Source organism: Dipodomys spectabilis, unplaced genomic scaffold, assembly GCF_019054845.1.
Source record: "Dipodomys spectabilis isolate Male_0828 unplaced genomic scaffold, ASM1905484v1 ptg000108l, whole genome shotgun sequence".
NCBI lineage: Eukaryota > Metazoa > Chordata > Mammalia > Rodentia > Heteromyidae > Dipodomys > Dipodomys spectabilis.
In genome coordinates, this window is record NW_024870785.1 from 6,579,658 (window position 1) to 6,844,884 (window position 265,227).

General features: G+C 41.4%; 8 protein-coding genes across 12 annotated transcripts; 6 read left to right on the top strand and 2 right to left on the bottom strand.

The window, feature by feature from the left end:
- Positions 1-231: 231 nt before the first annotated feature.
- On the top strand, positions 232-42,377 carry Golm2 (golgi membrane protein 2). Its single transcript, XM_042687629.1, is given in 11 exon segments — positions 232-831; positions 7,636-7,690; positions 9,275-9,327; positions 9,329-9,378; positions 10,532-10,622; positions 13,403-13,547; positions 15,519-15,599; positions 20,232-20,330; positions 24,873-25,049; positions 35,773-35,940; positions 40,259-42,377. Coding segments are annotated over 11 exon segments (1,317 nt in total). The 5' UTR covers positions 232-504; the 3' UTR covers positions 40,330-42,377.
- A 5,071-nt stretch (positions 42,378-47,448) lies between these two features.
- On the top strand, positions 47,449-110,542 carry Ctdspl2 (CTD small phosphatase like 2). Of its 2 annotated transcripts, none has more exons than XM_042687627.1 (13): positions 47,449-47,746; positions 59,998-60,207; positions 67,856-67,994; positions 70,454-70,603; positions 72,884-73,099; positions 78,547-78,625; positions 79,867-79,978; positions 83,308-83,394; positions 94,874-94,936; positions 95,040-95,119; positions 99,248-99,374; positions 102,332-102,427; positions 106,289-110,542. In XM_042687627.1, the coding sequence occupies exons 2-13, from the start codon at positions 60,022-60,024 to the stop codon at positions 106,352-106,354; spliced, it is 1,401 nt and encodes a 466-aa protein (XP_042543561.1). In that variant the 5' UTR covers positions 47,449-47,746; positions 59,998-60,021; the 3' UTR covers positions 106,355-110,542. The 2 variants fall into 2 exon arrangements, with proteins under 2 accessions (XP_042543561.1, XP_042543562.1); XM_042687628.1 differs by having other exon boundaries at positions 47,579-47,746; positions 70,457-70,603.
- A 4,908-nt stretch (positions 110,543-115,450) lies between these two features.
- Eif3j (eukaryotic translation initiation factor 3 subunit J) lies at positions 115,451-139,446 on the top strand. Its single transcript, XM_042687778.1, has 8 exons — positions 115,451-115,600; positions 115,708-115,820; positions 128,822-128,876; positions 129,231-129,322; positions 133,553-133,667; positions 136,472-136,633; positions 138,019-138,092; positions 138,404-139,446. The coding sequence occupies exons 1-8, from the start codon at positions 115,564-115,566 to the stop codon at positions 138,533-138,535; spliced, it is 780 nt and encodes a 259-aa protein (XP_042543712.1). The 5' UTR covers positions 115,451-115,563; the 3' UTR covers positions 138,536-139,446.
- A 518-nt stretch (positions 139,447-139,964) lies between these two features.
- On the bottom strand, positions 139,965-197,094 carry Spg11 (SPG11 vesicle trafficking associated, spatacsin). 2 transcript variants are annotated; one of them, XM_042687775.1, is made up of 40 exons: positions 196,833-197,094; positions 194,579-194,760; positions 191,805-192,029; positions 189,695-189,896; positions 188,569-188,706; positions 187,107-187,549; positions 185,988-186,133; positions 184,057-184,189; positions 181,730-181,885; positions 181,160-181,335; positions 179,744-179,920; positions 178,956-179,027; positions 178,534-178,661; positions 177,370-177,542; positions 176,771-176,981; positions 175,690-175,893; positions 172,604-172,710; positions 170,405-170,550; positions 168,885-169,046; positions 167,203-167,269; positions 164,441-164,606; positions 162,832-163,037; positions 161,651-161,759; positions 160,402-160,563; positions 158,996-159,263; positions 157,949-158,149; positions 156,373-156,480; positions 155,159-155,321; positions 152,486-152,700; positions 150,724-151,471; positions 147,922-148,061; positions 146,986-147,184; positions 146,160-146,297; positions 144,828-144,961; positions 144,098-144,205; positions 142,533-142,701; positions 142,080-142,168; positions 141,800-141,955; positions 141,375-141,526; positions 139,965-140,482 (listed from the first exon to the last, which is right to left on the bottom strand). In XM_042687775.1, exons 1-40 carry the CDS (start codon positions 197,024-197,026, stop codon positions 140,305-140,307), a joined length of 7,251 nt encoding a protein of 2,416 aa, XP_042543709.1. In that variant the 5' UTR covers positions 197,027-197,094; the 3' UTR covers positions 139,965-140,304. The 2 variants fall into 2 exon arrangements, with proteins under 2 accessions (XP_042543709.1, XP_042543710.1); XM_042687776.1 differs by lacking the exon at positions 196,833-197,094 and having other exon boundaries at positions 158,996-159,265; positions 160,404-160,563; positions 194,579-195,113.
- Positions 197,095-198,222: 1,128 nt separating this feature from the next.
- On the bottom strand, positions 198,223-207,040 carry Patl2 (PAT1 homolog 2). 3 transcript variants are annotated; one of them, XM_042687763.1, is made up of 12 exons: positions 206,918-207,040; positions 206,383-206,457; positions 206,022-206,163; positions 204,718-204,838; positions 204,523-204,620; positions 204,274-204,327; positions 203,850-203,983; positions 203,559-203,718; positions 202,764-202,904; positions 200,337-200,431; positions 198,823-198,972; positions 198,223-198,406 (listed from the first exon to the last, which is right to left on the bottom strand). In XM_042687763.1, the coding sequence occupies exons 3-12, from the start codon at positions 206,109-206,111 to the stop codon at positions 198,388-198,390; spliced, it is 1,062 nt and encodes a 353-aa protein (XP_042543697.1). In that variant the 5' UTR covers positions 206,112-206,163; positions 206,383-206,457; positions 206,918-207,040; the 3' UTR covers positions 198,223-198,387. The 3 variants fall into 3 exon arrangements, with proteins under 3 accessions (XP_042543697.1, XP_042543694.1, XP_042543696.1); XM_042687760.1 differs by lacking the exon at positions 206,918-207,040 and having other exon boundaries at positions 206,022-206,251; positions 206,383-206,459; XM_042687762.1 differs by lacking the exons at positions 198,823-198,972; positions 206,918-207,040 and having other exon boundaries at positions 206,022-206,251; positions 206,383-206,459.
- Positions 207,041-216,134: 9,094 nt separating this feature from the next.
- Positions 216,135-221,359, top strand: B2m (beta-2-microglobulin). The gene is made up of 4 exons (XM_042687974.1): positions 216,135-216,247; positions 218,520-218,798; positions 219,330-219,357; positions 221,113-221,359. The coding sequence occupies exons 1-3, from the start codon at positions 216,181-216,183 to the stop codon at positions 219,341-219,343; spliced, it is 360 nt and encodes a 119-aa protein (XP_042543908.1). The 5' UTR covers positions 216,135-216,180; the 3' UTR covers positions 219,344-219,357; positions 221,113-221,359.
- Positions 221,360-224,697: 3,338 nt separating this feature from the next.
- On the top strand, positions 224,698-240,739 carry Trim69 (tripartite motif containing 69). The gene is made up of 7 exons (XM_042687820.1): positions 224,698-224,776; positions 228,374-228,847; positions 230,400-230,495; positions 233,419-233,652; positions 234,915-234,937; positions 235,021-235,145; positions 240,145-240,739. The coding sequence occupies exons 2-7, from the start codon at positions 228,383-228,385 to the stop codon at positions 240,684-240,686; spliced, it is 1,485 nt and encodes a 494-aa protein (XP_042543754.1). The 5' UTR covers positions 224,698-224,776; positions 228,374-228,382; the 3' UTR covers positions 240,687-240,739.
- A 1,357-nt stretch (positions 240,740-242,096) lies between these two features.
- Terb2 (telomere repeat binding bouquet formation protein 2) lies at positions 242,097-258,052 on the top strand. The gene is made up of 7 exons (XM_042687975.1): positions 242,097-242,166; positions 242,266-242,347; positions 245,066-245,205; positions 250,100-250,161; positions 252,819-252,904; positions 254,298-254,380; positions 257,853-258,052. Exons 1-7 carry the CDS (start codon positions 242,103-242,105, stop codon positions 257,993-257,995), a joined length of 660 nt encoding a protein of 219 aa, XP_042543909.1. The 5' UTR covers positions 242,097-242,102; the 3' UTR covers positions 257,996-258,052.
- Positions 258,053-265,227: the final 7,175 nt, after the last annotated feature.

Sequence of the window (265,227 nt, forward strand, 5' to 3'; positions counted from 1 at the left end):
CCAGGGTCTCGCGAGAAGGGGGGGGGGCTGTCGGAAGAAACGGACGGACGAATGGCCCCCTAGGCGACCCTAGCTTGGTGGGCGGGGCCAGGCAAAACCCGCCCCCTTCCGGCTCCTTTCCCCGCCCTCCCCAACCCTGAGGTGTTGGGCCGGAGGGGGCGGGCGCGGCGGGTGGATTTCTCTCTCCCTCCTCTTCTCTCTCTCTCTCTTCCTCTCTCTCTTTTTCCTCTCTGCCTTTCTCGGTTTCCCTCGGCGGGTGGCGAGGGTCTGGTGGAAGAGCCTCCGGGACGCACTTGGGCCGGATTTGAGGGGGGGGGTGGGGGGGCGGGGAGGGACCTGCGGCTTGCGGCCCCGCCCCCTTCTCCTGCTCGGCCTGGCGAGCGGCTAAGCCCGCCTCCCGCTCCGGCCGGCCCGGGGGCCGCGTCCCCGGGGCACCCTCGTCAGTCTAGGCCTGGGCTTCTCTGCTTGCCGGTTGTCGGCGGGCGGCCGAGGTACCCCCCCTCCATGGTGGGTTTCGGAGCCAACCGGCGGGCTGGCCGCCTGCCCTCCTTCGTGCTGGTGGTGTTGCTGGTGGTGGTGGTCGTCCTCGCCTTTAACTACTGGAGCATCTCCTCACGCCACGTCCTGCTTCAGGAGGAGGTGGCCGAGCTGCAAGGCCAGGTCCAGCGCACCGAGGTGGCCCGCGGGCGTCTGGAGAAGCGCAATTCCGACCTCCTGCTCTTGGTGGACACGCATAAGAAGCAGATCGACCAGAAGGACGCCGACTACGGCCGTCTCAGTAGCCAGCTGCAGGCCAGGGAGGGCCTGGGGAAGAGATGCGAGGATGACAAGGTAAGGCCGAGCCCGTTTCCCTGCACCCCCCTAGTTGGTTTTGTGTTTGTTGTTTTGTTTTTCACCTCTGGGGGTAGGGGGGTGGGGATGTTAGCCTAAGCAGTGCAAGTCTGAGCCTCTCCAGGATCGCAGCCTTGGTTATCGCCCATTAAAAAACCCCCTAACAAATCGCAGTGTCTAAAATTTCTGGTTTATCCGTGTACCACCGTATTTCTGTCTAGTCCCCTGCTGGGGACTGGTTGTTAAGTTCTGGTTTTCAGGAGTGGCCTAATGTGTGCATGCCGCCTTTTCTTCTCAGCTCAGCTGCTGAGCTGGCAGTGGTAATCATTTTGGCCTATGTGGCTGCAGATCTGGAGAGTGCGAGGTTTCGTGTGGCTATTGAGGTATCATCACGATTCTGTGCATACTGAGCAGTATGTATTTAAAAAGTGAGGTCTCTTCTAACTCCTTTTGGTGGTCAACATATTTTTGAAGCAGTTATCACTTCTTAATTTTTTTTATAGGTCGATAAGCATCAGGTATTATTGCCTTTTTGTGTGTGTATGATCAGTGTTATATGGAACCAGCATAGATACATAAGTCACACTTGTGATTTGGACATAGTTAATCCTTCATTCTCTACAGAATTTGAATTGTTAATGAAATTAGCCCAAATGGTGGAATCTAAAAATAAGTTCTGAAGAACAGAATCTTATATCTGTGTTCTCATCATTTCAGAAAGAAAATAAAATGAAATTGTGTATGTTTGAATACCTGATAGGTTTGGTGTTATATGTAGGTAGAAATTACAAAGTTCTAAATTTAAGAAGTTTAAAACAGTGATCATACCTGCTATTAAACAAGTATTTGTGCTCACCATTGTATGGTTAGTTATGTTCTTAGTTTGTGACTTGACGCAACTTCTGCTGGTATAGCAAGAGTTGTGAAAATGTTGGGGTGAGATAATAGATGCCTTCCTTTTTGAGCTCATTAGTAACCTTTGCTTTTGTGTGTGTGTAAGTTCCTATTATAATTCTAAGTTTTTTACCTCCCATTTCAAAATCACTTATAGTAAATCATTATGAATTAAAATCTCCATGAGATTTCTCCAACTTGCTGATCATTCTCATCCTATACGCTGCTTTGTATTTTATGAAGATTGGGGGTCTTAGGTAAGTGCTTCCTTATAGCTGTCCTTATCATTTCATAGAGGGCAAGGGATCAGCAAACTATACTACCATCAGAACTCTGAAGACACAACTCTGAAGATAGTAGGCAAATATCATGAAAATTTGGAGTATTAAGGTTGTGCATAGTGATTCGTGCCTATAATACCAGCACTTGGGAAGCCAAGACTCATTGACTTCTGGGCTACAAAGTGAGACCCCCATCAAAAACAAAATCAAATTAGATCTTCAGACTTACAATGGTTAAACATCACTATAACATTCTTCTCAGTAATCTCAAAGATATATCCTTTCTACTACATACTCTAGAATTCATTTCTTTTTTTTCTCATTAAAAAATTTATTAGTATTATAAAGCTGACATACAGAAAGGTTATATTTACATATATCTGGTAAAGAGTACATTTCTAGAATCCATTTCTTCTATCCATTGTATTATTATTACCAATCTTTTTCAGTAGGTTTTCATGTTTCATTGGTTGCTTCCTCTCCTCCCCCTCTCAGCCTGAGTGCTGGGATTTTAGGCATGCACCACCATTTGTTTTCTTTTTTTTTTTTCCTTTAAATTTTTTTTTTCTATTGTAAAGATACTGTACAGAGGGGTTACAGTTACATGAGTAAGGTAATGAATATATTTCCTATCGAGCATTGTTACCCCTCCTTTGTTTTTCCCCTATTATCTCTTCCCTCCCCCGTCTCTAGCACCTCCCTCTCCCCTGAAGTTATAAAGTTCATTTTTCAATATAGTGTCCTGTACATCTCGTTGTTACAATGGGTCAACCTGTACCCTTGTTAAACCACCATTTTTTACTCTGTTTACCTTACAACAAAATTTCAACAAAATTTTAACTTAAGGAACTTTCTTTTTTGGTCAGTTATGGAGCTTGAACTCAGAGTCTGGACGCTGTCCCCGAACTTTGTGCTCAAGGCTAGTGCTCTACCACTTTGAGCCAGAGCTCCACTTCTCTTTTCCGGGTGGGTAATTGGAGTCTCAAGGTGGCTTTGAATCACAATCCTCAGATCTCAGCCTCCTGAGAAGGTAGGATTAATGTGTGAGCAGCCAGTGTGTAGCACAAATTTTAAGTTCTTTGAAGAAGGCTTATCTTTTAAATTCTAGTGGGTTTCTGTTAGCAATTAGTGTTAATATGTCATAATTGATTCATGCATCACCCCATATCTCAAATTATTTGGAAATATTAGTCCCTGGTATATGTGAACGTTAGCTTTGGAAATAGGCCTATTTAGATTTAATCTAGTTGCTTTGAAGTCCAAGCCTAGTCTACTATGACTGGTGTCCTTGTAAGAAGAGAAAACAGAATTAAACTGGAGATATGGCTTAAGTGGTGAAGTGCCATCCATGAGCAAAAAAGCTAAGCAAAAGCTGGAGGCCCTAAGTTCAAGTCCCAGTACTGTCCCCCCCCCACCCCAAAAAAAAAAAAAAACCCTTTTTGATTTGTTGTTTGATCATTTGTCTTCTATAATATTATTATACTATATAACAATATAGTTTAGTGGAAAGAACAAGGTCTTTTTGAGTCAAACAAACCTGGGTTTACAATTTTGCTTTTTTTTTTTAACCTATTCAATCTGTTTCTTCACCCAAAATAAAGAATATTGATGAAATAAAATATGTAAATAACAATCTGCTACAAAACTTGACATAGGGGCTGGGAAGGTGGCTCAGTGGTAGAGTGCTTTCCTGCATGCATGAGGCCCTGGGTTTGCTTACTCAGCACCACATAAGCAGAAAGAAAAAAAAAGCTGGAAGTGGTGCTGTGGCTCAAGCATGGTGCTGTGGCTCAAGCAATAGAATACTAGCCTTGAGCTGAAGAGCTGAGGGACAGTGCCCAGGCCCAGAGTTCAGGCCCCACAACTGACAGAAAAAAACAAAAAGAAAAAAAAACCCCAAAACCCGAGGGGCTGGGAAGGTGGCTCAGTGGTAGAGTGCTTGCCTTGCATGCATGAGGCCCTGGGTTTGATTCCTCAGCACCACATAAGCAGAAAAAGCAAAGCTGGAAGTGGTGCTGTGGCTCAAGTGGTAGAGGGCTCGCCTTGAGTTGAAGAGCTGAGGGACAGCGCCCAGGCCCAGAGTTCAAGCCCCATGACTGACAAAAATAAAAACAAAAAACCTTGACATTTACTAATATCCCTTTCTTTGGTTCATTGATATAATTATTCTTGACAAAGTTTGGGCTTGTATTATTCTCCTAAAATGTATTAATTCTGCTGAAGAAATACATATTGAGTACCTGTTGAACTATGTATTAAAATGGTCTTAAAAACGTCCCTACTATTCATTTATCTTCTTTTCTTGTTTACATTTTTTCTCTTTTATATCCATGATAAGAAACTGAAGATTCTCAAGAGGTTCCATAGACATCATAAAACAAGATGCTTCTTGAAAAATTATGGCTAGTTGTAGAGAAGGGAGATGTAAAATAAGTATTCATTTACATAGATGATGCTATAACCAATAATTGCTTTGGATACTTAAGGAGTGTGTTTTCTGTATGCTCTTCTTTTTATTTGTCTAAATGTTTCAGCTTGACTTTTTTTGGTGAATTCTCATTGATCTTAGCTGTGGATTGTAATCTCAACAAACAATGATTATTTCTATCTGATGTGCAGTTTATTATCTACTAAATGCTATTTTATGATAATAGAAAAATGATGGCTAGGGTTTAGTTATTTACAGAAGTTCCCTTCCACACTGTAGAGAGAAACTTTTTCCTAAAAAAAAAAATTATTTGGGGCTGGGAAGGTGGCTCAGTGGTAGAGCGCTTGCCTTGCATTCCTGAGGCCCTGGGTTCGATTCCTCAGCACCACATAAGCAAAAAAAAAAAAAAAATTATTTGATAAGAGTAAAAGGATAAACTGGCCGGGCACTGGTGGCTCACTCCTTTAATCCTAGGTACTCAGGAGGCTGAAAGCTGAGGATTATGGTTACAAGCCAGCCTGGGCAGGAAAATCCATCGACTCCTATCTCCAATAAACTTCTGGAAGTGGCGTTGTGGCCCAAGTAGAGAGAACTAGCCTTGAGCAGAAGAAGCTCAGTGACAGTGTCCAGGCCCTGAGTTTAAGCCCCAGGACCAGTAAAAAGAGAGAGAGAGAGAGAGAGAGAGAGATTCCTAATGCCTAAGTGAGAATGTCCAACATGCCAATCATCAGGAAAATGAATATTAAAAACACAGCTAGAGCACAAGTTGGCAGATAAGTAAACGTTATAAAGCCTCTCTAACCTGAGTGTGGAAGAAGACACTGACCAGCCAGAATGTGGGATAGAACCAGGTTAGAGAGGTTGCAAGCAGTGTCAACTGAAGGAAACCCACAGCAATTCCATTGATATAGAGAAACACACAGGAATTCCCAGTGTTACTCAAAGGAGGAGATGGGGTCAGTGCAGTGAGCATGTATAGTGTCTTCAAAGTGAACACACTGCATGCCCACATGCAGAAGGTTGGGGAGATAGTGCATTCATGAGGCAGAAAGTACCCAGCATGAAGATTCACTGGTGTCTGATAAGGCTGTCTTTTTTTTTTTTTTTTTTTGCCAGTCCTGGGGTCTGAACTCTGGGCCTAGGAGCTGTCCCTCAGCTCTTCAGCTTAAGGCTAGTGGTCTACCACTTGAGCCATAGTGCCACTTCTGGTTTTCTTGTGGTTTATTGGAGATAAGAGTCTCACGGACTTCTGCTTTTCTGGTGGTTTATTGGAGATAAGAGTCTCCTGGACTTTTCTGCCTGGTCTGGCTTTGAACCGCGATCCTCAGATATCAGCCTCCTGAGTAGCTAGGATTACAGGCATGAGCCACTGGTGCCTGGCTCAAGGCTATCTGTTTTGTAGGATCTTCAGGATGCTGCAAGACATAGGAACCTCCCTGTCCCCCGCGCCCCTCCCCCCCCCCCCCCCCCCCCCCCCCCCCCCCAAGGAAAACAAAACAAAAAACAAAACTAGAGATTTAGAAACATCCTATGCCTGATTGGTTCTTATTTGCAGTTCCACCTCCATCTTGGTACTCCGATGTCATGGCAAAGACCAAGGTCTGTGAAGTCAGAATTGGCAGTGTCTAGCGAGAAGTCTGGGGTATAAGGGCTCTGAGGCCAGAGATTGAGTCTGGGGCATCCTGCATGCCCTCACGCACTGCATCCAAGCTTTTCCTAAGCCTGACTAAGGCTAGAGAAGGGATCTACTGCTGGGGAAGGTACCCACAATAGAGAAAAGTGGCAGAAACCTGGGGACCTAGGATCATGGACTCTACCCAGATAGGGACAGGGACAGAGTCACAGGCTTTGAGGCAGATGGGCGCAGTGTGGGTTCCCCAGGTAATTGTTGTAGTTGTTGCTGGAGATGCTGATTTATCCCAACCAGAGCTAAAGCTAAAGCTTCAGCTTTAGCCTTTCAGCCAAGGCCACTCCAGTCCTGTTAGTGGGGTACTTAGTCATCTCATATTGTTTCCTCAATTGACACAGCTGCTCCCCTCTATAAAGTGTATGTTCTGCTGATGCCCTTAGAGTAGTGGAGGAACTAGGGGTACTGTGGGAGCCTGGGATACTTGGCAGTCCAGTCTGTTCTTAAGTGTCAGGAAGCAATTCTTATAGCATACCATGTGATATCTGACTTCTGAAGTAATAGGAAGTACCTTCTAAACTATGATTACATGAGCAAGAATAACTTCTGTTTATTCTTTTTTTTAGTTTTTTAAATTATATGGGTATTCTTTTCTAAATAGTTGTACAAAAGAGTTTTCATTTCAGAAGTCGGGTTATGAGTACAATGCGTTTTAATCAGTCACCTTTCCTGCCTACACTGGCTTTTGAGCCAACAATCCACAGATCCTTCTGAGTAGCAAGGATTACAGATGTGAGCCACCAGCACCAAGCTTTTGGTATGCTTTTACGTTGTTACTGACTCCTAAAGGATAGTGACCATGGTCCTGAGTTCCGGATATGATACTGCACACAGAGGTGGCAGTTTGATAAACATCGATTGCTGTTGATTTGTCTTTAGATATTTCAAATAATTCATTGCTGAATATAGAGTTAATGAGTGATCTTTCTGATAAGATTTGGGAAAAATATGAATAGATGTTCAATTCAAACTTAAGAATATTGGGAAGTTGACTCACTATATACCATGTACAAGGAGTATTCTCATGCAAATTTAAAATAAGCATTAATCAACAATTCTTTTTTTAAAAGTTGAAGGGGTCAGGTGATGGGGGCTCATGCCTAAAATTCTAGCTACTTAGGAGTCAAAGCTGGTTTGGGCAGGAAAGTTCATGTGACTCTTATCTCCAATTAACCACTAGGAAACCACAAGTGGTACTGTGTGGCTCAAAGTGGCCAGGCTTGAGCAAAAGAGCTCAGGGATGGTGCCCAGGCCCCAAGTTCAAGCCCCATGACTGACAAAAAAAAATGTTGGGGGGTATAGAGATTTTTTTCATTTATGATCAAGCTCAAAGTGAGTATGAACAAAATATATATAGAACTCTCTATATAAACTATATTCATATATATATATATATATATTATTGTGAAAATACTGTACAGAGGGGTTACAATTACATGGGCAAGATAATGAGTACATTTCTGATCAAGCATTGTAAACTATATTCTTTAGTAAAATGAAAACTTCTTTTTCAGCTTAAACTACAGAACAACATATCTTATCAGATGGCAGACATTCATCATTTAAAGGGTAAGAAATTTACCTATAGAGTAAAGGTAGAGGGTACTACATGTATAAAACCTTCAGGAACTAAGGAACAATAAGACAGCTAAATGACATAAAGTCATAGCAAAGCTCCTCTGGCAGTTTATCCAGATTTGTCTTAAGACATGTAATATTTATTAATACGTAATAAATGCAACTTTAAATTTGAGGTCTGTATCTTTAATTTTGCTCATGGAGAATATTCTTGCAATTAAATGTTCTTAAGGAATCTTCAACGAACATTGAACTGTAGCTTCTGAGGTTAACACATTTTTAGAAAAATCACAAAAGGGTCCTTCTGTATAGAGTCTGTTCAAATAATCCACTCAGGTTTAAGGATACTGTGGATACTCTAGGGACAGAAAGAAACATGGAAGCTAGGCAAATATATCATAAATAAATGTAATCTACTAAATTTTAAGACAAGTAAATACAAATGAAGCATTGGGAGGTAACTAAAGCTTTTATAGAAAAAAAGGAAAGCACGCCATCCTGTGGCCTTTTGGAGTTTCCTCCTTGAGGAACTCTCCTCTCTAACACCCTTTGCATAAACGGAACTGGATATTTTTGAAACCTTTCCTGTGAGCTGGTGTCTCACACCTGTAATCCTAGCTACTCAGGAGGCTGATACCTGAGGATCACAATTTGAAGCCAGCAAACAAATCCATGAGACTCTTATTTCCATTTAGCTAGCAAAAAGCTGGAAGTAGAGGTGTGGCTCAAGTGGTGAAGCAATATCCTTGAGTGAAGATGCTAAGCAAGAGTGTTAGGCCCTGAATTCAAGCCTACTACCCGCACCAAAACAAAACGAAACTAACAGAAAAGGAGTGACACGTGCCTGTAAGCCCAACTCTCCAGAGGCTGAGACGAGAATTTTGACTTTGAGGCCAGGCTGGGCTAAAGATAACAGCAACAACAAAAGACACCTTGCATTCTGTATTCACAGTGAATTTCTTTAAAGTTTAATAGAGAAGTATGGGCTAAAACACCCTGCATTCTGTACTCATAATGAATTTATTTTAAAAGTTTAATATTGGGCTGGGAAGGTGGCTCAGTGGTAGAATGCTTGCCTAGCATGCATGAAGCCCTGGGTTCAATTCCTCAGCACCACATAAACAGAAAAAGCTAGAAGTGGCACTGTGGCTCAAGTAGTAGAGTGCTAGCCTTGAGCTGAAGAGCTGAAGGACAGCACCCAGGCCCAGAGTTCAAATCCCCCTACCCCCAAAAAAAGTTTAATATTTTCTACTTCTATAAAATAGACTTAGAGAGAGAAAGAGGGAGAAGTGTGGGATTTTTTTTGGACTGCTTAATGTTTACCTACATATTATAAAAAGATGTGCAATTTAAAAAGTATTTTAGGTTGACATAAAACAATTGAGGTTATATTGTTTTATAGTAAGTCTTATTGGCCATGGGTGGATTGTAAAAAATAATTAAATGTGTTATTAATGATGTAATTTAATTCCCTAAGGGCATGTATAAAGAAATTGAGAAGTGTGTAATTAAAAGAACAGCCATAGGTTCCCAATAGTAAACTTGATGCCTTTTACTTCTTATCTGTGTGGACAGAGCAACTTGCTGAGCTGCGGCAGGAGTTTCTTCGACAAGAAGACCAGCTTCAGGGACTACAGGAAGAACAATACTTACCTTGTAAAGAGGCTAGAATATGAAAGGTAAGGTGTTCCATCTAACTAAGATTTGTGAATCTAAAATAATAAGATCCAGCTTTTAGGTTAACTCACTTCTTCCTGTCTGGCTTCTATTTTTCTCTTCTTCTTTTCTTAGATCTTATAAATTCATATTATTTTGTCATCAGTGGCTCTTGTGAATATTTTGATACGTTAACCATACAAGGCATACAAGGCATGCTAAGTTTGTGTTGTTAGAGTCATCATGAAACAAACATCTTCCAGGTTTTTAGTCTTACCAAATTAGATATGACAAAGATTGACAGGAGGTTCTGTGATTCTGTGTGCGGGGCCTGCAGTAGGTAAAGTGAGCCCTGGGGGATGTCCTCCGTTAACTGAGGCCCTGCGCGTACTGGCCGCCTCGGCTCTGCCCTTGAGCCTCCCTGCTTTACTTGCCCACTCAGGGAAGATGTTGAGAGCATCTTGGGAACTTTTCTAAAACTTGAAAACCTTTCTAAAATATAACTTCGTGAAAATTTATAAAATTTAAATTTATATCCATTTTTGGAAAAAAGGCATCTTTTAAATTTTTACACCAAACATTAGAAAGATTTGCCATGTTCTAAAACAGTTTATACTTTTGGGAGTTATTGCCAAAGGTTATTGGTATGCACTTACATTTGTGTATATTATCCTAACTGTATTCAGTACTTTGTTGTACACCTATAGTAGTAAAGATTTTTAACATATATAATATTCCAGCATATTAATATATTAATGTTTGCTTTGTCTCTACCAGTTCCATAATTAGAATTAGATGACTGTAGTTTATCTTTTCTCACTGCTAAGGCTATCACAGCTTTAAAATTTTTTATGCAAAAAGAGATTTCCTATCTTATTTTGCTAGTGTATATTCTCAAATATAGACTTTCTGAGAAGGAATATTTTACCAGCTTGCTTGCTTTTCTCTTATAGACACAATTTATAAAGTAATAGAGTAAGAATTGTTTTTGTCTTTCCAATTTCTACTTTATGCCTTGCCCCCGCGCCCCCCCCCCCCCCCCCCCCCCCCCCCCCCGTTAAAGGTTGAAATGTTTAAAAGTTTTAGCTAAATTATTTGGCTTTCAATGCAAGTGTAGACAGCATTGAGAAGTCACTCCAGCATAATATAATCTAAAAGAATGACTATGTAACTTAGTTTTCAGTGTGGACAGCAGATCAAGGAATTAAGAGCACAGCATGAAGAAAATATAAAAAAATTAGCCGACCAATTTTTGCAGGAACAGAAGGTAAACTTTAAAAATATACTTAAGCTGGGAAGGGATATTGGGGGACGCTTAAATGGGGATGCAGGCTGACCCATTGTGATGATGAGATGTACGGGACACCATGTTGAAAACGAGCTCTACAATGTGTGTGGGGGGAGTTGGGGAAGTGGGGAGGGAAATGATGGTAGGGGAAAACAAAAGAGGTTAACAGTGCTCACTACAAAATGTACTCATTACCCTACTCATATAACTGTAACCCCTCTGTACAACATTTTTTTTTTTTTTTTGGCCGGTTGTGGGGGCCTGAACTCTGGGCCTGGGCGCTGTCCCTCAGCTCTTCAGCTCAAGGCTAGCGCTCTACCACTTGAGCCATAGCGCCACTTCCAGCTTTTTCTGCTTATGTGGTGCTGAGGAATTGAACCCAGGGCCTCAGGCATGCAAGGCAAGCGCTCTACCACTGAGCCACCTTCCCAGCCCTGTACAACATTTTTATAATAAATATATAAAAAAATACTCAGCCAGGCGCTGGTGGCTCACGCCTGTAATCCTAGCTACTCAAGAGGCTGAGATCTGAGGATCATGGTTCAAAGCCAGCCCGAGCAGGAGAGACTGTGAGACTCCTATCTCCAATAAACCAAAAAAAAATACTCAAGCTGAAATAGGTTTTTGTTATCATGTAATTTAGAAATTTAAGTTGTATGTTTGTTATAAAGATTTTTTTCTTTTTTTTGTGTCAGTTCTGGGTCTTGAACTCTGGGCCTGGGCGCTGTCCCTCAGCTCTTCAGCTCAAGGCTAGTGCTGTACCACTTGAGCCACAGTACCACTTCTGGTTTTCTGAGTGGTTTATTGGAGATAAGAGTCTCATGGACTTTTCCTGCTTGGGCTGGCTTTGAACCATGATTCTCATATCTCAGCCTTCTGAGTAGTTAGCTAGGATTATAGGCATGAGCCACCAGTGCCCAGCCATAAAGAATTATTTTAAAAAATTTTCAAATTTTGATTTTGTTGCTGGTACTGGGGCTTGAATTTAGGGCCTTGGTGCTGTCCCTGAGCTTTTTTTCTCAAGGCAAGTACTCTTATAAATTGAGCCATAGTTCTATTTCCTGCTTTTTTAGTGCTTAATTGGAGATAAGAGTCTGTTGGACTTTTCCCGCACGGCTGGATTTGAACAACATTCTTCAAATCTCAGCTTCCTGAGTAGCTAGAGTTACATGCGTGAGCTTTCAGCACCTGGCTTTCCCTGGATTTTTTGTTCAAGGCTAGTGCTCTGCTACTTGAGCCATACTTACTCTTTGTTAATGAAGATCTCAGACAGTTCTATCTGGGCTGGTATCGAACCAACCTCCACAGATCTTAGCCTCCTGCTTATCTAGGATTACAGATGTGAGCCCCTGGCATCCTGCTTATTTCATGTAGATTTTTATTATTACTTTTATAGCATTACTAATAATTACATTGCATAATGCTTTAGCATATACAAAGCATTTATTTATGCATGAAGTCTCTAGAGGAGCCTACATGTATGGCATCTAAAACATGTTTCCATCATTCTCTTATCTTTCTAAATTTCCTTGTGAAGCAACTAGTAAATAGTCCACCAATACAATTGATTTGGGCCTAAGCATGTACCAAAGACTTACAGTAATTTCTTTTTTCTTTTTTTTTTGGGGGGGGGGGGTGGGTCTGGTTGTGAGGCCTGAACTCTGGGCCTGGGCACTGTCCCTCAGCTCTTTCAGCTCAAGGCTAGCGCTCTACCACTTGAGCTACAGCGCCACTTCCGGCTCTTTTTTATTGCTTATGGGTGCTGAGGAATCAAACCCAGGGCCTCAAGCATGCAAGGCAAGCACTCTACCACTGAGCCACCTTCCTAGCCCACTTACAGTAGTTTCTAAGAAGACATTGTAGTCAGGAACAGGTTGTAGGGAGCATTGACTTGGATGTTTTCCTGCCTTTATTGCAATGCTTGGATGGCCAGTACTCTAGGGAAGGAGTTTGTATGTTTTTTGCACTTGTTGCCTTCTTCTTGTGGACCAGCCTGAAAGTAGCCATCTGTCACACTTGAAAAGCCACCCATGTGCCAATCTCTTCCTGTTCTGCCATCCTGATTTATGCTAGTGTATGTCTACAGAGAATCACTCTTCCCATAAAACCCAGGACAGTGTGTGTAACCATAACAACCCACACCGTTCAGCAGGCTAAATCTTCCAGAATCACCTCCTTAATGTGCCAGAGATGTCCTTCTGCTTAACATTTTAGGCATTTACCATAATTAGAGACTTTTAATATGTTTAGTTCCTTTATATCAGCTATTAAAACTGAAAAGAAAGGGGTTGGGGGTGTGGTTCAGTTGGTAGAGCACTAACCAATGAGTGAAAGCATCAGTAACAGAGTTGAAATGCTCATCTTGGGCCTAAAAAAACCCAACCACCAAAAAATTGAACAGAAAATAATAGTATGTCCCATATCTCTTTAAGAGTTCAAAATTTGGAGGGCTGGGAAGGTGGCTCAGTGGTAGAGTGTTTGTCTTACGTTCATGAGGCCCTGGGTTTGATTCCTCAGCACCACATAAGTAGAAAAAGCCAGAGTGGTGCTGTGGCTCAAGTGGTATAGCGCTAGCTTTGAGATGAAGAACTGAGAAACAGTGCCCAGGCCCAGAGTTCAGGCCTTACAACCAAAAAAATAAAGTTCAAAATTTGGACCCATGTTAGAAGTTTAATTGTTTTGGAACATTAATAACTGTATCAATGTTTAAAAATTTTGAACTGAAAATATTTACTGTTGATAACTCTTTTATCTAACAGCAAGAGGCCCAAAAAGTTCAAGCAAATGATAGAAAAGATTTGGATATAAATGATCATGTCGTACCTAACAATATTCCAAAAGAAGTTGAGAATGCTGCAGATAAGAATGAAGAGCCCTCAAGCAATCATATTCCACATGGCAAAGGTATTATTACTGTTACTATTTTGTTTCATGTTAATAGGATATTGACCTCTCCCCCACTTTCATTGTACTAGTACTAGGATTTGCACTCAAAGCTTCAAGTGAGTGCTACCTGTTTTGCTCACTGTTTTGCTCAGCTGGCACTCTACCACTTCAGCCATACCTGGCATTTTGCTGGTTAATTTGACATCAAGTCTTGCAGACTTTTCTTCTTGGGCTGGTTTTGAACCATGATATTCCAGGTCTCAGCTTCCTGATTAGCTAGGATTACTTCCACTGGTACCCAACATCCCCTCCTTTTTTGTCAATTCTTGGGTGCTAGGGAACCCAAGGCTTTGTACATGCACATGCACGGCAAGTTACTCTACTACTGATCCACATCACCAGCCCTTTCATTTTTCATTTTCATTTGTTCATTTTGAAGTGAGCATTTTCAATCATAAAGATAGTTAGTTGGTGTGGAAATTAGTTGATGTGGTAAAGCATAACACATACCATATGATCTCAGTTTCCTAAAATGGCAGGATCTAGGACATGCTCAACTTATGTCTGAGCATGATTTTGTTCTTTGCTTGTGTGTTTGTTCCTGTAATGTATAAAACTTAAAAAAAATAAAAACTTACAAGTCTGAAAAACAAGAAAAGAAAAAGAAGAAAAGAAAAAGAAGAAAGAAAAGGAAGGAAGGAAAGAAGGAAGGAAGGCAGAAGGCAGGCAAAGAAAAAATTAATTGATTTGTTTAAAATTTGGATCCTTTGGGGCTGGGAAGGTGGCTCAGTGGTAGAGTGCTTGCCTTGCATGCCTGAGGCCCTGGGTTTGATTCCTCAGCACCACATAAACAGAAAAAGCTGGAAGTGGCACAGTGGCTCAAGTGGTAGAGAGCTAGCCTTGAGTTGAAGAGCTCAGGGACAGCCCGTAGGCCCAGAGTTCAGGCCCCAGGACTGACAAAAAAAAAAGAAAAGAAAAATTCGATCCTTTGGCAGAAAAGAAAAAACTAAGTTATTTCTTAGTTATAGTTATATTTACAACAAGATGTAAAATTTTTTTTTAATTTTGAAAATACTGTACAGAGGGGTTACAATTACATATGGGCAAGATAATGAGTACATTTCTTATCAAGCATTGTAGCCTCCTCCTTTGTTTACCCTTCCCATCCCTTCCCATTCTCTCCCCGCCCCCTCAAGATGTAAAATTTTTAGTCTATATAATATATTGCTCTAGAAACCAATTAACTTTGATTCAACAACTTTCATTTTTTTTGTCTGTCATGGGGCTTGAACTCTGGGCTTGGGCATTATCCCTGCGTTCTTCAGCTCAAGGTGAGGGCTCTGCCGCTTGAGCTACAGCACCACTTCCGGTTTTCTAGTGGTTTATTGGAGATAAGAGTCTCATGGAGGGGCTGGGAAGGTGGCTCAGTGGTAGAGCGCTTGCCTTGCATGCTTGAGGCCCTGGGTTCGATTCCTCAGCACCACATAAGCAAAAAAGAAAAAAGCTGGAAGTGGCGCTGTGACTCAAGTGGTAGAGCGCTAGCCTTGAGCTGAAGAGCTGAGGGACAGTGCCCAGGCCCAGAGTTCAGGCCCCATGACTGGACCCCCCCCCCCCAAAAAAAAAAAAAAAAAAAAAAAGAGTCTCATGGACTTTCCTGCCTGGGCTGGCTTTGAACTGTGATCCTCAGATCTTAGCCTCCTGAGTAGCTAGGATTATAGATGTGAACCACTGGAGCTTGAATTCAAGGCCTAGGTGCTCCTACTTAGCTATTTTCTTTAAGGCAGTGCTCTGCCACTTGAGCCAAAGCTTTCTTCCTGGCTTTTTGCTAGTTAAGTGGAGATAAAAAGTCTCACAGACTTTTCTGCCTGGGGTGGCGTCAAACCATGATCTTCAGCCTCCTGAGTAGTTTAGGATTACAGGCATGCCTGGTTCATTTTCAGTTTCTGTAAGAATAATATACAGAATTACATCTTTTTGTTACTTGAGCAGAACAAATCAAACGAATTGGTGATGCAGGGATGCCTGGAATAGAAGAGAATGATGTAGCAAAAGTCGATGAACCGCCTGCTGGTAAGTAAAAGTTATTAGAGAATTTAACTGCAGTGATTATTTTTCATGTGGCACCATTTTCTCTTGTTCTGTTTTATCTTTTTCCTCCTTTTAAAAAATTTGAACTAGGGCCTGTTTACCCATTGGTCACCTTGACTTTGCTGCGTAGTCCAGGCTTGAACTTGATATCCTTCTCCCCAAGCTTTCCATGTTCTACCATCCCCTGGTCCATTCTTTTTTTGGGTAAAATGTAAAAAGCCACAGATACCTGGATGATTGAAATTTCTCATTAGTTACTCACTAATTGGATTTTTTTTTCATACCCACCATTCTAAAATTGTGCTGTTGGTGTGCTTTATTGTGGCATAGTTATTTCGTATGGGAGTTATTTAAGTTTTAAGACTTGGCTTGTCTGTAGTGAATTGCCGCACACTTTGAACAGTTTTTTCAGTTTTCTTTTACAGTCAATTTTATTCCATTATATCTTTCTTCATTAATGTGTTGGATTTTCTTTTTTCTTTTTGTCAGTCATGGGGCTTAAACTCTGGGCCTGGGCGTTGTCCCTCAGCTCTTCAGCTCAACTTAAATGCTCTACCACTTGAGCCACAGCACCACTTCCAGTTTTCTGGTGGTTTATTAGAGATAAGAATTTCACAGATTTACCTGCCCAGGCTGGCTTTGAACCATGATCCTCAGATCTCAGCCTCCTGAGTAGCTAGGATTACAGGCGTGAGCCACTGGCACCCAGCCAATGTGTTGGATTCTTATTCATGTTACTTAAAGTCATAGTTTCACTTGATATTATCCTAGTCCCATTCATTTCTTTTGTGTCTTTTTTTTTTTTTTGCGGGGGGGGGGGGGTGAAGGAGGGGAGGGTGGTGGGGGTGAGGTCATATCTATGTTTCTTAGCTGCTGTAGATAACTTTCCCAGCCAATTTTATCAGGATAAAAAAAAAAAAATCAGCCGGGGGGCGCTGGTGGCTCACGCCTATAATCCTAGTTGCTCAGGAGGCTGAGATCTGAGGATCACGGTTCAAAGCTAGCCCGGGCAGGAGAGACCGTGAGACTCCTATCTCCAATAAACCACCAGAAAACCGGAAGTGGCGCTGTAGCTCAAGTGGTAGAGCTCAAGTGGTAGAGCGCTCGCCTTGAGCTGAAGAGCTGAGGGACAGCGCCCAGGCCCAGAGTTCAAGCCCCACCACCGACCAAAAAAAAAAAAAAAAATCAGAACTAGCAGCATGTTTTTGCCTCTTGGTTGTTTTTATTCCTTCAGACATATCCTTGGATATGTCTGAAATTGGTGTCTAAAATTTAGATCTGAAGTATTAGTCATTTTATTTGTATAGTTTGGTTATCTTCTCCAATTCTCTCTTGTCTGTATTCTTGTGGGATTTTAAGATATTCTTTCTAGACCACGGTACCAGCATTACTTATGATCTTGTCAGAGATGCAGATTAGATCCTATCTGAGACCAAATGAATTGGAGATGAATGAGAACTGGAGCCCAATAAGCTGTGGGTTTTGTTTTTGTTTTGTGAAAAGGTCCTGCTATTTAGATATTTATCATTATGAACATATCATTTTAACTAAAACTTCCCTTGGTGTTAGTTCTTCTTGTTTATTGGCAACTTGATTGCCTTCTGTGCAATGTCAGTAAGCCTTTTTTGTCATTTTTTTCAGTTAGGTTATATTTTTTAATGTGTATTTTTTTCTTTGGTTGGTCATGGGGCTTGAACTCAGGGCTTGAGCACTGTCTCTGAGCTTTTTGCTCAAGGCTAGCATTCTACCACTTTGAGCCTTGTCTCACTTCTGGTTTTCTGGGGGTTAATTGGAGATAAGAAGATAAGAGTCTCATGGACTTCCCTGCCTAGGCTGGCTTTGAAACCATGATGCTCAGATCTCAACTTCCTGAGTAGCTAGGATTATAGGTGTGAGCCACCACTACCTGGTGAAAATCTTAATTCATCCTTGGAAACTCTTCTGGTTTTATGGTTTAGTGAGTCTCATATTAAAAATTGCCTTTAAGGATAAGTGTTGTGTGGCTTATAACCATAATCCATATTACTTGAGAAGTTGAGATTGGGATGGTTGAAATTTGAGGCTAGCCCATACACAAAGTTGAGCAACATCCCATCTCATCTAATAGCTTGGCATTGTGGTATGTGTCTATCATCTCAGCTACATAAAAGCATAAATAGGAGGGTCACAGTCCACCAGAACCTATTAAATAACTGAACCTGGGTACAAGTTGCTCACACCTGTAATCCTAGCTACTCAGGATGCTGAGATCAAAGGACTGGGGTTCAAACCCAGCCCTGGCAGGAAAGTCTGTGAGAGTCTTATCTCCAATTTGAACACCAAACAACCAGAAGTGGTGCTGTGGCTCAGAGTGGTAAAGTGCTGGACTTGAGTGAAAAAGCTCAGGGACAGTACCCAGGCCCTGAGTTTGAAGTCCTAGAACTGTAAAAAAAAAAAAAAAAAAAAAAAAAAATTAAAGCAGAAAGAGATAGGAGAATGGTTCAAACGTTAAGAGTTCCTGCCTTCTAAGTGCAAAGCCCCAAGTTCAACCTCCATTACCAGCATATGCATACACCCACACACAGATTTGCCCCTAATGATTTACTTTGACGAAAACCATTAAAGGATATGTTAGTCATCTATAACTACAGCAAAACACTTTAGGTAATTTTTATAACGAGAAAAGACTTATTTTGGCTCAGAGTTTCAGAGTTCCAGTCCATAGCCAGGTTTACTTTGTTTTTCCAGCAGGGTGCCAAGCTTTATTTTAGGCTGGCCTTTGTTAGAAGTCCTACCCTGGTCTCCTGAGTAGCTGGGATTACTGTTCCTTCTACCATGCCTGGCTTGTTTTTGAGATAAATCTTGCTAACCTTTACCCAGACTGACTTTGAACTGAGATCCTCCTATCCCTGCTTATGTGGTTTTCTTTAATATTTTCTCCTTCAATTTGTTAATGTCTGTCAGCACTGTTTGCAATGTTTATTTGGTTGGTAAGGCCTATCAGTGTAATGCTTCAACATACTCAGTTCTGGAATTTTCAGTTGGTTCTGTTTTAGTTTCCATTTCTTCATTAGATGTTCCTGTCTTTTCCTTTAAATCCTTGAAAACATGTACACACATACCACACGTGTGCATGCATATACACACACACCACACCAGGTCTTTTTGTTCTTTAGTTTTTTTTGGCAATACTAGAATATTGAACTCAGGTCTCTGTGCTTGTGAGGCAGGTATTTTAGAGCCATGTTTTCAATTTTGCACTGATTATTTTTTAAAATAGGGTCTTGAATTATGCCTAGCCTGGTGTGAGCTGTGATCCTTGTACTTGTGCTTCTCCATGTTGCTGGGGACAAGAGACATGTACCACTGTGCCCAGCCATAGTATTTCCCCTGTAGCTGGGTTATAGTTATGAGTCCTGTTTCCAGTCAATGGCTGAGATGGAGTTTCACATTTTTTCTTCTTTTAATATTGCTGGTCTCAAAACAGTGATCTCTGTAGGTATGATTTCAGTCTTGAGCCACTGTGCCTGGCTCAGCATCAGTTGTTTATAAACCCTTGCCTAGTAATATAGGTTTCCCTAGAATCCATTTTTTCCTGATATGGATCATATTTCTTGCTTCTCTGTAGGCCATTCAGTTTTGCATGTTATATGAATGATATGCTTAGAAGTTTGGGTTTTTTTGGGGGGAGGGGTGCCTTATTGAATTTTGTTCTGGCAAACATTTAAACTATCATATGATACTATTATATCAATTTATATGTACATATATGTTATATATATGCATATATATCACAATATATTATACTATTATATCACAAAAATTTACCTCCCCCCTCTTTTTTTTTAGCAGCACTAGTAATTGAATTTGGGGCCTTGAAGTTGCTTGACCAAGTATTATATCACTGGAGCCATGCCCCTGTCCTTTTTACTTTTTTTTTTTTTTCAGATAGTTTCATGTTTTTGCCTAGGGTGTCCTTAGACTGGATTCTTTTACTGCCTGAGTAGCTAGATTACAGAAATGTGTCACCATGCCAAACCTATATCATACTATCTATATGAAAGGTTTTACTGTTGAAAATCACTGTGTGAAGAGACTCATTTATTCATTTATAAGGTCTTCATTGAGTTCCTGCTACCTGCCAGGCACTGTTCTAGTTGTTGAGTGTACATAGTCAACAAGATAGAGTTCATAGTCATAGAGTTTATATTCTGGCCAGATTTATTTATTACTAAAATCTATATGCTACAGTGTACCAATTAGCAGTTATAAGTGAGTGTTTCTAATCCAAGGTACTCAGGAAGCTGAGATCTAAGGATCGTGGTTTGAAGCCAGTCTGGACAGAAAAGTTCTTACCTCAGTTAACCAGCTATAGAAATGGAGATGTGGCTCAAGTGTAGACCACCAACCTTGAATGAAAAAGCCAGTGTGAGAAATCCTGAATTGAAGCCCCAGTAGCAATACACACACACACACACACACACACACTCTAAGTTAATTGATACACCAACTATAAGGATTCTAAAATTAGAACAAGTATCAGAGAATTAGTATATTATAAAAAGATTCATGATATTTGGGTTTTAGAAATTGTATTATCAATGGAAATAATGCAGATATATCTTCTTCTTATAGCTTTAAAGAAGCCCCCTGTTTTAGTTTCTCCACATGGAAGCCACCAAGCAATCTCTCAGCTTCCAACTGGACAACCTCTTTCCCCAAATATGGCTCCAGGTATGAAGTCGTATTCTTAGCATTCCATTTGCAAGCCAAGTTACTGCTTATGTATTCTTATGTAGGGAATAAAACATGTCATTTAGTAGCATAGTGAATTAGCATCCATTCTTCAAATTAATATTGTATTTGTTTAAGTGACTGATAAAAGCCAGGAAAAAATGATTATCTAAATTGCACTCTTGGGCTGGGGATGTGGCTTTAGTGGTAGAATGCTTGCCTAGCATGTATGAAGCCCTGGGTTTGATTCCTCAGTACCACATAAACAGAAAAAGTCAGAAGTGGATCGAGTAATAGAGTGCTAGCCTTGAGCAACAGAAGCTCAGGGACCATGCCCAGGCCCTGAGTGCAAGTCCCAGGACTGGCAAAAAAAGAAAAAAAAAAAAAAAAAAGAAATTGCAAGCTGGAGCCAAGTACACCTGTAAGCCTAGCTGCTTAGGAGGCTGAAGTTTAAGGATTGCAGTTCAAAGCTAGCCCAGGCAGGAAAGTCCAGGATACTTTTACCTCTAATTAACCACCAGAAAACTGGAAGTGGAGTTGTGGCTGAAAAGCTAGAGTGCTAATCTTCATCAAAAAGCTCAGGGACAGGACTGGGATGTAGCTCAGTGGCAAAGCGTTTGTCTAGCAAGTGCAACGTCCTGGGTTTGATCCCCGGTACCAAAAAAGAAAAGACAAAAAAAAATACAGTTAACTCCCCCCCCCCCCAAAAAAAAAAAAAAGCTCAGGGACAGTGCCCAAGCCCTGAGTTCAAGCCCCATAACTGACAAAAATAAAGTAAAATAAAATTGTACTATGAGGGCTGGGAAGGTGGCTCAGTGGTAGAGCGCTTGCCTTGCATGCATGAGGACCTGGGTTCAATTCCTCAGCACCACATAAGCAAAAAGAAAAAAGCCGGAAGTGGTGCTGTGGCTCAAGTGGTAGAGTGCTAGCCTTGAGCTGAAGAGCTGAGGGACAGTGCCAAGGCCCAGAGTTCAGGCCCCACGACCGGACCCAAAAAAAAAAAAAGAAAAGACTTGAAATTTTGAAAGGGCTACAGGAAAACAATATAAGCACAGGCAACAACTTTCTGAATAGAATTCCAGTTGTCCAGGAAAAAAATTGAAGAATGGGATTGCATGAACATCAAAAACAACAATTACTAGAATTAGAAGAGAATGCATGGAGGAGGAGGAGAAAAGGAGGAAGAAGAGGAAAAAGAAGAAGGGAACTATTTTGGTGGGAGAACATATAGGGAAAGGGAAGGGGAAGGAGGAAAGTATGATAGAATTTGAGTATGATTGAAGTACACCCACATATACACACACCCATACACCTGGGAAAATAGCATAATAAGATCTTAATACTGATTAAAAGTTGGGGAAGGCAGAACGAGGGCTAAGAAAATGTAACAAGTAGTGAATTTTATCAAAATACACTACATATATGTATGGAAATATCACAATGAATCCCTTTGTACAATTATTTATACTAATGTTTTTTAAATCTGCCCTTTGTTTAGTGGTATTAGCCTTTTCTTTGTAGTACAAGAAGTATTTATTTTACTATCTACAACTATATTGCCTACAGGCATATGATATTTGACAAAGGAGCTGAAGACATACAGTGGAAAACTGTATAGCCTTTTCAACAATTGGTGTTGGGAAAACTGGGTAGCCATATGCAGAGAATTAAAAAGTAGACGTCTGCTTGTCACCAATGCACTAATATCAAAGTGGATCAAATCCTCAACATCATACCCAAAATTCTGAAACTACTGCCAGAGAGAGCAGGAGAAGCTTTAGAACTTATAGGTAGAAGCAGGAACTTCTTGAATAGAGTCCCAGGGGCATAACAGATAGGAGAAAGACTGGACAAGTGGCACTACATTAAAATAAAAAGTGTCTGCACAGCTAAGGACATAGTTACTAAACTAGAAAGACAGCCAACCAATTGGGAAAAAAATCTTTTCCAGCAATACATCAGACAAAGGAATAATATCCAATATATACAGGAGCTCAAGAAACTAACTTTATACCAATTTACTAAATGGGAGCTAAGAAGAGATTTCTCAGAAGAAGAGGTAAGAATGGCAAAGAAACACATGAGGAAATGCTCATCATCCCTGGCCATAAAAGAAATGAAAATCAAAACACCTCAGATTCCATCTCACCCCAGTTAGATTGACCAACATTTTGAATTTGAACAACAATAAATGCTGGCAGGGATATGGGGAAAAAGGAATCCTACTGCACTGCTGGTAGGAATGTACTCTAGTATAGCCACTTTGGAAAGCAGTCTGGCGGTGCCTCAAAAAAACTAAGTGTAGACCTTCCCTATGACCCAGCCATACCACTCCTAGGCATCTACTCTAATCATCATGAACCAGGATATGATAAGGACACCTGCTTATCCATGTTTATTGCCTCATATTCACAATAGCAGAGATAAACAATCCAGATGCCCCACAATAGATGACTGAATCCAAAAAATGTAGTACCTGTATACAATGGAATTTTATGCAGCCATTAGAAAGAATAATATGTCATTCGCAAGAAAATTAATGGAACTAGAACAAATCATGTTAAGTGAGCCAAGATCAGAGAGACAAATGGTGCATGTTCTCTTTGATATGTGCAAGTTAAATCTAAAATGCACTGGGATGTGACAAATTACACAGGATTCTAGATATTCACATACAGTGAGACCAAAAGAAGATAGTCTTAGGCGAGAATCACAAAGGTGAAATGCCTAAGTGCCTCTTCATATTTATATAAAATAATATATACACTGAAATGAACTCCAAAGATAGGGAAGTAAAAGACTTTTAAAAATGTTTTTCTGATGATTCTGTATTCTTTACCTTATGTACAGTGTGTTCATGTGCGTATCTGGGGGGGGCGGGTGGGAGGAAGAAGGGCAAAGAATCTGAGGAAAAAGTATGAAAAAGTGCAGCAGTGGAGTGTACTGGACATTGATGAAAATGAACTGTACAACTCCTGGGAGGAGAGGGAAGAGAAGGAATGGGTGAGAATGAGGGAACAGATGACACTGTGTGGAAGGAAATGTACTCATTACCTAACAGATGTAAATGTAACGCTATATCACCTCTGTAATAACAATATTCTAACAAATTCTCAACAACAACAAAAACCAACAAAAACTATTGCCTTAGCTGAGTGCCAGTGATGTATGCCTGTAATCCTGGCTCCTCAGAAGGCTGAAATCTGAGGATTGCAATTCAGAGCCAGCTTGGGCAGTAAAGCTTCTGAGACTCTTAATCTCCAATTAACCAACAGAAAACCAAAAGTGGTGCTGACACTAAAAGTGGTAGAGTGCTAAACTTGAGCATAAAAGCTCAGGTATAGTGCTCAGGCCCAGACTACCACCACCACCAACAAAAAAAACCCCAAACAACTATGTTGCCTTTCATCTCTGCTAGGCTGTATAGATTTACTTTTATCAAAGTGTGTTCATAGGTATATTACAGAAGCCTTACCATGTATTAAACAATCATTCTGCACTTATGAGCATGTTTGCTTTGTATTGAACACCTATTTGACTTTACACAATTGTTCCAAAATAGGAGTTGGTATGATTTAAATAAGCTGATATAGGGAGATGATGAAAAGGAAAGCTGTAGAACTTAGTAGCATAGAGGTTTCTAATTCCAAGATTAATAGGAATAAAGATCGTGGGCTGGGTGTATGGCTCAGTTGTAGAGTGCTTTCCTAGCTTGTGTGGCTCAGGGTTTGATTCCTAGCACCAGAAAAAAACCCAAACAAACAAACAAAAAAACCTTTAAAAGATTTAAATAAAGACTTTGATGAGGAAAGGGGTGGGGGAGTTTGGGAAAAAAAGGTTCTATCACAGAGATACTGTTAAGAAAGAATTGAAGATTTGCTGGGCGCTGATAGCTCATGCCTATAATCCTAGCTACTCAGGAGGCTGACATCTGAAGATCCAGGCTCAGCCCGGGATGGACTTTCCTTCCCATGAGACTCTTATCTCCAATAAACCACTCACAAAAATGGAAGTGGCACTGTGGCTCAAGTGGTAGGGTGCTAGCTTTGAGCTGAAGAGCTGAGGGACAGCACCCAGGCCCAGAGTTCAAGCCCCACAACTGACAAAAAGAAAAAAAAGGAAGAGTTAACAGTTGTGAATTACTGTATGCATAGATGAAAACGTAGATGTTAAAAATTTCAAAAGACTGGGTTTTAGAAATGTCTTACAACACAGTTGTATGGAGTTTGGAGGGAGGGAAAGAAAACAGGTATCATTGAAGTGATCTTTGCATTTCTGTTGTGCATCTGTTTGGTGGATAGATATAAGTCAGTAATGAAGATACTCACCTGGCAATGATGAGTAACCTCCCTATGGCTTAAGCCACCTTGCTATAAGATTTGATAAAAGAAATTGGAGTAAAGCATTAAAAAGAAAAATTACATGACTACCCAATCCCAGACAACAGTATTTCTTATTCTTAGTTTTTCTAAAGCAGTTTTTGTGAAGCCTGTTTCTTCTATAAAGGAATTTGACTTCTAATTTGATATTCTTTTGCCATAGATTCACATGTAAACCACAATGGAAACCCTGGTACTTCAAAACAGAGCCCTTCCAATTCCAATCCTCTTCAACGTTTACTTCCAGGCTCAAACATGGAGAGTGGACCCAGAATTCAACCAGATGTACTAAAGCAGGCAACTAAGGGCAGAGTCAGTGATTTCCACAAACTGAAGCAAAGTAAGAATCAGTTGATAAATATCAAGCTAAACATATTAAATGTTTGTTTACAAGGCCGAAGTAAACACTCAACCTTGTAACACTCTAATGAATGTGTAATGAAGTTATATGCATGGAAAGAGAAAGTATTGTGTTAAAATTGAGAAGAAAAACGCATTTTAAATAGAAACATTTTAAAAGAAAATTGTAAAAATCTTATCTTCCCCAGTGTTAGTAAATTTAAGGTGAGTTGATATTTTAAAAATGCATTTAGTTCTTATGAACTTAAAACTTCCTTGGAGAAATGAGGAAATATATAGTATGTTAGGCTAATGAATGAAAACTTTGATTCAAAGGGAATGAAAAATGGGGAATTTCTCTAGAGGAAGCACACACAGGAGAAGACAGCCACCTGTGAGGCAGGTGCTGTTTCCTTCTAGTTATAGTTGCTTAAGTTGTAAAGAAAGAAGCAGAATGATTAAACAGATTGGTACTGTTATTTCAGAGCTATTGACCTTGATAAATAGACAATTCCTGTTTATCTTCATTAGCTCTTTAGTTGGTAGAGTCTCAGAAAGTCTAAGAGAAATTCCATTAATAGAATTTGGGTCAGGAGCCAGGTGCCGGTGGCTCATACTTGTAATCCTAGCTACTTAGGATGCTGAGATCTGAGGATTGTGATTCAAAGCCAGTCCAGGGAGGAAAGTCTTATCTCCAATAAACTACTCAGAAAAAGCTGGAAGTTGTGCTGTGGCTCAAGTGGTAGAATGCTAACCTTGAGCCAGAGGAGCTCAGGAACAGCTCCCAGGCCTAGAGTTCAAGCCCCAGGACTGGTTTAAAAAAAGAGAGAATTTGGGTCACGAGAATATCTCTTAGGTTACCTCCCATAAACTGCTTTGCTTTTCTTCTTTGCATGGCTTCACCCAACCTCCAAACAGATTAGTTTGTCTCTGGTTTTTATGATGACTTCTGTGTACAAATAACTTGTACAAAGGTTGCTTATAGGTTGAGAACTGGACAGAGTTAGTATCTGAATCTATTCAAGATATTTTGAACAGTTATTCACATTTCTACAGTTATGTGAATATACAATAGTTTAGATATGTGTACTAATTCTCCTTCCTTGATATTTTAAAGGATATTTGTGTATCTTTATCAAAATATTATATGAAAAAGTTTTATTTGCAATATGTATTTTTATATGCAAAATGTACTATTTTAAATGTAGTAAAAATTATTTATTGTAGTACTGGGGTTTGAACTCAGGACTTCACACTTAGCTAAGCTGGTGTTGTATTACTTGTCAGCCCTTTTTGCATGGGTTATTTTTTTAAAAAATTTTATGTACAGAGGGGTTACAGTTACATAAGTAAGGTAGTGATTACATTTCTGGTCTAACTTGTTACCCCTTCTATCACTTTTCTCCCTCTTTCCCTCCCCCCTAAGTCCCCCCGCATTGATTATTTTTGAGATAAGGTCTTGCTTTCTGTCTGAACCAACATGGACCAAGACTTTCCTATTTGTACTTCTAGGATGATAGGCAAGTGCCACTGTTCCCACCCACTGGTTATTGTGGAAACTTGTGAACTTTTGTCCAGCTGGCCTCAAATCTCAGTCTTATAGATCTTTGCCTCCCAAGTAGCTTAGGATTACCTTAGCTGGTTGTACAATTTATTTTTAAAAGAGCCTATTGAGTTTTAAATTCTTACTTCAAATTACTTTCCATGTACCATTAATGAATATAAAGAATTGAAATCAATGCATGTATTATTTCTTAATTTGCATTAATTGACTATTTCTTAGATATCTTTTGTTTTGAGATAGTCTCATTATCTAACCCCAGCTGAATTTGAATTCACAATCTTGAGTGCTAAGGCATATGTCACCATATCTGGCTGTCTTTCATAGTTTTTTACTTAAGAGTTAACATGCTTGTCATTTACTCTCTCTCACTCACACACATACACCATTGTTCTTAAGCAATAAGTTTTCACTTAGTTGTAACTCTCTTGATGAGTATTTAGATTGATTCTGCTACTTGCACCTGCCAACTAGCTGGGATTGCAGGCACATAAAGTATGTAAATGCTAATCTCTTAAGATTAATTTGTTGCCTTTCCTGATCTGAGGCTTCATATTTTATCGCAGAATATTTCCAAATACAATCATTTTCATTGTGGATGTGCAGTTCACTGAAGTTACATTTCAATACCATTCCAGGTCTTCACAATGTGTTCTAGCATCTTCACTATTTAGTTGCTGGATATTCTTATCACCACAAAGAAAACCCTGTACCCATTAAATAGTCACTCCCTGTTCTCTCCTACCCACAGCCCCTGGCAACCACTAAACCTCCTTTCTACCTCAGTGGGTTCACCTATTCTGTTTCCTATAAATGGAATCATAAAGTATTTGGCCTTTAGTGTCTGGCTTCTTACTATAATGGTTTTCAAACCCAGCTACGGTATAGCATACGTTAATACTTTATCTCTTTTTATGGCTGGATAATATGCAAATGTGTGGAAGTATTTTGCTTATTCACTTAACTGTTGATAGACACTTAGATTTTTCTGTGTTTTGGCTATTATGATAGTGCTGCTATGAATATTCATTAACAAGTTTTCCCTCTACACCTGTTTTCAGTTCTTTTTGGTATGTACCTAGAGGTGGAATTGCTGAGTCATATGCTAATTCTATGTTTAGCTTTTTGAGGCACTGCCAAACTCTTTTCCACAACAGCTGCACCATTTTACATTCCTACCAGCAATGTAAGAGAGTTCTGACTTCTCCACATCCTTGCCAACACTTTTCTCACCTTCCTTCCTTCTCCTTCCCTTCTGTTGCCATTTTAGTGGATGTGAAGTGCATCTCCCTGTGTTTTTGTGCAGTGCTTGGGATCAAACCAAGGTCCTGTTCATCCTAGGCTTATTTTCTGGATGATTTTTATTTACATTTCACTAATGACTAATGATATGCAGCACCTATTTTGTATACTTGTTGGCCATTTGTCCATTCACGCCCTTGACCCACTGAAAAAATTTACTTGCTTGGTTTTGTTTTTTGATATTCTTGATAGCAGACCCTCAAATTGCCGTGTGTGTGTGTGTGTGTGTGTGTGTGTGTGTGTGCGCGTGTGTGTGTGTGTGTGCGTGTGTGTGCGTGCGCGTGTGTGCGCGTGTGTGCGTGCGCGTGTGCGCGTGCGCGCGTGCGCCAGTAGTAGTAGGGCTTGAACTTAGGGCCTTATACTCAGCTTTTTTTGCTCAAGGCTGACCCTCTGCCACTTGAACCATACCTCCATTTTCAGCTTTTGGCTGGTTAATTGGAGATAAAGAGTCTTATGGACTTTTCTACCCTGGCTTTGACACAGTCCTTAGATCTCAGCTTCCTGATTAGCTAGAATTACAAGCCTGAGCCACTGGCACTTAGCTAAAATGTTTAAACTGAAAATATAATAGGTAATCTGGAGTAAAAGAATGTAGTATACCTTGTATAGGAATAAGGAAAGAAGGTAGGTGAAAAATCACTTCATACATGCTATATGTACTTGTAGAAGTCTTGGCTACTTTGGCTCAGAAAAGGAATTTAAATGTGGAATACCCTTCCTAATTAGTTTTTGAAACTCAATACTGCTCAAATAAGGAAAGAAGGTAGGTGAAAAATCACTTCATACATGCTGTATGTACTTGTAGAAGTCTTGGCTACTTTGGCTCAGAAAAGGAATTTAAATGTGGAATACCCTTCCTAATTAGTTTTTGAAACAATACTGCTCAAAGACTTTCCATAGCTAGTGGGTATGGTGCTTCTTATGTTCTCATGTTTAAATAGTTGTAATGAAGCTGTCTTGTTGCTCATAGACTAAGTCGTTTTTTAGCTAGCTACCAGAATGAGTTGGATGTGCACATGTATAATTTTTATTTTTATTTTATTTTTATTTTTTGGTGTGGGGCTTGAAGTCAGGGCCTGGGCACTATCCTTGAGCTCTTTTGCTCAAGGTTAGTACTCTACTGCTTTGAACCACAGCTCCAATTCCAGTTTTGAGTGGTTCATTGGAGATGAGTCTCATAGGGACTTTCTGCCTGGGCTGGTTTCCAGCTCTGATCCTTAGATCTCAACCTTCTAAGTATCTAGGATTTACAGGTATGAGCCACCAGCACCTGGCACACAAGTATAATTGAATTTACCATGACATAAGGAAATATGGGGATCCAAGCCAAAAGATAGTTACTGTTATCATTCTTCTGGCTGGGCATAGCTTTTATGTGGTTACTGAGGAACAGAACTAAACACGGTTTAAAAAAAAAAAGGTGAAATATTTTTGAGGTGAAGTTTGTATATTGGATTCCTGACCAAATACAATACTTTTAGCTTCAGTGCTCACATTTTGGGCAAAGACCTTTTTATACCCATTGCCATTATTCCTCCACCAAGAAGATGAGAATCCTAGCCAATCTAGACCACTGTAGTCACTAATTCCCTCTTCTTATACTAGTCTAACAGTTTAGAAAACTGATAAGGTAAAAAATTTTGGTTCCCCATGAAATTGTAACCCCTCTGTACAGTATTTTCACAATAAAAAACAAAATTGGTTCATCCAGGCTCCATTTAGTAGGCTGCAGTGTAAAATTGGAATATGATAGAGCTCTTAGCTGCCTGTTATGAATCAGTCGTCTCTGACTTGGGAAGGGAAGAAAGGCAGAAGCAAGGACAGCACTTGGCCAACTTGTTTTCATCAGTTACTTTCAAGTTGTTTTCAAACAGCTCAAGTTTTTTTTTTTCTCGAGCCCTGTTTGTCATAGCTCGTTGCATTTTGAACTTAACATCCACATATCAGGAGACCATGTGCCATATGTCTTAACAAGAATTTTTAAAGTTCTTAATGTGGGTACCTTTTTCCCCCTTTATTTGAAGGGGGGCTGAAAATGAGGCCCTTCCTTCCTCTCTCCCTCCCTACCTCCCTCCTTCCTTCCTTTCCTTCTTTCCTTCCTTCTTGGGAGTTGAGGTATTGAGTATTAAACTCAAGGTTTCCTTTTGCTTTTAATTTTTCTCTCACTTTTGCTTATGCTGACTTGGACTTCAATCCTCTTACGTTCACTTCCTGAGTGGTTAGGCTACAGGCATGTAATACCAGGCTTGGCTATAATTTAGCTGTTTCTTCTACATTAATAATCTAACTCCTCCTTACTTGAATAGACTTTGCAAATGCTGCAAATATAAGGCAGATTAGTTTCCTTTCTCAGTGAGATGAAGAGAAATTGTAACTTGCTTATTGCCTCCTACATAAAGTTCAAACTCACTTTATTGAAGGAAGATTAATTGTAGCAATAGTCTCCAGGTTCTGATACCACTTCCTAGGTCACTGTGATGAAGCACATTTATTTTAACTGTTTATCTGTCTCCCCTATTATTAGGCTAGTTATTGGTGATCGACATGGTAACTATTTTCTCTTACAGTGCCCCACATAGTACTTATCACATACATCAATGAATCTTGTTTAATGGATAGATTGAAGATCATTGTTGATACTTTAATATACTCTGTCAACTGATTTAAATAATGGTCTTTTTTTTTTTTTGGTCCGGTCGTGGGGCCTGAACTCTGGGCCTGGGCACTGTCCCTCAGCTCTTCAGCTCAAGGCTAGCGCTCTACCACTTGAGCCACAGCACCACTTCCGGCTTTTTTCTTTTTGCTTATGTGGTGCTGAGGAATCGAACCCAGGGCCTCGAGAATGCAAGGCAAGCGCTCTACCACTGAGCCACCTTCCCAGCCCTTAAATAATGGTCTTGTTAAGGAGATATTAGAGGGTCTTTTAAAGTCACCAACCTTACAAGTCTTCCCCAATTATCCTTAATTTCCTTGTCCAAATTTCTTCTTCCTACTTTCTAATACTCTGTTTTATTTTTTCTTAAAATTATTTATTTTGCCGGTCGTGGGGCCAACTCTGGGCCTGGGCGCTGTCCCTCAGCTCTTCAGCTCAAGATTAGTGCTTTGTCACTTGAGCCACAGCCCCACTTCCGGCTTTTTCTTCTTATGTGGTGCTGAGGAATTGAACCCAGGGCCTCATGCACTCAAGGCAAGCACTCTACCACTGAGCCACCTCCCCAACCCTCTAATACTCTTTGTTTTTACTGATTTGAATGCTTCTTTTCTGCTTAGTCTAATATATGTGCCTCTAGAGGAACCCAGGGCCACACTAAGCACACACTGCCATTGAGCTACACTCAGCCCATATTTGTCAATGGTTTGAAACCTTCTCTTCTTACTCTTAGTTCACATTGATGTATTTCTCAGGAACTATATAATTTAGCCATCTATTACATTGATTAGTGTAATGCATTTTTACCTAAAATGTCAAACATCACTATGCAAAATATGAAGCTTATTGTATATCCCCAACTAATGGGCAACTTTGTCTAGGTTTTCTTCTCTTATACTCTATGAGAATGTTGGAAACTCAATTTTGGTGTTAGGTCTTTTTCCAAACATGATTTTTGTGTGTGTGCTGGTATTGGGACATGGGCCCTGGGTGCTGTCCCTGAGTTATTTTGCTCAAGGCTAGCAGTCTTACCATTTGAGCCACAGTTCCATTTCCGGAATTTTGTGGTTAATTGGGGATAAGAATCTCATGGACTTTTCCTGCCTGGGCTGGCTTTGAACTATTATCTGTTGATGTCATCCTCCTGAGTAGCCTCAGTTACAGGCATGAGCCACTGGCACCCTGCATCACAGCTCACTATTAAAAAGGGGAAGTTGTGTGGTCATTTATTCATGATTTTTAAAATTATCTGTTACCTTAATTATAGTATTAAAATTTTATGACTGAGTTCAAGCTAGTTAGATGAGTCAAGGCGTTAAAAAAAAACAGCAATACAAGCTTAAATTGCCCTGTTGGAATATTATAGGTACAGAAAGGCCATTTCTATAATTAATTTTCCTTGCCTAACAAGATTAGTAATTTGTCTATATTTTGCAGTAATTTTCTTAGGCTTTTTTTCCTTTTCTGTATTTCATAATTCTTGATTATAAAAAAGAAAGTGCACAATTTTATTGGAGGAAATGTAGAACATTTTGAAAAGCTCACTGGTACCTAACATATATAAGTGTTTGTTTAAAACAGCAGTTTTTCACTACATACAGATTAACTATACCAGCTGTTTTTTGTTTTTTTTTTTTTTTTGGTCCAGTCGTGGGGCCTGAACTCTGGGCCTGGGCGCTGTCCCTCAGCTCTTCAGCTCAAGGCTAGCGCTCTACCACTTGAGCCACAGCGTCACTTCTGGCTTTTTTCTTTTTGCTTATGTGGTGCTGAGGAATCGAACCCAGGGCCTCATGCATGCAAGGCAAGCGCTCTACCACTGAGCCACCTTCCCAGCCCCCCAGCTGTTTTGTTTTTAAGTAAACATTCATATTGAGAAAAAGACAATGGGGATGTCTTTAAATCTTTTTCCTACTTACATTGAGCACCATTTATTTTTTATCGTTAGGAAGAGGTATTTTTAAATTATTTTTTCTGTGTACCAGTACTGGGACATGAACTCAGGGCCTCATACTCTCACTTAAGTTTTTTTTTCTTAAGGCTGACGCTCTACCACTTGAGCTACTTTTCACTTGAGCTACTTCTGTCTGCTTTGGCTTTGAATTTTGGACTTTGGAGTAGCTAGGATTACAGACAGGAGCCACTGGTACTTAGTTAGAAAAAGACAATATTAAAAAGCCATCAAAATGGTTGTTTTATATTATTCAATTTGTTTTTCTAACAAATAGTCTGTGCCTTTTTTTCTTTCTATTATCATTTTTCCTTTTTCACTCATGTATTTTTTGACATTGCCTAAAGTCAAACTCAGGACCTCTCACTTGCTAGGCAAGCACTCTGCTACTGTGTTTTTTCCCCTGTTCTACCATTTGAACCATGCCCCAAGCCCTTTTGTTTTTATTTTGTTTTTGAGACAGGGTTTCAAAGTTAACTTTGCTTGGACTTATCTTAAACTCTGAATCCTCTTGCTTCTGTCTGTTGAGTAGCTGGGATTATAGATATGTGCCACCATGTCTGGATTTATTTGATGAACTTTCCCATTTACTTACTGTATGTTCCTCAATTTTATTTTAAAATTTTGTGTGTGTGTGTGTGTGTGTGTGTGTGTGTGTGTGTGTGTCTCCTTTCTGGCTTTGGTAGATAATTGGAGGTAATAGTCTCATGGACTTTCCTGCCTGGCAGACTTTGCACATTGCTCAATCCTCATATCTCAGCCTCCTTAGTTGCAAGGATTAAAGGCATCTAGCTAAAATATTGTTCTCTTTATTGACCTCTATTACTTTGGTTTCATGGTTTCTTTAAAAGCCTATAAATATTTGTTATTTAACTATCCTACTGTTTAACACTTTAACCAGCAATTAAAAATGTATTGCCTTGATGATGTGGCAACCCATCCGTAGAAGTAGCTAATACTCCATAATCCTTATGATTTGTACTTTCTTTCCAAGCAAAGACAATTTTTTTTTTTTTTTTTGGTGGTACTGGGGATTGAACTCAGGGTCTTTACCTTGCTAGGCAAGCAGTCTCTGAAGCCACCCTTTTTGCTCTTTTTGCTTTAGCTTTTTTTGACAGGGTTATACTCTTACTCCCAAGTAGCTGGAATTATAGACATTACTACCATGCCAGGCTCTAGAAAATTGTTAAAGTCTTAAGTCTGAAATTCCTACATGTTGATTTAATTCATGTTTTACAAATTAACACATTAACTTTCATGCTAGATAATGCTAAATTTAATGCCCGGCTAGAGGTTTTTGGTTTTTTTTTTTGGGTCCGGTTGTGGGGCCTGAACTCTGGGCCTGGGTGCTGTCCCTCAGCTCTTCAGCTCAAGGCTAGTGCTTTACCACTTGAGCCACAGTGCCACTTCTGGCTTTTTTCTTTTTGCTTATGTGGTGCTGAGGAATTGAACCCAGGGCCTCAGGCATGCAAGGCAAGTGCTCTACCACTGAGCCAACTTCCCAGCCCCCGGCTAGAGTTTTTAACCTATGTTTTAAGTTAGGTCTTAGTGTACCTGTCTTGTCTTTTTTTTTTTTTTTTCTGTTGGTCAGGAAGCTTGAACTCAGGGCTTGGGTGCTGTTTCTGAGCTTTTTCACTCAGGAGTGCTAGCCTTAAGCCATAGTGGCACTTCCATCATTTTTATTTTTAATGTCTAATTGAATAGGTTTCTATCATAGTAACTATTATGTTTTTTTTTAATCTGTAATTGTTAGGAATGTGTACAGCATAATGATCTCTGGTAGGTGAACTTCCTTAAGTTTCTACTGACTTTTCTTTTTTTAATTTGATAATGAAAATGGAAAGAGAGAAACCAGAAATAATTGGGATTTTCTTTCAAAGCTCTAGTCTGGTTCTTGCTCTCTCTTCTGTGTCTTTTTGGAATCCATGTTATTGGGAATTATTAAAGGAATATGAGATAGCCTCAGCTCTGATAGTTTGTATTAGTGTACAAAAGAATTTAGTCTGCACTCATTTGTTTTAAAGATTTCAGTATTATTCATGGGAAATAGTAGTTGATAAAGCAACAGATGATTACGAACTTCAAATATGTGTTATCTCCAGGATTTAAATAATTCATTCTACTGAAGTGTTTGTCCAATAGAGAAATTGTGGGTCATTAGAAAAACAATCCTGAGCTGGGTGCAGTTGGCTCATACCTATAATCCTAGCTACTTAGTAGGCTGAGATGTGAAGATCATGGTTCTAAGCCAGCTCAGGCAGGAAACTCTGTGAGACTCTTATCTCCAATAAACCACTCCGAGCACTGGAAGTGGTGCTGTGGCTCAAGTGGTAGAGCACTGGCCTTGAGCTGAAGAGCTAAGGGATAGTGCTCTGACCCAGAGTTCAAGCCCCACAACTGACCTCCCCCCCAAAAAATAGCCAGCCCAGGCAAGAAAGTCTCTGAGACTCTTATCTCCAATAAACAACTCAGAAAAAGCTGGAAGTGGTTCTGTGCCGCAAATGGTAGAGTACTAGCCTTGAGCACAAAGAGGCTCAGGGACAAGTCTAGGCCCTTAGTTCAAGCCCCAGGACCATTAGAAAAACAATCCTAAAAGTAGTACCTTTAAAAAAATTTTTTTTAATTAAGAAAACACTGAAATCATCAGGTGGAGGATCAAATGGCTATAGTCTGTCTCAGCACTTGGGAGGCAAGGCAATTCATGAATTCAAGACTAGTATGGGCAAGTTCCAGGCTAGCTTGAGCTCCATAGTAAGACCTTGTCTCAATAATTAAAAAAGACAAAAAGCATTCAAATCTTAAGTAACAAGTATTAAACACAAAAGACAATTTTTTAATTTTTTTTTAAATTTTTGTCAGTGCTGAGGCTTAAACTCTGGGCCTGAGCACTATCCCTCAGCTCTTCAGCTCAAGGCCAGTACTCTACTACTTGAGCCACAGTGGCATTTCCAGTTTTCTGGTGGTTAATTGGAGATAAGAGTTTCACGGACTTTCCTGCCTGGGCTGGCTTTGAACCACAATCCTTGGATATCAGCCTCCTGAGTAGCTGGGATTACAGGTGTGAACTCAAAAGACAAATTCTTGAATGAGGTCTTCACTCTTAATTATGCTTGTCTAGTATAACCTTTATGAAATGTATCCTTTTTTATAACTAGTACCCTGCAAATTTCCAGGTTTCACTGTCTGCTTTCTCATCTATCTTCAGTATAGGGCCATTCTTTTCTTCCCTTTACTCTTGAATTAATCCTCTACCTACTTCACAGGCCGATTCTTTGATGAGAATGAGTCCCCTGTTGATCCGCAGCATGGCTCTAAACTGGCGGATTATAATGGGGATGATGGTAACGTAGGTGAGTATGAGGCAGACAAGCAGGCTGAGCTGGCTTACAATGAGGAAGAAGATGGTGATGGTGGAGAGGAAGACGTCCAAGGTGAGCGTGGGCCTGGCATCCATGCTGTGACCGAGAAACCCACCTCTCAGTTGTTTGGTTGAATTTGTATAGAACTTTGGCCTTATTAGCATAAACCTTAATACTAATTCAAAAAGGTTCTGTGCAGTTTTTAGTTTTATTATGAAAACCTTTACAACATGTATCAGTTTTGCTTTTTTAAATTTTAGATTATATGTTCTCAATGTAGTTAAAATTTGAAACTCAGACTCTTCAGAAGCATTAGAATTCAATGCTTCTCCCCTCTCCCCGTTTTTTTTGGGTCTGAGCTTGGGCGCTGTCCCTCAGCTCTTTAGCTCAAGGTGAGTGCTTTACCACTGGAGCCACAGTGCCACTTCCGGTGTTTTGAATGGTTTATTGGACTTTCCTGTCCTGGCTGGCTTTATACTACGATCCTCAGATCTCAGCCTCCTGAATATCTAGCCACTGGCACCTGCCCCCGCAAATATTTTTTATTTCTAGTTTCTTATCTGAAAACATTCTGTTATTCTAAGTACAAGTATTGCCCCGCCGGCTTTTTGCTATAAGAAAAGCTATGAATGAATTGACCTCAATACTGAAGGTAAAATTATTCATTCACTGATACAGAATAGAAAGGCCACTCTACTTTTGAAGTTTTTCTGCTAGTCTTAAAATTTACTTTTAATGATTTTTGAAAATTTATCTTTTTATAATTAATGCACAGATTCAACATATTTTTGTTTTAACTATTATTTCTGAGCTTTTAAATTAGTGAAAGTTGAGTATCTGCATGCAGTCCCACCTGTGCATGCATGTCAGAGTATATTGCTTTATGACAAGCTTTCAGGCTTGTTTTTTGCCTGCTTATATTTGTATTTGTGGAGTTTTAAGATTTTCTACAAAAGTTGATTATGATTGTAGGATGTAAGTTTTTTTATATTATAGGGCATAAAAGTTTTTTACTGTAACCTGTTTTGGTTTTCTCCTCAGCTTTTTTTGAAGTTTTAATAACCATTCATTTAGGTTCATGACAAGAATTGTTAAAAATTCAGATGGAAATATAATTCTCCTTCAATACTATATATAGTTAGTACAAAAAGAAAAACCAGAACTCTTAACATCCACCTAGATATTGTTTTGATAGTACATCCTAGATTTGGGGGAGGCATAGTTGTTAGACATAGAAGAGAAATTAATTAAGTACTAAGAGTTATATAGAGAAGTACTAGTGAGAATTTCTCCCAGCACTTTTTGGTTACATCTCATAAATTTGACTCACATTTTCTGTAATTTCATCCTTTTTCACATATTTACCCTTTATCCCCATTGCTTTTGTGATTTGCTTGGAATATATTTATCTGCAATTATATTTTCATGATTGCATATCATATCAATTAGCTCATAAGCTCATAAGCTCGTGGAGGGCAGGGATTTTCGTTTTTTGCCTTTTCTTTTGTTTGTATTCCTTTCTGCCTCCATACCCATCCTTCTACAGTACTTGGCACTTAGGAACCTCAGTCAATGTTATTAACTGATAACTTTATGCTTTTATTCTTGCAACTGTGAGTAGTAGGATAATAACAAGTCTTTTAACTTCTTGTCTTATAAGCTTTGCTTGATTTGTACTTACAATGGTCTGCAATTTTTCTTAAAGGCTTCACTAGTTCATTGGACAGTTTTGAGGGGTTTATTACAATAGCTAATTGTTTGTTATATTTTTTGGCTGTGTTTAAGTTAGTTTAAAAATTTTAAGTTTAATAGTTTTGTGTTTTACTCACAGTAGGTAAATTATTTTTAATGCCTTCTCATTCTCCTGTTCCCTTCTTCCTTCCCTCTTGCATTTCTCTTTGCCATCAGAAATGTCTTCATGATTCCCTTTATTTTCTAAAGAATATAAAACACTTACATGAAGTGTGTGCGTGTGTGTATGTGGGGGGGATTGTTACAACTCCATTCTGGGGTTTATTAGACAATAGTAAGAAGAGGGTAGGATTGTTACAAGACTCTCTTTCCACAGAGAACAGAAAGATGCAAGAACATGATGCTATAGCAAATAGAGATAATTTTGTTAAAGAGACTAAAATAATGAGAGACATAAAATAATTTTAGACATGTTTTGAGGTATTAACTGTCCAAAGGTAGAAGGGGCGGTATTACGGTATTATGTAGTTCTCTATGTTACCAACAAGTTAGATTCCAAATGTTTATTACTAAACCAGAAGTTGTAGAGTTTGAAAGCATTTTTTCATTGTTCAAATGTAGATCTAATTACTGGGTTCCCAATGCAATTTGCTCTTGTAGCCAAACAGCCATAAAATACAATGAAGAAACCATGGGGCTAGAGTCAAGAGACAGGCTGTAAATTACTTTTCAAGTTGCTTAAATCCTGTGGACTGCAGTTTCTTCATCTGTATGTGACAGTATTAAGCTCTTAGTGACCATTCTGTTTTAAAATTCTGTGCTTTCCTTTACAGTGGAATCACTAATTAACATAAGTGTTATGGAAAATATATTTCAGATTTCAGGATTCCTAGAACATATCTATTCCCCAGCCCAGGGAAGAAAATAGAAAATTTACTGCCACCATTGAAATTTTGTAAACAAAGATAGAAACAATTGAAGCACAGACAAATGCCTAATGATCCATACCTAATTTCAGCATTCTCACCCATCCCTCTCAACCTAACACCTCCCCTCAATTTTCCTAGTTTCTTAGGATATGCATAAGATGTATATTTTTTGAAGCATAGAGAGATAAAGGGGTTAAGTCTTATTAAGGTACATTATATGCGTCTATGGGCATATCAAAATGAAATCCTGTGTTATAATTAATTGACGATGGTATAATTATAATTCCCTGGTATAACTAATTACTTGGTATGTTACATGTTAATCTTTTGCATATTATAACAGATTTGAGGTTATCATATAGTTAAGTAGCAGATTATACTATTAAGGAAGTGTGTTTGGTTTTAAGAATATGGTACGAATTGTTTGTTTCTAATTCTAAATGTAGGTTTAACAGGAAAGTTCTTAAAAGGATAAAAGAAAGTGGTTTGGCACTTTTGAGAGAACAAATTTTTCAAGTCAAAAACTTACTGTAAACCAGCCTGGCACAGGTGGCATGTGCCTTTAATCAAGCCAATCTATTCAGGAGGCTGAGATCTGAGGAGATCATAATTCAAAGCCAGTCTGGCAAGAAAGTCTGTGAGATTCTTACCTCCAATTAACTAGCAAAAAGCTGGAAGTGGAGCTGTGGCTCAGGTTAGAGTTCTAGCCTTGAACACAAAATCTCAGGGACAGTGCCCAGATTCAGAATTCAAACCTCAAGACCAGCACCAAAATAAAAAACCAACCATCCAACCAACCAACCAAGCTACTAAACCTGAAATAAAAATGCATAAAAATGTCATAAAAATGCAGGTGCTCCATAGCTGACCTCTGAGACTCTGATTAGAATATTTTTCACTTTTATTTTAATGTAGCTTTAAGACTCTCCTGTATTTCAAAACCTGCAGTTTGCAGCCAAAATTGGAAAAGGATTGCCATTGGCAGATAAAGTGACAAACTCTATCACTAGCCAAATCAAACTCCAGAGCAAATTTTGGAGTCATTTAATTCAGCTACTCAAAAAGAGCTTTGAGGAGCTTATTGTATAGTAACATTATGTGATTAAAGTTTTTGTTTTTGGTAAAGTTAATTAGCATTACTTAGGTTAGAAAATTAAAATCAAGCTATTTTCAAGGAAGCAAAGGACTAGGGGATACTTTTATTTTCCTTTCTAAATTTTTACATTAAAAGTGTGGATTACCTTAAGGTTAACTTTTTTTTAATTTTTATTTTTTGTGAACATACTGTACAGAGGGGTTACAATTACATGGGCAAGATAATGAGTACATTTCTTATCAAGCATTGCAGCCTCCTCCTTTGTTTACCCTTCACATCCCTTCCCAGCCTCCCCCCAAGAATTAACTTTTAAGACATGAAAAATATACGCAAATTGTTCTACCAACGCATTAGTTCAATGAACTAATGTTCATCTATATAGAAATAACAGGATTGACTCAATGCTGTATATTCCTAATGCTAGCTATGTTTATTGTAACTCTGCATTTCTCCGTCTATCAGTTACCAAAAGATTTCTTAAAATAAGTTAATTCTCCAAAAGTTAGACTTTTCATTATTAAAGGCAAGCAACTAAAAATTAAGGGCAAGTGTTTATAGTTGGTGAGAAAATAACAAGAGAAAATTAAAGGCTGAAAAACTGAGACATTGTTAAATTGGATTTCTGCAGTGATTTTAAAACATTATTCTTGATACACAGTTGTTTTACTTACAGATGATGAAGAACGAGAGCTTCAAATGGATCCTGCAGACTACGGGAAGCAGCGTTTCAATGATGTCCTTTAAGTCCCACAGGGAAATGTCACAAAACCTAAAGTGCTGTAAAATTGAATCATTTCTACTTTGTCATTTTTGACTTTCATTGTAAAGATCAGTTGTATCAGTTGTAAAGATACATTGAAATAGATTTAAGGAAAAACTTTAATGAAGGAATGTACTCATGTACATATGTGAACTTTTTCATATTGTATTATTAAAGCAGAGACTTTTTTGGTTATGACACAGTTGAGCCAAAAATAGTTAATCTTTGCATTTAAAGCAAACTAATGTATATTTCACACTTTATGGAGCCTAATTTTTCCACAGTAGACAAGCAGGAGAAAATGTTTGTACAGGTTATAGTTTGCACATAGCATAACCAGAATGAAAAGAGTTATTCAGCTGAATAAATTTTATATACTAATATATTCCTGTTAGCCCAACAGGTGTTCTATGTACCCCTCATGTAATGCTCTTTAAGGAATTATGGCAAATTACATGAGGGGAAACTGGATGCTAGCCTGGGCAATGTGTACAGTGTCACTTCCCTGCTTTTATTTTACATGGGTGCTGATGTGTTTTGGCAGATTAACTTTCAGCTGAAGCCTGCTGAAAGTTGAGATAACCTTCAAAGAAATAACAGTATTTATGTTATTTCTTAGTTCTTGAAATTGTGGAGTGCATGATTGACAGTATATTTTCAATTTTTAATTTTCAAGTACTGTTAACTATAGTCAGCACTGGCTAAAATTTTTACTTTCAGAGTTCAAGGTGGTGAGGATAATCATCATTTAAATGTCACATCTTGAAAGGGGCTACATCTACCTTGAAATAAATCTTCAATCAGTATTTCAAAGCTTTTTCTGACAGCTTTAGTGATCTTATTTGACTGGACTTTTTCAGAGTTACTAAATAAGGACTTTTAACAGGTTTTTATTAATGCACAGATAAATAGAAGTGCAGTGAGGTCTACAGGTGTTTTATTAAAGTAGCTTAAAAGTTTGTAATAAAATGAATCTTTATAATTACTTAATATTAGTTAAGAACCCATATTTTCCAGACTTACAAAATTATTTTCAGTGCATTTTGTCTCTTTTGATCAGTAGCATGTGTAGACTAGCTAATCCTTGATTTCTAGGATTTAAAGGACTTATAAATTTTATCTCACTCCCTGAAAACAAAAGCTTTTAATTATGAGGGGGAAACTTAAGGTTGTTAACCCTATTTTTTTACAAGGGCTAACTATTAATTGTAGATTAATACCGCTGGCATAGCTCAGTGGTAGAGCACTTGCCTACGATGTGTGGGGCCCAAGATTTCTCAACATTGAACAATAAATAAGCAGATAAATCAGAAACATTTCCCCACACACTAAGATTCCAGTCAAAATTCAAATTTGCAGAACTAAAGAAATCCTTCACACTCGAAGAGGTATTCAAAAGATTTAAGGTTTCAGTTTAAAATTCCTTAATCATCAGGAAATGATTTGGTAATTTAATGAAATTGCTTTTTTCTATATCAAAGCAAATGATTCATACTTTTGTTATCACTAAGATCAGTCCTACAATGAAGTACTGTGATGGTTCACAGAACTTTTAAGATGCAGTTAAAGGAAAGTGATACAGGTCCTCTGGGCATTGGCATGGGGAGATAAATCTAAAAATACTCTTGGTAATACTTCATATATAATATTGTGAAGTTTTTAAAATAAAAACCATGAAATTATCTGCCTTAGTTCCTTTGACATAAAAGGTCATTTGGTTGTATGGTAGCTATTACTTACACAGCAAAAATTTTCTTCAATTAGCAGCCTAGACATTTTATAAACAAATCTTGGACCAATCAATAACCTTTCTGACTGTATTAACATTGTAGTGTTATGTGAGTCTCCTAGAATTCTGACATTCTGCAAGTCTCTATTATACATGCTGTTTTTTAATAATGTTTTACTTCTGCCTTAAGGTTTAGTTTTTTTTTTTTAATGTATTTTGCCCTGAATTAAGTGTTAATTTGATGGGAACTCTGCTTTTAAAATCATCACTTACTGGGTTCTAATAAATTAAAAATTAAACTTGTTTCACTGTTTCGTTGGTTTAGATATATACATAGTTACAGTCCTGATGTAAACAGTAACTTTTTTTCTGTGCTGGGCTGGTGCTTGAACCCCCAAGCTTGGGCACGCCCCTAGCATTAGACCAGTTGAGACACAGCTCCATTTTCAGCTTTTCTGGTAGTTAACTAGAAATAAGTCTTACAGATTTTCCTACCAGGGCTGGTTTCAAACTGCAATCTTTAGGTCTCAGCCTCCTGAGTAGCAAAGGAATACAGGTATGAGCCTCTGGTGCCCCACAATAGTAACATTTAAACACTAAGATTTTAAGCAAATTTAACATCCATTTTTAGTTAGGCTAAGCTAAAAAAGCAGATTTTATTTATTTATTTTTTGGTCGTGGGGGGCTTGAACTCTGGGCCTGGGCACTGTCCCTCAGCTCTTCAGCACAAGGTAAGTGCTCTACCACTTGAGCCACAGCACCACTTCCAGCTTTCTAGTAGTTTATTGGAGATAAGAGTCTCATGGACTTTCCTGCCTGGGCTGGCTTTGAACCATGATCCTCAGATCCCAGCCTCCTGAGTAGCTAGGATTACAGGCTTGAGCCATGGTGGCTGGCTAAAAGCAGAAATTTTATACCAGGCTGTTTACTATAGGGCTCAAATATTCAACAGATATTGAATGTCTTTTGTGTGCTTGGCATTGTTCTTAGTAGTAAGGTAAGTGGATAAGATAGTCAAGATCTGATCCTAGCTACTCAGAAGGCTGAGATCTGAGGATCATAATTTGAAGCCTTCTTGGGCAGGAAAGTCTGTAAGACTCTTATCTCCAATAAACTCCCCCCAAAAACAACAACAACAAAACAAAAAACAAGCCAGAATTACAACCATGGCTCAGGTGATAGGGTGCTAGCCTTGAACCAGAAGAGCTTAGGAACAGTGCCCTGAGTTAAAGCCCCAGGACTGGCAAAAAGGCAAGATCTAGTCTGGAACTTACATTCAAGTGGAGATAGACTAACAACACTCAAAGGAAACAGTTTTAAAAGGGGATAAAGACTGATTAAAAATAATGTTTTCATGTTGACCAGATTCCAAAGAATCAAGTTTTTCATTCAAGGTATATATTACAGTTCACCTATGGTGAAATGAAAGTGAAGAAAGAGGTAGAAAGGGGGCCAGGCAGGGAGAAAATTTGGTTAATTGCTATTGACCCAAAAAGTGAAAGTGCAGAATATAAAACATACATATAAGATTGATTTTAGGGGTAATGTGATTATGACTTCTAAATAATTTCTAAAATGTCACTTCATTTAAAAAAGGTTTTGTGTCTTTTTTTATATAACAAAATTTGCTAGATCATGATATTTATCAGTCATGGGGCTTGAACTCTGGGTCTGGGTGCTATTCTAGGCTACTGCTCTACCACTTCCAGCCACAGCACCACTTCCCGTTTTCTGATGGTTAATTAGAGATAAGAGTCTCACAGACTTCCTGCACAGACTGGCTTCAAACCATGATCCTCAGATCTCAGCCTCCTGTGTAGTTAGGATTATAGGTGTCTGCCACCAGTGCTCAGCTAACCTCTTCCTTCCTTTCCTCCCTCCCTCCCTCCCTCCCTCCCTCCCTTCCTTCCCTTTCCTTTCTTCCTTTTTTTTTTTCCTCAACAAAAAAGCCAATCATAGTTGTAATCCAAGCATTCAGAAGGCTGAAACAAGAGTTCAAGGCTATCTTAGGCTTATGAATACATATCTCAAGAAACAATAGGCAAGGTACAAGTGGCTCATGCCTAGCTTCTCAGGCAACCTGAGGGTAGAGGTTCATAGCCATCTAGGGCAGAGAAGTCAGGCAGAATCTTCCTGCAGGTAACCAACAAAGCAAGCTGGATTGGAGAATGCCAGCCATGAGTGAAAAAGGCTGAGTAAGAGATAGAGACCCTTGTACAAAAAAAAAAGCCCTCACAAAAACAAAACTTTCAAGGAAGACCGTCACTTACTGTAATGGCTTAACTTATCAGGGGGTCTGTGGCTCCAATGAGATGTGGTATAGTGTAAATTAATTGTACAAAGAGTTCACTATGATATCATATACTTCATTTATATTTGCTGCTCCTTTTACTCATTTTTTCTTTTGTTTTGGTCAGTTGTGGGGCTTGAACTCAGGCCTAGGCATTATCGCTGAGCTCTTTTGCTCAAAGCTAGCACTGTATGACTTTGAGCCATAGCCCCACTTCCAGTTTTCTGGAAGTTAATTGGAGATAAGAGTCTCAGGGACTTTACTGCCTGGGCTGGCTTTGAACTGCCATCCTCAGATCTCAGCTTCTTCAGTAGCTAGGATAATCAGCATGAGCCACCAGTGCCTGGTCTGTTATTAACCCCCTTCCTCTGCTTACCTCCTATGTATTTTAAATTATCTCTATGTTACTTACAATACTTGTTGCACTATAAATGATAGTTTATTGTTCAGAGAATAATAACAAAAAGCCTGTACCTGTTCATTACAGACAGAAACTTGGTTGAATCTATTGGATGTGGACCATGTGGATATGGAGGGCCAGCTGGGCTGGACAGGGGTATGAGAAAGAAAAATTGCATTTGTTAAGATGCAGAACACTGAGGAACAGGTTTGAAAGAAAATTGAGTTCAGTTTTAACAATGTAAAATTTCAATGGGCATTGTCATCAGATAATTACAGGAGCAAATGACAGTTCTAATTCTTGAATATGTAGTATAAGCATTATTGCTGTAGTGAATTGCAGAAAGAACATACACTGCATACAACAGAGAAAAAAAGTTAAATTATGTATTGTAAAGTACCTATACCTTATATTTCAAGTGAAAAATAAGATTCCATATACATGTTGAGTATCTCTTGTGAACTATTTGGGGCTAAAAGTGGTTTGGAATTCAGATAGGGGGAATTTTGGAATATATGTGTATATTTTGGTATATATATAAAAAATAGAGAGGTAGAGGGATCTTGGAAGTAGAACCCAAGTTTAAATATATAAAAATCATGTATGTTACACCTTATAGATAACTTGAAGGTAACTTAATATTTTTTAGTATTTCCTCTTTCTCTTTTTTAGAAAGGAGGGCCTGGTTCTGAACTCTGTCCTCCTGTGTCTCCCAAGTAGCTGGTATTAAGTGTGTGCCACTGTGCCCCATTAATATTTCCTGTATTAAAATTTGACAGTCTAAATCTTTGACAGTGTTATTACTGAAGTTTATGGACATTAACAACTGCCACTTCAGGAGAAAGGGACACAACTTGTTACTCTTTCATAAATATATTTGAACTTAAAAATACTTTGTTACTAAATAGGGAAAATATAACAAATAAAAAACAAATAACAGTCTTACTTTGAGAAAATGGTCTTAGGATATTAAGTAAACTGCAAAAGCATTTGGGCTTACTAAACTTAACTCACAGTGATACACCCCCTGAGGTGGTGGTGAATAGAATGAGGGTATAATCAACTGTTTCTTAGTTTCTTCTATGGTAATGCCTTTAAGGCATAATTTTTTTAAATTTCATTGTCTTCAACTGAAAGGATGGGAGAGAATTATCAACTATCTCAAATATCTGCGTTGTTGGGAATAAAAAGTTCATATGGAAGTTGTTTTAGCTAGGTGCTGGTGGCCCATGCCCATAATCCTAGCTGAGATCTGAGGAACCCCGGGCAGAGACATTCTCCACAAGTGGAGACATGACTCACACAAATGGTAGTGCCCAACCAGGACTAGAAGAAAGTAAAGTGTGCTGAAGTAAAACTTTAACATAAGTACAGTGTAAATGCTTGAAATAACTAATAAGAATTTTTTTTTCATAAACATTCCTAGGTTTTCTTACATTTTAAAGTAACTAGGGCAAGATGCTAGTGACTCAGGCCTGTAATCTTAGCTACTCCAGAGATTGGGAATATCACAGTTGGATTGGGGAGCTAAGAAGGCTGTCAAGATCCAATTTCAACCCTGGATGGGCAAGGTGGCCAGTCCTTGTCAGCAGCCTCTAGAGGACCAGTAGTCTGCACTTGCCTTTTCTTTTTTGTAACTGTTGTATTTTGGTTACCTGGTATATATGTTTTTTCAACGCACACTTCATGATTGAATAATGAGAATGGCCTGTAATTTTAGTCCAGAGGTAACTCTCCTAATCACTAACAGACTGACATTTCAGAGGCCTGGACGCTCCCGATTGATATGTTGTTTCATTCCGTGGGCGCTGACCATCCTTCGACCCAGGCTTTGTAGTGAGAAGCCTAATTGTCTCAAAGATCCGAGTTCTCCGCCAGAAGAACCACCGCCGCCGCCGCCACCACGCGTGGAATAGAATCGAAGCCACCAGAGCAGCTGCTCTGGTCATCTAGGTGAGGAAGCTGGAGAGAGAACACTCTGGGGTCACCCCAGCCTCCCAGGAAAAGGATCGAGATCCGCCCCCTTTCCCTCCCCCCTACCCCCCTATCTTCTCGGGGCCTCGGAGAGCATTCAACACAAGCTTATACCTCCTCCAGCGCGCCAAACCGTTAGCCCCGCCCCGTCCGGCTCGGCCCCACCCACCGATCGCGCCCAGAGTTACTAAAACCTAGCCGCCAGGCTGCGCGACGCGCTAAGCCCCGCCCCCAGAGCCCAGGGCGCGCTCCTCAAGCTCCGCCCCCGCGCCGATAGCGCGCGTCATCAAGGCCCGCCCCTCCTTCCTCCCCCCCCACCCCCTTCCTAGCTCGGCCTCCAGCGGTTCCGTTAGCAGCGGGAGGAAAAACCGTCCTTCACGTCTCCGCCTCCCCATTCCTAACGCTTTACTCCCTACTCCCCCTGCGACCACTCTACGGCCGCCTACGGAGGCCCCTGAAGTACAAATAGCCCCCAGGCCCTCGCGTGCCCCGATCGTTTTTGTCATTGCTTTCTTCGTCCGGTCCTGAGACCCCGATCTAATATATTTTTTTTTTTTTCTGAGCCAGTGATTAGAACCGAGCTTTTTCTTTTTTTTTCTGGCGTCCGGTACTTCAACCCCTTCACGGAAGTCAAAGTTGTTTTTCCTTTCCTCCTTCCCCGCCTCTCCGCCCCCCCCCCGCACTCCCCCTCACAGCTCCCCCCCCACCCCCCCACCCCCCGTCGTCCCCGCGGTGGCCGCCCGCATTCCTTCCCTCCCACCTCGCGGAATTGTGGCGGGAGGAGGGGGGGGGGGGGCGGAGGAGGAAGTCACCGCGCCTGCGCGCACAGGCCGCTTTCCATCCGGGTCCCTGTCCGTGCGGTGCAGCAGGTCGGTAGGCGGGAAATGGCGACTGGCTGAAGGAGCTGGTTCTGTTGCTGCTGCGGGCTAAAGCGGGAAAGACACCACACGTTGCGCAGTCGGGACTATCGCCGGAACCCGAAGACGCTTCTCTGTCGTCACAGTGAAGGTAATCCCCTTTATCCAGACGTCGCCGCGGCTCCCTGCCTCAGTCCTCCTCTTCCAGGGCCGTCTGCCGGGATCTCCTCCCCTTCTCTGCCCGGTCCTCCAGCGCTCCCGGCGCGGTGGTAGGCATGCCCTGTTGGCGCCTTGTCTGTCCGCTGTGTGGAGCCGCTCTGGCCCGGACTTTCCCCTGGGAGCGGAAAGAGCGCTCACTTCCCGCCAGCTTCAGCTCTCGGGCTGAGGCCTGTGTGTTGTGATTTCTGGGGTTAGATTTCACTTTGCTACCCACCCCCACCCCGATCTCACGTTCCTGCTCTCCAGCCCCCCCCGTGGGTCCCCTTGGGTGATGAAGTTAAAAAGATGGTCCTTTCTAACCTGAGCTCACCTGATTCTCTCCCCGCTTCCCCCCCCCCCCAACCCCGGTATCTCTTTCTAAGTAGGGTGCTTTTAGGGGGGCGTTGCTCATACCTCAGTAATGGTTAGTATCTTTCGAGAAGCCGGAAACCGAGATTTTACTCACTTCTGTTTGTTTTCTTTACGGTGAAAAGGTTGGGTTGACATTGCCACCTTTTCAGATCACGAGTGGGTAGTAAAGAACAAGCTCATGGGGGGAGGCCTCTGGGTTCCTTAGTGGTCACTGAAGGGTGAATCTTACGTATAGTTTTATATTCCTTGCTTTCTTTGCCTGTATGAGTGTTTGCTTTTGCGTTCTTGGCCAGAATTCTGTGGCTAATAATTGCATAAGTAAATCGTGTTTATTTACTTCTCACCCTAGTGGTAGCTGGATGTGTGAGTGATGTTAAGCACTTTTAAGAGTATCTCAGGGAAGCCTGTAGAGAGATACAGCTCTTAAACTATCCTAAGATCTTGAAATGAAATGTACTCAGTAGATGTTCCTCCAAGGCAGGGATTTGTCTTTGGAATGCTAGTAAGGCAGTACCAAGATTACTGCTCTATGTGAGTATACAAATTAGTGACTTGAAATAATAGATTTATCTGCATAATTTTCAGATTGTAGATTGCTTCATATTCTGACTCACTATTCTTTGCTATGTTTTACGTTTTCGTTTGCGGTTCAGTAGTTATCCTTTAAAAAGGAGAGGGTAAATGGCAAATTAAAGCTAGTTTTACTTATCTTTTGTTTTTTTTTAATATAAGGAGCCTCTTTGTTTTTCGGAATTTGTTCTTTTTGATCATGTAGGATTTGGATCTTTATAGTCCCCTCAGTAGTCAAGATTAAAAATTGGTTATCTTATGTATCAGTTGATATTTATTGTAATGCAAGCTTTCAGCTCCATAGGTCCAGTTGAAAGAATGTCAATATTGTTAGCAAGATAAAGAGCGTCACTACTGTTAAGCAACATATTAGAATTAAGTTTTAGTAATAAGCAGGAACACAAACATCATTATAGTCTTCATTTGGTAGGCTTTGCTCAAGGTCATAAAGAAAGTCAAGGCAAAATGTAGCTCTTATGAGAGGCAGTCATTTATTTATATGGATTTTTTGTTTTGTTTTCTGCTACTATGTTTCTAATTCAGGTCTTAACAGTTGCCATTCCAGATAGTGCTCTACCAGTTGAGCCATGCCTCAAGTTTGGCTTTTTGTTGGTTGTTTGGAGTCTTGTAGATTTCTGTATCCTGGTGGCTTCAAACTGCAATTCTCCATATCTCAGCCTTTGAACAGTTACAGCCATAAGCCACTGCTGTCCAACCTGTGAAGTAGGTAGGATTAAGTTGAACTTTTTTTTTAGAACCAATTAAATATGGGATGGGAGTGGAGATGAAGTCACGTTGGATACTTGTTGAGCCAATTTGTTTTAAGACTGGGCCAAATATATGACTTAAAGAGTCTAAAATAAGTTATTGGGCCAGGTGCTCATGCCTGTAATCCTACCTACTCAGGAGACTGAGATTTGAGGATTGTGGTTTGTAGTTCAAAGCCAGCCCAGGAAGGAAAGTCTGTGAGGCTCTTATCTCCAATTAACTACCAGAAAACCAGAAGTGGAGCTATGGCTTAAAGTGTTAGAGCACTAGCCTTGAGCAAAAAGAGCACAGGGACAGCATCCTGGCCTTGAGTTCAAGACCTATGACTGACAAAAAGTTATGGGTCAAGTTCTGCCTGTATTTTGATGATGTTTTGGGGAAACTTGATAAAATTTGGGTTACTGATAGCTGAGTGAGCATTGTAGACTACATCTTTAGAATTCTCCCAAATTCAGTACATCTAGTTTTAATCTTTTCACTATAGATTGAAAATTATAAAAACTGTCAAGTGGTGGGATCTTTAGCATTGAATTTATAGATATATAGAAATAATAGGACTACATAGGAATAACAAATAGGATGGAAATTATTTTATTTTTTATATTTGTCAGTTGGGGGGCCTGAACTCTGGGCCTGGGCACTATCCCTGAGCTCTTCAGCTCAAGACAAGTGCTTTACCACTTGAGCCATAGCTCCATTTCAACTTTTTCTACTTATGTGATGCTGAGGAATCAAACCTAAGGCCTCATACATGCAAGGCAAACACTCTACCACTGAGCCACCTTCCCGGTCCCGGATGGGTATTTTATGGGTATTTTTTCTACATTGTATATAGAATATCTTGGAAATTTCTTTTGTGCTAGTAGTAATGTTACACTTTCCTTTTTTTTTTTTGCTGGTCCTGGGACTTAAACTCAGGGCCTGGGCATTGTTCCTGAGCCTCTCTGTGCTCAAGGCTAGTGCTTTACCACTTGAGCCACAGTGCCACTTCCAGCCTTTTCTGTATATGTGGTACTGAGGAATCGAACGCAGGGCTTCATGCATGCTAGGCAAGCACTTTACCACTAAGTCACATTCCCAGCCCATCCCCTGTTAAGATTTGGAGAAGTTTTATCTTTTCCAAATTAATTTAGTTGATTTTGGTCAAGTGGCATCTTTATAAGATTGGTGTACAACAAAACCCACTTAATTCTGATTTAAGAAACTTGGGCCTATTCAAAAGGATGTACTAGTCTCTAAACCTCTAATTGTAGAATTGTTGAATGAGTAAATGGTATTGCTATTGTAGTCATAGGAAATTATGCTTTAGATTTATGAATTAAAAAATCAACTGAGCCAGGAGTTGGTGGCTCATGCCTGTAATCCTTTTCAAAAGGATGTACTAGTCTCTAAACCTCTAATTGTAGAATTGTTGAATGAGTAAATGGTATTGCTATTGTAGTCATAGGAAATTATGCTTTAGATTTGTGAATTAAAAAATCAACTGAGCCAGGAGTTGGTGGTTCATGCCTGTAATCCTAGCTACTCAGGAGGCAGAGATCTCAGGATTGTAGTTCGAAGCCAGCTTGGGCAGGAAATTCCTTGAGACTTTTTCTCCAGTTAAGTACCAAAAAAGCTGGAAGTGGAGCTGTGGCTCAAGTGGTAGAGTGCTAGCCTTGAACAAAAAAGCTGAAGGACAGCATCCAGGCATTGAGTTCAAACCCCCTTCCCCTAACCACCCCCACCCTCCTCCAAGAAGAAACTGAATTTCTAGATTTGGGAAAGAAAAAAACAACACACAACTAATTTTATTTCTAATTTATCAAATTGTTATAAAGCATAAAATAGAAAAGAAACTTGAAGTTAAATATCAAATATCCTGATGGAACTTCATATTGGGTGCATCCTGATATACTTTTTTTGAGAGTTTAAAAAGTTACCTAACCATTTTAAACTAGATTGGCTAAAAGGAGTCATTTGTGTTACTTTGAGGATAAGGATGTCTATCGGTCTGTAAGTCTATAAATAAGACAGGCTTTTGCTCTGTAGTCAAGGCTGCCCTTGAACTTCCTGACCTCGTGCCTTAGCTTTCCAAGTGCTGGTCTTAAAAGAGTACACCATTACACCTGGATCCAGTATGAGAATATTTTAACAGATGTGAAACATGTTAAAACCATACCATTGCAGCTTTAGTTTCCGTTTACTTGGCATATGCCCTAAGGCATGTATAAACCATACATAAATTTGCTAGTGGTGCATGAGTACATTAATTTTTAATTTAAACTGTATTAAATTGTAATTGAACCTATATTACTGGTGAAATTTAGAAGTATGTTTAGATGGGCCCTGGTGGCTCCTGCTAATCAGGAGGCTCCTGCTAATAAGGAGGCTGAGATTTGAGGATCATGGTTCAAAACTAGCTTGTGCAGGAAAATTCAGGAAACTTCATCTACAGTTAAGCAGCAAAAAGCTGGAAGTGGAGCTGTGGCTCAAGTGGTAGAGCTTAGCCTTAACCAATTGATTGGCTTGGGCCCCGAGTTTAGGCCCCAGGACTGACACACCACAACTCCCAAATCTAGCCTCCTGAGTAGCTAGGATTACAGCTCCTAGCCGTTTCATTTTTTATATAGATAGCTATGGGTGTCTATATAATTTATATTGTCTTTTAAGTTTTGATTTGTCATTTTGTAACAGTTTTATTTTCCTATCAGTGTATGATGTAGCAGTAGGCTGCTACTTCCTTCATTCAGCAAACATAAGTGAGGCAGAGGGGGCACATTAGTAATTAATAATTAATCTTTCATGCCGGGTCCTAGTAACTCATACTAACTCATTCCTAGCTGCTCAGGAGGCTGAGATCTGAGGATTATGGTGTCAAGCCAACCATGGCAGGCAAATCAAGAGACTCTTCAATTAATCAGCAAAAAGACAAGTGGAGATGTGGCTCAAGTGGTAGGTGCTAGCTGTGAGCAGAAAAAGCTGAATGAGAGCAGGAAGCCCTAAGTTGAAATCAGTGCAAGTTGGGAGGGGGGGGGGTGGAGAATACTTTATATGCAGTGTACTATTTTCTCTTCCTGTTGTTCAGGTAGAAATTAGTGAACTCCAGACCCTAGTGGCAGATTATCAACAGAGTTGATGCTTGTATCATTGTAATATTTATTAACACAAGATAATTTGCAACCATAATTGTCTGCCTCAAAGACTGTGTGGTATCAGGAATTTTTTGGAGAGAAAGGAAAAAAAACTTTTTTGATGCCAGCCCCGGGGCCTGCACTCTGCCCCGACTCTATCTCCAATGAATCAGCAAAATGTTGACCTGGAGGTATGGCTCAAATGATAGACTACCTCAGCTGTGAGAAAGCCAATGAAAGCTGGAGGCCCTGAGTTCAAGCCCTGAAATTGGCACCAGAAAAAAAACCCACATTGGAAAAACAGTATTTATACCTGGAAAATTGCTTTCTTGGAGTCTTGTCAGGGTTTAAGTCCATCTAATTAGGAGCGTATCTATTGGCCTCAAGTTTTCCCTTGTGACTTTGTGGTTAGGCTAGGAATTGGAATGTGGGAAGGTATTTCCCAGTTTTTGTATTTTCCTGGGTACCTATGCCTTAGTGGGGGATTTCTATGAGTTCCTGACCTCTTTGAAGTGTGAGTTGATTCTTGCTAGCAGGGTCCTCTTTGTCTAATCCAATCTTGGCTAGGCCATGGCTTCAGGGTGGGGCACTCTCAGTGTTCTTTCCCTTGTAGGGAGAGATCTTGTTCAGGAAGAGGAGTTGCAACCCTAGATAGATGGTGGAGAAAGAATAGGGTTACCTTTTCTTCTTCCTTAAGCACTGTGTTTCCTCAAAGCTGTGCATGATTTGTAGGCAGTGTTTTTTGTATTTTTTTTGTATTTGTATTTGTATGTTTTTGTATTTTTTTTAAATAGTGATAATACTGAAGAAACGTAGGGCTTTTTGCCTGGTAGGCAAACGTCATCTGTGAACTATACCCTCATATCTTTTTATTTTTTGTTTTGAGACAGGATCTCACTGAGTTACCTAGGTCAGCCTCAGATTTGCCTCAGCACCCAGAGCAGTTGTGATTACAAACATGAGCCATGACTCTGACTACCTCTCCGCTTTTTGTCATCTCTTCTGAATTTTTTTTCCAATCCCACTTATCCTTTCATTCCATTTTCTATTGTGAAATGTTAAGAAAAATTTTAAGTTGTGGATTTTTTTTTTAGCCAGAATTAACGAGGTGAAATATATTTTGTAATTTGTGTACCTCACAACTTACCACTTGTCTCCTTTTTTTAAAGAAAAAAATATTAAAAATATGATGTAGGGGCTGGGAAGGGTGGCTCAGTGGTAGAGTGCTTGCCTTGCATGCATGAGGCCCTGGGTTTGATTCCTCAGCACCACATAAGCAGGAAAAGCCAGAAGTGGCGCTGTAGCTCAAGTGATAGAGCACTATCCTTGAGCTTGAAGAGCTGAGGGACAGTCCCCGACCCAGAGTTCAGGCCCCACAACAGACCCCCCCCCTCCCCCCCCCCCAAAAAAAGTAGAAAGGCAGATTTTACTCAGTCCTTTTTTACATTTTGGCAATTTTCTGTTATCATTATATCCTACCCTTTCTTTGTTCACAGTAGTTTATTTAAAAAATAGTCACAATAAGCGAGGCACCAGTGGTTCAAGCCCTTAATCCTAGCTACTGGGAGGCTGTGATCTGAGAATCACAACCAAAAAGAGAATCTAGCTGTGAATCAAGTGGCAGAGCTCTAGCATTGAGCAAAAAAAAAGCTCAGCCAGCAGCCAAGTGCTGAATTTAAGCTCCAGGACCTAGACGTGCATGCGTGTGGGTGTGTATGTGTGTGTGCGCGCACACACACACGTGCACACACACAGACACAGGAACACACACAGTAACGATAATAACAGAAGATACTTTTTGTTTTGTTTTTGTTTTTTGTTTTGTTTTTGTTTATGTTCTGGTACTCAGGCATGAACTCTCGGCCTAGGTACTGCCCCTGATCTCTTTTGCTCAAGGCTAGCATTTTACCGCTTGAGCCATAGCTCCACTCCAGCATTTTGTGGTTTAATTGGAGTTAAGATTCTCAGACTCTTCCTGCCCTGGCTGGCTTCAAACCTAGATCCTGACATCTCAGCCTTCTGAGTAGTTAGTATTACAGGTATGGTGTCTGGTTGATACTTTGTTTTATTATTGCTATTTTCACTTTCACTGTATCAGAAAGCTTTGCTTACATTCCTATTCATCAATTTCAGTTTTCACATGTGTACATTGAATACTCTGGATTGCATTCACCCACCCTTGCTCTCATTCATCTCCCCCTCCTCACTCTTTTTAACAAATGTTCCAGCTTTATAGTACTCTTATTTATTTTGTTAAAACTAAGTTTAAAGGAGTTACACCAGTAGAATATACTATACTTTAGTGTGTTTCTGTGTATATTCACATGACTATATATGTTTTCAGATGTTTATAATTTATATCTAGCTTTCACGTATTAGAGAAAACGTGCTTTTTGTCTCTCTGAGCCTGATTTATTTCATTTAACATACTTTTTCCAAATCTATTTTCCTACAAATGACATTCTTTCTGATGGATGAGTAAAATTTCATTTTGTGTCATATATATCATTTTCCTTGATCCATTCGTCCACTGTAGGGCATGTGGGCTGTCTATAACTTGGCAATGGTGAACAGTGTGACAGTGAACATGAGTGTTAAAAGTCATAGGTAGTTTTCTTATTTTTTTGAGGAATCTCCCCTGTCTTCCACAGTGGTTGCACTAGTTTAGATCCCTACCAACAACATAATAGGATTGCTTTTTACTTATATCCCCACCTGCATTTATTGTTCAGTGTTTCATGATGGTCATTCTTATTGAAGAGAGATAGAATCTCAATGTTGTTGGTGTGTGTGTTTGTGTGAGCCCACGCGCATGGTGTCAGTCCTGGGCCTTTTGCTCAAGAGTAGTCCTCTACCACAGCTTTACTTCTGGCGCTTTGTGTGTGTGTGTGTGTGTGTGTGTGTGTGTGTGTGTGTGTGGTGTGTGTGTGTGTGTGTGTGTGTGTGTAGTTTAGTGGAGATAAAAGTCTCACAGACTTTCCTGCCCAGGCTGGCTTTGAACTTAGTCCTCAGATCTTAGCCTCTTGAGTAGCTAGGATTATAGGCCTAAGCCACTGGCACCCAGCTTCTCGGTATTGTTTTGACCTGCATTTCCTTTATGGCCAGAGATGTCGAGCTTTTCTTTGTTTGTTCATTGGCTATTTTTACTTCTGAGAAGTCTCTCTTTAGTTCCTTGGCCCATTTATTAATTGGTTTAGTTTTTGAGCTCTTGAGTTTAGTTCTTGAGCTTTATAGTTGGCCTTTGTCATGTGTACAGCTGGCAAAGAGCATCTATACTTTTTGATTGGCCCTGGATCATGATCTTCCCATATTGGTGGGACAAACAGGTATGTGCCACTAGGCCTGAGTGGTTTTTTTGTTTGTTTGTTTTTTTATATTGAGCTTCTAACAATGATCTTTCCAACTCCACCTTCCTCAAATCTTCAAAGCTGGGATTACAGGTGTAATCTAATTGGAATTTTCTTCCTTTTGCCCAAGGGCAATGTTTTACCTTGAGTCACCACTCTACTTTTTTTTTTTTTAATAATAAGAATCTCCCAGAATTTCCTGTCTGGGCTGGCTTTGACCAGCGATTCTCAGATCTTAGCCTCTGAAGTAGGTAGGATTACAGGTGTGAGCCACTGGTACACAGCCTATGTCTTTTGAAGTCTCTGTGCATCCTTTGTTTCCATTCTGGCAGCAGGTGACCAATCAATATTTTAATTTTGTTTTTTCTCTCTGGTAGTACTAGGGTTTGAAATCAGGGCCTCACACTTCCTAAGGATGTCCACTCTACCACTTGAGGCATACTACTAGCCCAGTATTTTAAGTTTTAATGGGTTGAACCCCTAAGACTGGACTATTTTACATGTCTTCAGTCATTTTCTTTAGTCTTTTAATACCTACTTTGTATCTATGTGTTATTTTATAAGTTTTTTGATTTCCATTAATTATCTTCATATATTTGCTACGTACGAATTTTCCTTTTCTAGGGAGTTCTACACTGAAGAAAAAGAAAATTAATTTTTTTTTTTTGGTCGGTCTTGGGGCCTGAACTCTGGGCCTGGGCCCTGCCCCTCAGCTTTTCAGCTGAAGGCTAGCGCTCTACTACTTGAGCCTCAGCCCCCTCCTGGCCTTTTCTGCTTATGTGGTGCTGAAGAATCCAACCCAGGGCTTCATGCATGCAAGGCAAGCACTCTACCACTGAGCCACCTTCCCAGCCCCGAAAAAAGAAATTTTAAGTAAAAAATTTCCTCTATAAATAGTAAATAATAGATGCCTTGCTTGATAAATCCCTTTTAATTCTAGAAAAAAAAATCAAATTTTAAAAAGGCAGATAAAAACTCCCTAGTTAAGGGAAAAAAACGTTATTTAGAAAATGGAGACTTATCTGGTAATTCTTTCAAATTTGGCAGGATCTTGGTCCATACCAGTTTCTAAAACATAAATAATCTAGGCGAGTATTTGATAAACAGCAGAAATTTATTTCTTGGATTCTGTATGGTAGGAATTCTTAAGACCAAGGTGCAAGCAAATTTAGCATCTAATATGTAACCCTGGGTCTGATACATGCCTTTACCTTTCTCTTTTATAATGGCACTAATCCAATTCATGATGACAAAGCAATGATCTAATTGCCTCACAAAGGCCAATTATCATATAGGGATTATATTTTAGCATAGGATTTAGGGGAGACCAAACATTCTGTTGAAGGGAAGTTATTGTAGGGCTTGAATTCGGGGCCTGGGCACTGCCACTGAGTTCTTCTGCTCAAGGCTAGCACTCTACCACTTCGAGCCTCAGCACCGCTTCTGGTTTTCTGGTGGTTTATTGGAGATGAGTCTCATAGACTTTTCTGCCTGGGCCAGCTTTGAACTGTGATTCTCAGATCTCAGCCTCTTGAGGAGCTAGGATTATATGAGTGAACCATCAGTGCCCAGCTGTAATTTCTGTTATTTAAAAAAAAATTTTTTTCCCTGTGACTGTTAAAACTAGTAAAAACATACCATCTGAGACTTACCAGTGAAGATTTTCTAATATTTGCTAGGAATTTTTATACCTTTAGGAGTTTTAAGGTGCTTAGAGACCTTTTTATGTAATTGACCACTATTGTAAACAACTTCATATCTTCTCAAGATATTAAGGTAAATGTGGAAGACTGCTTCCAGGATCCCTCCACAGGTATCATAATCCATAAACATTTGAATCTACTAAATAAAATAGTGTCACATTTTCTTTAACCTGCAGACATCCCCCTATATTCTTTAAATCATCTTTAGATTACTTGCTATGTAAGTAGTTATACATTTAGGGTATAATGGCAATAATGAAAAGGTTGAACATGTCAAGTACCCATATCAAATAGGTAACTAAAATGTAGTTCAAATAGCCTTGGTAATTTCTCTTTGATATGACTCTAGCCTTTTTTGGTGGTGGTGTTCTTCCTTGATTTTTGTGGTGCTGAGAACTGAACCTAGGTCCTTATGTGTGCTATCCAAGTACTATGTACATTTTCTTCCACTGAGCCTCATCTCTGGTCCCAGAATCCAGTTTTGCTTGCTTTGTTTTCTTTTCAGTACTGGTGCTGAACTTGAATCTGCTAGGCAAACTCTCTGCCACTTGAGCCACACTGCCAGTCCTCTGTTTTAGTTTTTCTTTTTTTTTTTTAATGGAGTCTTATGTTTTTTCTAGGACTGGCTGTCATAGCCTTCAAGTAGCTAGAATTATAGCACTTGCCACCTTGCTCAGTTTATTGTTTATTTGTTGAGATATGCAGTCTGGATAACTTTTTGCCTGGGCTGGCCTTGCACCATGATTCAACTCAGGTAATTGTGATTGTGGATGTGAGCCACCAGGCCCAGCTCTTGAGTCCAGTGTTTTTTTTTTTTTTTTTTCTTTTCTTTTCTTTTTTTTGCCTGTCCTAGGACTTGACTTGAACTCAGGGCCTGGGTGCTATCCCTGAGATTCTTTTTTTTCTTTTTTTTTTTAATTTTTTTTGTCGGTAGTGGGGCTTGAACTCTGGGTTTGGGCACTGTCCCCGCCACTTGAGTCACAGTACCCACTTACGGTTTTCTAGTGGTTTATTGGAGATAAAAGTCACGGACTTTCCTCCCCAGGCTGGCTTTGAGCCTCGATCCTCAGATCTCAGCCTCCTGAACAGCTAGGATTACAGGCGTGAGCCACTGGCACCCGGCTCCTGAGATTCTTTCACTCAAGGTTGTCACTCTTACTACCTAAGCTACAGCACCACTTCTGGCTTTTTCTGAGTATTGAAGACTCTTATGGACTTTCCTGCCTGGGCAGGCTTCAAACTGAGATCCTCAGATCTCCTTCCTGAGTATCACAGGATTATAGGCGTGAGCCACCAGTGCCTGGCTGAATTCAGTTTTTAAAGAATCATTATGGCTGGGAGCAGGTGGCTCATGCCTGTAAATCCTAGCTACTCAGGAGGCTGAGATCTGAGGATTGAGGTTCAAAGCCAGCCCGGGCAGGAAAAGCCATGAACTCATCTCCAATAAACCACCAGAAAATGGGAAGTGGCGCTGTGGCTCAAGTGGTAGAGCACTTGCCTTGAGCTGAAAAGCTGAGGGACAGTGCCTAGGTCCCAGAGTTTAAGCCCCATGACCAATAAAATGGATCATTATGTATGGTAAATTGGAATATCTCAAAATAAACGAGTTGCTTTTTCTTGTACTTACATGATTGTTATTAGACTTAAATTTTTGGAATTAGGGGCTGGGAAGGTGGCTCAGTGGTAGAGCACATGCCTTGCATGCCAGAGGCCCTGGGTTCGATTCCTCAGCACCACATAAGCAAAAAGAAAAAAGCCGAAAGTGGTGCTGTGGCTCAAGTGGTAGAGTGCTAGCCTTGAGCTGAAGAGCTGAGGGACAGCGCCCAGGCCCAGAGTTCAGGCCCCATGACCGGACCCCCCAAAAAAAAATAATAAAAAAAAAATTTTGGAATTATTCACTAAATCATATTTTTCACCACTGCTTTGTAAGGTCAGAAAGTCAACCATTCCCTACTTTGCTGTTTTCTCAGTGCTTACCTAGACTTGTGCCTCAAATGTGGTTAAATATTTGTAGAATAAATGAATGATTAAACAAATGATAATTTTGGAGTGGGTCAACAGATCTTAGTGTTGTAAAAAAAAACATGCACTACTTGGTATAACACTCAATTGTAGGATGTAGTATTTCAGAGGTTATTGGAAAGGCTACTTGGGATAATGCGTGTAAAATACAGAGCATAGTGCCTTTCATTTAAAATGTTTATTTCAATCTCCTTAGAGGCCTGAGGTTTTTTTAATTTTAACTAACCAAGTTTTTTTTTTTATCATATAAGCTGATCATATTTGGGAGCACTAGGTTGGATTTTAATAGCCTTTGCTATTTTTCTATTATAGTTTTACATGTGGCACCCATAAAAGATGAGGCTGAGAACGCGGAAGACTTCTCAGCAATCAAATCAAATTCAAACACAGCGCACTGCCAGAGCAAAAAGGAAATACTCAGAGGTTGATGATAGCCTGCCTTCAGGAGGAGAAAAACCATCAAAGAATGAAACCGGCTTACTGTCTTCAATTAAAAAGTTCATCAAAGGAAGCACACCCAAGGTAAAGGTTTTATCTCATGCTTACATTAAAAACGTATTATCTCTAAGCATGAGTAGATAAGAAATTGATATTAGTAGAGTCCATTTTAATGGGATGTCTACATTTTGGTGTTATTTTCCTTTTAAGATTATGTGCTAAATAGTTAATGAAATTCAAGATGAACATTCCACTAAACAAATTTACTTATCCTTTGTTTTTTTTTTCAGCATAGAATTATGGAAAGGAAAATAAAATGTTCCTTATTTTACTTGAGTTATTTCTAGTTCTTTTATTTCAAGGGAAATTTTTCTTGTTAAATGTTACATACCATCTGATTAGGAAGCTGATTTTTATTTTATTTTGTGCCAGTACTAGAGTTTGAACTTGGGCCTTTGTACTGTCCCTTAACATTTTCTTCAACACTAGCATTCTACCCACTAGAGCCAGAGCTCCACTTCTGGCTTCTGGCTGATTCATTGGAGATAATCTTATGGATTCTTGCCTGGTCTGCTTCAAACTGCAGTCCTCAGATCTCAGCCTCCTGAGCAGCTAGAACTACAGACATGAACCACTAGTGTATGGCTATAATGGTTTCTTTTATCTTCTTGAATGCTAACATTGTATAATGAAAATGTATTGACGCATATGAATTGTATGAAATGAACACTGACCAAGTTATATGCTCCAGATTCGTATGGTAGACTAACTTGACTGGCTTAAGTGTCATTTACTCCCAAGGAATGTAGTCAGTAATAAATACAAGTGCTTTATTCCAGAATTAATTTCAGATTTGATGGTACAACTAGGCTGAAAAGCAGTGTCAGAAATTTTAATGCACTTTATAAATGCAGAGTGTTACTCATCATGAGATTTTGTTATGACTATTTGTGGTGTTTTGGGGATCATTATTTGATTGATAAAGTTTTTATTACAAATTAAATATTACTATGAGAGAGAGAGCAAAATAAAACACTATTTTGTCTTATAGTGTAGCTTTTGTTGTAATAAAATTATAACAAAGCTTGAGAGGTTCGATGGTTCATGCCTGTAATTGTTGCTACTTAGGAGGGTAGAGATTAGGAGGATCAGTGCTCAAGGCCAGCCTTACCAAAATGTTTGCAGGATCCTCATCTCAACTAGTAAAAAGATGGGAATGATGGCATATACCTGTCATCATAGCTGTTTAGGGTAATGATCATGAATAGAAAGACAATTGTTCCTATAGGAAATGATCCACAGTAGCCTGGGCAATATAGAGAGAACCTATCCCAGAAAATAACTAAAGTAAAGCAAAAGGGCTGAGTGTGTTGCTCCAGTGGTAGAACATCTTCCTAGCAAGCATGACTCCCTGGGTTTGAATCTAGTGCTGCCAAAAAAAAATTTTAAGCAAAGTATGAAAAATAACATCCATTGATCAAGATTTAGAAGTATTCTGTGTTTGTATAGGATTTTGTTTGTTTGTTTTTGTGCTGGTCCTTGGGCTTGAATTCAGTGCCTGGACTTTTTTACTTAAAGTTAGCACTTTACCACTTGAACCACAGCTCCACATCCAGTGTTTTTGGTGGATAATTGAAGATGAGAGTTTCACAGACTCTCCTGCCTAGGCTAGCTTTGGACTGAGATCTTCAGATCTCAGCCTCTTAAGGAGCTGGGATTACAGGTATGAGCTACCTTGATCTTGGCTTGTTCATTTACTTTTGTTTCGTCTTTCTAATAATAATTTTAACCTTTTTTTTTCAATATTAGGTTTTGTACTCAGGACCTACAGCTTGCTACTAATATTGTAATTGTTAATTTTAATTTTTAAATTATGACAGTACAAGTATTCTAGTTTATTATATAATAAAAAACAAATTTCTTCTGGAAACATGAATTCCTTGCTCTTTAAATTCCCAGTGGGTTGTTATCACTCTTTCTTGATGGGATACTTACTATTTATCAGTTCATTCCTTCAACAACTGAAATTGTTACAGAGTGCTTCCTATCTACACTTACTTTCTAATTGCTTTGGGTTTTGTTTTGTTTTGTGATCTTTTTACCTTTTTTTTCTTTTTTTCCAGAATGAGGACTGAACTCAGGGCTTTACACTTGCTATGCAAGTGTTCTTCCACAGAGCTAAATCCCCAACTTCTACTCTTTACTTTCTCATCAATTCTTTTTTTTTTCTTTTTTAATTCTTTCACTTGAAAACAGCTACTGTGTTCCCTTTCATGTACAAGTGCAGTCTCTTAATCGTTATCTAGGGTAAATATTTCTGGTTTTTGTTACGTGACACTTTATGCTATAGATCACTCTGGTGATCACTCTCATGATCTTCTATTTATGAAGATAATAGCCAAAAATGAAGATAATTTTGTCTTGTGTCATATGACATGTGTTCATATTTATTCCTTTGACCTAGCCTTTCTTCTATTGTGGTATTACATTCTGTTGTACTTAAAAACAAATCTTGTCAATCATTTTAATCTCTATTCTTTTATTTATTTTTAATTTTTTTAATTTTTTATTTTTTTGGGTCCGGTCGTGGGGCCTGAACTCTGGGCCTGGGTGCTGTCCCTCAGCTCTTCAGCTCAAGGCTAGCGCTCTACCACTTGAGCCACAGCGCCACTTCCGGCTTGTTTTTCTTTTTGCTTATGTGACACTGAAGAATTGAACCCAGGGCCTTATACATGCAAGGCAAGCGCTCTACAACTGAGCCACCTTCCCAGCCTCTTAATCTCTATTCTTTCCTTAATTCTTATAACCATATTTTTTGTTTATTTGTTTGTTTTGTCAGTCATGGGTATTGAACTCAGGACCTGAGTGTGGTCCCTGAGTTTTTTTCTCTCAAGGCTAGTGTCCTACCACTTTGAGCCACAGCACCACTTCCGGTTTTCTAGTTAATTGTAAATAAGAGTTTCACTGACTTTCCTGCATGGGCTGGCTTTGAACTGTGATCCTAGGATCTCAGCCTCCTGAGTAGCTAGTATTAGGATTATTGGGGTGAGCCACTAGTGCTTGACTTTTTTTTTTTTTTTTAGTCAGTGGTGGGGCTTGAACTCTGGAGTGGTGGGGCTTGAACTCTGGGCCTGAGTGCTGTCCCTCAGCTCTTCAGCTCAAGGCGAGCGCTCTACCACTTGAGCTACAGCACCACTTCCAGCTTTCTGGTGGTTTATTGGAGATAGTTTCACGGACTTTCCTGCCCAGGCTGGCTTTGAACTGCAATCCTCAGATTTCAGCCTTCTGAGTAGCTAGGATTACAGGTGTGAGCCACTGACACCTGGCTCCTATTTTTATATTTTATAGAACAGAGGAAAAGTGAAATTAGGTAATACAATAATAATAGTAATAATAATAGTAATAAATGTAATAATTAATAACTTTCCCAGGATAATAATGATAAAAAAAGAACAGTACAATAATTGCTAGTAGTTACTATGTATCAACCACTGTTCTTAGTGTTTTAAGTGTATTACTTAAGCCTTACAAATGAGGTATATGTACTGTCATCTGTATTATAATACCTATGAGGAAACTAAGGCACATGGTGCTTAATAACTCTTTCAGGGTTACTTAGCTTTAAAGCTAGTTAAGTGTCAACACTGGAAACTACCACCATTTAGTCTGGTTCAGAGACTACACTCTTTTTTTTGGGGGGGGGGTCCGATCGTGGGGCCTGTACTCTGGGCCTGGGCTCTGTCCCTCAGCTCTTCAGCTCAAGGCTAGCGCTCTACCACTTGAGCCACAGCGCCACTTCCGGCTTTTTTCTTTTTGCTTATGTGGTGCTGAGGAATCGAACCCAGGGCCTCATGCATGTAAGGCAAGCACACTACCACTGAGCCACCTTCCCAGCCCCAGAGACTACACTCTTATGCATTGTATATAACTGCATTTCTAGCAGGGACAGTTATTTACTGTCATAAAGTAATTAGATACTGTATAGCAATACATACAGTATTCCAATCTCTAGTATGCACAGTATTCTTGATAAAAGTAAATAAGAATCATGTCTTATGCTGCCCACTTTTTCATTTGCTCATTATGTATTATCAGCTCAAAGCTCATTGCTTTTGTTATTTTACAGAATGTTTTCTCTTAGTATTCTGTACATATATCATTATTGTCTTTATGTTTTTTGTTTTTGTTTTTTCATTTTTGATAGTGTTGGGGCTCAAATCCAGGGCTTTACACTCTTACCATTGAGCCACATCTCTAGTTGTGAGTCTCACTGTGTAGCTCAGACTCCTGCCTCAATCTCCCAAGTGTTGGGTTGTAGGTTCCTAATTACCTTGTCTGGCTCTTCTGACTGAATGATGAACTTATTTCCTCAAGTATCCTTTTTAAGTCCAGATTAGACAACTCCCAGTGCTGATACCTTGGAATCTTTCATACCTTATCTTTTTCTTTTGGATTTTCATAACTGTTTTAGTAGAATTGAAATATTTAGGCAAAATTTCTTGCTTTCTCTTGCTTGAGTATCGGTCCTTTCTTAGGTATTTGGCATTGCTTTCTGACTATCTCATGAGGTTTTCTTTTAGAAACTTGCTTACCTGCCTTATTTGTATATCTGTACTATTTTTATTCTTATTTTACTGTTAAGATTTCTAGTAGTGTTCTTGCTATTTTACTTTTTTTATATTGCCTGTGAATTTCTATCTATAATCCTAATTTTGCCATAAAATAGCCATTGTGATCTGGCACTGGTGGCTCACACATGTAGTCCTGCCATTCAGGAGGCTGAGATCAGAGGATCTCGGTTCAAAGCCAGCCTCTTTATCTCCAGTTAACCACCAGAAAGCCAGAAGTGATGCTGTGGCTCAAAGTGGTAGAGACTAGCCTTGAGCACAAAAAGAGTTCAGGACTATGCCTAAACCTTGAGTCCAAGCCCTATGACCACCCTCACTAGCCTCAAAAAATAGCCAGTGTGTGTGTATCATCTGTTTAGCCTAAGAAACAGAGGTGTTCTACAGGCTAGAAATCCCAGATCAAGGTGATATAGTATTTGATTTGTTCTGAGGGCTCTTGACTTGCTACCTTATTGGAGGTAGGAGTCTCATAGACTTTCCTGCCTGGGCTTTCTTTGAATCATGGTCTTAGCTCTCAGCCTTCTGAGCAGCAAGGATTACAGGCTTGAGCCATTGGTGCCTGGCAGGTTTTATCTTTTGAGATGTTTTGGCCTCTCTTCCTCCCTTTCGCTCTCCTCCATCATTGTCTTCCTTCTCCTCTTCTTCTTTCCTGTCCTTTTCCTACTTGCTCTTCTTCCTCTTTCCTCTTTCTCTTCATTTTCTTCCAGTTCACTCATCTTTCTCCTTAAAAAAAAATTTTTTTTAATCAAATTTCACTATGTGGACTTGGCTGCCTTTGAACTCTTGATTCTCCTGCCTTAGCCTTGAGAGTTCTTGGATTATAATCATGATCTTCCATGCCTAACTTATTTTTAATTTTTAAATGATAACCTCTACTATGAGCCAGAGAGCTACCTAGGTTTATAGGTTTGCTTTTCCTATTGTGCCCAACTTGACAGTAGCCTTTAGGGATTGGGATTCCCACTTCTCAAGTGAGGTAAACCCTTTGTTTCTTCTTGATAGTTTCTAGTACCTTTATTTTGTATTGTTGGAGACAGCTTTGAAGTTTTTTTTTGTTGTTTTTTTTTGGGGTGGGGGGGTCTGGTCATGGGGCCTGAACTCTGGGCCTGAGTGCTGTCCCTCAGCTCTTCAGCTCAAGGCTAGTGCGCTACCACTTGAGCCACAGCGCCACTTCAGGCTTTTTTTTTTTCTTGCTTATGTGGTGTTGAGGAATCATATGCAAGGCAAGCACTCTACCACTGAGCCACCTTCCCAGCCCCAGCTTTGAAGTTTTTAAAGTAGTCTGGGATATCCAAGTTATCTTGGAGGTCATGTTTGCATTAGTGCTATGGTTACTGAGTTGCAGGAGCATTGAATAGTCTCCCTCAACATGTCCTTCATAGGTTTTGCTGGGCCTATTTTTTTCATAAGCATTGCTATTTTAGGGTTTTCAGCATACAGGAGTTTTAGAAATAATAAGTAATGTTTGTTACAGCTAATTTGTGGTATAGCAGCCATACTAATAACCTTCTTCAAGGGGGAGGCTGTGCTTAGTATACTGAACGGCTTATTTACTTATTTTTTCAGAGCCTGGGCAAAGCTCAAGTGGTAGAGTACTAGCCTTGAGCAAAAAAGAAGCTCAGGGACAGCGCCCAGGCCCTGTGTTCACAAGCCCCAGGACTGGCAAAAAACAAACAAACAAAAATCTAATAATAGTCAACTTTAAAAAAATATGTTCTAGCTAATATTATTAGTTATTCAAAGCAAAAAGAGGAAAAATTACTCCTGTTGAGTAAGAATGTTGATATGTATAAATTAAATACACAGATTTGGATATGTAATTCTTATTAAATGATTTAAGTAGTCTCCTTAAGTCAACAAGTAATTCATTGTAGGACAAATATTACAGTAATGGAAAAAATGACTCATGCAATGGATGGAGTCTTTTACAATAAGAAAAATAGTTGTATTAGTGGAGAAAAACAAATCAAGCTAAAGCCTGGAAGTTTGTTGTTTTAGTCAATCATATTGCAAGACTAGTATAAATGGATCATATGGACTGATCCAAATAAGGCAGCAAACAGAGATCTTTATTAAGAGGTGGACTCTTTGGTATTAATTTGGGGATCTAAATAATTGAAACTGGCAGTAGGGTGTGGCAGTGGCAGACCTTATATTTTGATAATATGTAAATGCCAACTCATCCAGTAGGGCTTCCTCTTTACACTGGGTACTCAAGGAAGAAATAGTCTCTGTTCTTTAGAAAAGTTCTATTAGGGAGAAATGTCCAAAAAATGAGAGTACATTATCCAATTCAGTATTTTTGTAGTATGGAAAATTTAGGAAGAAAGAGTCTGAATTGTGGGGATGCTGTAATTATATTTTTGTGCAGTAACTACATCAATTCTTGTAAAGAGTACTTAAACACTTTTCTGTTTTTTAAACTACTCTGATATTAATACATTTTGATTTTCTATATTATAAAAACCAGAGAAAAGTATATTTAAAATGTATTTAGATAAAAAATATATTAAAAATGTATTTTACCACTTAAGAAATGTAATTTGGCCAGGCACTGGTGGCTCATACCTGTAGTCCTAGCTACTCAGGAGGCTGAGATCTGAGGATCGCAGTTCAAAACCAGCCTAGGCAGAAAGTCCCTGTGAGACTCTTATCTCCAATTAACTGATCAAACACTGGAAGTTGGGGCTGGGAAGGTGGCTCAGTGGTAGAGTGCTTGCCGTGCATGAGACCCTGGATTCCATTCCTCAGCACCATATAAGCAGAAAAGGTTAGATGTGGCCCTGTGGCTCAAGTGGTAGAGCACTAGCCTTGAGCTGAAGAGCTGAAGGACAGTGCCCAGCCCCGGAGTTCAGGCACCACGACCAGCAAAAAAAAAAACCAAAAAACAACTGGAAGTGGCACTGTGACTCAAGTGATAGAGTGCTAGCCTTGAGCACAAAGAGGCTTAGGGATAGCACCCAGGAACTGAATTCAAGCCCTACAACCAGCAAAAAAGAAAAGAGAAAGAAAGAAAGAAAGGAGAGAAAGAAGAAAGAAAAAGAAATGTAATTTGTATGTCAGAATGATTGTACTCAGTGCATGTTTTTTCATTATATTTTAAGGAAGAAAGAGAAAACCCTTCGAAACGGAGTAGAATTGAACGTGATATAGATAACAATTTGATCACATCAACACCAAGAGCAGGAGAAAAGCCTAATAAACAGTTATCTCGAGTAAGACGGAAAAGTCAAGTAAATGGAGGTTTGTTCATATTTAGATATTGTGTTTTTTAAGTGTAAGCAGAGATTTCTCACCACTCAGGTTACAGAAAAAAAAAAAGCCAAAAATTTTACTTTGAGCACCTTTTACTTCCTTTTGTAATGTATGTTGTGTTAATAACAAAAATTAAATAAAAATTAGTCTTCTTTTTTAAAAAGTGTACTTTGCTGAGTGCTGATGGCTCATGCTTATAATCAATCTTAGCTACTTAAGAGGCTAAAACCTAGAGGATTGTGTTTTGAAACAAGTATGGGCAGAAAAGAATGAGCTGCTTATCTCCAAATAACCAGCAAAATACTTGGACTAGAGTTGTGGTTCACATGGTATAGCTGTGAGCAAGCAAGCCAACCAACAGCTTGAGGCCCTGAGTTAAGCCTTGGCACCAGCACCAAAAGAAATTTTTTTAATGTATTCAAATAAAGACTTACAAACAAGACTTACATGTTTCATTATAAAAGTGTGTATAGATTGAGGCTTAAGGTATATGTCAGTGGTTGAGCCCTTGCCTAGCCATTTGTAAGCTCTGGGTTGCACATTGTATTATGATTTCCAGCATCAAAAGTAGAATTGATGCTAGAGACTGGTGGCTCAGGCCTGTAAACCTAGCTACTCAGGAGGCTGAGATCTGAGGATCACAGTCCAAAGCCAGCCTGGGCAGGAAAGTCTGTGAGACTCTTATCTACAACAAACTACTCAGAAAAGGCTGGAAGTGGCATTGTAGCTCAGGTGGTTAAGTACTAGCCTTGAACAAAAAAATTTGTTCAGGGGGATCAAGCCCCAGGATTGGCACAAAAAAGAAAGAATTGGTATAGAGCAACATTTTATCTCTTAATAGGCTCATTTCCTAAAGCAGCAGTAATTGTGCCAACTTAATTGAAATGTGTACAAAAGTTTATTTCTGGGTCATGTTATTTTAGGTCAGTAGTTCTTAAGTACAAGTGATATGTTCCCACTGGTTAGTAGTTTATGTCTAGATCTCTTTAGTTGTCACATCCTGTGGAGAGGTTAGAATAAATATCAAGCCAAGAATGTGACAGGGATGCTACTAAGTATCCTGCAGTGAGCAACATAGAACAGCTAAGAATTACCAGGCATAAATGCCACTAGTACTAGATGTTGATAAATCCTATCAGTAATTTATTGTTTAGCTGTAAATCTCCTCAAAGTCAAAATGGAAGGGAAAAACATTAAAGACAAGCAGACAAAGCTTTAAAGAACAAAACTTTTAGAGAACATGGAGTTCTTTTTTAACCAAAGGTCTCTAAACACAACAGTAATAACTTCTTCCTTAGCTCCCCAGTGCAGTATGATGTTATCTAAAGTGACTAGTATCTAGAAAAAGGAACAGAAAAGAGAGAAATAAGCATTTTAAGAAATGCGGTAAAAGTAAAAGTTGTTGAGGATCAAAGGGAAGTTAAAAACAATGTTTGACTTTATATTTCCAAAATATTTGATTTTTTTTTCTATTTAAAAAACAACTTGTTGGGGGCTGGGAAGATGGCTCAGTGGTAGAGCACTTGCCTTGCATGCATGAGGCCCTGGGTTCGATTCCTCAGCACCACATAAGCAGAAGAAAAAAGCCGGAAGTGGCACTGTGGCTCAAGTGGTAGAGCACTAGCCTTGAGCTGAAGAGCTGAGGGACAGCGCCCAGGCCGAGTTCAGGCACCATGACCGGACCCAAAAAAAAACAAAAACAAAAACTTGTTAATCTTTGTAGCACACTGAAATAGGGCAATACCTGTGAACAATTTTTTTTATTGTTTGGGGTGGTGCTTGGAAAAGAGCTCATTACCTTGTATATACTGAGTTTGTACATATTACATGTACCTTGTACATAATAAGCTTGTCCTGGGCTTTACCACTAGCCCTGAAATGTTACCTTTGTTTTTTGGTGGAGTTGTGGATCTAACCTTGGGATTTGTATGTGCTTAGCAAGTGCTGTACCATTAAGGTAGTCTTCAGCCCATCTAAGTAAATGTTGACATGACTGTGTACAGTTTTCTGCTTCATAGTAGAATTTATTGCCTTTATTTCACTTCGCTGTAATTTATTAGTGATAGGTATGTGGGAAGATTTTTGAAGTAGGCAGCTTCTAGAAATGTGAACAAAACCCAATATTTGTGGTCTTGTTAATTTCTTTCTTTCCTTACAAAGAATTATCTTCATATTCTGTTGTGCCATGTTGATCTGAAGTTTCTGTCTATATAATTCTAGATTTAAAATTTACTTTGAAAATCTCAGTAAATATTAGCATGTGTAAACCATTATAGACCCATTAAGATCCCCAAATTTATAAGTGACTTACCTCAGAATTTTTTAGTAAACATTCTTGAATATTAGCATTAGTCTGCTTAATGAAGTAAGTTGTTTTTAAATTAACTCTAGCTTGTATCTGAAAATCATTGTTTTCAAGATAATGATTTTTTTCTTTTGTTTCTTAGAAGCTGGTAGTTATGAAATGACAAATCAACATGTAAAACAAAATGGGAAATTGGAAGATAATCCTTCCTCTGGAAGTCCTCCAAGGACTACATTGTTGGGGACCATATTTTCTCCTGTCTTCAACTTTTTTTCACCAGCAAATAAAAATGGTAAGTGTATAAATCTTTTTTATATAGTAAGTAGCAGCAGCCATAATTAGCGATTTAAAAAATATATCCTTTATATGTTACTGGTGTATTTCATCTACTTCTTGTATTTATTTACAACCTTAATAAAATATGTAGTTCATTGAAAGTACTTTTTTAATAACTAAAATATTTTAAGTTATGTTTAATCCTGTTATTGTGAACTCAGCTTCCATTTTCTGAAAACTAATTGATAGACTTTGGCCTAGAGGGACCTTTTTAGTGTGTTGGGATGAAGCATTTTGAATATTATGGGTCATTAAAATGGAATTCATTGAAAATCTTTGATTCAAGCCATGTGACTTTTTTTTTTTGGGTCCGTTCGTGGGGCCCAAACTCTGGGCCTGGGCGCTGTCCCTCAGCTCTTCAGCTCAAGGCTAGCACTCTACCACTTGAGCCACAGCGCCACTTCCGCCTTTTTTCTTTTTGCTTATGTGGTGCTGAGAAATCGAACCCAGGGCCTCAGGCATGCAAGGCAAGCGCTCTACCACTGAGCCACCTTCCCAGCCCCACCATATGACTTTTTTTTCTCTTGTACCTGGGGCTTAAACTTGGGGCCTCATGCTCTTGATTGCCTTACTAGTATATGCGTGGCACTCAGCACTTGAGCCAAGCCTCCTACCTAGCTTTTTTCTGGATTATTAGAGAAAGAATCTCGTGGATTTTTCTGCCTCGGCTGGATTTAATGGCTTCAAATCTCAATCCTCTAATGTTAACCTCCTGAGTAGCTAGGATTTATAGATATGAGGCACAGACACCAGCTCCATATGATGATTATAGCAGTTGTTGGTTTTTTGCTTTTTTTTTTTTTTTTTTTTTAACATTTGGTTATTTTTTTCCTCCAAAGGGATTTTTTTTCTTCTTTTTTTGTTGGTTGTGGGGCTTGAACTCTGGGCTTGGGTGCTGGCCCTGTGCTCTTCAGCTCAAGGCAAGTGCTCTACGGCGTGAGCCACAGCACCACATAAGCTTTTCTGGTGGTTAATTGGAGAGAGTTTCATGGCTTTTCCTGCCTGAGATGGCTTTGAACCACGATCCTCAGATCTCAGCCTCCTGAGTAGCTAGGATTACAGGCGTAAGCCACTGGCACCTGGCTTCCAAAGGGATTTTTGATACAGAAAAGTAATTAATTCAAATTAGATTAGAGTTAGATTATAAACACACTAAAAATTATCCTGCTAGGCACCAGTGGCTCGTACCTGTAATCCTAGCTACTCAGGAAGCAAAGATCTGAGGATTGCTGTTCAGCCTGCGTAGAGAAATCCATGAGACTCTTATGTACAGTTAAGCAGCAAAATGCAAGAAGTGGAACTGTGGTTCATGTGGTAGCCTGAGATCCTGCTGTTTATGCCTCCCATTTAGCTGGGATGATAGGTATATGCCACGGTGCCCAGCAGGTCAACTTTCTATTTGGGGCTGGCCTAGAACTGTGATCTTTTTTTTAAACCTCTACCTCTTGAGTAGCCAGGATGATAGGTGTGAGCAACTTGTACTTGCTTCTGTGTCTTCTAATAAAAAGGGAATATTTAGTTTATTCTTAGATAACTACTTCTGTTTGAAAATTTACATTTTCCACAATGCCTAGAATGCTTAGTGTTTGGATTGGGAGAATCACAAGCTGAGGATAATGGACATATATAAATGCCTATTATATAATGCTTACTAGTAATTGATATTTGGTTTATGACTAGAAGTTCTGAATTGCTGTTATTTGACTACAAGCCAGGCACAGTGGCTCACACCTGTAATTCTATTTATTAGGGAAGCAGAGATCTAGAGGCTTATACTTCAAGGCCAGCCCAGAAAAGAAGTTAGTGATACTCATCTCAGCCAATGGGTGACTGTGGATGGTCAACCCAGCTTATGTGGGAAGAGTAAATAGGAAAATTGTGGTCTAGGGCAGTCCAAACATAAACATGAGGCTCTATTCAATAACTAAAAATTAAAATTTAGGCATGGCTCAAGGGTGCTTAGTATGTAAGAGGCCCTGAGTTCAACTTATACAACCAAAAGTAAATAGATATACTGCATAAATTAATTCTAAACAGCCAAAAGCTTAAGGAAAAACTTATAAATACTTCTATAATAGTTTTTATTACTCATTGAAATGCCTAAAAAAAAAACCTCACTAAACAGTTGAATTCTCAGCTATGCTCTTATGAATTATTAGTCTAGTAAATAAGTTTTACAGTGATGATTGCCTCTAGTTTTTCTAAATGACTGATAATATGCTGAATTTGATTTCAGGAACATCAGGATCAGATTCCCCAGGGCAAGCTGTGGAAGCTGAAGAGATAGTAAAACAGCTTGACATGGAACAAGTGGATGAGATCACTACCAGTACTACTACATCAACTAATGGAACAGCTTACTCAAATCAGGCAGTTCAAGTGAGGCCATCAATGAATAATGGTTTAGAAGAAGCAGATGAAACAGTTAACCGTGATATCCCACCCCTTACAGGTGAAGAAAATTTCTGTTTTTAATACATCTTTGTGAACATTTATAAAAATACAGAATTTTTTCTCTCTTAAAAGGGAAGATTAAATGCAAAATTATTTCTTCTTTGAGGTTAAGAAAAATTAAAATTGGAACTAGAACTTTATCCCAAAGCCAATATGTACACTAGTCTTAGACTTTTATATCTGAGCTCTCTATCTAGATACAGGCATCTCATAACTTTAGACTTATTTCATAAATGACATGCCTAGGGCCTAAAGGACTTCTGTTACCTTAGTTATACAGCCTAACTCTGGAATGTTACAAAGACCTGGTGTAATTGTTTATTCCCAAGTCAGTTGCCATTGAAATACAGGAAAAAAAAGAGAACAAGAATATATTACCTTTGAGAACTGTGGTGGAAATTCATAAGAGATGTAGCATGAAACTTTTAAACTATTTTAATTTTAATTTTTTATTGTTTTATAAAGGTGATGTTCAGAGGTGTTAGTTACATAAGTCAGGTGAAGAGTACATTTCTTTTTGGACACCCGTTCACCCAGCTTTTCTCTTCCATTCCCACCCACAGGTTGTATGAACTATTCTTAAACGTGAAATAAAACTGAGAGAAAGCTGAGCGCAGGTGGCTCATGCTGTAATCCTAGCTACTCAGGAGGCTGAGATCTGAGGATGGCGGTTCAAAGCCAGCCTGGGCGGGAAAGTCCATGAGACTCTTATCTCCAGTAAACCACTAGAAAACTGGATGTGTTGCTGTGGCTCAAGTGGTAGCGCTCTCACCTTGAGCTGAAGAGCGCAGGGACAGCGCCCAGGCCCAGAGTTCAAGCCCTATGACCAACCAAAAAAAAAAAACTGAGAGGAAGTAGAGCTGTGGCTCAAAGTGGTAGAGTGCTAGTTTTGACCTCAGAGGCTCAGGAGCAGTGCCCAGGCCAAGTTCAAGCCCCATGACCAACCAAAAAAACAAACAACAACAAATCTGAGGATAGCTATCTGGTACAGACCTAGGGGTCAAACTTACTATCTGATTCTTGCTTTTGCTCATTGGCTGTTACTCTTACTACCTGAACCACACCTCTAACTGTAGATATTTTATCTTAATTTGTTTTCTATTTCTGTTATGTCAGGTGTTTGAGAGACCCAGAAAATGTGTATTGATTAAATGTGCTTTAATGTAAAGAAGTAGACTACTTCTTTTGACTATAATTTTGACTATAATGGAGAAACTTTGAAAACAACACTGAAACAAAACATTTAAAAGAAACAATTAAGAAACTTGTATGGTACAGGTCATTAATAACAATGTAAAGAGAAAAGCAGCAGCATACTGGGAATCCATATATTTTAAATTTATCTAATAAAAGATTCCTATCTATAATGTTATGCTTCATATTCACTAATACTTGTGAACATTTATTTTTTATTTTTTGTCGGTCGTGGGACTTGAACTCTGGGCTTGGGCGCTGTCTCTGCGCTCTTCAGCTCAAGGCGAGCGATCTACCGCTTGAGCTACAGCACCACTTATGGTTTTCTCGTGGTTTATTGGAGATAAGAGTCTCATGGACTTTCCTGCCTGGGCTGGCTTTGATCTGCGACCCTCAGATCTCAGCCTCCTGAGTAGCTAGGATTTTAGGTGTGAGCCACCGCGCCCAGCTTGAACATTTATATTTTGTGATGGCAACTGTTGATAAAGATGATATATGCTCCTTGATTCTGAAGAGTTCATGATCTAGATAAAATATCAAGTATGGGAAAACCTTAAATATGATAGTGCTATTACAGATAAATTATAAAAATTACTTTATAACAGTTTATTCTGTGAAGCAGTTACTTTGATGTAGTTACTCTGGGATGATATGAGAAGATAGAATAGAGATAAGACTGATTTTAAAAAATAGAAATGACCAAAATACTACTTTTTTTTTTTTTAAACTCTGAAGAGCCATAGATAATAAGATAGAAAGCTTAACTATCCTATTCTTTGGCCTTCTGACGTTGGACAACTTACTTATGCTCTTGAGAAGTTTGAAACAGATTTTTTTAGCTTTAAAATGGTAACAAGCTTGGCCCAGTGGAGCATGCCTAAGGCTGAGGATCACAAGCTCAGGCAACACAGCAGACCCCATTTCACAAATCAGTAGCTTAGTTGGGCACTGATGGCTCACCCTTGTAATCCTACCTATTCAAGAGGCTGAGACCTGGAGGAGCACCATTTGAAGCCTAGACAGAAAAGTCTGTAAGACTATCTCCAGTTAACCAGCCAAGTGGTGATTTGAGGCAAGACTCAGGTGATAGAGCAGCAGCCCTTATTCAGCCAGCTGAATAAGAGCTTGAGATTCTGAGTTCAAGCCTCTATACTGCCGTAAAATGAGTAAAATGAGACAAAAATAATAAACAGCTCAGAATAAATAAATAGCTGGGCTTGGTGGCATACATGTTATCTCCGCACTCAGGGAGGCCAGGGGTATTGAGAGTTCTAAGCCAGCCTGAGACAAGGCAATAATAATGCAGGGTTTTGAGTGGTAAGTATGTGAAACATGAAAAATACTTGGTATCTAGGGGCTCAGCAAATATCCTTTCTCTGAGATTAATAGGAATTTGAAACAGTAAGCTGGTTGAAAGATTTATCTTCCATCATCTTTCACTGATTATATATCTAAATTTTCACAGATGAAGTAAACAATTCTGTTTTACATCTGATGTCATTCATTGGATATAAATACCATGATGTTTTTATGCACTGTAGTGAGTTTGTCATCACCATAATAACTTTGTTCACCAACATTACATTTCTGTAGGACCACAGCAACTTTTTTTCTTTTTTGGTTAGTCGTGGTGCCTGAACTCTGGGCACCACTTCTGGCTTTTTCTCCTTATGTGGTGCTGAGGAATCGAACCCAGGGCCTCATGCATGCAAAGCGAGCATTCTACCACTGATCCACCTTCCCAGCCCTCCTTCAATTTTTTTATAGTAATTTTTCTTTGAAAGTTTTCAACATTGGAATTCAGGTGTGGCTCAAGTGGTAGAGTGCCAGCCATGAGCAAAATAAGCCAAGCAAAAAGGTTAAGCCCCAGTACTCATGCACACACAAAAAAACATTCTCAGCATAATATCTCTAATGTTTTATCAAACAACACAATCGTATCTCAAACAGAATGAACTATGTGGCATAGGAAATAGAATTGCTTCTTGAGTATTTTTAAGTTGTTGTATGATAGAAGGAAAATAAGTTCTAAGACTGATTTGTATATATAGCAGCCTTTTTAAGATCATAAATAGATTTGCGATTTCTAGAAAAGCATAAATACAGTTTATTAAAACTTTGAGTTTATGGACTTCTTTTTAAAAAAAAACTATAATACATAAAATCATAAAAATTATACATATTCCTGTACTTGGAAGGCTGATGAGGCATGGAGATTGGGAGTTGCTGGCCAGCTTGAAATATATAGTAAGATTTTTGTCTCAGAAACAGCAAGGTATGGTATTCCACTCCTCAGGAGGTTGAGGCCAGCATAGGCTACAGGTTGTGTTTGTATGTAGTCTTAAGTTACATAAGAAGACCCCCTCTCATATACATATTAATGAGGTATGCCATGTAATTGTGTACATTGTTTAATTCTTACTTCAGGTTAAAGGTTTTTTTTTTAATCTTTTCAAGTATCATTTCTTTTTTTGTGTGTATCAGTTGAGCCTGGGCCCTGTCCCTGAGCTCTTTTGCTCAAGGCTAGCACTCTACCACTTTAAGCCACAGATCAACTTCTTGTTTTCTGATGGTTTATTGGAGATAAGTGTGTCACAGACTTTCCTGCCCAGCCTGGCTTTGAGTCACAGTCCTCAGATCTCAGTCACCTGAGTAGCTAGGATTACAGATGTGAACCACCAGTACAGCTCAAGTGTCATTTCTTAATGAAATATTCAGAATCCTTTCCTCTAACTTTTTGAAAAGTATAGTATGTATTGTTATTGGTAAGCACCCTGCCAAGCAATAGCACACCAAAATTTAGTACCTATTGATCAACCCCCTCCCTCAGCTTCTAGTAACCATTCTACCCTCAATTTCTATGAGATTAACTTTTTTTTTTAGATGCCATGCAAGTGGGATGATAAAGTTGTTTTTCTGTGCCTGACTTCTTTTACTTAACATAATGATCTTCAATATAATGATCTTCGTCTAGTTCCATTCCTGTTGTTACAAACGAACTTCTTAAAACAGTATCACAGGGGCTTGGAAGGTGGCTCAGTGGTAGAGTGCATGAGACTCTGGGTTTGATTCCTCAGTACCATATAAACAGAAAAAGCTGGAAGTAGTGCTGTAGCTCAAGTGGTAGAGCTTAGCTTTGAGCTGAAGAGCTCAGGGACAGCACCCAGGCCCAGAGTTCAAGACCTAGGACTGAAAAACAAAACAGTATCACAGATCTCAAAACTTAATACTGTATCTCTTGTCATCAGTATGCCTTTTATTGACTGCTTAAGTAACTACTTTGTAATGTTATTACTGTTACCAGAGCAACATGAAATTTTATGGTTATCAAATATACTCAGTTTGAAGTTGAATTTTGCAGATTTGAGAGGTAGCTCAGTAGGAAGAGTGCCTATCTGGCAATCTTGAGTCCCTGGGTGCAATCACAGTACTACTAAAACAACAACAAACCACAGAAACTTAATTTTATTCGGTTTTATCCCCTCTCCCCCAACATCATCATCATTATTGTTGTTGTTGTTATTGTCGATTATGGGGCTTGAACTCTGGGCCTGGGTGCTGTCCCTCAGCTCTTCAGCTCAAGGCTAGTGCTCTACCTCTTGTGCCATAGCGCCACTTCCAGTTTTCTGGTGGTTCACTAGAGATAAGGGATTCAAAGACTGTCCTGCCCAGGCTGGCTTTGAACTGCAGTCCTCAGATCTCAGCCTCCTGAGTAGCTAGGATTACAGGTAAGAGCTACCAGCACCGGACCCCAACATTATTTTCTAAACACAAGTTGATAGGGAGAGATTAACTTAGTTGATGGGATCTTAATTCTACTAACCATGTTGTAGCTTGTCAGTTTGTCTTTTTTTTGGGAGGTCCGGTCATGGGGCCTGAATGCTGGGCCTGGGTGCTGTCCCTCAGCTCTTCAGCTCAAGGCTAGCACTCTACCACTTGAGCTACAGCGCCACTTCTGGCTTTTTTCTTTTTGCTTATGTGGTGCTGAGGAATCGAACCCAGGGCCTCATGCGTGCAAGGCAAGCACTCTACCACTGAGCCACCCTCCCAGCCCTTGCCAGTTTGTCTTTGATAGTAAATTTTTACAGTTACAGCTATATGTTACTAAATTGGCTTTTGAAAACTTTCTGAATTAGTTGCATCTTTAAGCTAAAATACACAGGGCCTTGGGAAAAGTCTTGCATAGAAGCAATAAAAATGAATAATTCAGTGAGTAAAAAGTAACATTTTCTTTTTCACTTCATTTAATAGCACCAGTTACTCCAGAGAGTGGTTATTCATCAGCCCATGCAGAGGCCACATATGAAGAAGACTGGGAAGTATTTGACCCGTGAGTTGATTTTCTGTTTTGTTTTGTTTCTTTTTTCATTGAAAGTTTTATTTCATGGCATGGACATAGAACCAGCCAGTCATCAGTTCATCTTCAGCCTTCTTTCAAATATAGACAGTGTTAGGTATAAATAGATGAAATTCATCTTTCCTTAATAATTTTTCAACTTTTCAATGGTCCAAAAAAGATATGCATTGAATTTTGATCCTCCTCAGCACCTCCAAACCTCTTCCTCCTCTCCCCTTCTGGGGGGTTAGCAGGATACATATAGGGTGCCTCCCACACTGCTGGGCAGTGAGCTGCAGTTCCCAGTCAACCATGTGATCATAAGGGTAAACAACTAGTACTCCGCACTAGTTATTCTTTCTAAGCGTTGATTTTGGCAGATTAGATCTATTAAATGCATTTTCATTTTAGGATTACATTTACCTTGATGGGTTTGTCACAAGTAAAAGAGGAAAATCTCTTATGAGGAATCTCTAACCTTGAGGGGTGAATGCTTTTAATACTGAGTTACGGAGATACTCAGGTGTATATTTTCACTTCTGTTTTATAAGCTTTCTTTGCTGGGTTAAATGTACTTTACTTAATTAACAATTTTTTTTATCTTGATTTCATGTACTGTGTTTAGAGTTAAAATACTCAGTCACTTAGGAATAGTAGTTTTTTTGTCCCCCATGGGGAAAATTGTCTTTATTGTGGTTTATAAAGTTTGTGAATTCTCTATGAGCTTTCACAACACAGTTATTTCTTCCACATCAGGTGATATGTGCATTTCTTTCCTTTTGCTAGTGTCAGCTGTTCTCTTTCCCTCTCATTCCCTCCCTCCCATTGCTTTCATTGGGTTGCGTAGTTCATTTTGATCAATGCAGCTGATGGGTTCCGCTGTTGTTCCCCTCTTTCTGTGCGCTCCTCCTAGTTTCCCTCTGATGTGCACATAAATACCATATATGTGGTCAGCAGCATGGGGTCATTTAGTAATGATACGACCAGATGAGTGGAGGTCTTTTGTTTCTCGAGTCTTGTTTACTGTGTTGTATCAGAAAAAATCAACATGATTTTTTCTAGTTCTATCCATTTCCCTGCAGATGCCTCCTTTCTAATGGCTGCATAATATTCCGTTGTATATAGGTACCATAGTGGGGCTAATTAACAATTTTTTTAATGGGCTGAATTTAGTAATATGTTTGAGTTTAACAAAAGGAGATACGTTGAAATTTTCTTAAAATTTCACTTAACAGGTATTATTTCATCAAACACGTTCCACCACTGACAGAAGAACAACTCAACAGGAAACCTGCTCTTCCATTGAAAACAAGAAGCACACCAGAATTCTCCCTAGTTTTAGACTTGGTAAGCATATTACCTTCAGAGCCAGAGAGAAAAAAGAAGTTAAATTGTTTTTTAACAGTCTAAAATGCCTAAAAGAAAGCAAATGATGAGTAGCCATCACACTATAATATGCTCTCTGAGTATTCTGAAATGTTTTTATAGTCTTAAGCTAGGATCCCTAGTTTGATTGGATTTTGCCTTCTAAGAATTAGATTTAAAGGAGTTTTCCTCTCTATATTCTTACCACTTTTTTGGCAGTACTGGGGATTGTAATTAGGGCCTTATGCTTTTTAGGTAGGCACTCTGCCACTTGAGCCACATCAAAACCCTTCTTTGCTTTCTTTTGTTTGTTTGCATCTTTCTTTTCTTTTTTTGGGGGGGCCGCACACTTGCTAGGCAGGCACTCTCACTTAAGCTATGCCTCCAACTCTGCTTTAGTTATTTTTCAGATAGTGTCATGCTTCTTGTTTGGGCTAGTCTTGGACTGTGATCTTCCTACCTGTGCCTACCATGTAGCTAGGCTTTCAGGCATGTGCCACGGTACCCATTCTTCCCTATATTCTTGAGACTGTTGTGATTGTTATGATGATAAAGATCAAATTTAGGGCCGTGTACTAAATTCCAGTGCTTGCCTAGCAAGTTGAGCTATATTTCCAGCTTACGATATTTTATTTCCTTCCCAAGAATCTCTAATTTAATTTGAATCATTCCTAAATTTTAGATTTTTTTTTTTATTAATAGAGTCAAAAACAAAGTTTCTTTCTTTTTTTTTTTTTTTCTTTTTTTTCCGATTGTGGGGCTTGAACTCTTGGCTTGGGCACTGTCCTTGTGCTCTTCAGCTCAAGGCAAGCACTCTACCACTTGAGCCACAGTGCCACTTCGGGTTTTCTAGTGGTTTATTGTAGATAAGAGTCTCACAGACTTTCCTGCCCCCGGCTGGCTTTGAACCGCAGATCTCAGCCTCCTGAGTAGCTAGGATTACAGGCGTGAGCCACTGGTGCCCACAGCAAAGTTTCTTATCACTATTAAAGTTTTTCAGTATGCTCTCTTGATACGATTTTAAGAGTCTAACATACATGTCACTGTCCATAGCTGTTTTCTAAGCTTCTGGAGAAGCTGAGGTAGGAGGATAGCTTGAGTCCAGGAGTTCAAGGCCAGCCTGGACAATAAGCAAGGCCCTTGCCTGAAAAAATTTCTATATTTCATTATGAAATTTATATATCCTTGAGTCACAGGAGAGCTTTGAAAACTGAATGTCTCAAATCTTTTGCTATCCACATTTATCATCTACTTATAATTTCATATTAGCAAAAATGATGTCTACTGTCCTATATTTAAAGATGTAATTTATTTCTCAGAAAATTTATCTTAAGGAAAAAGTTTGTTGTTTTACTTGTTTGTTTTAGGTTTGAACTCTGTGCCTTGTGCTTACTAGTCATCTACTCTACCACTCAAAGCTGTCAAGTCCTTTTTTTTTTTTTTTTTTTTTTTTTTGTCCGAGACTGGGATTCAAATTCTTGTTTTTGTTTTTCTTGGTCGTGGGGCTTGAACTCTGGGCCTGGGCGCTGTCCCTGCGTTCTTCAGCTCAAGGCGAGCACTCTTCCGCTTGAGCCACAGCACCACTTTGGGTTTTCTAGTAATTTATTGGAGATAAGAGTCTCAAGGACTTTCCTGCCCAGGCTGGCTTTGAACTTCGATCCTCAGATCTCAGCCTCCTGAGTAGCTAGGATTACAGGTGTGAGCCACTAGCGCGCCTGGCGGGGTTTCAAATTCTTTATCTGTGCTTTTACTGTACCACCTGAGCCATGCCTCCAATCCCTCTTTTTTAGGGGGAGATTTCATTATTTCTTCTTATAGGACTCATACTTTTCCCCCTGGGCCAGACTGGACTACAATTCTACTTATGACTGGTATAGCTCAAACAAAATGTTAGCCCCCATCCAGTAAGCAGGGTGTGGTAGACCCTATCATCCAGCTTAGGAAAGAAGCATAAACTGTAGGATTGTGATCCAGGCCAGTCTGGGCAAAATGCAAGACACTATTTGAAAAACCAGTAGAGGAAGAAGGGTGTAGGGGCAGTCTCAACTGGTAGAGTTGAGCACACTCACTTAAACCATGCCTTCAAGCCCTAACTTGCAAAAGCACAAGGTCCTGATTTCAGTCCCCAGTACTGCTCTCCTACCCCTAAAAGGAATTATTTAAAAGAGAAAGAAATTTCAGAACTGATGATTAATTTAGATTTGATATGTAAGTAGAAGATAAAATGAAAGTGATTTTTGCTCCATTTTGGTATTAGGAGTTGAAGTGGTCATGATATTAACCTGTGACCAAATTATTTTGAGTCTAATGTGAAGAGAAGTAATTTTATGGAAATAGGTAAAAATAAGCTGAAGAAGTAGTAGTAGAATTAGGTATGATTCAGTTCTAGGAAAGAATTGAAATGTGTAGTCCGGTATGCCACTAACAGAAAATAAAGCCAGGCATGGTGGTGCATGACTGTTATCACAGCGCTTGGGAAGTTGAGGTAACAGTATTACAAGTGTATGGCCAGTCTGAGCTACCGCAAAAAGGAAGAGAGGGAGGAAGGGGAAATATTATGCATGTGGTTTGGGCAGCTGCAAAACTAAGAGCAGTATTTCTCAATCTGGAGTCTGTATCAGTTAGAACAATAGGTTAGTAAAGATTGCTGAACTGCAACCCTTATTGAGTGACTCATTCAGATTGTAGCTAGAGAATTTTATTTGCATTTCCAAATACTTCCCAGATAATTCTGGTGATGTTTTTTGGTTTAGGAACTATACTTGAGAATCATTGACTTCAGAAAATCCTATCCTAAATTGCTATGCCACGTATAGCATTTTAAAATTCTATGTAAGAATGAGTATGTTTTAGGGGCTGGGAAGGTGGCTCAGTGGTAGAGCGCTTGCCTTGCATGCCTGAGGCCCTGGGTTCGATTCCTCAGCACCACATAAGCAGAAAAATGCCAGAAACGGCGCTGTGGCTCAAGTGGTAGAGTGCTAGCCTTGAGCTGAAGAGCCGAGGGACAGCGCCCAGGCCCAGAGTTCAGGCCCTACGACCGGACCCAAAAAAAAAGAATGAGTACTTTTTAAAATTAATGTTTTTGGTGATCATGACCACTTAAAATTATTTCAAGTGCTTGTATGTTTGTAATCTCAGCATTTGAGAGGCAAAGGCAGGATTGTGAGTTGGAGGCTGCATGGGGCCATATAGCAAGGCCATTTCTTAAAGACACCCTCTCCTCTCCCCAAAAAATATGTATGGGTTTCTGTGTAAACAAGAGACTTAAAGGTTAACTTAATGTCTTGATTTAATTTTTTTATTTTTTTAAGGATGAAACACTAGTGCACTGTAGTCTAAATGAGCTAGAAGATGCAGCACTTACCTTTCCAGTCCTTTTCCAAGATGTTATTTATCAGGTAATTAAATTTTTTTAAATTTGATATTTGGCCTATTAGTCATTGAACACATTGGTGTTCAGTGTGTTTTTCTGTAGACTTTCTAATGGATTTCACCAGTATTTTAATAGTCTGTAACACAAAGTAGCATTGTGCTAGTTAGTTACATAAAAGAACATTCATTTATTACCAAAACCCCCCTGATTTTTTTACCTAGTGATATCAGCTACTTTCATAATCTTTGCCAGCAGGTGGAGGCAGAAGCACTGACATAGATCCCCCAAGAGGAACTTGCCAAGTTAACATCTGGTGTTTTTTTCATAAAGCCAATTCATTTAAAAAACAAACAAACTCATTCCTTGTTGGTCACTTTTATTTCCTATAGGAGTTATCTGTAAAGTTAGTTTGTTGGACATACTTAATGTTAACCACAGAAATTCCAGACACTCTTCTAATTATTGCTTTATGTGAAAAAATTGGGTATAAACATTCTCATATATGGTGGTGAACAGTGATAGTGCAAAATGGTAAAAGACTCAAGATTTCATTGTGGATTGTGTTGGCCATACCTCTTTATGTTTAAGAGCTTATCATCAGAGTGACTTGTTAAATATATGTTTTGAAAACGTCATAGTGCATTTTTGTGTTGGCAGTTTTTGTATTAGTATTGCCATTTGCTGGAAAATTAGGCAAGAGTCTAAAAGTTTGTTTGTCAAGAGGGAGCCATCCTGGGCATTAATACATTAATAAAGAAAGCATTGATCATGTTAATAATGAAAAGTTCCTTGATTGTTTATCTGATCTTGATAGGCAGTTATCTGATCTTGACCGGCAGTTAGTGGTTTTAGTTTTCTTAGCAGATTTTAGTTGCTTTCTCATGGAATCATAAGATTTTAGAGATAAACAGAAGTTTGTTCTTCAGGGCTACTTTATTAAATAGCTCATACAGTAAACAAATCAGGAAGATTTATGTTAGCAGTAATTGTCAGTTCTAATTTAATCTAGATAGATTTTTAAGTACCTGAACTCTACCTTCATCTGTTTTATTTAGTAAACTTGGTTTTAGTCCTGATATATAAGCAGGTGATGATTATATTTTTCTGTTCCTTTTTAACTGGTTGGTTAACTGCTGTAAGGCAAATGGTGTATTTTCAGCCAAACAGGTTGCTCTTGTTTAGTGCATTTCAAGGACAGGAGTCTACTGGAAATTGAATTTTATAGCAAAATAATGCTTCTCTCTTTAGTTCAGTAACTTGGTTGTTTTGTTGCTGTTTTTTTTTTTTTTTTAATTAGGCTTTTTGGGGAGGTTGCATTTGAAAATAGAGGCTTTTAGTTCTTTGAATTTGGAAAGGAAAGATATTTGAAAAATATAGGTAAATAATGATTTTGACATTACTTCTTAGGTTTCCAGTTCAGGATATTTCTTACAGATGACTTTTGGGTTGTTCATGTAATTTTAGCAGAGAATTAGGGAAATTGGAATGTAGATTTGGTTTTTTTCTTTCAGTATAACCATAAATAGAACTTTTTTCGTATTCCTTCCACCATTTCTGCCTTTAATTCTCTTCTTTTTAAAAGTTCTTTCATGTGGATCTGATAGTTGTCTTTTGAAAAAAGGCTTGTATCAGTACATATGATATTACTTAACAGTTATGTATGTACTGCATCTATTTTTGTGGAATTCTAGGAACTCTTTTTCCTTGTGAATTTTTGAGATATACTTTCTTAATCTGAAAAATAAGTGATCTAGCCACAACAGCAGTGAGCCGGAAGTTTGACTATTAGAAGATACAGAGATGGTTGCATTTTAATATTATGACTTATTTACTACATCAAGTACAGACTTAGTTCACCTTTACTAAATTTTTGAGGTTGTCCATGGTTAATATTGGGTACATTCCCTTGGATTTCTAGTTTTGGCATAGTCATTCTACTTTTTAAAAATGAAGAACTCTTTGGGTTAGGGTTTCCCCAGTTTTTTCAGACCAGCAAGCTCCCTTTAAACAGGGAATGATGTCTTTTAAACTTTCAGTGGTGTTGTCTCCATCTGCTGGCAAAGAAGAAAATATACACAAGGGTCTGAGATGATCTAAGAGATTTTGGAGAAACCACATTATTAGGTAAGATGTAACTTACATATTTAACCACTGTACTATAATGTGGCCCACTTAAAGGTAGAAACTTGTAAGCTACTGTATATACTCTTATTAAAAATACTTTTTTGATATGAAATTTACATGACACAGCTGTGACATTTATTTGTATATACAATGTCATTTCTATAGCATCCCCTCCCCCCACTGTTAAGATAGCATCTACTTCTTTATCTGACTCTCAAGATCAGATGAAGTGTCCTCTTATGACTTAATTTCACTTTTGTTTTGTTTTATTCAAAACAATTTAAGGTATTACATTTATCTTAACAGTTGTATATATCAAGAGTTTATAAACTTTCTACAAAAAGCTGTAAATATTTTTAAGGATTTTTTTATTGTTTCAGTTTGGTTTTTGTGGAATTTTGAACTCAGGAACTCACAGGTGCTAAGCAGGCATTTTACCACTTAAACCACACCCCAGCTCAGTATTTTAGACTTTATATTTCTATTGTAGCTATTTCTTTCTGCCATTGCAACATGAAAGTAGCTATAAATGAAAAAGTATTGTATCTTGCTTAAACTTTACTTACAAAAGAAGTGGTAGGCTGTATTTGATCAACAGATTACAGTTTACTACATGTGATCTGATAATTATAAGAGTATATACTGTAAATTTGCATATTCAAATTATAAATGCAAGCAAATAATCAAATGTTAAATTCTTTGTACATGTTGAAAATTTAAATTAGATTAACAGTTTTCTTGTGGGCTTTCTTAGCTTTTTTCAGATTAAAGCTTGAGGAAAGTTTTGAGGTAGTCACTACTCACATTTAATGATTATCTGACTTCATGATTTATATTCTTTTGGACTGATTAGTAGGAATAAGCTTGATTAATTCAAGTCTTAAAATTTTCAAGCAGGGAGATTGAGACTGAAGTTACTATGTACTTAAATTCTATATCTTAGAGGATAAAAAACAATCCTTTTCAAATTAAAATGTATGTTAGTACTAACAATATAGAGATTATAGAGCATAAGACCAAGATTATAGTTTGTGTATATTGAGAAAAAGTCACTCAAAAGGAGAACTGGTTCTCTGGTAGGGAGGATATGGCATTCACAAAGGCAAAAAAGTATACTGTCTTTTGTTTGAATAGGTGTATCTTTTTTAACTGGCATTTTTTTTCCTGAAAATTACTTTATAATGAGTTATTAGGAAAGCATTTATTCATAAAACTGTACAAATATATTTGATAGAAAAAACAAGTGCATGATCATTTCCAATGCACGTGTTTAATCTTTATATATTTAGTTTATATTGACACATTGTCAGGAAATCCATCTCGTGGTGTTACTCAGTTAAGAGGTCTCCACTGTATTTAGTTTCTGTTCCTGCAGATCCACCAATTCAAGACTCTAGGTCATCTCACTCCCTCTTCCATCCAGAAGATGACTTCTATCCACAAGCAGGACTGAATCAAAAGACATTTTTCAATTAGCTCTTGAGCTGAAACACTTCCTCAATGACCTTCCTCTGTCTCCATCAAGAACTGGAGCTCAGTTTTTTGAAGATGTAATAGAGCTACTCAGCCCAAATGTGGCTGGTTGAAGACAAAAAGAAGAAACCTCATATGTTTCACCACAGTGCAACCAAACGTAACTGTGTTGTCCAACTCCTCATTCTGTAAAGTATGGCAGGGGCATCTGATTTTTGACTCTGTTCACCAATAAGACTAGCCAGTCAGTGGCTTTCTGAAGATCAGTAAAATCAACAAACTTTGGGTCAGCTGTCCAGAAATCAGATTGTGGTAAGCACTCAAGGAGAGATAGGATCCTGTAGGGAGCTACTTGTAAAAGATGCTTTGTTTTATTGGTAGAGGTAGCTTTTGTGGGAAAGGTTGGGGGGAAGAGGTGGGTAAAGAACTCTGTTAGCAAAGCTGAGCCTTTTCCTATATTATAGTTTGTTTTCTTAGGAATCTTATAGCTTAGGATAAATTTCATACCACAGAATAATAGAATTACAGAGTCTATCACTTCTCTACAACTTTTTTTCCTAGAAAAATTAACTTTATTTTTGCTCCATAAAGAAAAAAGAAATGAAGAATTTTGTAGTATATACTTAACAGTAACCTAGAAGCATTTTGTTGTTGAGTTTCTTACCTTGAGCCACACCTTAGTCTGGTTGTGCATTTCATAATGCATAATTTTTGTTGTATAAAGGGTCATAGACCCTTTGTACTGATGATATTTTTAACAGGTAGAGAACAGTATTTTGATAGTTACTTGCAAGTAAATATTAAAAGTAGTTTAGAATAATTAAAAATGTTTCCCATAGTATAGTTAATTAGCAATACTTTTTCATACTAATTATGGTCAATTTTTAGGTTAAAAATACAAATGGAACTTACATCTTTCTACTTCTCAAAAATAAGAAAATATATTTCATAAAGAATTCTTTGTCTTAAAATTTTTTCTTTGAAAGTTAGGAACAGTTCCTTAAATATTCAACACCAGGGTGTGGTAGAGCAAACCTATAATTCTAATACAGATTAAGGCCAACCTATCTCATAAACTACGTTTTTTTCTTTTCTTTTTCCTCTTACTGGGGTTTGAACTGAGACTTGAGCTAGGCAGGAACTCTATGACTTGAGCACTATCCCCAGTCTGAAAGTTCTTGTTTAACACCTGAAAATGTTTTATAAATTTAAAAGATATGACAGTTGATTACAAAGTATATGAAATTAGAGGCTTTATTACTCTTGCTTACTTAAAAGTGATCTTCATCATTTATTTATCTATTTATTTATTAATGGTGGGCTTCACTAGATTGTTCAGGCTGACCTCAAACTTGTAATCATACCTGTAATTACAGATGTGTGCCACTATGCCCAGTTAGAGTGATTTTAAAGGCAATATTTTTGTTTTATTACAATGACCACATTTTTCTTCTAAAATAAACTTAATATAAACATATCAGAAGTTTTATATATGTATTTACGTGTACATATAAATCCAATAGTTTTTACTTGAACATTATCCTTCATTGATAACTTTTAATATATTATCTATTTGAACACATTAAGCTTTACTTATTCCACTTGAACTTTAGGAACATCCCTTTCCAAATTGATTTCTACTCAGTAAAAGTAAGGTGTATTTTTGGTATATTTTTCTTGGTTATTTTAGTATTTCCCTATTCATCCCCAGTATTCACCTACGAATACTACCCCACCCCCAGCATCCATCTATCTCTTATTAGAACTTTATGAAGCAAAAGATGACTAAAATAACTAGATAGATTATGAAGCTGAGGTCTCTACAGGACCTACCTGAGCAACCTGCTTTCCTTGGAGAAAGTTTGGATTTGTTTTTACATTCTGCTATTGATAGCTAAGAAAATGTTAGCAAAGTCAAATGGGTAAACCATCTCCTAACATTTGGCATTTATTTTTACAAGTATGGGTCGTAACCAGAAGGAAGGCTTTTCTTGCTGTTGGATTGGGGTTGCTCAATTGTATCTCATAGAATTATACTCAATCTAGTTAGCTTATAACTGACCATTATTGAGGTGGTTACTAATAACAGTTAATAGCTCTTGGCATGTTAAATGTGCTGGGAACTTTTCCAGATGCTTTAACATGTACTAATGAATTCAATCCCCACAATTAAGACTATGAGATATAAGTATTGTAATATCCATTTTACAGATAAAGTAAGGTGTACAGAAAAGTAGGCAAAGCCACAGAATCAACTGTGTATCTACTTCTTCTCTTTTGAGACAAGGTCTTGCTATGTAGCTCAGGCTAGCCTCAAACTCTGGATCCTCCCCTTCACTTCCCAAGTGCCAGGACTACAGGAATGCACCAACCACCTTAGCAGATGGCATACTGTTGAATGTTTGAGATTTACGGAATTTATCCTTTTTCTTTCTTTTTTCTTTTTATTATTGAGATTAAACCCAGGACCCAGTGCATGCTAAACACTCACTGTACCCCTGAGGTGTATGAGCACTATAAATTTACATTTTTTATTTTATTGTCAAGCTGGTATACACAGAGGTGTTACAGTATATACATAAGGTAATGAGTACATTTTGTGTTGCACAGTTACCCCCTCCCTCTGAGTTTACATTTTTACAACCTGTTTCTAGCAGGGTACCAGTTACTCATGCCTGTAATCTTAGCTACTCAGGAAGCTGAGATCTGAGGATCATGGTTTGAAGCTAGCCTGGGCAGAAAAGTCCATGAGACTTTTCCAATTAACCACTGGAAAACTGGAAGTGGCACTGTGGCTCAAAGTGGTAGAGCACTAGCCTTGAGCAGAAAAGCTCTGGGACAGGGCCCAGGCTCTGAGTTCAAGCCCCACACTCAACAAAAATATATATATATATAAAATAAAACCTGTTTCTATGATATAGCAATAAGCTCAAAGGATACTGTGAAAAGAATATCAAAGATGGTTTTTCATGTTACAGTCATACTGCCTGGTCTTAAAAAATCATGCAGAAATATTGTTTATGATAAGGGTTTTTGTTTTGTTCTTTAATTATACTGTTATGACAGCAGATTAAGATTTGATAAAATCAGTAAATTTCGTAAAATCACTTAGGTGAATTTGGCCCAAGAGAAGTAGGTTTTTTCTGTTTTGTTTCTTAATGGTACAGAGGTTTGAACTCAAGGCCTTGAGCTTATTGGGCTGGTGCTCTTCCATTTGAGCCATATTACCATCCCTGATTTTTTCTGGGTATGGAGCTTAGGAGACTTTTCTGCTTAGACTGGCTTCAAACTGTGATCTGCCAGGGATTACAGGCATGAGCCCTTGAAGGTTTTTAACTTTACTACACAATATTTATAATCAGTTTTTAAGTGGATTTCTATTTTGATGGCTGATTTTTTATTAAATCTAATTATTAACCACTAATGGTGTTTTAGCACTATCTATATAAACAGGAAATTATTGTTACCATGTATTCATATCAAGCAGTGTTATTGTATTGTTAATAATAATATTCTTGGGGCTGGGAAGGTGGCTCAGTGGTAGAGTGCTTGCCTTGCATGCCTGAGGCCCTGGGTTCGATTCCTCAGTACCACGTGAGCAAAAAGAAAAAAGCTGGAAGTGGTGCTGTGGCTCAAGTGGTAGAGTGCTAGCCTTGAGCTGAAGAGCTGAGGGACAGTGCCCAGGCCCAGAGTTCAGGCCCCACAACCGGACCCCCCCCCAAAAAAAATATTATTCTTTTTATTGTATGTCCACTGCTTTTCTGTATAAAATTTGAATTTTAGTAAAATCAGTCCAGAACAGATTAGCTTCCTTATCACTATTTGTAGATACTATTATTTTTTTTTTTTTTAATGCTAGTACTGGGGCTTGAACCCAGGCTTGGGCACTGTCTCTGAGCTTTTTGCTCAAAGTTATTGCTCTGTTACTTGAGCCACACAGCTCCACTTGTGACAGTTTTTATGGTTAATTGGAGATAAGAGTCTCACAAGACTTTCCTGTCTGGACTGGCTTGGTACTGTGATCCTCAGCCTCCTGAATAGGATTACAGGTGTGAGCCACCAGCCCCCAACTCTTAACATTTTATTATAAAACTTTGACATAGGGCTGGGGTAGAATATTAAGTGCCCTGAGTTCAATTCCTAGTACTAAAAAAAAAATAAGTTTGTCATAATGTAAGTATTAAATCACTACTCTTAAGGTAATAGTGAATGTTAAATTTGTATATAGTAATTATTATAGCATTATAGGCATTATAAGCTTCTGATGTATCTTTGAGCAAAGACTTAAACTATTTGATAATGGGAAAATGATGATTGGATAATTATTGTAGTTATGGAAAAACATGTATGCTGAACTAAAATGAATATGTTAATCTTTGGAAGACTATATATAGATATCAATTTGAAGGATGGACAGTGGTTTAAACACATAATCCTAGCTACCTGGGAGGTGGAGATTAGGGAATTATAGTTTGTGTCCTGCCCCCTCTTCTCCCCACCCCAAAATAAAAAGTTTAAAAGATTCTATCTCAACTGCCCTGTGGTACACACCTGTCATCTGAGTTACTGGGGGAAGCACAAGTGGAGAATTGTAGTCCAGATAGGTGAGCCATGGCCATAAAGTTAAGGTCTTAGCTTGGAAATAACACAAAAAGGACTGGTAGAGGGCCTCAAGTAGTGGTAAAGCGCATGTTTACCAAGTGCAAAGCTCTGATAAGTATCCTCTTACCCCTTCCACCCCCCCCCCCCAATTTTTTTTTTATTTTAAATTGTGAAGGATGGTTGCTAGAAAATGGGATTGTAGGTGGCACAGAAAGAAATCTTTGTATGAAAGTACAGTTAGGACTTAGAAGGAAAACATAGTTTAACAGATTTTGATGTATTTAGAGGCATATATGTGTGTACGTGTTATCTGTTCCCTAACACAAAATGTAATGTTAGTCTCAAAATTAAACTCTATTATACATTCATTTATTCATTTATTCCTAAAGGAGAATACAAGAGAATAATACGTCTTGACTAATATTTCCTGCCTATTATTGCCTTTTATATATCTAAGTGACTTAGACTCTCCTGGGCTTATTTCTGTTTGTGAGATTTTTCTCTTTAGAGCACAGGCAGAACTACATGCAGCCCTACCTAAGACCTGATGGACTGTTACTTCGTATCTTTCTGTATTTTTTTCCCATTATCCACCTTAATGCCTTGTATTTCTTACTCCTTCTGAAACATCAGTTAAAAGGTGAATCTGTTCTGATAATAGAAACGTTTACAGCCAATAGTCTTTCTGTTCTCTTGGTGAGGAAACAATCTAACAATGTATCCCTCCATCTTTATTGCCACCATGAATCCTCAGTAAACAAATGCATTTTGAAAGCAGTGTTAAATTATATGATGTGTGTTAATATGTAAATATTGAGGAAGGGAGTTAGAACACATAGTGAAGTTACAGTTTTGAACTAATCTGGAAGCCATTGAAAAAGTAACATTTCTTTTTCTTCCTTCTTTTTTAAGTCTCCCTCTTACCTCCTTTGCTTTGGTGTAAGGACTCCACTTCAGTCAGACCATCATGCATGATAGACAGACTTTATACCACAAAGCTATACTCCCAGCCTGTAAATGTCACTTTGGAACAAGTGTTCTATTTACAGTATGTTGTGTAGTAGAAGTATGTTGTGAACACAGGAAACAAATCCCTGCTTATCTGTTTGTTGTATAGAACAGAGATAATAAAAATAAGGGAAATATTTTTGCAAAAGTGAAATTGTTTTGTTTTATCACAAAACTATTTTGAAAAGACCCAGAGTTTATAGGAATGATTTTCCCACTAAAATGTACTATATTAAAATCTGCGTGGTTTCCCAAACAAATAATGCTCCTGGGTTTTCAATCAAGGTTTCAAACTATACCAAACAATTTAAGATAAAATGTTAAAATGAATTACTGAATTACATGAACAAGAATAACTGAATTTTTTATGCATCATCCTGGATGATGATAGTTGGATATGGAGGATTTGGTTGTTTGCTAACAGGAGCAATATGTGGCTTGTTTGGTTTTGTTTTGTTTTTGATTGGTCAAAGAATTCAAATATGCCTGACTAGTTGAATTATAAATAAGTAATCTAAACTTAGAGATGGGGAAAGGATGATATTATTTATGTGATAACAATCATTCAAAAATAGCCTTTCAAAAGTGGTCAGTTATGAAAATTCAATAGTTGTACTTGTGTACCATGTAACCTTGATTCTGTTTTTGTCCTATATTGCCCAACCGTGGGTAGTTCAATTTACTTGATAAATATCTTTAGGTGCCTCCTCTATATTTGGCATTGTTTTATGGGTTTGGGGCTTTGTAGATTATAAAGTTTGGCAAAATACCATCCTTTGTATACTTTTTCTGTTTTTCCATAAATTCTCTGGAACTAGGATTTTTGTCTTGGGGACATTTTGTGTTGGTGCTAGAATTAAACTCCACTAAGGCTGAATTCGATTTATAGCCTCCACAGACTTCTGTTTTTCTGGATCTGGCTTAAGATATATGTTACTTTGAATTTAGAGTGACCTTTGAGTAGCATACAAAATTTGTCATTTTAGAAAATTTTGTTAGGAATACAATTTAGAGAAGTCAAAATGTGTTGTAAATAGTTTTAGTATTGTTCATGGCTTATTTCTGTGCTTTGTGAATATTACAAGGACAACAGTAAATTTTAGGCAAGAAGCTAAACATAGAAATAAGAAAATAAGCCAGTCACCAGTGGCTCACACCTGTAATCCTAGCTAATCAGAAGGCTGAGATCTGAGGATTGTGGTTTGAGACCAGCCCTAGGAAACTTTTATCTCCAGTTAACCACAAAAAAAGTCAGAAGTGGAGCTGTGGCTCAAGTGGTAGAGCACTAGCCTTGAGCACAAAAAAAGATCAGGGACAGTGCCCAGGCCCAGAATTCAAGCCCCTGAACCGGCAAAATAAAGTATACAAGGCAACACCTTAGGGGGAATATTTTCCTAATATAGTTGGTTTTGAAAATTGAGTTCATTTTATACTCTTAAGTAATACTAAATTAGTTATTAAATCTGAATCATTAAATATAGAAGAGTTTGATATTTAAAAATTGCAGTTATATTTAAACCCACCAATCCAGATATCTCCCTCTTGAATATTGTTTACCTTAATAGAAATATGAAATATAAAACAAGGGTATTTTTAGCAGGTGCTTGAGAAGAAATTATGAAGAATTAATGAGGAAGGTCATTGAGACAGGTCAGATTAGAGATGGACACATTGCTTGCCTAATTGGATGGATGCTACTGACTGGAAGATGGAGCTGATTGGTGGATCAAAATCTCAGAGGGAGACCTTCAATGTTTAGTTTAAATGTTTATTAAAATTCCATTCCAATGAAGTACTATTATATTGTATGCATTTATTTACTTATTAAGAATGATATGATCAGCCAGATGCCAATGGCTCATGCCTGTAACTAATCCTGTAGCTACTCAGGATGCTGAGATCTGAGGATTACAGTTCAAAGCCAGCCCGGGCAGGAAAGTCCATGAGGCTCTTAACTCCAATTAATCACTAGAGAGCCAGAACTGAAGCTGTGGCTCAAGTGGAGGAGCACTAGCCCTGAGCACAGAAAGCTCAGGGACAGTGCTCAAGCCCTGAGTACAAGCTCCAGTACTAGCACATACACACACACGCACACACACCACAAAATGATCACTAGTTATGATTATTATCACATTAAAAATCATGTGAAATAATATTGGAATGACTTTGAAAATATTTGTTACTTTAAAATAATGAACTTTTAAATTATAAATGCCCAAAGTAAGAGTGTAACACATCTTAAAAAGTAGTTTCTATTTTATGTTTATTTCCTGAAAACTATCTTTATATTTCTTCAGGTTTATGTGAGATTAAGACCATTCTTCAGGGAATTCCTGGAACGAATGTCTCAGATGTATGAGGTAAGTGTGCTTAAACTCATTACATATGTATTTATATTTTGTTCAATGTAGTGCCCATATTTAGATCATGTATAATGATTACTTCTTTTCCCTGAATTTGTAGATCATTCTTTTTACTGCTTCTAAGAAGGTGTATGCAGACAAGTTACTGAACATACTAGACCCTAAAAAGCAACTGGTCAGGTAAATTTAATTAAGAAATAGTGGAAATGTCTGTCACACTGATCTATGAAATTCTTCTGATTCTATTTAATATTAATGGCCATTTTCAATTGGCTGTTATAATAGAAATTTACTGTGTTGAATGGTGAAAGTTAGTGAATAATGAATTTTAAAGCCCCAAAAACTCTTTAAAAAGAGTTCCTAATTATAAAACTGCCAGACAGACGTTCTTTAAACACAAAGATGAAATGTATTTATTCACTGTGACATCTATATCCTCATTTCTTTTGGGATTGGGGGGAGAGAGGGTGGTGTAGTTTTACTGTGTGCATGTTTTACCTTCTTATATCTGTGAAATGATGCATGTTATATACTACCTTTTTAATGGCATAAATTAGGATCAAATTATATTTTTGCTTTTTCTGAGAGCAAACTCATCTTCTATTGAAAGAAAATGGTATACAACTCTACTTAGAAATCATATTGATTTATGGAAGTGGCGCTGTGGCTCAAGCGGTAGAGCTCTTGCCATGAGCTGAAGAGCTGAGGGATAGTGCCCAAGCCCAGAGTTCAAGCCCCACAACTGACAACAACAACAACAAAATTATATTGTTATTTAGTTAATCAGCTTAATCTGAACTCATTTCCTTGTATGTGCCCTGAATTCAAACAGATGCAGTGTATTCTGCATTGGTTTGGGTGATTTTAAAACATTTGGAAACTTATGTCCATTATTTCTTCCATCTGAGGTGAGACTTAAGTTGAGGCTCCAGCAGTCTTGCTTCATTTTCCAAGATGTAGGAGTTATTCTTTTCCTTTTGGCCAAGAACAGAGAGAGATGATGACAAAAGGCTCATTGAGGGTTTCATGGCTGGCTATTAATTTTCATATATTCTCTCTCATGTTAACTTAGTAAAACTTACTTTTCTTAGTAAACTTCTTTTTCTGCTGTTAATAATTCCTTTGTTCTTGAATGGTTGCAACTACATTGAAATGTTTTTCCTAATGAAAATATCTTGCAAGTTATGCTTATTTCAACCTAATTTTTACTAAAAGAATATATATATATTATTTTGCTTTAATAATTTTATTCATTCTGAAGATTTTTCTTCAGCACCTCCAATATTCCAGGGAAGTGGTGAGCAGTCTAAGCCCTTCCCTCTTGAAGCTTTCATTTTATTGAGAAATAAATCATAGTTATTATATTATGTTGTAAATTATCCTTTTTTAAATCTAGATTTATAAGATCTAAACATTTGGTAGTTTAAGATGGTTTTAAACTTGAAACAAGAAAAGGTTTTTGAATATATTTGACTTGTATGTTAGTTTTAAAGTAGACTAAGATATTCCAAAAATCTCTGAAACTGATGTTTAAATGCAGATTTTCTATGTGCTGTTAGGTGAGTGCACAAGTAATTTTTTTTTTCTTTAAAGTAATAGTGCATGCTGTTAATGCTCAGATTCCTAAGCATTGTCAGATTCCGGTTTTTCTTCTGTCTTGGTGAACTTCGCCACTGTTGGCAAGGAGGAGGAGGCATTTACATTCTATTCTTGCCTCCCCAGTTACCTCAGATCTAAATGTTTATATACATATCTGTCATTTTTAACCCTTCCGAAGGCAGATGATCATTTGACTAATGAAACATTTCTTAAAAGTAAGGGGAAAATTTTTGTCACTACTTTATCTGTAAAATCCTTCCTCTTTGCCATCACCATTTTGTGTGTGTGTGTGTGCGCGCTCACACGCGTGCACTTGTACACGCCCACCTGGGGCTTGAATTCAGGACTTGGTTACTGTCCCTGAGCTTTTGTGTTCAAGGCTAGCACTGTACCACTTGAGCCACAGCTCTCCTTCCAGATTTTTAGTGGTTAATTGGAAATAACAGTCTCAGAGGCTTTCCTGCCTAGGCTGGCATCAAACGTGATTTCACATCTCAGCCTTTTGAGTATCTAGGAGTATAGGCATGAGCCACCAGCACCCAATTTGTACAAGTACTTTTGAGTTTGCTTATGTTATTTAAAAATTTTTTAGGGTTTTTTTATCTGTAACAGAGTTTTGGGGTAGAAAATACTTTTCTAATGGAGGGACAAAGGGTAAACAAATGCAGGAGTGGTAATCAGCTAGACATTGATGGGAAGGAAAAACTGGGAAATAGCAAGAGAAGGAGTAACACTGCCCAAAAAGAACTGTACTCTTTACCCAACTTATGCAGCTGTTGGAATCACCTCTGTACATCACCTTTATAATAACAATTAGAAAATAAAAGTTAAAATAAAAAAAAAGAAGAGGGCTGGGAGGGTGGCTCAGTGGTAGAGCGCTTGCCTTGCATGCCTGAGGCCCTGGGTTCGATTCCTCAGCACCACATAAGCAGAAAAAGCTGAAAGTGGCACTGTGGCTCAAATGGTAAAGTGCTGGCCTTGAGCTGAAGAGCTGAGGGACAGCACCCAGGCCCAGAGTTCAGACCCCACAACCGGACCAAAAAAAAAAAAAAGAAGAAACTACTTCTTAAAATTGCATAGTTAAAAATGTAGAAATGAGGACTGAAGGCATGGCTCAAGTGGTAAGAGTACCTGTTAAGGGCAAGCACAGTGAGTTGTAAGGCCTGAATTCAAACTCTAGTATTGCCAAAACAAAACTCACAACACAAAAGACTGTTTCCTAGATGCTAATGGCTCACACCTATAATCCTAGCTACTCAGGAGGCTGAGATCTAGAGGTGCATAGCTCAAAGCCAGCCAACGCAGAAAAGCCCTTGAGACTTCAGTTTCCATTTAACCAGTAAAAAGCCACACTGGAGGTATGCCTCAAGTGGCTGAAAGCCAGCTTTGAGTAAGATGGAGACCCTGAGTTGGAGTCCTGGTACCAGCAAAAACATAAATAAAAATAAGCACCATTAGCCACAACATATATGAGTAGTCTGTAGTTCCTGGAAAACTCTCTAGTGGAATTAAAAGACAAGAAAGAAAAACTACCGGGCTGGGAAGGTGGCTCAGTGGTAGAGCGCTTGCCTTGCATGCATGAGGCCCTGGGTTCAATTCCTCATTACCACATAAGAAAAAAGAAAAAAAAAGCCGGAAGTGGCGCTGTGGCTCAAATGGTAGAGCGCTAGCCTTGAGCTGAAGAGCTGAGGAACAGCGCCCAGGCCCAGACTTCAGGCCCCACGACCAGAACAAAAAAAAAACAAAAACAAAAAACAAAAACTACCAATTGACTAATATACGGACTGTAGTATTTCAAGGTGAAAAAACAGTATATTTGAGTCAGCTTTTCGTAATAGGGACTAGTATTTTGAGTATAAATGGAGGTTCTATAATTACTATAGTATGTCTTATGAAAATCTTTAATAGCTTTTAAAATTATACTTTTTATTTAGCATCTAAAATTGGTGAAGTATCAGTTTATGTTTATAGTACTTAAGTCTGAATTTGCCATTCCCTCCAGTCAGATTTTTTTTTTAAATGATCATACACATACACTAAATTAAAAGAAAACAGAAGTGTTTAGGAAAAGTTGATATGATGGAAAGTTTGGCCCCAGAAGCACCTCTTCTCAAAAACTGAAAGGAAAACTAAACTAAAAACAAAAACAACTAAATGCCAATACAAAAACATTCCTTCTCATATTTTTTATTCTGGCATGTACAGGGATAGGGAGGCTGTGTGGTCTACTGGTTAGAGCAAAGGACTGGGAGCCAGGAGGATCCTGGGTTCCAATGCGGGGCTAACCACTGACTTACTGTGTGACCTTGGGCAAGTCACTTGTGCGTCAGTCAACCATCTGGAAAATTGGTTAAAAAGCAGGACCTCGCTGACAACCAGATGCTGCATCTGAGCTGAGCTTTCCTGGGTAAATAAATTACAAAAACACTTCAGAATTTTTGACCCCCTTTATAATTTAATATGACATTTTAGGATAAAGCAAAGTTCTTTAAGGCATGGCAATGTTTGGTTGTACAGTTTCAGTTTGCTAAGAATTTGTATAGTAAAGCTATAGTTCAAAGTTTATGAACAGTATTTGTATTTTTTAAATTTCCTTTGTGAGAAAAAATAATGACTTAACCTACATAACCTGTGGAATATATATGTTTGAGTATATGTACTATGGAGGCCTTCTGTTTTGTTTAATTTATTTTTATTTTTTATGTTTAGGCATCGGCTTTTCCGTGAACATTGTGTTTGTGTACAAGGAAACTATATAAAGGACTTAAATATCCTTGGAAGGGATCTTTCAAAAACAATAATAATTGACAACTCACCACAAGCCTTTGCATATCAGGTAGGAAAAGGACTGTTAAACTTAAATTGGAAAAAATATAATGATGACATTTTGCTAAAAAGAATATGATAGGAGATAATAGAATTTTTCCTGATGGCATTTCCAACATAAATGGAGAAAATCTGAAATGAAAACTCTTTAGTAGTAAATCAAAATGAAAAAGAGCTGTAGGAATACATCATTTAATAGCAGTCTTATTAGTTATTAAATCAGTAGTTATCAACATGTTTAAGAATTATAATTGGCCTGTGCATATTCTCATCTGCTTGATTCTGAAATAGTTTTTAGACTATTTTGTCAAAACATTTGTACCTTTTGTTAATATTTCTTTGACTTGTAACTAAAGCTAAAGGTGTTTTCTTTACAAAATACAGTGTCTCTATTATGACTATGTCCTTGGGGTATCATTTGTGAAATTTGTTTCATAGTCAATGTAAAATAGGAATTGGGGTGTAGGCCTTGTAGCTTCTGTTTCAAAAAAGAAAAAGTTGTTGGGCACCAGGGGCTCACATCTGTAATGCCATTCAGAGACTAAGATCTCATGATTGTGGTCTAAAGCCAATCTGGGTAGACAAATCTGAAAGACTGTCATTTACAATTAACCAGCAACTGCCCACAAATGGAAGTGTGTCTCAAGTGGTATACTACCAGTCTTCAGCAAAAAAATAATAAGCCAGAGCATGAGGCCCTGAGTTCAAGTACCAGTACCAGCACCAAAAAAAGGAGGTTGGGGAGGTTTGCCTGGTGGTATACGCTTTCAATCTAGCATTTGGGAGGATGAGACAAGAGGATCATGAGTTTTGAGGCCAGCCTCAACTGCATAGTGATATCTTCTCTCTAAAAATAAGTGGAGACAGGGAAAAAGCTATGTAGTATTGAAAGGTGTTCACTTTAGGTTGCTAGCTTCTTTGTTTTGGATAATGTTGATTTTTTTATTTTTTATTTTTGGGTCCGGTGGTGGCCTGAACTCTGGGCCTGGGCACTGTCCCTCAGCTCTTCAGCTCAAGGCCAGCACTCTACCACTTGAGCCACAGCGCCACTTCCGGCTTTTTTCTTTTTGCTTATGTGGTGCTAAGGAATCGAACCCAGGGCCTCATGCATGCAAGGCAAGCGCTCTACCACTGAGCCACCTTCCCAGCTCCGGTAATGTTGATTTTTGAGTGCAGGACTTTACCACTGTACTATATGCCCAGCTGTAAGTGCCTACTTTTGTTTTTTTGCATTTGAAATGTTTTTTAACAATTTGACTCAAGCCTACTTGCACATGTCCTTTGATTGCTTAATCCTAGGAGTTTTAAGAATAGCCTTTATTGCCGGCACTGGTGGCTCAGGCCTGTAATCAATCCTAGCTACTCAAGAGGCTGAAATCTGAAGATCATGGTTCAAAGCCAGCCCGGGCAGGAAAGTCTGTGAAACTCTTATCTCCAATAAGCCACCAGAAAACTGGATATGGCACTGTAGCTCAAGTGGTAGAGCACTAGCCTTGAGCTTTAGAGCTGAGGGACAGCGCCCAGGCCCAGAGTTCAAGCCCCACGACTGACCACCTCCTCCCCCCCCCCAAAAAAAAATAGCCTTTATTTACATAGTGAGACATCTCAATAAAATCCCAAATCAAAACCAGAGAATTTCAACTTGACTTATAAATATCATCTCAAATACAACATTGAAGCCAGACAGGGCAGTAAAGTCCATGAGATTCTTATCACCAATTAATCATTGAAAAGCTGGAAGTGTGACTCAAGTGGTAGAGCATTAATCTTGAGTTAAAAAAAAGCTCAGTGGTGGTGCCCAGGCCCAGGGTTCAAGCCCCAGGACAGACACACACATACACATACACACACTCCGACAGAATGAGAGTGAACAGCTGGGTGCTGGTGGCTCAAGCCTATAATCCTAGCTACTCAGTAGGCTGAAATCTGAGGATGGAGGTTCAAAGCCAGCCCAGGCAAGGAAGTACATGAAACTCATGTCTCTAATAAACCACCAGAAAACCGGAAGTGGCGCTGTGGTTCAAGTGGTAGAGCGCTAGCCTTGAGCTGAAGAGCTGAGGGACAGTGCTCAGGCCTAGAGTTCAAGGGTCTCCCCCCCCCCCCCCAAAAAAAAAAAAGTGAACAGTGCAGGCAAAGGGAGAATGAAGGAGGACAAATAGGGTCAAAATAGTTTATATATGTTGGGGCACAATAGAATAAGGAGGCTTGTTAAAACTGGTCTGGAACAGGGAAGGGGAGGGAAAAGGAGAGGAGTCACTGATTAAGGTATACATAAATTGGCATATTAAAAGGAAACCTTGAGTAAGTAATCTTAAAACGCAAAAAACAAATAGAACAATAAATAGGCTGTGATAGTTGTATAAAAATGCATATGCTGGGTTGGGAAGGTGGCTCAGTGGTAGAGCACTTGCCCTGCATCCCTGAGGCCCTGGGTTCGATTCCTCAGCACCACATAAGCAAAAAGAAAAAAGCAGGAAGTGGTGCTGTGGCTCAAGTGGTAGAGTGCTAGCCTTGAGCTGAAGAGCTGAGAGACAGCGTCCAGGCCCAGAGTTCAAGCCCCATGACCAAAAACAAACAAAAAAATGTGTATGTTTTCTGTTAGTATTCTTTGTTTATACTGGCAATTTGCACTCCAGAGCATAGCACTGTAACATAGTAGCTATTTCTTGAATGAATAAAGGAAGCTTTTAAAGTTATGTTAATTGCCCTTGCAAAACTTGTTTTAATAGAACTTTCTTATTTAGCATAGTAGGCACTGAGAAAAATGAAACTGAAAAATCAGACTTCAATCTATACCTATACCACCTCTTGTCTCTTGTAATAATGTTCATCAAAGAAAATTCTGGTGGTATTCCTTTTCAAAGGAACTTTTAGATTACTGTATAGTTAAGTATGTTTATTTAAAATTTTTTTTTCCAAAGTAGCAAAATACAAGTAAAAAATTTAATCATCTGTTTATTATTTTAGCTTTCTAATGGAATCCCTATAGAAAGCTGGTTTATGGATAAAAATGACAATGAACTCCTAAAATTGATTCCATTTCTGGAGAAGCTTGTAGAACTGGTAAGTGTGTCTTCTCATCCTTCCATTGTGATTTTGTTTGCTCAGATATATCCAATAGGAAGTAATGCTGTGGCTCAAGTGCCAGCCTAGAGTAAGAAGGCAAAGAGACTGTGCCCAAGTCCTGAGTTTAAGCTCCACTACTAATTCACACAAAAAAAGTAACAATTATTCATTAAAAAGTAATATTGAGAGGCTAGGAATGTGGCTTAGTGGTAGAGTGATTGCCTAGAATGCATGAGGCCCTGAGTTTGATTCCTCCCTACCACATAAAAACTAAATAAAATTTATTTTTAAAAAATTTAAAAAAATTAAATAATATTGAATAAATATCCATTTTATACTTTTGTTGGTGGTGGTGGTTGTGGCTTGAACTCAGGGTCTGGACATTGTCCCTGAGCCTCTTTGTACTCAAAGAGTACAAAGCCATTTGAGCCATAGCACCACTTCTGATTTTTGAGTGGTTGATTGGCAATCAGTATCTCACAAGGACTTTTCTGCCCAGGCTGGCTTTGAACCACAATCATCAGATCTCACGCTCCCAAATACTTAGGTTCATAGGCATGAGCCATCAGCACCCAGCTATACTGACTAAAAAGTTAATTGTGAGCTAACTGTGACACAACATCTGTAATCTCAGTACTCAGGAGGCTGAATCAGGAGTGAGTTCCACCTGTTGGACCACGTAGTGAAGATGTCTCAAAAAAAAGTTAACTGGTGGGAGATATTGAGGCAAAGGTTGAAAAGAATGATATGTTTTCTTTCTGTAATAGTTAATATAAATATTGGGGCAAAGGTTGAAAAGAATTGTGGGTTTTTTTCTGTACTATAACATAATACAGATGTGCAGTTGAAATAAAACAGGCTCATTCCCAAGTGAGGCACAGTGGCACAATACATTTAATACTAGCTACTTAGAAAGTAGAGGCAAGGGAATCGTGAGTTTGAGTTCAGCCTGGACATTCTATCAGAAATAAAGATCAAGCAAGATGCTGGTGGCTCACCTGTCATTCTAGCTATTTGAGGCCAGCCTGAGCAGAAACATTTATGAGATACCTTTTTAACCAATAGCTGGACATGATGACGCCCAATCTATACCATCCCAAGCTATGTGGAAAGCTGAGACCAGGCAATTGTAATTGTAGGCCAGCCCAGACAGCAATAAGACTGAGAGCAGCTAGTGCAGTGGCATATGCCTGTAGTCCTAGCAATGATGGGAAGCCTGTGAAGAAGACAATTGCAACTCAGATAGGCAGTGAAAAGCAGGGCTGGATGCATGGTCAGTAGTAGAGCACAAGGCTAATAAGTACGAGACCCTGAATTTAAACTCTAGTACATTCAAAACAAAACAAAAGGGCTGAGAATATAGCTCCAGTGGTAAGAGTGCTTGCCTAGCAAGCACTAGTTTCTGGGTTTAATCCCAAGAATTGAGGGGAGATTGTCCTATATTAAATTTGCACGCTTGAGAGTTAAAGGGTCTGGATGGCTGTTTTAGAGTCTTTATAATAAAACATACAGAAAACAGAAGTATGAAGAGTTCTATTCTGGGGACCTCGATGGCAATATAAGAATGAGGTTGGCCTTGGTCTCTAGTTCCAAAATCTAGAGATTTTGTCAACCCTATGGCTCAGGGTTACCCTTAGGAGCCAAAAGCATGATTATGGTAGGAATAGCAGCCTCTCAGATGCTCTCAAGAGATGGAGGCACTGGACAGTGTGGCAAATGCAGAAGAGACTCCTGAAAAGTGAGCTAATGACTTGGGAGTCACTGGATAAACAAGTATTGGCAGATCCCAGAGAGTAGTAATTTGGGAACAGGTTTTAAATAGCATCATGACCTGTAACTGCTAGGGTTCTGTTGTAAGATGTATGAATGAATGGGAGGTCAGCATGGGGGGCAGGGGCAAAGAAAGAGCCCCCCCATCTCCAGATGATAGTTGGTATTTAGAGAAATGAATCAGTGGCCAGTGATTTGGACCAAAAGACTTCGGAAAGATCTTTCATGTAAGCAAAGGAAGAAGTGATTGATAAGTAAAATAAATAGGCCAGTAGCATTGGGGAAGAGTAAGGTTTTGAACAGGGCTTCTCTTCCACATGCAGTGGCAGAGAACTGCTAGGTTGGAGGCAGAGATGTTCAAAGGCCACCCTGGGAAAGGAATGGGGCTCAGAATGAAGTGGGATCTCACCAGGGTTCCCATGGTCTCTTAGGTGCATTTAAAAGTTACTTTAAGCCAGGTGCTGGTGGCTCACGCCTGCAATCCTAACTACTCAGGAGGCTGAGATCTGAGGATCGAGGTTCAAAGCCAGCCCAGGAAGGAAAGTCTATTAGACTCTTACCTCCAATTAACTACCAGAAAACCAGAAGTGTCGCTGTGGCTCAAGTGGTAGGGTGCTTGCCTTGAGCTGAAGAGCTCAGCGCCCAGGTGCAGAGTTCAAGCCCCTTGGCTGACCAAAAAAAAAAAAAAAAAGTTACTTTAGCCAGGCATTGGTGGCTTGCTCCTGTCATCCTAGTTACTCAGGAGACTGAGATCTGAAGATCATGGTTCAAAGCCAGCCTAGTCTGTGATTCTTTATCTCCAGTTAATCACCAGTAAACAGAAGTGGTACTGTGGCTCTTAGTGATAGAGCACTAGCCTTGAGCAAAAGAGCTCAGGGACAACATCCAGGCCCTGATTTCAAACTCCATTACCGACCAAAAACTCCCACTATTTTAAGGGCTTGGAGGCATGGCTCATGTGGTAGAGCACCAGCCAGTGACAAAAACACATCAGATAACTGAGTTCAGGCTTCCATCTTGTACAGAAAAAACTACAGAAAAAACTTGTACAAGCACCAGTGGCTCAGGTCTGGGATCTGGCTGAGATCTGAGGATCATAGTTTGAAGCCAGCCCAAGCAGGAAAGTCTGTGAGACTCTTATCTCCAGTTAACCACCTAAAAACTAAAGTGGAGCTGTGGCTCAAAGTGGTAGAGTGGTAGCTTTGAGCAAAATAGCTCCAGGAGATTGCCTAGGGCCTGAGTTCAAGACCCACTCAGGGACAGCAGCCAGATCCTGAGTTCAAAACCCAGGACTGGCATCAGAAAATGAGTACTTTAAAATTTTAATTTATATTAATAGTATGCCTGCCTGTATTTCACATTTAAATTCTTATGCCTCACTATTTCAGAGAGCTTTCTCTTACAAGTCACTGGGTTGTTTTGCTTTCATAATTTATATCTAAAATTAATGTTTGTCACTGAAACTTTATTCTAGGAATATTTTCTTCTCAAATTTTAAGACAAATATAAAAAGTAGAATATAGTAGATTTTAACCCTTTTATCTATCTGTTGATTTTTAACTTTAGTTTAATGGTTGTAATGAATTGAAACTTCAATTAAATTCAATGAAAATGTTTTAATTTAAATTGAGTTCCAAGTTAACGATGTCTGTGTTATATCTCTATATAGTCATCTCTTGATATCCCTTTGGGATTGGTTCCCAGATCTCCTGCTGAATAACATCATGTTCAGGCCCATTATATAATGAATAGTAGTGTTTGTGTGGATCCTATGCATATCTTACCAAACGCTTTAAAATCGTCTCTAAATTACCATAGTGGTAATGTAAATACTCTCTAAATAGACTATTTGCCAGTGAATCATCTGGGAAACAAGTCTGTACATATATTACTATTACATTTCCTCTAAAGCCAACAGTGGTTGAATGTACAAATGCAAACCTGTGGATATTAGAAGGCTAACTGTATTTGGCAAGCACACTAATATATCATAAAGCAAGATTAAGGTATATTTTTTCTGTAAAGAAGAAGGTTTACAGGGATAATATTTTTAAATTGTCTTTTTAAATATTTGTCTTTTTTCCACAGAATGAAGATGTCCGGCCTCACATCAGAGACAGATTTCGCTTGCATGATTTGCTGCCCCCAGATTAAATACAAAGACTTGTCAAATCACTGAAGGGGGAAAGAATGCAGGACCCTTTTGGACTAAGACAAAAACATTGCCATTACTGTTGAAATTTTGCATTTTTGTACCCCGTCTTGCTTTTCTTATCTTTGGTGCCCAATAATAATCAAGGGTTACAGAAAGAGACTTTATCTATCTCAGATTGAATACATACAGTAGGTAGGCTAAAACAGAAGAGTCTTTAGAACTAGTGCAACTCCAGTGAAATTTTTTTATGTACAGGACATCTGCAGTTTATAAAGAATTCTGTTTCTGCCACCAGCAGTTTGACCTGTAGTTCCACAGGATTTTATGATAATAACAGAGATGAAAATGGACTTTTATTTTCTCTCTGTTTGGTGCTCTAAGTGGGTTTGTAGCCACTTTTCTGTTACTTTACGATTCTCATTTCAACAGGAATGGCCAGTAAAAGTTGTTTTATTTTTCCTGTTAAGGTTTATAACCTTTTTACATTTTTGACCTGTAGTAGATTAGAATTTCATTATGCATTCCTTTTAGTTGAAGCGCTTCATAGTTTTCTGGAAATAGTCAGTTTTTAGTTTTTTTATTATACATTTGAATGGCCGTTTTCCTGCTTTGTCTGCCTGCATATTGTATATTTGTTTAAAAATATTCTCTACTTTTAGTCCATGTAAGTTTCATTTAGAAAGATATGCATTTATATTTTGTTTCTGTAATATTCTACTGTAGGTGAAATCTTTTCAAAAATCAAGAGACTGGGTAGATAAGAAAATATGAATGACTAATATTCAAAAGTTTAAACCATTGTGATGGCATGTATTCCCAAATGATAATATCTTGCAATGGCACACAGATTTAATGGATAAAGGTATACCTCAGACCTCACTGTGCTCACCAATCTTTGAGGAGAAGGAGTTCGGTCACCTGTTGGGCTTGATTTAGTTACTGCTGCCTTTGGTTTTCTCTAGGAATGGAAGTATTCAGCACAGTGGCTCAGTATTTTTAGTTACTTTGCATGGGCTGGTAGTACCTCTGTTATGCTCTTGGTTACAATCAATTTAAAATGCTGTGTAACAGTCTTGGTACCTCACAGTAGCTATGCATAGTCTTGTGGCACAGTACACTCCCAAGCCACCAATGCTCTCATAGTGGTTTTCTATGCTATATGAAAATAGTCTTCAAGCCTTGGTTCTCTAATGCAGCTACCACAAGAGGTTGATATTTTTATAGTGGCGTGTAATCTCCTTTTCAGGGGGCTTTTTATGGAAGGTAGAATTTGTAAAAGTTAGTATGCTTTGCCTCTCAACTGCATTAACATGCCACAGGCTCAGACTGTTTTTGTGTAAAGGATGTCAAAGAGCGGCACTTTTTCTAAAGAGAAGTTTGATATTTTGTATGCTTGTTAAGAAAGTACAGTATTGGAAATTAAAGGTGGACAACTGATAATTGAGGAGTATGTCAGTTAATTTTTTATGTATATTACCTGTTTACTTGTACAACTTATTGTACAAATTACATGCAGCTTCATTTTCAAATGAATCCTTAAAATAAGGAAATCTTTTTAGGAAAACATTTAATTTTTGTATTTTTGATTTTAAAGGCATGAGTTATGTCAAGTTTTCAGTGTATTAATGAAGATTTTAACTTTTCATCAGGTTGAGTGTTTTCTTACTATATTATCTGTTGTGTATGTAGTTAGCATATTGTGTCACTGAACTGTTTAAAAATCTAGCATGTAGAGCAAGCCTGTTTTGTGGAAAATCCTTATTCACTTAAAAAATAATCATGGCAGATTTTCTGCAAAAAAAAAAAGCAAAAGCATTGCAATTCAGAATACTGATTTTTTTTTTTTTAATTTAAAGAAAGGTATTTTGCTTGCAGGAAAAATACTACAGATTCATTTTAATGAGAATCTTTGAAATGTATTTATCTTTAGGGCATCTGGGCATCTTTATGCTGTTTGTCTTATTGTCTTTCTTGAAATAAAATGTACATATGTTACCTTTACATATGCGCTTGCTCAAAATTGTGAACCTAGTTACATTTCCCCCATCCCTCCTATTTTATGCTCAAATGGCAAACCCCAAAACCTATATAATATCTGAATTTTCAGAACACTTCAAAATTGCTGAAAGTTTTCTGATGAAGTGAATACTCAAAGGGTCTTCCCATAACTTAAAGGAAAATGTGCCCATGGGCACTTTAATAATGAAAAGCAACTTTTAATCATCTTTTATTAGTGGTAGAGTTGTTTTCTATCCTATAGTAGAAAACTTCCCTTAAGTCAATTGATAAAATGAATTAAACATAACCAGCTTCTATAAAAAAAAGGGAAATTTTATGTAGCCTAAGATGATTTCTTGAGACCAAATTAGTATTTTTTTATTCAGGTAAAGTTGTTGAAACAAAAATTTAGCCAGCTTTCTTCCACCTTAATGTTTTATCTTCCCATCGTACCTTTTTGATAGATACTGAACACTTCCATTTAGTTTATTTGTTGGAGGTGTTTGTGTCTTTTGAATGAGATGTGCCCAGCCCATCAGCTCCCGCAGGAAACATGACTGTAGTAAAAGTGCAGGATTGATGGATTCTTGAGGTGACCCAGGAAGTGACCTGTGTACACATTACAGCTCTGAAGTATCTATTAAAATCGTGCTATTCCCAGTAACAATATCTGACTTTCAAGACATTCTTTTAAATATTTGTATCATGGTTACAGTGGATATTTTCATTGGTTGTGTTTTTTAATTCCATGTAATATATGTAGCCCTAATCAGATTTATCACTGCATTTCTCTTTGGGTCCTAAAAAGAGGACTGATGACAATTCATAACCATAAATTGTTTTATATTAGCTAGTATGTATATTTATTTATCCAATGGCTTTATCTGTTTCCCAAAACTGGTTTGGGATTTGTTGAAAGCATTGTGTAACTTCTATAAATGGCTATTTTCTTGTAATTGTCAGTGAAATGGATGTGTACATTTTCTTAAAAAAAATATTTCTCTGGGGTAGTTTTGTTCATTTGTTTTTCTTAGGGTTAACATAAGAGTGGCACTTTTTTTTTTTTTTTTTTACATTATCATTTGCCAGTGACTTTTTCAGCTAGATTTAACTTTCATTCAACTTTCTAAAGACATTTGTTTCCCATTGTTTTATTGTCAACTTGCCTAACAGAGACTTCATCTCACCAATGAAGAAAACATTTCATTATTCCTACAGATCTTTCCAGCGAGCACAGAATTCTTCATAAGGACCTGATCACTTCCACATCTGTGTCAGTTACATAAAATCTGAAATGTAAAGGACAATGAAGCCTTCATTTACTTGTACTAATATGGTGTTATATACTACATCATTAGATAGTTAAGGTTTTCTGACCTGACTTCTCTTTGTCTTCCTAGGTATTTATTTTTTACCTCTTTTAATCTGTATGTCTAAATTAACTTAGTTTATAGTTACCCACCGAATAACTATGCCAAGCAACTAGGAAAGAATGTTTATTTTATTTCCCCTTATAGGGGAAGAGTGGACTGGGAACAAAAATGTATGGGCCAAAAGGCCTTAGGTTGTCATTCACTTTCTTATTCCTCTCATGAGCTATAAATGAGTATAGTATTTTTTCAGTGCTGATGTATTTGATTATGTCATTAGTTTTCATGTCTTCCCTGAGTTGAAAGCCTGCTAGGAGTTTGTATAAAATACATTTAAAATTTTCAGAATAAGAACCAAACCTCAGTACTTATATTTAAATGCTACTTAAATTATTATTGGAATCCAAGTCTCACTAACCTAGGATACATTTTTATAAAATGTTTCTCTGTATCTTGAAATTATTTGCTCCAGAGGTAAGAGTTCTGGGGGTAGATAGAACATATTTCGAGATCTTTTTAAAAAGGGGTTAAGAGAGCAACAAGTTTATACTAGCTTATGGTTTTGATACTAGCATTTTAAGATACATCAGTGGTTCTCAAACCTGACTGTTCACTAGGATTACTCTGAGAAGCTTTTAGAATACAGATTCCCAAAGCCTACCTTGGAAAAACTATCTGTTGTGTCTAGATCGGGCCTGAGAGTTCTGTATTTTTTAAAGCTCTCCTGGGTAATTCTGATGGACAAGTTTGGGAAATCCCTGTTTTAAATAATGTGACAGTGGTTTGAGAGTAGGTAACAAAATAAAGGTTTACCAGACATCTCTGTGGTAGAGTTTTTCTTCTTCTTTTTTTTTTTTTTAAACTGGGACCAGATTTCACTTACTTAAGATACATGGAGGAATAAAAAAGATTGAGGCTACTGCTCATTATTTTTGTCTTTCATATGTTTAATAGTTTGCATTTCTAGGACTTGGAATAGTAGTTGATCATACACACAGCTGAAGGACATGTCCCTGAATGAGACCATTATATATATTAACAAATATTTCACTATTTTTTTATTTTATAAATCTTTGTAGAAATAAGCAATGAGAAGCTGCTTTCATCTTTTGAAATGGAATTTTTCAAGGCAGTGTCCTTTCAGCATTAAGGTAGGGGGGAATTAATGTTCTCCCCACCTATTTCCACATGAATCAATATAAAGTCATAAACATTTAAAATCTCAACTTAATTCCTACTTATTTACTATGCAGTATAGCCGTGAACAAGTATGTAGATTTAGTTTTCTCATCTTCAAATGCCCTGATCACCCTACCTCACAGGGTTGTTGTGGGGATAAATAAAACTTTTATGGAAGTACTTTTCTTCGATGATGATTTTTCAGCCATTAGAAGCAATATAATTTCTAACAATTCATGTACAGTTTTTTCCGCCTTGCCTTTTTATAGTAATCTTCAGGACAAACCTATATATATATATATATATAGGCTATATACAGATGAATAAAACATTCTCAGGAAACTGGCTTTAGAGAGGGCTATGGCCTGAAGCCAAGTTTTAGGTCTTTCCGATTCTGAGAAACTTGAATTATGACATGCTAGATCCTCATCTTAGCACGTTTGTATAATCGTGGCTTTGCATGCATACAAAACTTTTTCAAGCTTGTAAGTCAGACTGAATAAGATGTTTTAAAAGATAAGGAATATAAATGGTTACTTGAAAGTACCACTTTTTTTTTTTTTTTTTTTTGTCAGTCGTGGGGCTTGAACTCTGGGCCTGGGCACTGTCCCTCAGCTCTTCAGCTCAAGGCGAGCGCTCTACCACTTGAGCTACAACGCCACTTCCGGTTTTCTGGTGGTTTATTGGAGATAGGAGTCTCACGGTCTTTCCTGCCCGGGCTGGCTTTGAACTGCGATCCTCAGAGCTCAGCCTCCTGAGTAGCTAGGATTACAGGCGTGAGCCACCAGCGCCCGGCGAAAGTACCACTTTTAAACTAAAAGTAAACTCTAGCTTCTAAGTGTACTGGTGGCCCTAAGGTAGAAGACTTAAGGGGTATCTAACTAGCTTCTATCAAAGCATTTCCAATGATAGGTGGGAAGCTACAAGTCATGTTACAGCCTAGGCTTGGGTATAAATGTTGGTACTATTCTAATAAAAAATGAAGAGGTAGTCAAGACCTAAGACTGTTTAAGTGGCCAACATTTGAGATCAGTGACCATAAACTTAATGATTACCAGGGGTAATGGATTTATATTCTATGTAGGGGCTGATCCAAATTGCATGTGTTTTATACATAGGATCTGGAGCTTTCTTAAAAATAATAGTCCAGGTAGGTAGTGAGGGGGTCCTGAAGCTAAAGGTTCAATAATCTATGTCTAACCTCTAAATCAGCTGTTGTAAATCCACAGACAGCTTTAGGAGGCCCACCTATTTTTGTATACTATGCCAGTTTACAAAACAATGAGGAAAGTTTAGTGAGCAGTCCCACATACATTTCCATTTACCTGTCCAGGTCAACAAAATGTGACCATTTAAATGATTATATATAGACACTGAATTGAGGGTGTTACTATGCAGCCCAGACTGGTCTCAAACTTAAATCTTCCTGTCCCAGCGTCCTGAGTGCTGGGATTACAGCGGTGTGTCACCGCACTTGGCTTGATTTATAATATGTGTATTCCTTTTGGAAGTACTGGAGTTGGAACTTGAGGCCTTGTGACCCCAAACTCCTTTTGCTTCAGATAGGGTTTCACTTTTTCTTTCCGCTGAGGCCTACCTTAAACCACAGTCATCCTACTTATTACTCTCACGTAGCTAGGATTGCAGATGTGTACCACTTTTTGCCTTGTCTGACCTTGTACTGTGATTTTCCTCATTTCTCTAGTAGCTGGCCATCACAGATAGGAAGCCAGCCCAGGCAGACTGCTGCACTCTATATAGTGAATGGATTGAGGGCGAGAAAGTAGGAGAAGGTAGATACACTGGGTGGCTAAAAAGCAGTATAGAGGTTTTTATTTGTCTTGTCGGTTATGGAGCTTGAACTCTGGGCCTAGGCACTGTCCCTGAGCTCTTCAGTTCAAGGCTAGCGCTCTACCACTTGAGCCACAGCACCACTTCCGGTTTTCTGGTGTTTAGTTGGAAGATAAGAAGAGTCTCGGGACATTCCTGCCTGGGCTGGCTTTGAACCTTGGTCCTCAGATCTCAGTCTCCTGAGTAGACAGGATTACAGGCATGAGCCACTGGTGCCTGGCAAGAGAAATCTTGAGTAGGGTAGTAACAAGAGACATGGAGATAAATGGCTCCAAGGAGAAAACTGGGCACATCCTCAGAACTTGATAATGGGGGCCAGGAGCATTAAAAATTCAAAGATAATGCTCAGGGTTTCTACTTAAGCAACTACTAGATGTGTGTGGCCACCACTTAATCCCCCAAAGTATCATGTTTTCCTTCTTTTATAGTCTGTTGGTCACTGTTAGGTTTCTCCAGAGAACCAGATCAATAGAGGATGTATTTATAGATTTAAGGAATTGGCTTAGTTTGTAAGTGCTGGGCAAGCAGACTGAAGATTTGATGCTGTGGTCTGGAGGCAGAATTCCCATTCTGAGGATCTTCATTTGGACACCGTGGATGGATCTGCACACATTATGCAAGGTAATCTGCTTTTACTAACTAGATTTACATGTTAAGCACATGTAACACATTTACAGTAACTAAAACTGGGCAACATTGGTGTCTGGGCCTATTCAAGTTAACCATTATAGTCACTAAGATGATTGACCTTTACTTCTGAGATTGGTTCCTTCCTTTCCATTAACATTGCCTTACTATAGGCTTGCATTCTCCTTCATTCAGGCTAGAGGTCTATCTCTGGCTCTGGATTTTATATTCAGTACAGCAAATCACGAAATATTTGTGTATGCAGGCACTCCACCAAATGTTGGGTGATACCATTGTGAATATGATAAACTGTTTCCTCCGGGTCTTACATTCCTGCCTTCTCTCTCGCCTATTTTCAACCCTCCTTTATAAATGGATGCCTTATAAATAGATCACTGTTTCATACTTCTTTTTTTTTGGTCCGGTCGTGGGTCCTGAACTCTGGGCCTGGGCGCTGTCCCTCAGTTCTTCAGCTCAAGGCTAGCGCTCTACCACTTGAGCCACAGCACCACTTCCGGCTTTTTTCTTTTTGCTTATGTGGTGCTGAGGAATCGAACCCAGGGCCTCAGGGATGCAAGGCAAGCGCTCTACCACTGAGCCACCTTTGTGTCATACTTTTAACTGGGCTGTAGAAGAACTCTGGGAAGGCCATCTTTATAGGACGTTTATTCGTAGCTTTCTAAAAGTATACAAGGAACGTGGCCCGGTTTGCACTAGAAAGAACAAGAGTGGCCAGTCGCTATTTAACTTGAACGTTGTGCCAAGTACAAGTATATACAACTCGTCAGACCCTGCAGAGGAGCCCAGCGGCTCGAGGGGCCAAGAGCTGAGCTCTTCTTCCGCACTTTTAGGATCAGTTTACCTGTTGGCTCAGTGTTTCTCGGATTGCTCTCTCCAGGCCAGGGGTCACCGCCTTCTTTCTACCGGAAACACCCTGGAGCACATTTCCCCCACGGTCTCCCCAACTCCAGTCTCACCTGCAAACCTCTGCTGCCGTTAAAGTATCTTTTTTACATTTCACCTCATAATGCTGCTTTTTGTTGCAGTCATCGCACTGTCCAAACTTGTTTACAAGGCGTCTCTCTCCGCGGTGCTTGGCCGAGGATAAGGTTTGAGTCTGTTTATGCCGAGCGCAGACGGAGGAGTCCCAGTGAGGCCGAAGAATCGATGCGCGGGCGTCGCGGGGCTCTGGGGACCGGAGAAGCCCGGAGGACGCCGGCGGCCTTCCATCTCCCCGCCGCTGACTCGACGCCCGTCCGCCCCGCTCTGGCTCCCCGCACCGGGCCGCAGCCACGCCGCCCTCGGTCCGCTCCGCTCGCTCCCCGCCGGCTCCCAGGGAAGTGGGGTGCCCTCTGGGGACCGGGGAGGCCAGGCCACCGTTCCGATCGCTGAGTGGTGAGAACGGAGGACCCGCATCTCGGCGGTGGCTCGGGGCTCCGGGGACCGGAGGGAGGGTGCGGGCAAGCGGCCGAGCGCGGCGGCGAGGACGCGCGAAAGCCTCGCGCCCGGCGGAGGACCTCCCGACAACTTCCCCCACTTACTTGGCCCTCCGGCGGCCCAGGCTGGGCTGACAGGCTCCCAGTCTCCGGCGAGCCGCGGGAACCGCCCCCAGTCCCCGCCCCCAACCCCTGCCGGCCTCAGTCCCCGCCCCTTCCCCCCCCGCCGGCCTCAGTCCCCGCCCCTTCCCCCCCGCCGGCCTCAGTCCCCGCCCTCTAGCCCCACCCCCTGCCAGCCTCAGTCCCCGCCCCTTTCCCGTCCCGGCCTCAGTCCCCGCCCCTTCCTCCCATCGACCTCAGCCGCCCCCCCCCCCCCGCTGACCTCAGTCCCCGCCCCTTCCTCCCGCCGACCTCAGTCCCCGCCCCTTTCCCCCCCCCACCGCCGGCCTCAGCCACCCCCTTCCCCCCCCCCGCTGACCTCAGTCCCCGCCCCTTCCTCCCGCCGACCTCAGTCCCCGCCCCTTTCCCCCCCCCGCCGGCCTCAGTCCCCGCCCCTTCCCCGCCGCGTGCAACGCCGGCGCCGCCCCGAGGGGAGGGGGTGTGGTCCGGGCTTGGGCGCTAAGTCAGCCACGGTCCCAGCGTGCCCCGCGCGGGCCAACGAGAGCCAGCCGGGTGACTCACCTCCGCCGCGCCAACTCTTCGCGGCGCTCGCGCTCCCTCATACACACGCTCGCCACCCGGCTCGAGATGGCGGCGGCAGCGGCGGGGGACTCGGACTCTTGGGGTGAGCAGAAAGTTCCGGGGACGGAGACAGGTTCCCTCCCCCGCCACACACACACCCTCGGGCGGGACCGGCAAACAGGCACTAACGCGGCTGGCTCTCTCCCGTAGACGCGGACACGTTCTCGGTGGAAGACGCGGTGCGGAAGGTGGGGGGCGGCGGCAGCGGCGGCCCGGCCGGCGGGGACCGCTGGGAAGGCGAGGACGAGGACGAGGACGTCAAGGTAGGCGCGGGCCCGAGACCCGCCGGCGGCGCGGGCGCGGCCGGGCGGAGGTGCGGGGCGGGCGGTGGGAGGACGACTCCGGGGCCCAGGGGCGCCGCCCGGGCCTGCTGCGGGCCGTGGAGCTCCCGCGCGAGCCTCGGGACCCGCCGAGCCCTCCTCCCCTCCGCCCGCCGGCCATGTGCCGGGGCCGGGCAGCGCCGCCCCGCCGCTGCCTCGCGGAGGGCGGTGGCGGCCTGGACCTCTCTCTCTCCCCCTTCCCTGGCCCTGGTTTGGAGAGTCGGCTCCCAGGGCCCCGATCCCACCCGCCAACTGGCGCCGGGAGGTGACAGCAGCCCCGGGAGGCCGCGGCCCACGTGCGGCGTCGCAGGCCGGAGCCTCGGGTCGGAGTGAGACTTGGCCGACGTGGAAGTTGAACCTGGTGGTGGTTGATCTCCCATATGGAAAGTCTGGAAAGCCGCTCAGGTCTCCTCCCCAGGTTCAGTAATTTTAACTGATGAGCCTGTTTGGTGGAGCGTGTGTGCCAGGGATTAGGTAAGGGAAGTCACCTTGGTTTTTTCATCCCAGCCTTTTCTGTACAAGCTGAATAGAACTGTAGAGTAAAATAACTTTTAGCCCTCCCTTCCCCCACCCTGTGGTAAAAAGGGTGAACTGAGCAGCGAGATAAATCAGCAGTTACCTTGACCGAAGGCTGGGTTGGTCTGCACAGCACTCTGAAAAACCGAGTGTCCGTTTTTCATTGATACGTGAACGAGGCCTATGCAAATACTGAAGGTTTAATACTTGAAGCCGGCCAGGGGCTAGTGTTTTATTTTCTGATCGATGCCTTGTAATTCTGTATTATATTCAGCTTTATCGTTTGTTTTTGACAACTTCACAGACGATTTACTGTGATCACATTGTTTTTTTGTTTTTTTTTAAAACATAGCTAAAAGTATCAAGTCCAGAATCTGAAGATGAGCATTAAAAAGTTTTTGAAACCATGATAGGTAACATTTTGTATGAATTGGAAATGCTTTTTTTTTTTTTTCTTTTCTTGGTTTTGGTGAATCTAGTGAGCGTATTACCCTCCTAGCTTAATATTCTTTATAAACTGAGTATCCTGTAAATCCTTCTGTCTGGGTTAAATGAACTGTTTGGTTTTCCTTTTTTGCTAACTGTTGAGGTAAATGTCCAGTTTGTCAGACAGCTTGAATTTCAGGAACAATGTGATCTTTGCACACATTGAAGTTACTAAATGGGAGTACTATTGCTGACTGCGAGATATTTAGATGCTTTGTTTACATGCTGCATAGACATGGCAGTAGATTGTGTTGCCAGCCTCGTTACAACGTTACCACATTACCACATTGTAACAGATTTCCAAGCTTTGGGTTAGATTTGAATTTTCACTTTTTCAAATGTGGATATGGTTGTCTCATAAAGATTGGGAATAGGTTAAATTTAGAAATGAGTAGAGAATTCAGGAGAAAAGTCTCAAAGTTAAGCTTGAGTGGAGTCAATTGTGATCACATGGAATGAATTTTGGAGCTGTCAGACTATAAAGCCCATCTTGTTTAATCTTCCTTTGCATACATTTTAATGTAGTTATCATTTCTTTTGCATAAAGTTTCAAATTGATCTTAGAAATTGAAGTCTTAATTGGTCCCTTTTGTGTTGAAATACTAGCTTTATTTACATTGAGTCCTACAATGTGGTGTCCAGTGAGCGTTAGAGTCAGACTTTAGTTTATAAGGTTGCCTTGATATTTTCTAGATTTGTGGTCAATAAGCAAGTTATACTTTCCCAATCTGTAAGTCTCATTTTAGGATCCACATCAGAGGGTGGTTTGCATTTTAAATGTCTTGCCAAGCATAAGCTGGGCTAGCTAGCCAGCACTTGGTGGTCAGTAAATGCTAATTCTTTTGTCACTTCATGTTGTGCTTTGGCTAATTGAGAATATGTTTAGGCTGTTAGGATACTAGTATCTAGGACTACTTTGCACTACAATTTATATTTTTTTTTAAATTTTGGTTCGTTGTAGGGCTTGAACTCAGGGCCTAGGCGTTGTCCCTGAGTTCTTTTGCCTGAGGCTAGTGCCCTACCACTTTGAGCCACCGCACCACTTTATGTATTTTGGTAATTAATTGGAGATAAGAGTGCCCATTGAACTGCAATTTCAGATCTCAGCTAGGATTACAGGTGTGAGCCACCAGTGCCTGGCCAGTTTATAATTTCTTTTCTCTCTCTCTCTCTCTCTCTCTCTCTCTCTCTCTCTCTCTCTCTCTCTCTCTTTCTCTCTCTCTCTCTCTCTCTTTTTGACCAGTCCTGGGTCTTCAACTCAGGTCCTGAGTACTATCCCTGAACTTCTTTTGCTCAAGGCCAGTGCCACTTCGGGCTTTTTCTGTTTATGTGGTACTGAGGAATTGAACCCAAGGCTTCATGCATGGTAGGCAAGCATTCTACCAGTAAGCCACATTCCCAGCCCAAGCTTATAATTTTTAACGCCAAAAATTAAGCACTTTATATATTGTCTTTTTACTCTGAGGTTATTGCTTTGAGTGGAAGACCATGGTTATCAAGAAAAATTTTGCTTTTTCTCTTTACTAGTCTAGAATTAAATTTGTCCTCTTAGTAGTTATATCACAAAATTTCTAAATTCTAATGTTTTAGCACTTAATCTGTTTGTGGGAGGATATATGCAAGAACTTGTTTTGATGAGGTCTAGTTACAAGGAATAATTGTAGTCCCTAAACAGTTCACTATGTGATTTTTTTTTTTTTTTTTTTTTTTTTTGAGTCGGTCATGGAGCCTGAACTCTGGGCCTGGGCACTGTCCCTCAGCTCTTCAGCTGAAGGATAGTACCACTTCCGGCTTTTTTCTGTTTATGTGGTGCTGAGGAATTGAACCCAGGACCTCATGCATGCAAGACAAGCACTCTACCACTGAGCCACCTTCCCAACCCCACTATGTAAATTTTTATTTAAAAAAAGTCTTTAAAAGCAAAGTCTGTAGATGAATGTAAGTTATTTATCTCAACCTTGTAATGCTTAACCTTCTCACGTATTAGTTTAATATCTTTTGTAATATCTGGAGAAATGAAAAAAACTGGAGTGTTTGTTACAAATCTGCTCTAATAGTTTTGCAGAGATTGAATAGACAGTAGACTTAGTATTTTACAGTCTCTTTCTCTGTGTTCCTTCCCCTGCCCCACAAGTTTTTGTACTGGACTTGAACTCAGGCGTAGGCTCTGTCCCTTAGTTTTTTCTACTCAAGGCTGGCACTTACGACCACTTGAGTCACAGCTCCACTTCTGGCTTTTTGGTGGTTAATTGGAGATAAGAGCCATGGTTTTTCTGCTCAAGTTGGCTACAAGCCTCCATCCTCAGATCCTAGATTCCTGATGAGTGAGGATTACAGGGGTGAGACACCAGCACGGGTCAGTACCTTGCTTTCTGTAAACTTTTTAAATAATCATCTGAGCTTGGAGGCGGTAGCTCACATCTGTAATCCTAGCTACTTCAGGAGGCTGAGATGTGAGGATCGTCATTTGAAGCCACCCAGGGTAGGAATGTCTGTGAAACTTATTTCCAATTAACCACCAAAAAAAACCTAGTTGAGCTATGGCTAAAGTGATAAAGTGCTAGCCTTGAACAAAAAAGCTCAGGGACAGCACCTAGGTCCTGAGTACAAACCCCAAGGCTCCTTCATCTACCACCTCCCCCGAAAAAGCTATCTGGGACAGTGGCAAAAATGAACTTAGGTGAAGTTGGAAAGCTTTTAATCATAGTGAAAGGGCTGTCTATACTTTTTCCAGTTAAAAACCCTGGCTTTATTTTTACTTTTTGTACTACTCAGTGTACAGAGTCAGTGGGCGGGATTATTCACTCGGTGAGTATGAGTGGACTCTGTCCTTGTTACAGAGTGATATGTAGGATGTGTTGATTGAGCAGACAGTAAGTTCGTAGTGGAAGAAGGGACAACTCTTAGTGTTTCACTGGAACGGATTAGAAATAGAGTTTATTCAAAGGGTATATAGACTATCCATACAGTAGAGGAAACTTCCTATGCTTAACCTTTTCACCCATTTGCTTCCTAAGTGCATTACAATTTCTTTAAATGAGATCCAAAGATAGGTGCTGGTGGCTCATCTCTGTAATCCCAGCTACTCGGGAGGCTGAGATCTAAGGGTTGCAGTTTAAAGCCAGCACCAGCAGGAAAGTCTATCTGTGAGAGTCTGATTTCCATCTAACAACTGGAAAAAACAGCTGGAAGTGGAGCTGTGGTTCAAGTGGTAGAGATCTAACCTTGAGCAAAAATAGCTCAGGGAAAAGTGCCCAGGCCCTGAGTTCATGATTCTGGGACCTGTGTGCATGCATGCACTCAGAACAGGTTTATTTCCCTTATAATCCCTATTTTCTTCCAATCCCATTATTTTGAAGAAAAACCTAGTCATATAATTGCAATAATTAGCAATTTTTATAAATAGTGGGTTTATTATTTAAATTTTTTGACCCTTCTGAGTAGCTAGGATTACAGGCATAAGACACCAGTACCTGTCTATGCTTTCTTTATGTGTGTGTGCTGATAGTGTGACTTGATCTCACAGTCTGAGTGCTGTCCTTTAGCTTTTTCACTCAAGGTGGGTGCTTTGTCTCTTGAGCCATACATAGCTTTTTGGTGGTCATTGGAGATAGCAGTATCACAGACTTTCCTATTCTGAATGATCTTGAACCTCAGTTCTCAGATCTCAGCCTTCTGAGTAGCCCAGATGACAGCACTATGGCCTTAGCTTTGGCTGTCTGAACACCTGTGTGGCATCACCATACTTTTGCTTTGTAGGTAATGCTGCTTACACTAATGATCAATGTCTTAAGAGTCTATATTACTTAAAAAAATTTTTTTTGTACTTCTGGGAGATAAACTACTAGTCAGGCACTACCACTGAGCTACCTCCCCAGTCTTTGTATTGAAGAGTATTTCCCTTTTTTGTTTGTCCAGTCACAATAAATGACTTACTTAGTGTTCATTGTCTTGGTCTTGGTATTGCTTAGCCAAGAATTTAAAGTAGAATTAACTGACAACTGCTCCTAATATGAGACAGTTGGCATTGTAATATGGAACACAAGTTCTGAGCCAGACATAATTGAATTAAGTAGAATATACTAAGGCAAGACCTTGGCTTGAGAGATCAGCACAGTTCTGGTATGATAGTAGATTGTTGAGACTTTTTTTCTTGCTGGTCATGGGGCTTGAACTCAGGGTCTGGGCATTTTCTCTGAGCTTTTTTGCTCTAGGTTAGAGGTCTACCACTTGAGCTATACCTCCCCTTTGGCTTTTTTGGTGCTTACTTGGAGATAAGAATCTCACAGACTTTCCTGTAGTCCTGGCTAGCTCTGAACCACAGTCTTCAGATCTCAGCTTCCTGAGGAGCTATTTACAGGCATGCCAGGAGTGCCCAACATATTTGGATTTCTTTTTAAAAATTTTTCATGGGAAAATTTTCTAGCCTTGCCAGAATCTCATTTCAGAGTTCTGGGGCCACTCAGAGCAGAACCTGCACAGCTTGTGAAACACCAAGAAGAAAACTTTTATCCAGTTAGAGACGATACTGTATCTGAATCAAGTTATTTAGAGAAAAAAAGGGAAGGAATATGCATGTGTTAGTTCTTCGGCTATTACTGTGGGACAGGACAACTTACTATTCTTCTGAAGCTACTTCTGTTTGAGAATCTATAAATACATCTTGCTTAACTTGGAAAACATTTTCAGCCCTAAATGTGTTCTCTCATTGCATGTGACATTTTGTGGTTGTGTATCATAAAATGACAGAACCAGTCAACTGCTAGCTGCATTGTTAGATACTAAAAGAAACTAGCAGTTTAAAATTTTCTGTTTTGTTTTTAATAGTCATGTAAAATTGGGAAGCAGGTTGTAGTTTGCTTGATTCTTTGGGATGCTAGGTAGAATGCTAGCTATCAAACCCAGGCAAGCACTCTGCCAACTGAGCTCTATCGCCAGCCTGGTTGTTTTGTTTGTGGTGCTGTTACTGGTCCTTGAAATGGGCACTGTCCCTCAGCTTTTCTTCTGTTAAAGGCTGGTGCTCTACCACTTGTGCCACTGGCCTTTTGATGGCTAATTGGAGATCACAGATTTCCCCTGCCTGGGCTGGCTTTGAACCACACTCCTCAGATCTCAGCCTCCTGAGTAAGATTACAGACATGAGTCACCAGCACCCTTCTGGGAAGTGGGTTTTAAATTTGAAAAGCAACCATCTCTTTCAGAGAAATGGTTCAAATGATAGTGGATATGTATATGCATTGGTAAGATAAGTAGTTTATAAACTACTTTTTTGCTAAGGAAGCTAACCATTTTAGGAGAACAGCTAGCATGACTATTTTATAGATAAATTGGATATCAGAGTTGGAAAGTCTATTGGGTTCCAAAAATAAGAGGGACTTTTAATTGAATAACAGTATGTAGTATCTTGAACCACATAACCATTTAGGGCTCTTTTGAAGTGAGTTACAGACGTCCTATTTTCAGTGCGAATTTTGGGTCTTTCTTTAGGAAATCTTTTTGCATATTATCTGAAACTTTGCCAGCATTTACGAAGTCCTCATGTTTACCAGAAAACTTGGATAGGTTTTTCAGAAGTGTTGTGGCAAGCATTCTATCCTATATTTGCTTTTCCAACACCCACTGATTTCATAACTAAAGAAACAAAATATTTAGAATCCCAGGGAAAGCTAACTCTTTCTGTGGTTCCAGCTATTTGTTTGCAGGTGTGGCTATTTCTTTTTGCTGTTTACCTTATCTAGGGACTGGGTGTTAGCTTGGTAGTAACTTCAGGGCCTACAGTTTAGGTGAGGATATCAGACAAATAAAGTTCACCTTTCATGGGCCTTTTATGAACTGAAGAACAAATGTCATAACTTCTAGCTGGCAGGAACTACTTTTGCTACTAAAATTCATTTTGGAATAGACTGGAGCACTTCTAGGTAGCTTCATATTCTACATTGAGAGTTGTGTAAGGCTCGTGTTTTGTTGGGAGACACTCGGGACAGTGGTAGAGATGGGATAGAAGACGTTGCTGTGGTAGGAGGTGCTGCAGGGGCAGTGGCGGGAGTGAGCAGGCTGGTGTTGTCCTGCGAAAGAGAACGAAGGGATGCCCACACCGAGCAGGACTGCGCCAATACTGGTTTCTCCGCATTGAAGGTATTTCAGGTTCTCTACTTTTGCCCTTAAAGGCTTCTAAAATAATTTCTTTAGACTTGTGGAAAATCAGCGAGGAAGATTGATTGGAATATGTGGTAAACACCCCAACTTCACATAGAACAAATGTGAGTTAATTTATTTTTTTTTTTTTAATCACTATAGGCAGTTGAAAGGTTTTTGTTGTTGTTGTTTTTTGTCGGCCATGGGGCCTGAAGTCGGCCTGGGCGCTATCCCTCAGCTCTTCAGCTCAAGGCAAGTGCTCTAATGCTTGAGCCACAGCACCACTTCTGGCTTTTTCTGCTTATGTGGTGCTGAGGAATCAAACCCAGGGCCTCATGCATGCGAGGCAAGCGCTCTACCACTGAGTCCAGTTTGAAGGGTTGTTGTTGTTGGTTTTGGTGGTGGTGGTGATGGTGATAGTCATGGGCTTGAATTCAGGGCCTGGGCATGATCCCTGAGCTTTTTGCGCTCTGCACTTTGAGCCACTGCACCACTTCTGGTTTTCTTTTCTTTTCTTTTTTATTTTAAATTTTTATTGTAAAGGTGCTGTATGGGGGGGTTGCAGTTACATGAGTAGAGCAATGAGTCCATTTCTTGTTGAGCATTGTTATCCCTTCCCTTGTTGTTCTCCCACTATCCTTTCCCTCCCTCGCCCCCCCCACCTCGAAGTTGTAAAATTCATTTTCAATACACTGTCTTGTAAGTATCATTGCAATGGATCATCCCGTGTCCTTGTTTCAGCGTTTTGTTATTCCCTTCCCCGGATTAGACAAATCACTTCCAGTTTTTTAATGGTTAATTGGAGATCAGAGTTTCAAGGACTTTCCTGCCCCAGCTGGCTTTGAACCGTGATTCTCAGATCTCATCCTCCCTAGTTACTAGGATTACAGGTGTGAGCCACCAGTTCCAGTTAAGGTTTTTGTTTTGTTTTGGTGCTAGTTCTGGGGCTTGAATTCAGGGCCTGGACCTTGTCAACCTGAGCTGTTTATTCAAGGCCTAGTGTTCTACCACTTGAACCACAGCTCCACTTCCAGATTTTTTGGTAGTTAATTGGAGATGAAAGTCTCCTAGGCTTTCCTGCTCAGGCTGGCTTCAAAGTGGGATCCTCAGATCTCAGCCTCCTGAGTAGCTAGGATTATAGATGTGAGCCACTGGTGCCTGGCTACAATCTGAGTTCTGAAGATGGATAGTTAATACTTGTTACATATTGTAGCTTTTTTGTGTGTTCTGGTACTGGCTCTTGAACTCAGGGCCTGGGCACTGTCCCTGAGCTTTTGCTCAAACCTAATGCGCTACCACAGCCATGGACTTTCCTGCCCTGGCTGGCTTCAAATCATCATCCTTAGATCTCAGCCTCCTGAGTAGCTGAGGTTACAGCTTGAGCCACCAGTGCCCAGCCATATGATTCCCTATAATACCAGTGAGGTCATTCCAGAACTAATTGGAAGAATGGATTTTGGTGTGGAAGAACTTAGTTCCCAAGTAGTTACAGTTCAGGACCCAGAGAAGAAATGATACTGAAGACAGTGGCTTTGTCTGGGCTTCAGTTTCCTTATCTGTAAAACAGGGATGATGCCACCTTCCTTTGAAGGCTGTTGTGAGGATTCACCATGTTACTCCATATAAAGTTCTTTGCATAATGCTGGGTGCAAAGTGAGCGTCTCATTAAGTGCTGTCATTGTCACCATTGTTAGAGGTTGTAAATATGCGTTCCCTATAAAGTGAGCGTCTCATTAAGTGCTGTCATTGTCACCATTGTTAGAGGTTGTAAATATGTGTTCCCTAGAAAGCGAGCACAGGGTCCTCTGAAGCACTTTTTTTTTTTTATTGTAAAGCTACTATACAGAGGGTTACAGTTACATGAGTGAGGTTATGAGTACACTTCCTCTTGATGAAGCACTTCTTAAAGCAGCTGACCAAACCCAGTCTTCTCTGTTTTCTACCACTAACAGTAGATTCGCCTCTTGCTTAACTTTTATTTTTAGCTCTTTGCTTCCTTTTATACTGTGGTGTTTTGATATAAATACTTAGGAGGCAAGTCATCCAGGTAACATAAACATTTGATCCCTAATTTCAGACTCTAGTGTTAGTTATCCAAATAATGACTGATGGGTTTGTTTTCAACAAAACAACCATGAGCTGGGAGCTGCTGGCTCACACCTGTAATCCTAGCTACTCTGGAGGCTGAGATCTGAGGATAGGGGTTCAAAGCCATCCTAGGCAGGAAAGTCTGAGACTCTTTTTTGTTGTTGTTGTCGGTGGTGGTGGTCATGGGCCTGAACTCTGGGCCTGGGCGCTGTCCCTCCAGCTGTCCCTTCAGCCGAAGGCTAGCGCTCTACCACTTGAGCCTCAACCCCACTTCTGGCTTTTTCTGCTTGTGTGGTGCTGAGGAATGGAACCCAGGGCCTCATGCATGCAAGGCAACTACTTTACCACTGACCCTTCCCAACCCCTGTGAGACTCTTATCTCCAATAAACTACCAGAAAACCGAAAGTGGTTCTGTGGTTCAAAGTGGTAGAGCCCTAGCCTTGAGCAAAGGAGCTCGGGGTAAGTGTCCAGGCCATGAGTTAAAGCCCCATGACTGACAAAACTGGACCATAAGCCAGATGCCAGTTGCTCACACTTGTAGACCTTGCTTCTCAGGAAGCTGAGATCTGAGGATTACAGTTTGAAGCTAGTCCAAACATGAAAGTCTATGAGACGTTTTTGTTGTTGTTGGCCATGGGGCTTGAACTCTGGGCCTGGGCGCTATCCCTCGGCTCTTCAGCTCAAGGCGAGCGCTCTACCACTTGAGCTACAGCACCACTTCCAGTTCTCTGGTGGTTTATTGGAGATAAGAGTCTCACGGTCTCTCCTGCCCGGGCTGGCTTTGAACCGCAATCCTCAGATCTCAGCCTCCTGAGTAGCTAGGATTACAGGCATGAGCCACCAGCGCCTGGCTCTATGAGACTCGTAACCCCAATTAACCACCAAAAGGTTAGAAGTGGAGTTGTGGTAGAGCACCATCCTTAAGCAGAAAAGATAAGGGACCAAGACCAGGCCAAGTTCAAGCCCCAATATTGGCAAAAATAAATACTGAATCTTGGCTTAAATTGCCAAGATGATTATATAATGTTCTTCCTACTCTACTTCTGCAGCCCCTATAGCAGCCTTAGACAGGATGATGGATATTTAATTCTTTTTGGACTTAGAAGCAGGGTTAGTTCATTTATATGCCTAAGACTGATTTAGATTTTTGATCTGTCTTGGAATTAAACCAGAAGTGTGTGTCATAGATGGGCGCATTGGTCAGAACTTGCCTCTCAACCTTTGCCTTTTCTAGTCGCGTCAGGGCCTCCTGTGTGGCTGGTACCATCCTCCAGCCCAGCTCTGCGCGGTGTGTATGGTGTAAGGTGTGCCTGGTGTTTGCTGAGACAGTGCTCAAAGTCTCATTCAAATGCAAGGCTGTCTCTCTGTCCACATTAAGCTGATCTTCTAAAGTCTATGGAGCCCTTAGAAAATTCAGTCTAGCAACTGACTTATATTTAGCTCAGTGATTTCAGTTAGGCATAGAAAAGACTACAGATCTACCTCTAAGTAATTACCCAAACTAGAGAGAAAGACAAACAGGCAGATGGGCTAGGGATCTAAGTGGAATAGTAATGAAACTCTGTGTATTCTTTTTTGGTGTAAGATTTTCCAAGTGGCCCAAATCCAAAGGCAGTTGAAGGAAAATGTCGGATCAGTTTTACGGCATGGTATGGTAGATAGGACTTCACAGGGTAACGCTAGAGACATTAAGAAGGGGGCAGGGTAAGGATGCAGGTCGAGTATGCCTCTCCAAGATGTTTGGGGCCGACAGTGTTTCAATTTTCAGATTTTGGGATGTTTGCAAATACATTGAGATTTTTGAAGGTGAAAATTATTAATGTTTTATATATATATGCCTTATACATGTAGCCTGAAGGCAATTTTATACAAGATTTTTAATATGTTTTTTATTGTGAAAATAGTGTACAGAGGGGTTACAGTTACATGAGCAAGGTAATGAGTACATTTCTTATCAAGCATTGTTGCCTCCTCTTGTGTTTTCCCCTACCATCCCTGCCCTCCCGTCTCCACAGCTACACTCCCCCACCCCATCCATTGATGAGTCAGGTGTGAAGCTTTGTGTTGTAGCATGTTAGTAACCAAAATTTTCTGAATTTTGTGGCATTGCAGACTTCAAATTTTTTATATTAAAGATGTACTTACATATGTTTTAAATATATTTTTACACTTTCTCAATTACTATTTTTTTATGTATGTGCCAGTCCTGGGGCTTGAGCACTGTCTCTGAGCTTTTTTCTCAAAGCTAGTGCTCTACAACTTGAGCCACAGCTCTACTTCTGACCTTTTTTGTGGTTAAGTAGAGATTTAAAAGTCTCATGAACTTCCCTGCTTAGCCTGGCTTCAAATCACAATCCTCAGATCTCAGCCTCCTGCTAGGATTACAGGCGTGAGCCACTGGCACCTGGTTTATTTTTAGTTAAGTCGTTGTACAAGTTTCGATTCCAGAAGTCAGGTTATGAGTACAATGCATCTTAGTCATGTCACGCCTTCTGCCATTCTCCCCCTTGTTTTCCCATCCCCATCCTTGTTACACAGCTCAGTTTTTACATAGTGTACATTGAAGTATATTTGTTCACCTTTCTTCCATACTTGTGTTCCTCCTCTCGATGTCCTCGTCCTAACATTATTCAGCTTCCTAAATTTTTTGTTGTTCAAAGGAGTTACACTAAGTATTCTGTCAATTTATGTGTATGCATATAACCCTGTATATGTTATTGTACATGTTTATATGTTAGGTCTTACTTTCACATAAGAGAAAATATGCACCATTTGTCTCTGAGCATGACTTCACTCGCCATATTTTTCTAAACCTATCCATTTTCCTGAAAATGGCATATTCTGATAGAGTAGTAACACACACACACACACACACACACACACACACACACACACACACACACACACACTTCTTGACCCACTCACCTGTGGTAGGGCATCTGGGCTGTTGCTATGTCCTATTTATCCTGAACGGTTCAGAAATGAAAATGGATACGCAAAGGTCTTTACTGTGTCTTGATTTGTGATATTCTGGGTAAATGCCCGAGAGTGGTATCACTGGATCATAGGGAAGTTCTATGTTTTGTTTTGTTTTGGAAGAACCTCCACATCATCTTCCTGAGTGGTTGCACTAGTTTACATCTCCACCAACCATATAATAGTGTTCCTTTTTATTCACACATCCCTCCAGTTTTTGTTGTTGTACTGTTGATATTGGCCATCCTTAATTGGGGTGAGATGGAATCTCAGTGTTGTTTTTGATTTGCATTTCCTTTTTGTTAAAAAAAAACCCCTAAAAACCTTGATGTATCAATAAGTCAAGTCCAATGTAAATGATAAATTGTTTTAGTGAGGTGGCAAGACACAGAATTAGCACACAAAAACCATTAGCTTTAATGTACAAAAATAAGGGATATAGTAGAAAATACCCTGCTTACAAAAACAATTTAGGAAATCCGTAATACAACCTCAAAAGGTAAGGTTCCCTCACAGTACTAAAAGATGTAAAAGTAAATGAAAAATGGACAGATGAGTAAAGAGGGCTATAAATAAATCAGTTCAACATTATAAATATATCCGTTCATCCTACATTAATGTGTTGTTTAATGTAGTGCCCACAATGTCGATAAGCTTGTTTCTGTGTAATTAGACAAATTGATATATAAAGATCACATAGAAGATTCAAACTTATAAGAATTACTGAGGTCTTTTTCTTTAGGATAACTGGGATGATGATGATGAAGAAAAAAAAGAAGAGGCAGAAGTAAAACCAGGTGAGTCACTGTTGCTCCTACATTTGGTTTGATATCTTGGTGTAGGTACTTGGTCCTGAACACAATGCTCACAAAATTTTAAATGATAGTTTTCTGAAATTAAGCAACCTTCCATTCCCTCTTAATTCTCTTTTTCTGTCCTCAAAAAATAATTAGATTATATGTGGTGGAGAAATATCAAAGGAGATGTTTAAATTTTTAAGGGTCAAATTAGAGAGGACAAAGAAGAGCCTTGGAATTTTGCTCTTCTTATTTTCCAAGCTATCACTGTGTGTGTCTAAAAGTCAGGAACAGTTTGGTCTCTTCAGTTGTCCATAAACTGGATTTACTTTATGAATAAAACATTTCTTTCAGAAATAAAAATTTCAGAAAAGAAAAAAATAGCGGAGAAAATAAAAGAAAAAGAACGACAACAGAAGAAAAGGCAAGAAGAAATTAAAAAGAGAGTAAGTTCTGTTCTTCTTTAAAGTGTATGCAGAATTCTTACATCAGTAGGTACAGGTCTAAATATAAATGGATCCCACAAGATGGGTGAATACCAAATAGGCCGTTTTTTGTACTTTTGCAAAGAAAGTACCCAGAAGGGCTTTTTTGTTTTTAATATTCTTTCATTCATTAGAATGCCTTTTAAGGTTTTCTCTCATTTTTTGGCCAGTACTAGGTTTGACTTCAGGGATTGAAGCTTACTCGGCTGGCTTGCTTGGCTGGCTGGCTCTCTACCACTTGAGTCACGTCTCTATTTGCTGGTTAATTGGAAATGGAGTCTCTTAGACTTTTCTGCTCAGGCTGGCTTTGAACCACAATATCAGCTCCATCTCCTGAGTGGCTAAGCCTTTTAAGCTTTGACAAACAGCAGTCATGGTTGCACAGTGACCACAGTTAAAAAAAAAAAAAAAAAATTATTATTACTATTATTTTTTTTTTAGCAATACTGGAACTTGAACTAGTTGGTCTTGTGCTTGTGCTTGGTAGGTGCTCTAAAGATGAGTCACACTCTGGTTTTTATTTTTTCATTTGTTGAAGAGACCAGAGTACTTGCCTTTTGTACAGCTTCTATCTTATGAATGCTTCCTTGTAAATTGCAGTCTCCTCCATCTTGCCAGCTAATTATCAAGCTTTTATTAGATTCAGGTTAGACATTTCAAGTTGGGATGCTGAGTGCTTCAAGGGGGTGGGGAGAATGATGGAAGGGAATACTATAAAAAGGAGCAAAGTTCACATATGAAGTTAATAGGGTGTGCTTCATATTGTATCACATCAAGATTTAATGTCTAATAATTAAAAACTAAACATAAATATTACTAATATTAACTAATACCTAAAATTGGTGACTGGATTAAAGTGGTGACAGCCTGGTTCCTTGGTTATACCACTATTTTTATCTACATCATTTCTCTCCCTTGTGTGTCTGAATGTGTGTATCAGTATCAGGGCTTGAACTCAGGACAGAGCGCTCATTCTTTGGTTTACTTGCTTTCAGCTACTGTTTTGCCACTTGAGCCATATTTGCAGTCCAGCTTTTTTTATGGTAAATTGGAGATCTTTTGAACTTTTCTCCTTTTGCTGGTTTTGAACCAAGATCCTCAGATCACAGACCCTTAACTTGCTAGGGTTACAGGTGCAAGCCACTTAATTTTTTTTTTTTGGGGGGGGGGGTCCGGTCATGGGGCATGAACTCTGGGCCTGGGCGCTGTCCCTCAGCTCTTCAGCTCAAAGCTAGCGCTCTACCACTTGAGCCACAGCGCCACTTCCGGCTTTTTTCTTTTTGCTTATGTGGTGCTGAGGAATCGAACCCAGGGCCTCAGGCATGCAAGGCAAGCGCTCTACCACTGAGCCACCTTCTCAGCCCACTCACTTAATTTTTTTAATACAGTTGATGATCAACTTCTAATTATTTTTTTAGAGATTGCAGAATGGTGGTATTTCTCATTCTGACTTTCCTGTTTATTAGATGGCTCTTTTTGCCTTTTGCTCTTTGATTACTTTGAATGTCAAGAACAAGTTTGTTTTAATTACCAATTTTCAGAGTAAGGAAAGGGGATATAATAAGCTAATTCAAGTAATAAAAAATAAGGTTTTATTTTTATTATACCTATGACTTTATGGTGAACATTTCTGACTTAACATGTTGTAAAGTGTGTTTTGCTTAACAGTTTTGGGGGTTTTGGTGCCAGTACTGGGGTTTCAACTCAGGACTTGGGCTTTGTCCTTTAACTTTTTCACCCAACTCTGGCACTCTACCGTTTGAGCCACAGCTCCACTTTTGGCTTTCTACTGGTTGGTTGGAGATAAGGGTCTCACCGACTTTTCTGGCTTTTTGAATTGTAATTAATCCCCAGATCTCAGCCTCCTGAGTAAGCTAGAATTACAGACATGAGCCACCAGCATCCAATTCATGCCCATCTGTTCCACAGGATTCCATTCATCTTGGAAAGCTTATTTCTGGTTTAGTATATACTAGTCCAAGTCTCATGGGTTTTCCTAACCTGGCTTTGAACTGCAGTCCTTAGATCTCAGCCTATGATTGCAGACATAAGCCCCCAGTGCCAGTGCCCACTATGTAGTCACTGCTTTGTGCTTCATTGTTATAAGGAATTTATATTTAAGAGACTGAATCTAGATGCTGTGGTTATTCATTAGTATTAAGGTAGCTTGCCTCATGAAGGAGCGTGCATGTATGTGAGTGTAATCACTAATTCATATCAACATTTCTTATACTGAAAATCCTTGTTTTTAATGTTTGCTTTTTTCTATAATACTAGTGTTACTACTAACAGTATAAAATGTCTCAGCATATTTAGAATTTCTTTGCAGTTCTTTTGGAGTTAGAATGTAATCAACTTTAAAAAAAAAAAAAAAAAGAATAAGCCGGGCGCCGGTGGCTCATGCCTGTAATCCTAGCTACTCAGGAGGCTGAGATCTGAGGATTGTAGTTCAAAGCCAGCCTGGGCAGGAAAGTTCGTGAGACTCTTATCTCCAATAAACCACTAGAAAACCAAAAGTGGTGCTGTGGCTCAAGTGGTAGAGCGCTTGCCTTGAGCTGAAGAGCACAAAGACAGTGCCCAAGCCCAGAGTACAAGCCCCATGACCGACCAAAAAAAAAAAAGAATATATTCCACTTAGGAGGCTGTTTTAAGTCCTAGGTTCTGATATCATTTGAATATTTTCCCTATTTCCTTTTTGTCTACCTTGTTTCAGTTAGAGGGTTTTTTGTATTTAATATATTTTTGAATATATGTTCAGAAACCCAAACAACACAGAAATACTATCCTCAGAAAAGTCTCAGATTGGTGCAAGTAGATCTTTTAAATGTTCTTACCCTACAAAATTAAGTATCTGAAGTGACAGATATTCCATGGTTCAATCATTTCATAATATATATGCAAGATAGAATTCCTGTTCTTCCCCCTCCAATTTAAAACATTTTAGCTACTTAATAATTTGTCTAAGCTTACCATCTGAGGATCAAGGTTTGATGCCTTGATACATTCAATTAACCAGAAAAGGCCAGAAGAGGACATGGCTCAGATGGTACAGCAGTAGCCCTAAATTCAAGCCCTGGTACTGGCATAAAGAAATAATAATTTGTTAGTTAAGCACTGGTGGCTCACACCTGAATCCTAGCTACTCTTCTTTCTAACTACCAAAAAAGCCAGAAGTTGGGCCAGTGGCTCAAGTAGTAGAGCACTAGCCTTGAGGGAGGAAAAAAGTCTCAGGCCCACAAGCCTCACAGCTGGTACCACATCGTAATAATTTGTCTAAAAATACCCTTTTACTATCAGAATAAATAATAGAATTGTAACTGAAGTCTAAGGAATTATAGTGACTAAATCTATTTGGGCCATTAAGGTTAGAATCACATTGTTGTGTTACATTTTTATGTTAGTCTCTTAATATGAAGAAACCTTACTTGGAGTGCACTGAATTAATAATAGGCCTGGCACTGAGGTATTTTTAGTTTTGATGCAGAAAATATGTAATGGTGTTCAATCTACTAAGACAGTCAAATAAAGTTTCTTTTTCTTTCTAAAAAGTGCTTTTGAGGGGCTGGGAGGTGGCTCAATGGTAGAATGTTTGCCTTGCATGCACGAGGCCCTGGGTTCAATTCATCAGCACCACATAAGCAGAAAAAGCTGGAAGTGGCGCTGTGGCTCAAGTGGTAGAGCGCTAGCCTTGAGCTAAGGAGCTGAGGGACAGCGCCCAGGCCCAGAGTTCAGATCCCAGGACTTTTCTAACCTGTTGTAATGATCTTTCCCATTTCCTCTCCATGAGAAATGAAACGTAGTTTATTTCAGAAGCAGATTTCAAAATGAAAATCTTAACTGCACAGGGGAAAATAAGTATAAAGAGCACAGGTTCCTTTCACCTTTTCCTCAGTAAATATGAGGATTTTTCCTTGCTGTAAATAATACCATGTATTAATACGAAGTTACAGCATATAGAAAAGACATTTAACTGCTGTCCTTTCAAAGGAATGAGATTTGGAAAGAAGTGAAAACAACTTTTCTTACTACTGTTATATCCTGTCACGTTTGTTATGATAGTATTTACATTATTTAGTGGATCTGCCATTAACTCATGGTTATTGGGCATTTAGGATGTAATTAAATTTATTTGAAAGTATAAATAATATTTCAGTGGATATCTTTGTGAAATTTTCTGTTCTTTCATCTTAGTTAGAAGAACCTGAAGAACCTAAAGTGCTAACACCAGAAGAACAATTAGCAGATAAACTGCGGCTAAAGAAACTACAGGAAGAGTCAGACCTTGAACTAGCAAAAGAAACATTTGGTAAGTTGCGGGGGGTGGGTTGCAGGACAATACTGTTAGTTGTGAACATTGAGAAAACATGTCCGACAGGTACTGGTGGCTCACGCCTGTAATCCTAGCTAGCCAGGAAGCTGAGATCTGAGGTTTGTGGTACAAAGCCAGCCCGGCAAGAAAGTCTAGGAGACCTCCAGTTAACCACCTGAAAGCCTGAAGTGGTGGAGGCTGCTGCTTACATGGAGCGCGCTAGTCTTGAGCAGCAAAGCTCAGGGACAGTGCCCAGGCCCTGAGTTCAAGTCCCACAACTGACTGACAAAACATGTCTTAAAGGGAGTGTACTGCCTAATTTTGATATTAATCTGTGTGTATTTGAGTAGATGTATGTTTTCAGATTTATGACTCATTGTTTGGAGCATCAAAGGACTCAAGTTACTGTACTTGCTGGGTGTGGTGTTATACACCTATAATCCCAGCACTTGAGTGGCTAGGTAGGAAGATCTCCAGGTCAAAGCCAGAGAGCTCCTGTTTCTCAAAAAAAAAAAGAATAAAGTCATTAGTCCTAATGAAGTATATTGTTACGTAGAGTGCATTTATGAGCTGGATGAAATTAAGGGTTTGGCTTTGTGATTTAAATACTGAGATGACTGGAAGGCTGTAAGTCTCCATATGCAGACTGCATGTTCCACCAAGGTTGGTCATCTTCTGCATTCTGGTTTCTTTTCTTTCTTTGATCCTTCTTGGCCTTTACCATTCCTGTCTGCCATGTCTGCAGTTGTAGTAAGTGGACAAGAAAAAAACTTTCAGGACCCTAAAAGTACGTTCAGAATGTTGTTGGAAAGTTACCTGAGGGCTGGGAAGGTGGCTCAGTGGTAGAGCGCTTGCCTTGCATGCATGAGGCCCTGGGTTCAATTCCTCAGCATCACATTAAAAAAAAAGGAAAAAAAAGTAACTTGACACAGAAGATAGAGCCTGTATTCATTTAAACAAGCTTCTTAACAGGTGTTGCGTGCTTTTCAGAGGAGGTCATGTTGAAACAAACAACTCTGAACTTGAAATCTGTAATCAAGAACCCTCTGGTTGTTGTGGTCCCTTCCATTTTACATCAGAAGGCTATAGGAATTGTTCCCTTTCCTTAGGGAAGTGTTACCCTATCTGGCTGCTGATGCTCCTGTGTGTTTGAAAGGTCCTAAGAGTACGCACCTAATTAGAGGCACTTGGCCAGATGCTGTGCTTTTATGGATGTTAAAGCTTCCCATGTAGTTACTAAACAGGCAGGTTTATTCCATATTCACAGTCTAGCATGGGAAACCAGTTAAGACTAAAAAGTAAGCCAGCTGGCAGTGGCTCACGCCTGTAACCCTAGCTACTCAGGAGGCTGAGATCTGAGGATCGCGGTTCAAAGCCAGCCCAGGCAGTAAAGGCTATGAGACTCTCAAAAGAATCACAGAACACCAGAAATGGAGTTGTGGCGTAAGTGGTAGAACCCTAACCTTGAGTGATAAAGGGTCAGTACCCAGGCCTTGAATTCAAGCCCTAGTAGTACTGCCCAAAAACAAGATTAAGAAGTAAAAAAAAAAAAACACAGCTGGGTGCCAGTGGTTCACGCCTGTAATCCTAGCTACTAAGGAGGCCGAGATCTGAAGATCATGGCTCAAAGCCAGCCGTGGCAGGAAAGTGCACGAGACTTATCTCCAGTAAACCACTAGAAAACTGGAAGTGGCTCTGTGGCTCAAGTAGTAGAGTACTAGCCTTGAGCTGAAGAGCTGAGGGACAGCGCCCAGGCCCAGAGTTCAGGCCCCATGGGGAGGGTGGAGGGAGGGAATAGGACGGAACACATGACAACAGTAGGCATTCATACAAGTCATTATTTGGTTAATAAGATTTTATTATTGTCTTTCATATCAAAATACTGCATCTTTGGTATGATAAGCTTTTAATATTGAAAGGAATATAGGAAGAAGCATACTTGTCTTTTAGTCTAGAATTCTCTTACATCTCAAGTTATTGGGTAGCTAATAACTTGTTAGCAGGTTATTTTACCTTACTCTGGGGCTATTTTTAGGCAAATCCTTTAAGCACTTTGTTTTTGTTCCATGGAGTTCTTTTGGCAGCTGGTGAGTTTTGTGTATCCTTTCATAATAGATTTTTAACTGAATAAAACAAAACTCAAAAGGGTGAGCAAATGCAACAATGGTAATTACTGGACAGTATGTTGAAAATGAACGATACAACTTGTGGGTAGGAATGGGGGAGAAAAACTGCGAACAAGGAGAGGGGTGACATTGTACTCTGACTAATGTAACTTCAACCCCTGTATACATCACCTTTATCGTAACTAAAAAAATTGAAAAACACCAAACTCAGGATTTTATTTACAAAGGTACTAAAATCCTTTGCAACACTGAATTGTGTGCTTTTAGTTTGTGGTGGTGAGATTGAACGTGAGGCCTCCTACATGCTAGTCAAGTCAGTCCTCTACCACTGAGCTACAGAGCCCTGTTGTGCTGAACAGAATACAGTCAAGTGGCTGAAATACTGACTGGACAATATTTCAATATAATGTCTCAACTATAATGTGACATGATGTGACATGACAGTATCTGATCTCTATTGGTAAGTCAGATTTGTGCCTGTAGTAAAAATTGAAGATGTAATATTTTTTCTTACTCAAAGTTACAGGCCCCCTTCTGAATTACGTCCCTGGATTTCAATGAGCCTAGGTTAAAAATAGAGTTGTCTGAAGAGTGGGACAATGGGGTAATTGGTTTTGGGTTTTGTTTTTTTAATTTTAACTTACTAATCTTTTTGGTGCTTCTTCTGCCCTCCAGGTGTTAATAATACAGTTTGTGGAATAGATGCTATGAACCCATCTTCAAGAGATGATTTCACAGAATTTGGGAAGTTACTAAAAGATAAAATTACACAGTATGAAAAGTCATTATATTATGCCAGTTTTTTGGAAGCCTTAGTTCGAGATGTGTGTATTTCGTGTAAGTAATTATTCTCTAGCCCCTGTGGGTAGATTAAATAGGGGCAAAGATGGAGGGGTTGTGATGTTGGTAATACACACCTGGGATTTGATTTTTTTAGTAGCTACTCTTAGGAATGTTGTTGTATGTATAGTATGTTGGGGACAGACTGCCTTCAAAAAAAGTTGTGGGAAGCCGGGCGCCGGTGGCTCAAGCCTGTAATCCTAGCTTCTCAGGAGGCTGAGATCTGAGGATCACAGTTCAAAGCCAGCCCAGGCAGGAAAGTCCGTGAGACTCATCTCCAATAAACCACCAGAAAACCAGAAGTGGTGCTGTGGCTCAAGTGGTAGAGCGCTCGCCTTGAGCTGAAGAGCGCAGGGACAGTGTCCAAGCCCACTGTTCAAGCCCCAGGACCGACCAAAAAAAAAAAGTTGTGGGACTGTGACCACACCAGTTTATTTTATCTAGTTGAAATGGGCTACAAAGTGGTATCTTTTAGGAGAATGATCTTGGACTTTGTAGGATTTTAGAGAAGAGAGATGAGAAAGCCTAAGACAAGGTACTTGTCAGAGCTCACATTCATTCTCAGGACTGTGGCTGTGGCACCACGCCTTGTGGAGTCATAGGTTTCAGGGCAGGATAGATGGCAGTGACAGCGTGGGTGGTGTAGCACTAATGTGGAAGGAACTAGTTTTGCTAGTGTTTGGAGACGTTTTCAAGGAGTACTACACAGTAAATTGTAAGTTGAGTTTTAAGAAATGATCACTATACTGGGGGTTCTAAATTTGGTCTGTGATTATATATTCCCAGAGGCTGTATTTTATTCTTTTCTCTATGGGCTATTTTTCCTGCTTTGGGAGGTATGAGTGCTCTACCACTGTGAGCCACAGCACCACTTCCGGTTTTCTGGCAGTTAGTTGGAGATAAGAGGCTCAGGGACTTTTTTGCTAGGGGGACTTTTTAAGACACAGGTGATTGGTCATTGTAATTTTTTTTTTGGCTGTGGCGCCTGAACTCTGGGCCTGGGCGCTGTCCCTCAGCTCTTCAGCTCAAGGCTAGCACTCTACTACTTGAGCCCCAGCTCCAATTCCAGCTTTTTCTGCTTATGTGGTGCTGAGGAATCGAACCCAGGGCCTCATGCATGCAAGACAAGCGCTCTACCACTGAGCCACCTTCCCAGCCCTGATCATTATAAATTTTGGTTGCTGAGTTTACAAGTTTAAGTAGTTTTGATCTAAAAGCCTAACCTTAGGCTAAATGGTCTTACCATCTTATGTTTATAAAAGGAGAAATAAGATGGTAAAGTTACTTAGGTTTGTCATTTGTAGTTGCAGGTGTCTATTTTGCTTTTTTTCAAAATACTTCCAAATTAAAGTTAGTGATATACTCACTCCTCCCTTTTTCAGTGGAAATTGATGACTTGAAAAAGATTACCAATTCATTGACTGTGCTTTGCAGTGAAAAACAGAAGCAAGAAAAGGTAAGAGCAAGCTATGCAGGGAAATGCTTATCGCATTACAGTGGGGTTGTGAGCAACTTATTCTTAATAGATGAAACTTAAGTGGGGTTCATGAATGCTTTAAAGCTGGGATAGAAAGGGATGCTCTAATGCCTACTGCCAATCATTGTGTTTATGGACATCCTGTGTGTTTCTCCTTTGAGTTAATAGGAATTCTTTAAAAGACTTGTTTTCTGGGACCAGAGGCTTTGGTGTCTTTGTGAGGGCTGCTATACCAGATAAAATGCCCATGGCAGATAAGGTTTCATGAATTAACTCTGTTTCATCTTTAGCAAAGCAAAGCCAAAAAGAAGAAGAAAGGCGTGGTTCCTGGAGGGGGATTAAAGGCCACCATGAAAGACGATCTGGCAGATTATGGTGGTTATGATGGAGGATATGTACAAGACTATGAAGACTTCATGTGACAGTTTCTCTCTCCTAGTGTCTTCTTTCTGTTGCCCACAATCCCTTCAACATGTAGCACAACTTCTTTTCCTTTCAGTTCTGCCAAATGCTACAATCAGAAGTGCAGTATCTTTTGTGCTGGTTATTTAACCCCTTGACACTTAGGTGCTAATGTGCAAATGAGGGAACTTGGATCTTGCTGCCAAGGGGTTAAAATTGGGAACTTAAGTTGCTACTAAATCATAGTCTAAAAACAAAACAAACCTAATAATGTTGTCATTGTTGCTGTCTAATCCCATAGCAGCAGTCACTAAATTGGAAACAAAGGTTGCAACATGACAAAAAATTGTGTAGTATTTACCAGCACGGTTCAGTAATACAGCCTTAACCATACCTCCTTGAACTACTTCATACTTGTCAAGAAAAGCAGTTTGCAGCCAGGGCATGTGGTGTGCACCTAGTATTAAAATTGCTTTGTCTAAGAATTGAGCGTGAGGATATTAAGTACATTGTGAAGAAAACTTATCTCAGAGTGAAGATACTGCGGCTGAAAAGTACTGGTTTGATACTTAAAATTTCAATGACCAAAACCACCTCTGAAGCTGAAGAAGGTAAACCTCTCCATTATCACAGGACAAGTTATGGAATTTCAGTGTACAGACTGTCTAAGTTTTTATTTATCAGACTTTCTACTGAGGGAGGGAAACTACCTGTTTTTATTTGCTTGATTCAAGTGTCTGAGAAACAAATCTCTTGTCTCCTAGGCTGCAATGAAATAACTTAACAGGGTTTTGGCATTTCCTTTTCTTTATAAAACATGCTCAGCAAGCTGCATCAGTTAACTACAGTTTGGTAAATTGTTATGTTAACAATTATGACATCTGCAATGTTTTATAAAGCAACTAATTTAATAAAATCACTATTGTGAGGACTTAAAATTTCGTGTTACCTCCCAAGAAATATTTGAAAGTACAGAACATAGTCTCCTAGGGACTAGAGCGCCCTATGTTCTTACTAAAGCTTAATCACTGTTGATGTAGTTACAGCTTTAAGACTGATTGGTCAGGCCTTTGGTAGTATCACTATAGAGCAACAAAGGTGAGCTGCCTTCCTCTTATTTATTTGCAGAATTATTTTATTCTCTTTAGATAGACACTAAGGCTTAGTTAAGCACATACTATAGAGTAATGGAGCCTACAACTCAGGTTACTGCTATAAGCATATAAGTTGAGTGATTATTTTCTAAGTGATCTAACCAACTTTGTGTGGTCTTCTTTGTCCCTTCCAAACAACCAGAACAAAAAATGTTTTTCTCCCATAGGAAATAGAAACCTCAAAGCTCTGTAGACTACTAAGTGGAAAACAGGACCACACAGCAATAATTACAGTAAATACTGTTTAAAGGCAGACAAGAGCTAAGATTTTCTTGGCAGTAATAATGACATACACTGAACTTTAAAGCCTATTTTAATAGAAAGAGCTAACAAATGAACATGTATCACCTATTCCTTAACTGTGTAAATAATATTAAATTTCTTTGAAACTGGAATCTGCAGGCACAGGCCTTTTTTAATCATTACATCTTGAATAAGAGGAAGATTTTGATCTTTATACCAATATACATATATGAAGTTACGTAAGTCAATGAACAGTCATTTCACGTAGGTAATGAAGTTCCTGCCACCCACAAAGGACTGATCTGGCTGTCAGTTCAGATCAAAAGTTACTCTGATCTTGGAGGATGTCTGTTGGGAGTTCATTCAGTACAGGAAACTACCACCTTTGGAATCTAACCTGCAAGCATATCCTTTAGACAGCAGCCTGTTTGAGGGTCCTTCAGAAGCCCATTCACAATATCAAGGAATTTATGTTCGTATGCCAATTTGTAGTACAGGTAGATATCTTCACAATATGAGAGCAACTTCTTCAGGTTTTCTGTGGCCATGTCAGTAGGCTGATGTTTATATCTAGACAAAGGAATAGAAGAGAAGGTGGTGTTAAGATACTTATATCTTAAGTAAGGACTATTAGCTCAGTACCACTATCTGTACAGGAAAGGATATTGTAGACTGGGAGGTTCCTCATACAAGTATACCTATACTTGTATGTGATAAATTGTTTCATTAAATGGAAGTGCCAGTGCTTACTTTAATTACAATAAAGTTAGTATACCAAAAGGCCCATCTGGGTTAGGGTTGCCATTTTGGCATTCATGCTTATAAAGGCATTGTAAGCAAACGTCTCATTCATCTGTTGCAGAAGTCTAAGTATCATTTTCTTGTAGTTTTGTTGTTTAGAGGGGGATTTGAATTCAGAACCTCTACCACTTAAGCCACACTACCACTACCAGCCTTTTTTTTTTTTTTTTTTTTGCTTTAGTTTTTCAAATAATGTCTTTTGCCTGGGGCCAGCCTTGGACTGTGATCTTATCAACTTACAAACCTTATTGGAGCTAGAGTTACATGAGCAAGATGTGGGCTCACTGACAATCCTTTGGATTAGGCATGCACCACTACACCCAGGTTTGCTTTTTGCTGCTTTAGTTTTTGTGTGTGGTTTTAAGATGCTTTTGCTGTGTAGCCCAGGCTGGCCTCAACAGTCTTCTGGAGATTGACAGCGCTGCCATCCTAAGCGGAAAGGCAACTGAAGGTATGAGGTATGTGGTGTACCTAGCCATAAATTACTTATTTCTGACCTAACCTCAAAGCAAGAAAACCTACATAGTTGACCCTTATTTCCCCAACAGATGGTATTTGGCTGTCGTGCCCACACTCTTTCAAGCTCCTGTGACCTCAAGCAGTGTTTCTTGCCACAGCCTCCTGCCACAATGTCTGGTTTATGGTCAACTCTTATACTTACTTTTTGGAAATCTCTTCAAATATACTAGGTCTTAATGACTTTTGCTGCTTAAATTCCTCCAAATAATTGAAGTCGCCTTTAAGAATCACTTGTTGGTGTAGAATTTCAGCCCAGTCAGGAACAAAGTCATAGGCCTCAGCCACTATAGATGCCTTAAAAGGGAGAGACGTGAATCCATGGGATAGAAAATAGAAGGCTCAATCTTGCTCACATGGATTAATCAGAGGCAGTATTATTAGTCCCACTAAGCCAACTGTGTAACAGTGAAAGGGCCGATTCCTTGTGTCCCCCTTCAATAAAGGACAAGGACAAGCAGTCTCTGGACAGCCTTGAAGCTTAGTGCCATCCTGGGTGTGCCAGTATGAATGTTGGGCTAATGGAGAAGGATGTGGCGATGCAGGGCTGACTATGGTTTCCTAGCATACCTGGTAGAACCGAGGTAGGGCCATGATACAGTCCATCAGCTTCTGGTGGCTCAAGTTGATGATCATTGTGTTCTGGCCAGTGTTCAGAAAGTGAATCTGTAGTGTTAGCAACTTGGTGAGCCGATGACAGTGCAGGGCCTGTCGCACACAGGAGTCCTGGAGGAGCAGAGTAGCGGGAGAAAAAGGTTTGGGCTGTATTCACTCTGCCCTTGGGTGGCCCATGTCGCCTTCCCTCTTCACTCGCAAGAGCCCAAGACCAGTCTGGAAAAACTGCACTTACCTTGGCGTAGCTCTCTGCTGCATCCAGCATCAGAGTCAGGGCCTTCAGCAGCAGTTGCTTCAAGTGGGGTGTGTCCTGGAGGCTGTCCTCTGCAGGGAGAATGAAGGACATTTGTTTGTTATTCACTCCCCAAGTCAGCTGATCCCACCCAGGCATAGCTAATGGCAGGCTAAAAAGAAAATCCCAGCTGTGTTCTGGGGGAGGCAGGCATGCCCCTCGCTCAGATAAAGTTTTCACTACATTAGGGGGTAGGATTCAGAGCCTCTAGTTCATTTCTCTGAAATGACAAAGGTTACTTAACATGACACTGGAATGCCACAGGTACTACGATGCCACTGAGTGACAAAACACCCAGCAGAGCCTCTAAGGACCAAACTCATGGGCTGTTGCCCTTAGTCCTAAGGGCCTTGTGTGGCCAGCAGTATGGTGCTGAAAGTGCTGCTGTGACCTTACCCCAGGGCTGTGACTCAATCAATTTCAGTTGGATGCGAGCAGCTGCCTCATGATTCTCCCCTATCTCTCGGCACATACTAAAGCACAGTGCAATCATATTGTGTTTCTCACTGTCCCCAGGGTGGCAGCGTTTGATGTAGTCCAGCAGAGCTGTCTTCAGGGTGCCATTCTGCCCAGGGGGGAAAAAAAGTACCAAAATCTCAACAAGAGACTGCAAGGAAGGACTGGCCAAATCCCTTGGTTTGAAAGTTCCTTGAAAGTATTCCAAGAAAAGATGATCAAAAATAAAAGTTTATGCTGTGTCAATCAATCCTTTCAGAAGGGAGAGAAGCCTTAAAGATACACATACGCACATCCAACAATTCTTTTCTAAGACTTTATCCTAAAGAAGCAGAGAAGAGTGCTAATGTGAATGTGACAAAGATATTTAGAATTAGGAACAATCCAGACTTCAAGTAAGGGCTAGGAGTATCTTATAGCCATTCAAACAGATGAAAAGGACTATGTTTAAGGAATAGTCATGGTCCACTTGCTAATAATATAGACAATTTCATATTTTCACAGCATGATATACATTTTGTTAAAGCATAAATATATATATATATACACGTTTTTGGGTACATGTACAAAGAAAGGACCTTTACCATATTTTTAGCAGTGGCTATCTCTAGATGGTGGGTAATACTGAGGACCTTCTGTATTGTTTTCAAAGTGTCTTGTCAAATATGCATTACTTTTGTAATAAAAAAGTTATTAAATATTTAAATCAAAAAACTGCCTCAAAAGCAATTTAAGAAACCCTCTAGAAGGACCTGTGTCTGTCTGCTTCTGTCAGTGGGACTGGTCTATCCTTAAACTGGCCCAACATTAAAGAGATGCTTTTTTACTCTGTCGCCTAATCTTGATTGGCTGGGCCCCTGTTCCTGGAAGCCAAAAATCCACTCTGGTTTTTAACTCTTCAGAGTGAAACGAACAGAGGCAGCAGAAATGAGCAGTATGACTTAGGAAACAACGTAGGCTCCAGAGAAGGTAAAGTCAGGAGGCCGGGTCAATACAAATGGCTCCTTGGCTTTTTCCTAACGACTCCTAGTGACAAGAGTTTTCCACATCAGAGCTGACAATTCACGTTCACCGGTTTGCTCCTGCTAGACACAAACTAGAAAGGCAGGGGAGAGAAGCTGAGGCCAAACAGTTCAATATCATTAACTTATTTGTGTATGTCCCAGGAAGGTCCCCGAATCCCTCCCTAAAGAAGCTATGGTTCTGGGCTGGGAAGGTGGCTCAGTGGTAGAGCGCTTGCCTTGCATGCCAGAGGCCCTGGGTTCGATTCCTCAGCACCACATAAGCAAAACGAAAAAAAAAAAAAGCCGGAAGTGGCGCTGTGGCTCAAGTGGTAAAGCGCTAGCCTTGAGCTGAAGAGCTGAAGGACAGCGCCCAGGCCCAGAGTTCAGGCTCCACAACCGGACCCAAAAAATAAAAGAAGCTATGGTTCACTCTAAGCTTCTTCCTAAGAAGTTAAAACTCTTGAATGTCACCCTGTCTGGCAGTCATTTCTTCATGCCTACCGGATCCAGCTTCTTCCTCATCAGCACTTCGAAGTAGTGCTTTCTATACAGCAAATCAAATATGTATGTCATCTCATTGTATCGTCCAATGCCAGTGAGGAGACGCACCTGTGGAGAGGCCACTTGCATCAGAATCATCTGAGTTCACCATGCCAGAACATTGCCCCCATCCATCTGGCTGCTTTCAGATGCTAAGCTCCATCTAGGGTATCTTGCTCCATCTAATAGGCAAGCTTCTGTGTATGCCTCGCTGACTCCCATGCAACAAGGGAGCTTCTGTGCAGGATGTGGAAACGCTAGTCTGGAATGCCACTGGCTGGTTCCCTTCTCTGCGAGACACTTACATGCCTTCTGGGCAGCTCTTCCTCTTCACTCTTCCTTTCAGTGGGCTACACGTTTGCTCACTTTGCCAGCTCAGAATTTAGGGAGGCAAACAGGGCTTGAGTAGGAAATTCACAGATCAGAGGATGACCTAAAGTATGGTTCTGGGAGAAATGTAGCTGTCTTGGCCTCTGGAAGAGCAAAACTCCTTGCAGGAGAGGATGGCAGCCCTGGAACACGGCAGACTTCCTATTCCTTTGGAGTAATACCCAATTCTGACGGAAATCAACCTGAGTAGAGGACTGGGCTGCCCACCAACTGTTCAGAGAGGCAGAACTCCCTGAGCCAGCTCCCAGCTTCTCACAAAAGCTGCCTTGGAATGGAGGGAGAAGCTAAGAGGGTTACTCACCACCAGTCCATACTCCTCCTTGGGGGCCAAGTGGTTATCTGTGAGCATCCGGGCAGCTTGCAGGACTCTAATGATGCCCTCCATGTGGCAAGTCAGCGTGAAGCAGTGATGGGCCAGGATCAGGAGCTCTGTGGCTGGGCAGGTAGGACACTAGTAAGATGGGGTTATAACTGCTGGCCACCAGTGTTGACCCTGAAGACCACGTACTCCTGAGGGCCTTATCAACATGTTTACAACAGGAAAAAAAATGGAGACAAATCTAAATCACAACAACCAGGCACCGCTGGCTCACCTGTAATCCTAGCTACTCAGGAGGCTGAGATCTGGATCATAGTTCAGAGGCAGCCCAGGTAGTTAAGGCCAGGAGATTTTTATCTCCAATTAATGACCAGAAAACCACAAGTGGAGTTGTGGCTCCAAGTGATGAGAGCTTTATAAAAGTTCAGGGACATGTGCTATGTGAATGATATGTATTACACACAGGTAGTGAGGCCAGAACCCCATGCCGCCGTCATGTGTGGAAAGCACGCTTGCCACCAAGGTGCACCTCTGTCCCATATAATGCCTGTTTAGACAACAATAAAACACCCGTGACCACTCTAGTCATGCAGAGAAAGAGAACCATACCACAGAGTTTCTGAAGTCTTTAGAAAATTTTCCAGGGACTGCCTTAAAATACCACCACCACCACTCAATTTTTTTCTTGTCTCCATTTTGTAGCATGGGGGGATGAATCCAGGGCCATGGACATGTTAGACAAGTTTTTTGAGGTTGGAGGCCATGGAGCTCAGGCTGGCCTCCTGCCTTCACCTCCCAAGTACTGGGATTTCAAGCTGTTACCACCATGCACTGCTCAGCTATAAATTGATCCTTCTCCAAACTTGTTTTCTCCCTTCTAAAATGGGGACACTATGGGCTGGGAAGGTGGCTCAGTGGTAGAGCACTTGCCTTGCATGCATGAGGCCCTGGGTTCGATTCCTCAGCACCACATAAGCAAAAAGGAAAAAGCCTCAAGTGGCGCTGTGGCTCAAGTGGTAGAGCGCTAGCCTTGAGCTGAAGAGCTGAGGGACAGCGCCCAGGCCCAGATTTCAAGCCCCACAACCAGACCCAAAAATAAAAAAATAAAAATAAATAAAAAATAAAATTGGGACACTGGAGTACTTTTCCAAACCTTAGAAACTGTATTCGTTGAACTCAATGATTTCTTCTACAAACTTATAATTCATACTGGAGCATGAGCTGTCCAGATCAGGAAAAAAGACAAATCTGGCCCCAATCTTGTGGAGAACTTTTTAGGCCCAAAACATGTAAAGCGAAAGACTAAAGACTTACTGCAAGACAGTTCCCCCTGGGGAACACAGGAAATCTTATCCAACAACTTCATGCCTACCAACGTGCGGTCTTGACACAGAGCTGTCAGCTGCAGAAAGGTCTGGCTTTCTTCTGCTGGGTTGAACATTTGCTTATGTCCTGCACAGAATGATGAGAAAGGCACCAGGGAAGTAATCTCACAGTTCCCTCTAGAACTCTCCCAGTTGAGTTCAAAAACCCTGCCTTGCCCAGCACTGATGGTTCATGCCTATAATCCTAGCCCTTCAGGAAGCTATGAGCTGAGGATCACACTTTGAAGCCACCCAGGACAGGAAAGGCTGGGAGACTTTGCTCCAAATAATCATCAGAAAATCAGAGTAGAGCTGTAGCTCAAAGTGGTGGAGTACTAGCCATGTGTGAAAAAAGCTCAGGGACAATGCCCAGACCCTGAGTTCAAGCTATTGTGGTGGTGGTTTTGTTTTGGCTTGAGCTCTTGGTTGGCTCCCCCCCCCCCTCCCTTTCCTCAAGGCTTTACACCACTTGAACTACTTTCAGCTTTTGCTAGACTTTCTGCCCAGGCTGACTCCAAACCTCAGATCTCAGCTTCCTGAATAGCTAGGGTTACAGGCGTGAGCCACCGGCACCCAGTCAACTTTTGGGAATTTGCTTAGAGAGGCAAAACTAAGCATTATCATGAAACAGTTAAAAGCAATAAAATTACTGCAGTGTGTCCTTTTAGAATGTAATCAGGAATCTTGCAAAGATAACATGCAAGCTACACATGAGCTTAACCAAACTTAATTCTGGGAACCTCAAAATAACATGGGAGGTTGGGAAGGCAAGATACCTGTGCCCTCTGGTGGGGCCAGCAGCTCCCGTGTCACCTCTTCAGCCACAATTTCAGCTACAGTTTCTGGCTTAAGGCCCTGGGTGCTAATGAAGGCATGGGCTCGTCTGCACCTGTCGGGCTTCTGAGAGGCCAAGATTGCCCGAAGAGTGGTCTTGCCATCTTGGGCAGCTACATCTGCATAGGAACAGTCCAACTCCTGAGAGGAAGGTAAAGGCCACAGTTACTTTTAGAAGCCAGGTAAAAGTAAAGGCTCATTCTCAAGTATGCTGTGGATAGGCACCATTGTTTTCTGAGCTTAAAGATCCCACACTCTGAGTAAGAAACTTAGAAGTGAATGGAAAGCACTACTATCATTTTGGCCAAAGCTAGGTCCAAGCAGAAGAAAAGTATGTCATCAAAGCATCAGGTGACCACCTCTTGTAGAGCACTGATCATTTTTCAAACATTAAGAAAGTTGAGAAAGGATAAAGCAGCAAAACCCTCAATTTCCAAAAATAAAAAAAGTCTTCTAAGGAAAAAGATTGTAACACTTGGCTTTGATTCAAGTTCTTCCATCCTATCTACTCATTTTCTCCCTCAATCAGTAGAGAGCTATGGACAGTTCCTGGCTGTTCTGGCTCCTGTTCTACTCAAGCAACACTTGTGATCTAGTCGTCATACATGAGGAGTCGGAAACCCATGGAAGTGGACGTGTCTTGCCCTAGCTTTTTCTAGGATGAGCTTCAGGGGATACGCCACTGGCCTCACACTGGGCCTGGTGTCCTCCAGTCGTCCCAAAACATGGACTGCCGGGGCAAGCATCTCACAAAAGTATAAGGCCATGATTACTAGCTGAAGGGCTGTCATAGCAGTGTCCAAAGTTTACCTCCAAATAACTGCTGCCCTCTCAGCGGGATTCCTGTCGGGTTGGCACCCATCTGCCATGCCACATACCTTAGCAAGTTCGTATAGACAGAGGACCTGCCGGCAGTAGTTCTTTCCATTGAGACACGTGCTGGTCAGAGTCTCCAGGTTTGTCACCGTCTCGTCACTGCGGGATACCATCACAAATGACTGGCTATCCAGGCTGGAAGCTGGAAGCAAGCACAAGTCAGGTCTCAAGGCAGTGCGGTAGGATGGTAAGATCAGGCTCACAGATCCCGGGGCTTTTTCGTATCTGCTTGCAGCAGCCTCTACTCTTCAATCTGGGACCACTTCTGACAGTGCATCTCCCCCTTTTTTTTTTTTTGGTACCAGTCCTGGGGCTTGAAGTCAGGGCTAGGGTACTGTCCCTCAGCCTTTTTGCTCAAGGCTGAGGATACTCTACCATCGGCTTTTTAGTGGTTAATTGGAGATGAGTATCACGGGTTTTCCTGCCTAAACTGGCTTCAAACCATGATCCTCATATCTCAGCATTCCAAGGATTACAGGTCTGCCATTAGAGCCTGGGCAGATTTCTTACTTTACATACTTATGTATTGTTCTTGTTGTACAAAGCATATTAAACTTCTGCATTTAATATCTGAATACAAATAAAAATGTTTTGAAAACAATGCAACTCAGATCACGTTGTTGCTATTCAGCATTCATGGTAGGATCCATCTAGCTAAAATGCAGTAGACGGGCTGCTTCTGTCTCCCACTGAACTTAAGGAAACCTAACACTGCCTGCAGTGGCTGCATGTGATAGCTGGAATTAGTCCCCAGTCTGGTAACCCCTAGCCTGAATACAGTGCTGCCTCACAGCCACAGTTGAGCACTGCAGTGAAAGGAGGGGGCGGTGGACGTGGGCAAAGGAAACAATCAGGAGCTGCTAAGAATCTGTTGTAGAATGGAAATGAAAGAGGAAGAGATCAGTAAAATGGAAGAGAGGGTAACACATCATCCAGTCTGAGGAGAAAAAAAAAGATTGAAAGAAAACATGAGCAAAGCAAGCTCTGAGAAATAATGAAAAGTCCTAAAGTTGTAATATCAAAATTGCAGAGGAAAGGATATGGAGTTTAAACAGATGCTTCAGCTTGACGTGCTGGTGCAAGCCTACGGTCTCACCACTTTGGAGGCTGAGGCAGGAGGATTGCAGCTTGGGCTACACAGCAAGAACCTATTTTTAAAAAATTGATTTTCAAAACTCTATGGCTAAGGAGCTGGAGTAATGGCTCACCAGTAAAACTTGCCTAGCAAGCTTGCAGCTTTGAGTTCAAACCCTCATACTGCAAAAAAGATGGGGGTGGGGTGGGAAGGGACTAAGTGAAATGTGTAAACCATATGTATTGAAACAGCCCAGTGAACTCCAAATAAACTCAGTGAAAACAACCAAAGAAATACGCAGTAATGTATAAGTAACAATAACTCAAATAACTAAGGATTTGTGGGATTTTTTTTTTGTCAGTTGTGGGGCTTGAACTCGGCCTGGGCACTGTCCATCAGATTTTCAACTCAAGGCAAGCACTCTACCTCTTGAGCCACTTCCAGTTTTCTGGTGATTAATTTAAGAGTCTCACGGACTTTCCTGCCCAGGCTGGCTTTGAACCATGATCCTCATATCTCAGCCTCCTGAGTAGCTAGGATTACAGGTGTGAGCCACTAGCACCCAGCTTGTGGGATTCTTTTGTATGCGATACAATGGAAGCCAAAAGAAAGTAATACATTTCTAAGTGCTTCAGTTTTTTTTCCTATACCCAGCAAAAACACTCTTCATAAGTGAAAGTGTAATAGACACTCGAGTAAAGGAAAAACTGGGAGAAAAAAAATGAAAAATGAAACTAAACAAAACGACCAAAAATCTAAGAATCTGATGCTATTAAGTGGTTTTAAAAGAATGTCTAAAGAAGATCCTCAGAAAGAAACCTGGGACATAAGGAATAGAGAGGAGGAAAGTTTTGTATAATAGATTTTGTACCTCTTGAGTTTCTAAAAAACATTTCTGTTAAAATCCAACATTTTAGCCCTATTTGATGGGATTTTCAAAGTATAAAGTATTACAGAAGACAGATGTTCAGGAATAACAGGAAAGAGATCTATTTGGTAGTAAGAGTGACATATTCAAGTTGAAAGCAGGTGGCTCACGCCTGTAATCCTAGCTATTCAGGAAGCAGTCAGGGCACAAAAGTCCATGAGACTCTTATCTCCAATAAATTACTCAGAAAAGCCAGAAGTAGTGCTGTGACTCAAGTGGTGGAGCACTAGCCTTGAGCACAGAGAAGCTCAGGAACAGTGCACAGGCCCAGGCAAAGAAAGAAAACACACACACACACACACACACACACACTCTCTCTCTCTCTCTCTCTCTCACTCGTTTTTTAGCCAGGCGCTGGTGGCTCACCCCTATAATCCAAGCTACTTAGGAGGCTGAGATCTGAGGATTGCGGTTCAAAGCCAGCCTGGGCAAGAAAGTCCGTGAGACTCTTATCTCCAATAAACTACTCAGAAAAAGCTGGAAGTGGGCATTGTGACTCAAAGTGGTAGAGCACTAGCTTTGAGCAAAAAGCAGCTCAGGGACAGCACTCAGGCCCTGAGGTCAAGCCTCAGGACTGGCAAAAAGAAATATATTTGTATAGAATAAATATCAGTGGACTAGTTACAAGTAAGATAACTGATACTGTATTTTTTAAGTCGAATTGTATAGCTAATTATGTGAGTTATGGATTACCTAGAAAAAGCTGTTTCCCCCTTAACTTAGTGTAACTATTAAGCCCTTCTCTTGAAGAAATGGTCAACAGTAGCATCTGGCAGCCAGGCCAGTGTGATCTTCACTTACTGCTGTGGGCTTTCCTTAGAGGAATGCCCAGGTCCTCCTGTTCCTCAGGCAGCCTGGCACTCTGCAGCAGAGTGCGGATCTCTGGGTGCAGGTCGTCCATACTGGCGTCCCCTGAGGCCAGAGCTCTGCAGTGCAACACCAACGCCACATCTCGGCTATAGAAATGAAAATACCGGCATACTCGGCTGGCTTCATGAATACAGCCATCATCTAGTAGGCGCCCAATCAAAAAGTTCAGTGACTCCTGCTCTTTCCAGTCTAGTCTATTTTCACATGTCTCTTTGGATGGAAGGCCATTAAGCTCTAGATATTTTGACGTGTTCAAAGCAGCCAACTTGGAGAAGGAAAACTCACTGGCTAAGCTGCCAAAAGAAAGTTCACCGCTTGTTGAGATCTGTCGAGAAAACCTAGGCTCTGTTCCCTCTGGATTCCGTCTCAGGGTGTGCTGTGTGATACGGCAGATCCAGATCTGCTGCTCCAGCTCCTCCAGCTGCTCCAATGGCACCGGTTCCTCCTGGGCAAGCCAGTGCCCTGCCAGGGTGAGCAGCAAGTGGCGCTCCGCAGTGCTGCCTGGTCCAGCTTGATGCTCACAGGCCACAAGGGCCTGCGTGGAGAAGAAGGAAGAGGCTGCTTTGTTTGAAATGGAATTCTTCTTAAAATTCTCATGGCATTTTTTCCAGAAGTCAATTCTTGTTTGTTTCAAGGACCACTGTGCAATGTGTTTTAAGGTCTGCATTTCCTTTATTGTCTGTGAAATTTAACAAAGCATATTTTAGGCTTTCCTAGATACACATCATACAGGTTAATGCTCTGTATACTTACACATACAGAGTTAAAAACCAAGTCAAAGCCGGGCGCGGGTGGCTCATGCCTGTAATCCTAGCTACTCAGGAGGCTGAGATCTGAGGATCGCGGTTCAAAGCCAGCCCGGGCAGGAAAGACGGTGAGACTCTTATCTCCAATAAACCCTAGAAAACCGGGAGTGGTGCTGTGGCTCAAGTGGTAGAGCGCCTGCCTTGAGCTGAAGAGCACAAGGACAGTGCCCAAGCCCAGAGTTCAAGCCCCATGACCAACAAAAAAAAAAAAAGTGGAATCAAGAGACCATGATTCTTGGCCACACATGAATTGAAGAGCAATTCTCAATTTACATAACTGGATGAGGTCCAAAGGGAAGCCACCTTGTATATATTTAATTCGGATTTAAAGGAAAATAGTTGAAGGCATCTAAACACATTTAAAGCACAGTCTTCAATAACAGACATCTTAGCTTATCCATTTCTGAAAGCAATGTATGTGTCAAAGTTAAAAGACCTCATTTCCTATAAATTGTACCTCATTTGCTTCTCTGGATGTATAGACCAGAGGCTATAACCCTAGCTACTTGGACATCTAAAAGCAAAAGGATCATAGTTTTGTGGTGAGCCTAGGATTTCACAAGACCCCTTCTGAAGCCATAGTTGGGCACACTGGGGCACACCTGTTGACCCAAGTGAAGTGCAAGGCTAAGGTTGGGAAGATCACAGTACCAGAGGCCAAGCTGAGCAGAAAAAACTGTATGGTTACGATACCTGCAAAAAGCCTAAAAAGCACACAGCTCATGGTTCAGATGCATGCCTAGGTAGAAAGAAGACCTTATCCCAAATTAACCAGTGAAAAACAGGGCCAAAGGTATGGCTCAGTGGTATCATGCTAGCCTATCAAGTTTCAAACCCTGATACTGCCAACAAAATAAAAACTACCCAGTATAAAGGAATAATGATACCTCTTCAATAACCAAGCTGTCCACAGGCAACTCAGCTAATTCGGCTACTCTTCTGGCCAAAGCAAACTGCCCATCCATCTGCAGTCTTTCCAAAATGGATTTACATTCATGCTGGAAATTCTCAATGCTGTAGTTGGTAATAATTACATGATTAATAGCTATGGCTGTACCCTTCAAAATCTGGCTAAGGACACACAGCTTCTTCACATCTGGACCTGTGCCAAAGAAAAGATACAAATCATCAAATCCTGCTGTTACTTTGAGAACAACAAAGTACTAGGGGGAAAAAAGTATGTTTACCAAATCAGTGTGAGTAAAGAAAAACAAAAACTTTTCAGTTTATGGGCTGGGAAGGTGGCTCAGTGGTAGAGAGCTTGCCTTGCATGCTTGAGGCCCTGGGTTCGATTCCTTAGCACCACATAAGCAAAAAGAAAAGCAGGAAGTGGCGCTGTGGCTCAAGTGGTAGAGCGCTAGCCTTGAGCTGAAGAGCTGAGGGACAGTGCCCAGGCCCAGAGTTCAGGCCCACGACCGGGCCCCCCCTCCCCCAAAAAAAAAAAAAGTTTTCAGTTTAGTTGGCAGAAGCCATAGGTCTTTCTTCATATACCAAAGATGCCAAAAAATAGCCATGTGAAGTCCTTAGTAGTAAAAGTCTGTTGACCCTGCCTACCCTATTTAACCTACACATATGATGGTAGCCTTTAATAGCAATATACAGTAAGCTTGAGAAGCTTTTAGCCATTCACTCGTTAGTCATATCCTTCTCTAATTTTTGCTCTTACCTTGATCAAATTTGTGTGGTTAGATCAAATTTGTGTAGTCCTTGTGGATCAAGACACAAAAAATGTGCATGATAACTCAAACTGTACTGGCCACTCTCACAGGTTTGCACATGGCTCTGCAGTCAGAGCAGAGCATTATTTGCTGCTTCTGGCTGCTGGCTGCCTAACATAAGGAGACCCAGCAGAGCATTTCTTGATGTCTCTCAACATTACTTCTGGGAATACAGAAATTCTCAACTGGGCCAACTACGGGGTGGGGGGCTTTGGTGCCATGATCATGAGTTCAAGACCAGTACAAGTCAAGTTACAAAGACCCTATTCACAAACAAAAGGGCTGGGGTCATAGAGACACTTGCCTAACACGTGGTAGAGTATTTCCCCAACTTATTTGGGCTCTGGGTTCAATCTCCAGTAAGAGGGGGAAAAAAGAATTCTAGGTAGGCACTGGTGGTTCAGACCTGTCATCTTAGCTACTCAGGAGGCTGAGCTCTGAGAATGCAGTTCAAAGTCAGCTGGGGCAGGAAAATCCATGAGATTCTCTAACCACCAAAAAGTTGGAAGTGGAGCTGCGGCTCAAGTGGTAGAGCACTAGCTTTGGGCAAAAAGCTCAGGGACAGTACACATGCCCCAAGTTCAAGCTTCAGTACCAGTGTGCAAGGGCGCGCCCGCACACGCGCGCACACACACACACACAAATTCTCATCTGGGCATGGCGGCACAGACCTATAATCACAGCACTTGGAAAGCTAAAGAAAACAATCACAAGTTTGAGGTTAGTAGTGACTTTTTTGGCCAGCGTGGGCTATAAAGTGAGTTCCAAAGAAAAAAGTAATTTATATGAATAAAAGTACTATAGTAATGGCTAACAATGTAGTTAAACCTTATATAAGTCTTATAAATGTTACATTTTAGAAACATACTTTCTCCTGTCTCCAGACCCAGAGCCTGAATTGGCATTGAGCCCAGCACTTGTGTTTGGTGCAAATCTAAGCCATCCAACTCAACATCTGTTAAGTTAAAAAATAACAATATCCCAGCCTTGAACATTTAACAATCTAGAATAAAGGGATATTACCTGTCAACAAAAACTTGAAACTATCAAATAAGTAGATAAGAGTAAGGCAATATTGGCTTGATGTAGTCAGCTACAAGCTTAGAGACTGCCAGGAATGTGGCAGACTGAAGGAATCTGTGAAAAGTATGTGCAGTTTGTCTGAAATAACCAAAATGAACTGTGCAGTCCTCAAACACTGTGACCCTGAGCAGTGATGACATGTTAAGGTTACTTCTGAGAGAGAGTGACAGTGACATGGTAATTATAGTGGCTTGTCAGGGGGAAATGTGGCTGTATGACACGGCTTAGAACAAGCTGGGTTGTGTTATTCATGGTGGGTGCCACGGTGCTGTGTTTTGAATGTGTGTTATTTGCTGCTTTTTCTTGGTGCTTGCTAGCTATTCTACAGTATGAGCCATGCCTCTTTGTTTTGGTTATTTTATGATAGGGTCTCCATTTTTGCCAGGGCTAGTCTAGACCACATTCCTATTTATGCTTCCTGCCAAAGCTGGGATGTGCGTGCCACTGTACCCAGATATGTATTGGTTGAAATGGAATCTTGTGAACTTTTTGCTCAGGTGAGCCTTGATCCCGTAATCCTCCAAACCTCAGCCTCCCAAACAGCTAAGATAACATGTGTGAGCCACTGCACCTGGCTGTAAGGTATTGAATATATTTTACCCAAATTTGAAGTTACAAATATTCATGCTGGACTGTCAATATAATGTAACCTATCTTATGCATTTTAATATACTGACTGCCCTGCTAAAATATTTTTAAGCTTAAGGAAGCTAACTTCTTAACAGCAACTTGAGGATAAAGGTTGTTTTACTGTCTTACCATCACTGAAGAGATGCTCTGCTCCAACATACAGCTGTAAAAGCTTTCCCAGCTCATACTGCGTCTGGCACTGCTGTGGCATAAGCTTTAATAGGAAACACATCTGATCCTTCAGCCATGTAACAGGAATGACAGGGAGGACGCTGGCGGTTGCTGTATCAAGCTTGGAAAACAACAGGGGCTTAGGGAGAGTGCTTCATAGGAACAAACAATCAAACGTCCAAATTTGGGAAGAAGAAAGGCAAGATGTCCTGAGAAATGATCTCCTGTCCCTGAACAGAACCTGGGAAAGGGCTCAGGGCAGCGTCACACTTTCTGTGCTTCACAAAGCCCAGCTACAGTCAAATAACTGATTCAGCACTTTCAAGTATATGTTTTAAAGTCTTCGTTTAACGCAAAAGACCAATGTGGCAGACAGCAAAAGCAGACTCTCCCCCTGATGATCGATGTTGTCTTGTTTTTCACAGAGCACTTTTGGGATCTAAAAGGCAAAAATGCCAAAAACCCCAAGCAGGACAAAGATGCATCTTCTGGGGCTGGGAAGGTGGCTCAGTGGTAGAGCGCTTGCCTTGCATGCTTGAAGCCCTGGGTTCAATTCCTCAGTACCACATAAGCAGAAAAAAAAAAAGCCGGAAGTGGCACTGTGGCTCAAATGGTAGGGCACTAGCCTTGAGCTGAAGAGCTGAGGCCCAGAGTCCAGGACCCACGACCGAAAAATAAAATAAAATAAAAAAGATGCATCTTCTTTCCTACCTTAAAACTTCATTTTTCTTAAGGTTGATAAGCTCAGCATGATAAATAGGCCTGAGGAAAGTAGCTCAAAGTTAAAGACTAAAACTGACCCATTGTTGCTTCAACTTGCAGCCTTGGGATAACTATATAAGCACTCTACCACTTGAGTCACTCTTTCTGTCACTTGGACAGAGACTAAAGCGGTACTGAACATGCTTAACATAACACTGTTGGAACTGTCCCATGTGCCTCCTCTTCTGCTGTCCACAGCAGAGACAATGGTATCTGATCAATGAATTTTTTCCTACTGAACTTGGCTCCAACACCAGCAGTCTCTGTTCCTGAAAACGGATGACTTCTGTCCTTGCTTCTCCAGCTCAGGACCGGCTTAAGTGAATATGAACATAACCACTAGCCCCCTGCTTGCTCAAGACAACCACACAGTCCTTTGCAGATAAATGAGAAAGAACACTCCAACTTACAGTTTCAAGACTCTTCTGGAACTCCAGGAGTTTAGTTTGGGCATCCTTGTAATTCTTGAAGAACATACACAGTTCATACATCTCTAGCATCAGTAGTAATGGGGAATCCTTTGAGGAACAGTTTAAAATTAGAAAATTTTGAAGTTGGTATTTTCTCAAATGAAAAATGCCAAATGGGAGCACACTAAACGTTGTTAATAGCTTTTTAATAGAATTAAGTTATACATATTAAGAAATGAAAGAAAGTTGCTTCTGGAAAAGAAAAAAAAAGCCAGTATCCAAGCCAGGGACAGGTTCCCACAAATCCATTTCTTCTATTCTATGATGGACTGCATTGGCAGGATATGCACCCCGCTAGGTGGGAGCGTGTGTCTCTAACAACACTCCTGGAGAATGGGCTCCAGTAACCCATCCCCCTACTGTAGCATCAACCCACCCGTTCTATGGCAATCAGAGGGAACTGCTGGGACAAAGTGGAAATTAAATGAGTTAAAAATTGTAAATTAAAAAGTATGAATCTGAACTATAAGTACACCATTTAGTAAAATCCTTTGCGGACTAGGGTGACCATCAGTATATCAGTCTGTTAGAGGAAGTAACAGCACTTAGTAAAAGCCTCACATATTTCTGTACAGCACTGTTATGAGAATTAACGAAAATAATCTACAGGAAGCACATCAGTAAATGGGCGGTAGTCTGGGGCTGCAGCTGACTGGTAAACAATAAGGCCCTGGGCTTGATAGCCAGCATAGCAAAATGAATACATAAAATCAACAAATAAATGGTGGTTCTATCACCATTATCATCTGTTGGCTTAAAAAATTCAGGTATAGGGGCTGGGAAGGTGGCTCAGTGGTAGAGCGCTTGCCTCGCATGCTTGAGGCCCTGGATTCAATTCCTCAGCACCACATAAGCAGAAAAAGCCGGAAGTGGCGCTGTGGCTCAAGTGGTAGAGCGCTAACCTTTGAGCTGAAGAGCTGAGGGACAGCACCCAGGCCCAGAGTTCAGGCCCCACAACCGACAAAAAAATAATATTCCAGATATAGTGAAGCACCAGTGTCTTACGCTTGTAATTCTAGCTTTTCATGAGACTGAGACCTAAGAATGTGGTTCGAAGCCAGTCCCGGCAGGAAAGTCTGTGGGATTCTTACCTCCAATTAAACACCAGAGGGGGACAGGGGGGAAGCAGGAAGTGGAACTGTGGCTTAAAGTGTAGAGCTTGGAGCACAAAAGCTCAGGGACAGCTCCCAAGCCTTGAGTTCAAGCCTCAAGACTGGCACCAGGGCTGGGAAGGTGGCTCAGTGGTAGAGCGCTGGCCTTGCATGCTCAAGGCCCTGGGTTCGATTCCTCAGCACCACATAAGCAAAAAAAAGAAAAAACCGGAAGTGACGCTGTGGCTCAGGTGGTAGGGCACTAGCCTTGAGCTGAAGAGCCGAGGGACAGCGCCCAGGCCGAGTTCAGGCCCCACGACCGGACCAAAAAAAAAAAAAAGACTAGCACCAGTTTTTAAAAAAAAATCCAAGTAGGAGAATAAGAAAAAGCCAACAAGGGCTGCAGTATTGAAGACTATGACTACCTTAAGGAAAAGCTGGAAACCTCGGATGAGAGTTCTGCTCTTCTGCCGTGACAATAACGTTCTCCAGACAATGGCAAGGTCCTCAAGGTCCCACGTGTGGGTCTCCACTGAGCCGTGAACGTGTCCCATTGCTTCGGCTGCAATACTGTGCTCCACAGAAGTAATGATCCAGACACAGAGACAAGAAACAGTGCTGGCATCCTGTCATTGACAAGAAATTTCCAAAATAACTTCCTAACAAATGCTATAGATGGCTATTTCTTTTTTGTTGTTGTTGGCCATGGGGGCTGAATTCTGCGCCTGGCCGCTGTCCCTCAGCCCTTCAGCTGTAGACTAGCACTCTACCACTTGAGCCTCAGCCCCACTTCTGGATTTTTCTGCTTATGTGGTGTTGAGGAATCGAACCCAGGACCTCATGCATGCAAGGCAAGCACTCACCACTGAGCTACCTTCCCAGTCTACTTCTTTAAAACAAGTCACCTCACTTAGTTAAAATGGCTTAAAAAGCTTCTAAATTGATAAGACCAAGGACCTTTTAGTAAGACTGCCCTCCACGTCTGCTGATTGAGGGGATATGACGAATGCTCCCTTTCCTGTTAAAGGTGCTAAAGGAGGGCTGGGAAGTTGGCTCAGTGGTAGAGCGCTTGCCTTGCATGCCTGAGGCCCTGGGTTCGATTCCTCAGCACCACATAAGCAAAAAGAAAAAACCCAGAAGTGGCACTGTGGCTCAAGTGGTAGAGCGCTAGCCTTGAGCTGAAGAGCTGAGGGACAGCGCCCAGGCCCAGAGTTCAGGCCCCATGACCGGACCCAAAAAAAAAAAAAAAGTGCTAAAGGAGCAGGAGCCACAGTACTATCTGAGCTTAATGAACACAAGGCACAAAGAAGTGCCCTAAATGGCTCAAAACCCAAGCTGCGGACACAAAGCTTCCATGGCCTTGGAGATGTGCACTGAGTTGTCAGCACCACCTGCTTCTGGCGGCTTCACGGTCCCCGAGTGCTGTTTGTGTGGCTCTCGGCTCCTTCGTTCGCGCTCTTCCTGACGCTCACCTGGAGACACGAGGCCAGAGCACTGAGGACAGGCGCCTGCTGTCTCACGGCCTCAGCCAGGAGCCAGCGCCAGGAGCCTGGTGCCTCTGAGCACCGGAGAAGAACTGCAAAGAAATCAGTCGTCTCTTCTTTGTTGGTCTGCAGTTCCTCGAGGGGCTTGTAGGCTTGATTGCTGTCCACTCTACAGTTGGACACGGATGGCAACTTCTCAAAAGCCAGCCGTAAGTGGTCTTGAGGGGCAGGGCTGAAGTACTGAAGAAGCGCTTTCACCTGCAATGCACGTTACATCATTAAAACATCCAACTTTCCATTTCAGCTAAACGATGTTATTGAAAATCAGAGAATTAGTCTTTCTTACTCAAAAGTACGGTCAGTGGTGACCACGTAATTTTACAAAATGATCTGTTGCTTAAAAAAAAAAAAAAGGCTCTATGTAGCCTAGGCTGACTGTAGTCAAATTTGCAATCCTCCCATCTCTGCTTCTTGAATGCTTGGATTATAGACATGAGCTACCATACTAGATTGTTCCTTTTATTTTGGTGTGCTGATCCTGGGGCTTGAACTCAGTACTTGGGTGCTATCTCTAAGCTTTTCTGCTCAAGAGTAACATTCTACCACATAACAGCAACACTTCCAGCTTTTTGGTGGTTAATTACAGATACAAGTATCCCAGGCTTTTCTGCCTGAGCTGACTGAACCGCAACCTCTTTATCTCAGCCTCCCAAGTAGCTAAGATTACAGGCATGAGCCACCAGTGCCTGGCTGTTTACTCCTTTTTAATGCATATGTGCTACTACTGAGTCCAAAACTCAGGGCCTCTCTCACTCAGTACCATGTCTGGTATTCTACTCCACTAGCCTTGCCTCCAGTTCACTTTTTGCTGGTTAAGTAGAAATAAAGTTTCTTGGATTTGTCTGGCCAAGGCCAGCTCCAAACTTAGATTCTCCAATCTCAACTTCCTGAGTAGTTAGTATTACATGCATGAGCCAGCTTGTTTGTTTAACTAAATGTGCACATTCCATCTGAAGCCACAGAAACTCAGAGCCTGGTGTTAGCCATAACCTCACACCACCACAACTCAATAAGCATCTGGGCTGGGAAGTTGGCTAAGTGGTAGATCGTTTGCTTCACAGGCATGAGGCCCTAAGTTCGATTCCTCAGCACCACATAAGCAGAAAAAAGCCAGAACTGGCAATGTGGCTCAAGTTGTAAGGCGCTAGCCTTGAGCTGAAAAGCTGAGGGACAGCGCCCAGTCCAAGTTCAGCCCCAACAAACAAAAAATAAATTTAAAAAAAAGAAAGCATCAAATCAAACAAGAGGTGGTGTCTACATGTCTACATAACAGAACAGTATTTTCTGAGAAGTATTCCAACTTCCTCTTGAGTAGTTGCAAACAATAATAGTTTACCTCTTCCTGGTGGTAGTTATGTTGTTGGCTATAAACAATGAACTGCAGCCAATCATTTGCTTTGGCACATTCTCTAAGATAAGACGTGCTCAATTTCATATTGTGGAGCCTGCAGAACTGTACCACTAGTGCCCACTGGTTGCTAGACTCACTGGATAATCTACAATTAGAATTAAGGATAGGGAGATAGAGATAAAGATCTTATTAAAATATGGCTTTAGCTTAAAACAGGAAAATTAGCAAATATTAGTCACAATGTATTTTCTAAGAGCCTTTCAACCAGGAGCTGGATGGGGCAAGGGTGTATGTTTTCAGCAGTACTTAGTATGTGACATTCAATCCCCAGTGCCACAAAAACAAAACAAAAACTTGTGGTGTTGGTCCTGGGGCTTGAACTCAGGGCCTAGGCCCTGTCCCTACGCTTTTCTGCTCAAAGGTAAAACCACTTTGAGCCAGAGCTCCACTTCTAATTTTTGTTTTTTGGTTTTTTTTATTGTTACTTGATTAGATTTTCACAGAGTTTTCTGTCCAGGCTGGCTATAAACCACAATCTTCAGATTTCAGCCTGAGTAGCTAGAATTATAGGCCACTAGCACCTGACTCACAATTAAAAAAAAATTAAAAAGCCTTTTAACAAATACCAAATATTTATTAGGCTATTTGGGGAGACTCTTGCTTTTAGAGCAGAATAGCCTTCTTAGCTCACTGGCAGAGTTTGCATACTCTAAATCATCAAACAAGTACATATTCTAGCTATGTTTCCTCCTTAGAATTCTGAGCTGAAAAAAAAATAGTCAACTTCCGTGAAGCTTCATTCGATTCTATGACTCACTTTATAAAGTGCCTGCCTGCCTAGGCCTCCTCCTGGGAGGACACATATTCTGCTACAGTGACAGGACTGTGTTCCTAGGGGCAGAGCAGATAGAAAAGGCATGATGTTCTTTTGTAGACAGGTATTATCAGCTATAAGACATTACTTAAAAACAAATTTTCTGACGGCCATTCTATATTTTCTGCAACATGTAACACTTGAAATACTTCTGTGACCTGCAGAATTGGTGAGGTGGCAAATTTCCTGACTGTCTCTAAACAGAGAATCACTACTGGCAAGATGCAACGAAATATCATTCTCTGTTTCTTTAGTGTGTGCTGAATAATGGATGAGTAATAAGACCTATAGGGATCTCGGGAAAAACTACCAGAAGTATTATCAGGAAGACTAGGCAATCATGACTGCACTCACGAACCTCTTTATTTCCTGCTGCTGAATACTGTTCCAAGTACCTTCTTCTAAGAGAACAAGAAGTTCTTCTGTGGTTGCCTTTTCACCATCTGCCAGTTTAGATAATTTTTCAGCTTTAAGAAACACAAACAAAAAAACCATGAGTGGGGCACAGTGGCACAAGCATATAGTCTGGGTTACTCAGGAAGCTCATCGTCAGTCATCTGAGCCTAGACACTGAAGGCCAGTCTAAGCAACATAGTAAGATCCAATTAAAAAAAAAAAAGAAAGCTGGGCACTGGTGGCTCATGCCTATAATCCTAGCTACTCAGGAGATTGAGGAACAGGATGGTGATTCAAGCCAGTAGAGGCGAGAAAGTCCATAAGACTTTTTTTTTTTTTTTTGCTGGTCATGGGGCTTGAATGCTAGGCCTGGGCGCTGTCCCTCAGCTCTTCAGCTCAAGGCTAGTGCTCTACCACTTGATTCACAGCCCCACTTCCAGCCTTTTTTCCTGCTTTTGTGGTGCTACGGAATCAAACCCAGGGCCTCATGCATGCAAGGCAAGCGTTCTACCACTGAGCCACCTTCTCAGCCCCTCCATAAGACTCTTATCTCCAGCATTTCTGGTGAGAAAACCAGAAGTGGAGCTGTAAAGCCTTGAGCAAAATAGTTCAGGGACAGCACCCAAGGCTGAGTTTAAGTCCCACAACTGACCAGGAAAAAAAAAATTATATGTGTGTATATGCATACACACACAGTGTATATGCAGTCAAGAGAAAACAGAATATGGAAAGTGTGGCTCGGGCCATTTAAATGTCAAGTACTCAAGAACGTACCAAAAAGAACAAATATATACGCTGTGAGAAAAGGAAGAAACAGGGCTGGGAAGGTGGCTCAGTGGTAGAGCGCTTGCCTTGCATGCATGAAGCCCTGGGTTCAAGTCCTCAGCACCACATAAGCAAAAAAAGCCAGAAGTGGTACTGTGGCTCAAATGGTAGAGTGCTAGCCTTGAGCTGAAGAGCGCAAGGGCAGTGCCCAGACCCAGAGGTCAGGCTCCATGACTGGCAAATAAAAAAAAAAAAGAAAGAAAAGGAAGAAACAGGAAAATAACTTTTCCCCCAATGGCTCACAGTTCAGTGGGATCTTCACATCTGTTGCCCTTTTCCAAATTTTAAAGCAAGCCGTATAAAAAGAAGGCGCCATACCTAGAGACTCTATGGTAATAGTGTACTGAGCCGCTCCGTTTCTACACCTGTAGCCCACAATTACATTTGCCACTTTCATGTCAACTCTGAGCTTGAGGCTGTCAAGACCAAGCAATTCTAAGAAACAAATGCAGGCAGCTCCGACTGCAGGTATGTAGAAGGAGGACAGCCCTAGCGTATAGACTTCCTTGCCTACTTGCTGGGTCCTGAAAAAGAAATTAAAATCCTGTCAGCAGATTAAAACTTATTCTCACCAAGGAAAGGAAATGACATCAATGATATACAGAGAACGAGATGTGGCTTTTCATTCCCTCCCCCTTCTTTCTCGTACATAGGCATTTGGGTTCCAGGTAGCTGCCTACATTCCCATACGACTGTCTTCTCCTAATGACCTATTCATAAGCTCAAAGTATTCCTGCTTCCAATTTCACCCAGAAAACATGGAAGAGAATTTCAGAAACACTGCCACCATGATAATCATCAACACAAGCTAAGGAGGAATTGAAGAACATTTAAGGTGTGATTATTTTAAAGCACATCTTAACTAAAATATACATCTTAAGCATAGAGGATATTTCCTAAAAGATTCCCAAGATTTTGTCAACCATGTTTGCTATGCAGAATAGGTAAATTAGAGACTACTACCTTCCTTCCAATTTACCTTTCAAGTCATTTGACTGTTTTGCCATAAAATGCATTACTTTATTACAAAACAGGCCAAAAATAAAGTACAGTAAGTCTGTACTTACATATCAAATAGTATTTGATTCCTATCAAATACTTCTCCAAATTCTGTACTTTATAAAAATTAATTATAACTAGGAGCCAGTTACTCACACCTGTAATCCTAGCTACTCAGCAGGCTGAGGTCTAGGGATCAAGGTTTGAAACTAACCTGAGCAGACAAAATCCTTGAGATTCTCAACTCCACGAAAAAGCCCAAAGTGGAGGTATGGCTCATGTATAGCACCAGCTTTGAATGAAAAAGCCAAGCCAAGTGCTCCAGACCATTTTGTGTGTGCTAGTATTAGCACACACAAAAAAGTCAATTAGCTAGGCACCAGTGGCTCACACTTGTAATCCTAGCTACTACTGAAGATCACAGTTCAAAGCCAGCCTGGGCAGGAAAGTCCATGAAACTCTTATCTCCAATAAACCACCAGAAAACCCGAAGTGGCACTGTAGCTCAAGTGGTAGAGCGCTAGCCTTGAGCTGAAGAGTTGAGGGACAGCCCTCAAGCCCAGAGTTCAAGCCCCATGACTGACAAAAACAAAACAAAAAAAACTCTGGCCAGCTTTGAGTTTGCAAACATGAGCCACCAGTGCCCCGCCAGATATACTTTTTTACAGAATATAATTAAGTCAGGCACCAGTGGCTCATGCCTGTCATCCTAGCTACTCTAGATCTAGAAGATTACATCTGAAGCCAGCTTCGGTAGGAAAACCTACCAACCCCATTTCCAAAAGAACCAGCAAAGAACTGGGCTGGAGATGTAGTTCAAGTGATAAGCTCCATCTAAGCAAGCCAAGTAGGAAAGAGCCTTGAGTTCAAATCTCAGTACCAACAAAAATAAAAAAAGAAGAGTACAATTACATTTTCAAATACTTACAGCTGTTTAGGAGCCTTGCTCCTAATTAATTCCTGGACCAGAAAAGTACCAAAGGCAAATGATGGGCGTCCATGATATAAATAATAAGTAAAATTTAGACGTTCCATTATAGCATATTTATTCACCAGCTCAGGACTAGAGAAATGTGGGAGCTGACTCAGCGAATCTGTGGCAGAGAATGAAGCAGTGTTAGTCCACTGCACTTCATGACACCAGATGTGCTCAAGGTAGATTAACTCTGTGGTAAAAGGAAACTGGTTGCTGCAATCATTTTACACCATTATCACACTTGTATCACAACGAACCAGCCAAAACACAGTAGTTTTATTTTAGTTCAGTGTAGAGACTTAGTCCTCACTTTTATGGGTAATCCCCATTAAAATGAAGGGGCTCTGAAGTTGCATCTCCCCCATTAAACCTACTTGTAATTCTATCTGCTTTTGTTTTATTTTTCCCAGATTCTCTTTAGGATCCACAATTAGCTCAGCAGAGTTCTGTCTCATCCTTTTTAGACTTTTGCTCCTCATAAGTAAAATAGCACTGAGCAAGAAGATCACTCAAGACCTTCAAGGCTGATATGCTGCATGATTTTTTGTCATGGAATCTTCCTCCTACCACAGTTGTGGTTTGGTTGAGGTCTGTTCCACTGCCAGTGGAGCTGGGCTAATGACTACGGCAGGTGTGCAAGGATTTCTGGACTTCCTAGATGAAGTGTCACATCTGTTACAGGCACCAATGGGGAGAATCCTCAGTCTCTGAAACATCCCTAAACCCACACAACAGCACTTAAAGAGAAGAAAGAGAACATGCCTTCTTCACCTTTCTGTTCTCATGTACTGTGCAAAGCACCCAAGATGCCAGCTAGGTGATAGGGTTGAAGCCATGATGACAGAGGATTCTGTCCTATATTTGATAAACGATTTACCTTCATAATGGCAAGAACCCTTTAGTTACAAAATCTTAGTTACAAAGTCTCTGCTAATTGCACATACATCAGAACATCCATTTTCATAATACACTAAGAGCTACATTTGGTCAGTAATTGACAAATGTTTATTGAAGGCCTAGCATTACACTAGGCTCTGGGAACAAGATAAATTCAATACCTCAAAATTTGAACTTCTAACGAGGCACCAGTGGCTCATGCCTATAATCCCAGCTACTCAGGAGGCTGAGATCTGAGGATTATGGTTCAAAGCTAGCCTGGGCAGGAAAGTCCGTGAGACTGTTATCTCCAATTAACTACCACAAAACTGGAAGTGGAGCTGTGGCTCAAGTGGTAGAGCACTCACCTTAAGCTCAAGAGCTCAGGGATAGTGCCCAGGCCCAGAGTTCAAGCCCCAAGACCAACCAAAAAAAAAAAAATTTTTTTTTTTTTACCTTCTAAGACAGATACATTAAAAAATTCATTTTTAGGGCTGGGAAGGTGGCTCAGTGGTAGAGTGCTTGCCTTGCATGCGTGAGGCCCTGGGTTCGATTCCGCAGCATCACATAAGCAGAAAAAGCCAGAAGTGGTGCTATGACTCAAGTGGTAGAATGCTTGCCTTGAGCTGAAGAGCTGAGGGACAGCACCCAGGCCCAGAGTTCAAGCCCACGACCAACAAAAAAAAAAAAAAAAAATCATTTTTATAAAAATGGCATGGGAGTCAGGCACCGGTGGCTCATGCCATAATCCTAGCTACTCAGGAGACTGAGATCTGAGGATCATGGTTCAAAGCCAGTCCAGGCAGGAAAATCTGTGAGACTCTTATCTCCAGTTATCCACCAGAAAACCAGAAGTGGTGCTGTGGCTCAAATGGTAGAGGGCTCGCGTTGAGCTGAAGAGTTGAGGGACAGCGCCCAGGCCCAGGGTTCACAGCCCATGACCAAAAAAAAAAAAAAGATGGCATGGCACAAGCCCATAAACCCAGCATGAAGCAGAAGCAGGAGGAACACAAATTCAAAGCCAGACTGTCAATAATAAAAATTTAGATAGCTCAATGGTAGAGTGTTTGTTACACACACACACAACACACACACACGTGCATCTGCTTGTGCACACATACACACAGAAGCAATTTGACTTTAGGTATGTCAATATACTTGAAATACACTTGCATATAGAGTATGACATATTTTTACTTCTATGTACAAATTACTAGTCAAATAGAGCAATATAGATAATAGCATCACAGGCAACATATCAAAGGCTAACCCTGAATGCAAAGCTAGAAGAAAAACAAATAGCTGAGTTCAAGAATGACACAACATTCAAAACGCCTATAGTATATAGAGAGAAATGTGTGGGGCAGCTGGTACTTATTTCATGAGAGCTTTACAAATGCCTTATTTCATTCCACTCTCTCAGTAACATGTACGATGAGCACTGTGCTATTAATCTTATTCAGAGAAGTGACAAAAGGTTAAATTTCTTGCCCAAGGCCATATAGCTATTATTTAGCAGAGCAAGAGTTTAATGTCAATACTAATAATAGTAACCTTTATGATACTATACTGCAAAGAAAGGGATATTTTTTTTGGAAAGGTATAATATAAACAAGTACATATATTTCCCAGCAAGTTTAGCACTAGTAACCTAATACACTGACTTTGAATTCACAATACATTTTTCAATTAGTATCCCGTGTTTGCCACTGAAATGTGCTTTTCTTTTAAAAATAGAAGCACTGAAGGAAAAAGATTAGCTTTATGTACATTTGTTAGTATCTACCTTCCATACTACTAAAATGCTTCTAAAGTAAAAAGTTCTCATAATAACTTACCTCCTATGGCTAGTGTGTTGGCAGACTGCCAGCCAAACAACCTGCCAGGATCAAATGGTGATAAGGACTAAAAATGAGAAAAAGTCAGAGTTAAAGCTCACTCATTCAAAAATAAATGACATAAAAGGCAATGTGTTTTCCCTTCTTGAACACAATGTAAAAAACTTATTGCAGCTAGGCGTCAGTGGCTCACACCTATAATCCTAGCTACTCAGGAGGCTGAGATCTGAGGACTGAGGTTCAAAGCCAGTCTGGGTAGGAAAGTGTGAGACTCTTATCTCCAATAAACCACTCAGAAAACTGGAAGTGGTACTGTGGTTCAAATGGTAGAGTGCTAGCCTTGAGCAAAAGCTCAGGGACAGTGCTCAGGCCCTGAGTTCAAGCCCCAGGACTGGCAAAAAAATAAAAATGTGTAAGTCTCTAGGTTTGATCATTAAATTTTTTTTTGGTCATAGGGACTGAACTTGGACCCTGAGCTCTTTTGCTCAAGGCTAGTCCTCTACCACTCCAATCTCCAATTGACACTCCAATTAACTGCCAAGAGTCTCTTAGACTTTCCTATCCCAGCTGGTTTTGAACTGGGATTCATAGATCTCAGACTCCTGAATAGCTAAGATTTCAGGTGTGAGACACCAGCACCTGGCACTCTATAATTTTATTTTTTGGCCAATCCTGGGGCTTGAACTCAGGGCCAGGGCACTGTCCCCAAGCTTCTTTTTGCTCAAGGCTAGCACTCTACCACTTGAGCCACAGCACCACTCAGCCTTTTCTGTTTATGTGGTACTGATGAATCAAACCCAGGACTTCATGCATGCTAGGCAAGCACTCCACCACTAAGTCACCTACCCAGCCCTCTAAATATTTTTGTTGTTCTTGCTGTTATTGGTTATGGGCTTGAACTCTGGGCCTGGGTGCTGTCCCTGAGCTCTTCGTATCAAGGCGAGAGCTCTACCACTTGAACACAGCACCACTTCCAGTTTTCTGTTGGTTAATTGGAGGTAAGAGTCTCACGGATTTTCCTGCCCAGACTGGCTTTGAACCTCAATCTTTAGATCTCAGCCTCCTAAGTAGCTAGGATTACAGGCATGAGCCACTGGCATCCATATTTTTTTAAAACATCTATCACTATATAGTAAACCTACTTTAAAAAGAACCAGGAGCCAATGGCTCATGCCTGTATTCCTTAACTACTTAGGAAGCGGAAATCTAAGGATCACATTTTGAAACCAGGTCAGGCCGCAAAGTTTGTGAGACTCAACTTCAATCATCCCTCGAAAAGCCCTAAGTGGAACTATGGCTTAAGTGGTAGAGCACTGGCTTTGAGCAAAAAAATGTAGGACCAGTGCTCAGGCCCTGAGTTTTTAAGCACCAGTATGTGAACAAAAAAAAAAAAAAAAAGATTTTTTTTTTAGAATTATCAGAATTTAGAATTTTTTTATAGAATTATAGAGCATATAAGAATGAGTATGTCAGAGGAGAAAATGGAAACACCTTTGAACTGAGAAATGAGCAAAAGAAGGTGTTCTTGACTGAAATCCCTAAGCAGGCTTTTAGGAATCTTTAAAATACAAGCAGAGTTATAGGCTGTGTGCTATATCCTACCTACATTCTACTTTACCATGTGTAAATCATGCTGTATGCTAAATGTCCACCACTTAAAAGATGCATACTAAACAAAGTACCTGAATGAGGTGGTAGAGTGTAATATCAGGTGGCAGAACAGTAGGAGAAGTGCACTGTGGGAAGAGAGCAGTTTTGAGCTTTGGGTAAGGAGTTAAGGCCATCTTCAGTAGCTGGGGATCCACTTTCTTTGAAGAGATCTCATTTTCTTCACTCTGAACAACCTATTAAAAAAGAGATCAGACATAATGTTTAGATAGTAAATATCTTTAAGGATTTACAGACTATTTACCAACACAGATGATTCCTACTAGAGTAACATTGGTAAAAATAGTACCAGGTTAATAGTTCAAAAGCAAACTAGCTGTGAGACTTTGGACTAGATATTTAATATCAAGCCTGTTTCCATTTGAACAAAATTAGGAAGATGAAAGAGATAATCCATTGCTTTCAAACTATATGCTTTTGAAAAAAAGACTGCTACTATAATGTTTAAAATATTTAAATATTAAACAGCAAGTATTTTAAAATATTTAAAAACTACTAGATGATTCCTGTATCCTTCCTTCTCAGCTGATATAATTTTGAGTCTTAATTTCTGACAGGTGAGTAAAAGCAGAATCTAAAATAGATTATGTTAACACTAGCTTGGCAACATGAAACTTTTGAAGATTAGATGAATGAATGATACCCTCAAATTTCCTCCGACACAGGGCTGGGAAGGTGGCTCAGTGGTAGAGTGCTTGCCTTGAATGCATGAGGCCCTTGGTTTGATTCCTCAGCTGGTGCTGAAAAAGCTGGAAGTGGCGCTGTGGCTCAAGTGGTAGAGCCCTAGCCTTGAGCTGAAGAGCTAAGAGACAGCGCCCAGGCCCAGAGTTCAGACAGCATGACCAACAAAAACAAAAAATTTCCTCTCACCAAGCACACTTCAAAAAGCAAAAAGGAGCACTTTTCAGTAAGGCCCTCTAAAGAATTTATATGAGTAGCTAGAGCTTATGCTTTAATTTTTTTACCTCTTTAAAACAGGAAAACAACAGAATAATGCATCAGCCACAATAAATCTAAAATATACTTATTCCTAGAGGCAATCAGACCCTGACTCTCATTCTACCCTGTAGACAAACTGGAGCTACGAAAATGTAATAGGGAAAAAGAATCTCTATAATGCACTAGCTCCCTTTCAATTTAGGATGTAAAAAAAAAAAAATTTATTTTTTTTTGGGGGGGGTCCAGTCGTGGGGCCTGAACTCTGGGCCTGGGCGCTGTCCCTCAGCTCTTCAGCTCAAGGCTAGCGCTCTACCACTTGCGCCACAGCGCCACTTCTGGTTTTTTTCTTTTTGCTTATGTGGTGCTGAGGAATCGAACCCAGGGCCTCTGGCATGCAAGGCAAGCGCTCTACCACTGAGCCACCTTCCCAGCCCCTAGGATGTAAAAATTTTTAATGCTCATTATGCTCTTCAACCTAATGAAATACTTCAGCGATTATATTTTAGCATCAAGTGAGAGCTACACAATCCAGATATTTCTGCTGAACCTAAAATCAGTTCTATTTCGCCATAATACATAAAAGTGCTATCCATACCTGGCTGACCCCCCCAGGAGCATACATTGTAGTAGCAAGGGCCAGGAGGGTATGCCCTTCCAGTAGCATACTGCTTACACTGGCCTGATTGGTGGGAATCAAAATCTGAGCATTTGCAAGGCTAGCCTGGAAGATCAGTTTGGAATCTGGAAAATAAAAGGGTAATTTTTTTGTCTCCTTAAAAGGGATAAATACTAAATTAAAGGGTACATTGTTCTAAGAAAGGAAATTAACTTTCTAAGTTTAAAAGCAATAGAAATATATCACGAAGGAAAGGATGATTTGTATTTAAAAAAAAAAAAGATTTCAAGCAAAGAAAACAGAAAGGTAACACTCAGTAGGCTGATATCTGAGGATTATGCTTCAAAGCCAGCTCGAGCAGGAAAGTCTGTGAGACTCTTATTTCCAATTAACTACCAAAAAGCCATGAGTGGTGCTATGGCTCAAAGTGGTAGAGCACTAGCCTTGAGTAACAAAAACTCAAGGACAGCACCCAAGCTCTTAATAACCCAAGCCCCAGGACTGGCACAAAAAATTAAAAAATAAAGAGTAAGGCAAAACTGGTCAGGCACCAGTGGCTCACACCTGTAATCCTAGCTACTTAGGAGGCTGAGATCTGAGGACTGCAGTTCAGAGCCAGCCTAGGCAGAAAAGTCCTTGAGACTCTTCTCTCCAATTAACTGCCAGAAAACCAGAAGAGCTCAGGGACAGCCCCCAGGCCCAGAGTTCAAGCCCCAAGATCAAAAAAAAAAAAAAAAAAAAATATATATATATATATATATATATATATATATATATATATTGGTCGGAACTCCAGTGGCACAATCGGTTAGTGCATAGTACTTAAAAGACAAAGCCTAGCATGGGTGGTTCACACCTGTAATCCTGAACCCAGCCCAGGCAGGAAAGTCTGAGATACTCCTGTCTCTACTAGACTACTCAGAAAAAGCTAGGAAGTAGCACTGTGGCTCAAGTAGTAGAGCATTAACCCTGAGCATAATAAGGCTCAGGACAGCAAGTGCCCAGGCCCTGAATTCAACCCCAGGACCAGCAAAAAATATATACAAAAATTACAACAAATGACAATCTCAGGAAGTAATGATCTTAACAAGGAGTTTATACAAACCAATGCCAAAAATACTAACAGCCAAATAGAAGCAATAACCAATTTCAAGGAAGGAAATGCAAAATGCCTACCTCATCAAAAGAGTTCACTAGCAATGAGAAAACTTCAAACAGATGCCATCAATCAGTTATCAAATCAGCAGTAATTTTTTTTTTTGTCGGTCGTGGGGCTTGAACTCTGGGCTTGGGCGCTATCCCTGAGCTCTTCAGCTCAAGGCGAACGCTCTACTGCTTGAGCCACAGCGCCACTTTCCACTTTCGGCTTTCAAGTGGTTTATTAGAGATAAGAGTCTCAGACTTTTCTGCCCTGGCTGGCTTTGAACGGTGATCCTCAGATCTCAGCCTCCTGAGTAGCTAGGATTACAGGCGTGAGCCACCAGTGCCTGGCAACAGCAGTAATTTTTAACACTAGCTAAGTTCTTAAGTTAACAGCTATTTTCTGTCTGATTGTAACCAGAACAAGGATCTCAGAGGCTACCTTAGAGGACACAGCAATCCTATGTATTTTTTTTCATTCCATCTGGAACTCCTTAACAAAGGATTCAGGGGGTATATGCTTAGCAAATGAGAGGCCCTCCATCCCTCACACTGCAAAATAAACCAATAAAAACAATAAAAGTTTCCTAATAGCCAGGCACTGGTGGCTCACACCTATAATTCTAGCTATTCAGAAGGCTGAGATCTGAGGATCACAGTTCAAAGCCAATTATCCACCAGAAAACCAGAAGTGGAGCTATGGCTCAAAGTGGTAGACCACTAGCCTTCTGAAAAAGAGCTCAGGCTCTGAGTTCAAGCCCCACAACCAAAAATAAATAAATAAATAAAAAAGATTCCTAAGAAGATATGTGGTAAGATAGGCTGTGGTAGGAAAAGGGAACATAATTCATAAGCTCTCAGCCCCAAATCTTGCTTTTTTTGATGGCAAGAAGTTAATATGTTTTTATCTGTTTCATAAGTGTGAGCCTGGATTACTGTTAGATATATGACTATAATCAAATGATTTAAAGAGTCCACAGTTACATTCAATAAACCCATTACCTAAAAAGGAGGTTTTTGACTACAATATATTCATACCTGTTAAATTACTGGAAACCTGTCGACACTGGACTAAAAATTCAAACCAAGGGTGAGCTTCATGTAATTCTTTCTTTTCCAAACAGGGACAATTTTCAGGACTAAGTCTGTATTTAAAAAATAAAAAAAAAAGCAAAGCAAAAGCAAATAATACTTCTTTGGTAACATACTTGAAATGACAGAGTTAAAACTGTTTGCATTAAAAAAAGAATCTTGACATTCAGGAGGATGGTACAGGAGAATCATGAGCTACATAGTAAGAACCACTCTCAAAAAACGAAAAGAGAAAGAAAAAGTCTTGGTATTACAAAATAAATTTAACACAAAATATTCCCATTTTTTGTATTTTATTTTACATTTTCTTTATGAGCTGAAAGTAGATAACGTTTTTAGAGATTTTAAAGACTTGTTTAATACCATGATGAAATTTTACCAACTCTAAGAAAGTTAACATATATCTTGAACTTTAAGATACTATATATATGGGGCTGGGAATGTGGCTCAGTGGTAGTGCTTGCCTTGCATGTATGAGGCCCTGGGCTCGATTCCTCAGCACCACATAGCAGAAAAAGCCAGAAGTGGTGCTGTAGCTCAAGTGGTAGAGTAGCTAACCTTGAGCTATAGAGCTCAGGGACAGCGCCCAGGCCCAGAGTTGAGGCATGTGCACATGCACATGCACACACACACACACACACACACACACACACACACACACACACACACACACAAGATACTATATATATGAACATATTGAAATAAAAAGATACTATTTATTTGAGGGGCTTTTACAACAAAAACCTCTTAGCATTTTCAAACTTAAGTTTTCAAAAACCTTTACAGAATTATAGCGAGACTAAAACTAGGCACTTAAGGCTCAGAATCAGTCCTTTGAAAATAAAGATTTAAAATTTTCCTGTTGCCACAGTAGCTTTGGAGAAAACAATTCCATGTCTGAGCTGGGAAGGTGGCTCAGTGGTAGAGTGCTCGGCTTGCATGCATGAGGCCCTGGGTTCGATTCCTCAGCACCACATAAGCAGAAAAACCTGGAAGTGGCGCTATGGATCAAGTGGTAGAGTGCTAGCCTTAAGCTGAAGAGCTGAGGAAAAGTGCCCAGGCCCAGAGTTCCAGCCCTATGACTGACAAAAAAAAAAACAATTCCATGTCTAAGAAAGACTCAATGATAAGGACCAGAAATCTATTGTTTGAATTGCTAGTCTCTCCTACATAAAACCTTTTTCAAAAAGTGTTCTCTCCAGGCACTAGTGATTCACGCCTGTAATACTAGCTACTCTAGCTACTCGGGAGGTCAAGATCTGAGGATAGAGGTTTGAAGTCAGCCCAAAAAGACAAGTTTCCTTCAGACTCTTATCTCCAATTAACTACTCAAAAACTGGAAGTGGTGCTGTGGCTCAAGTGGTAAAACTCTAGCCGTGAGCACAAAGCAGCTCAGGGACAGTACCCAGGCCCTGAGTTCAAGACCTACAACCAAAAAAAAAAAAAAAAAAAAAAAAGTGTTCTCTATTAGGGCAAAAGTATGGACTCTGGATCCAAAAGTAAATTAATTAAATCTGCCTGTAACTAGCTATACACCTTAGGTAGGGTACGTAATCTCTCTCAAGGCTCAGTTTCAAGACTGAGTATGTGGCTCAGTGGTAGAACATTTGCCTAAGGGTACTGGATTTGATCCCCAGCATGCCAAGAAATTTTTTTTCTAAAAGCTTCTCTAAGGCTGGCTCACACCTGTAATCCTAGCTATTCAGGAGGCTAAGATCTGAAGATCATGGTTTTTGCAAGATAAAGTTAGTTGATTACAATTAAAACACTTAACCTAGTGCCAAGAACATTATAAACATCTATTTATTACAGAGTATACAGAATACTTTTTTTGGGCTGGGAAGGTGGCTCAGTGGTAGAGTGCTTGCCTTGCATGCATGAGGCCCTGGGTTTGATTCCTCAGTACCACATAAGCATAAAGAAAAAAGCTGGAAGTGGCGCTGTGGCTCAAATGGTAGAGTGCTAGCCTTGAGCTGAAGAGCTGAGGGACAGCACCCAGGCCCTGAGTTCAGGCCCCACGACCAGACAAAAAAAAAACCCAGAATACTTTTTTTGCTGTATGTAACCACTGACTGACCTAATTGCAATTAACACCAGCCACAGGATTCTGCAGGTTGATCTTAGTCTGATATATACTGACCTCCATCTAAACAGGTTTTAAGTTATCTAGCCAGGTGCCGGTGGCTCACGCCTATAATCCTAGCTACTCAGGAGGCTGAGATCTGAGGATGGTGGTTCAAAGCCAGCCTGGACAGGAAAGCCTGTGAGACTCTCATTTCCAATAAACCACTCAGAAAACCAGAAATGGTGCTGTGGCTCATGTGGTAGACGTGAGCCTTGAGCTGAAGAGCTCAGGGACAACACCCAAGCCCAGAGTTCTAGACCAAAAAAAAAAAACAAAACGTATCTGATATACCTTGCAGTGACTTTGGAATCAGGGTGGTTTGCATTCTCCAGGTAACCAAGATATCAAAGAACTCCAAGTGAACCTTCCTAAGTTTCCTTGCTTTTAAACGTTTGTCTTTTAAACATTTTTAAATGTTTAAAATGTTAAATGGTGGTGTAATTAAAGTGGTAGAGCACAGCCTTGAGTGCACAAGGACAAGTTCAAGCCCCAGAACAGGCACAAAAATAAATGGATACATGAATGCATACAGGTTATCTTTTCCTTTTAAATGATGTAGGCATGTAAGTATAGTGCCTATTCTAATCTCAGGTTAATTAAAAAGTTAAAAGGATGCTTCAGAATTAGTATCAAACGAAAATCTCATACGCATTTAGTTTAACATGGTACTGAACTATAAGTACCCAGTGTTGAGTTGAGAGAAAATACTTGAAAAGATCATATGGCTGGAGGTGTGGCTCAAGGGGTAAAGTGCCATCTGAGCAAACGCAAGACCGTGAGAGTTCAATTCCTAGTACCGACAAGTAAGTAGCCCCAAAAGATCAGTATTCCTCATGTGAATGCTTAATATTTTCATAAAACTCAAAAGAAATATGCAAAGTGTGAACGGTCAGCTTTCAGAACTCACTTGTAATAGTCAAGATAGACATAAAGAAGATGCTGTAGACTATGCTCCAAACAGTAGCGAATGAAGTGAGAATGGAAATCCCAACCTTCTTTGGACTGGTAGTTTTGAACCGGGAGTGAATCTTGTATTACACCCCCAATACGGCTTAGTCTTAGGAGGAAGAGTTCAAAATCTTCTAGTTCAGATGGAAGAAAAATCCCATTCCTGTGAGGCAAGTTAAAGTAGAACAAGTCAGAAAGTTGACAGGCTCAGAAGAGACATAAGGGTGTCCGTTATTTAAAAACTATTTACAAATTAAGGCTGCCATTTTTAACTGTATAAATATGCTCAGAGACACATGTATTTGTCTTTTCTGGTTCCCTGCATAGGTCATTATGACTTCATGAAAGGCAGCAATTATAGCCTCAAGTTACCCTTGATATTTGGGTATTTCAAAAACCTAAACTAAGCTCACCAGCTCTCTCCTTCGCCCTCTCACTCCCTATCTCTGTCCAAAGCAGTGTGGCAATTGTAATTAACTCTGAATTTTCCATGAGCACTGAAAAATTCACCAACATTTTCTCTGCAATTCAGTTATACAAAACGCAGTAAGTACAATGATAATATGGAGAAGAGTGGAGACAATCACCAAGATACCTCATGGAGAGTCCTCCTCTTAGCTCTAGCCATTTGCTCTTATAGCCCCACTGACAACAATTTTACATCAATACACAATGTTTTGGGAAGAATCTACATTTAGAATCTGTATTTAAGAGCCTATTCGCCACCATATGGTGTTAAACTATGCAGATAACTTTAAAACATCAGTTTAAGACAACATTAAACTGTAAATTTTCTAATATGAAATGATACCAAACTAGAGTTATGGGCTTTCAAAAGAGAATTGTGTACACATGAGTGTGTGCACACATGCACACACACCTGTGCACACACAATATGGCATTAAGATCAAACATAAGCAGGGCCTGGCTCATGCTAGGCAAATGCCCTACCACTGAGGTACACCCTCTTTACCACACCATTTTTTAAGTATTGCTCCTTGTTTTATTCTCACTGGGGATTAATTCAATAATTACAATACCTGGCCAGTTTATCTAAAATTTTATTCCTCATGTAGTTGTTACAGCAAGTATTCTGATCAATAATATCAACAGTTAGAGGAGGCCACTTGTTCTGAAGTGAAACGTAATTTTCCTGGGACTGAAATTCTTCAATCCATAAGGTGATGCTTAACCAATCATGGTGAGCTGTGAGGTATTTCCAGAGGGCTTCTGGTGAATATGATCTGTATTCTACATGAAGAACAAAACACATTTTAAAAGAGCAATTAATTATTATTAACACATAATTCAATAATGAATTACTAAGTAGATGTAACAATCAGAACATTAATATTCACGTAATGGATGAATTATCTGGGTCCTCTTTTTCTAACTTTAGTAATTCTTTTATGCTTTTCTTTGTATGGTTCATTTTATAATCAATACTACAGTTTCTCATTACTAGTGTTTAAAAAGTGAAACAGGGTCTCCTGAGCTGGGCATTTCACTTTGTGTATTCAACTCTCTTCTTTCTCCCTCTCTAAAAGAATTCTAGAATGGAGATGCCAAAACAGTTAAACATGAACATATAATTTAATGTTTGCTTGATATGTTTGTATTTTGGCTTTCTCATACTTGCCTTCTGGACTTATCTTGGGAAAAAGGATGTATTCTTGGGTTGGTCTATCCCACCACTGAGCCCAATTTAACGCAATTCTATGGTCTTCTTTAAGTTCATCTTTATGATCACATTTGAGGAATGACTCCAAGACAGATTTGTGCTTGAAAAAATCTTGTTCCTTTATCCAGTACCTAGAAACAGTATGAGTGACAAAGTTTTTGTTTTGTTTTCTATTTGGTGGGAGGGAAAGCATTCCTTTTTTTTTTTTTGGTCAGTCCTGGGGCTTGAACTCTGGGTCTAGGCACTGTCCCTGAGCTCTTCAGCTCAAGGTGAGTGCTCTACCACTTGAGCCACAGCACCACTTCTGGTTTTATGGTGGTTAATTGGAGGTAAGAGTCTCACAGACTTTCCTTCCTGGGCTGAACCATGATCCCCAGATCAGCCTCCTGAGTAGCTAGAATTACAGGTGTGAGCCACAGGTGCCTGACTGCAGCATTCCTTTTTATCTGCTCAGAAGCTTCCACACTTTTGGGAAACATACAATCATGATTGTACAAATATCAAAATAATGGTAATTCCTGATTCCTTTAGTAATACAAGTTTTTAATCTCTCTAAAATATAAACATACTGGGGCTGAGGAAGTGGCTTAGTGGTAGAGTGCTTGCCTAGCATGCATGAAGCCCAGGGTTCGATTCCTCAGTTCCACATAAGCAGAAAAAGCCAGAAGTGGGCACTGTGGCTTAACTGGTAGAGCGCTAGCCTTGAGCCCAGAGAAGCTCAGGGACAGCGCCCAGGCCCTGAGTTCAAGCCCCACGCCCAGCAAAAAAAATAAAATATAAGCATAGATCCTTCTGAGAAATTTATGCTGATAATACAAACTAGAGGGGCTGGGAAGGTGACTCAGTGGTAGAGTGATTGCCTTGTATGCCTGAGGCCCTGGGTTCGATTCCTCAGCCCCACATAAGCAGAAAAAGCCAGAAGTGGCACTGTGGCTCAGGTGGTAGAGCACTAGCCTTGAGCTGAAGAGCTGAGGGAAAGCGCCCAGACCCAGAGTTCAGGCCCCATGACCAACAACAACAACAAAAAAAAACCCAAAAATAAAAACACTAGATATCATCTATAATTTTATCAATAGGAGACTAATAGGAAAGAAAAGGGAAAGGGAGAACTAATAAGACTACCTGGGAAAGGACTGGATCTGCACATTTTCTTGGACATGTCCTGAATAAAGCTTCTCAACTTCATGCACGAAGTCTATAGTTCTGTTTTCTTTTTCAGAGAAGCATTTTTTCTCTTTCAAAATTTCAACCTTGAATAAAAATTGAAAACAATAACCTCACAAACCTTTAGCACATTTACAAAACAAAACAAACTCATGAGATTAAATGCCATTTAAGAGTCTGGTGCCAGTGGCTCACACCTATAATCCCAGCACTCAGGAGGCGGAGGCCAAGTGTGAGTCTGAGGTAAGCCTAGGGTACATACTATGACCCTATTTCCAAAAAAAAAAAAGAGGAGCCCATGAAATTGTAACCCCTCTGTACGGTATTTTCACAATTAAAAAAAAAAAAAGAGGAAGCTACAAAATCTCACCTTTACCTACCAAAAAGTCCCGTATATATTTATCAGTTGTATAGAAGCATATTTTGAGCAACTGGTCTCTCACATCAAAGCCCTGTAAGAAACCCAGAAAACCATTTTGTATTGGAAATACAAAACATAAACATGTTGAATATAAACATGTTAGAAACAGGATAGTTCTGTTGCAGGCAAATATTCATTTTCCCACACCTATTATATACATTTACTTGCTAATCCTCAAGTCCCTAAAACATTTGGGAGAACAAAGGCAGCATATAGACCAAATTAAGATGATGCCATCCTACCACAGGGCCAAGACTACAACAACTTGCTGTGCTTATTTACTTGAACATTTTAAAGTTGATACAAACAACAATCCCTAACATTTTTTCTCTTTCACTTAAACTTGCATAAACTCATCATGAGTGAAGACTCCATTTATGTAGATTAGAGCCAGCTTCAGGAGTCCTACTTCTAGGACTTGCCTTATCAAATGAAGCAAAATTATAGAACATGAAGCCCCAAACAAGGAGCCCGTAAAGGTCAAGTGGAGGTGTAAGGGGTCACATCAAAGATCCAGAATCTCTTCCAACAAATAATGACACGGGCACATGTGAAGTCTCCTATGGAAAACACTGTCTCACAGGTGTGGGGTGCATGACTGTGGTCCCAGGACTCAGGAAGCTGAAATGTGAGCACTGTGAATGTAAGGTCAGATGGGGCTATATAGTGAGACTCTGTTTCTTAAAAAATCAAAAAAAAAAACAAGGGGAGACTTTAAAATTTTTTAAAAATGCATTACATACTCACCATATTCTTCAAAAGTTCAGAGGCTTCCTTTATATTATTGTTCTTTAAACTGTCATAGACCAAATCTAGGCCTATCTTGATAAGCTCCTGTAGTCTTTGAGCAGGATGATTGTTAATCCTGAAGAAGGTTTGTGCCTCTGGTATTTTATTATTTAAAATGGCCTGGACAATAACTTCCTAGGAAAAGGTGAGGGGGGGAAGCAAAAAATATGTTTTATTCTCTTTTTTTTTTTTTTGGTCCGGTTGTGGGGCCTGAACTCTGGGCCTGAGTGCTGTCCCTCAGCTCTTCAGCTCAAGGCTAGCACTCTACCACTTGAGCCACAGCGCCACTTCCGGCTTTTTTTTTTTTTTTTTTTTGCTTATATGGTGCTGAGGAATCGAACCCAGGGCCTCAGGCATGCAAGGCAAGTGCTCTACCACTGAGCCAACTTCCCAGCCCAATATTTTATTCTCTTATTTATCAACGTGGGACATACACATTTATTGGGCACCTTACTAAGGAACTTTTATTTAAAATCTTTAAGTTGGGTTTGGGACTAGGCACAGAGTAAAACAGACTCTGCTCTCTAGTAACTTGAAATCTAGTGGAAGATATAGAACAATCATAGTGCTGCCTCAAAAAGACAGGTTAGGACTCAAGTCAGGAACATTCCAAGTAGCAATGTCACAAAAGTTTCCTAAGGGGGCTGGGAAGGTGGCTCAGTGGTAGAGCGTTTGCCTTGCATGCCTGAGGCCCTGGGTTCGATTCCTCAGTACCACATAAGCAAAAAGGAAAAATCCGGAAGTGGCGCTGTGGTTCAAGTGGTAGAGCGCTAGCCTTGAGCAGAAAAGCTGAGGGACAGTGCCCAGGCCCAGAGTTCAGGCCCCACGACCGGACCCAAAAAAAAAAAAAAAATTTCCTAAGATCTAATCACCAGTTACTGGATATATTTCAAGGCCAGACACTATGCACAGTCCAAAGTGGGGTGGTACATAATCCTAGCAATCAAGAGATTGAGGCTGGAAGATCACAAGCCTCAGACTACGCTACATAGCACGTTCACATCCATCCTAGGCTAAACATTGAGACCCAATGTCAAAAACAAATAAAACAAAGTGCCAGTCTTGAACCAGTGTGGTAGTATTGCTAGAGAAATGCCACCTCAGATGAATTTGTTTGACCCAAATGGCAGTTCTTGCATTCAGAAGTAGCCTATCCATATAGCAGATAAAATTAAAAAAGAGTCTGTTAGACATAAGTTTGAAGTTATGCCTAAACATTCTCAAACCAATAAAATAAACTCTTGGCAAAGATTCTCAATCTCAAGTGTAAAGGTTCTAAATCACAAGTGTAAAAATTCTAAATTCTATTTCTTGTGTTGCTTTCTCAGATCCTTTGAATCTGACAAAACACGTATGATAATTACTTATACTTACCTCACAGCTGAGTCTCTCCCATGCATCATTCTCTTTTACTGTGGGGACATTTTTATTGATAACATATTCATCCTTAGTATCTGTTAGCTTCCAAGGAAACTTTATCATAAAGGTTCGGAGTTCATTGATGTAGTTTGTCAAAATGTTTACTCCTTTCTGTAGCTCTTCATCTAGTTCTGTGAAAATCACCCATGTGCCATTCCAAGTGCAACGGTGTGTACACGCACATACACAAACAGAAAAGGGAGAAAAAGTAAGAAACACACCATGACTTGTTACAAAGAATTCCAGACAATGGCAAAATTCAAAATCAGTATTTTCAAACAATGTTTGAGGGCTTACTCTACTTCTAAGTAGCTGTGTGTTAATATTATCTTTTCCATACTCTTCACACTGAGGAGTCTCATGTCTTTGTGCCAACTTTGTATTAAAACCTCTTTCACTTATTCATTTTTATTCTACATTAGCAAATGGAACTACACTTTAGGCTCTTCCATGTAACATCAGCGTTTCTATCTGTGTCTTGACACGAGAACCGTGCAATTGTCCCGTTCATGCTGGTAGTCTTACCTTCAGTATGAATAAAAAGTTCCTTTATTTGTTTATTAAGGAAAGACAGTGTAAGATGAAGCAGCTGTTCTGAAAAGTGTTTGCTCTGGGTTTCAGAATCACTTTCTCTAATTGCTGCACAAAGTAAGTCCAATGCTGGCGTCAACTCTTCCACATCTGAGAAACATGAACAACACTAGATTACTCTCCCCAAATTAACACATCCAAAAATACAATATTGCATTATAAAATATAAACAGACTTATTTTTGCAAAGCTCAAAAGACTTTCATGAAGACTTATTAAACTTTTTCTAATAATTATTCAATAGCTATAATTAACTACCAGTTTTCTGACCACCTATATCTTAGGTATTATATTAATACCTTGTTTATTTTAAAAACCTAAGGAGGTTACGTTGTATTCCCCTTAACATAGATGAGAAAAAGGAAACTAATGTTCAGAGAGGGTAATTTTTTTTTTTTTTTTTGCTCAAGACTAGTTCTGTACCACTTCAAGCCTCAGCATCATTTCCTGATTTTTTGGTGTTTTTTATTATTGTTTTTTGTCGATCTTGGTGCCTGAACTGTGGGCCTGGGCACTGTCCCTCAGCTCTTCAGCTCAAGGCTAGCGCTCTACCACTTGAGCCACAGCGCCACTTCCGGCTTTTTCTGCTTATGTGGTGCTGAAGAATCGAACCAAGGGCCTCATGCATGCAAGGCAAGCGCTCTACCACTGAGCCACCTTCCCAGCCCCAGAGAGGGTAATTTTTAAAGTACATAGAAGAGCTAAAATCTGAACTTGGTTAAGTTTGTCTTTCCTTCCCCGTAATTCCCTCTTGCTGGGAAATTCTTTCAGCCACCTTCTAGACTGGGTCATCACACTCTCTGTGGGGGCCATAGAAAAGTAAACTTTTCTAAGCAGAACATACAGCTTCAGAGACTGGTACCAATGATCCAGTAGGTAGTTAATCTGGGAGCCCAAAACTCCTCACCTTTCCCTTAAAAACCAGTCCTCAGGCTGGATTGTGGCTTAGTGGAAGAGTGCTTGCCTAGCATGCATAAAACCCTGAGTTCCATTCCTCAGTACCACAGAAATAGAAAAAGCCAGAGTGATGCTGTGGCTCAAGTGGCTATCCTTGAGCAAAAGGATCTCAGGGACAGTGCCCAGGCCCTGAGTTCAAGCCCCAGGACTGGCAAAAACAAAAAAAACAAAAAACAAAACAACAACAACAACAAAAAAAACAGTCCCCCCCCCCCCTTGGGGCAAATACAGCAGTTTTTGGTTATGGCAGCTTTTGAGAAATCATGTCACAACACATCTATCTCATCTGGCAGGCAAATTAATAAGCTTTACTTCTTTCCAAAACGCTGCTCTCATTATTTGTGAATTTGACAGTGTGTCTAGGGACCTAGCTTTTTCTTTTTTAAAATCATGCACCAATTATGGAAAATATGGGTTTTGGGGGCTGGGAAGGTGGCTCAGTGGTAGAGTGCTTGCCTTGCATGCCTAAGGCCCTGGGTTCGATTCCCCAGGACCACATAAGCAAAAAGAAAAAAGCCGGAAGTGGCGCTATGGCTCCACTGGTAGAGCGCTAGCCTTGAGCTGAAGAGCTGAGGGACAGTGCCCAGGCCCACAGTTCAGGCCCTACGACCAGACCCAAAAAAAAAAAGAAAAGAAAAAAGAAAACATAGGTTTTCCACTAGGACAGTATAAAGGAACAACTACAGTCAGGGAGACTTGGGTCACCCTGCCAGTGTCTGGGTAAAAGATGCCCATTAGACAGAGTCAGACATGGTGCCCCAGAAAAGTTCAAGCAACAGGGAGCTCTGGCAGGACAGGGCACAGTGGTCAGAGGCCTTGCCCTCCCTGGAAAAGAGTGAGTCCTATCAGCAGAGGGATGACTCAATTATTAGAGCACCTGTCTAACGGTATGAGAGCGAGAGGCCCTGAATTCAAACCACAATTACTGCCAAAAAAAATAGAGAACAGAAAAATGAAACAGCAGCTAGGCACTAGTGACTCACACCTGTAATCCTAGCGACTCAGGAGGCTGAGATCTGAGGATCACAGTTCAAAGCCAGCCCGGGCAAGGAAAGTCCATGAGACTCATCTGCAATTAACCATCTGAAAACCAGAAGTGTTACTGTGGCTCAAATGCTAAAAGAAAAAGCTCAGGGACAGTGCCCAGGCCCTAAGTTCAAGGTCCACAATCAAAAAAGAAAAAGAAAAAAGGAAAGGAAAAAGAAAAGGAAAAGGAAAGAAGGGAGGGAGGGCGGGAGGAAGAAGGGAACAGTAATTTAAAAGTGATTAGAAATGGTAGATTCGAATTAGAAATCTTTTACTTACTTTTTAAATATAAGCTTGATGGAGCATGATGAAACTGACCATCTACAGAAGATTTGGGGGACAGAGTAAAAAGATTTTCTTTGCTCTTCAAGAAGAAATCTACTGTGTCTAGCTGACGATTTTCTATCCCAGCCTAAAATTGGACGAAATGAGAAAAAAAAAATTACTATAGGAAAAATAAAATCCAGGATTCAGAATATTTGGGGGGGCGGAGGAGCTGAGGAGGTAATGCTGGGGTTTGAACTCAGTGGCTCTTGCTGACTAGGTAAGTGGCTACCACTCGAGCCATACCTCCAGCCCTAGAACACAGATTTTTGAACTTTACAACTTGGTATGCTGAGGCTAGAGCAGATGTGAGACTATGGTCTTTTCTTGTTGTTTGGCCGGTCGTGGGCCTGAGCTCTGGGCCTGAGCGCTGTCCCCAGCTCTTCAGCTCAAGGCGAGCGCTCTACCACTTTCTGCTTATGTGGTGCTGAGGAATAGAACCCAGGGCCTCATGTATGCAAGGCAAGCGCTCTACCACTGAGCCACCTTCCCAGCCGAAACTATTTTTGCTAGGTTCTAGTAAGGACTCTGAAAACGATGATGCAATCTGTACCTGAAAGAGGAACCAATGGGTGCTACAAGAAACTCCATTTTGTCTCTCTAACCTGGTTTTCTGAGTTATTTCCTTTCTAGTTTATCTTAATTTCCAGGAACAGCTAACTTTGTAAACATTCACCCCAGGACAGGAATCAAAGTGGTAACCATTTCCCTGGTGCCTGAAGGACCGACATATTATCAGACCCTCAGGTAACAATCATTCAGCCAAAACCATTTAAACCACACAGAACATCTTGGCTCTGTCCTTGTTCTTCCCATATATAATCCTGAAAATACTGTTAGCTCCATGAAGACTAGACTAAGACATTTATCTGCCTGTCCTTCTCAGTGTTGGTCACAAAAAGCACATCCCTTTCCTGCTTCACTGTCACTCATCTCTCTCAGAATGGACTCTAGGTTGCTTTAGCAGTAAAGCCAGACTCAGCAGATGGATCACACATTTTAGGAATTTGAACTATATAATGAGACACTGTCAAGAAGAAAAGGCAAGAGTTCCTGTCTTTATTAATATGGGTCTGGACCACTCACTCAACCACCATGTGTCTGTTTATCTACAAAATAAGAGAACAAAAACTACCCAATCCATCTCATGTGGCAATGGTTGTTTTGTTTTTGTACCTTTTGGGGGGGGGAGGGGGAGCTTTCTTTTTTGGTACTAGAGATTGAACCCAGGACACTGCACTTGGTAGGCAAGTGTTTTGCCATTGCACTACATCCCAACCCTCATGTAGTTGTTATAAGACAATTCAATAATGCCTATAGAAAAAGTCTGAATTATACAGTGCTATATATACTCAGACTACATCTTTTAAAGCTGGATAGAAAAGGCAGGAAGTTAGGAATAGAAGATCATTACTGTGTAGCTCTCCATGGCCTGCCTTCATTTCATTTAGTCTTAGCATATTGTTGCTTCCATTTCTTGTAGCAGTCTTTCTTAAATAGTATTACTGTTAAGTGGAATAAGAAAGTAACTAAACCTGAGTAAATGAATAGGTAAAGACTCTAGTTCTTGCCTGGCATTGGTGGCTCATGCCTAGCTATTCAGGAGGCTGAGATCTGAAGATCATGGTTCAAAGCCAGCCTGGGCAGGAAAGTCTGAGATACATCTCCAATTAACCACCAGAAAAATGGAAGTGGTGCTGCTCAAGTGGCAGAGTGCTTGCTTTGAGCTAAAGAGCTGAGAAACAGCACCTAGGCCCAGAGTTCAAGCCCCCCACAACTGACAAAAAAACTATAGTTCTTTTGGCTGCTGGACTAAATGAATTCTCTCAGATCTTCAAGTAAGACTATGTGACAGCAGTAAAGTCCTTCAGACACTGAATTCTTACCTCTAGTGCATGGATGGGAATTGAGCACCTCCCCCAACCATTGAGATGACAAAGAGAATCCACAGTGCTGGCACTTCCGTGGATCATTAGTCTGTTTAAAAATTCCTCTTGAGTTAAACCAAACAGAATCAGAGAAAGCCCATTTTCTATAGGAAAAATGAAAATTACCAGACTTAAACTTGGGATCTATGACTTCAATTTTATTTCTAATAATCACTACTTCAGTATCTTAATTACAAATCAATTTATTAGACACCCTGTATTATTATAGTGTTAATTCATGCTTTTCTATGACTTATAAGTCAAAGTCTCATGAGAACAATGCATTAGGACTGAAGCCTAATTAGGGTACTAACCTTGAGTGAAAAAAGCTCAAGACAGCACCCAATCCTTAGTTCAAGGTCCAGGGTAAAAAATTCAATCTTTATTGCTCTTCAAACTTTAGCAATTCCTTCAAAAAAAATTTTGTTGTGTGTATATCAGTTCCAGATCTTGACATTCTGGTCTAGACAGTGCCCCTGAGCTTTTTTGTTCAAGGCTAGTGACTTACCACTTAAGCCACAGCTCTACTTCCAATTTTTGGGGGGCTAATTGGAGGTAAGAGTCTTATGGACTTTCCTGCCTGAGCTGGCTTTGAACCATAATCTTCAGATCTCAGCCTCCTGAGTAGTTACAATTATAAGCATTAGCCACCAGCATCCAGAAAAAAATGATCTTAATTAAAAATCAAATACATGAGACAATGTTACCAAGACTAATATCAAGCAGAATGCTGTTGGCTCATGTCTATTATCCTAGCTACTCAGGAGACTAACAGCCAGAGGACTGTGATTCAGATCAGCCCAACTAGAAAAGTTCAAGTCTCCATCTCCAAAAAGTCAGGCAGGAGGCATCATTCAAGTAGAAGAACACCAGCAAAGTAAGCCAAGCAGAGCAAGCATGAGGCCATGAGTTCAACACCCATCTCCCAGTACTGGTTTTAAAAATCATTCCTCTGTGAATGATTACTACTTTTGAGGTAAAAGTGGTCGCAGTTAGCACCAAGGCAGCAGAAGTGAAACACATCAGGAAAGCAATCCTCTTAGCAAAGTATTTGAATCTGATAGAAGATATTCTCACCTGTCACTACAAGGCACAGTTGCTGGTCGCCGCTACTGTCTACAGGAACACACTTCTGGCCAAGCGAAATACACTGCATGCCCTGGGTCTCCAAGTCCCAGAGGATAATGGTGTAGCCAGCAGTCTCCTCTGCACAAGTAAATAGTGCAGTAAAGCCTGTTACAGACATACATTTCAGTTCTCTGGGCTGCTCTTGTTCACTGAGGTGCATTATCTTCCATGATTTTCCTGGATCACTGGTCTTGGCATGATCTTTCAGGGGCAAAGTATAATGACCACACATCATACTCTGTGGAATAAAAGCCCAGCTTGGTAGTCTTGTGTTATGGCTATTAGGGGACTCCAAATGTAAAACATCCTGAAACCAGGGAACATGACAGGAAACCTCCAGTTTGGAGTTCTTCATTGTTTCATTCAGTGATGACAGCTGGGCCTCCCATGATCTGAAAGACAGCACTTACTCTGGTTATAGTGAATGGCATTAAAGCACTAAGCCACGGGCTGGGAAGGTGGCTCAGTGGTAGAGCACTTGCCTTGCATGCATGACGCCCTGGGTTCGATTCCTCAGCACCACATAAGCAGAAAAAAAAAAAGCCAGAAGTGGTGCTGTGGCTCAAGTGGTAGAGTGCTAGCCTTGAGCTGAAGAGCCCAGGCCCAGAGTGGGGCTGAGTCTCAAGTGGCAGTCTACAGCTGAAGAGCTGAGGGACAGTGCCCAGGATCAGAGTTCAGGCCCCATGTCCGACAAAAAAAAAAATAAAAAAAGATGTTTTTCATTCTTCACTTTTTTTTTTTTTTTACAAGTTTATTTAATGGCTTTTTTTTTTGGTGGGTCATGGGGCTTAAACTCTGATCCTAGGCACTGTCCCTCAGTTCTTCAGCTCTAGGCAAGAGCTCTATCACTTGAGTCACAGCACCACTTCTGATTTTCTGGTGGTTTACCAGAGATAAGAGTCTCACGGACTTTCCTGCCCAGGTTGGCTTTCATCTTCAGATCCTCAGATTTCAGCGTAGCTAGAATTACAGGTGTGAACCACCAGCGCCCAGAATAGCATGTTTTACTAATAAAAAACATGAAGTTTAAATGCCCACAAATAATTATGTGTAACATTTGGTGTACAGATGAATAAAGACAAAAGGCTGCTAAATAAACACTAGAACTAAATAAAAGCTTTATAATTATGAATTTTAGGACTATAGAAGAAAAATTATCTGGCTGAAGACAGTGGGGATTTTCAGATCTTGTTTAATGTACATCCTTCCCCAAGATTTCCCACCACTAGACCAAAATAGCTACCCTCTGGTTCAGAGAATCTAAGGCTCTACAAAATATGCTCTTTCAAAATTAAGTATCTATCATATAAAGACCTTTAATAGAAAAGTGCAGCATCAGCATGGAAAAACAAAGAACAAAGAATAAGACAAAATCCAAGTACCAAAAAAAAAAAAAAAAAAATCCAAGTACCTATCAATCTGGAAGGAAAACTTGGTAAGCTTCATGTTGTAGAGAGAGTTAACAGGATCATCTTCATCTATCCCCTTAGGTCGTTCAATTGGAAGGTCTTCTAGTGTTCTTTCATATAGTAGATGTTCTGGATATTGCCTACATTTAAAAATAATAATAGCATGGTAAATCTCCAGCCAGAAAAAACATCTTGTCAGATGTCTTTTTTGTTTTGGGTGGGGGTTAGGGGGAGCCAGTCGTGGGGCCTGAACACTGGGCCTGGGTGCTGTCCCTCAGCTCTTCAGCTCAAGGCTAGCACTCTACCACTTGAGCCACAGAACCACTTCTAGTTTTCTGGTGGTTTATTGGAGATAAGAGTCTCATGGCTGGGGGGGTGGGGAGGAGGATGGGAAGGGATGGGATGGGGAAACAAAGGAGGAGGCTACAATGCTTGATAAGAAATGTACTCATTATCTTGCCCATGTAATTGTAACCCATCTATACAGTATTTTCACAATAAAAAATAAATAAAAATTTAAAAAGAGTCTCATGGCTGTTTGAACTGTGATCTTCAGATCTCAGCCTCTTAAGTAGCTAGGATTACAGGCATGAGCCAAGAGTGCCTGGCTTGTCAGATATCTTAAAAATGAACATGAATTCCAATAAAAACAGTATTCCAAACCACAAAAACAGCAATTGTTTTAAGTCTGAGACCAGGACTCGAACATGGTATCTGCCACTTTCACTCACTGACTAGCACTCTACCAACTGAGCAATGCCTCCACCCCAAAAGCAGCAATTTTAACAGCAAGGTAAATCCCATTTCTCTTCCAACTCACTGCAGGACAAGAGGTGAGTGGAAGATGTGTAACAAAAAGGAGCTTTTAATGCTGGACAATTCTGAAAGCTTTTAAAAATGTATGTAACATAACCCATATATTTTATATACCACACAAGTATCAAAACTTTCATGTACAATGTAAAATATAGTCCAACAGTCATTTGGATACATTTGTATATAGTAACAATCTTACTATGACATAGCTGTAACATGATCTAACTGCATAGAAAAAGCTAACCAGTCCATTTTTACCTTCTATGTCCCTAGTTATTAACCCCAAATTAGAAACTGCAATTAACTACATACCTGAAATACAAGTTTAAGTTAAGTGCAATTGCAGAGCTGGAGTTGCTGACAAGCACCACCACATCTAGGTCTTGAGACACTTTCAGTGAGGCCAAGGAAGAAATCCTGGCCAGCTCCTGCTGCTGCTCATTATGCATAACTTCTTGGAGAAGTGCTAAATCCACACGTGCTATAGCTGTGCCTTCCACAGTATTAAAAATATCTGAGTTGAGAGTTAAAGATAAACGTCAGTTGGGGCACAGCAGTCAGTAAGAGCTCACCTACCTACAAGTGTGAGGCCCCAGAGTTCAAACATCAGTTTCATCAATTACTCAACCACTAAAATTACAGGATGGACAGTGCTACAGACATTGCTACAACCCTATCGGCTGTATAGGTCATCAGGCATAACAACAAAAGAAGACTGGATACTGAAGCAGGTCTCCATCATCATACCAAAATAAGTTAATGGCACAATAAACAACTTGATACAGAGTTTATTCAATAGTTCCTGTTCAAACCAGATGTGGTAATGCGCAGACACATAAACACACGTATAATCTCAGCTGAGACCAAGACAGGGGATCAAGAGTTCAAGGCCAGCCAAGGCTACATAGCAAGACAGTCTCCAAAGGAAAAACACATAGTCTCTGCTGGATACTCACTTCATGCCAAAACCTGAGCAAGTACTAATATTTTCTTCTAGGGTTCTATAGTAATACTGTCCAAGAAATTAGATAACCCTAAATTAACATTTATATCAATATGCTCAAATTGCTTCAACATGTAACTAATACTAAAAACAGGATTTCAGACTTTTTCATCCAATATACACAAAATATAATCTCAACAGGTAATATATTAAAAGTGAAAATATTGGGACTAGGAAGGTGGCTAAGTGGTAGAGTGTTTGCCTTACATGCATGAGGCCCTAGGTTCAATTCCTCAGCACAACATAAGCAGAAAAAGCTGGAAGTGGCGCTGTGACTCAAGTGGTAGAGCACTAACCTTGAGCTAAAGAGCTGAGGGACAGCACCCAGGCCCAGAGTTCAGGCCCCATGACCAACCAAAAAAGTGGAAACATTTTATACTTTTGCTCACAAGTGTCCAAAATCTAGAATTTTTGCACTCATAGCAGACCTAAATTTGGATATTAAACTTTCATCGGAAAAATCTGATTTGGCCAGGCTCAATTAGTTACTTGTCTTGAGATCTAGAGAATAGAGGCTTGAAGCCAGCCTGGGCAGAAAAGTCTGCAACACTCTCATCTCCCAAAATAACTAGCAAGCTGGGCACCAGCCTGTAAACCTAGCTACTCAGGAAGCTGAGATCTGAGGACTGCAGTTCAAAGCCAGCCTGGACAGGAAAAGTCCATAAGACGTAGTTACAATTATGCACCAAAAAGCTGAAGTGGAGCTGTGGCTCAAGTAATAGAGCATTTGCCTTGACCAAAAAAGCTCAGGCACTGTGCGGCACTGTGCCTAGGTCCTAAGTTTAAGCCCCTGGACTGGCACACACACATAAACATAACAGAATCATTGTAGGAGATGAGTCATGTTATATACATACATGAAAACATATGTATCATAAGCAATCACTTAAATCCTTCTTAAAACATGGATGTAACAGATGCTCAGGAAGTATATTTTGAGCTATTTGAAAGAAGGAAAATCACTATTTGAGGCTAAGCTGGGCAAACTTAGTGAGACGTTATCTCAAAAACAAAAAACCAACAAGTACTGGAAGTATACCTCAAGTGGTATTGTGTTTGCTCAGAAAGATTGAGGTATGGTGCTTGCTCAGAAAGAAAGAGACCCTGGGTTCAAGCCCCAGTTCTGCCCCCCCCCCCCAAAAAAAAGTATATAAAGTATATTTTAAATGAAAAAGTCAGAGCATGTACAATTTTAAAAGAACACATAGAAAACTAACTTTAAAATACATCTACACATTAGGAAATATAAGGTGATATGGTTGAGTATTTTAAGCTTATGAGCATTTTTTTTCTGACAGGTCTTACTGTGAAACTAACCACTCTCTATACCTCCCAACCCTTCAAAGCAAAAGCCTAAATGGCTCATCTTTCTAGCTCCTGTCCTCTCCTACATATCAAACGTCTTACTGCCAAGGATACAGATCCAGCCTAAACTACTCAAAACAAAAAGAATTCCTCTGCAGAGCTGGATGTCGATAATCGTGTCCATTGTCTGTGTGGGCAAGGGTAGCATGAAACAGCTGAGTACTCCAATGTCGGCATCTTTCTCAGGAAATACAACGTGTAGGATCATACACTTGTTGATGAACACAAATGATGTGTTATTGTGAAATGACAGAATTCTCAATGACAGTAAAGAAATACCTAGGAAACAGAAGGATATTATTTCAAACTCAATGCTCACAATTTTACTACTGATGAACTCTTGCAACAAAACAACAGGTAGAACAAAAAAGAAATCACTTATTTCAACTCAAGGCAGTTATTGTGGGGCTGGGAAGGTGGCTCAGCAGTAGAATGCTTGCCTTGCACACATGAGGCCCTGGGTTCGATTCCTCAGCACCACATAAACAGAAAAGGCCGGAAGTGGTGCTGTGGCTCAAGTGGTAGAGCACTAGCCTTGAGCTGAAGAGCTGAGGGACAGTACCCAGGCCCAGAGTTCAAGTCCCACGACCAATCAAAAAAAAAAAAAAAAAAGCAGTTATTGTCTGTACCAATGCAAGCAAGTGGATGGCCGACAATGTCTGATTCTTTATGGTTTTGTGTGTGTGTGTGTGTGTGTGTGTGTGTGTGTGTGTGTGTGTGTGTGTGTGTGTGTGTGTGTGTGTGTGTGTGTCTATATATAGAGGTGGGAGGAGAGAGAAGAGAAGCTTGATATTTAGTATCTGCTCTATTTGGACAGGACATAATGGACAAGTCTGCTGTAGTCTAGATCAGCACTGTCAAAGAAACATACATGATACAACATGGCTAGCAGTCACCAAAAAAACAGGTAAATAATTTCAGTATGTATTAGCTAGCTCATTATACTCAAAGTATTAATCAGTATGAATAACTGCTAATAAGACATGTTACTTTCCTTTTAAACACTGTCTTCAAATCTGGTATCTGATATTTTTTTTGTTGTTTTTTGGTTTTTGTCAGATGTGGGATTCTACCACTTGAGCCACAGCGCCACTTCCAGCTTTTTCTGTTTATGTGGTACTGAAGAATCAAAGCCAGGACTTCATGCATGCATGCTAGGCAAGTACTCTACCACTAACCCACATTCCCAGCCCAAAAAAGCACATCTTAATGCCAACGATATTATAGCTCAGTGGTAGATGAAGTGTCTTTCATAAAACTGCACTGCAAAAATATTTCTTTTCTAGGCCCAGAGTTCAAGGCCCACGACCGACAAAATAAATAAATCAATACATCTTTTTGTGTGTGTGTATGTTTGTCATGGTGCCTGAACTCTGGGCTTAGGCACTGTCCCTCAATTCTTCAGCTCAAGGCTAGTGCTCTACCACTTGAGCCATAGCACTATTTCTGGCTTTTTTTGCTTATGTGGTGCTGAGGAATTAAACCCAGGGCCTCATGCATGCAAGGCAAGCACTCTACCACTGAGCCACCTTCCTAGCCCCCAACAGAAAGGTTGTATTTTTTTCCCCCAGTCATGGGGCTTGAACTCTGGGCCCGGGCACTGTCCCTCAGCTCTTCAGCTCAAGGCTAGCTTTCTACCACTTGAACCACAGCACCACTAAAAAAAATCTTCTACAAGAACAAAAAAAAAAATTGTGTTTTTGGTTTTGGGGTTTTTTTTTTTGTACTAATCCTGAGGCTTGAAATTAGGACATGGGCACTGTCCCTGAGCTTCTGCTCAAGGCTAATACTGTACCACTTGAGCCACAAAACCACTTCCAGCCTTTTCTGTGTATGTGGTTGGTATTGAGGAATTGAATCTGGGGCTTCACGCATGCTAGACAAGCACACTACCACTAAGCCACATTCCCAGCTCATATGTAATTTTTTTACAGTACAACTTTAACGGCTCAAATGATGCCCGTCTAGTAAGCATGAAGACCTGAGTTCAAACCCCAGTGCCACAAAAAAAAAACAAACAGCAAACTTTATTCATATTAACCATATTTCAAGTCCTTAATGGCCCCACATGGTTAGTGCAGAGCAATGATCCACATTGAATAATATACCCCTCCTCCAAATTCATCTCTTGAAAAGTTTCATGAGATATATAAAAATATGTGACAGTTTGGTGGCTGATGCCTATCATCCTAGTACTCAAGAGGCTGAGACAAGAGGATCATCAGTTCAAGGCTAGCTGGGGCAACATAAGTGAGAATCTTTCTCAAAAAATATAAAGTAATGGCCGCCTGTTATCCTACCTACTCAGGAGGCTAAGATCTGAGGATCACAATCTGAAGCCAGCCTGGGCAGAAAGTCCATGAGACCCTTATCTCCAATTAACCACCTGAAAACTGGAAGTGGCGCTGTGGCTCAAGTGGTAGAGCAGTAGCCTTGAGCTGAGTGACAGAGCCCATGCCCAGAGTTCAAGCCCCATGACCGGATTAAAAAAAAATTTTATATATACATATATATATACATACATACATACATATATGTATATACGTATATGTGTGTGTGTATACACACCAAGGTACATGCTAGTGTCACATAATTAAATATACTGAGCTGGACTTGGTGGCACATGCCCATAATTCCAGGTACTCAGGAAGGCAGAGATGGGAAGACTAAAATCTGAGACAGGCCCAAGGAAAAACAAAGCAGTATCTATTCAAAATAACAAAAGCAATATAGTGCCTATCAAGCTTGAGACACTGAACTTGAACTTCACTACTGCAAAAAAAGAAAGAAAAAAACATACTGGAAGAGCATCCGTCGTAGGTACTTACTGACATCCTGATCTTCAATGAGTTTTTCCAGGGTCTTCCCACTACAGCTGTGCAATACGGCTGCATCACATTGCCCATCTTTCAAATTAAATTCGTATACAACCAGTTCATAATTTTCAGTAAGAGCAAGCATTTTGGGCTTGTCCGTTGAGGTGCTGCTATGAGAATCCTCCCATAAAAAGCTGGAAAAAGTATGGATTTATTATATTCTATATCTATAATCACAGGAATGGAAGCGCAGGGTGCATGTAATTTGTTTCACATGATGGCCTTCATTCTGTACTCCAACTTGATTATATAAATTGTTTTCTTTTCCTCTTCCTCACTTCTTATCCCTTTGCCCCTGCTCACTAGCATAGGAGCTAAGAGTGGGTATTAAAAGGTGGGAATAGAGCAAGAAATAATGTCTCCTTTTACAACTAAATCCTGACTGATCTGGTTAGAGAAACTCATCAAGGATAAGTGCTATCAAATATATTATTTATGAGGTACTACTTGCAATAATAGTTTCCTGGGATGTTTTAGAAGACTTTAGAAAGTAAATCAATTCAGGGGCTGGGAAAGTGGCTCAGTGGTAGAACGCTTGCCTTGCGCTGAAGAGCTGAGGGACAGTGCCCAGGCCTAGAGTTCAGGCCCCACTTTGGACCACCCCCCCCCCAAAAAAAAAGAAAGAAAGTAAAGCAATTCATTGCATCTATGGATGTATAACTATTCTGTCCAGGGAACTTTGTGACAGTAGAAAAGTTCTGTATCAGTGTTACTCAAGACAGTAGCCTGTAAATAATTAGATGTATCTAAAAGTAACTTAAATGTGCGTAGTCCAATTTAGGAACTAATTTTTTTCCTTTTTTTTTCTCTTTTTTCTAATTTTTTTCTCAATTTTACCTAACTTTAACAGCCTCATGTAGCTAGTGACTACCATACTAGACAGCAAGTTTTTGCCATCTTAAAGCCATGTAGTGTGAAAATACCAATACTAGCTTAATGTCTTATCTCAATAGGTTTTCCTATAGGATTCAGGATTCTGCTGCCTTTTGATATAGTGTACCCCTTTACCAGGCACTCACAAGTACTACTTGAGAACAGTGAATAAATTTCTATGGAGATACGGTTCCTCTTAGCAAGTAGAGACCAAGAATAAGGCAGGAGCTTGTTGCATCACTGACTTAACTCATTTTTTTTTGGTCGGTCATGGGACCTGAACTCTGGGCCTGGGTGCTGTCCCTCAGCTCTTCAGCTCAAGGCTAGCGCTCTACCACTTGAGCCACAGCGCCACTTCCAGCATTTTCTGTTTATGTGGTGTTGAGGAATCGAACCCAGGGCCTCATGCATACGAGGCAAGCATTCTACCACTGAGCCACCTTCCAGCCCCTTAACTCATCTCTACTAAGTGCTTTTACAGGACCTAAAGATTATTGTAAGGTGAGATATTCCTTGGCTACTACTCCCTATCAACTTTTAAGTACTGGAGAATGACAGAAGTGAAAAATACGTATTATTTTAATTATGCCTCTCTGTGCCTTCAAGTCATGGTCACCTGATATGCAAGAAACAGTTCAGGCTGAGCAGGATAGCCATTTACAAGCCGTACAGACACTTTATGTATCCTGTCTCAAAAAAAAAAAAGCACACAGGGAAGTGGCACTGGCACAAAGTGGTGCAAAACTAACACTGAGCAAAAAACAAAGCTCAGAGACAGTGCTAAGGCCCCGAGTTCAAGCCCCATGACCAACCAAAAAAAAAAAAAAAAACCAAACCAGCACATAACTAACTGGTTGAATAGATGTGATTCAGACCATCTGGACTTCGGAAAAGGAGGCCTGTGCAGGAAAATGTCACTTCAGGGACCAAATTAAGTATGAGGAGTGGTTTCGTGACGAGTTCCATCTTAGCTTCTTTGCATGCAGGGAAACTGAGTTGGGCAAGGGGCGCTGGGACGGCCAACCTGCGGTGAGTGACCGAAGCCTCCATCCGTGCTCCAGCCGAGGGGCCACGGGTGGGACATCATCCCCTCGGGCAGGCGGGGGAAACCGAGGGGGAAAAGCACCCCTCGGCCGCCTCCCCCCCCCCCCCGCCCCGCTCCCCGCCTCCCCGCCCCCCCCCGCCCCCCCCGCCTACCCCCCCGCCCCCCGCCCCGCCCCGCTCCCCCCCGCCCCCCCCGCCTCCCCGCCCCCCCGCCCCGCTCCCCGCCCCCCGCCCCGCTGCCCGTCCCCATCCCCCCCACCCCCCCCCCACCCCCGGCCCGGACACTCACTGCCGGAACGGCCCCTCGAGGCGGCAGCAGCCCCCGCCGCGGCGGCCCGGGGCCAGGGAAAGCACCAGCAGACGGCCCGAAGCCGTCAAGCTCCCCAGGGCTTCCTGCCCCCTGTGCAGCTGCGCTCCGCACCCCAGCTGCCCCGTCGCCTCGGGAGGGAGCGGCACCAGTAACATAGGCAGAACCCGCTCCATGGCTCGGCGAGCACAGCCACCTCGGCCGCCGCCGCCGCCGCCGAGGCTCCGGCCCGGGACCGCAGCACTTCCGGCCCCGGGCTTCGACGCCATCCTGGTCTAGCCGGCTCTTCCGGTCACGTGTGCGGGACCGGCCGGGATCTGCGTCCTGGGCATGCGCGGCGCTCACGCAGCGCACTGGGGCCTCTAGGCTCTCCCGGGGCGGCCGTGGGACCGGCGGCTTCCCCAGCGTGGAGGGCGGAGGGCGGCGCGCCATCCCGCAACTCGGCTCGGCGTCGCACGAATACTTGAAAGCCTCGCTCAGCAGCCTTGAAGCAAACCGCTGCAGCTGTTTCCGCTCCGGGGCAGTACCCGTGGCCTCCTTGGTCTAACCCCAGGTGCGCCCCGTTCGGATCGGCCCTGCCCCTCTCAGCTTTCCCTTGGTCGCTGTTGATTGGTTTACAGACTCTCGAGCAAGGCCGAAAGAGCCTTGTCTTCTGTGGGGTACCAGTGGCTCACGCCTGTAATCCTCACTACTCAGAGGCTGCCTGCTGAGGACGGGTTCGAAGCCAGCCTGGACAGGAAAGCCTGTGAGACTCTTCTCTGTGAAGCACCAAAAAGCTGCAAGTGGCGCTTCTGGCTCAAGTGGTAAGAGCACAGAAGCTCAGAAACAGCACCTTGGTCCCGAGTTTCAGCCCCAAGAACATGCACAATAAAGGGGAGGCAGGGAGGGAAGAAAAAAAAGAAACGAAAGAAAGGTCTTAACAGTCCTCATCGTATCTATTCAATGTCTAGGACAGCTTGAAGAAAAAGCATAGAGAAGGCGTTGAGGGAGCATCTCCTAGTAGCAGGACCTTCTTAAGGCCCTCCTGTCTATAATCCAAACACTGCAGTTTAAATACAGCCTCTGACTGGGAGACTTAGTGGTAGAGTGCTCGCCTAACGTGCTTGAAGCCCTGGGTTCAGTTTCTCAGTACGACATAAACAGAAAAAAGAAAAAGCTGAAAGTGGCACTGTGGCTCAAGTGGTAGAGTGCTAGCCTTGAGCAAAGAAAGCAGCTCAGGACAGTGCCCAGGTTCAAGCCCCAAGACTGGCAAAAAAAAAAAGATACAACAAGCATTGTTGACACAGTCACACTTAAGATGAACTTCATTACAGCTCCCAATTTACAAAGAAGTTTCAGCAATACCATTCAACAACTTCCTCTTTAATTACAACTTCAGCCACACCTTATTTTGGGGCACATCATTTAGATTTTAAGAAAAGGATATAAAAATGGTTTGGATATTAAGGCATAAGCAATGTCTTCAGACTCTGGATCCCTGTAGACAATTCAGTTAGCTTGGTGTATAATGATTAAACTTCTCACATATTCTAGAACATCAGGAGATGCAGGCAAGTCTACAAAGAAAACAATGTTAACTGCAAACACAATTCCATTTTATAAGTTGTGTGATTTAATTATCTGGCTCTCTCTAGCAGATAGTAAGTTCCTGGGACAGACGTTCTTCATGTTTTCACATTTATATCCTGGAGTCATCTCTGAAATATTTCTTGAATGAGTAACTCAACTTTTTAAGTTACTGCCCTCAAATAGCATTACAAGGACCAAACACTTGGGAAAATAAGGTTTAGTTGAAGAAACAGGTACCAAGGTGCTAATTGTGGGTAGATTGGTTCCTCAAATCAATGTCAGTGTTTAGAAGAACTTCTGAAGCACATTACCCTTCATGCTCATAGGAAAGTAAGGAGGCGAGTAACAGAACCTAAATTAAACGTGCACAAGGGGCTGTGATCTTGTTTCTGCCATCACTTACTCCATCCTGGCCTCCAGTTGTTGAACCAATTGTTTGTCCACATGGTGACAGAACAGGGGAAGAAGGTTGCAGGGAAAGGCTAGAGGTTCTGCCAGGGAGGCTGCAGGAATTCGGGCTATCTCCCAGGCTATCAGAACCACCAACTCTGTCCTGGAGGACAGAGAGAAGAAATGCATTGGAGTCTTTACATTAACACAAGAAAGTAAGAGGAGCCAAGTTTCCATCACTACTGTCATAGCCTCCATTCCCAGATAGCAATTAAGTCATAGAGCACTAAATGATAGCAAATACTGGAGCTTAAATATCTTTCTATATACACAGCTTCCTGTACCTGAGAATACTAGTATCCTTGTAGATGAAAATACAGACTAAGAGGAAATGGACCTGTGGCTCAAGTGGTATAGCACTAGCGTTGGGCAAAAGAGGCTCAGGGATAGCAACCAGACCCTAGTTCAAGCCCCAGGACCACCATAAAAATAGAAATAATCAAGCCCCAGGACCACCATAAAGAAAGAGAGAGGGGGGAGGGGAGGGGAGGGGGGAGGGGAGGGGAGAGGGGAGGGGAAGGGAAGGGAGCAGAACACCAGTAGCTCATGCCTATAATCCTAACTACTGAAAAGGCCAAGATCTGAGGATCACAGTTCAAAAGCCAGCCTAGGCAGGAAAGTTTGTGAGACTCTTACCACCAATTAATCACAAGAAAACTGGAAGTGATGGCACAGTACAAATCTTCAGCAAGAGCTTGGACAGCATCCAAGCTATAAATTCAAGCCTCAAGACTGACCCAAAAAAGAAAGGAGAACAAGGAGAAGAGGAAGAAAGAAAATACAGCCTACGTGAAGTACTTCACCATAAAGTTCCATTACTAATGACAGAACCAGAAACTCAAAATTGACTCTGAAACTTATCCTTCCAAATCAGGATTTTTTTCTTCTTTTGTCTTTTTCAGTGTGGGGTTTGAACTCAAGGCCTCACACTTGCTAGGTAGATAGCTCTATCAGTTAAACTAGAACCACAACCTTAAAAAATTTATCCTCTGGGGGCTGGGAAGGTGGCTCAGTGGTAGAGTGCTTGCCTTGCATGCATGAGGCCCTCGGTTCGATTCCTCAGCACCACATAAGCAGAAAAAAGCTGGAAGTGGCACTGTGGCTCAAGTGGTAGAGTGCTCGCCTTGAACTGAAGAGCTCAGCAACAGCACCCAGGCTCAGCGTTCAGGCCCCATGACCACAAAAAAAATTAAATTTATATATATATATATGTATCTCCTCTGAACTTGGAGGCATGGCTTAAGTGATAGAAGAAGCTGAGTGAAGAAGCCGAATAGCTGAGAAGGCCTTGAATTCAATCCCTGGTACCACCACAAAACAAGTTACATCCAGTACTGGAGGGGAAACAATGATAAAATCCCTGTACATCTCCTCGCTGATACTTCAGTTGCTACTCAGGAAACTTATGTGGCTCAGCCCACACATCCCAGGGATACTGAGATAGTACTGATAAGGCCTTTTTCTTACCAAGCTGTGTGATCACCAAGCTCCTCAAGGGAAGAATCCTGGGATAGCAGGTGCTCTCCATGACTCAGTAAAGCATAAAGCAAGGATATTCCAAACTGTAAGTGACATACAATCCAAGACAAAATGAGTTTACTATAGGCATTTAGTGCCTTTAAAAAAAAAAAAAAAAAAAAGCAGCCAGGCACCCGTGGCGCACACCTATAATCCTAGCTACTCAGGAGGCTGAGATCTGAGGATCGAAGTTCAGGCCCAGCCCAGGCAGGAAAGTCCGTGAGACTCTTATCTCCAATAAACCACTCAAAAACTAGAAGTGGTACTGTGGCTCAAGTGGTAAAGCACTAACCTTGGGCACAAAGAGACTCAGGGGCTGTGCCCAGGCTGTGAGTTCAAGCCCCACAAACCAACAGGAAAAAAAAAAAAGAAAAAATCTGTTAGTTTTCCAACTAAGTCACAGGTTCACATTTATAAATGGGGACAAATACTGAGAAGTACAGTACTGTCAGATTTACATTGCTAAACAAAGAACTCTGGCCTTCCCAAAGGAATCACTGTTCTTAACTTTCACAAGCTCTCCTGAGAGCTGACTGCATGTACACTCCTAAATCCACCTCCAAGAAATCCGTCTGTAGATCAGGAATGAATTAGGAAACTCATTCAGGTAGTCTGGATGACTCTGCCTGAAGAAGTGCAAGTATAAGCTAACATCTTTAAAGGACACACAAAAATCCACTACAATATTGGATGATAGTTTCTCTTATCTAGTCTCATCCTTTAAAAGTTACTTGGGCTAGAAGAGTACAGCTTGGTGATAGAAGAAATGCTTAGCATGCACAAGGCCCTTGGTTTAATATCCCACACCACAAAGAAACCTTTCTACTTTGCATTTATTAGGTACCAAATATATTATTACACCTAGGTACATGCAGTTTGAAAACATGTAGGCTATGGTTCCAGTTTTCTTACTAAAAGAGGTATATATGAAAATTTGGAGATGACTTCTGTACAGACAGCAGCATCAAGAAACCTGGTAGAAAAGCAGATGTGTACTTTTTTTTTCCCCTTTGGTCAGTCATGGGGCTTGAACTGTGGGCCTGGGCGCTGTCCTTCAGCTCAAGGCTAGCGCTTTACCATTTGAGCCACAGCACCACTTCCAATTTTCTGGCGATTTATTGAAGTAAGAGTCACACAGACTTTCCTGCCCAGGCAGGCTTTAAACCAGGACCCTGAGATCTCAGCCTCCTGAGTAGCTAGGATTACAGGCCTGAGCAACTGGCTCAGACGTGTACTTTCCATTTCCTGGCTACTGTGAGGTGAATAACTCTACACCACCACACCCTTCTCCTGTGACTGTTTCCTATGCCCATAGGAAGGCAGAGTCTGCTCTTGAAAAATGTGAGTTAAGGGGCTGGGAAAGTGGCTCAGTGGTAGAATGCTTGCTTCGTATGCATGAGGCCCTGGGTTCCATTCCTCAGCACCACATAAACAGAAAAAGCCGGAAGTGGCGCTGTGGCTCAAGTGGTAGAGCGCTAGCCTTGAGCTGAAGAGCTGAGGGACAGTGCCCAGGCCCAGAGTTCAGGCCCCACAACCGGACCCCAAAAAAAAAAAATGTGAGTTAAATCTTTGCTCTTAAAAAAAAATAATGGCTCACATGCATGAGGTTCTGGGTTCAATTCATCAGCACCAAGTAAGCAGAAAAAAGCCAGAAACGATGCTGTGGCTCAAGTGGTAGGGCACTAGGCTTGAGCTGAAGAGGTGAGAGACAGTTCACAGGCCCAGAGTTCAACTGACACAACAAAAAAACGACAAAGATTAAAAAAAAAAAACCTCTTGTGTCCCTATCTTGGGGTTCATTTCGTTGCCGGGCACTGGTGCCTCACCCTGTAATCCAAGCTACTCAGGAGGCTGAGATCTGATGATCGAGGTTCAAAGCCAGCCCGGGGAGGAAAGTCCGTGAGACTCTTATCTCCAATAAACTAATAGAAAACTGGAAGTGGCGCTGTGGCTCAAGCGGTAGAGCGCTCGCCTTGAGCTGAAGGACAGCGCCCCGGACCAGAGTTGAGGCCCCACAACCTACCAAAAAAAAAAAAAAAAGGAGGGGGGGAGGCTACAATGCTTGATAAGAAATGTACTCACTATCTTGCCCATGTAATTGTAACTCTTCTGTACAGTATTTTCACAATAAAAAAAATAGAAAGAAAAAAAAAACAGGTGTTTAAGATGCCACTTTCCTACTTTCTGATTTGAGTGGAACCAAGGAAGTACTGTCTATTAACTAGGTTCTCTTCTATTCTGTGCTCACTAGAAGCTGGGAAGCATTGCTGGAGATAAAAGATTTGTGTAGAGGTGAGAACATCTCCTCATTTATTCCTTTCCAGTGGTACCATTTAGAAAACCATCTGTGGAAGAAAAGTCTCCCAGATGTGTTACCTGGTTCTGAAGTACCATAGCAATGCGACGCTCTGAGGAGCCAAATGGCAGCAACATTAGCCCCTGAAGTCCTTGGAGAAGTTCACGGAAGGTTAAGTTTCTGATACAGTTGCACAGAGGCTTGAATAACATGTGTAGGGCCTGCAAGAAGATCAGTAAGCTTTCTCAAAACTTCCTCCAATCCTTTCCTCCTAGCTTGCCTTGAAGCCCTTACTTGGCTGATTTGCATTAAGCACTTTCCTGGGGAGAAACCCGACATCTCATTCATCCTTAAAATTGAGCCCTAAGCCAGGTGCACAGTAGCTCACACCTGTAATCCTAGCTACTCAGGAGGCTGAGATCTGAGGATCCTGGTTCAAAGCCAGCCCCATTAGTTATCTCCAATTAACCACCAGAAAACCAGAAGTAGCATTGTAGCTCAAATAGTAGAGAGCTAGCCTTGAGCTGAAGAGCTGAGGGACAGCACCCGGGCCCAGAGTTCAAGCCCCATGACTGACAAAAAAATGAGACCTGAAATACCCACCTGTTCTACAATGTCTTCCCTAAATGAAGTGTATATGGGCCTCAACACTTGTCTTCTCTCAAATCTCACAGCACACTGTGCAATCATACCTGTCTTTTATTCATTTATTATATCTGAAGACAATGCACTGTTCCTAAAGTAATATCCCCACTTGAAGGGGGAACAGGTGTTCACTGCTGAACACCCTGCTGACATCTTTAGGAGGAAGAAGGGGAGGAAAGATCCCTAACCTATGTAGGAAACCATCCTCTTGCCCACTCAATGCCCAGTACCTGGTCCACCATGTCTCTCTGAACAAGGATGGGCAGGTGGTGGATGATAGCCAGAAGAAGACTAACAGCCTGATCATGAGGAAGAAAGGGGAGCAGCCTGGCCACCAAGGTCTTCCCCTTCTTCACAGACAGTACCTGCAGGAAGCTATCTGCTGCCTCCCTGCAAGGAAGAACATTTTTCAGAGCTCTACATGAAGAAGTCACATGCCAGGAAGGAAAAGCAGGCAGCACCAAAGCCAGTGTCAGCTATCCTTCCCTTCTTGGGTAAAGGTGGAACCTTCCCGCACTCACTCCACGTTGTCCTGTTCCTGAATGTTTAAGGCCTGGAAGAGCTTCTCAACCTGGTAGCTCTTCTGCCCGGAGTAGCAGGGCTGTGGAGGCCCATCCTTCTGCTCTTCCTCTACCTCTAGTAATTGAAGAAACATCTAAGGGGAGGAGAACATTCATTTTGAGAAATATCCCATTCTCAAAAAGTAAACTGAGAGCTGGGAATGTGGCTTAGTGGTAGAAGGGCTGACTAGCATGCATGAAGCCCTGGGTTCAGTACCATAGAAACAAAAAAGCCAGAAGTAGAGCTGTGGCTCAAGTGGTAGAGTGCTAGCCTTGAGCAAAAGAAGCTCAGGGACAGTGCCAGGCCCTAAATTCAAGCCCTAGGACTGGCAAAAAAAAAAAAAGGAAATTGAAAGCTCCTCCCCGACAAGAACTGATGTCTCACCTTCTCAATCCGGGATAATACTCGAAGCCTCTGACTGCTCGCAGCTCCAGTTTCCTATGAAAAGATATCCCTTGACCATTGGCTTCACAGCCTTCCATAGCAGGCCAGGTCTCAGACCATCTAGAAATGGAGCTAGAAAGGCTAGCCACAGGCTAGCCACAAGGCTGATTGCACTGCTTCCTCATTCTTTTGACACAAAGATCTGAATTCAAATAAAAAAATAGGTTCTGGGAAGATAAAAGCTCCTACCTGCTCTTGAGTTCCAAGGGATACAGCATCAATAGCTCGGCGAGGACTAAAACACGTTGATACAGCTACCTGACCCAAGGAGCCCTCAATTCGAACCACTGCATAAAAGGAGTCAGGAGAGGCACATTGCTTTCCTCTTTCCACTCACATCCAGCTGAATGCTTGACCCACGCCAGCAGTACATCCCAGCCCTACCAGACTCATAAGCCTCTGCCTTCTGGATGTAAGGTGTCACCAGCTTCAAAGTCTCAATTCTGTTCCTTTGTCCAAGTAGCTCTTCATCTGCCTGCTTCTTCTCTAGCTTCCGATAGTATTCCTGAGAGTCCATGGAAGAAAACAGACGCAACTCATCTTGATTCTCTTAACAGCTGGGCACTGGTGGCTCAAACCTGTAATCCTAGATACTTGGGAGGCCAAGATCTGAAGATCATGGTTTGAAGCCAGCCCAGAAAGGAAAGCCCATGAGACTCATTAACTACCAGAAAACTGGAAGTGGGGCTGTGGCTCAAGTGGTACAGCATTCGCCTTGAGACAGCACCCAGGCCCAGAGTTCAAGCCCCACGACCAACCAAATATATATATATGGATGTGAATATTTATAGGACATTTTTCTTTTTTTTTTTGTCGGTCGTGGGGCTTGAACTCGGCCTGGGTGCTGTCCCTCAGCTCTTCAGCTCAAGGGGAGTGCTCTACCACTTGTGCCACAGTGCCACTTCCAGTTTTCTGGAAAAAAAGTCTCACAGACTTTTCTTCCCTAGGCTGGCTTTGAACCGCAATCCTCAGATCTCAGCCTCCTGAATGGCTTGGATTACAGGCATGAGCCACTGACACCCAGCTTATAGGACATTTCTAAGGCTCACAAAAATCTCTAGGAAATTGTAAAGAATCCCATTTGGCTGAAATATAGGAGCTTGAGATGTGAACTTCAGAAATATGATTCCTGCAAGACACCAGTGGCTCATGTCTGTAATCCTAGCTACTTAGGAGGCTGAGATCTGAACACTGTGGTTCAAAGCCAGCCAGGGAAAGTTAAGTGCATGAGACATCTCCAAATATCTGGCAAAAAAAAGCCAGAAGCAAAGCAGTGGCTCAAGTGGTAGAGTGCCAGCCTTGAGCACAAGAGCTCAGGGACAGCTGGATATTGGTAGCTCACACCTGTTACTCAGGAGGCTGAGATCCCTGAGGATCACAGTTGAAAGCCAGCCTGAGCAGGAAAGTCCATGAGACTCTTACTGCCAATTAACCACCAGAAAACCAGAAGTGGCACTGTGGCTCAAAGTGGTAGAGTGCTTGCCTTGAGCTAAGGCCCAGAGTTCAAGCCCCACAACTGACAAACATAAAAATTAAAAATAAAAAAGCTCAGGAACAACGCTCAGGCTCCAAGGACACAGGGCTTCAATGACAGGATCCTTATCCTCTCAGACACACATCCTCATAAGAGGGTGAGCAAAGGCCCTGCTTGCTTCATTTGGATCCGAAGCTGTGACCTCGGGGCTCACCTGGTAGTAATAGTCGTCCAGGTGGGGGTTCTCACTCTGCAGCTGAACCATCTCAACTTTGATCACCCAGTCCTTCTCCTTGCGGCTCATGAGGCTAGCATAGGGGTCTGGCTGCGGAGACCAAGGCTTCTTGACTGGGGGACTTCAAGCCAATAGGAACATCCCTTTAGGCTCACCTACCCCTGCTACAGTGAACGTTCTAAGGAGGGGTGAGCAGGAAGTGGAATGTTCTGGGAAGGATGAAAAGGGTGTCCTGGAGAGCAATGGTTTGAAAGTCCCCAGTGTGCAGGGACTCTGGGGGGAGGTAAGTGGTCACAAGGATGCGGACAGGCTACTCTAAGCTCTCATCTAGACTTTTTACCTTGTTTGGCTTTGCTGCTGCAGTTGCAAGATCCGTTTGTGCTGAGGGTGGAGTTGAGTCAGATGACTGGGAAGGCTTAAAAAGGGAACAAACCGGGTGGAAGCTCAACATGCCTCCCAAACCTTCCATTCATTAAGCTTGAGTAAGCTCAGTTGGAGAGATCCAAGGGGAGCCTCCATGACATGCCTCCCCAGATCAGCCAATAGGAAACATCAGCATCTTCACAACCCACCCCCAAGATATAGGTTCCTACAATCTGGCTACAGAAATTTTCTGCACAGCAGGAAAACTAGAGTGACTAAATAGCACGCCCAGAGTCCCAGTCTTAGTTCTGTCCTGTGAGCCGATGTCGCAGGTGTTGGTCTAATTGGGGTTCCATTTCCTCATCTGTGAAAGACTGTTCCACGTTTCAGATGCCTGTAGCTATTTTTCTGTGACAGCTGGTAGAATGGCACCCGCCCTCCTTGGCTGCTACCTCCTGAGACACTTAGGACAAAGGCAGCTTCTTCTGCCACTGCAGTCCTTGCACTAGTACCTGAGCCTGGAGGGCCACGTGGTCAGTGGGCTACAGAAGAGAGACGGGTCCGGAGAGGGCTGTCGGAGTCCAAAGTGTCGGGCTGGAGAGCTGGCACTCGGAAGCACCGGCTGGAAAAGAACCAGTGACATGTCCAGGGGCTGAGAGAGGAATTAAGAGGTGTGGGAAGAGATGGCTACTGAGGCTTGGCTCCGCTCCTTTCCTGCCTTTCCCCTAACATTTTGCTGTACGGCACAATCAGGAAGTAGCTAGCTGTCAGGCCACCCAATTAGAACTCTTCCCCTGGTTGTTTTTGCTGGTCATGGGGCTTGAACTTTGGACCTGGACACTGTCCCTGAGCACTTCAGCTCAAGGCCAGCACTCTACCACTTGAGCCACAGCGCCACTTCTGGTTTTCTGGTGGTTCACTGGAGATAAGAGTCTCATGCACTTTCCTGCCCAGGCTGGCTCTGAATCGTGATTCTCAGATCTCAGCCTCCTGAGTAGCTAGGATTACAGGCGTGAGCTACCAGTGCCCAGCTTCTTTCCCTTGTTTTAAGAGTTAGTTTGGGGCTGGGAAGGTGGCTCAGTGGTAGAGCGCTTGCCTTGCATGCCTGAGGCCCTGGGTTCGATTCCTCAGCACCACATAAGCAAAAAGAAAAAAGCCGGAAGTGGCGCTGTGGCTCAAGTGGTAGAGTGCTAGCCTTGAGCTGAAGAGCTGAGGGACAGCGCCCAGGCCCAGAGGTCAGGCCCCACGACTGGGCCCCCCCCCCAAAAAAAAGTTAGTTTGTCACTCCCCAAGAAGCATCTCTCCAGTCCATGACAGCTGGATGGCCTGTGGGTTTTAACACCTTTCACTCTCTTCTCTGTACCGACAGTCTTCTCTCAGGCTACATTTTCAGCCAAGAGGACTGGGCTCCACTGCCTCCTCTGACACACTGGAAGCTCTCAACTATGATTTCCTTCTAGTTCTCCCTGGTGTTTGGATTCCTGCCGTGCAGAGCCATGTTCCTATTATATAGTTAAGTGACGGCAGGTGATCCTTGCAGCGCCAAGCTCAGGTTGGGAGCTGAAGTAGAACATGTTCATCGTAACCTGTCTCAAAAAGGGCTGAAGGTGAGGGAAGAAGTGTTCAGGGATAGTCTGTGAGGTTTACACAGTTCAGGACAACTCTCTCCTCCCCTCCTGCCACGGTACCTGGGGACTTTGAATGGCAGTGAGGACAGCTGGATCCCCAACATTCTCCTCCTGCTCTGGAAATGGGACAAGATCTGGATCTGAACGATCTTCCTCTTCATTCTCTTCCAACTGGGATGAGGATACCAGTTCTTCCTCGGGAGCCAAGGAGCCACAGAACTTACCTGGCCCTTGGCGCAAGTGTGGGCCTGTGGAAGGAGATGGGGACTCTTGTCTAGGGGATGGTACTCAGCAGCACTTCTGTTCATCAGCCATCTCTAGACCTACCTTTAAATCAAACTAATCTGTTCCATGGCTTCACCAAACCATGAAAGCAAACAGCCTGACAGCTGCCACACACACACCCCTCTTCAATGACCTCATTGACTACCACAAGCTCTCTCCACCTGCTCTCCTCCACCCAACAGTCCCTTCTGCTGCCTCTTTAAACAACCAAAGTGCCAGCTGTCCTGACTCACTGTATTTGAACTGTGTGATAGATACCTGGCATCTTGTTTTTGTTTTTTTGGTTTGTTTTTATTTTGTCGGTCATGGGGCCTGAACTCGGGGCCTGGGCGCTGTCCCTCAGCTCTTCAGCTCAAGGCTAGCACTCTACCACTTGAGCCACAATGCCATTTCCGGCTTTTTTTGCTTTTGTGGTACTGAGGAATCGAACCCAGGGCCTCATGCATGCAAGGCAAGCACTCTACCACTGAGCCAACTTCCCAGCCCATACTTGACATCTTTATGTCCATCGAATGAAGCTATGAAGGCGGTTACTTTGATTCCCCAAAGTGAGTAAGGAAAATAAAGCTCAGCAAAGTGTCACTAGGTAGCAAGTGGATGAGTTTAGAGCCACTTTGGGTGAAATGGCCAAACCTAGGCTGATGCAGCCAGCAGCGTCCGCCCTCCCTGGGCTTTTATGTAGATACAATGGTCCATGCAGTGATACCTTCAAGACGTTTCGTCTTGCCAGGCTGGCAGGCTTCCTCCTTGACTGTGTCCTCCACTGTCAGAGCATGCTCAGCCTCTGGAAGGTAAACCTGGAACAGGGAAGAAACCCAGAGACATCTCCCTCCTCGGTCAGTAAGGGAGGCATGAAACAACCTCTTCCCGGCAAGGTGGCCTCAGTCCTACTGACTCAAAGCTCAGAAGGGAAGCCCTGCGCTCTCAATGACATAAACCCCTGCTCCCCATCTCCCCCGGCCCAGCAATAAGGAGCTGCTCTGCAAAGGGACAGAAGTTGGGAACAGGCCTAGGAGCTGGAGAGAGAAACTCTCCCACAAGAATGCCACCCAGGGATACACCGAGACTCCTGGTAACAGGCACCCACCGCTTGACTGTGGCTCTCCTTTCCCTTCAGATTAGCCATGGCAGCCTGGGCCGAGACCCCACTGGCTGGCTGCTCTTGGTTTTAAAGGTCCAGCTCCTCCCCTCTCACCCAATAAAGGGCCAGCACTCCCGAACTCCTGGGATTTGGTGGGGATATGAGAACTCTAATAAAGAAATGGGGAAGGAAAAATGTAAGCTGTGCGTTCACACATCCAAGTCTGTCAGTACACTTCACTGGGACTAACATTTTGGGGCAGGATTTCTGTTTTCATACCCTTATAGGAACTTTGTGGAATTGCTCCTACTTCAGCCACAGGTTTTGCTCCAATAACATTAGATAGAAAAGGCCTGGGTGCATTCGAAGGAGGTTGTCGAACAACCAAGTTGCTACAGCTTCAGGTGGTAGTACACGAGGCTCGGCCAAGTACACCTGATGATGCTTGAACGTCACCGTGCTGGATTAGTTTCGATCTGCTACTGCACTTGCTCTAGAGGAGGGGCCCCTGTGAATATAGAAGCCAGAGCTGGAAAGAAAGAACACTTGTATCCAATAACCCAAACTTATATCTTCTGAGCTGCTTTAGTAGGAAACTGGTCCCAAAGTGCAGGAGAAATACACCACCACCAAATTAATGACAACAACAAAAACAAGTGTACCAGAAGCAGGTCTATTGCTAGTAAACCTATCTGAGCCTCTTCTAACTTTTTAGTTAGATCCTGGGTTTTGTGCCCACATCCTGTGTTCAGCTGCAATCCACGTGACTCTGTAGGATTTTTGAGTCAAATTAAAAACAGTTAATTCCTCTATATCAGAAATGTAAGTTAGAGGCAGGTGTCGTTCATGTACCCCAGCTGTTGGGAGGAAGAGGCAAGATAGAGAATTTGATCTAAAAGAAGAGCAACTCCTTTGTAGAATAATAGATAATAATTTTTTAAAAGACAATGAAAAAAAGAGAAAGGGAAGGAAGGAAGGAAAGAAGGAAGGAAGGAAGGAAGGAAGGAAGGAAGGAAGGAAGGAAGTTAGGAAGGAGGGAAGGAAGGAAGGAAGGAAGGGCCAGCCCTTCTTTTTGGGAGATGAAGTGAGGTAGGTAATAACGAGTTTTAACTCAGGGCCTGGGACTTATTAGGCAGATACTCTCCTATTTGAAACATGCTTTCAACCCTTTTGCTTTGGCCTTATTTTTCCAGAAAAGGTCTTTAATTTTTCCCTAGGTTTAGCCTCAGCCTATGATTCTTCTACCAGTGCCTCCTGAGTCGCTGGAATTGCAGGCCTGATTCCGTAACACCATTCGAGGTCATCTGTTAGAGCTTTATTGTTAGGATAATACCCAAGGCCTCAGAAACACCGTATCAACTGAGTCATACCCCTAGCCCTTTTTTCTCCCCAGGGTTTCATCAAACTTTGCTAGGGGTTGGCCTGGAACTTAATATTCCTGCTTCCTCTGAGTCCTGAGTAGCTAGGATTGCAGATGTTAAATTGTAATCCTCTTGTGAAGTTCAGGGGGGAAAATTATCGAAACACTTCCTCCCCTCTTCCCCCCACCAATTAGGTATATTAGCACTGAATTACAGTCTAAAGTTCACATTATGTCCTTGATACCCAGGTCTCTGTAAGCTCATCCTTAAGGCCTGCTGTTGTCCTGAGATCATGATCTATTTATGGGTCTACACATTATAGTCTGCGACCTCGTTGGAGGAGAGATTTCCCCAGTGCCTATCATAGCATCATGGAGTAAATAACTATTGAATAATTAAATGATTGTTTTGAACACTGAGACTATATAGACGGGCTAAAAGCATGTAGTCAAGGATAAGAAGAACAAAGCTTTGGGGCCCCCTCTGTGTGTGTTACTCTCATACCTCATCAACCACTGGTAAGGCAGGAGTGGTCTCGTTCTTTGGATTGCCATACCTGTGAAATAGCCCAAAATGGCAGCACCAGAGGGTCTGAGTCCTGTGAATCTCACATCGTGTGCTGAGCCTGCTTCACTGGGGCTGAGCCAGACCAGATAAGATCAGGGTAGGAGTGGAGAACCCAGCTCCTGAGCAAGCAAATTCCAAAGCCCTTCCTCTTACACAGCCCATGATATATGCTTCCAATTTGAGTGTACCCTAAGTCCTCTGTGATGGCAGAGTCTGGCTAACCAAAAGATGAACTAGACTTTGGAAAGGCAAATATTTACACTGAAGTAGATTCATGGTAACCAAGTCCAAATGTGTGTTTTTCTAGAAAGGGGGGGATGAATTGGTTTTGTACTGCTGCTGCAAGGGATTTCCACAAATTCAGTGGCTTAAAACAACACAACTTGCCGTTTATCTCTGTAGCAGACCAATACAAGTCTCAAGGAGCTAAGATCACAGTGTTAGGAAGGATAGCATTCCCTTCGGAAAGTTCTAGGGAACTATGTCCTTGACCTTGCCAGCTTCTAAAGGCTGCCTTCATTTCTTGATTCATGGCCTCTTCATCTGAGATTGCATCTCATTGACTACTCTGCTATAACCAGTCATGAAATGTGTTCTGCCTTTTTTTTTTTTTTTTTTCCTGCTACTGGGGATTGAACTCAGGGCCTTTTGCTCATTAGAGAATGACATTTGATGGGGCTGGAGGCATGGCTCAGTTGGTAATATGCCATCCAATGAAAATCCTGGTCTTGGACCAAAGGGTGAGAAAGAAAGAGAGAACAGCATTTGAGCCACACCTCCAGTCTAAATTTCTTTCCTCAAAGGACCTATGTAATTTCATTGAATTTACTTAAATGACCTCTGATAATCTCACCTCAAAGTCCTTAACCTAAATATATCTTTTTTTTCTTTTTTGTCAGTCGTGGGACCTGAACTCAGCCCCCCTTAATATATCTTACACCATGAAAAGTGAGAAATTCATAGGTTCTAAGAAAGACACTATGGAAATCTTTGTAAGAGAGTGGGAGATCTTCTATTATTCTGCCTAATACTCAAGTATGACATAGAGAAGAATCTTTAAAAAAAAAATAATTAGCAGTCAGTTCCATTTAAATTGGTACAGATAGAGTGACTCAACTCTCTGCAAGTATTTTGACTAAGTTAAGAAGTGTTAAATACTGTCAAGAATGCTAAGGACAGATCTTTGTTGCAAGCACCCATTAATGTAGACTCTTCCTTTAAAAGTGGTGAGTTGTTGGGGGTCTGGTAGGGTTTCATTCTTTGACAGTTGTCAAATTCCTCCTGTGTTTTTTTGGCTCCTTTGGGAAGAGAGCTGTCAGCTGAGCAGCCCCTTCCGTGGGAGCTGGCTCGGACTGTCCTCAGTGGTACTCTTATTGTTCCAGACAATTTCTGATGGATGGATATGATCCAAATCTTCACAATGGTTTCTAAGGGTTGGACAGTGATATTCAAGAAGCTTAGGGATTGTTTATATTTGTGTGTGAGTGAGTGAGTGTGTGTGTGTGTGTGTGTGTGTGTGTGTTGGTCCTGAGGTTTGAATTCAAGCCGAGGCACCGTCCCTGAGCTTTCTTTGTTCAAGGTTCAGGCTCTACCATTTGAGCCACAGCCCAACGTCTTTTTTTCCCCTTTTTTGGTGCTTAATTGGAGATAAGAGTCTCAGGAACTTTCTTGGCTGGCTGGCTTTGAACTGTGATCCTCAGAGCTCAGCCTCTTGAGTCGCTAGGATTACAGGAGTAAACCATCAGCACCGAGCAATTGTTACATTTTTTAAATGGTCATACACTTATATATTGAACTTGTAATCAAAAATGGAAAATACCTTTTCCTTCTTTTTGGCGCTGGAACTAGAGTTTTAACTCAGGGCCTTAAGCTGTCACATGGCTTTCTGCTCAAAGCTAGAGCTCTATCACTTGAGCCCTACCTTCACCTCCAACAACTTTTTAGTGGTTAATTGGAGATAAGAGTCTCACAGACATTTTTGCTAGGGCTGGCTTTAACTCTCAGCCTGGGTAGCTAGGATTCAGGTGAGAGCCACCAGCACCCAGCAACATTAACATTTCCTAGTAAAATTCAACACTAACACTTCAAGTCTTAAGCATATTAAATGAGAGTCTTATCTATTAACTTAATGAATAAAAATTCATCTACATTTTAAAGTTACAGAAAGGGCAGCAGAAAAATTAGTAAAAGATTGGAGGAGTGACCCAGGTGGTAGAGTGCCAGCCAATGTGCAACAGTAAGCGTCAGATACCGAGTTCGAGTCCCAGTCTTGGACAAAAAGAAGAAGTAAAATAACAACATTAAGAAGTACAGTACTTGGGGGTTGGGAGGGGGAAAGCGAGGAGAAAATGATGGAGGGGATGACACTGTTCAAAAAGAAATGTACTCATTAACTGACTTAACCATAATCCCTCTGTACATCACCTTTAAAATAAAAAAAAAAATGCCCATGTAATTGTAACCCCTCTGTACAGTATTTTCACAATAAAAAAAATATTTATAGTATTTTCCAGGCACTGGCAAGTACTATAGATTACATCTGTAATCTTAGCTACTCAGGAGGCTGAGATCTGAGAATTGTGGTTTGAAGCCAGCAGAAAAGTCTGTGAGACACTTAGCTCCTATAAACTATTCAGAAAAAAATACAGAAGTGGTGTGGTGGCTCACGTGGTAGAAACTAGCCTTGAGTAAAAAGAGTTCAGGGAGAGCACCTAGGCCTTGAGCTCAGGGCCCAGGACTGGCCAAAAAAAAACCCCAAAAACAATAGTAATGATTAAACATCACACTACATGTTAGGTGTGGTGGGAGGAGCCTCTCTGTTCATTATTTTATTCCACAAGACCTGTGGAAAGTATGCTATTTTCTCTAGCTTAGAAATGGCTCCACAATAGAGGTTATTGAAAGTTCAATACTATGTAAAAGAAATGCATGGGCTGGGAAGGTGGCTCAGTGGTAGAGTGCTTGCCTTGCATGCATGAGGCCCTGGGTTCGATTCCCCAGCACCACATGAGCAAAAAGAAAAAAAGCCGGAAGCGGTGCTCAAGTGGCTCAAGTGGTAGAGTGCTAGCCTTGAGCTGAAGAGCTGAGGGACAGCGCACATGCCCAGAGTTCAGGCCCCATGACCGGACCCAAAAAAAAAAAAAAAAGAAAGAAATGCAGGAAGTTGTTTGTTGTGATCCTTGGGGCAGTCCAGCACAAACTCCCTTCAAACTGTGGTGATTTCCAAGATGTCCCTCCAGGTTTCCATGGTATACTTCCTCTTTACTGTTTCACTCAGTAAAGATTCCTGGACTTGGCTGCAATGTAAAGACCGTACCTTTCTTATGGTATCTTTATTTTTATTTGTTTATTTATTTATTTTTGCCAGTCCTGAGGCTTGAACTCCTCAGTTCAAGCCTGGGCACTGTCCCTGAGCTTCTTTTGCTTAAGGCTAGCACTCTACCACTTGAACCAAGGCACCACGTCTGGCTTTTTCTGTTTATGTGGTACTGAGGAATCAAAGCCAGGGCTTCATGCATGCTAGGCAAGCACTCTACCACGGAGCCATATTCCCAGCCCTTATGATTGATGCCTTTGGAATGTGCAGTTCTTGCTCCTTCCCTTTCCTTTCTTCTTACGCCACACCTCCATATAATTGGAGATAGTGTCTCACAGATTTTTTGCCCAGGTTGGCTTCAAACTTCCATCCTCCAGAGTTTCCATTTTCTGAATAGTTAGGATTACAGGTGTGAGCCACCAATGCCCACATTCTCTTTCTTTTTGGGGCAGCCTGGCCTCATATTTGTGATCCTCCTGTCTCAGTCTCTCCAGTGCTAAGAGGGTAAGCATGGACCATCATGCCCTGCAGTATGTAGGTTTTCTCAGCTTGTATGCCTGTCATGATCTTATAGTGGGGGTGAACTTTCTTGCTAAGCCCATGGGAAATCAATGGAAATTCTTGAGTAATATGGCTAAGGTCTTTGTCTTCCAAGCTGATTGCCAAGAGAATGATTGCCAAGAGAATAGCTCTTAGCCTGTTTCTCCATCACACAAATGAGTGGGGGGATAATTCTATCACCTCTTCACGAATTCACTCAAGTCTACCAAGCAGCTACTATGGGCCAGGCACTGTTCTAGGGTGGTAAGATAAGAGGAAGGCTGTATCTTAAGGGATCTAGAAAGCTGTAAGCAGTTTCAGCATTTCTTATCAGTGGCCTTGTCCTGGCCTTTGCACCCATCAACTGAACAAAGATCATCAACTAAACAACAGCCAAGCTACACACGTAGAAGTTTTGGAAAAGAAACCTCTCTCTGCTGGGATTCAAAAGGCAAAAAAACAAAAACCCCAAATCCTTTTCATTCACTCTAGATGGTTCTCTGAACTGTCTTCAAGACAGCTAGCTGGAGGTCCCTTGGATTTCTTTTTCTTTTTTATTCCATTTCTTGCCTAGACACCCTGACCTTACAGCAAATCCTCGGTCTGCAGCGACAACCTGAAGTGGGGGTTGTGCCAGGAACTGTGTGCTGAGAGTTCCCCCCAAGAGAGGGAGAGATGCAAGCTGCTTCCAGGGAATCGTCTATAGGAGTAGGGGCTGCCAGGGGCGCCAAGCGGGGGTGCCCACCACCCCGAGATGGCACAGCGAGCCCCACCCCCACCCCTTCACTCCAGGCCTCGGCGTCACGGGACTTGTTCAGAAATTGAAACTGAAAACAGGAAAAGTCCCTCTCCAACCCGCCGGACGCCCTCCCGCCTGGAGACAGCTGACGGCGGGGGACGGGCTGGCTCCAGATTGGCGGGCGCGCGGGGGACTTTAAGCGCGCGCGCTGGGGCCCGCCTTCGCCTTCGCCTTCCGAACTCGGGACGGCTGGTGGAGATGTCTCGCTCCGTGGTCTTGGCCTTGGTGGCCCTGCTCTTCCTGATGGGCTTGGAAGCGGTGGAACGTGAGTGCCGTCTCTTCCTCCTCCTCCCCCACCCCCAATCCCACTTTTTCTTCCCTTGGTCCCTTCTGGAACTCTCTTATCTGGGTGACACTCTGCCCCACCCCCACTCCACCCCCAGTTTCTCTCTCCCCCCCTCACTTGGGCCCAGGATGCTCCAGCATCAGAGGGTCTCCCCGCACCCCACGGAGGGGGGAGAGGAGGCTCCCCGAGTTGAAGTGACACCGGGGATAAATGACAAGTCGGGATTGCAATGGAACCTGACACAAAACGCACTGGAATCCTTGTCTGAAAAGCATGCCTCCTGGGGCTGGGAAGGTAGCTCAGGGGTAGGGTGCTCGTCTAGCCTGCCTGAAGCCCTGGGTTCGATTCCTCAGCACCACAGACACAGAAAAAGCCGGGAGTGGCACTGTGGCTCAAGTGGTAGAGTGCTAGTCTTGAGCACTAAGAGGCTCAGGGACAGGGCCTGGGCCCTGAGTTCAAGCCCCAGGCCAAAAACAAACCAGCATGCATCTTCCCCTTTCCTTATGGGATTCTCTGGAGCAAGGTGGAGAGTCCTGAACCTGGGAATGTCCTCGCAGAGGGCTGGCCCTTTGTACTTTCCAAACTGTACAGTCTGCCTTCCGCTTTGAGAAAGTGGAGACTTGTCAGTTGGGGAAGAGGGCAATCCAAATGGCTACCAAGATTATTCTAGACAGCCACAATCTGGAGCCTCTTTTTTTTTGGGGGGGGGGGGGAGTACTGGGGCTTGAACTCAGATCCTTGTGTTCTTGCTTCGTTTTTGTTGTTGTTGTTGTTTTGTGGCAAGGCCGGCTGGCATCTGGCCTGCTCCTATTTGAGGCCCACCTCCACTCCGCTGTTGTTACAAGGAGATAAATGTCTGGGGGATTTGTCTACTGAGGCTGGGTTTAAGCCTCCGGACTCAGGTCTCAGCCTCCTGACAGCAATGATTAAAGGTGTGAGCTATTAGCACTTGGCTCTTGAGCACTTTATAAATGTCTGGCTATCTGCTCTCATCTTCTCTCCTTGAAGAAGAAAAAAATCTTATTTGGGAAACTCCCAAATACATACATATTATATTTAAACCATTTCTGGGTAATTTTTGAGCATGGGTAATGTTAATTGTCTCTAAAAGGTCCATATCCATTATCATCTATGCATTTTTACTGCGAGCATGACTTAACTTTTTAATTTTAATTTTCAAAGCTGAAATAACTCTTCCAAAGATACAGAGCTAGGACATAGCTGAGCTCAGATTCAGCTGGGTGCCTGTGGCTCACACCTATAATGATAGCTGCTCAAGGAGGTGACATCTAAGGATCAAGGTTCAAAGCCAACCCAGGCAGCAAAGTCCTTAAGACTCTCATCTCCAATTGGACACACAAAAAAATCTGGAAGTGGAGCTGTGTCTCAAGTGGTAGAGCTCTAACCTTGAGCACAAAAGCTCAGGGACAATGCCCAGGCCCCAAGTTCAAGCCCTAGAACTGGCATACACATGCACACACACACGCACACAAAATCCCTCCTTAGAAGAGTTACGATGATATATTTGCAAAATCTCATTGTATTTCATTAAATTCATTAAAGAATTCCAGGCCAGCTGGGCGTCGGTGGCTCATGCCTGTAATCCTAGCTACTCAGGAGGCTGAGATCTGAGGATCACGGTTCAAAGCCAGCCCGGGCAGGAAAGTCCGTGAGACTCTTATCTCCAATTAACCACTAGAAAACTGGAAGTGGTGCTGTGGCTCAAGAGGCAGAGCGCTTGCCTTGGGCTGTAGAGCTGAGGGAAAGCGCTCAGGCCCAGAGTTCAAGCCCCATAACCGACAAAAAAAAAAAAATCAGAAAAAAGAATTCCAGGCCAACACTGGCACCAGTGGCTTACACCTGTAATCCTAGCTACTCAGAAAACTACTATCGGAGGATCCTAGTTCAAAACCATCCCAGGCTGGAAAGTCTGAGAGACTCTCCTCTCCAATTAATCATAAAGAAAGACAGAAGTGGTGCATAGTTCAAGTGGTAGAGTGTCTTGAGGAAAGATGCTTAGGGACAGTGCCCAGGCTCAGAGCTAAAGGGCAAGGACCAGGAGAAAGACAGACAGACAGACAGACACACAAACACACACACACACACTCGGGGAGGGAGGGAGGGAAAAGGAGAGAAATAGAAGACCAGATTTAACACTCAGTGCCTGATTCAGCTTGAGACCAAGTTAGCCTCAAGTGAATTATTCTGCTATTCTGGCAATTTTTAAATGTTATGTTCTGATGTTTCACAGTTGTTCCAAAGGTACAAGTCTATTCCCGTCACCCAGCAGAGAATGGGAAGCCAAATTACCTGAACTGCTATGTGTCGGGTTTTCATCCACCTCAGATTGAAATAGAACTGCTGAAGAATGGAAAGAAGATAGAGAAAGTGGAAAAGTCCGATCTGGCTTTCAGCCGGGACTGGTCTTTCTACCTTCTGGTCCATACTGAGTTCACTCCCAATGACAGGGATGAATACGCATGCAAAGTTACTCACTCCACTCTGAAAACGCCCATGGTAGTAAAGTGGGGTAAGTTTTCAACGTTTTTTTCTGAGCTGTTGAAAAGTTGTACTTGAGTAGAGTCACTGGGCTTTTAGAAAACTTGCACACTAGGGCTGTCAGGAAAAATGCCTAAAACAGATCAGTGATCAGTGTCACCAGTTAAAGAGATTTTGTTAGAGCAGGCTCCCGGAGCCACAGAAGCCCCCACAATGAGACCGGGAGTGGCAGCGCCCCACCCAGGCATGCGCGTACACTCTTCTCACACGCTGGCTTCCTCCAGCCTCATGGACACTTAGCATCAAGAAGCCTGACACCCCACCATCCTGGCCTCCTACAATCCTGGCCCCTCCTAGTGTTTTCTGTCTTGGTTTAGGTTTCATTCTGAGGCTAGTAGGCAGGGAGTAAGTCTTACTGGGTAATTATAAACAAGCGTTCAAGAGTTAGGAAACATTAGCCTGTTCTGCCAGTCTTACCACTAGAAGATTTGGACAGCTGTTAGCACATAGTATTTTACAAGTAAAACTTAAAATATTTTTCTTTCTGTTTTCTTTTTCATAGAGCGAGACAACTAACCAGCATCCTGGAGGTGGGTTTTTTACTTTTAAGAACTTGTTTGGGGGGGCTGGGAATGTGGCTTAGTGGTAGAGTGCTTGCGAGGCTTGCATAAAGCCATGAGTTCGAGTCCTCAGTACTACATAAATAGAAAAAGCCAGAAGCGGCACTGTGGCTCAAGTGGTAGAATGCTAGCCTTGAGCAAAAAGCAGCTTAGGGACAGTGCCCAGGTCTTGAGTGTAAACCCCAAGACTGGCAAAAAAACCCCCAACAACAACAAAGAAATTGCTTTGTATAAGAGGGAAGGTATGACATTGTCCAAAAAGAAATGTATTCTTTCACATATATAACTGTAACCTTTATGTACCATCACTTTTAAAATAACAATAAAAAAAAAAAAGGAAAAGGGGCTGGGAAGGTGGCTCAGTGGTAGAGCGCTTGCCTTGCATGCCTGAGGCCCTGGGTTCCATTCCTCAGCACCACATAAGCAGAAAAAGCCAGAAGAGGTGCTGTGGCTCAAGTGGTAGAGCACTAGCCTTGAGCTGAAGAGCTGAGGGACAGCGCCCAGGCCCAGAATTCAGGCCCCTGGACCCAACAGCAAAAAAAAAAAAAAAAAAGGGGGGGGGACCTTTTAGATTAAAGGTATGGTTCAAGCTGAGCACCAGGGGCTCACTCCTGTAATCCTAACTACTCAGGAGGCTAGGATATGAGGATTGCGGTTCAAAGCCAGCCCGGTTAGGAAAGTCCTTAAGACTCTTATCTCCAATTAATCACCAGAAAACCAGAAGTGAGCCTATGGCTCAAGTGGTAGAGCGGGAATGTAAGGCCCTAAAGTGAAGCCTCAGTACTGGTACATTAATCAGAGTAGCATGGCAGCAGACAAAAAAAGAATGCTATGGAAATTCTTTTTTTGTTTTCTCCCATGTTGTGGCATGAACGGTAGCCACAGGTCTAACTGTTGGCAGGGCTGTGGCTTTGCCAACATCATTAACCCTCTAAAGACAGAGCAGAAGACTGCTAGCGTGGCAATTAGTTATCCAACCCCCCTGCAAGGGTTTGGTCTTCCCTTATTTCCAGTGAGGGCATTTCTGCTATTTCTTCGAAAATGAACCACATTCTTTTCCTTGGCATAGCAGTGGCTCTCCGAAAAGAGAAGGGGTGACATAGTTCTGCATTTGTCTCATTCCTTTGATCTCCTGTTCAGACTCTCTGGGCAGTCACTGTATTTGTTTTTTAGTCTTCTAGGCCAGGATACCTTGATGCTAAAAATCCATTAGAATTGTCTATTATATTCTAGGGCAGAGAACTGGTTTGAGAGAGCATCAGAGAGGCTGAGTGGTTTTCCCAGTCATATAATTTAAGAGTTTGAGCTGGGCTGGGAATGTGACTTAGCAGTAGAGTGCTTGCCTAGTGTGCATGAAGCCCTGGGTTTGATTCCTCAGTACCACATACACAGATAAAGCCAGAAGTAGTTCTATGACTCAAGTAGTAGAGTGCTATCCTGAACAAAAGAAGCTCAAGGGCAATGTCCAGACCAAGAGTTCAAGGCCTAGGACTGGCAAAAAAAAAAAAAAAGAATAAGAAAGAAGAGTTTGAGGGTAAGACTCAAACTCTAATATCAGCATTACCGCTAATGTTTTAGGAGCATCATTGGATTTGAAGAGTTGTCTGCAGCTACTTCTTTTTAAAAAGTATTCTACCCAACAGAAATGTGATAAAATGGATGGTATGAGCTGTAATCCAAATAAAATAAATTTCATTACTAACTTTCTCTATTTTTCCTTCTCAGGTCTGAAAAGATGGCTGGTCTCATTGGAAATGTTTCCTACTGATATACATGCCTACTTTATGCACCAAATAGGTTATAACCATTTAAAGACAGGTATCATCCATCTACTCTTTATTTCCACTTCAGGCATCACTGGCATGTTTATCTTCCTGTAGACCAGACTTTCAGAAATAAAACTAAGGACTAACATTGGTCTCAAGTACCTTGTAAAAAAAATAATAAAATACCTTGAAAACCTAAAACAAAATTTGGCACTTTGTGTGTGTGGGTTTTTTGGCGGGTCATGGGGCTTGAACTCTGGACCTGGCTGCTGTCCCTCAGCTCTTCAGCTCAGGAAGAGAGCTCTACCACTTGAGCCACTGCGCCACTTCTGGTATTCTGGTGGTTAATTGGAGATAAAAGTCTCACAGACTTTCCTTGCCCAGGCTGGCTTTGAACCTTGATCCTCAGATCTCAGTTTCTCGTGTAACTAGGATTACAGGCATGAGGCACTGGCGCCCAGCTATTTTGACACAGAAGGTCAGTAGAAAAAAAAAAAAAGCCTAATAAAAGTAACAGTTGATCCTATAGGAAGCCCTTACTATATATACTAAACTCTACATATCTAAGAAATTGGAGAGACCACACAGACCTAACTGAAGCCTGGTACAGTGATGAGCAGGCTTCTCCACCCTGTAGGGCACTTCCTCTTTCACTGTTTTCACCCACAGCGGTGAAAGCAGAAGACTTGCTGCCACAGCACTGTTATTTGAAATCATTTTCAAAGTCATTTTGCAAAACTTTTATAGAGCCAGATCTGGGTAAGGCATCAGTTGATACTGTGTGTTCTGTTAAAAGTTGTCTTAAGGGCTGGGAAGGTGGTTCAGTGGTAGAGCGTTTGCCTTGCATGCATGAGGCCCTGGTTCGATTCCTCAGCACCACATAAGCAAAAAAGAAAAAAACCGGAAGTGGCGCTGTGGCTCAAGTGGTAGAGTGCTAGCCTTGAGCTGAAGAGCTGAGGAACAGCGCCCAGGCCCAGAGTTCAGGCCCCACGACCGGACCCAAAAATAAATAAATAAATAAATAAAAGTTGTCTTAAGCCAGGTGCCAGTGGCTCATGCCTGTAATCCTAGCTACTCAGGAGGCTGAGATCTGAGGACTGCGGTTCAAAGCCAGCCTGGGCAGGAAAGTCTGTGAGACTCTTATCTCCAATAAACCAGAAGTAGAAAACCAGAAGTAGCACTGTGGTTCAAAGTGGTAGAGCACTTGCCTTGAGCTGAAGAGCTCAGGACACTGCCCAGGTCCAGAGTTAAAGCCCCACCACTGACAAAAATAAAATAAAGTTATCTTAAAAGGTGGGAATGTGGCTTAGTGGTGGAGTGCTTGCCTAGCATGCGTGAAGCCCTGGGTTCAATTCTCAGTACCACATAAACAGAAAAGGCCAGAAGTGGCGCTGTGGCTCAAATGGTAGAGTGCTAGCCTTCAGCAAAAGCAGCTCAAGGACAGTGCCCACGCCCTGAATTCAAGCCCTAAGACTGGCAAAAAAAAAAGTCTTAAAATTTGTCTCTGGGCTCAAAACATATGCAAGTCAAAACTCCCACAAGGGGCTTTGGGAAGGTAGCTCAGTGGTAGAGTGCTTGCCTAACATACATGAGGCCATTACATGATACAGGCGATAGGCAATCTTTACTGTAGAGCTTGTGCATTTGGATTTTGAGTCTTCTATACCATGAACTAAATAAAACAAGTTAAGCGGCTTGTGTCGTGTAGTTTGTTATAGTGATACAAGCCTAATACAGTCATCCATAAAAATAGGGTCATTATTCCTATATCACAGCTAATTCGTTTCATTCACTTTAATCATTTACTCAATAAATATGGAGCACTTATTTCATGCCAGCTACTATTCTAGGAGAAAGTGGTAAGAAAGGCTTTGCAGCTGTGAAGTTCTAGGCAATACTTTTACTTCCAATGGCTCTTTAGGCAAATGCTCATTAAATTACCTAAAAGCATAGCAGAGATACCAGGAAAAAAAACCTCTTGACACTGAGCTAAAAGGCTTTGGGCAACAAGATGGTCCTCAATCTCTCTAGAAGTTTCCCCCAAGTTTAGCCCTGCAGGATAATCTCTTCTGGTGGCTTAGTATTTCCAAGAATGACCTTCTTATTCAAAGAATTCACAGAGTTGCATTTTTCAGAAGCTTCTAGATTTACCTCCTAAAAATAATCCTTTTGGCTGGGTACCAGTGGCTCATACCTAAAATCTTAGCTACTCAGGAGGCTGAGATTTGAGGATTGAGGTTGGATGCCAGCCTGGGCAATAAAGTCCTAAGATTCTTCTCTCCAATTAATCAGCAGCAGACAAAGCCAACTGAGAGCACAAGGCACTGGGTTAAAGCTGCTTCTTTAGCTCATCATCCCCAAGGACCATATTTGGAGTTGTTTTCTGAGCCCCAACAATGGCTCCAAAGTAAACTTGATACTTCTGGCGCTGATGTGATTCTCTAAAATGCTTAAAAAAAAAATCTCTTTTTTCTTTCATGCGATTGTTTCTAACATTTATAAGATGATTTCTTTGTTGCTTTGTATGTCCCTCCCCCACAGCATAACCCCTGCTTTCACTGTATTTGATGTTGGTATAATTTGTGGAGGGGAAGGGGAAAAACAAATCATTTAAATAGGGATACAGGTGGACCCATTGCAACAATGAGATGTACAAGTCGTTAGGTCGAAAACGAACTTTACAACTTTGGGGGTGGGGCGGGGAGGCGGGGGGGGGGGGAGGGGGGGAGGATGGGAAGGGATGGGAAGGGGAAACAAAGGAGGAGGCTACAATGCTTGATAAGAAATGTACTCATTATCTTGCCTGTGTAATTGTAACCCCTCTGTACAGTATTTTCACAATAAAAATAAAATAAAATAAAAAATCTCTAGGTAGAGCTGGGAATGTGGCTTAGTGGTCGAGTGCTTTCCTTGCATGCAATGAAGCCCTGGGTTCATTCCATTCCTCAGTACCACATACACAGAAAAGGCCAAAGTGGTGCTGTGACTCAAGCGGTAGAGGACTGGCCTTGAGCAAAAGAAGCTCAGGGACAGTTGTACAAACCCCTGAGTTCAAGACCCAGGACTGGTTTTAAAAAAAACCTTTAGGTAAAATTCCTCAAACCTCTGAACTAGTAGTTACATTCCCGAGAAATTCAGCATATGTGAGCTGGCCATATTAAGTGGTCAACAAATATTCAACCAATAAAATAATAGAAAAATTAAAAACATTTTTGCATGTGACTGTAAGCTTCAGATTACAAATATATATATATATATATATATTGTGTGTGTGTGTGTGTGTGTGTGTGTGTGTGTGTGTGCTCGCGCGCGCATAGAGGTTAGGACTTAAGTTGGGAGCCTGGCCTTTAGCTCCTAAATACTTCAACTATTATCACTGGAATAACCAAAGTATTCCATGAATTTCCACCTCATATAGAGGGGTAAAGTGGCTAGTCTTGGTTGAGAACCACTTGTTTACAGTGAAGAACTGCTTATGTAATCTCTAGAGAAGGGGTGGGGCAGAGAGCAGTATCCACCCCTTCCTTCCTCAGAGAGTGCTAGGCTTAGAGGAAAGAGGAAAATAAGGACCAGGGACGTCTCCTTTCTAATCTGAAGTGGAGGTTTTTGGCGGGAGACCGGCGGTAAGCCACCTTGGGCTGGTTTTGAGTGGACGGTGCTTGTCAAGACTTGGCACTTCTTCAACCTGCTTTAGGACCTTGCTTCTGCTCCCCGGGCATCTACGCCTCCTTCTGCTTCTTCCTGTGTATTCAACTGCTCTCCCTGGCTCCCTGCCAAATACACATACATGCATGCACACACAAATAGACATCCACGCATACACATGCATGCATATAGGCACAAAGGCATTGTCCTTCCTGGACCACAGTAGACAGGAAGTAGGGGGGAATTTCAGCTCAGTTGGGCCTTATCTGGACCAATAAGCCAAGTAACAATGGGCTGGATCATTTCCTTTTCATTAATTCTGGAGTATCTGCTCCTGCAGAACTGGGAAAGGTAAGACAAAATACCTGGATTATTGGATCTTATTAGATGTAAGAGTGGGACTGTTGTATATATGGGGACTTGTATTTTCTGGGGGTGCCCAGCTTCTTCAAATAGCCCTTTCCCAGTGCTGATTGGGAAGGAAGAACAGGCCTGTCACAAAATGCAGAGGGGAAGGTAGACTCCGTCGGAGGCAGGTGATTCAGAGCCTAAAAGGGATCGCTGCCATAATAGGTTCTCTCATACAGATGGGGGAGTGCTAGGTGAGGCACCTACCTTTGGGATCCACTTATTTTTTGAGGGGGAGAGAGACTTCTCCACCAGGTTCTAAGGGGCCTGCATCTAAATCCACAGCTGTCACATTTCTATCATGTATTTACAAGGTTGTATAACTATCATCTCAATTATGAAGGGAAGCAATTATGTACTAGAAAGTAATTAACTAGAAGAGAATCATAGAGGTAGTAAAAGTTCTCCTAAAAAAGAAGATTCGGGGGCTGGGAAGGTGGCTCAGTGGTAGAGCGCTTGCCTTGCATGCCTGAGGCCCTGGGTTCGATTCCTCAGCATCACATAAGCAAAAAGAAAAAAAGCCGGAAGTGGCGCTGTGGCTCAAGTGGTAGAGCGCTAGCCTTGAGCTGAAGAGCTGAGGGACAGTGCCCAGGCCCAGAAGATTCCCTGGGCTGGGAATGTGGCTTAGTGGTAGAGTGCTTGCCTTGCATGCATGAAGCCCTGGGTTCGGTTCCTCAGTACTACATACATAGAAAAAGCCGGTTTGCCCATGTAACTGTAACTCCTCTGTACAGTATTCTCACAATTAACCTGTGATACTGAAAATACATGTGTCTACCTAAGGAGGAATGTTGCTCTTATGGTATTATCTTTTTTTTTTTGGTCCAGTCATGGGGCCTGAACTCTGGGCCTGGGCGCTGTCCCTCAGCTCTTCAGCTCAAGGCTAGCGCTCTACCACTTTAGCCACAGCACCACTTCTGGCTTTTTTTCTTTTTGCTTATGTGGTGCTGAGGAATCGAACCCAGGGCCTCATGCATGCAAGGCAAGCGCTCTACCACTGAGCCACCTTCCCAGCCCCCTGATGGCATTATCTTAAGAACAGTCTTGGGTTGTATAAATCAAGCCTCTGATCTAATAGATAAGGTGAAGGTATGAATAGTGGGATTCCTTTACGGTCCAACTCTTAAAATGGCTGTGGCTACTAATCATTCTTTTATTCCTCTTCATCTTCCTCAGTTTGGACCATGTCTGCTGCAAATCTGTATTGATCTCATCACACACCAGGTCAAAGTTTCATATGGACAATTCTTCCTCCTATAAGGATTTCAACCTATGCCCAAAGCAAGATTCTTATCTCCAATCAAACACCAAAAACACCAGACGTGAAGCTGTGGCTCAAATGGCAGAGTGCTAGCTTTGAGCACAAAAGCTCAGGGACAGCATCTAGACCTTGGGTTCAAGCCCCAGGATGGGTGGGGGCGGGCGGTGGGGACACAGACAGACAGGCAGGCAGGCAGGCAAAGACAGAGACAGAGACAGATACAGAGACAGAGACAGAGAGAAAGACAGAAAGAGGATGGGCTGGGGTTAGTTAGCCATTCCAGTCAGGGATTCTCTTTCTCTTATGTAAGTGATGATCAAACCAACTGTCAAACTGTCACGGAATCTTCCAGACCTCACTCTAGTCTTGCTCTTTTCTCCAGCTTCTGAGTTTTGCCTCCACCTTTCGTGGGCTCTGAGCCCATTCCTAGAAAACAAGCTGGTCTAGGACTTCAGGTCTGCTGCAGCGTAGGCCTGCTAAGCTGATCCAAGTAGCCTGCTTCTGCCCCCTGGTGGCCAAACGATCAAGTGTCATGGAGGTTAGTTACTCTTTGCCAACAACTTTATACTAAATACTGTAAATCTTAATAACTGCTTTTACTGCTTTTAATCCATAAAAATAATTATTTTTGTGCTGGTATTAAGTTTCAATTCAAGGCCTTCCGCTCCTACTTGACCTTCTTACTCACATCCGACTGACTACCACTTGAGCCTCACTTCTAGTCCCAGTTTCCAATTCTTACAAAGTTTAATTTCATTATATATACACTAATTATTAAGATCATATTCTAATTTCAATATCATAGGACCTTTTAGGTTTGTTCCTATCCTGCTTTGTTCCTAGTTTTTGAAGCAAACAGGGCTCTAACATTTCTAGAGAGAAAAAATATACTGTTGCTTTTTTTTTTTTTTTTTTGGTCGGTCGTGGAGCTTGAACTCTGGGCCTGGGCACTGTCCCTCAGCTCTTCAGCTCAAGGCCAGTGCTCTACCGCTTGAGCCACAGCACTGCTTCCAGTTTTCTAGTGATTTATTGGAGATAAGAGTCTTACGGACTTCCCCACCCGGGCTGGCTTTGAACCTCGATCCTCATCTCAGCCTCCTGAGTAGCTAGGATTACAGGCGTGAGCCACCTTGCCCAGCTAACTGTTGCTTTTTCTGTTCTCTCTCCGTACTGTCCCTCCTTCTCTCCCTCTTCTTTCTTCCTTCCTTCCTTCCTTTTTTTCTTTCTTCTTTCTTTCTTTCCTTTTCCCTCCCTCCCTCCCTCCCTCCATTCCTTCCTTCCTTGCTTCCTTATTTCCTTCCTTCCCTCCCTGGGTCTTAGGAAGACTCATCTCCAGTTAATCAACAAAAAGCCAGAAGTAGAGCTGTGGCTCAAAGTGGTAGCATGCTACCCTTGAACAAAAGAGTTCAAGGACAGTTACAGGCCCTGAGTTCAAGCCCCAGAAACAACAACAACAACAAAGGGTAATAAGTAGCAAAAGAGAAGCTGAGAATAAAACTCTCAACTGAGAAATCATTTGGTTGCCTACTCCTACTCTTTCTTCCCTTGCTGTGGTTCTCTATTAAAGCTTAAATAGGGCCATAAACCATAATGTTAGAAGACACTAGCTAGTGCTGGTGGCTCATGCCTATAATCCTAGCTACTCAGGAGGTTGAGATCTGAGGATCGAGGTTTAAAGCTGGCCTGGGCAGTAAAGTCCATGAAACCCTTATCCCCGATTAACCACTAAAAAAAGCTAGAAGTAGAGCTGGCACAATACACACATATACATACACACACATTATTTGGACTGTTTTTACAAAAGAGAGATTATGGTGTTTGTACTCTATTTCCATCAATTTTCAGCTCTTTTAGGAATGGAACCAACCATACTGGGAAAACTCATTTAAGCTATTCTTTCCCAAAGGTATCATCCATGTCTTCCTCCCACATCAATGGAAACTACATTGAAGGGAGTGATACAGGCTTCCAGGTTCCAGCGAAGATGATGATACAAGATATCACTATGGAGCTTCATTGCTCACTGTGTAAAGAATGGTACCGTGACCCACTGATGCTAAGCTGTGGCCACAACTTCTGTCAAGCCTGTATCAAAGAGTTCTGGAAGTTGCAAACTAGAGAAACATTCTGCCCTCAGTGTAAAATGCTATGTCAGCACAGCAACTGTACTTACAATCTTGTGCTGGAGAAGCTGGTAGAGAAGATCAAGAAATTACAATTAATAAAAGGTCAACCACAGTGTCCGGAGCATGGAGAGACTCTGAAACTGTTCAGTAAGCAAGAAAGAAAACTGATGTGCTTTCAATGCAAGGATATACGGTTATCTATGGGAGAATCCAGGGAGTTCCTGCAAATCAGTGATGCTTTCCATATCTTGTCGGTGTGTAAGTCCTGGGCTTTGGGCAATCCCAACATTAGGAAAAAATCTTTTGCTGGGCTTCTTCTCTCCTTCAACCCCTCTCCTTTGTTCAAATAATGACCAGAAAGCTCGGAGTGCTCGGAATATCTTATAAAGTTCTTCCTCTATAGGTGTTGCATATAGGAAAGGACAATCTGACTGATGTCCTCACTCATACAAGGTGTAGAAAGAATATGGACATAAAAGAAACTGCTCTTGTTTATAAAAGCTCCCAATTCTGGTCAGGTTTAGAACAAATGTAACTACAGAATATGAGATAGTCTACTATAGAGAGTTAGATTTCTACCACATTTCTTTTTTTGGGGTCCAGTCGTGGGGCCTGAACTCTGGGCCTGGGCGCTGTCCCTCAGCTCTTCAGCTCAAGGCTAGCGCTCTACCACTTGAGCCACAGCACCACTTCCAGCTTTTTTCTTTTTGCTTATGTGGTGCTGAGGAATCGAACCCAGGGCCTCATGCGTGCAAGGCAAGCACTCTACCACTGAGCCACCTTCCCAGCCCCTCTACCACATTTTGAATTCTCTTTCTCTTCCCCTGCCCATCCAATCCCCAATTAACCAATAGCTTTTACTGAGATTGCTTATGCTCTCTTCACATAGTTGCACTGTTTTGAAATTATTCATCCTTCATTCTTCTCTTCTTTTCCCTTCTCCTCATCTCATAAAATTGTTCTATGTGTACATATATATGTATACATATATTATGTATATGTATGTATATATGTACATAAATGTACATTAGTTACATCTGCTTGTCTATGTGCTGCTGAAGAATGGGCACAGGGCATCATGCATTCATGATGCTAGGCAAATGCTCAGCCACTGAGCTACATTCCCATTCACAATTCTTTTTTTTCTTTTCTTTTTTTCATTTTTGGTGCTCATACTAGGGCTTGAACTGAAGGTCTCAAGCTCTTGCTCAGCTTTTTTGCTCATGGCTCATATTCTGCCACTTGGGTTATACTTCCAGTCCAACTTTTTTTTTTGCTGTTTAATTAGAAATAGAGTCTGCTGGCTTTGAACTGTGATCCTCAGATCTCAGCCTCCTGAGTAGCTATGATTACAGGTGTGAGCCACAATTTTTGAAACAGACAGGAACTATGACAAATGAAAAGGGAAACGATTTTTAGTAAAAAGACAAAAGATTTATATGTTCTGAAGAGAAGCCACAGAGTATGGGAGAAAGATTTTTGGGTTTTTTTTGGGTCTGGTCATGGGGCCTGAACTCTGGGCCTGGGCACTGTCCCTCAGCTCTTCAGCTCAAGGCTAGCACTACCACTTGAGCCACAGCACCACTTCTGGCTTTTTTTCTTTTTTGCTTATGTGGTGCTGAGGAATCGAACCCAGAGCCTCAGGCATGCAAAGCAAGCGCTCTACCACTGAGCCACCTTACCAGCCCCGGGAGAAATATTTTTGGTAGAAGAGGTTACTTTTCTGGCACAATGGAGCTATTGGCAGTGCCCTTCGTGCCTCTCATCTCCCAAGTTTGTGTGGGTTAATTCGACTTGATATTCCAGGAGGAACTTACCATCTATCAAGGTCAACTGGAGGCAAGCCTGAAAGAACTTCAGTCTTTGAAAAACATGCAGCAGGATGCTATTGCTGAGTCCAAGGTGAGAAGCAAATTAGAGGGGCTGTAAATAGAAGTGGAATACACTGTCATTTTGACTTCAGCTACATGGGTGCAAAGGGGTGTGTGTGTGTGTGTGTGTGTGTGTGTGTGTGTGTGTGTGTGTGTGTGTGTGTGTGTGTGTGTGTGTGTGTGTGTAGTGTATTGTATATATATATGTGTGTGTGTGTGTGTGTGTGTGTATTAACATATATATATGTCAATACACCAATATACTGAATGACACATGGACTATACAATTAGAAAACTGACACTTTAAGGTGGAAAGAAAAATGTTCCATAGAATAAGTTTCCAACAGTAGATAGAAGAGATTGGCATTCCACTCTAACTGTACTGATTCTTTTTTTTTTTTTTTTTCCTGGTATTGGGCTTGAACTCAAGTCCTCACACTTATTTATTCATGATTCCCACTACCACTTGAGATGTACTTCCAGTACAGCTTTTTTTGTGTGTTGTTGTTGGTCATGGGGCTTGAACTCATGGCCTAGGTGCAGTCCCTGAGCTCTTTTTGCTCAAGTCCAGTACTCTACGACTTGGAGCCATGGTGTCACTTTCAGCTGTTGAGTGGCATGGACTTTCCTGCCCAGCTGGCTTCGAACCACAGTCCTCAGATCTCAGCCTGCTGAGTAGCTAGCTAGGCATGAGCCAACAGTGCAAAATGATATTACACAGGAAGATATGGCTCCAATCCCATCAGCCCTTAAGTAGATACAATTTAGCATTATGAGGTTTATCCTGTGAATGAGAAATAATTAAAGGGACTTAAATAGGGCCTGATTTCATCTTGCTTTGAAAATATCTCTGGTGGATACTTGGAGAAAGGCAATGGTGAAGACAGTGGTTAGAAGACTATAGAGTGGTTTCAGAAAATGATGGTAATGTCTTGACCTACTGAGTCAATTCTGAGAAATAAACAGCTTGAGTATATGATTTGGAGATAAAATGATCTGGATATGGTGACTGATGAGATAGCCAGTATTACATGAGATAGACAGACAGACAGATAGATAGATAGATAGATAGATAGATAGATAGATAGATAGATAGATAGATAGATATTATTTAAAGCTGGGAGCTGGTGGCTTATCCCTGTAGTCCTAGCTACTCAGGAGGCTGAGATCTGAGGATTGTAGGTTCAAAGCCAGCCCGGGCAGAAAATCCATGAGACTCTCATCTCCAATAAACCACCAGAAAACTGGAAGTGGCATTGTGGCTCAAGTGGCAGAGTAATTGCCTTGAGCTGAAGAGCTGGGGGACAGCGTCCAGGCCCAGAATTCAAGCCCCATGACCAACAACAACAAAAAAGATAATAGATATTATTTAAAGCCATGGAAAGAAAGAAGATTACCTGGGAAGACAATGTAGAATGTAAAGGAGAAAGGGCCTACGATAGACTATCAAGTAAACCTAAAAGCGTGTTGAGAGGAAAGTGGAGCCAATAAATAAGAATGAGAGGCATAGTTCAAGTGGCAGAGGCTTCCCTAGCAAGAGTAGTGCACTGGGTTCAACCCAACTACCACAAGGAAATAAGTGAAAACAAATAATTTTAAATGAGAAGACTGAGGGATACTGGTAAGAGAGGGAGAAAGGGAGACCACGGCTACAGAAGAGAAGGAGTTAAGACTATCTTTAAGAAAGCAGTTAATAATGATGGACCATAAATCCAGGTTGGATATGTTATATGATGCTAGAAGTTTATGAATAGAAATGGAGGGGTCAAACTGGGTGCCGGTGGCTCATGCCTACAATCCTAGCTACTCAGGAGGCTGAGATCTGAGGATCGCATTTCAAAGGCAGCCCCAGCAGGAAAGTCTGTGAGACTCTTTATCTCCAATTAACGACTCAAAAACTGGAAATGGCACTGTGGCTCAAGTGGTAGAGCGCTAATCTTGAGCTGAAGAGTTGAGGGACAGCACCTAGGCCCAAAGTTCAACCCCCACGACTGACAAAAAAAAAGAAAAGAAAAGAAAAAAGAAATGAAGTCAATGAAAACAAAATTTCAATTAGATCCAACAATTGCTATAATGGGGTACTTGAGTAAGCCTAGAGCATACAAAGTTATTTTGTAGACAGTGTAATTGCTGGGGCTAAGAAAAAAATCCCACGAATGAAGGGGAATCAGTGGCTAAAGCCGTATAAATTATTAGAAAGGGGGAAAATGAGGAACTGAGAAGCCAGTAAGATAGTCCACCTATGGGAAGATTGTGGTCACCCAAGAAAAGAACCACAGTATAGTAGAATTTTGTTTTTCTTTGCCAGTCCTGGGGCTTGAACTCAGAGCCTAGGCACTGTCCCTTAGCTTCTTTTGCTCAAGGCTAGCACTCTATCACTTGAGCCACAGCACTACTTCTGGCTTTTTCTGTTTGTATGGTACTGACGATGAACGGAACCCAGCGCTTCATGCATGCTAGGCAAGCACTCTACCACTAAGCCACTTTCCCAGCCCTAGTAGAATTGTTTGTCAATGTTTTCAAAATTGCTCATATCTGTTTCGTTTATACTGTTTCGTTTATACTGTCCTAGCAATGGAGTGATATCCCGAGTTCTGATTTCCAGATAAGGACAATTCTTCCTGGCTCTTTCTGACCCTAGTCTAATAACACTATTTGGTATCTACTGGTTTGCCAATCTAGAAAGGTATAAAATGTTTGATTAACTCCACAATGTTATCTAGTAAGTGGCACTGGTTACCATGCCAGTACTGCAACAAGAATCAAGATACTACTTTTTGATTCTTTAATTCTAACCACTAAACTACCTATAGAAAAAGGAGTTAAGTCTCCCAAAGGGAGAGAAAATAGCCATTTGTATGGTGTTTCTCAATGTGTGTTAGTACTGGTGGTATGGGTCCCCATCCCCAAATGCTAGTCTCAATAACCATGGTGATGATCATGGAGGTTTCCAGGAAAACAAGGTACAACTGCAGCAACACATTTCCCTGGAGTTTCTAAAGCTCCATCAGTTCCTGCACAGCAAAGAAAAGGATATTCAAAATGACCTCATGGAAGAGTGGAAAGTCTTGAGCGAGGAGATGGAGCACAACCTGAAGCAGCTTCAGGAACAATGTTTCCTGGCCAAAGACATGTTGGTGAGCATTCAGAAAAGGATGGAAGAAAAGAACCACTATGACTTCCTCAGCGTGAGTCTCTATATTAACATTATGGGTTTACTTAAGAGTTGGGGGGAGGAGGGGTGTGGATGTATGTGTGAGAAAGATGTAGTAGTGGCTTTTCACCACTAGGGGTATCCAAAGCAAAGCAAAACAAAAACTAGAACTACTTTAGTGTTTTCTGATGTCTGGAAAGAAAAGGAGATTACTCATGTGCTGAGTAAAAACTTTTAACTTCCTAGAAACAAGACAATAAAATACTACATGTAATACTACTTATTGGATATTTTTGTATTTTCATAAAGTACATTAAAGCTTTATTTAGAAATTTTAAAAAAGAGCTGGGTGCCGGTGGCTCACGCCTGTAATCCTAGCTATTCAAGAGGCTGAGATCTGGGGATCATGGTTCAAAGCCAGCCCGGCAGGAAAAGTCCGTGAGACTCTTTTTTTGGGGGGGGGAGAGGGGGTCCAGTCATGGGGCCTGGGCGCTGTCCCTCAGCTCTTCAGCTCAAGGCTAGCGCTCTACCACTTGAGCCACAGCACCACTTCCGGCTTTTTTTTTTCCTTTTCGCTTATGTGGTTGGTGCTGAGGAATCGAACCCGGGGCCAAATGCATGCAAGGCAAGCACTCTACCACTGAGCCACCTTCCCAGCCCCACCGTGAGACTCTTATCTCCAATAAACCACTCAGAAAACCAGAAGTGGCATTGTGGCTCAAGTGGTAAGGCGCTAGCCTTGAGCTGAAGAGCTGAGGGGCAGCGCCCAGGCCCAGAGCTCAATCCCCACCACCAACAAAAAGAAAAAGAAAAAAAAAAAAAGTTACAGCCTGTGTTGAAGTTTTGGCTCATGGTAATCATAAACTGATCTATCTGCAAAGCTATTTGCCACTTTGCATCTGAAGCTCTACCTAAGGTGATACTGGTTATCACCTCAGTCTAATTAACCAAATTAAAGAAGAGTGGCCTTGGGTCTGGAGTATCTACTGTGTGTTTTTTTTTTCTGAGAGTACTTGGGAGCATAAAATACTAGCTTACCCTAAATTATTGTCTGAATGGCTTTTCTTGATTCCAAGAAAAGGAAATCTTGAAAAGAAAATCACAGCAAGGCAAAGCCAGTTTATCCTAGGTCAGATCAGAACTGGCGTATGAAGATTTTGCAAAAAAGGTTATTGGGCCCAGTTGGGATGATCCTAAGTACTGCTGATCAAATTATGTGGCAGTCAGAATCACCACAGACGTTTCTAGGGTTCCTAAGCAGGATCTGATGTCTGTAATTCTCCTTTCCTCTTTTAGGACATCAAACAGCTTTTTGATAGGTAAGTGCTTCCTTATGGTACTCTTTACACCATTCCTTCGGTCTGGAGGGTATCTAAGCATGAATTATTTATGTCCCCTGCAGCTTGGAGCAAACAACGACGGCACTGGAACCCAGACAGCTTATCTCCAGAAGTCTGAACCCAGGCCAGTTCAAAGGTCCCATCCAGTACAGTACATGGAGGGAAATGCAGTCTATTCTCTCTCCAGGTACCAGTGTGTATGGATTAGTGATTCCTAATCTATGCTTCCTCTGTGGGACCTTTTCTGTGATGTTAACTAGTTCTTTTCTTTTCTTTTTTGGTCTGAGAACGGGTACCTGACACTTTCACCACTGGTTAGTGCTCTATCAACTGAGCCATGCCTCCAACCCCCCACTACCAACTAATTCTCAACATTTTGTATTTTGTCTGTGTGTATGTGAATGAACTCAGTCAGCTGTGAGAATGAACTCAGAGCCTGGTGCTGTCCCTGAGCTTTTTCACTCAAGGCCAGCACTCTACCACTTTAAGCCACAGAGCCACTTCCGGTTTTCTGGTGGTTAATGGGAAAGTGGCTCAGTACTACAGTGCTTGCCCTGCATGCGTGAGGCCCTGGGTTCGATTCCTCAGCACCACATAAGCAGAAAAAAAAAAGCCGGAAGTGGTGCTGTGGCTCAAGTGGTAGAGCACTAGCCTTGAGCTGAAGAGCTGAGGGACAGCGCCCAGGCCCAGAGTTCAGGCCCCACGACCGGCCCCCCCCCCCCCCAAAAAAAAAGAGTCACACAGACTTTCCTGCCCAGGCCTGGCTTTGAATCCCTATCCTTAGATCTCAGCCTCCTGAGTAGCTAGGATTACAGGTGATCCACTTAATGTAGTTTTTCACAACTAAAAAAAAAAAAACAAAGTACATATATTATTATTAACTAAGATCACAGTTTCTTTAGATTACTTTAGTTTTCAATCTATGTCACTCTAAATCCCAGGATCTCATCTAAGATACATTGCTCTTCACTGTCATATTTTTTCAGGCTGCTCTTGGTAGTACTTAGAATTCTTCATTTCTGAAGATTTTGACAGTTTTGAGGAGTATTACTCATATATTTTATACGATGCTGTGCTATTGCATTTGTGTGCTGTTCTCATGATAAGATTTAAGTTTAAAAAGACTATAGTGTTAAATTATCATTTTCATCACTTTATAGCAAGTGTATACACTCCTAACATGATTTATGACTGTTGATGCTGGCTTTAATCACCTGGCTAAGATAGCATTTGCTAGACTTGTCCCTTGTAAAGCTATCATCTCTTCTTCCATACTATAGGCTATGGAAGGCAACTACTCAATACAGCTTACCTTTTTTTTATTGGGGGAGGGGGGTCCAGTTGTGGGGCCTGAACTCTGGGCCTGGGCGCTGTCCCTCAGCTCTTCAGCTCAAGGCTAACACTCTTATCACTTGAGCCACAGCGCCACTTCCGGCTTTTTCTGCTTATGTGGTACTGAGGAATCGAACCCAGGGCCTCAGGCATGCAAGGCAAGCGCTCTACCACTGAGCCACCTTCCCAGCCCCAATACAGCTTACCTTTAAGGAGTGAATAGTGATAATTTGCCCTCCAGTATCTGCATAAATTATTTGGAATTCTGTTGCATGGGAAATGTGTCCCTTCTGACTACTTTGGATGTCAAATATGATAGATTTTTGTCTTGGTTATTCTTGAGATAGTGTCCTGCTTTATGCACAAGTTGGCCTGGACTGTGATCCTCCTATTTATGCTTCCCCAAGTTCTGGGATGACTGGTGTGTGCCACTACATCCAGTCACTGATTGAAATGCAGTCTCATTAATTATTATTTTTGTCTGGGACTAGCCTCAAACCTTGATTCCTTAGATCATCTCCCAAGTAGGTAAGATTACAGGCTTCAGCCCTGCCTTTTTTTTTTTTTTTTGTCTGTTGTGGGGCTTGAACTCTGAGCTTGGGTGCTGTCCCTGCACTCTTCAGCTCAAGGCAAGTGCTTTACCACCTGAGCCATGGCGCCACTTCCAGTTTTCTGGTGATTTATTGGAGATGAGTCTCATGAACTTTCCTGCCCAGGTTGGCTTTGAACCTCAGTCCTCAGATCTCAGCCTCCTGAGTAGCTAGGATTACAGGCATGAGCCACTAATGCCTGGCCCAATTTTTTAAAATAAATTCTTTGTAGGACTGGTGGTATGGCTCAAGTGGTAGAGCCTCACACTTAGCAAGTGTGAGGCCTGGCGTTCAAACTCCTACACTATACAAAAACATATTTTTGAGCTGGATGATATCTGAGAGGTGCAGTTCAAAGTCAGCCCAAGCAAGAAATTCCATGAGACTTTTTTTTTTTTTGGAGGAGGGGCAGTTTTAGGGCTTGAACTCAGGGCCTGGGCACTATCCCTGAGCTTCTTTTGCTCAAGACTAGCATTCTATCACTTGAGCCACAGTGCCACTTCTGGCTTATTTTGTTTATGTGGCACTGAGGAATCGAACCCAAGGCTTCAATGCATGCTAGGCAAGCACTCTACCACTAAGCCACATTCCCAGCCCCATGAGACTCTTATCTCCAGTTAACTACCAAAAAGCTGGAAGCAGAGCTGTGGTTCAAGAAGTAGAGTATTAACACTGAGCAATAAAAGCTTCCAAATGGTGCCTAAATTCAAGCCCCAGAATTGGAAAAAATAAGTGGTTGGGTTTTTTGTTTGGTTTTGTTTTGTTTTAGAGTCTTACTACATTGCTCAGGCTATCCTCAAGCTTCTGCTACTTCTGGCTCAGCCTCCAAGTAGCTGGGATTACAGATATTCTGCCACTGCACCTGAACATTTTTTTAAATTTTTAATTGACACTTGGTATTTGTACATATTTATCAGGCACACTTTAATTCAATATATGTGCACAATGCATAATGATCAAATTGGGGCAATCATTTCCATTTCCTCAAGCATGTTATTTCTATGTGTTTGGAACACTTGAATTCTTGTTGTTTTGAAATATATAATAAGGGGTTGGGCTACAGCTAAGCAGTAAAGGCTTACCTAGCATGTGGAAGGCCCTGGGTTCAATCCTCAATGGAACTAATTGTTGTAGATTCTTGGCGGGGGAGTGGGGGGGGAGGGGGCGGTGGGAAGGAAAAACTGGGAGACAGCAAAGGGAAGGGGTGACATTGTCCAAAGGAAACATACTCGTTACCTGACTTACTTAACTGTAACCCTTTTGTACATCACTTTTTTTTTTTTTGGGTCCGGTTGTGGGGTCTGAACTCTGGGCCTGGGCGCTGTCCCTCAGCTCTTCAGCTCAAGGCTAGCACTCTACCACTTGAGCCACAGCGCCACTTCCGGCTTTTTTCTTTTTGCTTATGTGGTGCTGAGGAATCGAACCCAAGGCCTCATGCATGCAAGGCAAGCGCTCTACCACTGAGCCACCTTCCCAGCCCCTGTACATCACCTTCATAGTAACAATTAAAAATTTTTTTAAATCATTGTAGATTGTGCTACAAAATACTAAAAAAATTCCTCCTTTCCAACTACACTCATTATCTAGCCTTATCATCCCCCTCTGTACCCCACCTACCCCTTCTATTCAATAGTGACTACTATTCTACTCTACTTCTATGAGCCTAATTTACATATTTTTAAAATTCCAATCTGCTCTGGAATTATATCTTTGTAGAATATAAAATATAATATATATAATATGTATTATAAGTTAACTACATTAAGATGTAAAGTTATTACAAAGTCCAAGCCCAATTCTGAAACTACTAAAGCCAACAGAGTCTACTGGTCAGCACTCTATGAAAATTTCTAAAATCTGACTCTCAATTTCTTGTTCCAGGATTTTTTTTGGGGGGTCCGATCGTGGGGCCTGAACTCTGGGCCTGGGCACTGTCCCTCAGCTCTTCAGCTCAAGGCTAGCGCTTGCTTTACCACTTGAGCCACAGCGCCACTTTTGGCTTTCTTTTTTCTTTTTGCTTATGTGGTGCTGAGGAATCGAACCCAGGGCCTCAGGCATGCAAGGCAAGCGCTCTACCACTGAGCCACCTTCCCAGACCTTGTTCCAGAATTTTAATCTCAGTTTGTGGACCAAATTCTGACTATCAGTGACATAAACCACTCTTCTCAAATGTCTCATCTGCTAAACCAAATATAAACTTCTCACCATTGACCTGTAGGTTCCACCTTACCTAGCTCTAATAGGCAAGCTCTTACCTTCTTCCCAACATAACTATTTAACCTACTCTTTTTTTTTTTTCCCATTTACTCAACCATCTAAAGTACATTTTATATTTGTTGTAACACAACTGAAATATTCTCACTAGAAAGATTTCCTAGAAGCCAGTAGTGGCTCATACCTGTAATCCTAGCTACTCAGAAGGCTGAGATCTGAGGATCATAGTTCAAAGCTAACCTGGGCAAGAAAGTCCATGAGACTTATCTCCAAATTAACCACCAGAAAACCAGAAGTAGAGCTGTGGCTCAAAGTGGTAGAGCGCTAGTCTTAAACAAAAGAACTCAGGGCCTGGGCGTCAGTGGCTTACTCCTGTAATCCTAGCAATTCAGGAGGCTGAGATCAGAGGATCGCGGTTCAAAGCCAGCCCAGGCAGGAAAGTCCGTAAGACTCTTATTTCCAATAAACCACCAGAAAACCAGAAGTGGCACTGTGGCTCAAGTGGTAACGTGCTAACCTTGAGCTAAAGAGCTGAGGGGCAGTTTCCAGGCTCAGAGTTCAAGCTCTATGACTGACCAAAAAAACCCCAAAAAACAGAAAACAATAACTTGGAGACCATGCCCAGGCCCCTAGTTGGTATCCCACAACTAACAAACAAAAAAAAAAGTCTATAAACATTAATATGGATACACAAGTAACAGAAAGTATATAAGAAACTGCCTAGCTATCTAAGAGTTTGAGTACACAAAGTTAAAATAACAGGAAATACTTTGTGTGTCGGGGGTCAGTTCTAGGCTTTGAACTCACCTATACACTGTCTTTGAGATGTTTTGCTCAAGGCTAGTGCCACTGGAACCACAGCTCCACTTCTGGCTTGGTGGTGGTTAATTGCAGATAAGAGTCTCATAGAGTTTCCTGCCCAAGTAGCTTCAGACCATGATCCTCAGATTGCAAGCTTCTGAGTAGATCAGTTACAGTCTTTTACTATGAGAATTTACGCTTACCTTCTCTTCACTATTTGTAGCTATCTTTTTTTTTTTTTCTTATTAGGTCTGTCTCCATTAACTCTGGACCCTAAAACAGCTCACCCAAATCTGCTCCTATCCAAAAACTACACCAGTGTATGGCACAGTGACATTAAGCAAGCACTGACTGACAATCCAGAGAGGTTTGACTCAAGTGTGGCTGTCCTGGCTTCCCAAGGCTTCACCTCTGGAAAGTGGTACTGGGAAGCAGAAGTAGCAAAGAAGACCAAGTGGACAGTAGGTGTCGCCAAAGAATCCATCGTTCGTAAGGGCAGCTGTCCTCTAACTCCTGAGCAAGGATTCTGGCTCTTAAGATTAAGGAACCGAACTGATCTAAAGGCACTGGATTTGCCTGCTTGCATTCTAAAGCTGACTAAGAAGCTCGACAAGGTGGGCATATATCTAGATTATGAGGAAGGGCAAGTGTCCTTCTACAATGCTAAGAACATGGCCCACATTTATACCTTCAGTAGCATTTTCGTGGAGAAACTGTACCCTTACTTCTGCCCCTGCCTTAATGACGGTGGAGAGAATAAAGAACCATTGTATATTGTACATCCACAGTAATTAGTCATACTACTGTATAAATTCAGAGGCTATTAAATAAGTATTGAAATATCTTACCAGTCTCTCACTCAATTCTATTCCCAATTTATGGGATCTCTGAAAGGGTGAAATGTGATGTTTAGGAAAATCACAAACTTAAGCAGAAGGATCCTGACTTAGAGGACAGCCTGGACTACATGGCAAAAAGGAAAAACAAACAATCAAAAATACAGCACAGGGCTGGGAAGGTGGCTCAGTGGTAGAGCGCTTGCCTTGCATGCATGAGGCCCTGGGTTCGATTCCTCAGCACCACGTAAGCAAAAAGAAAAAAGCCGGAAGTGGCACTGTGGCTCAAGTGGTAGAGCGCTAGCCTTGAGCTGAAGAGCTGAGGGACAGCGCCCAGGCCCAGAGTTCAGGCCCACAACTGACCAAAAAAAAAAAAAAAAAGGTAAGACATAGTTTTAGAGAAATATCTAGTCATACATGTACATTTTAACATGTAGGGGCTGGGAATGTGACTCAGTGGTAGAGTGCTTGCCTACCATGCACGAAGCCCTGGGTTCAATTCCTCAGCACCACATACACAGAAAAAGCTAGAAGTGACACTGTGGTAAAATGCTTGCTGCTTTGAGCAAAAGAAACCCAGGGACAGTGCCCACCCAGGCCCTGAGTTCAAGCCCCAGGACTGGCCAAAACAAAACAAAAACCCCAAAGGGAGAAAAATCAATAAACTTTTAAGAATGTAGGGGAAAAGAAAAAACAACAACAGCAATTTGGAATCAGGAAAATTCAATGGAAATTACATACTGCTGAAATTGACATCAACAGGAAATACCCACAAAATCAAAAGTTTGGTTTTTTTTTTTTTTTTTTGGGGGGGGGAAGGCTAATAAAATCGACAAACCTCTAAAGAGACTAGGAAATAGAAAGTGCAAATAAAATGTGAGAAATGAGCTGGGCACTGATGGTTCACACCTGTCATCCTAGCTACTCAGGCGGGGAGATCTGTGGATGCGGTTTGAGGCCAGGCCAGACAGGAAAGTCTGTGAGACTCTCATCTCCAGTGAGCAAACAAACCAACAAACCCACTGAGCTGTGGCCAGGTGGTAGAGTGCCAGCCTTGATTGAAAACGCACACACGTACGCGTGCCAAGTATTTGTAGATGAAATGGTAGCCAAGACTTGATGCTACACAATCTCATCCCAATCTCAACACCCTGGGTTCAAACACTCACCAGCTCCAGCGTCCTTCCTCGCGGCTTCCCCAGCTTAGTTCAACAGTCTGGTCCGGCGTGCGGCAAGCTTTTCCCGCCTTTTGCTGCCGGTAACCAATCAGTGCGAAGATCTTCGGTCCTGAGCCAATCAGCGATCCCCGCAGCAGGCCTTTCCCCCCCCCCCCTCCCTCCCCGCCCACCTCCTCGCGGTCCCGGAGCCGCCATGTTTCAAGGGCAGCGGGGCTGGTTCTGTGGTAGCGTCGGCCAGGACCTGAGGCAGTTCTGGAGTAGGCGGCTTGGCCGGAGGGGGCCGAGTGAGGTGGGGAGGGTCGGAAGGGTGGCTCCAGGAGGTCCGCCAGGCTCACCCCGCGCTCTTGCCTCCGCAGTGGCCGAAGGCGGCACGGTCAGTGACTGGCGGGCCGCAGACTTCCTGTTCAGCAGCGACGCCTCGCACCCGGACACGCTGAGGTACCCGCGGCCCTCCTCGCGGCGCCTCCCAGCCGGGGACGGCCGCCGTCGGCCCCGGGTCGTCGGAGACGAGCGGGGCTCCGGCCTTGCACGTGTGCGCTGTCCTCGCCATCGCCCCGCCGCCGTGCCGCCATGCCGCCCGGGCGCCGGGGCGTCCCACCCGGTCCCAGCCTCGTGGTTCCAGCTGTCCCCCCGCGGGGAGCACTGCAGGGGACCCGCGTACTCCATGTCTAAAACCCAGATGACCACCTCATAGCAGTGCCGTTCCGATCCTGTGTTGTTCACACTTAAACTCTTCCTGGACATTTGTGTGTGGGGGGGGGGGGGGTGGTATTGGTCGTGGGGCCTGAACTCTGGGCCTGGGTGCTGTCCCTCAGCTCCTCAGCTCAAGGCTAGCGCTCTACCACTTGAGCCACAGCGCCACTTCCGGTTTTCTAGTGGTTAATTGGAGATAAAAGAGGCTCACGGACTTTCCTGCCCAGGGCTGGCTTTGAACCGTGATCCTCCGATCTCAGCCTCCTGAGTAGCTAGGATGACAGGCGTGAGCCCCTGGCCTCCGGTTTTCATAACATCCTTTGAATATCAAGACCCTGTGCCTAGGAATCTTGTCATTGGTGAGATACCATGGATCATAGTCCCATAAAGGTGAATTTCGAGGTAGTCACTAATGAGCTTTGAACTCAGGGCCTCAAACTTGCTAAGAGTCACTCTACCACTTGAGCGACACCCCATGGCTATTTTTTTTTTGGCCAATCCTGGGGTTTGAACTCAGGGCCCGGGTGTTGTTCCTGAGCTTCTTTTGCTCAAGGCTAGTGCTCTACCACTTGAGCCATGGCTCTACTTCTGGCTTTTTCTGTGTATGTGGTACTGAGGAATCGAACCCAGAGCTTCATGCATGTCAGGCAAGCACTCTACCACTAAGCCATGTTCCCAGCCTCTGTTTGTTTGAATAAGGTTTTTTTTGTTTTTTTTTTTTGGGTCCGGTCATGGGGTCTGAACTCTAGGCCTGGGCGCTGTCCCTCAGCTCTTCAGCTCAAGGCTAGCACTCTACCACTTGAGCCACAGCGCCACTTCCGGCTTTTTTCTTTTTGCTTATGTGGTGCTGAGGAATCGGACCCAGGGCCTCTGGCATGCAAGGCAAGTGCTCTACCACTGAGCCACCTTCCCAGCCCTTGAATAAGGTTTTGTATTGTATTTTCTTCCTGGCCAGCGTTGGACCAGGATTATCCTACTTACACCTTTGGTGTAGCTGGGTTAAGAGGCATGAACCACCCCGCAGAGCTGTTGGTCTCACTAATATATTTTTCCCCCAAGGCTAACTTTGCACAGTGATCATCCTTGGATATCTGCTTCCCAATAGCTAGGATTACAGGCACCAACCACCAAGAGGACTATTATGATTTTTAGTAGCATCTTAATTGCCAGGCTAATTGTTACTGTTTAAGTAGCATTGTAACTGCTATTTGCCCCACACCTCACAGTAATTATGTCACCTAGAATCTGTCTTGTGCAATCTCCATCCTGCTGTGAGATTAAGGTTGTTAAGCACGGATCTGCTCCTGGCTTCTCATCCTTCCTCCCTTCTCCCCTCTATTTACAGACTTTGATCTTGGCTAGAGAATAGTTTTTATTTTCCAGTTTTCTTCATGTCTTCCATAATCCAGTCAGCCTGAACTCTCATTATTGTGCCACCTTTATGTCTTTTTCATCTTCAAGTACTTGTGTGTCTTTTTCTTTTTCTTTTAATTTTTTTTTGGGGGGTCAGGTCATGAGGCCTGGCCTGAACTCTGGGTCTGGGCGCTATTCCTCAGCTCTTCAGCTCAAGGCTAGTGCTCTAGCACTTGAGCCACAACGCCACTTCCAGCTTTTTTTTTCTTTTTGCTTATGTGGTGCTGAGGAATCGAACCCAGGACCTCATGCGTGCAAGGCAAGCGCTCTACCACTGAGCCACCTTCCCAGCCCCTGTCTTTTTCTTTAATGGTTTTCCCTCTTCTACTTTTTTACAGGCCTAGTTATCTATTTATGAAATCTTTCCTAACAGCATGCCCTGCCCATTCTCTACCTCAGAATTAACTGATCCTTCATAATGGCACTATGAGGAAACTCAGTTTATAAGCTGCTGATGTCCAAGCTACTGTTAATTTCTATTTACTTACTGTTTTAGGTTAAGTTTATAAATTTGCATAGTCATTTTTTAACTCTCTAAAGCTGAGGTTTGCCTAGATTCAGGCTGCCAAACTAAGTAGTAGTATACTCTTACGCTGAAAATGGAGCTCAGTGGGATCGTGCTTGCCTAGCATGTGCAAGGCCCTGGGTTCCATCTCGCACTAAAAAATAAAAATTTTTAAAAAGATTTTCTTGGGCTGGGAAGGCGGCTTAGTGGTAGAGCGCTTGCCTTGCATGCATGAGACCCTGGGTTCGATTCCTCAGCACCACATAAGCAAAAAGAAAAAAGCCGGAAGTGGCGCTGTGGCTCAAGTGGTAGAGTGCTAGCCTTGAGCTGAAGAGCTGAGGGACAGAGCCCAGGCCCAGAGTTCAAGCCCCACGACCGGACCCCCCCCCCCAAAAAAAAATAAATAAATAAATAAAAAGATTTTCTTTTTGCCAGGGAGAAAAGGTCATCATAATTGTCCGTATTTCCATTTATTTTTTTCTTTTGAAAAGTCGACACATTCTTGTTCATTTCATATTCTAAAAGGTTTCCTTTCTTTCTCCTAGAATATATCACAGCCTTGACTACATAGAAGATAATGCTACTGTTTTTCATGCCTACTATCTCTCTGCGGTCGCTAATGCTGAAATAAAAAACTCTGTGGCTTTAGGTCATTTCATTCTTCCTCCTGCTTCTCTGCAAAAAGGTTAGCAAATGTCACTCAACTAATCTTTGTTTGCCAAATCCAGCTAATCCCTGTCAGATAGCCCAATCCAATTTTACTTATATATTTGCTCTCAATCAGAAAGCATTGAGTTTTGCACCGTTTAACGTGAGTGGAAAAAGTATAGACTTTGAGTCAGATTACCTTGGGTGTTATTTATTCATTACATATTTATTAAACCCCACCCCATGACAAGTTCTAACTCACATTTGGGGATTCAATGATGAATAAGACAGACGTGGAAATAGCCCTCAAAGCTATCTTGTCCCAAGTTGTTTTAAGGTAAAAATAAGGTAATAAGGTATAGGACACGTTGAGCATTTATAAATGCATTCTTTTTTTTTTTGGTCCAGTCGTGGGTCCTGAACTCTGGGCCTGGGCGCTGTCCCTCAGCTCTTCAGCTCAAGGCTAGCACTCTACCACTTGAGCCACAGCGCCACTTCCGGCTTTTTTCTTTTTGCTTATGTGGTGCTGAGGAATCGAACTCAGGGCCTCATGCATGCAAGCAAGGCAAGCACTCTACCCACTGAGCCACTTTCCCAGCCCCAATAAATGCATTCTTTACTAGTGTTGAATCTCTTCCATTCTTCTGAAATTTCTTCTTCAAATATTTGTTAACAAGCCAGGCACTGGTGGATTATGCTCCCAATTCTAGCCACTCAGGAAGCTAAGAACTGAGGATCATGGTTCAAAGCCAGTCCAGGCAAATAAGTCTGTGAGACTCATCTCCAATTAACCAGTAGAAAGACAGAAGTTGAAGTGTACCATCTTTGAGCAAAAAAAGCCAACCAAGAGTTTACAAGGCACTGAGAACACACTCAAAAATATTAGTTACAGTAATAAACTCATATATTTGTATATTTTATACTTTTGAAAGTACTTTCAGGGGCTGGGAAGGTGGCTCAGTGGTAGAGCGCTTGCCTTGCATGTATGAGGCCCTGGGTTTGATTCCTCAGCACCACATAAGCAAAAAGAAAAAAGCCGGAAGTGGCGCTGTGGCTCAAGTGGTAGAGTGCTAGCCTTGAGCTGAAGAGCTGAGGGACAGCGCCCAGGCAGGTCCAGAGTTCAGGCCCCACAACCGGACCCAAAAAAAAAAAAAAAAAGAAAGTATCAGCAACCCTGTGAAGTGCAAAGACAAATGAAAAACTGCTTCTGAGCTGGGTACCGGTGGCTCATGCCTGTAAATCCTAGCTATGATCTGATGATCACAGTTGGCCAGAAAAGTCCATGAGATTTTTTTTTTTTTTTGGTCGGTTGTGGGGCCTGAACTCTGGGCCTGGGCGCTGTCCCTCAGCTCTTCAGCTCAAGGCTAGCACTCTACCACTTGAGCCACAGCGTCACTTCTGACTTTTTCTGCTTATGTGGTACTGAGGAATCGAACCCAGGGCCTCATGAATTCAAGGCAAGCACTCTACCACTTAACCCACTTCCAAGCCCTCCATGAAACTCTTTTTTCCCCCCTGGTCCTAGGGCTTGAACTCAAGGTCTGAACCTCTTTGTGTTTAAGGCTAGTGCTCTACCACTCGAGTCACAGTGCCACTTCCAGCTTTTTCTGAGTAATTTAATGGAGATAAGAGTCACAGATTTTCCTGCTTGGGCTGGCTTTGAACCGTGATCCTCAGATCTCAGCCTTCTGAGTAGCTTGGATTACAGGCATGAGCCACTGGCACCCAGCCTATGAGACTCTTATCTCCCATAAACCACCACAAAACTGGAAATGGTACTATGGCTCAAAGTGGTAGAACGCTAGCCTTAAACAGAAGAGCTCAGGGACACATCCAGGCCCAGAGTTCAAGCCCTGTGACCAAAAACAAAACAAAAGAAGAAAACAACAACAACAAAAAACACTTGCTTGGGCTAGGAAGGTGGCTCAGTGGTAGAGCGCATGCCTTGCATGCCAGAGGCCCTGGGTTCGATTCCTCAGCACCATATAAGCAAAAAGAAAAAAGCCGGAAGTGGCGCTGTGGTTCAAGTGGTAGAGCGCTAGCCTTGAGCTGAAGAGCTGAGGGACAGTGCCCAGGCCCAGAGTTCAGGCCCCATGACTGGACCCAAAAAAAAAAAAAAAACCACTTGCTTCTGAGATTGGTTCTTTCCATTTTCCTGCTTGGCACATCTTATTCTGTTCTGTTCAGATTCTACCTAGTGAGGTAACTTCAATATCAGATTTTTTAAGTGTTACATTGTTGTCCAGTTCTCTCTCTCTCTCTCTGTGTGTGTGTGTGTGTGTGTGTGTGTATGCATGTGTGTATGCGCACCAGTCCTGGGGCTTAAACTCAGGGCCTGGGTGCCATTCCTGAGGCTTTTTTTTGCTCAAGGCTAGCAGTCTATCACAGCTCCTTTTCTGGCTTTTTGATATTTAATTGGAGATGAGTCTCATGGACTTTCCCAAAAGCTCAGGCTGGCTTCAAAGCCCAATCCTGAAATCTCAGGCTCCTGAGTAGCTAAGATTACAGGTGTGAGCCACCTTGCATGGCTATTGCCTAATTCTTGATGTGTCTCTTGTTTACCTGATAAATACAGGTCTATATACAGATAGACAGAGTGAAGCTATATATTATGTCCTAGTGAGAAGAGTATTAAAAATAAAAGCAAGGCCAGGCAGCAGTGGCTCCAACCTGTAATCCTAGCTACTCAGGAGGCTGAGATCTGAGCATTGTGGTTCAAAGCCACCCAGGCAGGAAAGTCCATGAGCCTTTTTTTTTTTTGGTCGGTTCTGGGGCTTGAACTCTGGGCTTGGGCGATGTCCCTGGGCTCTTCAGCTCAAGGCGAACTCTCTACCTCTTGAGCCACAACTCCACTTCCGGCTTTCTAGTGGTTTATTGGAGATAAGAGTCTCATGGACTTTCCTGCCCAGGCTGGCTTTGAACTGTGATCCTCAGATCTCAGCCTCCTGAGTAGCTAGGATTACAGGTGTGAGCCACCGGTGCCCAGTTCCATGTGCCTTTTATCTCTAATTAACCACCAGAAAACTGGAAGCGGCACTGTAGCTCAAAGTGGTAGAGCCTTAAGCAAAACAGCTCAGGGACAGTGCTCAGGCCCTAAGTTCAAGCCCCATGATGGACAAACTTTTTTAAACTAAAAAGTTTAACAAACACTTTTACAAGGAGCATTTAGAACCCCAGAAAAAATGTTTTCATCCATACTTGGTATCCCAGTGAGACCTAGTTATAATATTAAAATATGTTCAGTGATTATACAAATCAATTAATGACTAGATGGGAAACACTTATTCAAAAATGTTCCAGTCAAGGTGCTGCTAGGTAGCCCAAGGTGCTACTGTGTAGCATAGACTGGTCTCAAACTCTATTAAAAACTGTTTGTGCTGGGTGCCGGTAACTTACACTTGTAATCCTCACTATTTAGGAGGCTGAGATCCAGGGATCTGGGTTTGAAACCAGTTTGGGCATAAAAGTCCATGAGAGGGGCTGGGAAGGTGGCTCAGTGGTAAAGCGCTTGCCTTGCATGCCTGAGGCCCTGGGTTCGATTCCTCAGCACCACATAAGCAAAACGAAAAAAGCCAGAAGTGGCGCTGTGGCTCAAGTGGTAGAGCGCTAGCCTTGAGCTGAAGAGCTGAGGGACAGCGCCCAGGCCCAGAGTTCAGGCCCCACGACCGGACCCAAAAAAAAATAAAAAAATAAAAGTCCATGAGACTCTTATCTCTAATAAACCACAAAAAAAAATGTAAGTGGGGCTATGGCTCAAGTGATAGAGCAAAAATATAAACTGAACGAGTCCTCGAGGACCGAGCTCAGGCCCTGAGTTCAAGCCCTAAGACAAACACAATAAATAAATAAATAAATAAATTAATTAATTAAATAAAAAAAATCAAGCTGGGCATTGGTGGCTCATGCCTGTAATCCTAGCTACTCAGGAGGCTAAAATCAGAAGATCACAGTTCAAAGCCTGCCTGGGCAGAAAAGTCCATGAAACTCCTTGTGTTTAAGGCTACTGCTCAGGCTGGGAAGGTGGCTCAGTGGTAGAGTGCTTGCCTTGCATGCATGAGGCCCTGGGTTTGATTCCTCAGCACCACATAAGCAGAAAAAGCCGTAAGTAAGTGGCACTGTGACTCAAGTGGTAGAGCAGTAGCCTTGAGGTGAAGAGCTCAAGGTCTTCAGGCCCAGGGTTCAGGCCCCATGACTAACAACAACAACAACAAAAAGGGCTAGTGTTCTACCAGTTGAGTCACAGTGCCACTTCCAGAAAACCAGAAGTGGTGCTGTGGCTTGAGTGGTAGAGTGCTAGCCTTGAGCTAAAAAGTTGAGGGAGAGGGCTGGGAAGGTGGCTCAGTGGTAGAACGCTTGCCTTGCATGCCTGAGGCCCTGGGTTCGATTCCCTAGCACCACATAAGCAAAAAGAAAAAAAGCCGGAAGTGGTGCTGTGGCTCAAGTGGTAGAGCGCTAGCCTTGAGCTGAATAGCTGAGGGTCAGCACCCAGGCCCAGAGTTCAGACCCCACGACCAGACCCAAAAAAAAAAAAAAAAAAAAGTTGACGGAGAGTATCCAGGCTCAGAGTTCAAGCCCCATGACTGACCAAAAAAAAAAAAAAAAAAGAAAATCAGATCAGGTCAGATAGTCATTCTAAGATGAATGGTTATTCACCAATTAGTACCAAATAGGTTTTATTTTTGTGCCAGTCCTGGGGCTTGAACTCAGAGCCTGGACGTTGTTCCTGAGGCTTTTTGCTCAAGGCTATTACTCTGCCACTTGAGCCATAGTTCCAATTCTCCCTTTAGATGGTATTTAGAGACCAGAGTCTCATGAACCTTTCTGCCTAGCTTTGAACTGTGTTCCTTAGATCTCAGCCTCCTGAGTAGCTAGGATTACAGGAATGAGCCACTGGTAAGTTACTTGTATTGAATTTGCTGTTCTCACCACAGAAATAAGAAGAAAAATTGGTGGTTTTATTTGGGAACAAGATCAGCGTTTTCAGACAGAAAAGGTAAGAATAAATGTGAATACTTTTCTGGAACCTAGCATTTGAAAATTTTCTGAAAGCAATGAAGTCTTAAAAATATCTTCTGTGCCTGGCACTGCTGGCCCATTCTTGTAATCCAGCTACTCAGGAGGCTGAGATCTGAGGACTGTGGGGTTTTTTGTTTGTTCTGTTTTTGTAGGTCATGGGGCTTGAACTCGGCCCAGGTGTTGTCCCTGAGCATTTCAGCTCAAGACTAGCACACTACCACTTGATCCACAGCACCACTTCCAGTTTTCTGAGTGGTTTATTGGAGATAAGAATTTCACATTCTAGCCGGGGGCGGGGGCGTTGGTGGCTCACGCCTGTAATCCTAGCTACTCAGGAGGCTGAGATCTGAGGATCGCGGTTCAAAGCCAGCCCGGGCAGGAGAGACCGTGAGACTCCTATCTCCAATAAACCACCAGAAAACCGGAAGTGGCGCTGTAGCTCAAGTGGTAGAGTGCTTGCCTTGAGCTGAAGAGCTGAGGGACAGTGCCCAGGCCCAGAGTTCAAGCCCCACGACCGACAAAAAAAAAAAAAAAAAAAAAAAAGAATTTCACATTCTTTCCTACCTGGGGTGACTTTGAACCACAATCCTCAGATTTCAGCCTCCTGAGTAGCTAGAAATACAGGTATGAGCCACCGGTGCCCGGCTGAGAACTGTCATTTGAAGCCAGCCTAGACAGGGAGATTTTTATTATTTATTTATTTATGTCAGTTGCAGCACTTGAAATCTGGGCCTGGGTGCTGTCCCTCAGCTCTTCAGCTCCAGGCTAGCGCTCTACCACTTGACCCACAACACCACTTCTGTTTTTCTGAGTGTTTTACTGGAGATAAGAGTCTCATGAAGGGGCTGGAAAGGTGGCTCAGTGGTAGAGCGCTTGCCTTGCATGCATGAGGCTCTGGGTTCAATTCCTCAGCACCACATAATCAAAAAGAAAAAAGCCGGAAGTGGTGCTGTGGCTCAAGTGCTAGAGCACTAGCCTTGAGCTGAAGAGCTGAGGGACAGTGCCCAGGCCCAGAGTTCAGGCCCCATGACCAGACCCAAAAAAAAAAAAAAAATTAAAAGAGTCTCATGGACTTTTCATGCCTGGGCTGGCTTTGAATTGCAATCCTAAAATCTCAGTCTCCTGAGTATCTAGGATAACAGGCGTGAGCCACCAGCACAGGGCTGGAGATTTTTTTTTTTTTTCTGTCGGTTGTGGGGCCTGAACTCTGGGCCTGGGCACTGTCCCTCAGCTCTTCAGCTCAAGGCGCTCTACACTGGAGCCACTAGGATTACAGGCGTGAGCCACCTGCGCCCGGTTTATGGCTGGACTAATCAGCAAAAAGATTTCAGTGGAGCTTTAGATCAAATAGTAAAGCACCAGCTTTGAATCCAAAACCTAAGGGAGAGTGCCCAGGCTCTGAATTCAATCTCCAGCACTGGCACACGCGTGCGTGTGCACACGCATGCACATACACACACACACACAAAACACACCACACAGTTTGCTTGCAAGATGTTAGTAGTAATCAGCCAAATTAAGGATTTTAAAGGGCATGGTTTTCTTGAATATTATTTGGCTAGACATTGTTTTTGTAGTCGTACACTGACAAAACTCAAGATTTGGAGGTTTTTTGTTTTGTTTTGCAGTATTAAGGTTAGAACTCAAAGTCTCATGCTTGCTAGATAGTTGCTCTACCACCTGAACTATGCCCTTAGCCCTGTTCTGTGAGTAAACAGAAGTACTCATGTTAAAAAGTTGTGAATTTTTTTGTCACTAATATTTAGGGAACAGTAAGTACATGGTAATTATCAGCTATTTCCTGCCGGTGTAAATTCTGATTAATTCCTTGCTGTAACATTTGTTAAATGAGTAGTACTTCTCAAGAAATGTATAAAATACTGTTTTTAGTTTTTGCCATCTTGCTCAAATTTAGCTGTGCCTGTGACTTATATGTAGTCTTATTTACCTGTATTAATTTACCTATGGCTTATATTAGCTCAGGAAGGCCTCAAACTAGTCAGTGCTTCTCCCTCAACCTCCCAAGGCCTGGTATCACATACAGGATCCAAGATACCTATTTCCTTATTTTTTAAAGACTAAGAAGTAATAAGACCATCACAACCAAAGCTTTACTTATCTATTATAATCTCACCCTGGAATTTAAAAAAAAATGGTCTTCTTTCTGTACTAAAATTGTGTAGTATATATCATTGTATCAGTGTGTATACAAAATGTTGTAAGCGTCTCTACTAAGCTAGACGGAAAGCCAGGTGCTGGTGGCTCACACCTGTAATCCTAGCTACTCAGGAGGCTGAGATCTGAGGATCCAGGTTCAAAGCCAGCCTGGGCAGAAGAGTCCTGAGACTCTTATCTCCAATTAACCACCAGGACTCCCAAAGTGACACTGCAGCTCAAGTGGTAGAGCAGTAGCCTTGAACTGAAGAGCTCAGGGACAGCACTCAGGCCCAGAGTTCAAGCCCTACAACCGACAAAAAACAAAAACAAAAAAAAGCAAACCCTAGACTGAATGGGGCTAAAAGTATAAAGATGTTTAAGACTTTTGGTATATCTGTCATTTTATTTTTTTCCTTAAAAACACTGGTTCGTTGGTGTGCTGAATTTTTCAAATGTGATTTATTTTACTGTCTGTAGAATGAGGAAGTAGCATCAAATGAAGTAACAACCCTGAGGGAAAGTGGTGAACTAACAAACGAGCACACAAAAAATTTATTCAAAAGGTATTGAATTTATATACTTCATTATAGCTATCTTCATGCACTGAGTTTCCTGTGGGATTGATATTATCATCCCATTTACAGGAAAAGAAATCTAGAATTAAAAATGATTAAGTGTGACTGCGGGTTTGGTGGTACATGATTGTGATCCCAGCACTTGGGAGGCTGAATTAAGAGAACTGTGAATTCAAGGGAGCCTTGGACTACATCCTTAGTGAGATGGTCAAAAGAAGAATTGGAGAGAGATAAAGAAAAAGAAAAGGAAGAGGAAAAACGGGAGAAGATGGGGAGGAAAGGAAGAAACCACTAAGTATATAACTATACCTCAAGTGTCTTATCTAGAAACTTTTTTTTTTCCAGTCCTGAGGCTTGAACTCAGGAACCAGGCACTTTCCCTGAGCGTCTTTTGCTCAAGACTAACATTCTAACACTTGAGCCACAGTGCCATTTCCAGCTTTTTCTGTTTATGTGGTACTGAGGAATCAAACCCAGGGCTTCATGCACACTAGGCAAGCACTCTACACCAAGCCACTTTCTCAGCTCAGAGCCTTTTCTTTGTCAGAACCATCAAAGGTATATGGTGACCATAAATATATCTGTAACCTACCTCATTATGAAGCATTTATTTTAGTGGCATACTACTAGCTATACTAAACACTTACTAAGTGGTAAATTATTATTGAAAACTTGCTAAATACAACATATTAGTGAGCTAAACTCACAACATTTCATTTGCTTCTTCTATTTATAAGTAAATACAACCCCATTTTACAATTGGGGAAACATACCAATGTTATTCAAGGACAGAAGCTGAATTTGAAAACTAGTCTAGCTGGTCCATATTCTAAACTCTCAACCACTGTGCTGTTTTTCCTTCCCAGTATGTTCCCCAAATCTGAAGGTTAAATGAGTTAAAAAATTACTTTGGACTAGCACTCTATCACTTGAGCCATAGTGCCACTTCTGGATTTCTGAGTAGTTTATTTAAGAGTCTCATTGAAGGGCTGGGAAGGTAGGTCAGTGGTAGAGCATTTGCCTTGCATGCCTGAAGCCCTGGGTTCGATTCCTCAGCACCACATAAGCAAAAAGAAAAAAAGCTGGAAGTGGAGCTGTGGCTCAAGTGGTAGAGCGCTAGCTGAAGAGCTGAGGGACAGTGCCCAGGCCCAGAATTCAGGCCCCACGACCAGACCCAAAAAACAAAAAACAAAAAAAAGTCTCACTGATTTTCATACCTGGGCTGGCTTTGAACCATGATCCTCAGATTTCAGCCTCCAGTGTAGCTAGGATTATAGGAGTGAGCCACAGGTGCCCGGTTTAGAATAACTTTTAATTTGTAATATAAATCCAAAATTTATAATATATAATCCAATATCATATATCTATGTTCATTTTATAGCACAGATTTTATAAAGACTCCAGTTATAGAAAAGCAGATGTATTTCCCTCTTCAGAATTATCCCGTGAACAACATGGTAACAGGTAACTTCAAATAAAATTTAGAGTAAATCCAGCTAGGGATGAAACAAAGAGTGTCAAGAATAAAACTGCTATTGTACTTCAAATGTGTAGCCTCCTCTATTGTACGTGATAATGGCAAGACATCATTTATATGTTAAAAAAATTGGCCTGCAGAATTGACCCAAGGATGGGACTCATATTTTCTGTACTTATAATAATACTTGTTTAGGGCTGGGAAGGTGGCTCAGTGGTAGAGTGCTTGCCTTGCATGCATGAGTTTCTGGGTTCGATTCCTCATCACCACATAAGCAAAAAGAAGAAAAGCCGGAAGTGGCACTGTGGCTCAAGTGGTAGAGCGCTAGCCTTGAGCTGAAAAGCTGAGGGATAGTGCCCAGGCCCAGAGTTCAGGCCCCATGACTGGACCCAAAACACAAAAAATTAAAAAAAAAATACTTGTTTAGATAAAGTGAACATTTGACCCTACTTATATGACACAGTTACAATTTATGCCCATTATTTTGAAGTCAGGTTTTTCCACACCTGGGAATGAAACTCGGGGCCTCAAAAATACTTTGTATTAATGTAATGTCCTAATTAAATACCCTAATTTGGAATCTAAATTATATGGACAACCTCAGTCATGCACACATAAGAACACACACACACACAAGCAAAACAGCCAAATTTTATATGTAATTTAAGGAGACTTATGGATATCCAAAAGCCCATTAATGGCTTGTTGCTTTCCTACATGGTTACCCTGTATAATGAGAAGAAGGAGAGCCAGGCCCCGGTGGCTCACATCTATAATCCTAGCTACTCAGGAGGCTGAGGTTTGAAGATCACAGTTCAAAGCCAACCCAGACAGGAAAATATGTGAGACTCTTTTTTTTTTTTTTTTTTTTTATCTGTGAGACTCTTATATCCAATCAACCATTCAGAAAACTGGAAGTGGTGCTGTGGCTCATGTAGTAAAGCATTAGCCTTGAGCTGAAGAGCTGAGGGACAGCGCCCAGGACCAGAATTCAAGTCCCATGACCAACCAAAAGAAAAAAGACAGATAAACGAGGCTGAAATTGAGAGAATAAAACGTAAGGAAACCAATCAAATATGGCTATTAGTATATAGATAATTGTAAGTGAGGATATGGATGAAGACATGCACAAAGTCAGATACAGGAGAAAGGGTCAGGAACATCTACAATTCTTTCTCCAAAATGCCACTATTTGATTGTTTGTTTGTTTGTTGCATGTCCTGGGCTTAAATTCAGAGCCTGGGTACTGTGTCCCTTTCTTGACCAGGCCGGCTTTGAACCGCAATCCTCAGATCTCAGCCTCCTGATTAGCTAGGATTACAGGTGTGAGCCCCAGTCCTGGCTTGCCTTTTTTTTTTCTGGTCCTGGGGCTTGAACTCAGGGACTAGGCACTGTCCCCTAGCTTCATTTGCTTAACGCTAGTGCTCTACCACTTGAGCTACAGTTTCATTTCTGGTTTTTTGTTTATGTGGTATGAGGAATTGAACCCAGGACTTCATGCATGCTAGACAAGTACTCTACCACCAAGCCACATTCCCAGCCTCTGTTTGCCATTTTTAGGGAGACTTCCCTGCATGGTCAAAATTGAAGCCATAGTCAAAACTGAAGCATAGACAACTGTATTGAAATGTGATTAGACTAAAAGTATAGTTTTTATGTATTTATTTATTTTGGTTGGTCATAGGGCTTGAACTCTGGGCCTGGGCGCTGTCCCTCAGCTCTTCAGCTCAAGGCTAGTGCTCTACCACTTGAGCCACAGCAATACTCCCAGCTTTTTTCTTTTTGCTTATGTGGTGCTGAGGAATCGAACTCAGGGCCTCAGGCATGCAAGGCAAGCACTCTATCACTGAGCCACCTTCCCAGCCCCTCAAAGTTAATTCTTTTTTTTTTTTTTCAAAGTTAATTCTTAACCTATGAACTTAAATTACATATTTATTCTGTTGGTATTGGTGGTAGTGCTGTAGTTGTTGTACTTGGACTCGAGGACCACCAGAAACCAAGATCAATGTAAACAGCAAAAGAGGCCTTTATTGAAAGCTCAGGCTTGGTCCTCCGCACACCAGGTAACTGGTGATGCTAAGAGGCCCCAGCCCAGAGTTACAGCACTTTTTATACACTTTTTAGGGAGGGCAGGGACTTTGCACACATCATAGCATCTTATAACATATCACTACATATCGTGGGAAAATCATAAAACAACTCTATAGTGTAATTGTCCCACTACAAAGCGGGAAAGGACCAGAAACAGGTTGTTGGTTAGATCAAAGGGCTGACGTACTTTAAACTGGTTGGCCGGCACCACAGGGGAGTCTCTAAGAGATATGTGCTGAACTGCAGGGTTCCTTTCTCAAACAAACACCATCTGTGGTCTGACTACTGGGTCACCATGCCCTCCAGCACCTGCCTGCAGTTTTCCCAAGGATTGTTTATGTCCCTAGTTGCTAGGAATTGTTTTGTTGTTGTTTTTTTTTTTGGCCAGTCATGCGGCCTAAACTTTGGGCCTGGGCACTGTCCCTCAGCTCTTCAGCTCAAGGCTAGGACTCTACCCCTTGAGCCATAGGGCCACTTCCAGCTTTTTCTGCTTATGTGGTGCTGAGGAATTGAACCCAGGGCCTCATGCATGCTAGGCAAGCACTCTACCACTGAGCCACCTTCCCAGCCCAGCCAGGAATTGTTTTAATCTGCTCATTCCCAGGTCGGGCTCATGGTCAGCTGCATAACTCATACCTCACAAGATGTAGTACTAGCTCAGGCTCCTCATAGTAAATTCAATCACTGGAACTCTACTAGAATTTTTTTCATAGTAATTACTTTTAAATTAATTTAAATTTTAGAGTAAGCCACGAACATTTGCATTACATATAAAGTGTATTCATTCAAATAATTGTTATATAACATTGAGACCTTAGGTTTCCAGCTTTTGGACAGGGTTTTGGACAGGGTTTCTTTCTTTGATAATCATATCTATTCCAGATTATTAATTACATAAAAATTGCTCACACCCATAACCTTTGTTGAGTAATATAGATTTACCCTTTTTTTTTTTTCCCACTAAAGCCTGTTATCTCAACATTTGCAGCACCAGAAAGTGTGGCCTGTTCTAGTGGGGAAGATAAGTCATTTGTGCTGTTTGTGAATCTTTGTTCAGAAAGTCCAAAGTGGTCACCCTCTAAGCCAGTTAGTTATTTTGTTCTAGGTTCTTTTATGTTACAGCTTACATCTAGATATCATACTTCCAGTAGTTAAAGGGCTAATCAGGAATCTTTGTTTTAAAAATAGAAGGTTTAGGGTGAGGAAAGAGTATATTTCTCATCAACTATAGATTTCATAAAGAATCTTCTCACTGAAACTATTTCTTCTTAGTTTTTTTTAATAATCTTTAAAAAATTTAACAAATAGAAGACACTGAAAAGCAGATAGTATGGTAGGATTTCAAATATATTTTTCTGTTATTTATAGATTATATATCAATTGATGCCATGAAGAAATACCTTGGGGAGTTACATGACTTCATTCCCGGAAGCTCAGGATATCTGGCATATCATGTTCAAGATGAAATTAATATGTCTGCTATAAAAAACAAAATGAAGAAGAAATACTAAGTTAAATTGTCCTTCCATATGGGTATCTCTTTTTCCATAAAATATTGCTAAATACATACACATACATACATATATATATATATATAATTTATTTTTTTCCAGTCTGGGGCTTAAACTCATGGCCTGGATACTACCTCTGAGGTTTGTGGGGGGTTTTGGTTTTGTTTTGTTTTGTTTCATTTTAGCTAGCATTCTACCACTTGAGCAGCTCAAGTAGTAGAGTATTTTTTGTTTTTTGTTTTGGTAGTTAATTGGAGGTAAGAGTCTCAAGGACTTTCTTGTCGAGGCTGGCTTTGAACCACTATCCTCAGATCTCAGGCTCTCTGGACCAACTAGGATTACAGGCATGAGTCACTGGCCCCTGATTTGTATGTAATTTTTTAAAAGAAGCTCCCCTTTAGGACTGGAGCACCGGGAAAAGGGGAAAAACTCTTAACTTCCTCAACATATGACTCTACGAAATTCAAAATCATTTGGTTGTTCTGATATTGGGCTAGACTTTTTATCCAGGCTATAATATTTGTAATATGTTTCACCAATTTTAAGTACATAGTTGTCATGGAGTGATTGTCACTGAAACATACTATTTTATAATCTCCTTCCCACCCCCATCTGCCTCTCTCTCTGTCAAATAATTCTTTTGGTTCTAATATCCCATTATATTTTTCACTAAATACAATATAAAATACCATGTATTTCACTATTGTGAATATTGAGCTTTATGATACTATTCATCTTATTTTGACTTAAAAATTGAATTCTGATTTTCTGCTTCTCACTTGAAACACAGGGAGTGAAACTTTAATAATTTCATGTGAATAGCTTTTTGCTAATAAATGTATAATAAAAAATAATAAACTATAAATAAACTATTATATTACCGGAGATAAACACGCAGTATACCTGAAAATCACCATGCTAGAAAGGACCTTAGAGAAGAACCCACTTGCCTTTTTTTGTGAGGAAGTAAAGATTCTGAGAAGGTATCTTCCTGTGTGAATATATGAGGACTAAACCAAACTCCAATATAATTTGTTTTTCTATCGGTCATGAGGTTTGAACTCAGGGCCTCTACAATAACCCTGAGCTTTTTCCCTTCAAGCTAGCATTCTACCACTTTGAGCCACAGCACCACTTCTGGCTTTCTGCTGGTTAGTCTCTTGGAGCTAGGCATGTGGCTTAGTGGTAGAGTGCTTGCCTAGCATTCATGAAGACCTGGGTTCAATTCCTCAGTACCACATAAACAAAAAAAGCTGGAAGTGGCTTTGTGGCTAAGTGGTAGAGTGCTAGCCTTGAGCAAAAAGCTCATGGGCTGGGAAGGTGGCTTAGTGGTAGAGTGCTTGCCTTGCATGCGTGAGGCCCTGGGTTCAATTCCTCAGCTCTACACAAGCAGAGGGAAGTGGTACTGTGGCTCAAGTGGTAGAGCGCTAGCCTTGAGTTGAAGAGCTGAGGGATAGTGCCCAGGCCCAGAGTTCAGACCCCACGACCAAACACACACACAAAAAAAAGAACCTCACAATAATAATGAAATAAAAAATAAAAAAGATAAATTAAAAAAATAAAAAAAAGGGCTGGAAAGGTGGCTCAGTGGTAGAGCGCTTGCCTTGAATGCATGAGGCCCTGGGTTCGATTCCTCAGCACCACTTAAGCAAAAAGAAAAAAGCTGGAAGTAGCACTGTGGCTCAAGTGGTAGAGCGCTAGCCTTGAGCTGAAGAGCTGAGGGACAGCGCCCAGGCCCAGAGTTCAGGCCCCACGACCAGACCCCCCCCCCCCAAAAAAAAAGTGTTTAGCCTGTAATTCTAGATACTCAGGAGGCTGAGTTCTAGGATTGAGGTTCAGGAAAGTCCATGAGACTCTTATCTCCAATAGAAAAGTGGAAGTGGCGCTGTGGCTCAAGTGGTAGAGTGCTAGCCTTGAGCTGAAGAGCTAAGGAACAGTGCCCAAGCCCAGAGTTCAGGCTCCATGACCAACAACAACAAAAAAGTGTGCCTCCTGCCTCCACATAGGTATGTGCCCTCAAACACAGCTTCTCTTTTTTTTGTTTTTGCCAGTCTTGGAAGTTGAACTCAGGGCCTGGGCACTGTCCCTAGCTCTTCAGCTCAAGGCTAGCGTTCTACCACTTGGGCCACCGTGCCATTTCTAGATTTTTTTGTTTCTGTGGTACTGAAGAACCCATTCATGCATGCTAGGCAAGCACTCTACCACTAAGCCACATTCATAGTCCCTGTGTGTAGTTCTTATTCTATTCATAAATGGATGTGTTGAACTGAAACCCCTTTGTATAACTAAATAAAAAAGGCAAAACAAAAATAGTTTGTAATTTTTATTTCATCTTGTTTCCTTCATCCTTGTAACTGATCTCTTCCTTTCCCTCTCCCTCTCTTCCTATATCCCCTTCCTCACCCCCTCCCACCTCTCTCTGCTGGTACTGAGGCTTGGGAGCTGTCCCTGAGCTTTCATGCTCAAGGCTGGCACTCTACCACCAGTTAAACATTCAGTTTTGTTTTTTTTTAACTGGAGTTAAGAGTCTTACAGACAGGCCGGAAAAGTGGCTCGGTGGTAGAGTGCTTGCCTTGCATGCATGAGGCCCTTGGTTCGATTTCTCAGCACCACATAAGCAAAAAGAAAAAAGCCGGAAGTGGCGCTGTGGCTCAAGTGGTAGAGCGCTAGCCTTGAGCAGAAGAGCTGAAGGACAGTGCCAGGCCCAGAGTTCAGGCCCATGACCAACCAAAAATAATAATAATAATAAAGAAAGAAAGAAAAAAAAGAGTCTCACAGATTTTCCTGCCTAGGCTGGCTTTAAATCTTGATCCTCAGATCTCAGCCTCCTGAGTATTTAGGATTATAGACATGAGCCACTGGTACTCTGCTCCTAGATTATTTTTCTTTCTAGATTTTTTTTTTTTTTTTTTTGTCGGTCGTGGGGTTTGAACTCTGGGCCTGGGCGTTGTCCCTCAGCTCTTCAAGTCAAGGCGAGCGCTCTACCACTTGAGCTACAGCGCCACTTCTAGATTTTTATAGGGTTTTACAGAATTAAGTAAGTGATGAGTTACTGGCCAATACTACTAATAATTTCCAAATGTATGTATGTATTCATTTCTAGCTAGTCTCAATGGTAATTTGTGGGTTTGGGATTTTTTATGTTGTTGTTTTTGTCAGTCCCGGGGCTTGAACTCAGGACGTGGGCACTGTTCCAGAGCCTCTCTGTGCTCAAGACTAATGCTCTACCACTTGAGCTTTTGCTCTTGCTCTACCACTTCTGGCATTTTCTGTTTATGTGGTACTGAGTATTCAAACCCAGGGCTTCTTGAATGATAGGTAAGCACTCTAACACTAAGCTATATTCCTAGGCCCATCAAGTATGAATTCAAGCTCTAGTTCTAGCATAAAAAGTATGAAAAGAGAGAGAGCCAGGCACTGGCGGCCCATGTTCTTGGATCTGAGGAAATCAACTTATGAGATAAAAGTTATTTTGGTTTATCCTTTTAGAAAGGCTGAAATAATCAACTTACAAAGATTTATTTTGGCTCACTGTTTTGGAAGTTTAAGTCCAAGGTTACCTGGCCTTGGGGCAACACAACTGGGAAGTAATACTTAGCTAGGCAAAGCCAGTCATCCATGGCTGGAAGCAAGAGACATGAGGAAGGCCAAAGAGTCTTCTTTAAGGGTACACCTCTAATGATCCTCCCACTAGACCTCACATCTTCATGTTTATCCCACCTCACAACTGTGCCAAACTGGGAACCAAATGTCCAACAAACGGACCTTTCGAGGAATACTCAAGATCCAAACTAAAATAGCTATGTTATTTCTATTGGTATCTGACATTATCCCTTTTATTTGAGTCATATGATTTATTCCAAGTTTTCAAGATACTTTGGGATTTTATCCTAACATACTGCCTATTTCCACAGATGAACATTATGGAGTAGTCAATATTTTTCCTTACTTTAAAGCTAAAAAAGAACTTGTAGGCTGAGTTGCTGGTAGCTAATACCTGTAATCCTAGCTACTGAGGAGGCTGAGATCTGAGGATCAAGGTTCAAAGCCAGCCTGGGCAGGAAGGTCCATGAAATTGTTATCTTCAATTAACCACCAAAAAAGCAAAGGTGGAAGTGGAGCTGTGACTCAAATGCTAGAACAGCTGCCTTGACCAAAAAAAAATGTAACGGACAACTCCCACGCCCTGAGTTCAAGCCCCAGAACTGGCACAAAAAACAAACAACCCTTTTCACATTTAGGGTAACCTGTCTAGCTTTGTATACCTGATAAATCATAAGAATTGTGGCTGGGTGTAGTGATCACACCTGTACTCCTAGCACTTGGGAGGCTAAAACAAGAAGACTGAGTTTGAAGCTGGTCTGGACTATATACTAAGATCCTGGTCAGCCTGAGCTAAATATTGAGATCCTACCTCAAATGACAATAATAGTAATAACAAAACAAAGACATGATGTAATTCTACCCCAGATTAGTCTAAGATGAAAGTTCAGTCTACATTATGCTGAAGTGACTGTCCACAACCAAGTTTCGAAAGAGATTTTCCCAAGTACTGCCAAAGATTTCCCAACTGTTCTGACCTTTGAAACATCAAAGTCCTGTGGTACACTGATTTTTCTTGTTAGTAAACTATATAATCTAGATCTTCAATGGCTCCCTATTTATGATGTGTTCATTTCCTTTTTCTACATAGGTGGCTTCAGAGAACTGAATCCTATTTGGGGGGGGGGGGTAAGGGGAGGGGTGAGGTGGGGGAATTGTGCCTATATTAGGGCCTGGACTTAAGGCCTCACATCGTTGCTTAGCTTTTCCTATTCAAGGTTAGTGTTCTACTACTTGGGCCATACCCCTACTGTCTCTTTGCTCATTAACTGGAGATAAGTGTCTCAGGACTGGTTTTGAACCTCAAGCCTCAGACTTCGGCCTGGGCTTGAATGATCTTTCTCTCTTTCTGTCTCTCTATCTCTGTTTCTGTCTGTCTCTGTCTCTCTTTCCTTCTGTTTGAACTCAGGGCCTTATTCTTGTTAGGCAAGCACTCTAATCACTTAAGCCATGTCCCAAGACCTGAATCTTGCATTTTAATTTTTAAATTCCAAGTAAAGTTTCTGGACAACTTGTTAAAGCTGTATTTAGTGGAGAAGAGTGTCTTAGTCCTGTGATGTCTGGGCAAGTCAAACAAGCAAGTCAAGCAGAAGTCTAGAGAAATTATGCCAAGCAGGCAGGCCACCACAGAGACAAAGAAAGCACTTTATCTCTCTGTTGTCAAAAAAAAAAAAAAAGCACTTTATGGTTTATTGAGTAAAATGCTTGGGCAAGTCTGTTTCTCACGGTGACGAATACTGGTTTCTGTTAGGAAATTGTATAGAACTGCCACAAGTCATTTGAATTCTATAACAACAACAATCTAGCTGTTCCAAGAGGCTTTAAAAAAAAAACTTTTTCTTGTTTGAGGCATTATTTGGGTGGCATTTTTAACTTGTCCAGAAATAAGACCATGAGTTTTTTTGGTTTTGTTTTGTTTTGTTTTTGCCAGTGCTGGGGCTTTAAGTCAGAGCCTGGATACCATCCCTGAGCTTTTTTTGCTCAAGGCTAGCACTCTACCACTTCAGCCACAGTGCCACTTCTGGCTTTTTCTGTTTATATGGGACTGAGGAATCAAACTTAGGGCTTCATGAGTTAGGCAAGCACTCTACCACTAAGCCTCATTCCCAGCCCCACAACCAGTGCTGAATTTACACATACAAACGAATTTTTGTGGTGTGTGTTTGTGTGGGTGTGGTGTGTGTGTCCTGGTCTTGGGGTTTGAACTCGGCCTAGGCACTGTCTGAGTTTTTGTGCTCAAGACTAGTGCTCTACCACTTGAGCCACAGTTCCACTTCCTTTTTTTTTTTTTTTTTTTGTGGGTTGTGGGGCTTGAACTCTGGGCCTGGGGCTTGAACACTGGGCCTGGGCGCTGTCCCTGCGCTCTCCAGCTCAAGGCCAGTGCTCTACCACTTGAGCCACAGCACCACTTCCAGTTTTCTACGGTTTATTGGAGATAAGAGTCTCATGGACTTTTCTGCCTGGGCTGGCTTTGAACCGAGATCCTCAGATCTCAGCCTCTTGAGTAGCTAGGATTACAGGCATGAGCCACAGGTGCCCTCCAACTACTGTTTTTTTTGGTGGTTAATTGGAGGTAAGTCTCAGGGACTGTCCGGCCTGGGCTAGCTTGGAACTTTGATCCTAACATCTCAGTCTCCCTGGTTGCTAGGATTACAGGCAGCAGCCACTGATAGCCAACCCAGCAATAAATATTTTAATGCCACAATTAAATTTCTTATTAATACAACTGTAGTCCTACAGTCTTGCTACTTGCTATCATATCTTTTTCTTTCCCTTGCTATGTATAACTTTCAGGGCTCTTACATTTAGAAGGCTAGACGTGTCTACATATTGATATTTTTTTTGGGGGGAGGGGTCGGTCATGGGGCCTGAACTTGGGGCCTGGGCGCTGTCCCTCAGCTCTTCAGCTCAAGGCTAGTGTTCTACCACTTGAGCCACAGCGCCACTTCCGGCTTTTTTCTTTTTGCTTATGTGGTACTGAGGAATTGAACCCAGGGCCTCCTGCATGCAAGGCAAGCACTCTACCACTGAGCCACCTTCCCAGCCCTTGTTTCACACTTTTGTTTTAACTAAAGTTAACTCATTCTCATGGATTGAATGTTTCTAAATTAAAAAATGTGAAGATCAGTTTCTTAAGAATCTTTACCAATTAACCCTTTATCTTTTGCATGAGTTCTGCTTTTCCACCTAAAAATCAAGAAGTAACAAAAATTTTGAAAGGCTAAAAAAAAAATAACTTTAAAAAATAAATAAAAATCTAGAAGTGTCTACTTCAAGTGGCCCTCAACTCTTAAGTCATTCCTAGAGCCTTTTCCTCCAGCTTTACCTATTGGAAAGACATGCTTGGGACCTTTGGATCTAGCATGCAGTCAGGGCCACAAAGATACATCTTCAGGGACAAGGACTGGGGAGAGATCCCCCCTCCCCAGGCTGAGGGGGTGGGGTCCCTGGAAGTCCTTGAAAGAGGGAGCAGTCTACTGGGAAGGCAGCTCAAACCCCACCAAAAACCACACAGTTGTTCTGAGAGGAGAGGCTGCTTCCAAATAAAAGGGCCGGTTCATTCCCTTCTGTACATACTGAGGCACTGGCCCCTAGGATGATGCACGAACTCATTCATTCACTCACACCGA

Excerpts from the sequence above, each read along its gene's own strand:
- Terb2 (XM_042687975.1), top strand. The coding sequence starts at position 242,103 with ATGTTTCAAGGGCAGCGGGGCTGGTTCTGTGGTAGCGTCGGCCAGGAC. Across the intron at positions 242,167-242,265 it reads GGACCTGAGGCAGTTCTGGA|TGGCCGAAGGCGGCACGGTC; the intron begins GTAGGCGGCTTG and ends TTGCCTCCGCAG. Across the intron at positions 250,162-252,818 it reads AGCGTTTTCAGACAGAAAAG|AATGAGGAAGTAGCATCAAA; the intron begins GTAAGAATAAAT and ends TACTGTCTGTAG.
- B2m (XM_042687974.1), top strand. The coding sequence starts at position 216,181 with ATGTCTCGCTCCGTGGTCTTGGCCTTGGTGGCCCTGCTCTTCCTGATG. Across the intron at positions 216,248-218,519 it reads GGGCTTGGAAGCGGTGGAAC|TTGTTCCAAAGGTACAAGTC; the intron begins GTGAGTGCCGTC and ends GATGTTTCACAG.
- Spg11 (XM_042687775.1), bottom strand. The coding sequence starts at position 197,026 with ATGGAGCGGGTTCTGCCTATGTTACTGGTGCCGCTCCCTCCCGAGGCG. Across the intron at positions 170,551-172,603 it reads GGTTTCCAGTAATTTAACAG|ATTCCAAACTGATCTTCCAG; the intron begins GTATGAATATAT and ends TTTATTTTCCAG. Across the intron at positions 144,962-146,159 it reads CCAGGGGGAACTGTCTTGCA|CCACAGAGCTCCTGATCCTG; the intron begins GTAAGTCTTTAG and ends CTACCTGCCCAG.
- Eif3j (XM_042687778.1), top strand. The coding sequence starts at position 115,564 with ATGGCGGCGGCAGCGGCGGGGGACTCGGACTCTTGGG. Across the intron at positions 115,601-115,707 it reads GGGGGACTCGGACTCTTGGG|ACGCGGACACGTTCTCGGTG; the intron begins GTGAGCAGAAAG and ends TCTCTCCCGTAG. Across the intron at positions 133,668-136,471 it reads ACTAGCAAAAGAAACATTTG|GTGTTAATAATACAGTTTGT; the intron begins GTAAGTTGCGGG and ends TCTGCCCTCCAG.
- Trim69 (XM_042687820.1), top strand. The coding sequence starts at position 228,383 with ATGTCTTCCTCCCACATCAATGGAAACTACATTGAAGGGAGTGATACA. Across the intron at positions 233,653-234,914 it reads ACCACTATGACTTCCTCAGC|GACATCAAACAGCTTTTTGA; the intron begins GTGAGTCTCTAT and ends TTCCTCTTTTAG. Across the intron at positions 235,146-240,144 it reads GCAGTCTATTCTCTCTCCAG|GTCTGTCTCCATTAACTCTG; the intron begins GTACCAGTGTGT and ends TTTTCTTATTAG.
- Patl2 (XM_042687763.1), bottom strand. The coding sequence starts at position 206,111 with ATGAGCCGCAAGGAGAAGGACTGGGTGATCAAAGTTGAGATGGTTCAG. Across the intron at positions 204,621-204,717 it reads GGCAGAGGCTTATGAGTCTG|TGGTTCGAATTGAGGGCTCC; the intron begins GTAGGGCTGGGA and ends CCTTTTATGCAG. Across the intron at positions 203,719-203,849 it reads CAGGAACAGGACAACGTGGA|GGAGGCAGCAGATAGCTTCC; the intron begins GTGAGTGCGGGA and ends TCTTCCTTGCAG.
- Ctdspl2 (XM_042687627.1), top strand. The coding sequence starts at position 60,022 with ATGAGGCTGAGAACGCGGAAGACTTCTCAGCAATCAAATCAAATTCAA. Across the intron at positions 95,120-99,247 it reads CCTAAAAAGCAACTGGTCAG|GCATCGGCTTTTCCGTGAAC; the intron begins GTAAATTTAATT and ends TTTTATGTTTAG. Across the intron at positions 102,428-106,288 it reads TGGAGAAGCTTGTAGAACTG|AATGAAGATGTCCGGCCTCA; the intron begins GTAAGTGTGTCT and ends TTTTTTCCACAG.